Source organism: Callithrix jacchus, chromosome 1, assembly GCF_049354715.1.
Source record: "Callithrix jacchus isolate 240 chromosome 1, calJac240_pri, whole genome shotgun sequence".
Taxonomy (NCBI): Eukaryota; Metazoa; Chordata; class Mammalia; order Primates; family Cebidae; genus Callithrix; species Callithrix jacchus.
The window spans coordinates 160,818,582-161,083,452 of NC_133502.1; the positions used below are offsets into that span (position 1 = coordinate 160,818,582).

The window sequence follows — 264,871 nt, forward strand, 5'->3', positions numbered from 1 at the left end:
GTAATCCCAGCTACTCAGGAGGCTGAGGTAGGAGAATTGCTTGATCTCTGGAAGTGGAGGCTGCAGTGAGCCATGATCCCGCCATTGCACTCCAGCTTGGGCAAAGAGTGAAGCTCCATCTACAAAAAATTAAAAACAAAATACAAAAAGCAAGTTCTAAGCTTGTAAAATTGGTTGTACATTAGTTTAGGTGAGATTGTTAAGTGATGAGAGAATAATAATTTGTAAAATAGGGAAAGTAGATAATTTTTTATTATAAAAATAGCCTCTACTTGTTTTCTTACAACTTTTTGTAAGTTTAAAATTGTAATTCTCTAATTAATATATTCATAAATGTGACTTGTAAATGTTGATATTTTATTTGTTTTTTCTGCATTTTGTAGAAATAGTGTTTTCTAGCATCTATGTCTCTATAAAATAAAAGGGTGAAATCAGGATTAGTTGAGAGTGGAAATTAACAAAATGATGTTGATAAAGATTATCTATTTGTGGTCTACCAGGGCATAAAAATCTCAAAAAACATAATCCGTAGAAAATCTGTATGTGCCTGAATGTTAGAGAATATTGCTTGTGTTAAAATCATTTTTGTTAAAAACTCTGCCTTTCATGCATTTGGGAGAGAGAAAGTCAGAGGACAGAGCCCTCCACTGATTCTTATCAGGACAGCTGAAATACAGATAATATATTTCTATTTTTTCTCAAATTCTATATTGGACACAGTCACTCTGTTTCTAATCTATATGTTACAGTGATGCACAGAGACACGAACATAAAATAAACTGCAAGCTTTAAAAAAAAAAGAAATTGCAGAAAGATTTAAAGAGCCAGAAAGCATATTTAAAGATAATAACTGAAACTCGCCCAAACTGGGGATACCAACAAGCAGTATAAGAAGTACAGAGTTTTCCAATCAAAGAGGAGTACAGCCCAAAGAGGAGTACGTCAAGACACATAATAATCAAACTAGAAAAATCAAAGACAGAAAATTTTGAGAGCAGCAAGAGATAAGAAACATCATATACAAAGGGGTGCCAATACAACTATCAGCAAAGTTTTCAGAAATTTTCAGAAATCCTGCAAGCCAGGAGATAATGGGATGACATATTCAAAGTGCTGAAGGAAAAAAATTGCCAAAAAATAATACTTTACCCAGCAAAGCTGTCTTTCAGAAATGGGGGAGAAATAAAAAACTTTCCCAGAAAAACGAAAGTTAAGAGAGTTTATCACTGTTCAGCCTGCGTTGCAGGAATTGCTTAAGGGAATTCTTTAAATTGAAACCAAATAGCTGTATCTAGTCAACACAATGGTATATAACTAGTAGGGTGCTATGGTCTGAATGTTTGTGTGCCCCTAAAATTTATATGTTGAAATCCTAATCCCAAGGTGATGGTATTAGAAGGTGCAACCTCTAGGAGATGATTAAGTCATGAGGGTATGAATAGGAAATATGACCTCATGAATGAAATGGTGCCCTTATAAAAGAGGCCCAAGAAAGCTCCCTTGCTCCCTCTGCCACTAGAGATTACAGTGAGAAGACAGATATCTATGAAGAAGTGGGCCAATGGACCTCCACCAGACACCAAATCTGCCTGTACACTGATCTTGGACTCCCAGCTCCCAGAACTGTGGAAATCAATTTCTCTTGTTCATAACCCACTCAATTTATTGTATTTTGGGACAGTAGCCTGAGTATGGTTTGGCATGGGATCAGATTTTAAACTTTACAGCACATAAATCTCTTATTTTAGACTTTTTATCTTGCTTATGATATTCTTTTCCAGGCAATTCTGTTTCTAAATTCTGACACATTTATTTTGAGTCATTATAAAGATGGTAAAGATTCTTGACCAATTATATACTATAAATAATATTTTACATAAGAAACATAAATAAATAAATAAAAAGGCTGGTCCGAAGGTAGTGAGTTATCTCAGTTGATTGTTCACAGTCAGTTACAGATTTAACTCCTTGTTCTACTCTTTCCCCCTTTCTCACTACTGCACTTGACTAGTCTTTAAAAAAAAAAAAAGAAAAAATAATGTAATGATTGATTTTTGAGTGAAAAGCCAATTTTATATTTCTAGGAAAAATACCATTTTGTCATATTGTATTACTTATATATTACAATTTGTATTTGTGTTCATTTGCCGTATGGACTGTACTTTTCTTGACATGTCTTTGTTTTTTGCTCAGAGTAATGTCAGGCTGATAAAATGAGTTAGGAAGTATTCCTTTATCTTTGGAAAAAGTTTCTGAAAGATTGGCATTATTTTTTCTTAAACAGTTGATAGAAGTTATCAGATTTATTAGTGAATTTATCTGGTCCAAATTTTCCTTAAGGGAAAATTTTAAACTGCAAATTGGAAATGGAATTCTTTTTTTCTTTTTTAGAAACAGGGTCTTGCTCTGTTACCCAGTCTGCAGTGGAGTGGAGCAATCACAGTTCACTGTATCCTTGAACCCTGGGCTCAAGCAATCATCCTACCTCAGCTTCCTGAGTAGCTAGAACTACAGGAGCATGTGACTATACCAGCTAATTAAAAAAAATTTTTTTTTGTGGGTCTTATTATGTTGCCTAGGCTTTAATATCTTAATAGAAAGAAAACTATTCAAATTTATATTTTTTTCTAGAGCCTATTTTGTCATTTTTGTCTTTTAAAGAATTTAAGTTGTTCAGTTTAGCAGCATAAAGTTGACCTCAGTATTCTATATTGTCATTTTAATGTCCATTAAGTCCTTTCGTTTTTGAAATCAGTAATGTCCGTCTTCTTTTCTTGATTAATGTAGATGGAGCTTTAGTACAGATTCTCACTCTGTCACCCAGGCTGGAGTAGAGTGGCATGATCACAGCTCACTGCAATCTCAAACTCCTGGGCTTGAGTGATCCTCCCACCTCAGCCTCCTAAGGACCTAGGACCACAAGCACACACCACCATGCTTGGCTAATATTTTTCTTTTGTGGAGATGAGGTCTCACTATGTTGTCCAGGATAGTCTCAAACTCCTGGGCTCAAGCGATTCACTCACCTTGGCCTGGGATTACAGGTATAAACCATCATGCCTGGCAATGATTTTTTAAAAAAATACTTGATGTTTTTATTTATTTTCTTTCTTTCTTTTTTGGGGGGTGGGGTCCGTTTTCTGTTTTAGTTGATTTCTACTGTCTTCATTATTTGTTTTCTTATACTTTGTGTTTAATGTATCCTTTCTTTTAGCTTCTGAAGATTAAAACTTAGTTCATTCTCTTGGGCCTTCTTTTTTGTCTTGCTCTGCTGCTAGGCTGGAGTGCAATGGTGCAATCTCAGCTCACGGTAACCTCCACCTCCCAGGTTCAAGCGATTCTCCTGCCTCAGCCTCCCAAGTAGCTGGGACTACAGGTGCGCACCACCACACCCAGCTAATTTTTGTATTTTTAGTAGAAACAGAGTTTCACCATGTTGACAAAGATGGTCCTGATCTTTTGACCTCGTGATCTGCCTAATTCAGCTTCCCAAAGTGCTGGGATTACAGGCATGAACCACCATGCCTGGCCATGATATAAGCTTTTAAACCATAAATTTCACATTTAGAACTGCCTTAGCATTTTCCCATAAACATTTGATGTAGTATGTAATTTTTTTTTTCACTTCAAGAGATTTTCCTACTTCTGAGTTCTTCTTTAACCAACAAGGAATATAGAAACATGTTTAATTTTCAAATATTTATAGGGTTTCCAGATATTTATCTATAATTGATTTCAAATTTTGTTTTATAGTGGCTAGAAAAATACACTTTGTGTGACTTCAATCATTTTAAATTTTTTGAGACTTGTTTTATAGCTCATTATATGGTCTTTTCTTTTTTGGTGAACATTAAGTATGCACTTGAAAGGAACACCTAGGCTGGGCATGGTGGCTCACACCTGTAATCCCAACACTTTGGGAGGCCAAAGTGAGATGATCACTTGAGCCCAGGAGTTCAAGACCAGCCTGGGTAATATAGCAAGACCACATCTCTACAAAAACATAAATAAATAAAAATTAGCTGGTTATGACAGCACCCACCTGTAGTCCCAGCTATTCAGGAGGCTGGTAAGGGAGGATTGCTTGAACATGGAGGTCAAGGATGCAATGTGCTATAATCCACTTTATCCTGGGTGACGGAATGAGACTGTCTCAAAATAAATAAAAATAATGAAAGAAAGGAATCTGTATTCTGCAACTGTTGGGAGGAATGTTCTAACATATCATTATGTTTTAGTGCCTCTTTTTGCTTCTGTTTGAAAGTCTTATCTTCCTCATTCTTCTCCTTGGCTTGCATCTTGGGCTGTTTTGGGGGCTTCTTCTTGCTGGATATGGCACCTTTATGCCATGGCACCTTCACAGCTTTCACAGCTGGGAATGGTACCTGTGCCTCTTCCCCAGACTCTGTCCTCTACTGGACTCCTTTTTCCTTTTTTTTTTTTTTTTTTTTTTTTGAGACAGAGTCTTGCTCTGTCATCCAGGCTGGAGTGCAGTGGCACAAACACAGCTTACTGGGGCCTTGACCCTCTTGGGATCAACCTATTATCCCACATCATCCTTTCAAGTAGTTGGGATTACGGATATGTGCCACCATGCCTGGCTAATTTTTTTATTTGTTTTTTTTAGTGACAGGGTCTCACTTTGTTGCCCAGGCTGGTCTCAAACTTCTGGGCTCAAGCAATCTTCCCGCCTTGGTCTCCCAAAGTGCTGAGGTGACAGGCGTGAGCCACCATACCTGGCCTAGGATTTGTATTTGATGCTTTCTTTCTGAAACAGTTTTATGAGAAATAACTTACATAACATACAATTCACCCATTAAAATATACGATTCAGTAATTGTTGGTATAATCAGAGTTTCATAACATCATCACAATCAATTTTAGAATATTTTCATCACCCCAAAAAGAAAGTTTACTCTTTAGCAGTTAACCTCACATTTCTACTGAAACCTCTCAGCCCTAGCGATGTATTAGTCTACTTTCTCTCCCTATTGATTTGTATATTCTGGACACTTCAAAGAAGTGGAATCATATAACAAATGACCCTTTGTGACTGGCTCTTTTCCCACAGCTTTATACACTTTTCCAAGTTTATCCATACTGAAGCATGTACCAGTGTCATAAATTTGTTTAACATCATTGCTGCTTTGGCATTCATTTTTAGGCCTGGCCTAAGTCTTTTGAAACCCAGTTTTGCCCCTCATCACCTTTGGCCTTGTTAAAACTTACCCTCCTGGCTGGGCGCAGTGGCTCACACCTGTAATCCCACACTTTGGGTGGATCACATGAGGTCAGGAGTTCAAGACCAGCCTGGCCAATATGGTGAAACCTTGCCTCTACTGAAAATACAAAAATTAGCTGGGTAGGATGATGAGGACCTGTAATCCCAGCTACTTGGGAGGCTGAGGCATGAGAATCGCTTGAATCTGGGAGGCAGAGGAGGCTGCAGTGACTGAAATCACACCACTGCACTCCAGCCTAGGCAACACAGCAAGACTCTATCTCAAAAAAACAAAACAAAGTTCCCCTTCCGGTGTGGTTGAGATATAGCCCACCTGTTCGTCTTACAGACCCCCAAACTCAACACATCCCTCAGCTGCAGATCATGAGAAAACCTAATGGTTGGCTGAGGGCTGTAATCCTGGCCCTTTGTGAAGATGTGGCACGAGGATTGCTTGAGTCCAGGAGTTTGAGACCACCCTGGGTAATACAATGAAGCCCCCATCTCCACAAAAGGAAAAAATAATTAGCTGGGTGTGGTGGCCCACATCTGTAGTCCCAGCTACTCAGGAGGCTGAGGCAGGAAGATCGACTGAGACCGGGAGGTAGAGGATGCAGTGAACTGGGATCACACCACTGCACTCCAGCTTGGGCGACAGAGAAAAAGACCTTGTCTTCATATACAACACAAAAACCTAATGGTCAACACCAGAGTCTTGGAAATAAGTTCCCCTCCTTTGCCCGTTTGTGTGTGTGTGTGTGTGTTTTAAGGGCATAATGCCTATAGATCTAATAAAAGCAGAATCCCACAGGTGTCCTTTCTGTCTCTCTTTCTCTCTGTTCTCCTCTACCCCTTGTCTCCCTGCTCCCTCCCCACCTGCCTGTTGGTCCTCTTGAGGCCTCCAGACTTCCCATTATCCTACCACTGGCATCACTATGCTTCTTGGGATCTGAAAGTACAGTCATGCATCACTTAAGAGAAATATATTCTGGGAAATACATCATTAGGCAATTTTGTCATTATACGGACATCATAGAGTGTGCTTACACAAACTTAGATGGTATAGCCTATTACCACATCTAGACTAAACCTAGCAGGTTATTGTGCTGAATACTGGTAGGCAGTTATAATACAATGGTTAGTATTTATGTATCTAAACATAGTAAAAGTACAGTAAAAATATGGCATTATAATCTTATGTTACCACCCTGGTATATGCAGTTTTTTATTGACTAATATTACGCAGCACATAAACTGTATAAATCTCTTCTGTTTTATGGATTTCATTTCACCTCCTCCTTGTGTCTTACAGACCTAAACCTAATTTTTTCCGTGTCAGGGATCTCCTAGACAGTGGCTATCTTGGCTTATGACATCTCTCATAGAGAGATGTCAAGATCAAATTAGAAAGCGACCGTAACAGGCCGGGCGCGGTGGCTCACGCCTGTAATCCCAGCACTTTGGGAGGCCAAGGCGGGTGGATCAGGAGGTCAAGAGATTGAGACCATCCTGGCCAACATGGTCAACCCCCGTCTCTACTAAAAATACATAAATTTATGGGGCTGAGGCAGGAGAATTGCCTGAACCCGGGAGGCAGAAGTTACAGTGAGCCGAGATCACACCACTGCACTCCACACTGGGGAGACAGAGCAAGAGTCTGTCTCAAAAAAAAAAAAAGGCTGGGTGCGGTGGCTCATGCCTATAATCCCAGCACTTTGGGAGGCCAAGGCGGATGGATCACGAGGTCAAGAGATCGAGACCATCCTGATCAACAAGGTGAAACCCCGTCTCTACTAAAAATACAAAAATTAGGTGGGCATGGTGGCGCGTGCCTATAGTCCCAGCTACTCCGGAGGCTGAGGCAGGAGAATTGCTTGAACCCAAAAGGCAGAGGTTGCGGTGAGCCGAGATCGCCCCATTGCACTCCAGCCTGGTACCAAGAGTGAAACTCCGTCTCAAAAAAAAAAAAAAGAAACCACAATAATAAAAATTACAACAATCAATACATCATTCCTTTTTATTGCTGACTAATATCCCATTATGTGGATATACTGAATTTTATTTATCCATTCATCAGTTGATGGACATTTTGGTTGTTTTCACTTTTTGTCTGTTACGATCAATCCTGGCATGAACATATACGTGCGAATTTTCTGCTGACACTGTTATACCTGAGCTAGTTAAGGAATGCGCCACACTCTGAGATTAAATTATGAGTCCTTTATTATGCCAGTGACCGAGGTAGCTAACCCTCAAAATTCTCTTGGCCTGAAGAAAGGGTTAAGAGGTTTCTTATACCCTAGTTTGAAAAGGGAGGAGGGAACCTAGCTGAAGCAATTTTCACAGAAGCAGAGTAAGCAAAAAGTTAAAAAGATAAACTAACACATGAGAAATGAGGCAGTACCAGGCTAGTGCTGTTATAAAGATATCTAACTTACAGATATACTTAAAAAGATATAGTTAAAAAGATAAACTTAATACATGAGAAATGAAACAGGTGCAAGGGCTAGAGCTGTTATAAAGATATACAACTTATAGATATGGGGGCTCTGGGTACTCGACAGCACCTGCATTCCTAGGCTCTGCTGGAACTGCTTAACTCAGCCTCTTATCAGCAAATGTGCTCCTGGATGTGCCCGGTTTTATCCTGCCCCAGCTACATACTACAGTTACGTACTTAATGAGGGGAATAACTAAAATGAAGAAGCTAAGATGGAGTCTGTCTGGCTTAAGAAGCTAACATGAGGCCTGAACAGCTCTTAGCTAAGGAGAGAGTTAGTTTAAGCTAACAAAAATCAGGTTATCACAACATATGCTTTCCTTTCTTAGTTAGGTATATACTTAGGAGAAGAATTGCTGGATCATAGAATCTTATGAGATTTAATCTTATGAGAAACTGCCAGTCTGTTTTCCAAAGCGTCTGCACCCTTTTACAACCCTACTAGCTGTGAAGAATCAAGTTCTGATTCTTTGCATCCTCATTAATACTTTTTTTCTATTATAAGCATCTTAGTGGATGTGTAGCGGTATCATATTGTGGTTCTGATTTGCATTTCCTTGTTCAATTTTTTTTAAAAATTCTAGTTCTAGGGAGATTACCCATTCTGTTATTTATGTTCTTGGACGTATTTATAATAGCGATTCAAAAGGGTTGTATCTAGTCACTACAATATCTGGATCATGTGTGCATCTGTTTCTATTGCCTTTTTTTCTTCTTGGCTTTTGTTCAGTCTTCTTGTTGGCATATATGTTAATTATTGGTGAATTGCTGGGTGTCACATATAAAAAATTATAAGGTTTTTCCACCAAATATTTTTTTCCTGGCAGACAGAACATAGGAAGATGATTCAGTCAGAAACTGAGATAGTTCAAGGCTGTGTTTTAGGCATTATTGGGGCTAATTTTGCTTTTCTTTAACTCCCAGGCCAAAGTTGTTAAATAGAAAGTCTGAGATGTTTACCAATAACCGTCCTTCCTATTTAATTATTTCCAGCACCATGAGGCAACCAAAGATTCCGGCTTTTTTTTTTTTTTCTTATCAGATGTGTTCTTGGCTTCTTGTTCCTTGCTTGCACAGGTTCAGAAGCAGCAAATGCTCTGAGGGGAAATGGCATGTACAGTGTTTGACTGTTTTTACTGTGATTGCTTTCTCTCAGATATTGGTTTCTCACGTCCTAGCTGCCTTAATAGACTTGACTCCAAATTTTGTATCTCCAGATCAATAAGACTGTCAATAAGCTCTAGGGTGCTTCTTTCTGACTTCTGTACTCCTAGACACAAATCAACAATGCCCTGAGAAGTAAAGCCAAGGATGCAGGACTCACTTCAATTTATTTCCCCTCTTCCTGGGCTCTTGGACTGTCAAGCCTTGAATGACAAGCTTGCTCTCCAACAGTTTTAAACAGATTTATTTATTTATTTAAACACCTTTTATAGTTCTCAGTGGCAGGGTTAGTTTGTTCAACAAGGTACCTCATGATAGCTAGATGTCTGCGTCATTTAAAAAATTCATTATGAAAAATCCTTTAAACAAATAAGATTTGTTTTTAAAAAGTCAATTGTGGCAAAAATAATTTAAAATCTACCTTTGTAACTACTTTTAAGTGTACAGTTCAGTGGTGTTATATTCATTGTGAAACATTTCTAGAACTTTTTCATCTTGCAAAACTGAAACTCTATACCCAGTGAACATTATATCACCATTCCCCCGTCCCTTTGCCCTCTAGCAACCACTATTCTACTTTCTGTTTCTACCAGTGTGACTATGCTATATACCTCATATAGGTCAAATCATAACAGTATTTGTCCTTTTGTGACTGGTTTAGTGCACTTGGCACAACATCCTCAAGGTACATCTATGTTGTAGCCTGTGATAGGATTTCCTTCCTTTTTAAGGCTGAATAATATTCCATTGTATGTATATATCACATTTTCATTTATATATTCATCTGCTGATGAACATTTCGGCTGCTTCATATTGGATATTGTCAATAGTGCTGCAGTGAACATTAGTGTGCAAATATTTTTTCGATATCTTGCTTTCAATTCTTTTGGACATTTACCCAGAAGTAGAATTGTTGGATCATACGGTACATCTAGTTTTAGTTTTTTGAGGAACTTCTATGCTGTTTTGCATAGTAGTGGTACCATCTTACATTCCTATCAGCATTGCATGAAAATTCCAATTTCTCCACAAGATCCCATCTTCAGAATATGCAGCAGTTAACTAGGGAGTTTTGATTTTTGGTCTTTTTTGTTTGTACAAACATTATTGTGTCCAAAACATTTACACAGATTTTAAATTTCAGCCTAGACCTGGAAGAATGTTGATAGAGGAAGGTGTTAAGAACATCGTGAATCAGCTCTGGAGATGGAGAGGGGTTGGCAGAAGCTACCTTAGAGGAGAAAACATGCTGATGTGGCAATGAAGTTACCTGCCTGGATTCTGGATGATCCTGGATACTTTCTCCTTTGCTAAGAAGTTAGCCTCTTTCTCTTCCTCAAAAATATTCTTCTCGCCCCTTACCTACTCCAAGGGTACAAGTGACTGGGGTATGCCTGTTATATAGGTGGGGAGAGGCCAAGATGTAGGCACTCCATAAGGCCAATCAGATATGCTATAAATGTTATTACCATGATTACTGCTTTGGAGATGGTCAGTGCTGTAAATAGAAAGGGAGTTAAGAGGAGACTCTGAAGCCAGACTGTTTGGAATCAATCTGGGCTCCTCCAGCTACTATCCATGTGATGTTGAACAAATTTCTTAATTTCTCTGTGCCTCAATTTCCTTATCCATAAAATGGCAACGTTAATAGCACTCACGGTGTAGAGGTCTTAGGATTAAATGAATCAACATTCACTAAGCACTTAGTGCAAACCGTGGGCAAAGAGCAAGTACTATGAAAGTGTTAGGTAAAATAAAGGTGGACCAAGCCTGGTTGCACCTAGCAAGTCCAGCCTCACCTTTGCTGTGCTGAGTCGCGTAGGTAGTGTTCTTGTGTCTCTGGTGTACTGGAGGATCTAGTTTTAGCGTACTATAGGTGTCATTAAGCATCCCCGCTCCCTCGATAGGATGGGGTGTGTGTGTTACAGGTGGATGTTGGGCACCTTCACGGGGCAGCGGTGATAGGGGGCTGTGTGTAGTATGTCGCTGGAAGGTGTATAATGCACATCCCTGGGCAGAGAGATGACTCGACTCAGTACATTATAAGGGGCATCACACACCTCACGGATGGTGTAGGTTTTGTCTGCTCCTAGCGTTTCGGCGGAGATGCTCCGAAGGGCATTGGGGAACGTGGGCCCCGAACGTGTAGTAGGAGGCAGTGCTGCACACCTCCTCCAGCCATAGCGGGGACAGCGGGTTCCACACCTGCAGGGGCAGCTCTCTGAGCTCGTGCATGCGGAAGGCGGGTTTGCTCCAAACCTTCCGGGCCAGCGCGCCGGCCACCGCGTGCGCGCGTGTGTGCAGCTGGAGGCTCGATCCACACCTCCTCCGGGCAGCAACGATTGCGAGCTCGGTGCGTGCCGTACAAGGTGTCGTTACACACTTCCTGTGGATCTCGCCGACAACGGCGCGTTTCCGGTGCCGGCTGGAGCCCGGGGTCCGAGCCCCCGCCCCGCTCGCCAGCCCCGCCCCGGCCCGCCCGCGCCCCGCCCCCTGCCCGCCCGCCGCGCTCCGAGGCGGGCGCGCGGAGCTCGGGGCGCACGGAGCGGCGCGCGCCGGTCGGCCGAGCCAGGCTGGCGCCCCCGCCCCGCGCCCCGCGCCTTGGTCCGCCGCCCGCCGGGCGCCTTCCCCACGCCACTTGCCTTCGGTGCCCGGCCCTCCGGCCGCTCTCCTCCCGCCCTTGCGCCCCTCGGCCCGCCCCGTCCAGCCCGGGCTGCCCGGTCCCCGCAGGCCCCCCCGCCGCCCGCGTTCCTATGGACAGACGCACAGACGCACAGACACCTGCAGGTGGGTGAGAGCCCGCGCGCGGGGCGGGGACGAGCGCGCCGACGCCGCGACCCAGGCGGGGAGCCCCTTTGTGTGGGGGGCGGCCGCGCTGGGGTTGGCTCTGCTTCCCCGTCAGCGGCCGCGCGGTGACCCGGCTGAACCTTCCTTTTGTCTCCTCTCGGGGGAGCGAGGCCGGAGCGAGGGCAGAGACCCGGGCGGCCGCTCGTTGGCGGCGCCGGGCTTGGGGGTGCGAGGCGCGGAGACCCCGGCGGCGGCTCCGGTCCGCCTGCCCTGGGCCGCCCCGCCGCCCGGCAGCGCGGGTCTCAGCGGCGGCTGCGGGCGCTGTGCGTGGAGCTGGCGCCCCTGCTCCTGCTCTTGGGTCTGTTGGAGGTGGGAAGGAGGGCGGGAAGGAGGAAGAAAAGGTCTGCCCTGTTAGTTTCCAAGTCTTGAGATGCTTGTGGAGGAAGAGCTCTGCACCACTAGTTTCCCTCCTCGGGAGGCTCGCGGGGGTGCGTTTGGGGCGTGTGTGAGGGAACGTGTATGGCTTCACTCCCTTATTTATTGTTTCTAACGGAGGAGGGCTTTCTCCAAAAGGCTCTTCCGCCCCCTCCACCCCCATCTGAGGCTGCGCACAGTGGTTTGTGTTTGCTATCAAATATATCGAAAACTGTATTCCCCTGGGTAGGAGGAGGTTGGACTGACCAATGTCAAACCAAAATCAAAGAATGTTTTTGGTTCCCTCGTGTCTTTTTTTTTCTTCACTGTTTTAGATGGGGACTTAAAAAAAAAATGAACATGGCTGTGATTTTTACAATTATGTATGTTTATTTTGTGTGTGTGGGGGTGTGTGTGTTTAAGTTTTGGAGTAAAGTTTTGTTTTTTCCCGGACTCGTTAGGATTCGCAAGACGGAATCCTCTCCCGGTGAAATAAACAGTTAACAAGCCAGTCAGGTAGTGACAGCTTCCATGGTGGAGGTTAAATTGGAATGCAGTAAACAATGATCTAGCTTTCCGTTCAGTCTGAAGCCTTTATTTCTGCTGGTTTAAGATACGAGATCTTTCACAACTCATGAGGACATGAACGTCAGAATAGAGTTTTCCCCCTGTGATTGTGCTTTTCTTGTTTTATTCTATATAACCCAATGATTGGGTTGTACATGGACATGGATACAGTGTTTTGAAAAATACTGTAGGGTGATGAGGTTTCTTATTCGTCTTATTTGATTAGCCAGCTAAGTTTCTTCATGAACTGTTGCTGTGTTTTTGTAGATATTCAAACAATAAACGAGGTTGAATAAGCACCCAGAAAATTAATTTTACAGATTCAGGTTTTTAAAATGCAGGTATGGATTTATAACTGTATTAATCTCAATCTGCTGCTCAGTTCTGGAAACTCTTTTTTGCCCACCGTATGAGAATTTATATTGACAAACTTAAGTCTGACAGGTTACCCGGGAGATTGAAAAAAAAACGAAGAAGCGGTTTTGGGGGACATGCATACAATTATATGGATAGCCATGTGTAGGAAAAAAAAGACTTTCTTAAAAAAAAAAGCTAAACTTGAAGGAAGAAGGTGGAAAATTATGTATTATTTAAATTTTCATTAAGATTTAAAAATTAGAAAACAGTATACAATTTAATGCACTTTTTAAAAAAACTGATGTTTGTCATTATAAAAATACCGTTTAGTATGCTTTAAATAGTGCTTCTTTCTAGGAGAAAAAGCTATCCTAGATTCTTGCCCCAGTTACTTTAACAGATTAATGTTATTGCATGCCTGATTTTATAAATGCCTAGTGTGTGCATTTATACACACGTTACTTAAACCCTAGCAATAATCAAGCCAACCCCTTTTAGTTGATAAAATTTTACTAGTTTCTGCTTTAACTTACAGTCTGCATTAGGTAAATTAATGTAAATTCTGCACAGAGGCACAGAGCTCAGTATGTGGCTCTGGTAGGCCCTTGACCAGTGCTCCTTTTCCCTCTCCATTCATAATAATAGCCCAAAGAGGAGAGCCATTAAAATTTGGTATTTGGTATTTGGCTTTATCGTGAATCCAGGAATGGAGTTCTAGCCCACTCTCAAATTTCAGCTCTTAGATATATATACTCTTCCTTAGCTCCTAAAAGTATTAAAAAAAAGATGAGCTAACAATTGAATTGCTTGTTTATGTATTTACAGGGCTGTCAGTGATAGTGAAAAGATTGAACAAAGAGTCACTGTTTAAACTAAGCATTAACAGAGTGGCTTGTATTGAGAATTGTTTTGGCAAAGCTGTAGTTGTGCCTAAGTTTTCTGAGATCATCAGTGTAGTCTTTATGTGGGCTGGCTAAAAGATAACACCTGTTTTTTTTTTTTGGAGGGGGGGTTGGACTGATATGTAGATATTAATTTTTTGTTTTTTGTATACTTAGCAATAATAGTGTAATCAGAAGCATTCTAGAGAACCTTACACATTTTTAACTGATGTCCTTTCTGGTAAGTTGCTGTTCAGGAAGGCATATAAATTATTTTTCATTTTTCATGTTTGAAATTTTTTTCATTTATTTTGACAAATAAGTGCTACTTCCAGAAAATTTGTATTTGTATAAAACTTGATTTTTAAATATAGCTGACATTTACCAACTTCTCTTTTTAAAACAACATTAAGCCATCCACAGTTAAAACTGATAGGCTTTAAAATCCATGGACTTTTCTAGCGTTTTCCTGTTTATTGGTTATCAATGTGGTATCATTACAGGAAGCTTAAAATGGCCACTTTGTTAACCTGAATGATCAAATGACTAGTGTTATCATTAGTAATAAATGGAAAGCCAGAAAGTAACAATTTTGTTCTTTGTAATAGATTTGTGACTTTCAAATCTTTCTTTTTCACATTTTTTTTGTAGCCTGGTGAGGAAGCAGGTCTGACTGTGAGAGGTGTGGACAGTGACCTCTCATTCCAGCCTTTATCCATCATCATCCTGTATTGTTTAAGAACAGCACAAACCCCATGTTGCTTGCTGAAAATGCAGATTTCATTCTTGGATTAATATTCTGGTACCAGATGTATGAGGCTGGCTCTGAAGAAGCTTTTTCTCTTAAGTACTGTCAAAAATAGAGAAGCTGAAGATTGGAGAGAAGCCATTTATTTTGAACAGTTTATTTTCTGACAGTTTGTGTTTGTAAAGAAACCTGCTCATAATATTTACTTAAGAGATCTACATAGTTGTCTGAGGAAGCCCCACAGGTTTCTTTTAAAAAGTTTCCATTGAGCTTAACTCTTATGTGATACTTCTTGACTTTGCTTCTGATTAGTTGATTTATGCACTTTATTTACTAGCATGATTGGAGAATTCTTCTGCTAGACTGAAATTGCACTCTGCCTGTGCTCTGGTCTGTTTCCTAGGTAACAAATGCACTGCATAGATTCCATAATGAGGACTGTGGTTGGCTAGTTACTGTGTAAATTCTGTTGTTTGGTAAAGCTTAGTCTCAAATTCAAATAAAGGTCAAGAAACCAAAAGTACTAAAAATGCAAATTTTTGAATTTTATTTTGTATCCAATGCCAACAAAGTTTAATAGGCTTTTCTGGAGAAAGGCAAATTATGCAGCCGTATTCAGGTTTATTTTGCAAAGTCTTACACTTAAACAGTTGGAGAGCTTTTTCACCGCTAGTGTTCATACTGCTAATGCTAATGGCTCTAGTGGCAAAGAAGATGTATTTCAGAAATATTTTATCACACTTGAAAATAATACAGGAAGCAAAGAATTGTGGTCTAGGACAACAGTGATATACTGAAAGGAAATAACATTATGTCTCAAAAGAAAAATTATACAACTTTGATGTGAGATATAATTGTGTTTTTTAGAGACGAGGTTGCATTCTGTCACCCATGCTGGAATAGTGCAATCATAGCTTACTGCCTCTTTGAACTCCTGGGCTCAAGGGATCCCACCTCAGCCTCCCAAGTAGCTGGGACTACAGGCACACACCATCACACTCAACTAATTTTTCTTATTTTTTGTAGAGATGGGGTCTTGCTATTTTGCTCAGGCTGGTCTTGAGCTGCTGGTCTCAAATGTTCCTCCTGTTTGGGCCTCCCAAAGTGCTGGGAGTATAGGTGTGAACTACCACATCCAGCCATAACTTCAAAACTTAAGAAGACATTAAAACGTTGAAGCAATGTTTAAAAACATTAAAAATCTTACCATAAAATTTTGGTATGAATTACCAGAAATTCATAAAATGATGAATTTCTACTCTAGTTTTTCTCCTTCTCTGCGTGAACTTTGGCCAACCTAGCACCAGGGAGCAGGTTCCCCCTTGGCCACTGCAAGTTAGAGAATAGCTTTCCCTTCCACCTTACTCTCTTCTGGAAATCTATGGCCTTTTTTTTTTTTAAGCTCTGGACACAGGACGAAAAGTATTGTGTATGAAATGGCTAGTAATTATTAGCTGGTACCCCCTACCCCCCCGCCTTAGGAAGCCTGCAAAACACCAAAATGCCATTAAAAGCCGCTGGAGATATCTTTTCACTTGATGCCTGAAAATGTTTTTTGTTTTTCAGTCATCAAGGGTTTCATTAGCTGAACATTCAAATAAAATACACACAACTGTTTTTAATTCTAAATAATTATATGAAGTTGCTTCTGTTGCTTTCCCTTGCTTTGCTGGATTGTTTTTAGATAATTCATTTACTCTTTGGTTAACTTTCATTTCAGGCAGAGGATACATCTTGGTTGGCTTCTCTTTTTATTCTTGGTTTTCTTCAAAACTGATACTACGTTAACCTTTTCTGTCCTTTTCTAATTGAAAATATTGTATCCCTTCATTTTTTCTTATATTTTCCCCTGTAAATACTTATTATTATTTAAAAATATTTTCCTTGTGTGATTTAAGGCATAATCACCATATATCAAAAGCTCTACCCTTTTTTCTGTTATAGGACTTCTTATTTCTGGGACAGCATTGACAGCGTGTGAATTCTTGACTAGCTAGGACTACTTCCTCCTCTTAGTTTGTATTAATTTGTTAGGGCTACCGTAGAAAGAATTACAGGCTGGTTGGCTTAAACAACAAAGATTTATTTCTGGCAATTCTGGAGGCTAGAAGTGTAAGATCAAAGTGTTGGCAGGGTTGGGTTCTTCTAAGGCCCCTCTCTTGGTCAATGGGTGGCTGTCTTCCTTAGGTGGCCTCAGATGATCTTCCTTCTGTGTATGTGTGTGTCCTAATTTCCTCTTCTTTTAAGAACACCAGTTGTATTGGATTAGGGCCCACCAATGTGACTTCATTTTACCTTAATTACCTCTATTAAAGGCCTTACCTGTACTGTAAGTCACATTTTGAGGTACCAGGGTTTAGGACGTGACCAGATGAATTTGAGAGGAACATAGTTCAGCCTGTAACACAGTCTGCCCCTCTACCTACTGCCTTTCATTCGTATATATCTGCATACATACATGCCTGACTCCACATGTGGGATTTTATAGTGGTTTCATCTTTTATGTCTTTTTTACTCTGTTGGCAGTTTGTCATTTGATTTCCAGGTCCAAATACACAGCAATAGAATCGACTCTATGTGTAGTCATAAAAATAAAGTAGATAAAGGCTTTTTGTTTTTCACTCTTTGTATTCACTGTTTTTCAAATGCTTTATTTTGAATGATGTTAAAGTATAAAAATCTTTTTTTTGAGACAGGATCTTCTCGCTCTGTTGCCCAGGATGGAGTGCAGTAACGTGATCACAGCTCTCTGTAGCCTGGACATCCTGGGCTCAAGCAGTCCTCTTACCTCAGCCTTCTGAGTAGCTGGGATCACAGGTGCACACCAGCATGCCAGCTAACTTTTTAATTTTTTTGTAGAGATGAGGCCTGTGTTGCCCAGATTGGTCTTAAACTCCTGTTCTCATGATATTCTCCTGTCTGGGCCTCCCAAAGTGCTGGGATTACAGGCCTTTGCCACTGTGCCTGGCCAAAATTCTTAATAGTTATTTTGGAATACTAGAGAATATTATTGTGGCCAAACAGTGCTAAGCTGGAGGACATGTTTCTTTTGGTGCTTTTTATTCCAGCTATTGGTCTTGCTGCTCTCATGGTAAGTTACACACTATTTGGTCTTCTCACGCATGTCTGATGTTTCTTGAATCTAACATCTAGTCAGGGCTTTTCTCCTGAAATCCACATCTTTTTGTCCTACTATGACTAGATATATTCACTTAATTTTCTACAAGCATTTCGCATTCAACATGCCCCAGACTTATTTTTGTCCTCTTCAAATCTGTGTGTTTTCTTTTTTCCCTAGCTCAGTAAATTGGTACCACCTTCCATCCATTTTCCCAGTCCAGAAATTTAGGAGTTATCTCTGATTTCTTCTTTATTCTTAGTTCTATTTTCTATACATAATCCCCTGGGTCAGTCAATTCGTGCACCCCAAGATTTCTCAATTCTGTTTGTCCCACGTGAATCATATGCTACTCTGTTTGCATTAGTCTTAGTTTTAGTTAAATATATTCAGTGAGCAACAGAAGTCCTTATGGTAAGTCTTCTGTAATCATTTAGTATGAAGTTGATTGAATTTTCTCTCTTTTTTTTTGAGACACAGTCTTGTGCTGTCACCCATGTTGGAATGTAGTAGCATGATCTCGGCTCACTGCAGCCTCTGCCTCCCAGGTTCAAGTGATCCTTCTGCCTCAGCCTCCTGAGTACCTGGGATTACAGGTGCCCGCCACCACACCTGACTGATTTTTGTAGAGGCAGGGTTTCATCATGTTGACCAGGCTGGTCTCAAACTTCTGACCTTGTGATCCGCCCACCTCGGCCTCCCAAAGTGCTGGGATTACAGGCATGAGCCACTGTGCGTGGCTATTGAATTCTTATAAGTGGCTTTTGTTAAATGTATCCCTTGCCTTTCATATTTAACACTGTTTATCTGTGGCTTTTATACTTCAAGGTCAGTTTGACTGAATAAAAATACTTAATACTTGACTCACTTTTTTTTCCCTCAAGTATCTTTAAAAATGTTACTCTCTTGGAGGAGTTGGCAAACTTTTTCTGTAAAAGACCAAATAATAATTATCTTAGGTTTTCTGGGTCATAGGTTTCCCTCACAATTACTTAACTGTGCCATTGCATTGCAAAAGCAGCTGTAGATAGTGTGAAAATGAACTAGCGTGACTGTTCCAATATAACTTAATTTACAGAACCAGGCAGTGGGCTGGATTTGGTCCATGGGCCTTAGTTTGCCGAGTCTCACTCTGTTCTGATAAAATGTGTCATTGTTAAACTCTAATACCAATATGATTTTCTTTCTTTATTTGTTTGCCTAGATACCCAAAGACTTTTTCTTCATATTTAAAGCTAATACTTTTACTAGAATCTGTTGACTATTCCTTGTTAATTCTCCCAGACACACAGTGTGTTTTTTATTATATTGGCCCAAATGTTGTTTCATATTTTCATCAATTATAGTTTTTTACTATTGTGTTGCATTGTTTTCATTTTCTATCTTTGGGGCCTCCTATTATGTGTATGTTGGATCTTCTTGTATCTATACCTTTCTTTTAAACAAAAAGAATATTCTTTTTGTTTGTTTGTTTTGCTTTTATAGTTTTTCTATTTTCTATTTCTATATGCTTTAGTCTCTTCAATGTATTTTCCATGGTATCTATCTCTGTTTTTTTTTTTTTTGAGATGGAGTTTCGCTCTTGTTACCCATGCTGGAGTGCAATGGCGCGATCTCGGCTCACCGCAACCTCTGCCTCCTGGGTTCAGGCAATTCTCCTGCCTCAGCCTCCTGAGTAGCTGGGACTGTAGGCACGCGCCACTGTGCCCAGCTAATTTTTTGTGTTTTTAGTAGAGATGGGGTTTCACCATGTTGACCAGGATGGTCTCAATCTCTTGACCTCGTGATCCACCTGCCTCGGCCTCCCAAAGTGCTGGGATTACAGGCATGAGCCACCACGCTCAGCCTTTTTTTTTTTTTTTTGAGATGGTCTCACTGTCACCCATGCTGACGTGCAGTGGCACAATCATGGTTTACTTCAGTGTCAACTTCTCTGAGCTCAGGTGACCCTCCCAGTATAGCCCTGAGTAGCTGGGACTACAGATGTGCATCACCATGCCCTACTAATTTTTGTATTTTTTGTAGAGACAGGGTTTCACAGTGTCGCCCAGGCTGGTCTCAAATTCATGGGCTCAAATGATCCATCTGCCTCAGCCTCCCAAAGTGCTGGGATTACAGGCATGAGCCACTGCACCTGGCAGAATCCGTCTATCAAGTTTAGTGTTCTTTCTTGTTTTCACTTCCTGTCTGAGTTTTTTCTTTTCTGTTCTATTATGAACTTTGTCATTTCTTATTGTATATCCTCTTATCTGGCCAGATTCATTTCTTAGTTTTTCAATTTCTGATGTATGCTGTTCTTATTAGAACATTTTTAGATGTTTTTTTTCATTTTTTCTCTTTGAGTCAGGGCCTTGCTTTGTCATCCATGGCTCAAGGGATTTACCCACCTCAGCTTCCCAAGTAGCTAGGACTACAGATGTTTGCCACTACTGCCAGCTGATTTTTTTTTTTTTTTTTGGTGAAGATAGGTTTCACTATGTTGCTCAGGCTGGTTTTGAACTCCTGGGCTCAAGTTATCTTCCTGCCTTGGTCTCCCAAAGTGCTGAGATTACAGGCATGAGGCACTGTGCTGGCTATTTTCTTAATTTCTCTTAATTCATTTTGAAATATGTTACAATTCTCATCTTTTTTCTTGCTGTACTTTTAAATTTAATTGTTCTCTCGGTCATGTTTAAATTAGATGGACTTACTATTACTTTTGGACAAGTTTCTATGATGGAGGTAGAAATTGGCAAAGATAGTTTTCCTGGTTTTATGGTTTGAAGATTTTCTCCTTTGCTGCTTATCTGAAGTATTTTAAAAATATGGCCACTCAATTAAAATAAAAATTAGGTACCATTGTACACTCACTATTATGGCTAAATGAGAACGATGGAAAATATCAAGTATGAGGATGTGGAGTAGCTGGAATCCTCCTGCACTGCTCTGTGAAGTGTAAATTGGAATGGAAACGTAAAGTGGTACAGCAGTTTGGAAAGCTGTGTAACTATATCTACTAAAGCTGAACATATGCTGCAAATCCTGTGACTCAGTAGTCTAAGATACATATGCACCCAAATGACTGGAATGCTCATAGCACGTTTGTCATTGCTCCAAACTGAAACCTGTCCCGATAGCTATCAGTCATTGTTGTTCCCATCCACAGTGAGTCTGACTTTGGCTGTGTAACTTGCTCTGGCCAGTTGGACATTAGCAAGCATTATGCAACAGAAGCTTGACAAGTGTTTACATACTCAGGGGAATAATGCCCTGAGACCACATCATAAGGACATACTGGAGTAGGAGAGGTTACATGGAAGACAATCATGGTGCCCAGCTAATGACCGTAGTAGTACTTACTGACAGACTCGTGAGTGAAGCCATCTTTGACCTTATAGTTTGGCTGACCTTCCAGCTAAAAGGAGCCACATGAACAAGTCCAAGTAAAGCCAGAGGAGAAACTGCCTAGAAAACACATAGAATTGTGAGAAATAAGAAATTGTTGTTTTAAGCCATTAAATTTTCAGGTGATTTGTTATACAGCAATATTAAACTGACTCAGCTTGAATAAATACATCACAGTATATTTACACAATGGAATACTGTAGAGCGATGAGAATAATAAACAGTCTACAGCTGCATGCAGTAGTATGTATGAACCTCACAGACATATGTTGAGCTAAAGAAGCCAGACAGAGCAGAGTTTATACTATATGCCTTCATATATAGAATGTCCTCAAACAAGCAGAATCATTTTGTTCTGTTAAGAAGCCAGAATAGAGACTGCTCTTGGGGGAGTGTTGACTAGAACAGAGAAAGTAGAGGCTGCTGGAAAGGTTCTGTTTCTTGAACTGGGTGCTGGTTACATAAATGGGTTCTGTTTGTGAAATTGTGATATCAGCAAGTTCACTTATTGCCGCCTTTTTCTGGGTATATACTTCAACATAAAGGAAAAATGTGACTTCTTGATGTGGCCTCCTCTGTGGTATTCTGAGATTAACCTCCTTTGGGTATCTCTTTCCTTTATTCCCCCTCATGCTTCTTTGTTTGATTTGGATTCTAGTCCACGGTGTTCTTCCTGAAGTCTCTTAAGTCGTTATGGTTTTGCATTCTCCCCCAGAAACTTCACTAGTTGTTCTTAGATACAATTTCACTTAAAAGGGGTCTTCCCTTTTTGATGGTAAGTTTTTCTTTCCTAGCTTTTAGAATCACTAGAACTCTCTTTTTCCTCCCTTCATCTACCTAGTTCCTTATTCTCTATAGATTCTATTTTTGTGGGTGTTTTAGCCCTGCATACTTACCTGGTGTCCATGGAGCTATCCTATCACCTGATATTGTTGAACAAATGTCTCTTGCTCTTGTCCACCTATTTTGTTATCCTCCCATCTGTGGGTGTTTTTATTTTCTCCGTGGAGATAATTGTAGATTCATTTGCAGTTGTAAGATAAAATACAGAGAGGTTCTTTGCATACTTTGCTCAGTTTCCCCCAGTGGTAACATTTTACAAAATTATATTTGTAATATTACAACCAGGGTATTGACGGTTTATAGGCTGAGTGGTATCTCTGCAAATTCATATGTTGAAGCCCCAACCCTCCAGTACCTAATGTAACTGTATTTGGAAGCTAGGGCATTTTAAAAGATGGTTAAGTTAGGATAAGGTTGCTGGAGTGAGCCCTACTGTACTCCAGTCTGGTGGTGTCTTATAAGAGGAAATTTGTACATAAAAAGAGACATTAGGGACATGCACATAGGGGAAAAACTCTGTGAAGGAAACAGCAAGGAGGGGGCCATCTGCAAGCCAAGGAGGGAGGCTTCAAAAGAAACCAAGCCTGCCAACACTTTGATCTTAGAATTCTAGCCTCCAGAATTGTCAGAAAATAAACTTCTGTTGTTTCTAGTACCCAGTCTGTAGTATTTTGTTATGGCAGCCCTAGCAAACGAATACACTGATGTTGGTAAAATCCACCACTCATTCAGACTTCCAGTTTCAGTGGTACTCACTATGTGCTAGATTCAATACAGTTCTATCACCTTTTTAGGTTTCTGTTTCTACTAGCCTCTCCATTGCCCCCCAGCATTTCTAACATATTTGTATGGTTAGATTTGAGGAGAGTCCAAAACTCAGTATCTGTTGTCTTGCTTGCTTAGAAGTCCTTGATTTATTTTTAAGTAGTTTTTTTTGTTGTTGTTGTTATGTTGGAAGACTTATTTTCCTATTAATCCAAGGGAACAAATACCTGATTAGGCAAGAAAGGGTAAGCTGTGCAATAATCTGATTAGTAATAACTTTTCTACTGTATCTGATTTATAGTGATAAGCCAATATATATTTGTTGCAGAGAGTTTCTTTTCTAAATGACTAAGGTTGTTAACATTTTCATGACAGTTCTGGTTCAGTTATTGACTTTGTTTATCTGACATCTTCAGAAAACAAGGAGTTCTTCGTTAGTGAATTTACCATATACCCAAGGTTTATTTCCCGGAGAAAAGTGAAGATTAAAATCATTTTTAGTGAAGATGTTCTTTAAACATAGTTTAAGTAAAGGTGGCAGTTCAGTTGTTTTTACAAATCTGCCTAAGGAATCCTCTGGCATCTGGATGAACCCAAGCAGATAACGGAGAAATTTTCAAGATTTTTTTTTCTCTCCCTGGAAAATTCACTTAAGTTTTTCAGCTCTGAAGTTTTGCAATAAATTTAGACCAGTTTTCTATAGCCAATTCAAGGAAGGATCAATCAACCCAACTTAGAAATCCATAAAATTCATGGATTTACCAAAATCTTGTTTAAACAGCCTTTGAAGATTCGTTTAAAGTTTCTTTTATGTTGATATAACTTACGTAAAATGCATAAATCTTAGGTGTAGAGTGGAGTGATAGTCCCTTTTATTTTTAGTTGAGACATAATGATTCTACATGTTTTTGGAATACAGAGTAATATTTCAATATTTGTATACAATGTATAATGATCAAATCAGGGTAATTAGCACATCTGTCATCTCAAACATTTTATCATTTCTTTGTGCTGGGAACATTCAAAATCCTCTTTTCTGGCCTTTTGAAAATATACAGTTAGATAATGGTTAACCGTATTCTTCCTACAGTGCTGTGGAACACCAGAGCTTATTCCTCTCTAGCTGTAATTTTGTATCTGTTAAACTAACCCCTATCCACATCTTTCCCCTACTCTTCTCAGCCTCTAATACACGAGGTTCTACTCTCTACTTCCATGAGCTCAAAATTTTTTTTTTATCTCCCAGGAGTGAGAACATGTGGCATTTATCTTTCTGTGCCTGACTTTGTTTAACATGTTGTCCTCCAGGCTTATCCATGTTGCAGCAAATGGTGGGATTTCTTTCCTTTTTATGGTTGAATAGTATTCGATTGTGTATATATACCACATTTTCTTTATCCATGCATTGGTTGATGGACATTTGGTTTGATTCCATGTCTTAGCTATTGTGAAAGTGCCACAATAAACATGGTGGTACAGATAATCTCCTACACTGATTTATTTGATACACTGGTTTTCTTTTCTTGGGATAAATACACAGTAGGGGGATTGCTGGGTTAGGATGGTAGTTCTGTTTTTAGTTTTTTGAGAAACTTCCATGCTGTTTTCCATGATAAATAACCTTTGGAGATTTCTGTGAAATTTTAGCTGAAGGTATTCCTATTCTACCTCACAGCAACATTTTAAGGAATGTTCTGCTTTAAAAGTTGTGGGTCATATCATAGTGTAGTCTTAGAATTATTTTCTTTTGAATATTATTAATGAATATGAATATATAAATTGAAAAGTATATATTAATCTGCCTATGATATATTTTGATTATGAGTATATTTGGAATATGAATATCTTCTTGATATGTATATAGTCTTACATTGTTTTTTGGCCAACTGGCTGGCTACTTTCTGGTAGATAAAAGTTTTAACCCAAACTATATTCCTTATATACATTTTTCTGATGATATGTTTATACACTGCGATAAGGTATAAAATCTGTACTTTCCATTAATGAAGTGATTGCCTCAGAAGCTTAGGGGTTTTCCTATTAAAGTTTCTAGTATTTGTTATTATTTTTGAGACAGTCTCTCATTCTGTTTCCTAGCCTGGAGTGCAGTGGTACGATCTCAGCTCACTGCAGCCTCCACCTCCTGGTTCAAGCGATTCTTGTGCCTCAGCCTCCTGAGTAGCTGGGATTACAGGTGTGCGCCACCATGCCCAGCTAATTTTTGAATTTTTAGTAGAGATGGGATTTTGCCATGTTGTCCAGGCTTGTCTCAAACTCCTGACCTCAAGTGATCTGCCTGCCTTGGCCTCCCAAAATGCTGGGATTATGGGCATGAGGTACCATGGTCAGTCTAGTATCATTTTTATTTGATGCTTTCCTATTAATCATCAAATAGATATTTAATGATTATTTAGTCGTCTAAGAACATATTGGCCTCAGAAATAAGCATGTCCTTGCACATTACATGATAAACAAAATTCCTGTTGAATGTAAAATAATGTAGTTCTATATAATATTTTTGAGAAAAACGGTACATAGATAGAAAGGTCAGTTGGTTTGGCCATGTGAAAGTTTAAACTTGTCTGGGTTCGGTGACTCCCTGTAATCCCAGTATTTTGGAAGGACGAGGCTAGAGGATTGCTTGATCCCAGAAGTTCAAGACCAGCCGGGGCCACAAAGGGAGACCCCATCTCTTAAAAAAAAAAAATTAGCCTGGCATGGTTGCATGCACCTGTGATCCCAGCTACTCAGTAGGCTGAGGTGGGAGGATGAAGTGGGAGGATCTCTTCAGCCTGGTTGGTTGAGGCTGCAGTGAACTATGATTGTGCCACTGTACTCCAGTCTGGGTGACAGTGCAAGGCCTTGTCTTCAAAATAAAAAAAACTCAAAAAACTTTATTTTTTAAACAAAATAATGAAATTGAAAAGGAAAGAGCATACTTCGGGAGGCTGGGGTGAGAGGATTATTTGAGGTGAGAAGTTTGAGACCAGCCTGGGCAACAAAGCAAGACCTTTGTCTTTACAAAAAAAAAAAAAAATTTAGGCCTGATGGGTCATGCCTGTATTCCTAGCTACTTGGGAGGCTGAAGTGGAAAGATCACTTGAGTCCAGGAGTTAAAGGCTGTAATGGTGTCACTGCACTCCAGACTGGGCAACAACGAGATCCTGTCTGTTGAAAAAAACATAATGAATCCAAGTTGAGAAATGAGAACACTGCCAAGAAGGCAGCCAACCAGGACTGCAATGGAGAATAACGAGGGAGAACTCTTTCAATCAAGTCTCCATTGGTTTCAAAAGAAAATATTCCATTTCAGATTTAAAAAATAGAGGAACCAACACCTTGCAGAGCTGGTAATATGATCAAGAGTTTATGTCTTTATGAAATTGTATTGTTTTGTTTTCACAATTTACAAAAAAAACCCTAATGAATAATAGATAAAATGAAGAGCAATTTATAGAAGAGAAATGTTCAGCCTCCTTGGTAATCTCACACAAATACTATGGCAATTCAGAAGTTTTTTTTAAACACTATCAAATTAGCAAAAATATAAAGTGAAATAATACCCATTTCTGGTGAGTAGAAAGGAAGAGGGGAGGAAGTTATTCTCATATGTATTGCTGATGGGAATATGGTATCCTTGTTTTCTTACAAAACTTTGAAGTACAGTAGACTTACAAAACATGAACATATCAATGTGTGTAGTTGATTAACTATTACAAATTGAGTACATGTGACTAGTACTCAGATAATAAACAAGACATTATTTACTCCTTGTGTTTCTCCCAATATCTAACACAATGTTTCTGAAACAAAATATCCTGACAGATTGCTGAGTCATAGGGTATATATGCTGAGCTTTAATGTGTTTTCCAAAGTAACTGTATCAGTTTATACTCATAGGAGCCATGTGTAAATGTTCCAGTTGCCTCACTTTCCATGATTATCATTTGAAAAACAATTTGTCAATATATTAAGAGCCATAAATATATTCATAACCAGTTTATCTAGTAATTCTACTAATTGAAAAGATAGAGGTACATGCACAAAAACATTCAGTGAAGCAGTCTAAATTTGGTCTGTTGCAACCCCACACCATTTGTTGTTGTCTGTGGCTGCTTTTGTGCTTCAGCGGCAGAATCGAGTAGTTAGTGAAAGAGAGCCTGCAAAGCAGAAAATATTTACTATCTGACTCACTCCAGAAAAAACCTTGGTGATTCCTGCATTAGAACATTATTCTGAATAGTAAAAGATTCACAATAACCGATATGTCCATCAAGAGGGGAATTATTGGCAAATCCTCGATAAAACTGGATCTAGTTATTTACAATGATGATTATAGAGACCTTCTAACCAACAAATGTTTTTTTGCTTTTTTTTTTTAGACGGAGTTTCGTTCGTTACCCAGGCTGGAGTGCAATGGCGCGATCTCGGCTCACTGCAACCTCCGCCTCCTGGGTTCAGGCAATTCTCCTGCCTCAGCCTCCTGAGTAGCTGGGATTACAGGCATGCGCCACCATGCCCAGCTAATTTTTTGTATTTTTAGTAGAGACAGGGTTTCACCATGTTGACCAGGATGGTCTCGATCTGTTGACCTCGTGATCCACCCGCCTCGGCCTCCCAAAGTACTGGGATTACAGGCGTGAGCCACAACAAATGTTTAATAGGCATTTACCATGTGTTAGGAACTTTTCTAGATGCTAGGAAATCAGTAAAAACGAAATACTTGCCCTTACAGAGTTTAAATTTTTAATAGGGGAATTTGAGAAGAAACAAAATAAGTAAAATAACATATAAGGGATAAGTGCTTAGAAGGAAGGAAAAAAGCAGGGAAGGGGGATATGAAATATTTAAGCGCAAGGTCTTGACATTTTAGATTAGGATTGCCAAGGAATATCTCTCAGAGAAAATGACTTTTGAGTAAGGACTTCAAATAAGCAAGAGGGATTGCCATGCAGGTATCTGGAGGAAGAGCACTTGAGGCAAAGGGAATGGCAAGTACAAAGGGTCAGTTGCAAATGTGCCTTGATATGTTCTATGAACAAGAATTTCAAGGGCTGGCTGGTCACAGTAGCTTACTCTTTTGATCCCAGCACTTTGAAAGGCTGAGGCGGGAGGATCACTTAAACCCAGGAGTTTGAGACCAGTTGGGAAACAAGACCCCTTCTCTACAAAAAAATTTAAAAGATTAGCCAAGTGTGGTAGTGCATACTTATAGCCCCAGCTACTAGGGAGGCTGAGGCTGCAGTGAGCTCTGTTCATACCACTGTACTTCAGCCTGGGCAAAAGAGTGAGACCCTGTCTCAAAAAAAAAAAAAGGCAAGGACTGCACTACAGCGAAGGAGGGGAGAGCTGCAAGGGAAGAGAGTTGCAAGAGTTTGGACAGGTAATTGGTGGTGGTAGTGGGTAGGGCAGACCATTTGCCACAAAGGGTAGAACTCTGTGGCAAAATGAAAAATCCCTATTAAAAATTGTTCAAGTAGGAAAAAAGGAATGATTTTTCTCCCTTCCATTTTCCCTCCCTCCCTGATCATGACTATCATGCAAAGCTACACATCAGGAAAAGATTGGAAGAAAATACTCTAAAATGCTAACAGTATTAATGTGCTGGGGTTATAAATTATATTTACATATTTGCCATACTTTCTATAATTTGGCTATATTTTATAATAAAAAGCATAATTAACAATTGGAAGTATTTTGCATATTTTTGTCTTTGAATACCTTTAGATTTACCCCAAGTTTATTGTACTTTACATCTTCCCCCAAGTTGATTGTAACCTGACCTTATTGATGGTGGGTAGCAGTGTCTTAAATCATCTGAGGAGTTGTTGGTTTTTAAATTATGTGTTAATCTTTCAGTGTTTGAATCAGACAGAACTGTAGAGATTATCTTTTTTCTTTTTCTTTTTTTTGAGACCGAGTCTCACGCCATCACCCAGGCTAAAGTGCAGTGGCATGATCAGGTCCCAGCTCAAGCAATTCTCTTACCTCAGCCTCCTGAGTAGCTCGGATTACAGGCATGCACCACCATGCTCAGCTAATTTTTGTGTTTTTAGTAGAGACAGGGTTTCACCATGTTGGCCAGGCTGGTCTTGAACTCCTAACCTTGTGATTCATACCCACCTTGGCCTTCCAAAGTGCTGGGATTACAGATGTGAGCCACTGCACCTGACCTCCACATTTTCTTTATGCAGTCTATCATTGATGGGCATTTGGGTTGGTTCCAAGTCTTTGCTATTGTGAACAGTGCCACAATAAAGATACGTGTGCATGTGTCTTTATAATAGAATGATTTTTACTCCTTTGGGTATATACCCAGTAATGGGATTGCTGGATCAAATGGTATCTCTAGTTCTAGATCCTTGAGGAATCACTACACTGTCATCCACAATACTTGAACTAGTTTACCCTCCTACCAACAGTGTAAAAGCGTTTCTGTTTCTCCATGTCCTCTCCAGCATCTGTTGTGTCCTGACTTTTTTTAGTGATCACCATTCTAACTGGTGTGAGATGGTATCTCATTGTGGTTTTGATTTGAAATCTTTTATATATATATATATATATGTATGTATGTATACATACATATATATATGTATACATACATATATGTATACAAACAAAAATATATATATCTACATATATATGTATACATATATATGTAGATATATATATTTTTGTTTGTACAAATTTATGAGGTACATGCGAAATTTTGTTACATATGTATATGGTGTAGTGATCAAGTCAGGGTATTTAGCATGACTATCATTGGAATAAGACATTTTTGTTGAAGATAGTCACCCTACTCTGCCATCTAACATTGCATTTATTCCATCTATCTTACTCTGTGTTTGTACCCTTTAACCCATTTCTTTTTGACCTCCCCTTGATCCCCTCACCTCATCTTTCCCTATCTGTTATCTGTCTTTCCATTTCCACCTCCATGTGGTCAAATTTTTTAGCTTTTCCGTGTGAGACTATGCGATACTTTTTTTGTGTGTGCCTGGCTTATTTTACTTAAGTTAATGACTAACAGTTTCATCCACGTTGCTGAAAATGACATGATTTTATCTGTCCAATGAGTTGTTTAGGCTAGCACCCTGGTTAAGACCAGAATTTGGACTCAGGCTGCCTGGTTTTGAATCCTGTTTCTGGCCCTTTTAAGTACATAACGTCTCAATGCTTTAGTTTCCACATTTATAAAATGAGTATAATACTAACTATATAGCTCATGGGGTTGTTGTGAGGATTAGATGAATTCATGTGGGTAGAGTGCAGGCACATAGGTTATATTATTACCGATGCTTAAATATATAAAAGAGAGTGTATTTGAACACTAGGTAGCAGAGAAAGTTGAGCCTAACAAATCCTTGAACTGTATGATGTAAAGTCTATATATGTCTCTATTTTGACCTTGCAGGTAATGTAGCAATTTATTAAGAACATTTTGAGGTTTTGGGAAACTCCACAGGAAGTGGAAATGGTCTCTCCCTGGCCGGCTTGCGCGCCGGATTACATCACCCGCCTTGCACTGGGGAGGGGTATGATGGCTGCCCTCAGTATTGCCTGCACAAATATCTACCAGGTCTGCAATTAATATAGTTCCCGCAACTTTGCACCATGTTTTCCCATAAGCCTACCGACAGGCACTATGCAGATTCAAGCAGAGAGAAGTCCAAGCAGTGAGGCCGCTGTTGCACTGGCCACCCTGAGCCCCTCGTCGGCCTTCCCGCCTCGGCTTCCTGGCCCCACACTAGGACCCCTGCAGCCGATCAGGTGGCAGCCAGGGCAATTTCCTTCCTGTTTTGGCAAGATGGCGGGAGGAGAAGCTGGAGTGACTTTGGGACAGCCGCAACTTACCACCTTGGTTGTTAGCAAGTTGACGCCACTTTCTTTTTTTTTTTTGAGACGGAGTTTCGCTCTTTTTACCCAGGCTGGAGTGCAATGGCGCGATCTCGGCTTACTGCAACCTCCGCCTTCCTGGGTTCAGGCAATTCTCCTGCCTCAGCCTCCCGAGCAGCTGGGATTACAGGCACGCGCCACCATGCCCAGCTAATTTTTTTTGTATTTTTAGTAGAGACGGGGTTTCACCATGTTGACCAGGATGGTCCCAATCTCTTGACCTCGTGATCCACCCGCCTCGGCCTCCCAAAGTGCTGGGATTACAGGCGTGAGCCACCGTGCCCGGCCGACGCCACTTTCACACGAAGTTATCAGCAGACAAGCCACGTACAATTGGTCATGTAGCTTATGGGAAATCCACAGTTGTCAAAGCTATTTCTGGAGTTCACACGGTCAGATTCAAAAATGAACTAGAAAGAAATATTACAATCAAGCTTGGATATGCCAGTGCTAAGATTTATAAACTTGATGACCCAAGTTGCCCTCGGCCAGTATGTTGTAGATCTTGAGGGAGCAGTACACCTGATGAGTTTCCTACAGATATTCCAGGGACCAAAGGGAACTTCAAATTAGTCAGACATGTTTCCTTTGTTGACTGTCCTGGCCATGATATTTTGATGGCTACTATGCTGAATGGTGCAGCAGGGATGGATGCAGCTCTTCTGTTGATAGTTGGTAATGAATCTTGCCCTCAGCCTCAGACATCTGAACACCTAGCTGCTATAGAAATCATGAAACTGAAGCATATTTTGATTCTACAAAATAGAATTGATTTGGTAAAAGAAACGCCAAAGAACAATACGAGCAGATCCCTGCTTTTGTCCAAGGTACAGTAGCAGAGGGAGCTCCCATTATTCCAATTTCGGCTCAGCTGAAATACAATATTGAAGTTGTTTGTGAGAACATAATAAAGAAAATTCCAGTACCCCCAAGAGACTTTACTTCAGAGCCCCGCGTTATTGTTATTAGGTCAACAAATTTGTTACCGATGTTGATGTCAACAAACCTGGCTGTGAAGTTGATGACCTTCAGGGGGGTGTAGCTGGTGGTAGTATCCTAAAAGGAGTATTAAAGGTGGGCCGGGAGATAGAAGTAAGACCTGGTACTGTTTCCAAGGATAGTTAAGGAAAACTCATGTGTAAACCAATCTTTTCCAAAATTGTATCCCTTTTTGTGGAGCATAATGATCTGCAATATGCTGCTCCAGGCGATCTTATTGGAGTTGGAACAAAAATTGACCCCACTTTGTGCTGGGCTGACAGAATGGAGGGGCAGGTACTTGGTGCAGTTGGAGCCTTACCTGAGATATTCACAGAATTGGAAATTTCCTATTTCCTATTTCCTGCTTAGACGGCTTCTAGGTGTAAGCACTGAAAGAGACAAGAAAGCAGCAAAGGCTCAAAAGCTGTCTAAGAATGAAGTATTCATGGTGAACATAGGGTCCCTGTCAACAGGAGGGAGAGTTAGTGCTGTCAAGGCCGATTTGGGTAAAATTGTTTTGACCAAGCCAGTGTGCACAGAGGTAGGAGAAAAAATTGCCCTTAGCCGAAGAGTTGAAAAACACTGGCATTTAATTGGTTGGGGTCAGATAAGAGGAGGAGTGACAATCAAGCCAACAGTAGATGATGACTGATGAACACCAGTTAAATAATACATTTGGATGGAGTTGGAAGTTGGAATTTCCCTTAACAACCAAGGAGTTTATTTTCAAAGCAATATTGGGGAATTTATTTACAGTTTGTTACCTTAGTAGATAGTTGTAAGATTATTCTCATGTTTTTGGTTATGAAAACTTAGGGACTGAAATTAATATAAAAGTTGGCATAATGTTGGATTGAATCTATATTTTGAGAGAAGCATTCCCATATAATGTCACAATTATATATCATGCAGTTTTGTTCTGTATGTCTTGTTTTGTTTTGTTTTTGAGTCTGGCTTTGTCACCCAGGGTGGAGGGCAGTGGCCTGATCTGCAACCTCTGCCTTCCGGGTTCAAGCAGCCTTTGAAGTAGCTGAGATTACAGGTGTGTGCCACCACACTTGGCTAATTCTTGTATTTTTAGGAGAGACAGGGTTTTGACATGTTGGCCAGGCTGGTCTCTCCTGACCTCAGAATGATCACCCCACCTTGGCCTCCCAAAGTGCTGGGATTACAGGCGTAAGCCACCTTGCCCTACCCATATCATACAGTTTGAAATGAATTTTTGCTACAACCAGCCTTTGCTTTAGCGCGCACGCACGCGCACACACACACACCACTGAACCTATCTGAAATAAAGTTTTATTTTCGTGATTCCTCTTTGAATAGCTCCAGCCGATGGGACTGTTGTACCAGTGAAAACTTAAAGAGACAGATTCTCCTTGAAGAACTTCTCCCTTTTCTTTGGCTCCATATTTTTTATTGCTTTATCTTTGAAATTTTGCATGAAAAGGATATTAATGGGTTCAAATCAAATTGTTCTTTAGAGATTTTAGAAATTGTTCCTATGGACAAATCTTTTATTTCTCTTGCTCTTCCTGGCCTGAAACACAGGAAACCAGAGTCAGAAGTTATCTTTCTTTCCTTGTGATGGCTTGACATTTTTTCTGCATTGTTTTATGCCTGAAATCCATCTTCCTCCATTGGAAAATACTGTTATACCAAATAATTCTAGATGAGTAACAAAGATCTTTCTAGCCCTTCATTTTATGTGTGTTTTTTTTTAACTGTTACATTATGATCATAACACACGTTGTAATATTACTAATTTTTGGACATTCCAAAAAGCCAGGAAGTAAAAGGTGTTAGAAAGCAATAACTGAGTCAAGATGCCCCACAGAGATTCTAGTTTAATTGTTGTGATTTAATTGGCTTGGAGTAGAATTCAGGCATTGGTATCTTTAACAACTCTCCTCAGTGTTGAGAAATTTAGAGAGTTGAGAAGTAGGTATATTAAATTACGGAATCTCACTGAGTTTTGAAAGTCTGATAATACAGTTTGCTTTGCTTTTCTTAAATTTGCATTGAGATGGGATTTGAAGCATATTGTGCTCTTTTGAATGTTGAAGTTGCATTGTAGAAGTTGAGAACCTCTGGCTATGGGTTATCTAAGTTGATGTTTTGAGGACACATTAATGTTACATACTTGGCTGACTTTGAAGGTTGTGTTGTGGCATGAGGAACACAAATAAAACAATTCTACATCAAACATTAAAAAAAGAAAGAAAAAGAACATTTAAAAACTAATACTTTTAATTAGCATAGTGTTTTCAAATTGTATGTTGTTGTAGCACTTCACAGATGGTTATCAACTTTTGTTGAAAAGGATGTTTACTTTTATTTCATTCAGAGAAAGACTGTGATTTAGTAAACAGTGTGAGTGGTTAGGTGATGAAAGGCGAGACAGGATGCATGATGAAAGGCAAAGCATGGGATCCAGGCAGCTGTAGGAAAGATTGCTTGTTTACTGGAGCAGGCAAGAACTTTGCTTTATGAGTATATAGGTCAGGGCAATAAAAAATTCAATTTAAACTGACAAACAGCAGTGAAGGGGATCAGATAGAATGATGAGTGAGTATGTACCCCTTTGCTTTGAAATGTGTCACCAAATTCTAGCATTTGAGTGTCCCTTAATATCAAAGAGGTAGAAGACCGATGAACTCATATAATGAATATAATTAAGAATGAACAAATTTTTGTGTTTCTCTAAAGTAATTTTTGCACTATAGGGCAAAGCTTTTGGTAAAATCTGAAGTATGGAGAAAAATGAAGTTTAACCTATAGAGTACTGTGACAACTTGTGAAAACAAATGTTAGATTGTTTTTCTTCATGGTAATTAAGGATAATTTTAAATGTGTAGTGTGTTTCTGATGTGTTACGTGTTTATACATGTTTGTGACTATTTGGGTATTTGCTTTTTTTTTTTTTTTTTGGTGAACACAGCCAGATAAATGCAGATAGAGTCTGCAGTGTTTCTGCCACACTAGCTTTATTAGGAACTTTCTGCCTTTTTTTGCAGGATCGTGGGTTGTAATTTTGGGTTTCTGTGGGCACATTAATTCTGAATGGGACCTAAGATTGTGCTTAACTAGAAGTGTGGTGGTTTTGGTCGTGAGTTCATAACAGGACTCAGGTGCTTACATACCCAGTGGACATTGCTATTGTAGCAATTGTGGTATATAATTGAACTTGAAGGTCACTTGGAATATTCCTAGCCATTACATTAGACCTCTGAGAAAAATTTTTTAAGTGCAATTCAATATTTATGATTTAGTTTATAGTTAATCTAAGGCCTTTTAGAAGTATTTGTGGGTAGAAGAAAGGAGGCTATACATTTACAGAGACCCTGATGAAGCATGAAATTGTGACACTGAATTTTTTTTTCTTTCCCAGCTCTCTGCTGATGCGCTAGGCTCTGGTCCAAGGAGTGGCATATGACTCTCAAATAGTCCCTGTATCCTTTGGCAATCACTCTTTTCAGGGAGGTTGATATATCATATGTACATAACAATGTTTAGAGAAGAGGCCGAGCACCATGGCTCACACCTATAATCCCAGCACTTTGGGAGGCCAAGGCGGGTGGATCATGAGGTCAAGAGATCTAGACCATCCGGGACAACATGGTGAAACCCCGTCTCTACTCAAAATGCAAAAATTAGTTGGGCATAGTGGTGGGTGTCTGTAGTTCCAGCTACTCAGGAGGCTGAGGCAGGAGAATTGCTCGAACCTGGGAGGCAGAGGTTGCAGTGAGCCGAGATTGCACCACTGCTCTCCAGCCTGGTGACAGAGTGAAACTCCATCTTCAAAAAAAAGAATATTTAGAAAAGATGTGTGGAATTGATGGAATATTTTAGATTTTTCTTTCTTTTTTTCCAAGAGACAAGGTCTCACTCTCTTTCTGGGGTGGATTGCAGTGGTGTGGTCACTGCTTACCGTAACCTTGAACTCCTGTGCTCAAGTTATTCTTTTGCCCTAGTCTCCTGAGTAACTAGCATTATAGGTATGTGCCACTATGCCTGGTTAACTTTTTAATTTTTTTGGTAGAGATCGGGTCTCACAGTGTTCCCAGGCTGGTTTTAAATTCCTGGCCTCAAGTGATCCTTCTGACTTGGACTCCCAAAGTGCTGGGAACTACAGGCATGAGCCATTGTGCTTGGCCAGTTTGGTTCTTTTGAATGGAAATTTTTGTTTTGTGTGATATCAATCAAACATCTGTACCTTTAAGATGAAAGTATAACCCTAAGATGCTGTATCCAATTTTTTTGTTTGTTTGTTTTTAAGAGATTAGGTCTCACTATATTCCCTAGGTTGGTCTTGACCTCCTGGGCTCAAGCAGTCCTTCTGCCTCAGCCTGTTGAAGTGCTGTGATTATAAGCAAGATTCAGTATCTTTTAGCTTTACTTGGTAATTCTAAATATTTCTGTGGGTTTTTGACTTCTTTGAGAATTGGATAAAATCTTTGAACTCCTTTCTTTCAAAAGATATATCTATACATGTGACATATAATTTTATATACATTTTAGGAAATATGTGGACTCTCTTGATACATTATGCAAACAATCTCTATTTTGTGTATTAACATTTTAGCATATGACTTTCTTTTAAGAATACAAACCTTAAAGGCTTGAGAAGGATTAGGAAAGTGAGCTTCTGATCTTCCAGAGAAAATTTACTTTTTTGAGGAAAGAGAGATTAACATGCCATTTTTCCATCAGAAATTGATTTAACTTGCTTTTTCAGATAAATATACTACTAGTATGCATCTAGTTAAATTATTCTTCTGCACTGTAGGTTATGAAAAAATAGTGTCTTACTGGTGTATTCACAAAGGCAGTCTAGCAAGGAAAAATTAAAAAGCTCAAATTCTCATTCTCATTTCTAAGGGAATAGAGAGGGAGAATTCATTATGTCAAGCATTACAAATAAGCATGTATTAAAGCAGCTACATATGATGATGGCACATTGTTGGAACACCCTAAGAAAGATAATTTGCATGGAAGATGATTATTCAATAGGGCTTTAATTTACAAGAAACATTCCACCATTTAATTGAGCCCTTTTACACATACTGCTTCGCTTCAGTAGATTACATTTGCTCCCTGCATATGTACAATGCTAGAAGGGTGGTTAAAATCAGATTCAGCCTAGCTGGAAGGTGAAACAACAGCTGAAAGTCATGTTGTAAAAATATACATTATTAAATATCTGAGGATTATTTTTGAAATCAGTTTTCTGTTGCCTGGTTTATACCATAAAGCTGATTGTCTAATTTTTTTTCTAATAAGATTTTTATAAGATTATTTAGCCCTGCCGGCCACTAGTTAAACTATATGGTTCAATTTAAAATTTTTTTTCACTTTTATAGGCCATTCACCTATATAATAGTTTTGCAAAATGAGCAAACATAACCTGCATTTATAGTCATTTCAGAAAGAAAATTAGTTGATAAAGAAGATACAGAATAAACATTTCAACAAATAGCTGACTTGTGATTAAAATGCCTCCAAAGATAACATATGGTAAAAAAATTTTTTTAAAGAGCAGTGTAGATACATTTAATGTTTTTTCTGTCAGTGTTAGCAGAACAGTGTATGGAGAAAGCTTATCACAGAGAGGTTCTATCCTTGGGACATTTAAAATAAGCATCGTTTTAAGAAGCCAATAGCCAGGCCCATTCTTTTTTCTTTTTTTTTTCTTTTCTTTTTTTTTTTTTTGAGGCAGAGTCTTGCGCTATCGCCCAGGCTGGAGCACAGTGGCGTGAACTCGGCTCACTGCAACCTCCACCTCCCAGGTTCAAGCAGTTCTCCAGCCTCAGCCTCCTGAGTAGCTGGGATTACAGGCACATGTCACCACACCCAACTGATTTTTGTATTTTTAGTAGAGGTGGGGTTTCACCATGTTGGCCAGGCTGGTCTTGACCTCCTGACCTCAGGTGATCAGTTCTCCTCAGCCTCTTGCCAGGCCCATTCTTAATGGGAAAACACTGAATGTGTCCAAATGAGGCAACACTGAATGCAGGTTAAGTCAGGAGCAAGATGAGGGTGTTATCACCATTGTTTGGGAGGTGCAAGTCTATATATAGTAAGTAAGGTAAGGCAAAAAGGAATTACAGATGTTGAAAAGGAAGCCATACCTTTATCGCCATTTCCAGGAATAGTGATACCGTAAAGGAAAAGAACATTCCTGAGAATAAGGTGAAAGTTTGAAGTGGAGGAAAGAGAGGTTGAAACATTTTCTGTTTAGTACCCCCTTGTTTTTGGTGAATGAAGGCTTTTTGCTGAAAGTAGAGGAGATGAGGGTGAAATTGGGCAACTAAGAAGAATGGGAAGAAAAGATACGGAGAAGCTGCTGTGATGAAAAGTTATGTGGAATAGCTCCAAGAGCTCAACAGAGGGTGAATTAACATGAAGACACTGGGGAGTCAGTCAACAGAGGTGGTTTCTGTGAGTCAGGGTGGCATCTGGATTCTCTGAGCATAAGCGGTTCATTACCTATGTAGGCAGCTTAATAATCACCTGAGTGCTTAAGGAAGTGGTTCAGCCCCTTCCACACAGAGTTGCTTCTAAGATCTTTTGACTGCACAAGACCCGGGAGTTAGAGACCTTGTAAAATCAGTTATAAGTAAGGTAAAGAGAAAGGAAGGATGAGACTTGGGGAGGAGAAACTGGTGTGGTATATTCACAGTGGGCAGAACTGTCAGTGGGATGTCTCTGATTGTGTACAAAAAGGCCTAGATGGTAATTCCCACCTCATAGGGTTGTTGTGAAGATTTACTGAATCAGATGTCACTGTGAGCATGAACTGTTTTCCCACTGCGCCCTGCATATAGTAAACTCTCAGTAGATACCTACTTTAAATGGGAAAGCAAAAATCTCTGTGAGCCCAGTTCTTCCAGATATTTAGGCAGTCTTGTTTCCCACGCATCCTTTCAATCTTCAGCATGTTTAAAATTTCTCTTTACACTGATCCTGGTGTTTGTGCTTTCAGATTTGCCTTTATATCTTAAGAAATCTCTGCTTGAGCCTGCCACTCTTTGTCCCTGTTTCTCTCTTTTCTTTCACAGGTTTCTCAAATAAATGGTTACATATACTGTCTCTTCTCTTATTGTGAAATTGGTTTAATTTCAGAGAATTTGGCTGCTCATATTTCTCTTCTACTCAAATTCTCCATGTAGCTAAACATAGATAATGGACAAATAAACAACAAAGTAAACTGTCAGGTGTTAATAAATGCCATGGAGAAAAGTAATTCAGTGTAGGTGGCCTAGGGAGTGCCAGGCATGTAGAGGGGAGGTTTGCCAGTTTTTGTGCAGTAGTCTCAGATGGTCTTTCTAATAAGGAGACAATTACACAGATCTAAAGGTTGGGAAGGAGCAAATCGTGCAACTATCTGGGGAGAAGAGCATTCCAGGCAGCCAGGAAATCCCTGAAGTGGGGACTATGTTGTTGCATTTGCAAAAAAGCAAGGAAGATTTTACAGATAGAACAGAGTGATCAAGCAGAGGGTGGTGTCAAGAGAGGTAGGCAGGTAGATGTGGCATTGAAAGCATGTGGAAATTATCTGCTGCTTGCTTCTGTTTTCTCAGTGAGAGGAAGGATGAGGCAAATGGAATTGGAGATTTGAAGAGATGTTCAGTTAGGAAAGTGGGAGAGTAAATACAGATTAGAGCAAAGTGTGATCCTTCGACCAGTAGCACCAATATCATCTGAGAATGTGTTAGAAATGCACATTCTTGGGATCCTTCCCAGGTATATACTGAATCAGAAACTCTGGGGGTGAGGGAAGACAATCTGTATTTTAACAAGTTATTCTGTTGTACAGAAAAGTTTGAGAATCACTGGATTAGGGAGACAAGTATAATGCACTAAGAATTCATTTGAGCTTAGTGGTCTAAATTTGATGTGAAAGCAGTCAGTAGATTGTGTTGAAGTAAAAAAGGTTGAGATAATTGGATGTGCACAAAGGGTTATTTTAAATGTTACACCATAAAATCTAAGCTACATAAAGAAGCCAGGACAGGGCATCAAAATTTGTGGGAATATAGCTAAAGTAGTACTTTGGGGAAAATTTATAGCAAATAAACTCAACATCTTCAGGTTTTGTCTTATGAAATTAGAATGCTAAAAAAACAGCAAGTGACACCAAAAAAAGTAGAAGAAATATCAGACTATAAATCAGTGAAATAGAGTAGGAAATAAATAAAACCAAAAGCTGGTTCTTTGAGAAGCTTAATTAAAAATTAAAAAAATAGAAGTTTATAGCCATACCGATCAGAAAATTAGGAGGAGATATACAGATTACCAATATTAGGAATGAGAGTTAATACCAACATGAATTTACAGATATTAAAAGGCTAGTAAGAGACTATTATGGTCAACCTTATGCCAGTAAATTTGACAACTTATGTAAAATGGATAAATTCAATGAACAGTGCAAACCACCAGATCTCACTCAAGAAGAAATAGAAACCTGAGTAGTCCTGTATCTATTATAGAAATTGAATTTGTAGTTGAAAACCTTCCCACCTGGGAAACTGCAGACACAGATGGCTTCACTAGGGAATTCTACGAGACATTTAAGGAAGAGATGATATTAATGATATTCAAACTTCTAGGAAATTGAAGAGGAGAGAATACTTTCCTTTTGATTATATAGTATAGACACCATAACCAGGCAAGGATATTATGAGTAGAAGTATAGACCAATATTTTTAATGAACATAGCTGTAAAAATACCTGACAAAATTTTAACAAATAAAATTCAGCAATTCATAAGAAGGAAAACATATCATGACCAAGTAGGTTTATGGAATGCAAGCTTGATTTAACATTCAAAACCGAGAAAAACAATTTATTAATAGGCTAAGAAAGAAAACCATATGATTGTTTGATTGCTGTAGTTGTAAAAAAATAATTTAACAAAATCAAATGTCTATTCTTGATTTAAAAAAAAAACCTCTTAGCAAACAGTGGAATAAAAGAGATCTTTTCAACCTGATAAAGGCATGTATGAAAAACCTACAGCTAAACTTCATATTTAATAATTAAGGACTGAATGCTTTTCCCTAAGATCAAGAACATACAGCTTTGTGCTGGAGTTTCTAGACAGTGAAATAAAGGAAGACAAAGGAAAAAAATTCAGGTTAGAAAGGAAGAAGTACAACTGTCTGTATTCACTGACAGCGTGATTTTCTGTGTAGAATATCCTGTGGAATCTACAGAAGAAATACCAGAAATTCTAGAACTAATTAATCAATTTGGGAAGGTTTTAGGATGAAATTCAATACATAAAAGTTAATTGTTCTAGCACTTTGGGAGCCAGGCACGAGAATCACTTGAGTCGGGGAGTTTGAGACATTCCTGGGCAACATAGTGAGACCTCATCTTTTTTAAAAAAAAAAAGTCAATTGTATTTCTGTATATTAGCAACAAGCAATTGAACACTGACATCTAAAAATACCATTTGTACTAGCATCAAAAACATTAAGTATTTAGAGATCAAGTTAGTAAAATTCATTTAAGATGTATACACTAAAAACTGTAAAACATTGCTGATATAAATTTAAAATGCTAAAATAAGTCAAGCGATATACTGTTTTTATGGTTCAGAAGATGCAATATTATTAAGACTGACTGTTTTCTTCAACTTGATCTGTAGTTTCAATGCAATCTCAGTTAATATTCCAGCAATGTTTTTAGTAGAAATTGGCAAATGGATTTTCAAAAGTTCTTACAGAAATGCTAAAGTCTTAGAGCAAAATACATTTAAAAGAGAATTAAATTTTAGGACTTACTTTTCCTGGCTTCATGACTTATTATAAAGTCACAGTAATCAAGAGAGTGTGTTACTGATGTAAGAATTGTTAAAGAAAAAACCTTAGACAAATTAAATTTAAAAGAATTTAATTGATTGAAGAATTATTTACGAATTGAGCAGACCCTCTGAACCAAAACAGATTCAGAGTCTCCACTGCAGCCATGTGGTGGAAGATTTATGGTCAAAAAAAGGAGAACGATTTACAGAAAACAGAAATGTGAGGCACAGAAACAGACACTTGGTTATAGATCCATGTTTGCCTTATTTGAACATAGTTTGAAAAGTTGGCTGCTTTTAATTGGCTGAAACTCAGTGATTGGAACAAGAGTGGGTTATAGTCTGTTTACACATCCAGTTAGGTTAGAGTTCACTATGTAGGAAGAAACCTTTTTTTGAGATGGAGTTTCGCTCTTATTACCCAGACTGGAGTGCAATGGCACGATCTCGGCTCACCGCAACCTCCGCCTTCTGGGTTCAAGCAATTCTCCTGCCTCAGCCTCCTGAGTAGCTGGGACTACAGGCGCGTACCACCATGCCCAGCTAATTTTTGTATTTTTAGTAGAGACGGGGTTTCTTCACCTTGTTGACCAGGATGGTCTTGATCTCTTGACCTCATGATCCACCCGCCTCGGCCTCCCAAGTGCTGGGATTATAGGCGTGAGCCACCGCGCCTGGCCAGGAAGAAACCTTTAGACTGAACTCCAAATGTGGAAGGAGGCAGCTTTAGGCTAAACTTAATTTAACAGAATAAATAGAACAAGAGAACATCATAGAGAGTCCAGAAATAGGCTCACAGACAAATGTGGTTACTTGATATTTGACAAACGTGAAAGGTAATTCAATGGGAAAAGGATAATCTTTTCAACAAATGGTGCTTGAAGAATTGTATATCCTGATGCAAAAAGTGAACTTCATTTTATTTTTGAAAAAATTTTTCACCAGTAAACCTTTTGCTCTTCTAAAAAGTGAACTTATATATACCATGCACCATATATAAAAGTTAAAATGGATTATAGGATTAATATAAAACCTAATATTGTAAAATTTCTAGAATGAAACATTGGTGAAAAGCTTTGTGACCTTGGATTATGCAACGATTTCTTAGAGACCGACACCAGCAAAATTTCATAACAGTAAAATTAGATAAATTGGATTTCAGAAAATCTAAGAATTTCTGCTCTTTGGAAGACACTATTAAAATAAATACAAATACAAACCATTGGGAGAAAATATTTTGCAAATTATACAACAAAAGATTTGTATCTAGACTTCATACAGAACTCTTAAAAGTCTAAACTAAAAACATGATGAACTCAAAGATGGGCAAAAGATTTGAACAGATCCAAGAAGATATACAGATGCACATAAGATATTCGATGTCACTGAAATGCAAATCAAACCAGGGTGAATTGCGTATCTATTAGAAAGGCTAGAATTAAAAAGTCTGACCTGGTGTTGGCTAGGATATTAAGTAACTGCAATTCTTATATACTGCTGGTGGAAACTGCAAAATGGTACAGCTACTTTGGCATACAGTTTTCACCTTGTCAAAAAGTTAAAAACATGCACTTCCTACCTGACCCTGTTTGGCCAGTAGAAAGGAAAACAGCTGGGAGTGGTGCCACATGCATGCTGTTCCAGCCACTTTGGAGGCTGAGCCAGGAGGATCACTTGAGCCTAGGAATCTGCAGCTGCAGTGAGAGAGACCTTGACTCTTAAAAAAATGAAAAGATTTGTAGGACTAAGTTGGAGGCTAATTAAAAAAAGAAAAAGGGAAACGTGTATGTATGAAGACTTACATGTGCATGAATGTATATGTACAGTCTTATTTGTAAAGCTGGAAACAATCCAAATATCTATTAGCAAGTAAATGCATAAAATAATTTTGGCATATACATACAAGGGCATATTTCTTAGCAATAAAAAGAATGAACTATTGATACACCCAACAATATAGACTAATCTCAAAATACTTACATTGGATGAAAGCAGCCAGGTCAAAAAGCAGATACCATATGATTCTATTTATTTAAAATTCTAGAAAATGCAAACTAATTTGTAGAGATGGAAAACCGATGAGTGTTTGCTTTGGGAGTCGGTGTGAGATGGGGAGGGGGTGGAGGGGAGGAATTAGAGGTTCTGAAGGAGTGATATGATATTTCGGAGTGATATGTATGTTTTTTCTAATCATGGTGATGGTTTTATGGCTATTTATTACATGTCAAAACTTATCAAATTGTACATTTAAAATATGTGCAATCCATTATATTTCAATTATATTCCAACCAAGGCATTTTAAAAAAAAGTAAAATAGGAAAGAGCAGTATGACAAAAGGTAGCCAAGTGTAATAGACAAATATGCTTTGGACATATAACACTTCACTAAGCAGATGATGGTAGAAACTAAACATTTGGGGCTCTAAAAAAAAAACATTATTGACTGGCATTTGGAACCAACTTCATTCTTTGCTATTTTTAGTTCATTTTTTTAAGAGACAGGGTCTCAACTATGTTGCTCAGGCTGGAGTACAGTGGCACAGTCATAGCTCATTGTAGCGTCAAACTCCTGGGCTCAAGCAGTTTTCTTGCCTCAGCCTCCTAAGTAGCTGGAACTACAGGCATGCACCACCATGCCTGGCTAATTTTTTTATTTTTATTTTTTAAGAGACAAGGTCTCACTGTGTTACCCAGGTTGGTCTTGAACTCCTGAGCTCAAACAGTTCTCCCACCCTTGGCCTCCCAAAGTGTTAGGATTACAGACATGAGCCACCATGCCCAAACTAGCTCATGATTTCTCTGTGGATTGCTCTATGAAACATGTTATTTACTAATGTGTGCTATTATCATATTTATATGAGCTTGAAGACAAATAGGATGTGTCTTTATGATGTATGAACTTATGCTCATAGCTTCCCAAACTGTTTTCAGGATCCTATTGGAAGTTTTATGATTTAGTTTTTGCGTGATGGTTATCACCAGGACATCACATACACCAGTATTTAAATATAATTTTACAGTAGCAAAAGCTTCGTCGAAGACATAGATGACTTTTAGGCTTTTAGGAATTCGTTGTTTTGAATTATCCTTGTGTCTCTTCTGAATATTAATTGATGTAGGTTTGCCTTCCTTAGTGCTTGATATGTAGGTGTTCAGTGATTACTGAATTAATAATCATAGTGTAAGAGAGGCAAAATAGGCATGCTAATTAGGAAAACAAATTCCAAATCCTTCAGTTCTTGGGCATTTCCAGCAGATACATATGATTGCGGCAAATCATAACAGTGAGAAATGCTGAAGTACCTTTTTGAGTTCAAAGACATTTTTGTACCAACCTGTTTCTGACAAACAGCAACTATATGGTATTAACTGGACCCCAGTAGATTATGTTCATGTAATTGTTATATTATTATAGCATTTAATTAGTATTTCAATAAGTGCTGATATAAATGCATCACCTTGTCTCTTGTTCCTAATTATACAATATTATATAATTGGGACTGGTATAATAGAAAAAAGGGAGTTCAGTCCCCTTGGTGATATGTCATCTTAATTAAGATCAAGGAGTTCTTAACTTTTGTGTGTATGGGAAAATGGCAAAGTGAAAGCAGTTTCTTTGTCACTTTATACTGGACTTGATTGATTAAATTGGTTTAGTAAGGAGATGGCAAATTAATTTGCTTTTACATTTACAAAACACTTAAGATGAAAAATAGAAAAGATAGAGGTAGATAAACATGCAATGTACATATTACCACTAATGAAATCTAATTCAGTATTTAGCACTGGCTTTGAGTAGAAGTACTACCTTCAATTGTAGATAAGATAATGAATGTGGTATAGTCTCAAATAACTAGAGGCTGAATGAAATTGATATATTGCATTAGTTTTGCATTATTTATTGTGTCTGATAAAGCAACAGCATATGCTTGATGCTTTTACCATCATCTACATGATACTCTATACTTTTCCAAGTGAGTGGCTATATTGGTCCTAGGTTAACTTTTACAGTAAGAGCTGTGGTATTCTGTATAAATTAATATCTCCAAACTTAAACTGTAGATAGGAGAATGGCAGAAGCAGCAGAAGCACTGATTGAAAAGAAAATGAAGCAACAGAGAAATGAACAGGGTGTTGAAACTGAGAAATAAATGGATTTTTCACAGTAATTATGCACTGTAAGTGATTCTAAAATAGGAAATCCAGACCATCAAGAAAATACTGAATAGAAATAAATGTTAATTTTTAGTTCCCAATAAGAACAAAGTCAAAATATAAAGAATAAAAATGGAAGCTAGAAATACTGATGTCCTGAGTTTTCCTTCTAGGAATCCTTTTTAGACCATCTGTGGTTTGGATCAAGACAGCATATGTTGGTCCTTTTCAACATATGAAACATATCCCTAGCACCTGGCATACAGTACTTGAAAGTTAGGAGGTGCTAAATAAATGATTTTTTAAAATCTTTTTTTCTTTCATGATGTAATCTATGCCATCTCCTTCTTTGTTTTGTTTTCTATTTCCTTAATTTCTCCTTTACCTTATAAGCCCTTTCTTCTTGTTTCTTTTATAATGTTTTAAACTAGTTGGGTTTAATATTTAAACAGTTTAGTTTTCAATTAAAAAAAATTTCTAATAAAGACATGTAAAATGATCAATCTTCCTGGGTTCCTTGCTGCCTGTTTTCCTTAGGTTTTAATGTCTCGGTTTCTTGTATTTCTAAATAGCCTATACTTTTTTTTTTTAAGGTACAGGTCTTGCTCTGTTGCCCAGGCTGGGATGCAGTGGTGTGATCATAGCTCACTGTAACTGCCAACTCTTTGGACTTAAGTGATCCTCCCACTTCAGCCTCTTAAGGAGTAGTTGGGACCACAAGTGTGTGCCAACATGCCCAGCTAATTTTTTAAATTTTCTGTAGAGACAGGTTCTTACTGTGTTGCCCAGGTTGGTCTGAAACTCCTGGATTCAAGTGATCCTTCCATGTTGTCCTCCCAAAGAGCTAGAATTACAGGCGTAAGCTACCATGCCAGGCCTTCTAAATAGTTTATTGTATTTAGAAGAATATTTTAAAAAGATTTTCTCTTAGATTATCATGATATTTTTTACTTTTATTGCATTTCAGTCATAAATATGGCCTATATGATTTTTGCATTTTGGAATTTTGAGATATTATCTGTGGTATATTGAATGATAACTTTTGAGAAATGTTCTGTATGACCGGGTGTGGTGGCTCACTCCTGTAATCCCAGCACTTTAGGAGGCCAAGGTGGGTGGATCACTTGAGGTCAGGCGTTTGAGACCAGCCTGGCCCCACCTTTTTTTTTTGAGACGGAGTTTCGCTCTTGTACCCAGGCTGGAGTGCAATAGCGCGATCTCAGCTCACTGCAACCTCCGCCTCCTGGGTTCAGGCAATTCTCCTGCCTCAGCCTCCTGAGTAGCTGGGATTTCAGGCACGCGCCACCCTGCCCAGCTAATTTTTTGTATTTTTATTAGAGACGGGGTTTCACCATGTTGACCAGGATGGTCTTGATCTCTTGACCTTGTGATCCACCCACCTCGGCCTCCCAAAGTGCTGGGATTACAGGTGTCAGCCACCGTGCCCGGCCCTACCCCATCTTAAAAAAAAAAAGAAATGTTCTGCAGGCACTGGAAAATAATATATATTCTGTATTTGAAATAATTACGTACTCCAGTTTAATTGTTATTCTGATTTTTATATCTATCTTGAATTTTTCTTCTAATTTAGTTTTTTAAAAACTCAATAGGATACATTCTCTGCTATCCTCATTGTTAAAGTGCATTAGACTGATTACTGTATGCCTTTATATGTCCTTAAATAACTGTTTTTCTCCACACATTTGAATGATTACTGCTGGGCATACAATTCCAGTTTTAAAGAACTTTTTCCTAAGAAACTGTAGACCACCTTTGCTGTCCTCTAGTTTTTCATGTTTCAAGATAAGGGATCTTATTCTTTTAGTGCTTTATCACTAATACTTCATCAGTAGTCACCCAAGTCTCACCTTGTCCTGTTTAATGTCTCTCCCACCTCTCAGTAGCTCTGGGACTACTTTCCTTTCACTTGACTCACATTTTATATCTGTCCAGTCACTGTGCTATATAGATCTATCTGGCGTATACACTTAGCCTGGGCATTTGTTGGGGCCATGATTCCCTCCTCCTTGGTTACATTCCAAGGATATGCTTGGCTTGATATAGTCAATCATTGTCATTGCTTGCTTTGACCTTGAGTCCTGACCCTCATTGACCCAGTTGAGACCAATTACCTCATTTCGACTTACCATATTTACTTATTTATGGCTCCATTCTTGGTTATAGTCATAAAGCTCAGCCGCTTTGCCCAGCCCGGAGACTAAAGCTGGGCAAGATAAATGTTCTAAAGCTCTTAACTGAGAAGGTCTCGCTTGGCTCAGTCTCTAGTGGGTCCTTGAAACAGCCCAGGATATCAGAGCAGGTGGTGTTCATTCTCATTGTGTGGACCTTAACATCCAGCATCTGCCTCTTGGTTACAGTAGGTGAAGTAGAAATTTGAATCCACATGGCCCAGATTGGTTTTAGAATGGATGGTGGGAGTACTCTCAAGTTAACAGGTGTGGGTGGCTTGAATTAGCAAAATACAGGGCTATGCGATGACAACTGGGCAATGTCATTTCTACCCACAGCACAGCTAGGTGTCATCATAGCATTCATCCTCACAGCCACCCCTCAGAAATAGATTTCTTTTTTGCACTTATGATTCTTTATTTGAGAAATAGCATTACATTCAAATGCTAGGGGTTGTTAGGATGCTGAGATTTTTCAATTACCTGGAAATTGGTTGTGTTCCTTTTAAAGTACCAACCAGCCACCCTAGGCAACATGGTGAAACCCTGTCTACAAAAAAAATTAAAAACTTCGCCAGGTGAAGTGATAAGCACCTGTAGTCCCAGCTACTTGGAGGGCTGAGGTGGGAAGATTGCTTGAACCTGGGAGGTTGAGGCTGCAGTGAGCAGAGATCATGCCATTGCACTCCAGCCTGAGTGATGAAGTGTCTAAAAAAATAATAAATAAAAAAAGGAAGCACCAACCAGTAGATATGTGGTTTTAGATTTGCCCTAGATTAAATGCAATTTAAACCATTTATCAGATCTGGTCTCTGGCCTAGAATTTCCTCACCTTGTTTTATGCTTTTGAAAGTCCTGGGGAAGATTGTCCTGAATTGGATTCAGATTGCTTGCTTTTTACTCTTTGACCTCATAGGTGAATAGACACTGTTTAGATGGGGAGTTATGTTACCTTAAGTTACCACATGTATCAAATACGCCCCAAATAAAGAGTATACATAACATGCAACCCCCGGAAATGGTTTAAGACAAGACTCAAGATTTTACAACTGAGGGAACACTGAGGTTTGTAGGTGATGAAGCACAGTCGCAGATTGCATTGCAGAGATTCTGAGTTATTACTTTGGGGCCATTGTTCTCAGTTCCCCCTACTCCCCTGCTACTTACTTTATCCACCTCCACACATACACAAGGCTTTAGTGGCTCTTCTAGCCAACTGATACACCCCTTCTACTCGAACTTCTAAGGAATGGTGTGTGTGTGTGTGCGCGTGCGCTCGTGCACGTGCATGCATGTGCCCCTCATCTCATCTCCTGTTGATTTCAACTATTTTTGAAAATGTTAATCCAACATTTCCCATCCATATTTCTACATACCCAAAAGCTAACAAAATGCCACTTGTGGTACAGACATTAGGAGTTCTGAGGGATTAATACAGTTCTGAAGGAGAGAATTGTGTTGTGTGTGAGATTTGAGAGAGGTTCTAGTTATGGTGCTCTTGAAATAAAATATGGATGGATCCAAGGCCCAGCCAAGGACATGTGAAACCTGAGAAAACCAAAGCATGGGCTGTAGAACTGGATTATAGGAATTGACTCTCTTTTGCATGCTGAACAGCCATTTACAAATTCATGGCTTTGTCATGCTCCACGCTTGAACGGGGTCTAGTTTAGTGACCCGGTTCAGTTGATTGTATACCTCAGAAAATATGGATCGACTGAAACTAAGAGAGCTGCCTTAAAAAAAATTGTAGTAAAATACATATAACATAAATTTTACTACCCTAACCATTTTAAAGTATACAGTTCAGTGGCATTAAGTTCATTCACATTGTCGTGCTATCTTCACCATCAGCCATCCCAAAATGCTGCTTTCTTTATGATGCTCTAGAAAGGTGAGAAGTCTTCTTTCCTAACTAGTGTAGTGTTATCCAGAGGTCTTTCTGCAATGATGTTCTCCTTCTGCACTATTCAGTTAATAGCCACTAGTCATTTGGCTCTTAAGCAGTTGGAATGTGGTTTAGTAAGGAAGTGAACTTCTAATTGTTTAATTATTTTAAATTTAAATAGCCACTGTAGAAGAGGATTAGCAACCTTTAATGACCCTAGTACAGCCCTGGAATACTAGAGTTGCTCTAATTAGCAGTGCTCTAATGCTTCCAGAGGAGTCAAGGCTCATCACTATGGTAAACTAGGTTTGCATTTTCTCATAGAAATGATAATACAGTTCTGGTTGACTTTGTTATCTGGGGATATTCTATACTTCTATTCAGCAGAATAGGCTCAGTGAGATTTTTTTTGAATGGCCTAAATAGAACATTGTCTTTATGATAAGATTTTCATTTCTATCTAAACCAGTTGATTTACCATCTTTGGACTTCTGTCTCCTTGAATAGACTTGCCATGTGTTTCATTTCCCCAGAATTTCCTCCACAGGAGATTGCAACACATTGTATTTAAGGCTTAGTACATGTTGACTCTTTAATTGTGTCAGAGATGGTTGCATCAATGAAAGTTTAGGTAGGTGTTCTCTGTAGGGATTAATGAGAGAATGTTTTTACTCTGCTGGCTATCAGTTGACATTTAAAACACTTCATCTTCTCCTTTGCTGTGATTGCTCAGTAGTCACCCTTACCCACCCTCTCAGGACCATAAACACCAGAAACATTCTCTCCTGGAATCTATAGCACTTGACCTGCCTATAAGCATACAAATCTTGGGAAAATAAGCATATCCTGCAGTTTTCATTTATTCATAATCGTATCTTCCCAGTAATGGGAAAGTAGACTGATTCTGGGACCACCGGTGGTCTGTTCATTGCCTGAATAATTTTGCTATTCCTAATGATGCCATTACTCCTGCTTTATCGGTGTTTATTGCTGCAATTATTCATATATAAAAGTAATTTTGTCTAGTACATGAAGGGAAATTTATTTCATATTTCTTTTTTATGTAATTTTCTAGTCCTCATAGAATTTCATAATTTTACTTTCTCTCAATGAGAAAAGCCACATTGTGTCCTTGATTATTGTTACTGTTTTGCATACTTATTACATTGCATAACCAAAATATGAACAGATCCTCAATTTACTGAATCTGGGTGAGCATAGAGTGAAGGAATAGGACAAAGGGGGCTATTAGGATTTTTGGAAGTAAAAGAAGTTGAAAAGCTCCATTTATCTTCTTTCTTCTTTTTTTTTTTTAAGAAATGGGGTCTCACTTTTTTGACCAGGCTGGTCTCGAAATCCTGGCCTCAAGTGATCCTCCCATCTCAGCCTCACAAAGTGTTGGGATTACAGGCATGAACCACCACACGTGGCCTTTATATTTTTTATTCTGGTATATCTTTATTGATGACTTCTTCCATTCCAAACATTGACTGTCAGTGGTCTTAGTGTATGTCTTAGTCTGTTTTTACTGCTGTAACAGAATACCTTCAGATGGTAATGTTTTTTTTTTCTTGAGACATAGTCTTGCTCTGTTGCCCAGACTGGAATGCAGTGGTGCGATCTTGGCTCACTGCAGTCTCCACCTCTTGGGTTCAAGCGATTCTCATGCCTCAGCCTCTCAAGTAGCTGGGATTACAGGCGTGTACCACTATGCCCAGCTAATTTTTGTAAATTTTTAGTAGAGATGGGGTTTTGCCATGTTGGCCAGGCTGGTCTCTAATTCCTGGTTTCAAGTGATCCACCCACCTCAGCCTCCCACAATGCTGGGATTACAGGTGTAAACCACCTTGCCCACCTGAGACTGGGTAATTTATAATGAACAGAAATTTATTGGCTCACAGTTCTGAAGGCTAGGAAGTCAATATCGAGACGGTAGCATCTGGCAAGGACCTTCTTAGTATGTTATCACATGGCAGAAGATAAGAGAGAGCAAGATAGGGATAAAGGTGATTTTTAAATACCAGCACCAATCCCACCCATGAAAGTGGAACCCACATGGCCTAATCAGCTCTTAAAGGTCCCAGCTGTTAATACTGTTACAATAGCAATTAAATTTCATCAAGAGCTTTGGAGGGAACAGGCATTCAAACCATAGCAGTATCTCTATTTGTTTAAGTTTTATTGGGTTTTAAGAAAGAAGTCCTCTTTGGATAGCTCTGGGGAGGTACTGAATAAGTTGAAGTTACTGCTTCTACAGCCTGGGAGGTGTTTATGATGAATGAACCTATTCGGCACTAACGATTATTATACCAACTTAACTTTTGAGTAGATGATATTGTTTGGGCATTAAGGCACATTTGTACTTTTACACTGACTATTCTCTTTGCCTGGAATTTTCTTTTTCTTCAGAGATAGAGTGACTCTGTCACACAATTATTCAGTGTTTACAGTGACTTTATAAAACATAGTTAGCACAAATAACAAGAATCGACTGTGCGTGCAAACTTAGTACAAAGAAAGAAATATACAGGATGCTGTGGTGAAGAGTAATTGGTAGTGGTAGGAGAGAGACCTTTTCTTTAGGCTGATCCTTTTGAAAGGATTTTAGTTGATATCCGTAGAACAAATAGGAGAAAGAGCATTTTTGTAGGCAAAAGGAATGGCTCTAAAACAGGAAGGAGCTTCACATTTTTAAGAAATTGAAAGAAAAGCAATGTGGCTGGAGGAGAGTAACACAGGATGAAGTTGAAGAAGAAAGCAGGAATGTGATTATATTGTCTTTTGGAGACCACACTAAGGAGTGTAGCTTTGGAATATGTAATGGAAGCCATTGGAAGGTTTTAAGCTGAGAGTGAGATGATTGTTTTGTTTTCAAAACCATAATTATCTCTGTTCTAGGGGGAATTGTTTGAACAGGGCAAGCAGTAAAATGGAAAAATGAATTAAGAGGCTGGGCATGATGGCTCATGCCTATAATCCCAGCACTCTGAGGGTGAGGTGGGTGGATCGCTTGAGCCCAGGAGTTTGAGACCAGCCTGGACAACGTGGTGAAACCCCATCTTTACAAAAAATACAGAAATTAGCCAGGCATGTTGTCATGTGCCTGTGGAGTCCCAGTTAATGGGGAGGCTGAGGTAGAAGGATCACTTGAACCTGGGAGGTGGAGGTTTCAGTGAGTGGGGATTGTGCCACTTGTACTCCAGCCTGGGTGACAGCATAAGACTGTCTCAAAAAAAAAAAGAGTTAAGAGACTTGGCCATTCAATACTTAGTAGTTGCCAAATCTGCTGATATTACCTTCCAAATAGTTGTTAGCTCTATCTCCTCCTTACTGTTGTGTTAATAATTCACCATCTTCGCCTGATTTGTTTTCACAACCTCGTAGTTGATCATTCTGCCTAATCCCTGCCCCCATGTCTCCAGAGAGATGTGATCAATCAAAGTCACCCATCTTATCTTATCCACCTCATTGCCTCTCTAAAAAGCCTCCATCCAGTAACTCCCCAAAGGAGTCTGGTGCCTCCTTGCCTTCTAAGCACCAGCTGTCACTATGCTTTGCCCTTAGTGCCCCACATGACAGAATGTTTCCGCCTCCCTCTCCACATCAGTCGTTTGGGGCTTCCTTGCCTTCCTTTGCTTAGGAATCCTTTGCCACCTACCATCCCATGCAGGTTTAGGTGTTCCTGATATGTTCTTATGATACCCAAAGCCGGTACCTCATACTTAACCATTTTGTATCATTGTCATCTATGTGTCAGCCAGGCTCTCACCTTCCTTCCTCACAATTAGAGTGTTTATTTCATATGCGTGCATTTATTTATTTAGAGGCAGAGTCTTGCTCTGTTGTCCAGGCTGGAGTGCAGTGGCATGATCTTGGCTCACTGCAACCTCTGCCTCCTGGGTTCAAGCAATTCTCTTCCCTCGGCCTCCAGAGTAGCTGGGATTACAGGTGCCTGCCACCACGCCTGGCTAATTTTTGTATTTTTTGTAAAGATGAGGTTTCACTGTGTTGGCCAGGTTGGTCTCGAAGTCCTGACCTCTGGTAATCTGCCCCCCTCAGCCTCCTAAGGTGCTGGGATTAGAGGTGTGAGCCACCACACCCAGCCAGTTTTTATTTATTTTTGAGTACCCAGCATTTCACATAGTTTCTTGATGATGGTAAAGATATAATAACCGTCTTGATGAATGGGTTTCTTCGTAAATGTTTGCTAATTTCTTGACCAGTATTAGGTGAGACTTTTCCCTTTTTTTTTGTAGATGGAATTATACAAATAAAGGAATAATGTGGAACTATAGAAATAAAACCAGTTTTACAAAACATGTATGCACATTTATTTATTCCAAAAATATTTATTGAATTTCCAGGAGATGGTCTAACAATGGAGTGTGTAGGGTATTGAACAAAACCAATCCCTGCCTTCTTATAATTTAGATGGGTCTATGTTTGTACTATCTACCTATATGTATAGGCCCATTTTAATCTAGTACATACATAATACATATTATATTTAGGCTTTAATTTCTAGAATAGTTTTAGAGTTACAGAAAAGTTGCAGAAATATTTCAGAGAGTTCCCATATGGCCCTCACTGAGTTTCCCCTATTATTAACATCTTACATTTGTGTGGTACATCTGTTATAATTAATGAACCGATATTGACACATTATTATTAACTGAAGTCCATATTTTATTTGGACTTCCTTAGTTTTTACCTAGGGTCCTTTTTCTGTCCATCCGTAATACCACGTTACATGTAGTCATCATGCCCCCCTTAGGATCCTCTGAGCTGTGGCAGATTTTCAGATTTAACGTTGTTTTTGATGACCTGGATAATTTTAAGGCATATTGGTGAGGTATTCTAGAGAATGTAAGACATCCCTCAGTTTGGGTTTGTGTATTTTTCTCATGGGTTAACTGGGGATTTGGTGTTCTTAGGATTAAGGCCGCAGAGATAAAATACCATTCTTCATATCAATGGTACATGGTAGCAACACGAATTATCACTGTTGATGCCTTGATCACTTGGCTGAGATAGTGTTCGTCAGGCTTAAAAGTACTCTTCCCTACCTAATTTACTTTTTGGGAGAAAGTCACTGTGTCCAGCCCACACTGAAGGGACCAGAAGTTAGGCTCCATTTTCTTGAGGAGGCGGTATTGACGTAAATTATTTAGCATTATTCTGTAGAGTTGTCTGTTCTCTATTTATTTTCTATATCAATATGAATTCTACTTTGGATTAGAATCCATACTACTTTATTTTGTTGCTCAAATTGCTCTAGCTTTAACTGTTGGGAGCTCTTTGAACTGACTCCTGTGTCCCTTTGGTGTACTCCCATCAGTTCATTTTCTGAACATTTTCTTATTTTCTGGTATTATTAGGTACTCAAGTATCTGTGTTTGAAAATATAAATAATTTTGCCTCTGATTTTATGTAGAATTTGAAAATACTTTGATACGCTTATATGAATTTGGACTGTTGAACAGATTACATTTTTTCAATATTGGATTGGTTTTATTTTTTGTGGTGATTTATATAGCTACTTCTCATAGGGGAAAATATATATGGTTATGGATTTTCTCTGAATGAATATTATATTTATGACCACTGTTTTATACGTTCAGTTTTTTAGAATATAACTTTCGCTTTGCAAACCATGTTAGAGAATTTTTACATTTCTCTGGCTTTCAGAGACGTTTATGGTTGCCAGTAGCTGAACAGATATCATTATGCTGGAAGTGTTTCAGTGATTATATATGCTGAGTGGTAAGATTGCTTAGTCTAAAAAAAGGACTCCACAATATTTGGCTTTTGGTTGTAATTACCAGTCATGCTTGCCAGAAATTAAGTTTAGCTTTTAGAAGCCTAGAATTCTTAATATGTTTGTCTCTAACTAAATATTTCAGAGACTGTTATGAAACTGTCAGTAATTCCATTATATATTTTATGTTCAGCTTATTCTGAGTTACAGTTGATGGAATGTCATATAGCATGTGATTGTGCAACAACAGAAAATGCTTAAGATAGCAAGATGAAAATAGTAATATTTAGTCAAATTACAATTTTGTTTAAAAGGAAACTAACTGTGATCCTAAGTACAAATAAAAGAGGAGAGGGAAAAATACCACAATGTTAACAGAGAATATCTATTAGGTCACATGATACTGCTTTTCTGTTATTTTCCAATTAGAAATAAATTGGCTTGTGTTACTTTTTTAATGAGGAAAATTGAGACTTTTTTTTTTAATTTAGAAATAGGAGCTAAATTATTTATTCTATTCTAGATGCTGAAGGATAAAAGGTCTTTTGAAGAAATAGTTGGTAATTCAGGTTGTTTTTCTCCACTGGAGAATTAGTGAACTGGCTCCTCTTTTGATAATTACAACCCTTTAAAGTTTACAAAATTGTTCATATGTCTTATTTTGTATTTAAAAAAAAAAACTGTATATGATGGATTTTCGCTTTATCCACACGAATGGGCCAAAGTCCAAAGGTTAACAGGTTGATATATTGAAAATACATCATTCATTCATCAGGTTGATGTATTGAAACCACGACTTCATTAATGTCTGATCAACTAGACAGAGTTGGAGACAGAGGACCCTAAAGTTCTTGGAGCAAAGCGTGTGCACTGGAACTGCTGCTGCCATGGCTGGGGTTGCTGTCAGACCTCATTTTGAGGGACAGCTTCACATTCCTCTCATAGAAGACTGATGACCTCAATAGATACCTTGGGGAGCCTGTTTGAATTAAAAATACCTAACACTGTCTATCTGCTTCTAATTTTTTTTAGCTTCTGGTGGTGACAGGGAGGTGAATTGAGTTCATGACTCAGGCTTAGAAGTTGCAGAGTAGCTTTTGTATGCTGTTGTCTGTGGGTGTCCTCTGGATGGGTCATATGTGGAAGATTATAGTTTACAAAAGATATATTCCAGTCTTCAAATAATTTGCAAGAGTAGCACAATTAAAGGGAGAAATCTTTTAAATCTTTTAGTAAATCTTTTATTTTTTAAGTAAAATAAACGACACTTTTCAGTTTAACATTTAGAGATACATTCAAAGGGACTTCTTTTTGTCCTTAAACCAGAGGAAAACTTTTTTATTCTAATATGGCCCTTATCCCTAGGGTAGTGGCCAGTGCCCTACCACCTCTTTCCTTTCTATCACTAGGAAATATTGCATGCAAGAGAATAGGGACTGGAGTGATCCTTTCCCTGTTTCCTGGAGGGAGTCTGTTTTAATAGAAGGTTCTGATGTGTATGTAACACAGTAGTGGGATTATCACAGCATTGGTAGTCCAGCTCTGGAGTTAGGAGTACAACATCAAAAACTGGGCCAGCATTCAAGTTGTCTCATTTCATGGTCTTAGTGGGATTAGCTCTTCCAGTCTCCTAGTGTACTGCCGTGTGTGGTATAAGCTATTGTACCTTTCAGCAGACTGCCCATGAATTCTTCACAATGGGATTTAGCAGTAGACTAAGATGATCATCCAACACTGTACACAACTGTAATGCTTCTTTTCTTAATAATGGCCCTGAAATAGCCCTTGAAAATCAGTGCAACAAAACTTGGCCATCTGTTCACACACCTTTCAAAATTGAGAAATAATAATCTACCATTATAATAAAATGTTTTGATAGGAATTTTAAATGTATATTTTGTGTTTTTTTTCAGATACCTGATTATTATAAAGTATTCAGGTAGTACAGCAAAAATGAAAGCCCTTCAATAATTTTGCCTTCCTCCCCCCAAAGTTAGGTGTTCCCTTTCAATTTATAAAATATGTATGTATCTATGTACAACCTGCGTTTCCACTCAATAGTATGTCATGCTATAGTTTCCACTTTCCACCATTTTAAGCAATGTGCCAATGAGTATTCTTACATATATAAAGATATAAAGTTCCTAATTTTTTAAGGGATGTATTAATCTGTTCTCATGCTGCTGTGAAGGAATACCTGGAACTGAGTAATTTATAAAGAAAAGAGGTTTAATTGACTCACAGTTTCCCATTGCTGGGGAGACCTCAGGAAACTTAGAATCATGTAGAAGGTACCTTTTCACAGGGTAGGAGGAGATAGAATGAGTGCAGATAGGAAATACCAGACACACATAAAACCAGCGAATCTCGTGAGACTCATTCATTATCATGAGAACAGTGTGGGGGAAACAGCCCCCATGATCCAATTACCTCTTCCTGGTTCTGTCCTTGACATGGGGGGATTGTGGGGATTATGGGGATTACCATTCAAGCTGAGATTTTGGGTGGAGACATAGCCAAACCCTATCAAGGGATGACTTCCTAAAAGAATTGCTGGATCAATGAGTTTACATACTGAAAAATATGTGCAGGAGAGACAGCAGAACATAGCTGTTAAGTACAGAGCCTTGGAGCCATTGGCTTGGATTTGAAGCCTGGCTTTGCCATTTCCTAGCTCTGTAACCTTAGGCAAGTTACTTAAACTCTTTATGCCTTATTTCCTCATCTGTAAAGTGGGGATAGCAGCAGTACCTGTGTAATGACATAGACCTTGGACTTGTGCCTAGCTCATATTAAGAGACTATTATACATGTCTCCAGATTACTGTAAAAAAGCTGCATATCCGGCCGGGCGCGGTGGCTCAAGCCTGTAATCCCAGCACTTTGGGAGGCCGAGGCGGGTGGATCACGAGGTCAACAGATCGAGACCATCCTGGTCAACATGGTGAAACCCCGTCTCTACTAAAAATTACAAAAAATTAGCTGGGCACGGTGGTGCGTGCCTATAATCCCAGCTACTCAGGAGGCTGAGGCAGGAGAATTGCCTGAACCCAGGGGGCGGAGGTTGCGGTGAGCCGAGATTGCGCCATTGCACTCCAGCCTGGGTAACAAGAGCGAAACTCCGTCTCAAAAAAAAAAAAAAAAAAAAAAGCTGCATATCCATGGGTATCTTTTGTCACCAAAGGGGCCCAGTGTCTAGCAGAGGCATGTTAGAATTAAAGGACCAACAGTGGATGAGATGGCTTTCCACTCCTCACTTTTGCCCTCAGCTCTGATTATTATTCCACTTTTTAGTATCGTTCTAGTCAGGCAAAAAATTATGTCAGGATGTGTTAATTTGCATTTTAATGAGTAAGATTGTGTATTTTAAAATACATTTTGTGAGCATTTGTTGACTTTTTTTCCTACTGTGAAATACTTGTTTGTATCTTTTGCCATTATTTATATTGGGATATTCATCTTTTTCTTTTTCTTTCTTTTTTTTTTTTTTTTTTGAGACAGAGTTCTGCTCTTGTTGCCTAGGTTGGAGTGCAGTGGCATGATCTCAGCTCACTGCAACCTCCCCCTTCTGGGTTCAAGGAATTCTTCTACCTCAGCCTCCTGCATAGCTGGGTTAACAGATGTCCACCATCATGCCTGGCTAATTTTTTGTATTTTAGTAGAGATGGGGTTTCACCATGTTGGCCAGGCTGGTCTCAAATTCCTGACCTTAGGTGATTTGCCCACCTTGGCTTCCCAAAGTGTTGGGATTACAGGTGTGAGCCTCTGTGCCCGGCCAATATATTTCTTACTGATTTATATTTTATATTTTAAGGAGACAACCTCTGGAAAGACTAAAATATTTTCCCAGGGTTGTTTTGTTTTGTTTATTTCTTTTGACTTTATTGTGTGTTAATTTTTTTATTGACAAATAAAAATTGTATGTATTTATGGTGTACAACATGATGTTTTGATACATGTATTCGTTTTAGAAAGGATAAATTAGGTAACGTTTGTATTACACTTATTTTTTGTGGCTGGAACACTTAAAATCTCTCAGCAGTTTTCAAGTATGCAATATGTTAACTATAGTTACCATACTGTATAATAGATCTCTTGAACTTGTTCCTCCTGTCTAACTGAAATTTTATGTCCTTTGACCAACATCTCCCCAGTCATCCCACCACACAGCCTCTGGTAACCACTATTCTACTTTCTGCTTCTATGAATTCAACTCTTTTAGATTCCACATATAAGTGAGATCATGCGGTATTTGTCTTTTTGTGCCTGTCTTAAACTAGCATAATGGTTACAAGATTCATTCATGTTGTCACAAAGGATAGAATTTCCTTCTTTTTTTTTAAGGCTTAATAGTAGTCCACTGTATAAATATACTGTTTTCTTTATTCATTCATCTGTTGATGGACACTTAGTCTGCTTCCATATCTTGGCTGTTGTGGATAATGCTGCAGTGAACATGGGGGTGCAGTATCCTGATATACTGATTACATTTCCTTTGGATATATGCCCAGAAGTAGAATTGCTGGATCATATGGTAGTTCTATTTTTAATATTTTTTATACTCTTTTCCATAATGGCTATGCCAGTTTATATTTTCACCAACAGTGTACAAGGGTTCTTTTTTTCCCCCCACAACCTAAACAACACTTGCTGTCTCTCCTTTTTGATGTAGCCTTTTTAATAGGCATGAGGTGATATCTCATCGTGGTTTTAATTTGCACTTTCCTGATGATTAGTGATGTTGAATACTTTTTTTCATCTACCTGTTGGCTATTTGTGACTTGGTTGTGATTTTTACTATTGAGAAATTGTCAACATTTTTTAGTCAGTTCTGACTTTTCCTTTTTTTTTTTGAGTTGGACTGCTCTGTCCAGGCTGGAGTACAGTGGTTCGATCTCGGTCTCTGCAACCTACACCTCCCTGGTTCAAGCAATTCTCCTGCCTCAGCCTCCCGAGTAGCTGGGACTATAGGCGCATGCCGCTATGGCCGGCTAATTTTTTTATTTTTGGTATTTTTAATAGAGACAGGGTTTCACCATGTTAGCCAGGATGGTCTCGATTTCTGACCTCGTGATCTGCCCTCGGTCTCTCAAAGTGCTGGGATTACAGGTGTGAGCCACCACACCTGGACAGTTCTGACTTTTTCTTTATGGCTTTGGTGGATTGTGTCATATTGTCATACATAAGGAGAGAGGAATTTGTGAACCTGATGAATATAATGGAATGTGATGAATATAATGGAATGTGGCTCCCTTCCATTCTCATCTTCACTCTGTTGATTGACTGCTGGTTTCAATGAGTGGCTAATGTAACGGAAGCCCCTAGCTATCTTATTGTAAGTAAATAAAAAAGAAACTGACACTGGACTTTCTTTCCCATGAACATTTTGGAGACCACGCCACAAAGCGAAAACCAGGAAATTGTGGATCTTGGGATAAGCTCAGTCTCAGTATTTTATTTATTTTTAGAAACAGTGCAAGACCCTTTCTCAAATAAATAAATAAAACTTATATGGGTAAACAAAGGGCCAAGAACAGTGCAGGCAATCTTGAAGAACAACAGAGTTAGAGGAGATAGGATTTAGTCTATAGCAGGCTCACAGACTTTTTCAGTAAAAGACTGCTGAGCCTGCTATGGCAGGTATTTGGTATCTGCTCACCAGATACCAGATATTTTAGACTTTGCAGGCTACATGGCTTGCAGGCTATAATTTGCTGACCCCTGCTCTGTGGGGTGTCCAAATTTCTTGTTAAGTTGCTTAATTAAAAAGGGATGTGCAGGCTGGGTGTGGTAGCCCATACCTGTAATCTCAGCACTTTGGGAGGGCCAAGGTGGGCGGATCACCTGAGGTTGGGAGTTTGAGACCAGGTTGACCAACATGGAGAAACCTTGTCTTTACTAAAAATACAAAAATTAGCTGGGTGTGGTGGCACATGCCTGTAATCCCAGCTATTCAGGAGGCTGAGGCAGCAGAATCGCTTGAACCCAGGAGGCAGAGGTTGTAGTGGGCCAAGACAGCACCATTGCACTCCAGCCTGGGCAGCAAGAACGAAACTCTGTCTCAAAAACAATAAAGAAAAAAAAGGGATGTGCAAGGATGGGTAAGTAGACCAGTACAATAGAGAGTCCAGAAACAGACCCACACATCTATGGTCTTGTTAATAAATGGTGCAAGTCAATTGGATATTGATATAGGGAAAAAAAAAATAAATGGATCTACCTGGGCATGGTGGTGCATGTCTGTTGTCCCAGCTACTTGGGAGGATTGCTTGAGCCCAAAAGTTTGAGGCTGTAGTGAGCTATGATTGAACCACTGCATTCTAGCCTGGGTAACAGAGTGAGACCCTTTCTCCTGAAACAAAACAGAACAAAAAAACCAATTTGTATCATACACTAAAATAATTCCAAGTCGAATTTTAGATCCAAATGTTGAAGATAAAAAATAATAATAATAAAGATTTAAGAAGTTAAGATGCCTACCTTGGGAGTAGGAACAAATATCTCAGGAACAAGAAACAGTCATCATCAAGGAAAAATTTATAAATTGGACTGCTTTAATATTAGAGACTATTAAAAGTTATCAGAAAGAGTGAAAAGCCAGAAGACACAGAATGGCGCAAGAGTTTATTTTTATTTATTTATTTTTGAGACAGAATCTCCCTTTGTCACTCAGGCTGGAGTGTAGTGGTGCAGTCTTGGGTCACTGGAACTTCTGCCTTCAAGGTTCAAGTGATTCTCCTGCTTCAGCCTCCCGAGTAGCTGGGACTACAGGCAAGAGCCACCACACCCGACTGATTTTTCTATGTTTAGTAGAAACGGTTGGCCATGTCTGGCCATGTTGGCCAGCTGGTCTTGAACTCCTGAGCTCAGATGATCTGCCCACTTCGACCTCCCAAAATGCTGGGGTTACAGGCATGAGCCACTGCACTGGGTCAAGACAAGATATTTCAACACATATAACTAATTAAGGGTTCATACCCAGAGTCTTTAAGGAGCTTCTATAAATCAGTAAGGCTGAGATAGACAACCAAATAGAAAATATGCTCTCAAAAGATACCTACTTCACCAATATGATGCTTAACATTGTTAGTCATTCGGAAAATGAAAATTAAAACCTCAGTAGGATATTATTACTGTACAACTGCCAAATGGCTAAAATTCAAAAGACTGATGATATACAGGGTTGACAAGGATATGAAGCAACAGGAGTGCTCTTACCTGCTGGAGGAAGTAGGAATTGGTGTAACCACTTGGGAAAATTCTTGGGCAGTATTTCAGTTATCTGTCACTGTACCCAGGCCACTCTCAAAGTTGGAGAAATAATTGGCATCCTGTTTTCAGATAATATTTAGAGCAGGGAAAATGAAAGTATTATTTGAATGGAGAAATTTAGGAAAATTTTCATATTAACAAAAGAAAAAAGTTGGAAAGTGGCAGTTTGACTAGCTCAGCACAAATACAGGGAAGTAAGAAGAGGAAATATACAATAATAAAAGTAAGGTGAAGGAATAAGATCATTGTATCAATTATTAGATTGTGAGTAGACTGAATTTTCCCATTAAAAGGGTATGTCAGGTTGCACTGGTGGCTCACACACCTGCAATCCCAGCTCTGTGGGAGGCCAAGGCAGGAGGGTATCTTGAGCCCAGGAGTTCGAGACTAGCCTGGGCAACATGGGAAAACCCTATCTCTACAAAAAAAAATTAGCCACGAGTGTCTGTGGTTCCAGCTACTCTGAAGGCTGAGGTGGGAGGATTGCTTGAACCCAGGATGTCGAGGCTACAGTGAGCCGTGGTTGTGCCACTGTACTCTAGCTTGGGCGACAAAGCAAGACCCTGTCTCAAAAAAAAAAAAAAAAGTGTGTCAGACTGAACTAGAGAATAATGTTTACTAGCAATTCTCTCAAAACAAAATGAGTAGGTGAAAATAAAGCAGAAATGAAAGAGCAAGAAAATATCAAAAAAACAAAAACAAATTTCCTTAAAGCAGAACAGTGTTAGACAAAGTGGACTTCAGATTAGAAGCACTAAATGAGATAAAGACAGACATTATGTACTGATAAAGGGCACAATTTATGATCACGTATGAACCAAATAGCATCAAGTATCATATCAGGCAAAAAAAAAAAAAGACAAAAATTGTTGGTAATATAAGGAAAACTCAGTAAAAGTTCAACTATTGTGAGGTATTTCAGTGTATCCTTACAGTATTGAGTCTAGAAGAACTGAATAATCAATAATGATAATGGTAATATATTAATATACTATCTGAGATTTATTAGGTGCTTACTGTGTGCCAGGCACTCTTCTAGGGGTTTTATAGTATGAAATCATAGATCCTTATAAGAAAGCTATGAGACTCAACAAAAAGACATTTTTCCAGTGAAGATATATAGAGGATCAATAAGCAGCTAAAAAGATGTTCAACAGCATCAGTCATTAGGGAAATGCAAATCAAAACCACAATGAAGTACCACTTTACACCCACCGGGATGGCTGTAATAAAAGAGATGGACAATAACAAGTGTTGATGAGGATATAGAAGAATTGGAACCCTCATACATTGCTAGTATAAGTTTAAAATAATGCAACTGCTTTGGAAAACAGTTTGGCATTTCCTGAGAAGGTTAAACCTACAGTTACTGTATGCCACAGCAGTTCAACTCCTAGGTTTATACCTAAGAGTGTTGGAAATATTTGTTCACATAAAAACTTGTATGTGAATTCTCATAGTAGCATTACTGATAACAGACAAAAGTTAGGAACAACCCAGATATCCATCAGCTGATGAATGGATTGATGAAATGTGGTTTCTCCACACAATGGAATATTATTTGGACATAAAAGGGATATGCTACCATATGGGTTAACCTTGAAAACATTATGCTAAATGAAAGAATCTAGTCATAAAGGATTCCATATTTCATTTTCATGAAATGAGTACCATAGACCAATCTATAGAGAATCAATATAGATGAGTGATTGTTAGGATTTAGAGTGGGGTTGGAAGGGGGTAATTAGATATAAATGCTAATGGGGAGGAGGGTTTTTTTTAGGTTTATGAAAATGTTCTGAAATTGATTGTAATTCTGAAGTCAGATTTGCACAGCCTGTCAATTTATTTAAAACTGTTGAATTGGACTTAAAACTATTTATTTTGGGGGTGGGGGTGGATGGAGTCTCGTTCTGTCCCCCAGGCTTGAGTGCAGTGGCACGAACTCAGCTCACTATAACCTCCGCCTCCAGGATTCAAGTGATTCTCCTACCTCAGCCTCCTGAGTAGCTGGGATTACAGGCATGCACCACCACACCCGGCTAATTTTTGTATTTTTAATAGAGATGGGGTTTCACCATGTTGGCCAGGCTAATCCTGAACTCCTGATCTCAAGTGATCCACCCACCTCGGTCTCCCAAAGTGCTAGGATTGCAGGCCTGAACCACCATGCTGGGCAATAAATAGATATATTTATGATATATGAAATATGTTTTAATGAAGTTGTTGCTGAAAACAAGTTACAATTATGTTAGTTGACTTTAAAGGGGTTCTCCAAGGTACATTTGAATAAGGACAGCAAGATGTAAATAGTGACATTATATGAGCATAGAATAAATATGGAAGGATATATAATAGATTGCCAATTTAGGTTACCCAGTTAGGAGGGTGCTGATATGGGGAAAGAGGAATTCGAGGGGAAGGAAGTAGCAGTGGAATTTAGGGAAAAAAAACAACCTATGTTTAAATAGAAACCCACGATGCGTCATATCTGTAATTTACTTTCATATGGTTCGGCAAGACAGCATGTATGCATACATAATTACATATATACACATATGTATACATACATATAGATGGATAAAGCAGACATAGCCAAATGCTAACAATTATTGTGGGGGTTATATGGACAGTTATTTTAGCAGTCTGTAAACTTTTATCTGTGTTTGATAGTAATGAAAAATTGGTGGGGGGAGGCTCCATCAGAATGTTTTCTGTGATCACATTTTTGTAATATTTTAAGATATTTACATATTAAAAATTTTTAGTCACAAAATGCCTTAAGCATTTCAAAATTATGAAATTATTTTTCTAGTCCGTTTGGTTTTTAAGTTAAATTCTAAGCTGTTTGGAATTTCTTTTCTTTTTTTTTTCTGAGACACAGTGCCATTCTGTCACCCAGGCTGGAAGTGCAATGGCATGATCATGGCTCACTACAGCCTTGAATTCCCAGGCTTAGGTGAGTCTCCCATCTCAGCCTCCCAAGTAGCTGGGGCTATAGGCCACCACCACACCTGGATAACTTTTTTTTTTGTATTTTTTGTAGAGACATAGTTAATTGTGTTGCCCGGGCTGGTCTGGAACTCCTGGGCTCAAGCAAGTGACCTATTCCCACCTCCGTAAGTACTGGGATTACAGGTGTGAGCCAGTAAGCCTGGCCTGGAGTTTTATAATCTATGTTTATTAATTTTGATGTGGTTTCATTTTGAGCCATCACTTTTTTTCTAGGTAAACAGTGGTATCAGTTAGAGATAGTGCTGGTTTTATGATTCCTTTCCAATATTTTTGCCTTATTGCATAGGCTGGCACATCTGGAACAATTTTGGATGATGATGAGAGTAAGCATCCTTATTTAAAATTTTTTTTTTTCTTTTTTTTTTTTAATTTTTTATTGGATTATAGGTTTTGGGGTACATGAGCAGAGCATGCAAGACAGTTGCGTAGGTACACACATGGCAGTGTGCTTTGCTTTTCTTCTCCCCTTCACCCACATTTGGCATTTCTCCCCAGGCTATCCCTCCCCACCTCCCCCTCCCACTGGCCCTCCCCTTTTCCCCCCAATAGACCCCAGTGTTTAGTACTCCCCTTTCTGTGTCCATGTGTTCTCATTTTTCATCACCCACCTATGAGTGAGAATATGCGGTGTTTCATTTTCTGTTCTTGTGTCAGTTTGCTGAGGATGATGTTCTCCAGATTCATCCATGTCCCTACAAACGACACAAACTCATCATTTCTGATTGCTGCATAATATTCCATGGTGTATATGTGCCACATTTTTCCAATCCAGTCTATTATCAATGGGCATTTGGGTTGATTCCAGGTCTTTGCTATTGTAAACAGAGCTGCAATGAACATTCGTGTACATGTGTCCTTATAGTAGAACGATTTATAGTCTTTTGGATATATACCCAGTAATGGGATTGCTGGGTCAAATGGAATTTCTATTTCTAAGGCCTTGAGGAATCGCCACACTGTCTTCCACAATGGTTGAACTAATTTACACTCCCACCAACAGTGTAAAAGTGTTCCTTTTTCTCCACATCCTCTCCAGCATCTGTTGTCTCCAGATTTTTTAATGATCGCCATTCTAACTGGCGTGAGATGGTATCTCAATGTGGTTTTGATTTGCATCTCTCTGATGACCAGTGACGATGAGCATTTTTTCATATGATTGTTGGCCTCATATATGTCTTCTTTCGTAAAGTATCTGTTCATATCCTTTGCCCACTTTTGAATGGGCTTGTTTGTTTTTTTCCTGTAAATCTGCTTGAGCTCTTTGTAAGTTCTGGATATCAGTCCTTTGTCAGATGGGTAGACTGCGAAAATTTTTTCCCATTCTGTTGGTTGCCGATCCACTCTAGTGACTGTTTCTTTTGCCGTGCAGAAGCTGTGGAGTTTCATTAGGTCCCATTTGTCTATTTTGGCTTTTGTTGCCAATGCTCTTGGTGTTTTGTTCATGAAGTCCTTGCCTACTCCTATGTCCTGGATAGTTTTGCCTAGATTTCCTTCTAGGGTTTTTATGGTGCCAGGTCTTATGTTTAAGTCTTTAATCCATCTGGAGTTAATTTTAGTGTAAGGTGTCAGGAAGGGGTCCAGTTTCTGCTTTCTGCACATGGCTAGCCAGTTTTCCCAACACCATTTGTTAAACATGGAATCCTTGCCCCATTGCTTGTTTTTGTCAGGTTTATCGAAGATTGTATAGTTGTATGTATGTTGTGTTGCCTCCGGTGCCTCTGTTTTGTTCCATTGGTCTATATCTCTGTTTTGGTACCAGTACCATGCTGTTTTGATTACTGTAGCCTTGCAGTATAGTTTGAAATCCGGTAGTGTGATGCCCCCTGCTGTGTTCTTTTTGCTTAGAATTGACTTGGCTATGCGGGCTCTCTTTTGGTTCCATATGAAGTTCATGGTGGTTTTTTCCAGTTCTGTGAAGAAAGTCAATGGTAGCTTGATGGGGATAGCGTTGATTCTGTAAATTACTTTGGGCAGTATAGCCATTTTCACGATATTAATTCTTCCTAACCATGAACATGGAATGTTTCTCCATCTGTTTGTGTCCTCTCTGATTTCGTTGAGCAGTGGTTTGTAGTTCTCCTTGAAGAGGTCCCTTTCGTTCCTTGTGAGTTGTATTCCAAGGTATTTTATTCTTTTTGTAGCAATTGCGAATGGCAGTTCGCTCTTGATTTGGCTTTCTTTAAGTCTGTTATTGGTGTAGACGAATGCTTGTGATTTTTGCACATTGATTTTATATCCTGAGACTTTGCTGAAGTTGTTTATCAGTTTCAGGAGTTTTTGGGCTGAGGCAATGGGGTCTTCTAGGTATACTATCATGTCGTCTGCAAATAGAGACAATTTGGCTTCCACCTTTCCTATTTGAATACCCTTTATTTCTTTTTCTTGCCTGATTGCTCTGGCTAGAACTTCCAGTACTATATTGAATAGGAGTGGTGAGAGAGGGCATCCTTGTCTAGTACCAGATTTCAAAGGGAATGCTTCCAGTTTTTGCCCATTCAGTATGATATTGGCTGTTGGTTTGTCATAAATAGCATTTATTACTTTGAGATACGTTCCATCGATACCGAGTTTATTGAGGGTTTTTAGCATAAAGGGCTGTTGAATTTTGTCAAATGCCTTCTCTGCGTCAGTTGAGATAATCATGTGGTTTTTGTTTTTGGTTCTGTTTAAGTGGTGAATTACGTTGATAGACTTGCGTATGTTGAACCAGCCTTGCATCCCTGGGATGAATCCTACTTGATCATGATGAATAAGTTTTTTGATTTGCTGTTGCAATCGGCTTGCCAATATTTTATTGAAGATTTTTGCATCTATGTTCATCATGGATATTGGCCTGAAGTTTTCTTTTCTCGTTGGGTCTCTGCCGGGTTTCGGTATCAGGATGATGTTGGTCTCATAAAATGATTTGGGAAGGATTCCCTCTTTTTGGATTGTTTGAAATAGTTTTAGAAGGAATGGTACCAGCTCCTCCTTGTGTGTCTGGTAGAATTCGGCTGTGAACCCATCTGGACCTGGGCTTTTTTTGTGAGGTAGGCTCTTAATTGCTGCCTCCACTTCAGACCTTGTTATTGGTCTATTCATAGTTTCAGCTTCCTCCTGGTTTAGGCTTGGGAGGACACAGGAGTCCAGGAATTTATCCATTTCTTCCAGGTTTACTAGTTTATGTGCATAGAGTTGTTTGTAATATTCTCTGATGATGGTTTGAATTTCTGTGGAATCTGTGGTGATTTCCCCTTTATCATTTTTTATTGTATCTATTTGGTTGTTCTCTCTTTTATTTTTAATCAATCTGGCTAGTGGTCTGTCTATTTTGTTGATCTTTTCAAAAAACCAGCTCTTGGATTTATTGATTTTTTGAAGGGTTTTTCGTGTCTCAATCTCCTTCAGCTCAGCTCTGATCTTAGTAATTTCTTGTCTTCTGCTGGGTTTTGAGTTTTTTTGATCTTGCTCCTCTAGCTCTTTCAATTTTGACGATAGGGTGTCAATTTTGGATCTCTCCATTCTCCTCATATGGGCACTTATTGCTATATACTTTCCTCTAGAGACTGCTTTAAATGTGTCCCAGAGGTTCTGGCACGTTGTGTCTTCATTCTCATTGGTTTCGAAGAACTTCTTTATTTCTGCCTTCATTTCGTTGTTTACCCAGTCAACATTCAAGAGCCAGTTGTTCAGTTTCCATGAAGCTGTGCGGTTCTGGGTCGGTTTCTGAATTCTGAGTTCTAACATGATTGCACTATGGTCTGAGAGGCTGTTTGTTATGATTTCAGTTGTTTTGCATTTGTTGAGCAGTGCTTTACTTCCAATTATGTGGTCAATTTTAGAGTAGGTGTGATGTGGTGCTGAGAAGAATGTGTATTCTGTGGATTTGGGGTGGAGAGTTCTGTAAATGTCCACCAGGTTTGCTTGCTCCAGGTCTGAGTTCAAGCCCTGGGTATCCTTGTTGATTTTCTGTCTGGTTGATCTGTCTAGTATTGACAGTGGAGTGTTAAAGTCTCCCACTATTATTGTGTGGGAGTCTAAGTCCTTCTGTAAGTCATTAAGAACTTGCCTTATGTATCTGGGTGCTCCTGTGTTGGGTCCATATATGTTTAGGATCGTTAGCTCTTCTTGTTGTATCGATCCTTTTACCATTATGTAATGGCCTTCTTTGTCTCTTTTGATTTTTGTTGCTTTAAAGTCTATTTTATCAGAGATGAGAATTGCAACTCCTGCTTTTTTTTGCTTTCCATTAGCTTGGTAAATCTTCCTCCATCCCTTTATTTTGAGCCTTTGTGTATCCTTGCATGTGAGATGGGTTTCCTGGATACAGCACACTGATGGGTTTTGGATTTTTATCCAATTTGCCAGTCTGTGTCTTTTGATTGGTGCATTTAGTCCATTTATATTTAGGGTTAATATTGTTATGTGTGAATTTGATACTGCCAATTTGATTCTAAGTGGCTGTTTTGCCTGTTAGTTGTTGTAGATTCTTCATTATGTTGAAGCTCTTTAGCATTCAGTGTGATTTTGGAATGGCTGGTACTGATTGATCCTTTCTATGTGTAGTGCCTCTTTTAGGAGCTCTTGTAAAGCAGGCCTGGTGGTGACAAAATCTCTGAGTACTTGCTTGTTCGCAAAGGATTTTATTCTTCCTTCACTTCTGAAGCTCAGTTTGGCTGGATATGAAATTCTGGGTTGAAAGTTCTTTTCTTTAAGAATGTTGAATATTGGCCCCCACTCTCTTCTGGCTTGTAGTGTTTCTGCCGAGAGATCTGCTGTGAGTCTGATGGGCTTCCCTTTGTGGGTGACCCGACCTTTCTCTCTGGCTGCCCTTAGTATTCTCTCCTTTATTTCAACCCTGTTGAATCTGACGATTATGTGCCTTGGGGTTGCTCTTCTTGCGGAATATCTTTGTGGTGTTCTCTGTATTTCCTGCAATTGAGTGTTGGCTTGTCTTGCTAGGTGGGGGAAATTTTCCTGGATGATGTCCTGAAGAGTATTTTCCAGCTGGGATTCGTTCTCTTCGTCCCCTTCTGGTACACCTATCAAACGTAGGTTAGGTCTTTTCACATAGTCCCACATTTCTTGGAGACTTTGTTCATTCCTTTTTGCGCTTTTTTCTCTGATCTTGGTTTCTCATTTTATTTCATTGAGTTGGTCTTCGACTTCAGATATTCTTTCTTCTGCTTGGTCAATTCGGCTATTGAAACTTGCGTTTGCTTCGCAAAGTTCTCGTATTGTGTTTTTCAGCTCCTTTAATTCATTCATATTCCTCTCTAAGGTATCCATTCTTGTTATCATTTCCTCGAATCTTTTTTCAAATCTTTTTTCAAGGTTCTTAGTTTCTTTGCATTGATTTAATACATGATCTTTTAGCTCACAAAAGTTTCTCATTATCCATCTTCTGAAGTCTAATTCCGTCATTTCGTCACAGTCGTTCTCCGTCCAGCTTTGTTCCCTTGCTGGTGAGGAGTCTTGGTCCTTTCTAGGAGGCGATGTGTTCTGGTTTCGGGTGTTTTCCTCCTTTTTGCGCTGTTTTCTTCCCATCTTTGTGGATTTGTCCGCTGGTCGTCTGCGTAGTTGCTGACTTTTCGTTTGGGTCTCTGAGTGGACACCCAGAATGTTGATGATGAAGTATTTCTGTTGCTTGGTTTTCCTTCTACCAGTCTAGCCCCTTCGCTGTACGACTGTTGAGGTCCGCTCCAGACCCTGCTTGTCTGGGGTGCACCTCTAGTAGCCGTGGCACAGCGAGGGATGCTACCAGTTTCTTTTTCTGCTCTCTTTGTCCCAGGATGATGCCTGCCTAATGACAGTCTTTTGGATATAGAGGGGTCAGGGAGCTGCTTGAGGAGACAGTTTGTACTTTATAGGGGTTTAATTGCTGAGCTGTGCACTCTGTTGTTCATTCAGGGCTGTTAGGCTGCTATGTTTGATTCTGCTGCAACACAGCTCATTTAACAACCCTTTTTTTTTTTTCTCAAATGCTCTGTGTTGAGGGGTTTGGGCTTTATTTTTGGATGTCCGATCAGGTGTCCTGCCCAGCTCAAAGGCAGACTAGCCACTGTTTGGCTGCCGAGGCTCCGCCCTGCTGTTGTGTGATTCGCACTGTTCCTGCCGGCTCTGCTGTGGTCTCCGCCACGCCCTCCGGCGGAGTCTCTTCGTTGTAGCGTGTTGCCTCAGCAACGGCAGGCTGCGTCAGCAGTGGGCGTGTATCTCAGTAGGGACGGGTTGCCTCAGCAACGGCTGGCTGCGTCAGCAGTGGGCGTGTATCTCAGTTGGGGCGGGTTGCCTCGGCAACGGCTGGCTGCCTCAGCAGTGGGCGTATATATCAGTTGGGGCAGGTTGCCTCTGTAGTGGTGGACGCCCCTCCCCCACAGAGCGTCTCGGACCGTCTGCCCGGGATAGTTTGAAATCGCGGTTTTGTTCGTCCCACTGGGTATCCCAAACGATCTGTCCCTGCAATCCCCTGGGCTGGGCTACTGTGCACGTCTCGTTCAGTCTCAAGTCCAGCCCTCTCAAGTCTCAGGTTGCCGGTTCAACAAGGCACCCGGACAAGCGCGCCCTGTGGGGATTGCTGGGTAGGGCCGGCCGCCGCCGCCCCGGCTGCCGGCTTCGCCAGGCAGACCTACTGCCTGGCGTCCCGTGTCTTTTTATACTTGGGAGTTTCCCCGTTCTGTGGGCAACAAAGATCAGTCTGGAAATGCAGCACTGACTCACCGTTTGCGAATTCAACGCGGGCTCCAATCCTGGGTTGTTCTCACAGCGCCATCTTGAGTCCCCTCTCTATTTAAAATTTTTAATGGCAGTCTCTTGTTTCAGTTTCAGAGTTTTTTGTTTTCAATAAATATTTATTGGGTTAAGGACATTTTCATCTAACATTGAAATAGTTGAATGAAACAGAGTACTCAAATCAGAGAATTAAATGAAAAAAAAAAAGTGATGAAAAGCAATCCTAAAAAGTGGAGCAAAAATAATTCCCAAAGGTAGAGGGTAATCAGCTCACCAGACTGGTAGAAATTCTTACATTCAGGCAAAAACCCCATTAGTCCTAGATGTATACCAAATCAATATGTTAGAATAAAACACAGTGGCTCACACCTGTGATACCAGCACTTTAGGAGGTCAAGGTGGGCAGATCACCAGAGGTCAGGAGTTTGAGACCAGCCTGGCCAACATAATCAAACCCCGTCTCTACTGAAAATACAAGAAAAAATAGCTGGGTGTGGGGATAGACACCTGTAATTCCAGGTACTCAGGAGGCTGAGGCACAAGAATGGCTTGAACCCAGGAAGTAGAGGTTGTAGTGAGCCGAGATTGTGCCAATGCACTCTATCCTTGGCAATGGAGTGAGCCTCCATCTCAAAATCAATCAATCAATCAATCAATCAATCAAACAAAAACAGAAATTACAGAGCCTGTGAGATCTGAGAAACACTGGGACATCACTGGCACATGCCCAAAAGAGTTTCACTGGGTAAATCTTGGGACTGATGTGTGTTAGAGGTAAAATCTTTTCTACGAGAAAGTATGTCTATTTACCAAGATAAGCAAATACATTTTCCTTAGCACTGCTTTAAGGAATGTTCATTTTGTTAAAGCTTGAAATTACTAGATGGGTTAGTTGCCTTGCAAGTATACTTTAGTAAAATGAATGTGGGTGTACTCTTAATGAATCTATTGATATTCATTATATTTTAAACTGAGTTCAGTATTTCCCAATATGGTCAGGAGTACAGGCTATGAATATGAACATATGCTGATGAAAATATGAATATGTTCTTAATGAATATATTGATCTTTATTAAATTTTAAACCAGGTTCAAAAATGTCCCAATATGGTCAAGAACATAGCTCATGAATAAGAATATAAACTTATGAAAATTTTCATGAATATATTCATGTTTATTAATTTTAAACTGTATTAAAAAGTTTTCCCAATAGGGTAAAGCAGAATATATTCATGAATATATTCATAAAGAGGATATATCCATGAATATAATCATTATTAAAAATATATTCACATTTACTGAATATATTCACGAAGAATATATTCATATGATGACTAAACTACTCTACGACTCTTTGCATTTTACAAATTAAATAGTTCTTAAAATCCTGCTATGAAGCAGAGTATAATCATTCTACTAAAATTTCACTGAATTCTTCAAAAAGTGAAAAAGTTTAAATTTGGTATCTTCAGTGAATTGATCTGTTTATGAATTGGCTCCTAGTGAATAGTTCTTGGCAAATTAGTTTAGAGCCCTCTCTTTCTGCATGAGATGAACCATTATTTATTACAGCATCTGCCCTGGGAAAACCAAGACAATAAGAGAGGATATTGGAAAACAGCTAGGCTATCTGAGTGTTTAGAAAAGACTGATTAATAACACTAAAAAAATAAAGGTTCTTATTAGAAGGAAGGCCTGCAAGCCACTGCATGAGATTTAAGGAGTATAGTGCTCAGGCTGGTGAGGTTGGTATGCCAGGCAGTATTTTGGGGCTGAAGAGCTGAGTGTAGTTACCATCTGCAAAATGGTACGAGTTTAAGTTTACTCATAATAGAGGGAAACTGAAAAATAACATGGCTTGCTTTGGGAGTTTCTCACTCCATTTTGTTTTGGTATTTCAGAAAGGAAATTCTGAGGCTTTAGACAGTTTGCTACCCACAGATCTCATAAATCAAGCATTCTTCATGACCTGGAGCTATCTTAAGCAGATCGAAGCTCTGGGCAGCTTGAATAGTGCTCACACAGAGACTTCCTGCCAGTAACAACCCACATCTCTTAGCCTATTTTTTTTGTTTGTTTTTCAAAAAAAGCAGCAGCAAAATACATTGTAGGTGCACATTTTTTGGAAAAAACAAAAGTTCAAATATTATTAAAATATTTGGACTTAACATTTTATGGCTACTCAGAAGTAACCATCAACTTCACATGTATCTCCAAGCAAAAAATTAACCATTAAGTGTAAATGGATGCTGAGTGGGCCAGATCTTTCGAACACCTTGGTTATATGGTGTTTTGTGTGGGATACTAATTTTCTGAGATTTGTACGAAGGATTTTGTAAAATGCTTAAACTTATCATTAACTTTACCCTTGAGCTTCTGAGCTTCTTAAAGTCAATACCCATGTCTAATTTATATTTGCTGTGCTATTACATCTAGCACAAAATTTATTGTACATAGAAGATGCCTAAAGTTTATTTTTAATGAATACATACATGAAATGTCTGTCATGGAACTATCTGTTTTCCTTGTATTTGTACTGCTATTTTGCCCATTAACTAAAGGATATGGATGGTAAGCCTTGTCTATGTCTCTGTTGTTCTAATGAAGATGCCCTTTTTCCTTTATATCCAACCTTTGTGCACTAAAATCCTCTTTCCCCACAGTTTCACAGAATACTAGATTCATTTTTTAGCCCTTTTCTTATCTGTAACCTTCTTTGCTATAAAGTGGAGGGAAAATGTTTAATGATTTTAAAAGTTTAAACGTTTTTCTTTGCTATTAGACTTGAAGTGAATGTCAGAGCTGAGAGGGCCCTGCAAGACTACTCTTCAGCCCTTTTGTTTTACTCATGAAAAACTCAGAATTCTAATTACTTTCTCACTGTAACTCATACCATGCTATTTTGTAATTGCTTGTTTAATTGTAGGCATTTCTAGCTACACTTTAAACTCAGTGGGTATAGGGACCACATCTATCTTACTTAATGCTATGTTTCTGACACAGCACAGTGCTTAGAAGAGAATGGGCGTTCAGTTAATGGTTCAGTTATGAATAAATAAATAAATGAATCAAGACTGGTGAAGGGAGTTGCTCAAAGTCATGTGACCGTGTAGTGGGCAGCCCATAGCTGCTGAATCCCAGTTAAGCTCATTAGAAGTCAGAGCTTTGTAATCTACTCCACCATCCTGGAAAGAGTAAAGGTCAGGGGAAATGGCTAATTTTCTTAAGTGTTTGTTAAACTGTGCAACTTATACATTTCCACATGTTGGCTTTCAGTATACAGGAGACTGCTGTATAGGAAAGCAGCTGAACAAGGAAATGCAGAGGATATGCTACTCTTATTTTTGCCTGGAAACCTTTTCAAAAGAAACAGTTTTACTTTTAAAAGCAGCGAAACTTCATCTTAGGAAAAGAAATTTTCCCCAATTGCAATAGAATTTTTAATCCTTTTTTAAAATTTTAACTTTCCACAGTATACCAGCATATTATTCTTATTTTTAAATTTAATGTTTCTGAAGTCCTGAGTGCCCCAGCTATCAAAAACTCCGCTTAGGATTCAGTTCATTAATGTGAGGGCTCAGACTCTTGAGGTACTTAGAAACAAGGACTGTTGATACTGGACATTTGCTAATTCAGAGTCTTCCAGAATCATTATGACCTTTTCAGCTTCATCCTTAGTTTTTCTGGTCTACTGTTGACCTCCATTAATGGTCCCAAATCTGCCTGTTTTGCAGAAAATAAGAAGTGTGCATGCTCACAGAAACGGTTGTTACCTGATGATCTTGGAGTTTAACAGTGTGGGTCATTGGTGTCTTTTAGGTTCCCCAGCAGTACCTATGTTAACCTTTTGACTGCATGGTAAATTGCTTTGCTTATGTATGAACTTAGGTTATTTGTAGTGAAGTCAGAATTTAAACCATATTGAGAGAGAATGGGAAATGACTGGAAAGGAAGAGCTGTCAAATCAGCGTGTGGCTGTTCTTGTTCTATGCCATTCTATTAAAATATTTTTATACTTTTTTGGAACATATGAAATGATATGTTTATGTCTTGCTTGACATTTACCAAAAATACATGTAAATGGAAATGCTCTCATTCATTTGAAACATGTCATTTTAACACTTAGGATTCGTGCTACCTGCCAGAAAGGTGTTTTGCTACTTAGGTAGCATCAGGTAGATGAATTGGAAATGTAGACTTCCATCTGGTTAGCACTTTTGTTATTGTTTTGTGTTTGTTTTGTTTTAGGTCCCATATCATGAAATATTAGTCTTAGCATTCACCAGTTTTAGGTAAGTATTTCATTAGTGACACACGTTTTTTTTAAGTGAATTGCAGAGAATAATGGCTGCCATTCTTGGATGTTGGCCTTTATTGATTTGGATATTACTGATGTATGAAATACATAAACTTGTCAGGTGCTTTGTGAGTCTCTCTGGTCTTATATAAAGGCATTTTAGAGCACCTAGCAGTAGAGTGTCCTTGAGTTAGCCAAATGTATACTATGTTGAGCCTGGCAAATTTGTGTAATATTGATGACCTAGAAATGAGGTAGGAGTTCTGCAGCACTGGTTTCACATGATACAGGTCAGAAAGACCCCACCAATAGAAAGGATAGGTAAAGAAGCTGGCCAAAACCCACCAAAACCAAGTTGACAATGAAAGTGACCTCTGGTTGTCTTCATTGTTCATTATATGCTAATTGTAATACATTAGCATACTAGAGAAACTCCCACCAGCACTCTTGACAGTTTACAGTTGCCATGGTAATGTAGGGTAGCTACCATATGTGGTCTGAATCGGGGAGGAAACCTTAGTTTCTAGAATTCCCGGCTTCTTTTCTAGAAAACTTATGAATAATCCACCCCTTGTTTAGCATGTGATTAAGAAAAATCAAAAATTGCCAATGAGCAGCCATCAAGACTGCTCTTTCTATGCAGTTGCCACTCTTTTATTCCTTTGCCCTTTTTTTTTTGAGACAGTCTGGAGTTCAGTGCTTTCTTAATAAACTTGCTTTCACTTTACTCTGTCTGCTGGCTCTTGAATTCCTGCATGAAGCCATGAGCCCATGTGGCCTCCCAAACTGAACCCCAGTTTTGAGGTTTGCCCTGTGACGGAAAGGAATATAGTTTGAATTGACCAAGCATTATGATGGTTGTCTGTTATATGCTTCTGCTATACTGAATTTTATGTTTCTCAGAGTTTCACGCCCTCTCTTACCTGGAATACTCTCATTCTCTCTGCCTTGTATAATTTAATCATGGTTATCCTTCAGGTGTGAACTTGTCTTTTCTCTAGGAAGCACTCTCTGACTCATTGGGAACTACTTAGCTACTGGCTCTGTGTGCTCCTTGATACCCTTAGCTTTGCCATCAGAGTTGCAAACTAGAAATACTTTCTTTTTTTTTTTTTCTTGAGACAAAGTTTTGCTCTGTTGCCCAAGCTGGGATGCAGTGATGGAATCTTCAACCTCTGCTTCCTGGGTTTAAGCAATTCTCCTGCCTCAGCCTCTGGAGTAGCTGGGACCACAGGTACCATGCCACTACTCCCTCGCCTGGAGCGGTGGCTCACTCCTTTAATCCCAACATTTTGAGAGGCCAAGTTGGGTAGATCACCTGAGGTCAGGAGTTGGTGACCAGCCTGGCCAACATGGTGAAACCCTGTCTCTACTAAAAATACCAAAAATATTAGCTGGGAGTGGGTTGTGCACCTGTGGTCCCAGCTGCTTGGGAGGCTGAGATCCTAGGAAGCTTGGACCCAGAAGTTGGAGGTTGCAATGAGCCGCAATCATGCCACCCTAGCCTGGGTGACAGAGCAAGACTTTACCTCAAAAAAAAAAAAAAAAAAATTCTAAGTCTCCCCAACCAACTGAACAAACCCCTGTTCTCGGACAAGGGCATTCCAAAGTTAACCTGAAAAACTAGTTCAGGCCGCGATGGGGAGTGGGGGAGTCAGCTTCATTATACCCTTGTCCCTGTGGAATTCAGACACAACTGGCCAACATTAACATTAAAATAGAGACCTTAAGACTGACCAGACAGACTCTTTGTAGCAATAAAATACCAACATGACAGCAGGTCCTGAAAGAAATTGATATATTTTACCCCAAAACATATTTCTTTGACATATTTTGAAATGACCCTATAAAACTGTCTCTTATGGGGAAGATCTACATTCTGTAGAAAATGCCTTTTCTTTCCAGGTCTTTCCCTGGTCCAGGAGAGAATTAACTAAGAGTCTCTGGCACCTTTTTAAGTTTGAGTAAGACGTGTTTTCTCTGAAGCCTGCTACGTGGAGGATTCATCTGCAGTATAAAAACCTTGAGCTTCAGGATCTCTTATCTTAACCCAGATACTTATTTCTGTTGATTCCAGGTCTGTAGATAATAACTTAACTCTTTCAACCAACTGCCAGTCAGCTAGTCAGAAAAATCCTTTTTTTTTTTTTAAGAGACAAAGTCTTGCTCTGTCACCCAGGCTGGAGTGGCACCATCTTGGCTCACTGCGTCCTCAACTTCCTGGGCTCAAACAATCCTCCCACCTCAACCCCCTAAGTAGGTGGGGCTACAGGCAAGTGCCACCACGCAGCTAATTTTTTTGTAGAGATGAGGTTTCACTATGTTGCCCAGGCTGGTCTTGAACTCCTGAACTCAGGCAGACTGCCCAAGTTGGCCTCCCAAAGTGTTGGGATTACAAGCATTAGCCACTAAACCTGACCAATCAGAAAATCTTTGAATTCACCTATGACCTGGAAGCCCCCTCTTTAAGGTGTCCTGCTTTTCTGAACCAAATCAGTATACATATTATATGGATTGGTTGGTGTCTTATGCCTCCCTAAAATGTGTGAAACCAAGCTGTAGCCTGACTGCCTTGGGCAAATTCTTAGGATCTCTTGGGGCTGTGTCATGGGACATCATCACTCATATTTGGCTCAGAATAAATCTGTCCAAATATTATACATAGTTTGCCTCTTTTTGTCAACATAGTTCAAATCAGGCTGTATTGTTCTTACTTGTTTTGTTTAGATTTTTGAGCTACTAGGTTATAAGCTCTCTGAGGACAAGGAATGTATCTTTAGGGTAACATTGACTCTGGTGCCTTGGCATAGTATTTGCTACGTAGTAGTTTTAATAATGTTTTTGGAATAAATGAATGGCTTCAGCATCTTGTTTTTCCAAATATTTCCCAGCATTGCTAAGGGTTGTGTCCCTCCGCCCTCAAATTCACATACTAAAGTCCTCACCCCCAGTACCCTAGAATGTAACTCTATTTAGAGATAAGGTCTTTAAAAAGGTAATTAAGTTAAAATGAGGTCTTTAGGCTGGGCCCTAATCAATATCACTGGTGTCCTTATAAGATGTGGAAATTTGGATAGAGTTTTGTACAGGCACAGAGGGAAGACCATGTGAAGACACCAGAAGAAGACAGCCATCTAGGAACTAAGGAGAGAAGCCTTCGGATCACCCAGTCCTGCTGACATCTTGGTATCTGTCCTTTAGCATTCAGAACTGTGAAAAGATAAATTCTTGTTACTTAAGGAATCCTGTCTGTGGTAGTTTGTTATGGCAGCTCTAGAAAGCTAATATAAACATAATAGCAAATATCTGGATGGCCAGATTATATAATGTTTAGTTTTCTGACATATTAAGAAAAAGATTTCATTCAAGATGGTAACTACATATACACCTTTATATTGCCTGCCACATATATAAACTCAGTAATGGCGTTGTGGAAAGGACTATAACAAACATCTGCTTCCATATCCTCATTTCTCTTTCTCAATAAAGTTCAGATTATTTAGCTTTGGCTTTATAACTCTCCATGCTGTTCTACAGCTATTTTTCATAACTTGTTTCTCGCTACTTAGCCTATTCTAATCTCAAGAAAATGAAAGTGTTCACTGTTCTCTGTGTATCCTTAACTTCCCACTTTCTTGCCTTCATTCATTGTTTTCTTCATAGAGTTTCAACACCGATTTGTTCTATTCATTCAGTCAGTCCACAGGTATTTATTGAGGCCTCAGTATGTGCTGAAAACTGGGCTAGGAGCTGAAAGTGTAATGATTAATAAAACCATCAGCCTTCTGCTGAAGGAGTTAATACTCTGGTACAGGTAGACATTTAAGTAGGGTAACATAGGGTTCCAGGAAAGCAATGAACCAAGCCTTGGGTGGGGTGAGGGGAGGAGCTTCAGATCTGAGTCTAAGTCAGTGGTTCCCAAATGGGAATGAAAAGGGAGGAGGCATTTGACAATGTCTGGAGACATTTTTGGTTGTCACAACTTGGAGGTGGGTGTGTGTTACTGGCATCTAGTGGGTAGGGATGCTACAAAACATATTACAGTGCACAAGGCAGTCTTCCACAACAAAGAATTATCTAGCTCACCAATCTGATAGTGCTGAGGGTGAGAAGTCCTGCTGTAAATCAAGTTGTAAAGATTGAGTAGGAAGGTGTTTAGCCAGCCAAAGAATGGCAGCATTTGCAAAGGTCTACTAGAGTTGAGATACCATGATTTGACTAACCCGACTGAGTTTAATGTGGCTGGAGCTCAATGTTTGAATGGGAAGGAATTAGGCTTGAGAAGTAAGCCTGGCAATGTTCAGATTTAGAGGCCTCAGAGCCATGTTGATAATTTGGAATGTCTTCTCTTTGGCTGTTTGGAGCCTTTGATGGAGAGTGTGAGGTACATCTGTTGACAAGTAAACTGGTCATACACGGATGCATTGTAACTAGTAGCCATTCTGAGTGTATCTGCAGACACCGATGGTAAAGCACCGCGGCTGAGAACGACTATTCTAGCAAGTCTGAACTCGGTTTCCCATCTAGTGAGGATCACTGATGAGTCTTTGTCAGGGAGGGTAACTGGTACGCTTTGAATGTGTCCCTTACACAATTCTGTTACTGAAGGGGCATTTAAAGTGAACCCACTTAAAGTAGGGATACAAATTTTATCGTAGAGAATGAGGGAACTTGATTGGGGCTTTGTGTTGAGGTCCTTAAGACCACGCCCAGGCTCAGTGATTCATTAAAAGGACTCGCAGAACTATGAAAGCAGTTATGCTCACAGTTACTGTTATTACAGCGAAAGAAGACACATTAAAATCATCACAGGGAAAAGGAAGATGGATAAAGTCCTGGAGGAACCAGGCATCAGATTCCATGTAGGCTCTCCCCCAGTTGAGTCCCATGAGGAATAATTCTCCCAACGACAGTGTGTGACAAAACGTGAAGTATTACCAACCAGGGAAGCTCACCCGACCCTGGTGTCCAGGGTTTTTATTTGTCAGTCCTGTAAACTTGTATCACCTGTGTGAGCCTGTGTGACTGACATTAGCTACTCAGTCTCCAGCTCCTCAGAGGTTAGACAGATACAGTGTGGCTTAAGGCTACTGGCAAAATACTCTTAAAAGGAAGATAATTCCTCAGACTTAAGTTTCTCTCTCTCAGAAGCCTGTCATGGGCCAGTCCTCCTTTCCTTGAATGAATGGAGTTTGAGCAATGCTGGAGTGCTGAATTAACACTTTACTGCATCGCCTTTTTTTTTTTTTTAAAGTTTGGGAGGTTACAGTTTTTTTTCCCTGCTTTACTCTTGAGTTTTTAGAAATTGTGTAAAATGTATATAATATAAAAGTTAGATGTTAGGGTTTTAACTGTGAAGTTCAGTAGCATTAAATTCATTCACATTGTTATGTAACTATCACTAACATCCATCTCCAGAACTTTGTCATTATTCCCAAACTGAAAATTTGATGTGTTATTAAAAAATAGCTCCCTGATCCACCAGCTCCAGGTAACCACTGTTCTACTTCCTGTCTCCTTGAATTAGGCTGTCCCAGGTACCTCATATGTATGTAAGTGGAATCATTCGAGGTTTGTCTTTTTAACTAGCTTCTTGCACTTATGTCTTTTAAGTTTCATCCATGTTGTTAGCCTGTATCAGAATTTTATTTCTATTTAATGTTGATATAGCATAAGTTTTAATTTGAAAAAATAAACTGAAGATGGTAAAAGTGTTTTTTAAAAAAGTCTTTTATTCAACAAAATGTACATAATTGAAATTGTGCTAATCCTTAAAATGAAAAAGAAGTGACTTGAGTACTCATTTTGGGGACATAGTTTTTCTGCAAAAAACTATGTAAGAATATAATACAGTATCCTTTACCAGGTCAAGAACAGAGGGATTTTTTTTTTTCCTTGACTTCTTTAGTTTTCCCAGGGGCCTCACTTAGTTTTTAGAGAGTTAATTCATTCTCTTTTGAAGTACCTATTGTATCATGCTTGAGAATTCTCCACAGTTGCTCTCTGGTCTAATTGTATCTGGTCTAACTCTGCCAGACATTCCTTTGTTGAAATGGCTTTGCTTGTGATTAAAGCTGCTCTCTAGTATTGTTAAGTGCCTTGTTCAAATCCTACATGTTTGGTAGTTTGTAGTTTCAGTTTCTGTTCATCCTACTTGTATAGTTTCATGTTTGCAGCATCTAAAAATCAGAGTGACATAAACAGGTTCCCAGAAGTAGATACTAGGTGAGTAGTTTGAGTGGGGACTGGTCAGCTCATTGGTGAATATTTTTGTGTGTGACAGCTTTTGTCTCATGATTATGGGGTCATGATTAGTGTGGATCTGGACCACGAAGGATCCCTGTACTTCTATTGAGTCTTTCCTTAACAATCTGTTAGAGAATTTAGTTTACTTGCTTGTCCAGGGCCCAAAGTAATTAAATGTTCCTCACAGAAATCTCTGGAACATGCTTCTTTCAGTTGTTATACTTTAAACTCTCAAAAAGTTTGGTAGACTGACAGAGGATTAAGGATCTTTGGTTTTAAACCTTTAGAGTTCTCATTTCTAATGCCCAGTCAGCTTACACCGTGTTCATAATAATCCACTCTCAGTGTTCACAGGCCTAATGTGTTAACTATAAATAGAAAAATAGACTGGCCAGCCTGTGGGAACCAGGCCTGTGCCAGGGAGCTTCACTTGAGAGTTTTAAAAACTGAAATTGGTGGATATTTTTTCTTCACGTCTTCATGAAACAGTGATGCTTAATGTTCGAATATGTTATAACACAGAGATCATTAGCAAGAAATCATCAATATAGGTGAATTTGGGATTACTAACTGAAAAACAAGGAAAACCCTCCCTCCTCCTTCCCTCTCTGGCACCTTTGTTGGATACTCTGAGGCTGCATGTGTAGGGTGGAACATTGACTACACCTCAGGAGGCAAAAGAGAGGAGATATTCTTTCATGATCATCTTCAACAACCTTAACTCCAAGTTGGCATGGAGCTGTGTGCCATTTCTTTGGAGCGGTGCAGCACATCATCCCTTTCTAATGGGGAAAAGCGGAGAGCACTGAGCCTGGTGTGAGTACAAGGTTCAGGAACATCACTTGAGAGGTGGCAATGGTTAGTAGTACTGACTCCGGGTTAGATCACTTTGGTTTGAATCTTGATTCCTTACCCCACCCCCTGCCATTCCTTCTGCACCCACTTTCCTTTCCTTTCTTTTAGACAGGATCTCACTCTGTCACCCAGGCTGGAGTGCAGTGATGTCATCATGGCTCACTGTGGCCTTGACCCCTGGGCTCAAGCGATCCTCCTGCCTTCAGCCTCTTAAGTAGCTGGAACTACAGGTGCATGCCACCCCACTCAGCTAATTTTTACATTTTTTTTGTAGAGATGGGGTTTTGCTGTGTTGCCTAGGCCGATCTTGATCAAACTCCTGCCTCAGTGTGCTGAGATTGCAGGTGTGAGCCACTGCACCTGACCCTGATTCCTTTATTTGCTAGCTTTGTGACATTGGACACGTTTGTTAAACTTTCCAACTCAGTTTTCTTATGGAGATAATAATAGTACCACCTTATAAATCCAATATGTTAATATTTCTGATGTGCTTAGAATAGAGCTTGGAACAACACAGTAAGTGCTACATTATATGACTGTGTACTGTTATCTTTATTGTTAACTTAATTTCTCAGGGGAGCCTTTGCAGACATTTCTAAATAGGTCAGATCTCTGCTTTATAAGATCTAATGACACCACTTACCACAGTGTTGATAATAAGTACCATTAACTAGGTTTATTTGTTTGATTATTGGATTAATCAGATATTATCTATATAAGTGAGAGTAAGAACTATGTTAATTTTTTGCTCACATTATTCACAAGGCCTGATAAATGTTCAAGAAATATTTAATGAATAAATAGGTTTACAGTTATGAAGTTGTTTAGCAATAAGATATAATGTCACCTCTAAAACTAGCAAAGATTAAAAAATATGTGATCAAACGTAGGCAGAGAGGTAGGAAATAGATGGTATCATGTACTGCAGGTGGGATCAGTTTGCAGAATATCCTAGCTTGAAGGCAATTTGACCAAGAGAACTATAGAGATTTCTTCTTTTGATTCAATGTCTGGGCATTTATCAAAATGACATAGAAGTATGTAAAAGAGGTGAATATAAAAAGATATTCATTAAAGCACTTACATTAGTTAATAATTATAATAGAGCTCAACAGAATGTCCAAAAGTAAAGGCTTGGTTAATTATAATATATTCATCATTATAAACTATGTAGAACCATGGTTTTCAAATGCACATTCTTATATTGGCTGCAAACACTAGAAAAAACACAGATTCCCAAACCCAGCCTCTTGGTCAGTGAATCAGAATCTTGTTTAGCTAAGAAATGGGGCCTGTGTTGCCTGATTTGGAGCCACTACTGCAGTGTATACTTTGGCTCTTAGTCAACTGAACCCAGCGGTCTTAAAACCCAAACCATGCAGTATTTTAAACTTCACTTGGTGCTATGGTTTGAGTATATCCCTTCCAAAAATCATGTCGAAACTGATCCACATTGTGGTTTTAAGAAGCGAAGGCTTTTTAAAAAAGTGAAACCAAAACTAAGAAAAAAAGAATTAAAATCTGTGAGAACTCTGGAAAACAAGAAAGGAGGACTTCAAAAAAACTGAAAACAAAAACACTGTAAGAAGGGAAAAAGATTGAATCAGATTCTGATGACACAGAAAGCTAATTAGTGCTGAGCACCTAACACAAGCTGAAGACAAGTCTTTTCCCCTAACTTCATCCCTCCCAGAAAAGTTAGTGGGTGAGTTCTTCCAAAAGGAACATAGACCATCCCCAAAACTGGAGCAGTAAGGCCTGGTTTGGAGATGGTAGGTGTGGTTGCTTGTTCCATCTCCTGGCACAGAGCATCTGTCTTAGAGCTTCCCTCCAGGCAGCATTTTGAAGGAGCATCTCATTAAGAGAGAGTGAACTCATTTAGTTTTAGTTGCCGTAGACATTTCCTGAGATCCCATGAGCAGAGGCCAGGCAAGTGGGAGAGTTGAGGAACAAGTCAGACTGAGGCATTGCACCACACAGAGTGGGTGATCATGGTGTTCGCCCTCCGGCCTTGACAAATGCCTCCTGGAAACCAGGTGTCTCAGCTCCTTTGTCCTGCTATAACAAAATATCTGAGACTGCGTAATTTATGAAGAACCAAAATATAGTTCTCACATCTCTGGAGGCTGGGAAGTCCAAGATCAGGGTTCCAGCAGGTTCAGTGCCTGCTCCATGGATGGCATCTTCTTGTCTTCTCACAGTGGTATGCTTGCATGGCAGAAGGAGGAGGAGTAGAAGGGGCAGAGAGGGGACCAATAGCAGAAGGACCTAAGCTAGTTTCCTCAGGCTCTTTTATAAGGCACTAATCTATTCATAAGAGGGAACCCTCATGAACTTAATTGCTTTCCAAAAGCCTTCACTTCTTGGCCGAGCATGGTGGTTCACGCCTGTAATCCTAGCACTTCGGGAGGCCAAGGTGGATGGATCACTTGAGGTCAGAAGTTCAAGACCAGCCTGGCCAGCATGGTGAAACCCTATCTCAACTAAAAATACAAATATTAACTGGGCATGTTGGCACATGCCTGTAATCCCAGCTACTCTGAAGGCTGAGGCAAGAGAATCACTTGAACCCAGGAAGCAGAGGTTGCAGTGAGCCAAGATTGTACCATTGCACACTCCAGCCTGGGGGACAAGCGTGAAACTACGTCTCAAAAAAAAAAAAGCCTTTACTTCTTAAAACCGCAATGGGGATTAGTTTCTATATGAATTTTGAAGGGGATACATTCAAACCATAGCACCAAATGAAGTTTAAAATACTGCATGGCATCTTGCATCTCCCTTAAGTAGACCTCAGCTGCCTATCGATTTCTGTCCCTGTTACCTACAAGGTTGACCCAGCTGTTGGTTTCTCTGTAGCACTCCTCCATACCCAGGGCAAAGTCTGCTGCCTGCACACAGGTAGCTACTGTTGAGTAGCTTTGAAGGGGACTGTGGTTAGATTTTGAAAATTTTGCTACCAAAAACACATGCTTTCTTCTATTCACATAACTCCTAGTTAAGTCACAGGCTCTGCTTTCCAATTTTGTTGTAAATTGTATATAGTACAGCCCTTTCTTCACTCAGGCTTCTTTTTAAAAATTATTTATATTTTCTTTAGAGATAGGGTCTTACTGTATTGCCCAGGCTGTTCTTCAACTCTTGTCCTCAAGCAGTGCCTCAGCCCCCCAAAATGCTGGGAATACAGGTGTGAGCCACTGAGTCCAGCCCATATAGGCTTCTTTAGTGAACAAGGCAAAAGATTGTAGCAGGTTTTCTGAGTCAGTTTTCAGTAATGATGTGTACTTATTGAAAGATTTGAATCTAGTGAATGTTGCAGTTGGATTGTTGATGCCCTTCCCTCTCTGAATCATTGCTGTGCTTCATGTAATCCTGAAAGGGCAGGAGTGCCCTCTATTCTTGTCAGATTAGGCAGGGGATAGTGGGGCCGGGAGACACAGTGCTAAAGAGAAGATTGAGCTGACAGGTGGACAAAACAGGTGGGTAGGCATATTTCAAGTCAAAGTTCATGAGAACTCAATTGAATTTGTTCCTTCAGTATTCATTCAGTGTTTCTGGTTTTTGTTTTTTTGAGAGAGTGATGCAATCATGGCTCATTGCAGCCCCGACCTCCAGGGCTCAAGTGATCCTCCCACCTCACCCTCTCAAGTAGCTGGGACTAATGGCATGTACCACCGCACAACAAGGCTAATTTTTTCCATCTTTTGTAGACAGGGAGGGTCTACAAAACCTAAGGCTGATCTTAAACACTCAGGCTCAAGCAATTCTTCCTCCTCGGCCTGTCAGAGTGTTGGAATTACAGGAATCACCACACCCAGTCCTGTTCAGTGTTTCTTGAATGCCTTCTCTGTGTGAGGTTTTGTTAGAGGTGCTTAAGACACAGTACTGAAGACACAGTGCTGGGCAAAATATCCACTCTCCTATAGTCTGCATTCAGGGCTTAGAAAAGGATCACAGAGCAGAAAGATGCCTGGCGCTGGCACACATCTGTCCAGCCCCTAAGCAGTGTGTTTGCATAATGATCCCTCAAATCCTAAAAATATTTAGAAATCTAATTCTGGGATTCAGGCCTCAGCAGTCAGGAAGATGTCTCTGCCAACTACTGAGATATTAATTAGGGAAACATTAGGGCATATATCTCAGCTTACCAGATTCACAGAGGTGGATGAAAGCATCATCTGTGAGTCAGTACCATGAGAAATGGAGTGCCACGACCACTGATGAACTTAGTTTTAAAGATCAAAGTGAGAGTGATGAGCTATTGACAGAAATTGAGAAGTAGCCATAGGACTACGAGGTAGATCAACACTGAGGAATCTGTAAATGTAACTTATGACATGAAAAACAAAAATACCATATTTATAGTTGACTGAGTACTTGATAAAATTCAACAGCTTTTCCAGCTAAGAAACACAGAAAAACACTTTTAACATAGTATAAGAAATTTTTTTAGGAATAAATACCTAATACCATACTTAATATGATATGGCATACTGGATGCTTTGCATAAAAGTTGGGAATTAGAAAACAGTTTTGAAAAATAAGAATAATGAGAAGGGATTTGCCTTCTTGAATATAAAAACATATTCAGCTACAGTAATTTTAAGTGGTGTATTAATTGTAAAATAGACAAGTAGATTGAGTCAGAATAAACATTCTAGAAATATGTGGGAAGAGGTAAGGACATTTTTGTGCTTTTGCAGAGGGACCATAACACCCAGCCAAAACCATGTCAGTTTGTTAATTCATTTCGCATTTCTCAGGAAAATGATTTCTCTCCTTCTTTGAATATTTTCTAGAATGAGTGCTGTGGCCCCAAATTGGGAGGCTTAGTCCTATTACCAGTGACCTGAAATTCAGGTCATCTTGATGTCTGTTAAGCTTATTTCAGAGTTTCTAAAATATTTCATTTAATGAGTAAAAATAGGTTACTCACATTCCCAACATTGTCACTGACTCACCATCTCATCTGGAACAATTATACCACTTTCAGCACTCACTATCCACATACCTAAAAATAAGAGTCAGAATGGAGGGGCTATTAAAATGATGTACACCGTAGCTTCAGATCTCATTCCCATGAGCAGATAATTCACAGTAATAAGGAAGACCTGTCCTCCCTTCCTGAGAGCTAGTGAAGATATAAGAATTAATTTATGTATTATATAAAACTTGGGTACAACACTTTGGGTACAAAGTGTTATATTAACTTATTACCGCATTTAAAATGCTAATTTGAGGTTCATCCACTCTGCATAAAGTACATGTCTGAATGTTTCTTTTTTTTTCCTGCACCCTTCAGAAGTGTAGCAGCAATGCAAACCAGAAGCTTTGTAAAACATAGTCGTTTTGAAAACCAGTGGCCAGGGGTGAGTTCTTGGAACTGACCAGCGCTTCAGGTTCTTCTTTGTAGACATGTGAAGGATGTGTTGGAGTCAAGGGTGATTTGCAGGATTTGGGCTTCAGCACCTGAAGGGATGGTAATGCCATTTACTGAGATATTAATTTGTATATTATTTGATAACCAGATCCACAGGGGTGGAGGAGAGCATCATCTAGTGAGAATATGAAAAGAAAACACATGAAATAAACTCTAGTTTTACAGGTCAAAATAGAGTGATGTGCTCTAGCAAAGGAAACTAAGAATAGCAGAATAGGGAAAGGCAGTATTATAGAAGTTAAGGAAAGAGGGTTTCAGGTGGGGCAGAGAACAGCTTTGATTGCTGCTGAGGAGCCCAGAGAAGGGGACTGAGGAGTGGCAGTGGAATATCTTAATAGGGAAGTTATTGATGACCTTGGCCAGGGCATTTCCAGTGGATCCTGGGGAGGCACATGTATTTCACTTTGTTCTCTGAAATCTGAGATCAGCCTGCCTATAGTTTCTTTACCAAGGTGAGGCTGTATTTTCAAGCATCGGGGACAGATCCTTTGTTATGAGACACTGTTACTCTTAAGCCTTGGAAAATTCCATCGGGAGAATGAGGCTATGTTAAAGGCAATTAAAAATGTTAAACATCACTCACTCTGAGACAGAATATTTAGGTTTTCTATTTACTATACTTCTTTGAGTGGACTATAAAGTATGAATCAGCATGTCAAATCACGCCCATTGATGGGAAAACCACTTTAAAAAGTGATCGAATAACATTGCTAGTCATCACATGTTGAACAGTTTTAGTGAGTGGAATGCCATTGCAATTCATTTTAATCCTTTTCTGATAGTGTGTAATAACTCACTTATTCTAAATTGTAGAAATTTAAAAACATGAATAATTGTGGGAAGTTCTTAGGAATTTTGAGGTATTTATGAGTAAGTATTTTAGATATCTGCACTGATTTTTTTTTGTTTTTAAAGACAGAGTCTTACTGTGTTGCCTAGGCTGGTCTTGAATTCTAGGCCTCAGATGATCCTTCTGCCTTGGCCTGTCCTGCACTGATATTTTTGAAGCTGGTTTTTTTTTTTTTTTTTTTTTTCCTTTTGTAAAGAGAGAGGGTCTTGCTCTGTCACCCAGGGTGTAGTGCAATGGTATGATCATAGTGCACTGTAACTTCAAACTCCTAGGCTTAAGCAATCATCCTGCCTCGGCCTCTCAAGTAGCTAGGACTACAGGTTCGTGCCACTGCCTCTGGTTAATTTTTAAAATGTTTTATAGAGAAAGGGTCTCACTATGTTACTCAGGCTGATCTCAAACTCCTGGCCTCAAGTGATTCTCCTGCCTTGGCCTCCCAAAGTGCTGAGATTACATGCATGAGCCACCACATTGGGCCTCGCATTTTTGATACAGTATCAGCATCAAATTATTGACTAAGATCAAGGTTTGTTTTCAATGACAGTAGAAATTAAAAATTATTTTAAAAATTAATTTTCGCTTTCTGGTGGTGACGACCCACCCACGAGAACATGCTTCTTGCAAAGGATCTTCTTCATCCCTCTCCAAAAGAGGAGAAGCGGAAACGCAAGAAGAAATGCCTGGTACAGAGCCTCAATTCCTACTTCATGGATGTGAAATGCCCAGGATGCTATAAAATCACCACGGTCTTTAGCCATGCACAAATGGTAGTTTTGTGTGTTGGCTGCTCCACTGTCCTCTGCCAGCCTGCAGGAGGAAAAGCAAGGCTTATAGTAGGATGTTCTTTCAGGAGTAAGCAGCACTGAAAGCACTCTGAATCAAATGAGTGGGAAACCATCTCAATAAACACAATTTGGATTAAAAAAATTAATTTTCTTGACAAAGTTATAACTAGTTTGCATCACATAACTATATTTCAAGTTAGGACTTAAACTGGATCAATTTGTCAAAGAGCTGGTGAGCAGCATTTGTTAGGAGGTGGATAGGTGAAGTATGGTAGAAATGGTCAGGCTAAGAATTACTTTAGATCATGGCATCTATTATCCTGAGTCTATGTGGGATGCTAGAATGTTGCAAGGTAGTTGCTAAAGATGGATAACATTTGATAGGTATCATGAAAGTCTTCCAGAATCTTTCTTAGGATTGTTAGTTGTGCTTTTCCTTCTGACTGGAAAAACCTTTTCTCTCTGTCTCTCCCCTCCCTTCTTCATCTGAATTCTTGCTAATTCTTCAGCTCTTTGCTTAAATACCACTTTCTCAGAGCTTACTCTGTGAATAGAACAGGTTTTTTATGGTTTTATGCTCTCTTAGCACTCGGTATATTGTCTTTGCAAAATTATTAATAGAACGGCAGCAAAATTATTTCTTGTATCATTAGTTCTTTGCTTCCTCCTGCCTTGCTACTATGAGCTCCATAATGGGCACAGTTCATGACTGTCTTGTTAACAGCAGTATTCCCAGTGCCTAGTGGCCCACTGTCATACAATACTTATTGAATAGAAATGCTACTGAAAAGCCCATATGATTTCTCTTAAACTCAGGCTGGGCTTGGTGGCTCACGCCTGTAATTCCAGCACTTTGGGAGGCCAAGGCGGGCAGATCACCTGAGATCAGGAGTTTGAGATCAGCCTGGCCAACATGGTGAAACCCCATCTCAACTAAAAATACAAAAATTTAGCCAGGCATGGTGGTGGGCACCTGTAATCCCAGTTACTCAGGAGTCTGAGGCAGGAGAATTGCTTGAACCCAAGAGGCGGAGGTTGCATTGAGTCAAGATTGTGTCATTACACTCCAGCCTGAGTGACAGAGTGAGACTCTGTCTCAAAAATAAATAAACTCTGGGATTGATGGTTTAAAGAGCTGCAGAAAAGATCATATAGCTGGTCTAAGGGCCTATTTGCATGGCTCTCAGAGATGGAGATGTCTGGGTAAATGAGCCTTGTTTTATAATGCTGCTTTAAATTTAGGAGTGACTTTAGTCTAAGGAGTCAGAATGTTAAATGAAAACCTTGTTTGTGCCTGAGTACACCGTGCTGTATTGTATATGTTCTCTGTCTAGGCCTCATTCTTTTATGAGTGTGTTGTGCTGTATTGTGTATTATCCTCTGTAGTTACATGGTAGACCACCAAAATGGGGGGAAAGCCCCTAATTTGAGGTGAATAATTACCAAGTGATTTTTTTTCCACATTTTATAGATATAAGTTCATTTAATGCTCATAACAACACTGTGAGGTCAGTATTATTGTCATTTTACAGATAAGGAAACTAAGTGACAGGTGAAATAACTTGCCCAAGGTCACGTAGCTAACAAGTGGCCAGAGCTAGGATTTAAACCCAGGCCATCTGGCAGTGGAGTTCAGGCTCTTCACCCCTGCACTGTGCCAGCTCACATGAGGGGGTAGCTCACATACACCCAGTATAGTCCGTGCATAGAATTTCTTAAGTTTTGTGCATATCAGTTTGAGTTTAGGGGAAGGCGGTTGAGATTCTAGAAAGCCTAGTGTGATCCTCACCTATTCAGAATGTTTGCAGCTTCTTCCAGTGAGGCCCTTTGAAGAGACCCAGAAGCTTTTATCTACATAGGTCAGTGGAGAACGTTGCTGATTCTCCGCTTTGTACTCGAATGGTCTGACTTCCTTCTGTATTCATTTTTCTATAAACAAGGTTTATAGGTAATCTGAAACATACTGTTCACATATGTCAAAATTGATTGACTGTTTTGTTTTAGGGGAGGTAGAAGTTACATTCAGGACTTTTTTTTTTTTTTCAATTTTTTATTGGATTATAGGTTTTGGGGTACATGAGCAGAGCATGCAAGACAGTTGCGTAGGTACACACATGGCAGTGTGCTTTGCTTTTCTTCTCCCCTTCACCCACATTTGGCATTTCTCCCCAGGCTATCCCTCCCCACCACCCCCTCCCACTGGCCCTCCCCTTTTCCCCCCAATAGACCCCAGTGTTTAGTACTCCCCTTTCTGTGTCCATGTGTTCTCATTTTTCATCACCCACCTATGAGTGAGAATATGCGGTGTTTCATTTTCTGTTCTTGTGTCAGTTTGCTGAGGATGATGTTCTCCAGATTCATCCATGTCCCTACAAATGACACAAACTCATCATTTCTGATTGCTGCATAATATTCCATGGTGTATATGTGCCACATTTTTCCAATCCAGTCTATTATCAATGGGCATTTGGGTTGATTCCAGGTCTTTGCTATTGTAAACAGTGCTGCAATGAACATTCGTGTACATGTGTCCTTATAGTAGAACGATTTATAGTCTTTTGGATATATACCCAGTAATGGGATTGCTGGGTCAAATGGAATTTCTATTTCTAAGGCCTTGAGGAATCGCCACACTGTCTTCCACAATGGTTGAACTAATTTACACTCCCACCAACAGTGTAAAAGTGTTCCTTTTTCTCCACATCCTCTCCAGCATCTGTTGTCTCCAGATTTTTTAATGATCGCCATTCTAACTGGCGTGAGATGGTATCTCAATGTGGTTTTGATTTGCATCTCTCTGATGACCAGTGACGATGAGCATTTTTTCATATGACTGTTGGCCTCATATATGTCTTCTTTCGTAAAGTATCTGTTCATATCCTTTGCCCACTTTTGAATGGGCTTGTTTGTTTTTTTCCTGTAAATCTGTTTGAGTTCTTTGTAAATTCTGGATATCAGTCCTTTGTCAGATGGGTAGACTGCGAAAATTTTTTCCCATTCTGTTGGTTGCCGATCCACTCTAGTGACTGTTTCTTTTGCCGTGCAGAAGCTGTGGAGTTTCATTAGGTCCCATTTGTCTATTTTGGCTTTTGTTGCCAATGCTTTTGGTGTTTTGTTCATGAAGTCCTTGCCTACTCCTATGTCCTGGATAGTTTTGCCTAGATTTCCTTCTAGGGTTTTTATGGTGCCAGGTCTTATGTTTAAGTCTTTAATCCATCTAGAGTTAATTTTAGTGTAAGGTGTCAGGAAGGGGTCCAGTTTCTGCTTTCTGCACATGGCTAGCCAGTTTTCCCAACACCATTTGTTAAACATGGAATCCTTGCCCCATTGCTTGTTTTTGTCAGGTTTATCGAAGATTGTATAGTTGTATGTATGTTGTGTTGCCTCCGGTGCCTCTGTTTTGTTCCATTGGTCTATATCTCTGTTTTGGTACCAGTACCATGCTGTTTTGATTACTGTAGCCTTGTAGTATAGTTTGAAATCCGGTAGTGTGATGCCCCCCGCTGTGTTCTTTTTGCTTAGAATTGACTTGGCTATGCGGGCTCTCTTTTGGTTCCATATGAAGTTCATGGTGGTTTTTTCCAGTTCTGTGAAGAAAGTCAATGGTAGCTTGATGGGGATAGCGTTGATTCTGTAAATTACTTTGGGCAGTATAGCCATTTTCACGATATTAATTCTTCCTAACCATGAACATGGAATGTTTCTCCATCTGTTTGTGTCCTCTCTGATTTCGTTGAGTAGTGGTTTGTAGTTCTCCTTGAAGAGGTCCCTTACGTTCCTTGTGAGCTGTATTCCAAGGTATTTTATTCTTTTTGTAGCAATTGCGAATGGCAGTTCGCTCTTGATTTGGCTTTCTTTAAGTCTGTTATTGGTGTAGACGAATGCTTGTGATTTTTGCACATTGATTTTATATCCTGAGACTTTGCTGAAGTTGTTTATCAGTTTCAGGAGTTGTTTTTTTTTTTTATAAAGACAGAGTCTTTTGTCATCCAAGCTGTTCTCAAACTCCTGGGCTCAAGCAGTCCTCCCACCTTGGTCTTTCAAAGTGCTAAGATTATAGGCATGAGCCACCTATCCTTTATGAAGGTGTTTTAAGTCACAATTTAAGCTCAAACATTTACTTCCCTTTCATCTTAACTATATCTATCTATCTATCTATATATATATATGTTATACACACACATATATTGTCAGATATGTGTGTGTGTAGATATATATATGTGTGTGTTTGTGTGTGTATAAGATAAGAGGAGAGGGCATTAAATAGTTGTGTGTGTGTGTGTGTGGTTTTTTTTTTTGAGACAAAGTTTCACTGTGTTGCCGAGGTTGCTCTTGAACTCCTGGGCTCAAGTGATCCTCTCACCTTAGCCTCCCAAAGTATTGGGATTACAGGTGTGAGCCACAGCACCCAGCCTCATCTCAACTTTCTTTATAAATGATGAAAGACATATTAAACATAGGACAAAATAATAACGTATGAAACACAGGAAAGTTAGCCATCAGTTGGCCCAGTAGCACATCTCTCAACCTCTGATTTGACTGAAGGATCAAACATCCTATGATTAAGTGCCCATCAGGATAAGCTTACTGAGAAAGCAAGAAGTATAATCCCTACATGAACTTAAACTTGAACCGAGAGCTCACAGAGCCTTTTGTCAGTGCGTTTTTGTGTATCAAATTTTTATTATCCATAAGATGGTGCAAAAATGCTCATAGATGTTTAGTATTTATAGCATAATTTCTTTTACATATATGTATATATTTTTAGTTTTTAGGTTTTTTTTAGAGATAGGGTCTCACTTTGTTTCCCAGGCTGGAGTGCAGTTGTACGATCATAGCTCACTGTAACCTTGAACTACTAGGCTCAAGTGATCCTTGTCCTTCAGCCTCCCAAGAGCTAGGACTACAGGCATGCATGCATCATCATGCCTGGCTAATTTTTTAAATTTTTAACATCTTCTAGAGATGAGGGTCTCACCATGTGGCCCAGGCTGGTCTCCAACTCTTGGCTGCAAGCTATCTTCCTGCCTCTACCTCCCAAAGTTCTAGGATTGCAGGTACAGGTGTGAGCCACCTTGCCTGGCAATATCTTTACACTGACTTGTAAATCCGTGGTCTGTTTGATCCCTCCTTTTGGTGTGTTAAAGACCCCTCAGAGTAACATGGCATAAGTTAAACCTTTACTCAGAAGTCGGAATCCATAACTTCTTTCTTTCCACTTACCATATTCAATCTTTCATCTTCTACTTCTTACTTGGTTTTCAGATCTATTCTATTCATCTGTCCACGACTGTCCAAGCCAGATTATTATTATATTTTACTTGAATTATTGCATCAAACCTCTTAACTAGATTCTTGCCTCACTCTAGACCTCTTCAAACTATAATCAGAATAATGATTCTAAAGTTACTTTTTCGCTTATAACCATATAATACTTTATCTCTTTAATAAAGACTAAAGTATTTAACATGACTTGCAAGACCTTCATGATTGGAACTGCATCAAACCTATAGATAAATTTGGGAATAACTGCAAACCTAATGATGTTGAATCTTCCAGTCCACTAATAGGGTATATCTTTCTGTTTACTTAGGTCGTGTTTAATTTCTCTCAGCCTTGTTTTGTTGTTTTTAGTGTAGAAGTCTAGGGCATCTTTTGTAAGAATTATTACTTGACATATATTTGGGACTACTATAAGTAGAATTTATTTAAATATAATCTTTATATATTTTACTTCTAGTATGTAGGAAATGATTGCGCTTTTAGTACTAATCTTCTATCCTGTTACTTTGCTAAATTCAGTTATGAGTTCTAGCAGTTGCTTTGTGAATTCTCGGTGATTTCTGCATAAACAGCCATGTTATTTACATATATTATAGGATCAGATTTAATTCTTTTGTTTGAATTTTTTTTTTGCCTTTTCTCCTCCCCTCACCCCCAACTATATTATTTTAGTGCTAGGATCTCTAGTACAATGTTGAATGAGAGTGATACAAGTGGGCATTCTTGCCTCATTCCTATTATCAAAAGGAAACAGTTGTCTTTTACATTAAATATGATATTAGCTGTAGATTATTCACAGATGCTCTTTATTGGTTTGAGGAAATTCCCTACCATTATTAGTTTGCTAAGAGTTTTTATTATAAATGGATACTTAATTTTGTCAAATGCTTTTTCCTGCATCTATTAAAATGATTGTGTGGGTTTTTTCCCTGTAGATTGTTACTGTGTTGAATTACATTTGCTCACATTTTGTAAAGGATTTTTACATTAGTGCTGATGAAGAATATTGATCTGTAATTGTCTTATTGTATTGGCTTTGTCAGGTTTTGGTATTAATGTTATGCTGGCATCCTCAAACAAGTTGAAGGAAGTGCTTTCTCTTTCCCCCATAATTTTGAAAATATTTGCATAATTTTATGTTATTTCTTCCTTGAATGTTTGGTAGAATTGACCAGTGAAACCACCTCAGCTTTCTTTTTGGAGAAGGTTTTTTAAGTCAATTTCTTTTGTAGGTACGTAGTTACTTAGGTTTTCTGTTTCTTATGTCAATTTTGTCATGCATCAGCAGTTGAGATCTAGTGGTATTAAAGCACAGCAACAACAAATTCTGAAAGGTTCAGAACCTTGTAAAGAGAGAGTCTACAAGGATTGCTGGGTAGATTGTCATAACTGAAGTCAGGTGGAAGCTAACTAGGCATTCACTGTTACTTTGCTACTAATTAGTTCTGTCATCTTTTGGAAAAGTGATGTAATCCTTTCATACTTTTTTTTCCTGTAAAGAAATTTTTCTGAAACTTTTGAAAGAAAATGTATTTTCATGGGCTTTCTTTTATGCCTAATGGCTTAAATAATTTTTAGCATAATGTTACTTAAATATATGTAAAAATAAAGTTCATAGTTCTGACATAGCTATAAATACAAAGTGTACTTACAAATTCAGCTTGAATCTGTTAAACCAGATAAGTTAAAATTAACAGCATAAATTTATAGGGAAGTAGACTTGAGACAGTATCTTTCTACTATTATAATACCAGTGGTTGTGTAGTGTAAATAAAAGAGCATGGGCTCTAGAATAAGACTTACGTTCAAATATTGGCTCTGCCATTTACTTTGTGCAAGTGACTTATTTATTTATAAAATGTGGATAATAATGTAACTGGTCAAACTAGAATTTAACTTAGTCAAACTAGAATTATTGATAATAATTAGAATTCTTGGTGTGACAAGTCCTAGAACAGTGCTTGGCAAATAAGAATTGTCTAATAAATATTAGCTTTATTTGTAATTATTGTTGTATTATTGTTCTGCTGACACCTAATGATTAATTTTGGGTTTATTGGTAGAAAGTCTGATTTGATATTTAATGTCCTTCTGATTTTGGCTTTCATAATATAAATGCTAATACACAGAATGTCTGCTTGCTTAAGTTAACTTCATAGCTTTGCTAACGTAGTGTATTATACTTAACCTAAACTCCACCAGCTAGAACTCCTTGAGTTTCAGGGTTTTTTTGTTTTTTGTTTTTGTAGAAACGGGGTCTCACAGGCTGGTCTCAAACCCCTGGGCTCAAACGATCCTCCTGCCTTGGCCTCCCAAAGTGCTGGAATTACAGGCATGAGCCACTGCACCTGGCCTGAATTTCAGTTTTTAATCAAGTGTCACTTGATAACTCTGAAAGTATCTAATCCAGTCATTGCCCATGTCAGATATGGGGAAATGCTATTTTTTAATTCTTGAAAATGTAGAAGCATCATTTTTCAGCATAGAGGTATCATTAGACTGCTGATGGAAATCTGTAGATTTTAAAAACTTTATTCTCAGAATTTTGAAAATACCTTGATTGTCTTACTGTTGATTTCAATTTGTAGGAAACTTAGAATGTATTGAAGTATAGTGGTAACTATTCTTTTGACTCAGCATGTTTAATTGCCTTAATATATCAGCTAATTATGCTCTCAAAACTACTAGTTAACATAGTTGCCAGGTTGAAATATATTTTTTTCTTTCTTTCTTTTTTTTTTTTTTTTTTTTGCTGTAGCATCTTTAGAATATCTTACCTTCTTTATTTTTTTATTACGTTTTAGGTTTTGGGGTACGTGTGAAGAACATGCAAGATTGTTGCATAGGTACACACGTGGCAGTGTGATTTGCTGCCTTCCTCCCCTTCAGCTATATCTGGCATTTCTCCCCATGATATCTCTCCCCAACTCCCAATCCCCCGCTGTCCCTCCCCTATTTCCCCCCAACAGACCCCAATGTGTGTTGTTCTCCTCCCTGTGTCCATGTGTTCTCATTGTTCAACACCCACCTATGAGTGAGAACATGCGGTGTTTGATTTTCTGTTCTTATGTTGGTTTGCTGAGAATGATGGTATCCAGGTTCATCCATGTCCCTGCAAAGGACACGAACTCATTGTTTTTGATGGCTGCATAATATTCCATGGTGTATATGTGCCACATTTTCCCTGTCCAGTCTACCATCGATGGGCATTTGGGTTGGTTCCAGGTCTTTGCTATTGTAAACAGTGCTGCCATGAACATTTGTGTGCATGTGTCCTTATAGTAGAACGATTTATAATCCTTTGGATATATACCCAGTAATGGGATTGCTGGGTCAAATGGAATTTCTATTTCTAGGTCCTTGAGGAATCACTACATTGTCTTCCACAATGGTTGAACTAATTTACACTCCCACCAACAGTGTAAAAGTGTTCCTATTTCTCCACATCCTCTCCAGCATCTGTTGTCTCCAGATTTTTTGATGATCGCCATTCTAACTGGCGTGAGATGGTATCTCAATGTGGTTTTGATTTGCATTTCTCTAATGACCAGTGATGATGAGCATTTTTTCTTTTTTTTTGAGACGGAGTTTTGCTCTTGTTACCCAGGCTGGAGCGCAATGGTGTGATCTTGGCTCACTGCAACCCCCGCCTCCTGGGTTCAGGCAATTCTCCTGCCTCAGCCTCCTGAGTAGCTGGGATTACAGGCACGCGCCACCATGCCCAGCTAACTTTTTGTATTTTTAGTAGAGACGGGGTTTCACCATGTTGACCAGGATGGTCTCGATCTCTTGACCTCGTGTTCCACCCACCTCGGCATTTTTTCATATGTTCGTTGGCCTCATGTATGTCTTCTTTTGTAAAGTGCCTGTTCATAACCTTCGCCCACTTTTGAATGCTTGTTTGTTTTGTTCTTGTAAATCTGTTTTAGTTCTTTGTAAATTCTGGATATCAGCCCTTTGTCAGATGAGAAAACTGCAAAAATTTTTTCCCATTCTGTTGGTTGCCGATTCACTCTAATGACTGTTTCTTTTGCTGTGCAGAAGCTGTGGAGTTTGATTAGGTTCTGTTTATCTATTTTGGCTTTTGTTGCCAATGCTTTTGGTGTTCTGGTCATGAAGTTCTTGCCTATGCCTATGTCCTGACTGGTTTTGCCTAGAAATTCTTCTAGGGTTTTTATGGTGTTAGGTCTTATGTTTAAGTCTTTAATCCATCTGAAGTTAATTTCAAATTTTAGTGTAAGGTGTCAGGAAGGGTTCCAATTTCTGCTTTCTGGACCTGGCTAGCCAGTTTTCCCAACACCATTTATTAAACAGGGAATCCTTTCCCCATTGCTTGCTTTTGTCAGGTTTGTCAAAGATTGGATGGTTGTAGATATGTTGTGTTGCCTCTGAGGCCTCTGTTCTGTTCTATTGGTCTATATCTCTATTTTGGTACCAGTACCATGCTGTTTTGATTACTGTAGCTTTGTAGTATAATTTGAAGTCAGGTAGTGTGATGCCTCCCACTTTGTTCTTTCTGCTTTTGGTTCCATATGAAGTTTAATGTGTCTTTTTCCAGTTCTGTGAAGAAGGTCATTGGTAGCTTGATGGGGATAGCATTGAATCTGTAAATTACTTTGGGCAGTGTGGCCTGTTTCATGATATTGATTCTTCCTAACCATGAACATGGAATGTTTCTCCATCTGTTTGTGTCCTCTCTTATTTCATTGTAGTGGTTTGTAGTTCTCCTTGAAGAGGTCCTTACTTTCCTTGTTAGTTGTATTCCTAGGTATTTTATTCTCTTTGTAGCAACTGTGAATGGCAGTTCATTCTTGATTTGGCTCTCTTTCATTCTGTTATTGGTGTATAGGAATGCTTGTGATTTTTGCACATTGATTTTGTGTCCTGAGACTTTGCTGAAGTTGCTTATCAGTTCAGGAGATTTTGGGCTGAGATGATGGGGTCTTCTAGATATACAATCATGTCGTCTGCAAATAGAGACAATTTGACTTCCTCTTTATTTCTTTTTGACTTCCCCTTTATTTCTTTTTCTGGCCTGATTGCTCTGGCTAGAACTTCCAGTACTATATTGAATAGGAGTGGTGAGAGAGGGGATCCTTGTCTAGTGCCAGATTTCAAAGGGAATGCTTCCAGTTTTTGCCCATTCAGTATGATATTCGCTGTTGGTTTGTCATAAATAGCTTTTATTATTTTGAGATACGTTCTTTCAATACCTAGTTTATTGAGGGTTTTTAGCATAAAGGGCTGTTGAATTTTGTCAAAGGCCTTCTCTGCATCAATTGAGATAATCATGTGATTTTTATCTTTGGTTCTGTTTATGTGGTGAATTACGTTTATAGACTTGCGTATGTTGAACCAGCCTTGCGTCCCCGGGATGAATCCTACTTGATCATGGTGGATAAGCTTTTTGATGTGCTGCTGCAAGTGGCTTGCCGGTATTTTATTGAAGATTTTTGCATCTCTGTTCATCATGGATATTGGCCTGAAGTTTTCTTTTCTTGTTGAGTCTCTGCCGGGTTTTGGTATCAGGATGATGTTGGTTTCATAAAATGATGTGGGAAGGATTCCCTCTTTTTGGATTATTTGGAATAGTTTCAGAAGGAATGGTACCAGCTCCTCGTTGTATGTCTGGTAGAATTCAGCTGTGAACCCATCTGGACCCGGGCTTTTTTTGGGTGGTAGGCTCTTAATTGCTGCCTCAACTTCAGACCTTGTTATTGATCTCTTTAGGGTTTCAACTTCTTCCTGGTTTAGGCTTGGGAGGATGCAAGTGTCCAGGAATTTAACCATTTCTTCCAGGTTTACTAGTTTATGTGCATAGAGTTGTTTGTAATAATCTCTGATGATAGTTTGAATTTCTGTGGAATCTGTGGTGATTTCCCCTTTATCATTTTTTATTGCATCTATTTGGTTATTCTCTCTTTTCTTTTTTATTAATCTGGCTAGTGGTCTATTTTGTTGATCTTTTCAAAAAACAAAGGGTTTTTTTGAAGGGTTTTTTTGTGTCTCTGTCTCCTTCAGTTCTGCTCTGATCTTAGTTATTTCTTGTCTTCTGCTAGGTTTTGAGTTTTTTTTTATCTTGCTCCTCTAGCTCTTTCAATTTTGACGATAGGGTGTCAATTTTAGATTTCTCCTTGCTTCTCATGTGGGCATTTATTACTATATATTTTTCTCTAGAGACTGCTTTAAATGTGTCCCAGAGATTCTGGTATGTTGTGTCTTCGTTCTCGTTTTCGAACAATATCTTTATTTCTACCTTCATTTCATTGTTTATCCAGTCAACATTCAGGAGCCAGTTGTTCAGTTTCTGTGAAGCTGTGCGGTTCTGAGTTAGTTTCTGAATTCTGAGTTCTAACTTCATTGCACTGTGGTCTGAGAGACTGTTATGATTTCTGTTCTTTTGCATTTGCTGAGGAGTGATTTACTTCCAATTATGTGGTCAATTTTAGACTAGGTGTGATATGGTGGTGAGAAGAATGTATATTCTGTGGATTTGGGGTGGGGAGTTCTGTAAATGTCTATTAGGTTTGCTTGTTCCAGGTCTGATATCCTTGTTAATTTTCTGTCTCGTTTATCTGTCTAATATTGACAACGGGATGTTAAAGTCTCCCACTGTTATTGTGTAGGAGTCTAAGTCTCTTTGTAAGTCATTAAAAACTTGCCTTATGTATCTGGGTGCCCCTGCATTGAGTGTGTATATGTTTAGGATTGTTAGCTCTTCTTGTTGCATTGATCCCTTTACCATTATGTAATGTTCTTCTTTGTCTCTTTTGATCATTGTTTGCTTTAAAGTCTATTTTATCAGAGACGAGAATTGCCACAATCCTGCTTTTTTTTGCTCTCCATTTGCTTGGTAAATCTTCCTCCATCCCTTTATTTTGAGCCTTTGTGTATCCTTGCATGTGACATGGGTTTCCTGGATACAGCACACCGATGGGTTTTGGCTTTTTATCCAATTTGCCAGTCTGTGTCTTTTGATTGGTGCATTTAGACCATTTACATTTAGGGTTAATATTGTTATATGTGAATTTGATACTGCCATTTTGATGCTAGCTGGCTGTTTGCCTGTTAGTTGATGCAGATTCTTCATTGTGTTGATGCTCTTTACCATTTGGTATGTTTTTGGAATGGCTGGTACTGGTTGTTCCTTTCTATGTGTAGTGCCTCTTTGAGGAGCTCTTGTAAAGCTGGCCTAGTGGTGATGAAATCTCTGAGTACTTGCTTGTTCGCAAGGGATTTTATTTTTCCTTCACTTATGAAGCTCAGTTTGGCTGGATATGAAATTCTGGGTTGAAAGTTCTTTTCTTTAAGGATGTTGAATATTGGCCCCCATTCTCTTCTGGCTTGCAGAGTTTCTGCGGAGAGATCTGCTGTGAGTCTGACAGGCTTTTCTTTGTGGGTAACCTGACCTTTCTCTCTGGCTGCCCTTAGCATTTTCTCCTTCATTTCAACCCTAGTGAATCTGACAATTATGTGCGTTGAGGTTGCTCTTCTTGAGGAATATCTTTGTGGTGTTCTCTGTATTTCCTGGACTTGAATATTGTCCTGCCTTGCTAGGTTGGGGAAGTTTTCCTCGATAATATCCTGAAGAGTATTTTTCAGCTTGGAATCATTCTCTTTGTCACATTCAGGTACACCTATCAAACGTAGATTAGGTCTTTTCACATAATCCCATATTTCTTGGAGACTTTGTTCATTCCCTTTTAGCCTTTTTTCTTTAATCTTGCCTCCTTGTTTTATTTCATTGAGTTATCTTTGACCTCTGATATCCTTTCTTCTGCTTGGTCAATTCGGCTGTTGAAACTTGTGCATGCTTTGCAAAGGTTGAAATATATTAATAGTAATTTTGGAAAAATATTTTCATTTTATGGTACTCAAAGTTTAAGAACCTCTTCATGAGATTGGCAATGAATTTAAGAATGTAATAAAAGCAACTTAATGTTTACCACCTTTTGATTCATAAAGCTCAGTGAATATTAATAAAATGTGTAGCCTTTAATAAAATTTATAATTTTATCCACTTTGTCTTTTCATTTTAGCATTTTATCATTATATTTATGGGGGCCTTCAGGAAAGGTACTGTCTTACTCTTGTATAGTAGCTTCTACCTGGTTAAAAGGTTCTTTAGAGTTCTATATGTCTTTATAATCTGTGCCTTAATTCTGCCATGTTTTTAGATATTTAAATTGTTTTAACATCTTCATTCAAATATTGTGCCATAAATTGCATGCCTGTAGTCCCACCTATGCAGGAGGCTAAGGCAGGATAATTGCTTAAGCTGGGGAGTTCAAGAACACTGTGAACTGCATTTCAACCTGGGCAGCAAAGCAAGACTCTGCCTCAAAAAAAATATTGTGCCATGATGTATATGATTTTCTATGAACATGTAGTATTTATTTCAATTCCATTTCTTTTCTCATTGCCCTACGACACTTAAAAGTAATATATTACTCCACCATCACATTATGTTGTTTTCATGATGTTAAATTAGGATGCCTTTTGTTTTAAAATTATTAGTGCAAAAGAGAAGTGTTTCATTTATATGTGCTGAGATGAATACAGTGTGAACAGGTTTCCTAACAAATTGGAAGCCGAGTGATGTCACTCAAGGTGATTATGGGCCCTAATGTGAGGCACAGGGTTTTGAAATTACATGGCATTATGTGGGTATATGATTATTTAGATGATTAATAATGTGTTCCTATTAACTACTTTTTATTATCAAAATGAAAAATGGTAAAGACATTGTGAAATAGAATTACAGACCTTCTAAGAATTTATTTGTGGAGTCTAGTCTGAGTAACAATCGTCCTGGAGTATGGTGCAGAGGAAATGAAGGATTATACTCTAAGGTGTCAGAAACCAGGGAAGAATGTATTAGTTTGTGTGTGTTAATTAGTAACTGACTTCAGCTGTATGTAGCAAACAGCTCCCCAGCACCATAAGACAGTGAAACAAAACAAAACAAGCAAAAATAAGAGAAAACACCAACAACAGTGGCTTGAACAAGATCAGGAGTGTGTCTTCCTGAAGCAGGGAATTCAGAGCTGATGTCGTGGCTCAGTGGTGTCATCAGGGACCCACGCTCTTTCTTGTTCTCTGGCATTCTTAAGTTCTTCTTTATGCTCCTAGGAGGCCTCTGTAGCTCCAGCCATCCTATCTTTTTCCCGTTGGAAAGAAAAGGGAAGAACTAAAGGGAAAAGGCAAAAACCAGACAAATCTGTTTCAAGGGCTTTCTCAGAACCCCACTCAGTGACTTCCATTTGGGAGCTGATCATAATCCAGAAAGAAACAACCACGAGCACCATAATCCCGGATAAAAATCCCTAAAGTCTAAAATCCTGAAAATCAATCCTGAAAGATCAAAATCCCAAAAATATAATTCTGGAAAAAATTTAAAAGATATTTATTTTACATTTTTAAAAAAGGGGGACTTATTTGAGAAACAAAGGCAGAACACTTCATAGGTCACTTTATAAAATAAAATAGGCAATATTAATATACAGATTTTTGCAAACAGAAACACTCAGGTATATTAATGACAGTTGCATGGGTATAACAGTTATGAGCAGATGAACCATAGCCATGAAGAAATAGCTTATAACTGAGGTCATCTGATATACTGTGACAGACAAACTAGGTCTTTTGATGACATTCATCAAAACGGTAATGGGTCACCACTGCATATGCAGATGCCCAAAGAGCTAAGATCTTGAGAAAGTTTATTTTTCACAAATGTGGATGTACAAAAAGGACATCTCTTCATTTATTAAGAAAGTTTCGGCCAGGCGCGGTGGCTCACGCCTATAATTCCAGCACTTTGTGAGGCCGAGGCAGGTGGATCACGAGGTCAAGAGATCGAGACCATCCTGGTCAACAAGGTGAAACCCCGTCTCTTCTAAAAATACAGAAATTAGCTGGGCATGCTGGCGTGTGCCTGTAGTCCCAGCTGCTTGGGAGGCTGAGGCAAGAGAATTGCTTGAACCCAGGAGGCGGAGGTTGCGGTGAACCGAGATCATGCCATTGCACTCCAGCCTGGGTAACAAGAGTGAAACTCCATCTCAAAAAAAAAAAAAAAGAAAGTTTCAATGCTTTTATATACACACACAGTGCTTACACACAAAGTCGACATTGTGGTAATATACCTTTTTGGAGTCAAATTTCCAAAAATGACATAAAGTAAATTAGAACTGTGTAAGTCTTCATAATGTTGATACCTCCAGTTTTGGAAATTATAAGATGAAATACATAGCATAGCACATCGTATTGTTGTGGCTCAAGCCTGAAATCCCAGCACTTTAGGAGGCTCAAATAGATCACTTAAGCTCAGGAGTTCAAGACCAGCCTGGGCAACATGGCAAAACCCCATCTCTAAAAAAAAAAAAAAAAATTTTAATACAAAAAGTAGCCAGGCGTGGTACATATCTGTGGTCCCAGCTACTTGGGAGGCTGAGGTAGGAGGGTTACCAAAACCCCGGGGGGGCAGAGGTTGCAGTGAGCTGTGATCTCACCACTGTACTCCAGTCTGGGCAACAGAGCAAGACCCTGTCTCCAGAAAAAAAAAAGGAAAAAAAAAATAGGGCTGCCAATTTAAGAGTAGGAAAACTTAAAAAAAAAAGTGTGTTACAAGGCTATATTATGGCAGTTGCGTGGAGGTAGTCTGTAAGAGCTGGCTGATTTTCATGATCATTAAACTATATTTTGAAGTCTTGTATGTTGATGAATAGCTTCTTTTTTTCTTTTAGGACATGGCTCTCCATAGAGAATGTGTTCATGTTCCTTCTATAGGTGATACTGTTCTTTTTTGAATTCTTCTGTGATTCGGTATACCACATGAGCATTGCCTATTAAATTTCCCCACACTTCTGAGTTGTGGGTAGATGGAAATCCATTCTGCATGTACTCATACACAGACCACAAATCTGGCAGAAGCAGTTCTAGTGATGGAACAGCAACACCATTACATATTAAATGTCTTCTTATCCTACTGTGCACATAATTATTTTTGAACTAGTCATTACTTTTCTGGCTTCTTCAGGCAATGTGGCTTTAATTCATTAAAAGTTTCTGGAATGTCATCTGCTGAAAAGAAGGCCAGTGTAGGCAAATGACCCCTTCAACTGAAGTTTGTATCATTGTAGCCTGTCCACTCATCTGAATTTCGTGCCAAATGCATTAAGCTGAATAGGAAATACAAACTTTATTGGTAACACTTTGAAATTCACTTTTTAAAAAAATGTGTTTTTTTCTGAGATGAGTTTCGCTCTTGTTGTCCAGGCTGGAGTGCAATAGCATGATCTGGCTCGTTGAAACCTCCACCCGAGTTCAAAGGATTTTCCTGCCTCAGCCTCCCAAGGAGCTGGGATCACAGGCAGGTGCCTCTGTGCCTGCCTAATTTTTTTGCGTTTTTAGTAGAGATGGAGTTTCACCATGTTGGCCTGGCTGCTCTTGAATTCCTGACCTCAAGTGATCTGCCCACCTCAGCCTCCCAAAGTTTGGGATTACAGGCGTGAGCCACTGCACCCGGCCCAAATAAAGGTTTATTAAATGCTTTACTTTTTCTATTCATTAATACATAATTGAGTGGATAAGTTCTAGAATTTTCACATCTAACAGGGACATGAATTATATGTAGTTGATAAACAGTGGGAACGATTTTGAAATTCATTAGCTAAAGTGAAGCATGTGGTAGTTCTTCCATGTTAGATTTAGTGGTAAATATAAGAAATCTGCCTTCTTTGACAGTCAAATCACTAATCATGAATAGTTCACCATTTAATTTTTTTTAAACACTGACGAAACCTCAGTATCAACATGTGTATTTGGTTCAGAAGGTCACTGAGCTTATTGAATTCTTTTTATTGTCTGCTGAAGGGTGTTTTTTGAATGGAAGCATGGTGCTATATGTGAAGGGGCAGAAGTCGTACACAATTGAATAATTTGGCAGGGGAGATTTCTTGTACTTTTTGCCTGTGTTTTCACTTCTGTGATCTTTGAAACACTTGCTGCACTTGTATTTGGAAAGTGGCTGTGGTCTACAAATTTTGTAAGTGTATGCTGTCCATGTGAAAGTCCGCCTGTTGCTTAGCTGCTGCAATTAAGCGATTTTCTGCTTTGGCAGCACCAATAATAATTAGCTTTTAAAGTTTTATATTTCACCATTTAGTAACCTTATATAGTTAACTTATCACAGCTCTTTTGCAAGAGAACATTTCGGTCTCTTCTATTGTGTGGTAAGGAATACAGTAAGAAGGAGTGACACTTGGCTTTGTCTGTACCAAATCTGTATTAGTCAAGATTCTCCAGAGAGACAGAACTAATAGGATATGCATATAAACATGAGAGGGGATTTATTAGGGGAATTGGCTCATGTGATTATGGGGCTGAGAAGTCCTACAACAGGCTGTCTGCTAGCTAGAGACCCTGGGATGCCGGTGTAGTCGTTCAATCCAAATCCAAAGGCCTCAGAACCAGGGAAGCCAATGATGTGACTCTCCGTCTGAGGCTGAAAGGCCAGGACCTTGGAACTGCTGGCCTAAGTCCCAGAGTCCAAAGGCTGGAGGCCTCCAGTTCTGATGTCCAAGGCAGCAAAAGAGAAGTCTGTGCTAGCTCTCAGAGAGAACAATTCACCTTCTGTATTTATTCTCTCTGGGGCCCCAGCTGATTGGATGGTGCCGCCAACATTCAGGCAAGATCTTCATGTAATCCACTGAGACTCACACACTAATCTCTCCTGGAAACACCCTTACAGACATTCCCCCAAAAGGTGCTTTACTAGGTTTCTAAATCTTAATCCAGTCAAACTGACACCTGAATTTAAATCCACCCCATGTCAGTCTATCACTCATATGCATCTCCTTAAACCATATTTAATTTCCGAATAAAGACAATAACAAGGTAATAGTTCCACCTAACATGACGTAGCTATTCTATGATTGTGATTTTTGGGATTTTAGACTTTAGGGATTTTGATCTTTTGTGATTTCAACATTTGGGACTATGGCATTCGGGATTTTGTCTTTCAGGATTATGATCCAAACCCCTTCCATTTATATGTCCTTGGCCATGCCTGTGTCATAGGGCCACCCTTGCTCCAGGGGAAGCTGGGAAAATATATTCATGAGCACATTGCTGCCTCAACAAATTGGGACTCTCTGTGAGGACTACGGGAATGAACACTGGGTAGGCAAAATAGCAGTCTCTGCCACACCAATTAAATGTTACTAGTGATGTTAAGTTTAAAACAGGCTGGGGTGCAGTAGCTCATGCCTGTAAACCCTGAGCTTTGGGCGGCTGAGACAGGAAGGAGAATTACTTGAGCCCAGTTTAAGAACAGCTTGAGCAACATAGGGAGACTCCTGTCTCTATAAATAAATAAATAAATAAAAGTTCAGAACAAATAGACACATAAACCAGTCTTTGTCATTTTTTTTTAATATCTACTTTAACCAAACTTATATGAAAGGAATATAAATGAAATAAGTCTAAATTTCTAGAGTACAAAGGAAATATAAGATGATGTAGTCCCGGCATTTTAGGCTTAGAGATAATCAGTGCCTTGTTTGAGACCACAGGCAGTGTTTCCAGGCTTGGGAATTGGCGTTGCTGACTCCCACACAAGTCACTGCTCTTTCTGTTCACTTTGCTGCTTCATGAACTCTGGTTGCTTGTCTGTTACTCTTCTGCATATATACAAGGCGGCTGGGTTTTGGTTACACTAGGGGAGAAAACCCTCTAATCCCTTGAATGGTTGCAATAAAAGAGATCCAAGGAAATTTTCTGTTTCCTACTTAGGAGTCTTATACATTCACGTTGTAAGTATTGATGGTGCTGGCAGTTTAAAAACATTCATTCATTCTTCATTCAATTATTCAGCAATGACTGCATACTAGACAATAGGTTATAATGTCTCAAGAACAGGAGCATGCCTTATGAATTTCCATATCCCCAAGTAGGTCCTCACTGATGAGTGAATAATTAAGTCATAGTTTTTGCCTTCAGGAAATCCTTAGTCAACTCCGAGAGACAGACAAGCAAGTCAATGATAATAGTACAGCAAAGGCATATCTCTTCAGAGGATACAGGCATGGGTGAAAGGAAGCTAAATAAATCTCTTAGGCAGAAAGAGGGTCCGGAAAGATGCCAGTAGGAGGTGGCCTCAGGTTCAGTTTTGAAGGGGCTGGCCAGGTGAGAAAAGAGAACCGCAGCATATCAAGTGAAAGAATGAGTCTCTCACCAGCAGGGAGCTTAGAGAAGAGGGGACCACAAGAAGTATGGGAAGAGGCCATGGTCGTAGGAAATGAGGCTTGAGAGGTGGCTGTGGCCACATCAACAGAGATCTTAATAGTATGTTAAAGGATTTGAACTTACCTAACTTCCCTGACCGGGAGCCATGGAGTCAGGCCAGGGAATGGAGGCTCAGGTGTCATTGTGGTTAGACTGTGGTGCCTGAGTGCAGAGCACCAGCGAGGCATGTCTTGTCACCCACAGCTGCAGATAGCCAGGGCCGACTAAGTCACACATAAAGATTCCTGTGCCTCCCTGCCCAGTGGTCCCAGGAGCCCCCTCTTGGCAGAGCCTTACTAACCTTTCCAGCCCCTTGCAGACTCCACCTGTCCCCTTTCACTTTCTTACCCATCATGTTGTCCTCCCTCTTCAGTGACTAATAAAGGCTTCTTTTTGTCTCCTGCCTAATAAGTAATGATTTGCTTTTATTTGATAGTTGGTTATCCTTGGCTTTATGAGACCCTCAGATGGTAGAAAACACCAGACCTATTTTGTAACCTCTGATGGTAAATGAAAGGCAATATTTCAGGAATTGTAGATAGCCCGGAGACAGGAAGCCTGCTCCTGAGAGTGGTTAGAGCAGGGCCTTCCGCTTCCCTGTAGTGGCTGCTTTGGTCTACAGACTGTCCCATCCAGCAGCTCTCCTCCCAGTCTACTCTCCCTTCTCTGCTCAAGACTTCCCCACTTTTCAAATCGAGTCCCTCATTCCCTCCTTGGACTTCCAGTTGCATTGTCTTCTGGTGCCCAGCCAGGACTGGCTTCCTTTCTCTGATACCCATCCCAGGATGGATCTAAACCTCCTTTGTTGGCTCTGCTTCTAGTAATGAAGTTTCTGATGACAAAGGGTGACATTGGAGCTGCATGCTCTTGGTTAATACAAGTAATAGACACAATGTTATTATTGAGGGGCTGTCTGAACCTCTCTTGTCAGTGACTTTGGACATAAAATGTGCCATGGAAAAGCTCTTTTTATTGCTTGTTTCTCTTTTTCTTTCTCTCTCTTTTTTTCCTTAGGCAGGAATTATTATAACAATAAAGGAAACTCACAAAATTTTTCTCCAAATCCCACAACCATAAGTCATCAGCTGCTTTTACTTTTCCTGGTATTCTCTTCCAGTCCCTGCTCATCTACAGTGACATTGACTAGATTCAGTTTTGAGGTGCATTTCTTTTTTATGCCAAATGATCATATTTGGGACAGACTAAAGTAATTGAGCCATAGAAATATCTCAGGTAATAATGGCTTCTTCTTTTGATTATTTCCCTTTAGGAGAGACACTGCTGATCCTGTAACATGGAGGATTGTCTTCATACCTCATCTGAGAATCTGTCCAAATTGGTCAGCTGGGCCCACAGCCATGGGACTATTTGCAGCCTCATTCCAAACCTGAAACACTTGCTTTCTGAAGGTTCCCATGGGAACCTGACAGCAATGTGGGGCTGTAGTGCTGGCCATGCCTACCACTGGCCACTAACGGCTACTTGCAGAGCTGGGTCCCAAGAGCGGGTCTGTTTCCAGGATAACAGAAGTTTTAACTCTGATAGTCCCAGCATAATTGGGGTGCCCTCTGAGACACAGACTAGCCCTGTTGAAAGGTACCCTGGGCGACCAGTGAAAGCAAAGCTAGACTGTAACCGGACCAGAGACTCTTGTGACTTCTCCTATTGTAGTGAGCCCTCTGAACTGGATGAAGCTGTTGAAGAATATGAAGATGAAAACACCCTGTTTGACATGGTTTGTGAGTCTTCTGTTACAGATGAGGATAGTGACTTTGAACCCCAGACCCAAAGGCCTCAAAGCATTGCTCGCAAAAGACCTGGGATAGTCCCATCTTCCCTCCATTCAAGCTCCCAGGCGCAGATGGTTGACGAATGCAGCAATGATGTCATCATTAAGAAAATCAAACAAGAGATCCCCGAAGATTATTACATTGTGGCAAATGCAGAACTGACGGGAGGGGTAGACGGACCAGCCCTGTCCTTGACACAGATGGCAAAACCCAAGCCTCAGACTCATGCCGGTCCCTCCTGTGTAGGGTCTGCTAAACTGATTCCCCACGTAACATCTGCCATCAGCACAGAGCTAGACCCACACGGTATGTCTGCATCCCCCTCTGTGATCTCCAGACCAGTTGTCCAGAAGACTGCTAGGGTATCTCTGGCTTCGCCAAACAGAGGACCCCCTGGTAGCCATGGTGCCAACCAACAGGTGGCTATGCAAATGCCTGTGAGCACATCCCATCCTAACAAACAGATCAGTATCCCCTTGTCTGCCCTGCAGCTGCCTGGACAGGATGAGCAAGTTGCTTCTGAAGAGTTCCTGTCCCATCTGCCCAGCCAGGTCTCCTCCTGTGAGGTAGCCCTTTCTCCCTCAGTTAACACAGAGCCAGAAGTGAGCTCCAGTCAGCAGCAGCCCCCAGTCGCTCCGGCCATAACCACTGAGGCCACAGCACAGTGCATACCAGGTATGGCATGTGAGGCGACATCAAGTCCCTCATCTACACACACACCAGAATTCTGCGCCGTCAGCACTTCTAAAACCATTGGCTCAGTTTGCTAAAATTCAGTCCTTTGTTAGTTATAGAAAGATAGAAATAACGACTGTGTTATATCCAGGTGATACTACAAAGGAAATTCACAAGAATTAAGGCCCTATCCAGTTGATGTACCTTAGGGCTGAGAGGACAGCTGTAAGATTGTTCTGTTGATATTGTAGCACTAGATTTAAGTTTGATACCTATCAGCTGAATTCGTATATAGTAAAGTTATTTTTGAAAGTTTTAAAAATATGCTTTTTTTTATCAGTAGCAGTGTGTTTAGTTGTTGTTTGAAGCTAAGGTGATGTTGGGTAAGGCATATAATGACAATAGACCTGATGCTTTTCCCTTATTATTTATTTGACTGAGCCAGCTTGACATTGCTATTCATTTTAGTTGGTGTGGTAGTTTAAAATAAGTTTTTTTATAAAAAAACAATAGACATTTCTAAAAGAAGTATTTTATCTTTTCCCTTAAAATTTAAAAGAATAGGAAAACTTGCATTTCTGCAATTTGTGAACCTAACTGGAATGGATTGAGAGGGGAGTGAAATAATTGTTTGAGGCCCCTGCACCTGTAATTGTAACATTCTAATGTTTTTTAATTCTGACATTTAGTATTTATTTAATCTGGGCCATTAGTATATAAAGGGGGCTTGGGTCTCATGCTTCTGACTTCATGATTCAAATCTAGCAGGCTAGAACAGAAACATGGACAAGGATGAAGAAACGTGCAGAAATCTGTGGCATGTTTAGTTTATTTCAGTCCTTCTCAAAAACATGTTGTATTTTGGAAAAAGCTTCCTAGAAGCCTGAGTCACCTATGCCTTTATCCTGAAACTTCCTTGGATTAAGCTGTTTAACAAACCTTTTTCCCCATTTTAGTATCAACTTTGAGATTCTCAAAGAAGACCTTCCATTTATGATTTTTTTGAAGACATATTCATGGTATTATTAAGAAGATATTCACTGAAAATATTTACATCCTTATTGAAAATTATGCTTTTCAGTTTATTCATTTTTCTCTTTCTTCAAAATAATAGTTTCATTGAGATACTGTTCACATATCATAAAATTCACTCTTTTAAAGTGTACAATTCAGTGGGTTTTGGTGTATTCACAGAGTTGTACAACTGTCACCATTACCTAATTTCAGAATATTTTCATCATCACAGAAAGAAACCCCATACCCATTAACAGTCACTTTTTCCCTCCCCTTAGTTCCTGGCAACCACTGATCTACTTTCTGTCTATAGATTTTCCTATTCTATATGTTTCATATAAGTGGAATCACATATTATGTGGCCTTTCGTGACCACCCTTTACACTTAACGTGAAGTTTTCAAGGTTAATCCATGTTGTAGCATTTCTTTCGATATTGTATGACTATGCCATATTTTATTTTTTCTTTCATCAGTTAATGGACATTTGGGTTGCGTTCATATTTTGGCTATTATGAATAATGCTGTGAACATTTGTGAACAGGTTTTTGTGTGGATGTGTGTATTTATTTAGCTTGGGTAACTACCTAGGAGTAGAATTGCTGGGTCCTGTGGTAACTTTATATTTAACTTTTTGAGGAGCTGCCAAACTGTTTGCCCAAGCAGCTCCATCATTGGACAGCCTCACTAGTAATCTATAAAGGTTCTTATTGCTCCACACTGTCACCAACTCTTGTTATTTTTCATGTTTTAAAAAATAAATATCCTATTGGGTGTGTGAAGTAGTATCTTATTGGGGTTTTGATACGTGTTACCCTAATGACTAATGGTACTGAGCTTTCTTTCATGTGCTTGTTGGCCAGTTGTATATTTTCTTTTGAGAAACATCAACTCAGATCTTTTGCCCATTTTAAAGTTAGGTTGATGTCTCATTGGTGAGTTGTTGGAGTTCTTTATGTATTCTGAATATGAGATCCTTATCGGGTATATAATTTGCAAATATTTTCTCCCATCCCATGGGTTATCTTTTTCTTTCTTTCTTTTAAAAAAATATTTTAATGAATTATACTTTGATCATTGCATAACAACATGGTCCTTGGCTAATCTCATCAGGAGACAAAATGTCATCTTTATTAGGCTGGTGAAAGTCTTTGTTCTAGGAAATCTGACTCTTAGTATATGTAGGATGTAAGTAGTACCTTTTCACTTAAATTGTTGTGAATCTGATTCTACTTTATTTATTTGTTTGACCTCTGCTGCCTTTTTTTTTCTTAAGTAGGGTAGAATTCAGAATGTATTTTGCTAAGTGGTCCAGTGTACCCAGTTTGGTGAAGAGTATTAGTTGTGTTGCACACCTTTACACTAACTTAACCCTGCAAAGCAAGATGCAAGATGCTTCTGTATCTGCCTCGTGGATAGTAAATGAGGCACCGAGGCTCTTTACTAAACCTTATATGAGTATATTAGTGTTTCATTATTTTGGGAAATAAATTCAGCCTGTTTGAAAAAAATAATTTTAATCCATTTATTACTGCATATATTACATTCTCTTAGGTTTTTTTTCTTCCCTCATGGAAACTGCACTTCTTACAATAGCTATAGAAAGCAGGCATGGCCAAGGAGAGTACTGAATATATACAGTCATACATTGGGATTTGGCTTTACTCTCAGAGGAGTATTAGTTTGGGTGGGAGGTGAACCTTTAAGAAAAACAGTATGAAGACTGGTCATGACAATTTTCTCAGGATAGTCCTCATGTTTTGATCCATTGTTCTAAGATGTCTTTAGCTTAAGAGAAATACTATTTGGACTGGAAACAACAGTGGGACAAATAAAAGTCAGACTCACGTTTTTCTTTTGAGTGATGCATATAAAGTTAACATAAAATTTACCTTTTACTCTAGTACCTAATTTGGTTACATGTTCTAAAGTTTTATTTGTTTGTGTTTGCATGTTTGTTTATAGTAGATAATCTTTCTAAATGTACATTTTAAAAAATTTAGAATCCAGCACATCTAAATGTATGTGAATTATTTTGTTACAGGTGGACCTTACATAGTTAATATGTAAAGTATACTTGGTACTAAGCAAAGAAGAAAGGTTCTGAAAGACCTAGCTGAAAGCTAAGTCAGGCTCTTTTAAAATAGTTGTTCTGTGCTGAGTATCAGATCACTGCAGATATATTGTATATCTTTAGATAATATTTTTAAAATAAATAATTAGACACATGACTTGAGTTAGCCAGAAACAAAGAGAAATTGTTCCATTTTGTTTTGTTTTACTATTGCCATTTAAATTTGATTTCCCTAGCAGAAAATCATCCTTCTGTTCAGAACTGAACTCATAAAATTATAAAATATTAATCAAGATATAGATAAAATCATTAATTTTCATGTCACTCCTGCCATACTGTTCAATCCAAATCTTAGTAAACAATGAGTAAAGAGGCGTCTATTATTAGAAGAATTATTGACTACCTACTAGTAGCTTGGATTTCCATTAATTTTTGAGGTTTTATGTAAATTTGGGGCATTTGTCATAATGACATTTAAATCTCTATTGTATCATGAGTTAGGGTTTTATGTGTATATTATATTTCTTCAGTATACTCACACATAGCATCTTTTATGATTTTGTGCAAGTATCCATTTTATTAATCAGCTCTTTTCCCAAAAGTTCTATGGTAACAAGCAATCAATTTTTGCTTATCAGATTTGTATGTATATATATTTTTCTTTTGAAAAAAAATATATTTTTCTTTTTTTAATAGATTCATGTGTTCTGTATATATTAGAAATAGTAACTCATAATCTATCATGTATATTGGAAATACATTTCCCACTTTACCATTAGCTTTTAATTTTGTTGCTGACATTTTTTGAGGTATGAATTTTCTTAATTTTTATGAAGGCAATTCTTTCAACATCTGTCAATCAGTCTTTTCCTGTTCTGTCTTTGGTATTTTGATTAGGAAGTCCTTTCCTTACTTATTTCTCTGTATTTCTGTCTTGCTCTGTTTTTTTTTTTTTTTAAATGGAATCTTGCTCTGTACCTCAGGCTGGATGGAGTGCAATGGTGCGATCTTCTTGGCTCACTGCAGCCTCTGCCTCCTGGGTTCAAGTAATTTTTCTGCCTCAGCCCCCTAGTAGCTGGGACTGCAGGCATGTGCTACCATGCCTGGCTAATTTTTTGTTGTTGTTGTTTTATATTTTTAGTAGAGATGGGGTTTTACCATATTGGTCAGGTTGGCCACAAACTCCTGACCTTGTGATCTGCCCGCCTCGGCCTCCTAAAGTGCTGGGATTAGAGGCGTGAGCCACCGTGCCCAGCCCCCTCTTGTTCTTTTATGGTTTTCTTTCTCTCTTCTTCTTCTTCTCTTCCTTTCTTTTTTTAACATTTTACTTTACAGTTAGAATATATTTTGGGGTATAACCTCATGCTACTATTTTTGCAGTTAGTCAAATGTCTCAGCATCATTTGTTGAATAATTCCCATTCTCCACTGAATTGATTCATATACCACATTTTTGTTTATTATTGGGTCTCGTATTTGTTTCTGTTTTCATTGATCTCTATTTTTTTTTTCTCATTTTTACTGTTTGAGTATTTATTTGTATAAATTTAGGGTGATTATATTTTATACAAAAAATGTATTCAGAAATGAAGAGAAATGGAGTCTAAATCATTTAATATGCTTTTTGAAAAATTACTCATGTAATATTGAGTTCAGTGAGCTTTTAAAAATTGATTAAGGTATATATTACTGCCAGTTATCTGGTCTCTGTTGACAAAATAGGTAATGGTTTCTCTTGTCAGAAGCAAATAATCTGAGTTAAAATAAGTTAAAGGAAAGAATTAACTGCCTGATAGTCCAAAGACACATTTTCAAACCAGCTTTCACCCAGGCTTCAGACAGCATCAGCTTTCCCTCTTGCCATTTGCCACCTTGGCTTTCCTCCCTATTAGATTCCACTATTATACTTGATCCCTGCATAGACCCAAGATGGTTGTGCTGCCAGTTTCTTATCTAGCAGTAGACAGAACCTGTGTTGCAGCATTCCCGGTCTCCCCTAAGCCGGTCTCCCCTAAGCCAGTCTCTAGGGCATCAGGCCCTGGAAATGGTATTGAGACCAGGCCTACACAAACTGCATAGCTGAGTGTGGGCATGAGATGGAAGTATTCTTCCAAGAAAACTCTAGGTACTATTCTTGAGAGGGGCAGTAAACCAGAGATTTCTACTACTGTTTATGGGAGGTTTGTTTTCTTTTGAGCATTTAGTTTTTTAATGTGGTCAGATAGGAAGAGTTGTTATGTATTTTATTTAAAGACAGACTACATTGGAAAAGTGTTCTAATATAAGTATGGAAATATGTATAAATATGTATGTATGTGTATATATACACATACATGCATATACATACATAGACACATGATTATTTTATGTATTTATTTATTCCGTGAAAAATATATGCCTCTTGTTACAAGAAGAAACAAGACTAGCTGGACACAGTGGCTCACACCTGTAATCCCAATGCTTTGGGAGGCCAAGGTGGGCCGATCACCTGAGGTCAGAAGTTCGAGACCAGCCTGGCCAACATGGTGAAACTCCATCTCTACTAAAAATACAAAACTTAGCCAGGTATGGTGGTGGGTGCCTGTAGTCCCAGCTACTCGGGAGGCTGAGGCAGGAGAATTGCCTGAACCCGGAGGCAGAGGTTGCCATGAGCCAGGACCCTTACTCTGCCTCTTGCTGGCCTTGTGACCTTAGCTAAGTCATTTTACTTCTCTGAAACTCAGTTCTCTCATTTGTAAAGTAATGATAATGTCTGCCTGTCAGGGTTGTTGTGAGGACCAAATGCAAAAATTTGGTAAAGCACTAAAGAGAGTACCTTAGAGAGTAACTGACATATGATAAACATTCAATAAATGGATAATAGCCACCTTTATCAGTATTTTTATTTTCATCATTATCATCATCATCGTTAGATTGTGCTCGTATTCTTTGAGAAGTGAAGTAGATTTTGATTTCATGTAGTTACACCCATTTGTCTACTAAAGTATGGTCTGTGGACCAGTATTAATGCCAGCATTACCTGGGAGCACATTAGAAATGCAGAGTCTCAGGAGGCCACCAGGAAAGACCAAAACACTGTGGCTGCCCAGCCTCCCCTAAGCTCTTGGTGTGCAGGGCCAGTTCTGGGTGCAGGAGTGGGGATTCATATGAAAAGTCTAGAGCCTTATTTCTCTCTCATCCAGGAAGCAAACCTTGGAACTGATCTTTGGGGGGAATCTTTTCCAGGTGCAGGAAATCATACACTAAAGGGGAAGGGAAGGAACATTGAATCCTGCTCACAGGCCTGATACCTTTAAATAGTAGTTATCCCATTTAACCTCTGCAACAATCCTGTTAGGAACTGGAGGGCTGAGATCTCAGAGAATGTGCAGCAACCCAAGAATACCACCAAGGTGAGGTGAAGGGACTTGCTGGAAGCCTTGGCTTCCTTGGTCATGTCTGAAATCAGACCAGACTCAACCCTCTCTGACATGCTAGTCCTGGGAGATGCATCCATCCCACCTCTAATTGCCACCTTTCCCCAGTGTCAGTGCCACATACCTGTGAGTGCAAACTCACTGCAGTTGAGCAGCCCTATTATCTCATTAGGGAAGATTCACCGCTCTAGCCCTGGGAAGGCATAGGCACTGGCTTCAAGTCTACAGACAGTATCAGGCTTAGGAAAGGAAGGGCATGGCATTCACACTCTTTATTACTCAAGTAATGAGCAAAAAATGTGACAGTGTGACTGCCATGCCCTTGCTCATTACTTGAGTAGTAAAGAGTTGGGATAGCACAACAGGTGACTGTAGTCAATTGTAACTTAATTGTACATTTTTAAATGACGAGTATAATTGGATTGTAACAAAGAATAAATGATTGAGGGGCTGGATACCCCATTCTCTGTGATGTGCTTATTACACATTGCATGCCTGCATCAAAACATCTCAATGTATCCCACAAATATATATACTTATTATGTACTCACAAAAATGAAAAATTAAAAAAATATATATTTTTTAAAGTTGTTAGGCCAAGGTACCAAGAGAAAGCAGAGAGAATAGAATATGAATGGCAGTAAGAGTGACTTATTCTCACCTGCTCAATGATTCAGTAGCTCAAGGGAATATAGGCATCTCTGAAGACCTAAGCCATGTCTCAGGGCATTTTCAGATCTTTTTGGCTATCCACACATGGGATCTAGAGGACAAAGGGAGTATAATAGTCAGGTGACTCCTTTAGAGGGTCAGATAGAGTGGCATATCCAAAGAACAACTCTTATTTCAACTAAAGGGAGAAATAGCAATAGCCCTGAAAAAACAAAAAAGAAATCCATAACCAAAGATGACAGCTTCTGTGGAATGAGTTCCCATGCTTCCTGTGAAGGGTGGAGGGAAGGATTCAGTGACATGGGGCAAGGCTGTCACTGAAGCGGCACATATAGTATTCTCTGGCATTGGCAGGTGCTTTATTCCATGTTTATTGAATAGCCAAGATGGTGCCATTGCACTCCAGCCTGGGCAACAGAGCGAGACTCCATCTCAAAAAAAAAGAAAAAAGAAAATCAGTATCTCAGGCTCCATCCCAGACCCACAAAATCAGAATCTGCATTTAAAAAGATCTCCAGGTGACTTTGTATGTGCATTAGAGCTTGAGAAGCAGTGATCTAGGAAATTCAGGATTACCAGCCACATTGTCATTTCATCTGGCCATCCAGTAACATTGAGCACTCTTCCCATCGAGGTGAGGGAATTCCCTCCTTTGTGTATCTGTACTTCCCCATAAGAGAAGCCAAAACTTGCTTTCCAAGTTTATATTTCAGCAAGGGCAGTCCTGTGACCTTAGGCTTTGCCAGTAAAATGCATCCACACCAGAATTGGGGAGTGGCGGGGGGATTCAAATTAAAACAACAAGATACCATCTTACTCCCATCAGAAAGGCAAAAAGCATTAATTTTAACTATACCAAGTGTTATTGAAGGTATGAGAAAATGGGGACATGCTGGTGGAAATATAAATTGGTACAACTACTTTGGAGAGCAACTTATAATATCTGATATAGTTTTAAGTGTATGTATCATACAACCTTGGAATTCAATTTTTAAATGCCTGTCTTAAAGAGACTTCCTCATAATATATAAAAGGAAATATGTTCAGTAGTCTACAGTGCAACTTCTTGATAACAGGAGAAAAATATCAGTTAACAACCTTAGTGTCTATCAGTAGAGAAGTAGAGGCCACGCATGGTGGCTCACACCTGTAATCCCAGCACTTTGGGAGGCTGAGGTGGGTGGATCACGAGGTCAAAAGATTGAGATCATCCTGGCCAACATGGTGAAACCCCGTCTCTACTAAAAATACAAAAATTAGCTGGGCATGGTGGCGTGTGCCTGTAATCCCAGCTACTTGGAAGGCTGAGGCAAGAAAATTGCTTGAACCTGGGAGGCGGAGGTTGTGGTGAGCCGAGATGTAATAAAGAGAAGTAGATAAACACATTGTGATACAGTTTTCAGTGGAATAGATGAATCGGTCAGATGCACATTTATTAATGTGAATAAATCTTAGAAGACAAAGTTGCAGAATATAATTGTATATTAGAATACCATACCTTTTTAAAGCACATGAACATTACTATGTAGTGTGTGTTACAGACAGACACACACACACACTTAAACATAGACTGGAAAGATACACTCCAGATACAAGATTGTAGATTTCTTTGAGGAGGTGGTGATGGAAACAGGTACATGGGAAACCTGAACTATATCTGTAATTTTAAAAAATGTGTATGGAACATATATAACAAAATGTGAACATTTATTAAATCTGAGTGGTGGGCACTCAGCACTCTGGGAGATTGAGGTGGGAGTATCACTTGAGCTCAGGAGTTCAAGGCTGCAGTGAGCTGTGATTATACCAATGCACACCAAGACCCAGCTTCTCAAAAAAAAAATCTGGTGGGAACATGAGTTTATGTTAACAGGAGGCAACTTTAGCACAGCGCTTCAGGGTGGAACTTGACACACAACAGCCTTGGTTCATATCCCAGCTCTGCCTCCTTCTTTTCTGGATGACTTTGGCAAGTTACTTAACCTTTCTGTAGCTTAGTTTTCTCATCTGTAAGATAAAGATGATAATATATCAATCCAATTCTATAGAATTGATATATAGATTAAATTGATCTATATGAAGCCCTCTGGTTCATGGTAAACATACTCTAGCTGGTGTTATTCTGTATACTTTTCTGAATGTTTAAAAATGTGATTACTTTTAAAATACAGATCATGAAGCATAAATAAAATTGCAGAATGTTTACAAAGGCATTGTAACATTATTGCTATTACTGAATATGGAGTATTTTTGTTAGAAAGCAAATGTTTCTACCACTGTTTTCTAGTATTTGTTTATGGACAAGGAATTTGAGAATTATCCTCACAAATTTTAACACTGTGGGTTTTCTCCTTATGATTGTGATGGATGCTATCATGGGAAAGTCTTTTTTAAAGCTCTTTTGTTGGAATAAATGAAAAACACAAAAATAAAATGTCTGTTATCTATGCAGTACTTTTATTCTAGGATCAAATTCCCTGAGTTCCACAAAGTGAGGGTTCGTTTCCTTTATTTTACTGATGGAAATGATGCACAAAGAAAGTAGATGACTTGGTTGAAGTTATGTTGGGTGGGAGGGATCCTGGCCGCCTACTTGTGAACTGAGAGGGAAGGGTTCATTCTCCGGACTGTGCTCCCTACCCCTGCCTTTGCCTGCGTTCGTGCAGGAGTAGTCTACACTGCCAGCTGCTTCCCCTTCCTCTCCTTTTATGTCACATCATGCCAATCACTTATCCAAAGTTGAGACTGCTAGATTATATCCTGAAGAAGCCATTTATTTTAAAAATGAGAATCATTTTTAAAGAACCTATATTTTAACAGAAGGATTGACTGTATCAGGAGCAGAGAGACACATCTCTTATTAGTCTTTTTTCTATTGAGTATCAGCACAAGTCATTTGCCCTTCAGTTTATCAAACCTGTTTTCAGGATCAATGGTGTGACAAGCACTGTGCTAGGCTGATGAAGATAAAAAGAAGACTATCAAATTTCCTGCCTCCAGGATATCATTGTTTATGAAGGATGCAGACAAACCAACAACTTCAAGTGTGTAAAAAGGAGGTGTGTAAAATATAGCTGAGGATATATGAAGAGTGGCTGACTCAGCCTCAGGGAACACATGGAAAGGTATTTCAGGTAGACGGAATAACATGAGCAAAGATGTTAGAGAAGCAAGGAGTTGACTGTGGCTTGGGAATATATCTCAATAGAGCCGAGAGAGTTGCTGCAGGAAAGATGGGCTGGAAAGACACCTGTGAAAGGCTGTGTATATGATATCACAGTCTGCGTGGGGCTCAGAGGGACACAGTTCATTATTTTACAAGGTCACGCTAATAGTATTGGGGAAGTAGAGGCTGGAACAGGAGGGCTGTTTCGTAGGGTGACAGTAATCCAGTTGGGAGATGGCTGTAAGTGCTCACATGAGACAACAGTGAAGGCATTGGAGAGGAGGAGACAAAATTGGGTGTTTTAGGAGTTAAAATACAGAACGTGGTGACCTGTGAGTGTTTGGCCTCTTAGAGTCTCTGTTGTCACCCACATATTCCCTCTCCAAACACAACAATGTTTTAAGTAACACCAAAAGGCTTTTAGGGCACAGAGATCTGCAGTGAAGTCATAATGTTAAGTCCGTTATATGTAGGATAAAGCAATTTGAAGAGTTGTGAAGCATGTGATGATCATCCATTCATCCAACAAATAGCCTACCAAGTGCCCAATTCAGGTTAGGTATTTTTGATCCAGCAACAAACAGGGCAAAAAAGTGGTTCCTGTTCTCATGCTGTCTACATTCTAGTAAGAAAAGGACATCTCAGACACTTCCAGTTTAAAAACAAAACTGTTTAAAATACTTCTTGAACCGAGATGCTGTTAATCCAATTGTGAATGACTTTGTAAGACTAAATTGGTTGCCTTTAGATAACATATTTATCAAGACTGTTTCTAGGATGATGTATGAATAACAGTGGTTAAATGAACAGTTAAGCCACTATGATAAATGAGAGGCAAGTCTTTCTTAGGTGGAAATTAAAAGTGCAGAGGCTAACCCATTCTGTGTCATAATTTATTCAAAATACTTTCTACTCAGCTGAAAATAATAAGCCTAGCTGTATTAAAATTGTAATATTGCTTATTTTTGTGGACTAGTGACCTTTTTTAAGAACTAGACATATAATTGTTTACTAGTATCTGAAAGGCAAAAGTTGAAAATAAAGCTAATTGCTCTGTGTTGTACAAATGCACAGTTTTCTGAGAAATTACGTTTCAACGGCTTTTTAGAATGCTTGCAAATACTTTTTTAGTATCATTTGTATTAGTATTTCACACAAAAAAATCTTCTCAGTTGGCTTTTTATTTCTTCAAGGACATTTTTCATATTATAGTTTTTAAACTACGTTATTTAGACGTATTTAAAGTTTACTGTGTATGATTGAGACTTCCAAGTGTGCAAAATGTACCCAAATGCAGCAAATAAGCTATACACCTCAGAATATAGTTTCCTTTCAACAAATTGGATTTGACTTAAGACTGCGAGGAAGCCAGGAACCACTTCAGAACTGAAGAGGTGTTGACCTTTCTAGCTTGGTATCTATTCCTTGAGGTCTGAAAAGATGAAATAATGTACAACTTCAGGGCAGACAAGTCAGTGTCAGGGCACTGAGGCCTTAGCTCCAGCATCCCATTAATTGAAATGTATTCCTGTGTCTGTTTTCATTAGCGAAGCAGCAGCTTCCTTCTCCCCACAGGTAGAGCTACCTGACCATCTTGGGTCTCAGCAGGAGAGGGCAGAATGCAGGTGATCCACTTCATTTTAAGTCCAGGAATAGCTTCTCTTTCAATATAGATCTTATTTATTTAACTAATGACTTGTGTTCCCAAAGGAATGTATTGGAACCAGTAGTATTTTTATTTTATTATTATATTTTTTTGAGATGGAGTCTCTTTCTGTCACCCAGGCTGGAGTGCAGTGACACCATCTTGACTCACTGCAACCTCTGCCTCCCAGGTTCAAGCGATTCTCATACCTCAGCCTCCTAAGTAGCTGGGATTGCAGCCTGCACCACAATGCTGGGCTAATTTTTGTATTTTTAGTAGAGACAGGGTTTCACTTTCTTGGCCAGGCTGGTCTCGAACTCCTGACCTCAAGTGATTCCACCCACTTCAGCCTCCCAAAATGCTGGGATTATAGGCATGAGCAAGTGCACCTGGCCTAGAAGTATTTTTAGAGCATGGCAGAAATGAAAAAATATGGTTTATGACTGACCTCAAGGCAATTTTAAGCTTTAGGTGAGAACAGTGATCAGATTTATAATCAGGTAAATCTGATGTAGTGATATACTTTAGTTGGCTTATTGACTGTTATAATACACATATCAGTCTGCTTTTTTAGTACTGCCTTAAAATCTATAGGATTCCTTTCTTAGACCCAAAGAAAGCATTTTTATTGCCTTTTTCAGTTTTATTTATTTTTGTCATGGTAAACCTATATGTGGCAATCAATAAAATAATATTCCTGAATAGTAACAATATCTCACCTTAGTTTTCACCCCCAGTGCCAGCTCTTTAAAGGAAACTTTTTGTTTTCAGTTCTTAAAAATCTGAACAAATGCATATACCTCTGTTTCTTGATTTAATCAACTTGGTAAAATACCCATAGCCTCTTTGTTATGAAACATGAGTATTTAACTCATTTTCATTAACTTTCCAATTTGATTGTTTGGTTATTAAAATATACAAGTAAGCAATAGAAGAAGTTAAAATAATGAAAGAGGAAATAAATATGTTTTCTCCACCTAAGAATGAGGATATTAGGGTTATTAGTGTCCCTATTATTTCCACTGTTTACTCCTCGCTACTTCTCACAATCTTCTTGTCGTCACAAGTTTGTCAGTATTTTTACTTTCTTTTGTTTCCATTACTAAGTTTTTTCTGCTTTATCCATAGGTTGATTCTAAATATTCCAAACCAGTAGCAAACCTTTTATGTTATTTTGACAATGTAAATATTGTTCATAGCTATTCATATTCTAAGATTGCATTTCTTTCCATCCCAGTGAATTTCACAAGCTCTGGTGCACTCAGAAAAGAATGTTTCTAAAGGTTGTTGGGTAGATAAATGACTTAATTCATGTAAAGGGCTTAGAACAATTTCTGGTACAGAGAATAAGTCTTCAATAAGCTTGTCCCGGCATTATTATTAGTACTGTATTTCATTGCATCTGAAATGTCACTGAAAGTAAGCATTATTATTATTTTATGTTCCACAAGAAAGAAAAGCATGCTACCAATTAATTAAACTATATTCCCCAGGAATTGTGAGACAAATTTCAGAGTTATTAAGATTTGCAGAAGTGTATCTTAGAATCAGTGAAATCTATTCTTGTTTTGTTATTTTGTGTGTGTGTATGTTCTCCTAAAGCTTTTGGTAGCCTTTCTTGACAAAAGAGCAATGTGCCTTCACCATATCTGTTTGGTGCCCCTGAGATTTCCATGCTAGTTTCCTGCTACAGTTTAGACTGGTTGATTTACCTTAAACCTAAGTTAATCCCGCCACCCTGAGGTTTCCCCTGGGTTGATCCATGTTCTCTGGATTTCATGTTAACTCCTTTTTTCCCCACCCATGTTGGTGGAATCCATCAAATAATTTCCCAAGAAGGGGTTGATAGGAAGTAAATTTTGGAGTCCTTAAATTGCTGAAAATTTCTTTCCTCTAATATGACTTAAAAAAAAATACAGATGAGGTCTCAGTCTTACTATGTTGCTTAGGCTGGTTTTAAACTCTTAGACAAGCAGTTCTCCCACCTCCATCTCCCAGAGTGCTAGGATTACAGGCATGAACCACCATGCCCAGCTCTCTGATATGATTGAAAGAGAGCCTCAATACTTATTCCTTTTACAAGGGTTATAGCTACAAAAACTCTCAAATCTCTTTGATAATTATAATTTTTAAAAAAGTGATTATCTGTTCTTGTGTGATCTTTTCCTTCAGTTTTCCTTTTCTTTTTCCCTCATTTTTCTCTGATTCTGCCAGTTTTCTTCTGATGCCTTGTATACTTCTTTGTTCATATTTAAGAATGCAGGACAGAAATCTGGTGTGGTTTTCTGCTGCAGTTGTGTAAATAGGTTTATGTCCCACTAGGCCTGAAAGTAGAATGGGGATATGTTGTGAAAAGTAGGCTGGGACATGTTGATTGGCAGGGCTCCCTTTCTAGAGCAGGTAGAGAGAGCTGGCACTTGGCCAGCAGGCCTCCAATGACAGGGTTCAGATACCAGTACCCAAGTTAGAGGTCTTCGCTCTCCCATGTGATGGGTACCATTTCCGTAGTAAAGTTCTTTCTGATTTTTTTCTGGAAAGGTGCTGCGGTAGGATTGTGGGGAGTAGGATGTACTGGCTGGTGCAGCCATTATAAATTTTTTATTAGTCTCCTGGTTTCAGATCCACTTGTTACTGCCACCCTCTCTTACTGGTTGTCCCTAAGCCTGGAGCCTTTCCAAGGTTCCAACAGATGATTGGCTTCCACCTTAGATGCAGCCCCACATGGTGTGATCTAGTCCCTCATACTGTCATGTGCAGTCCCCTGACCATTGGCATCACCTGGGGGCTTGCTTAAAATGCAGAATTTCAGGCCCCAGGAGACCTGCTGAATCAAAATCTGCATTTTAATAAGATCCTGAATGATTTTATTCACTTTAAGATTTGAGAAAGTTCAATACTACAGTTTCATTGCTATATCTTAATTTTTAACTCATATCAATTCTCTCTTCTCCAAAGCTTTGTTAGAATCCTCCTTAGGTGACAACTCCTGACCCATCAAGCTCCAGACACCCTTCTTTTTTTATGAGATGGAGTGTCACTCTTGTTGCCCAGTCCAGAATGCAATGGCACAATCTCGGCTCACTGCAACCTCTGCCTGCTAGGTTCAAGTGATTCTCCTGCCTCAGCCTGCTGAGCAGCTGGGATTACAAGTGCCTGCCACCACACTCAGCTAATTTTTGTATTTTTAGTAGAGACAGGGTTTTACCATGTTGGCCAGGCTGGTCTCAAACTCCTGACCTTAGGTGATCCACCCACCTCGGCCTCCCAAAGTGCTAGGATTATAGGCCTGAGCTATCACACCTGCCCTGGACACCATTACCTTTTGCTAATCAGATCTCAGAACATTTCTGGGCAGTAGTTACTGAAGTTGGAGGTGGGGGGGCAACATAATGATGAAACATTTAATTCCGAAACATGTAGTTGATCCCAATGAATAAAGTTCAGGCATTTTCTCTTACAGCAAAATTTCATAATTAAATTGTGTATAATGTGATTGATTGATTAAGGAAGTTGATATGTCTAATGCAGACTACCATTAATTATAATTCACCCTACTGTCACCCTGAGACCCAGCTTCTCTGGGAGCCTTTGGGCTTTGTGTATTATAATTTTGAAGGTGACAGGAATATGTAAGAACTCTGTTCTGTTACTGATGGTGGTGATAAGGAAAAGAAGGGCTGTAACTTATGAGCAAACTCTAACTGCATTGAAATGCTGGATTTACGTGGTGATGGTTTAGGTTTTATGGCTATATACTTAAAGCAATAAAAACAACTTTTAGTATTGGAATTCATATAGGAAAAAATCATTTTGTTATATATTTAAAACTAACTTTAATTCCTCTTATTTTTTATAGAAATATTCTTTTTAATTCAATATTTGATAAGTTTTTTTTTCTTTAAGGAATGTAACTGTCATATTAGACTACATATTGCTCTTAAAAAGTAGTATGAGGACAGGTGTGGTGGCTCCTGCCTGTAATCCCAACACTTTGGGATTCTGAGACTGGACGATCACTTGAGCCCAGGAGTTTGAGACCAGCCCCAGCAACATAGAGACACCTTGTCTTCATCTCAAAACAGAAAAGAAAACAAAATTTGCAGTGTGTGGTAGTGCGTACCTGTGATCCCAGCTACTTTGGAGGCTGAGGTGGGAAGATTTCCTGAACTCAGGAGGTTGAAGCTGCGGTGAGCTGGGATCACACCACCGCACTCCAGCCTGGGCAACAGAGGGAGACCCTGTCTAAAAAAAAGCAGCAGTATATTAAGCATAGAATTTAGGTCAAGACTGCTTGACTTTAACACTTCTACCCATGTACTTTGGGCAAATTACTTAAGCTTTCTGGTCCTCAGTTTCATCATCTATAAAATAAGGAAAGTCATAGTATATCTTAATAGGGTCATTGTAAGGAACAAGTTAATAAAAGTAAAGCACTTAGAGAGAAATACCTGATACATAGTCAGTGATCAGTAACTATTAGCTGCTGATACCATAAGTTGGAAGTGCGTTGGTAGCAAAGCAGGGTGGAAATTGTAGTTTTAAGACAGTAAGATAACTCTGAAATGGGGCAGGTGGTTTTCAGGTAATGGGACAATGGAATGCCATGTGGTAGAAAGGGTGAGGTATGTCTATATGTACTGAATGGATTTGTGTCCATTTTGCCAATATTGTGCAAAACCTGTCAGAACTATGTATATAATAACCTATTTTTGTAAGAGAAAAAAACTTACTGAGATATAATCCATACCATAAAATACATCCTTTAAAGTGTACAATAAAAAAAATAAAGTGTACAATTTAGTACACATAGAAAAAGGTTGGCAAGGATAACCCTAAATGGTTTATGGTAGTTGCTCCTCAAGATAGGAATTGAGAGAGTTTTGAGGTGGGATATTTTTTATGCTATATACTTTTTTTGTTTTAATTTTTATAATGATGTGTATTGCCTTTTAAAATTAAATTTAAACTAAAAATATTTTTACATGACAGCAAGAAAGCATGACAGAAGGTAAAAGTATTAATATTTATAGATCACTGCTAACTTGAGTGAAAATATATGGATATCCCTATGTTTTAAAACTCTTATATTAAATATGGCAGAAATACATAAAAAGATGCTCAAGATTGTTAGAGAAATGCAAATTAAAACCATATTGAGGTAGCACTTCACACCACTAGGATGCCTATAATCAGAAGTCACACTGCAACACATGTTGGCAAGGATGTAGAGAAACTGGACCTCCATACATTGCTGGTGGAGTTGTAAAATGTCACAGCTACTTAGGAAAACAATTTGATTGGCAGTTCATCAAAAAGTTAAAATGGTTAGCATATGACTTATAAAGTTCACTCCTAGGTATATGCCCAGGAGAACTGGGCACGCATCCCTTATTTGCACGAGTCGCTGTTATTGTCAGGGTTCCAGCTCTGCCAGGTGGTAGAACTAAACTGCAGATAGAATGGACATCAATAACTGCCTTGAATGTGAAATTCATACAACTTGGCCCATAACCAGTTCCCAGCCACAAAGTAAAAAGGCCGTGGAGTGGGTCAATGAAAGCTGAAAATTATCTTATACGAGGTGATGACAGATTTAACAGCCGCTGGACCACATGCCCACGTTTTTGGGGGGCTTAGATTATTGGTCTAAAAACTAATGAAATTTTTGGATGTCCTGGTCCATTAGAAAAAAAAATAATGAAATTTGAAGGAAATGTTCTATAATTTAGGTGGATAAAGAGTTTATGTCTAACCAGGGATGGACGAGTAGAGTGGGACTATATTTGTTTTTTTGTTTTGTTTTGTTTTTTGCACAGGATCTTCCTCTGTCACCCAGGCTAGTCTTGAACTCCTGACTTCAAGCAGTCCTCCCACCTTTCCCTCCCAAAGTACTGGTACAGGTGTGAGCCACCGAGCCTAGCCTATATTTGTAGAGTTAGTAAGTAAAACAAATTGTCAAGGTCCAGAGATGGGCAGAAATTAAGGGCTTTAGGTAATTCTTGTGGCAGAATACCTTCCTCAAGCACCAACTGCAAGGGAGACTCGTCTGTTTTGGTTTTTAGAGACAGCAGGGTCTTGCTCTGTCACTCAGGCTGGAGTCCAGTGGCACGATCATAGTTCACTGCAGCCTCGAGCTCCTGGATTCAGGCAATCATCCCACCTCAGCCTCCTGAACAACCAGGACTACAGGCATGCACTACCACATCTGGATACTTTTATTGTTTTCTGTAGAGACAGGGTCTCATTACGTTGCCCTAGCTGGTCTCAAATTGCTGTCCTCCAACAATCCTCCCGCCTCAGCTTCCCAACATGCTGGGATTACAGATGTGAACCAGTGAGCCCAGCCAAGGGAAACTTTTAAATGTAGTATAGCTGGAAAGTTCTAGAAGTGGGAAAACAGATTTTGTTGGACAGCAGCAATTTCTGCCAATTTTTTCCAATTTCCTGAGGTATAATCCATACCATAAAATACATTCTTTAACGTGTATAATTAAAAAAAATAAAGTGTGCAATTCAGTGGTTTCAAGTATATTGTTGTACTGCCATCACCACTGTGTAATTCCCAAACATTTCCTTACCCCATTTCCTCTCTTACTTCCTCCTCAGCCCCTCGGAGCCACTAGTCTATGCATTTGTCTATTCTAGACATTTTATGTTAGAGGAATTGCACAATAGGTGACCTTTTATATGTGGTTTCTTAGCATAATGTTTCAAGATGTATCTGTGTTATAGTATCTATCAGTACTTCATTTCTTCTTACAGCTGAATAACATTCCTCATATATAGACATATCACACTTGGTTTATCCATTACGAAGTCATGGGCATTTGGGTTGTTTCTACTTTTTGGCTATTATGAATAATGCTTTGCTATGAATAGTCATATACAGGTTTTTGGGTGGATATGTTTTCAGTTCTCTTGGGCATATACCTCAGAGTGAACTTGATAGGTCGTATACTAACCATTTTAACTTTTTGATGAACTGTCAATCAAATTGTTTTCCTGAGTCTGACATTTTACATTCCCACCAGCAATGTATGGGGGTCCAGTTTCTCCACATCCTTGCTAACATTTGTTGCAGTCTGACTTTTGATTATAGCCATCCTAGTGGTGTTAAGTGGTACCTCATTGTGGTTTTAACTTGCATTTCTCTAACAGTCTTGCATCTTTTTATGTTTCTGCCATATTTAATATAAGAGAGTTTTAAAACATAGGGGCATCATATATTTTCACTCGAGTTAACAGTGATTACTAAATATTAATACTTTCACTTTACCTGTCATACATAAATAAACCTGTTACTGACCTCCTTTCTTCATTTCTCAAAGTGACTGATAGAAACAGAATTTTATTAATTTCCTTATAAAAGGGCACATAACTATGAAAATAATGGACAATTAGATACAAGATAATACATAATGAAGTGATGAAACTATAGCACTGAGTGATAAGGCTCAGTGCTCTCCAAGATAGTCACACAGTGATCCATTTTGGTGCCAGCAGAAATGGATTTCCTGATTTTTATTTAAGAAAGAAATTAAGCTGGCCAAGTGTGGTGACTCACGCCTGTAATCCCAGAACTTTGGGAGGCCAGGGTGGGTGGATCACCTGAGGTCAGGAGTTTGAGACCAGCCTGGCCAACATGGTGAAACGCCATCTCTACCAAAAACACAAAAATTAGCCAGGTGTGGTGGCGCACACCTGTAATCCTAGCTACTGGGGGGAAATGGAGGGTTTGGTGGGGCTGAGACAGGAGAATCACTTGAAGCCGGGAGGTGGGGGTTGCAGTGAGCTGGCATCATGCCACTGGCACGCCAACCTAGGCGACAGAGTGAGATTCCATGTAAAAAAAAAAAAAAAAAAAGAAATTAAGTTTTACTAACCTTTAATACATTGATTGGCAGTAGCACTTATACATAGTGTAAATAAATATACATATTCTGGGGCTGTTATTTAAAAGCATTTTTATATATGGGGTATACAATCAAAAAAGCTGGGACCTCTAGGACAATAAATGAAATGACTGATTATAGTTGAGAATTTTTTTTAAATAACTCAGTTATTATTTAATTTTCCACCTTTCATTTAGCAGGGAAAATAATACTTACCATTCTAGTGTGTACTGTTTCTGTGAATCTGACTTTAGCGTTTGATTCAAAGAATATAAATGTATCTTCTTTAAAAATAGTGCCTGAAATTAAATTTTACAGGATATTTTTAGTCTCTAAGGTATATTAAGATTTATGTTACAAAGTTTTTTTTTTAACACTTTGTATACTGTTAGAATTAATTCTATTAAATTATTCTGTGTTATGGAAGGCAGTCATCTCATAATTTTTCCTGTTTTGCCTATACTTAAAAATGGGTATAGAATGCTAATCCATATAGGAAAATACCTAATTTTTTTTCTTTATAGTGACATGAAACAACACAATTTTTATCTTATAATGAACTTCTCAAAAATATGTTTTGCTACTGTCCACTGACCCACTTAGAAATCAGCATCCTCCTGTCCGTTAGGCTATTACTTCTTGGGTGGAATGTAATGAATATTAATAGCCTAACTCAGAAGAGAAGGAGGTAATTTATTATAGTTCTGTGCATTTCCATTTTTATGTGTTATCTGTTTTCCTTTGGCTTTATGTGCCACACATCTTTTGTTTTACATTAATAATGCCTTTTTAAAATTTTTACTATGCATTTTTAGTAAAAGATGCCTTCATATTTTGATCCCTACTGATAAGATATGCAGTCATGTAAATTGAGTGTAAATTTAAAGGAAGGAACGGTTTCTAATCAAATGTTTGTAATAACCATTTCTGTTGTGGTACGGTAATCGTATTTCATCTCTTAAATTCATCAGATGTGACCTCGAATGTTTTTTAAGAGTTTGTTCTTAGTCATCACAGCCATAACATTTCAGTAAGCTTGTGAAAAGCACTCTCAGATACTCAGTTCTGACTGTCATATTGATGAACTGTTAACTGTTAACAAAGGTGATCTTATTTAACTTCCCAGACTCCTCTGCAGTCTGCAGTCACATGCTGTTGGCTCTTTTTTATTACTACCCGCAAAATAGCAATAATAATAGCTAACACTTCCAGTGTGCTTATTATCTCACTAATTACTTATGTTAACTCAGTTCTCAGAACTCTCTGAAGATAGGACTATAATTAACTCCACTTTACAGATGAAGAAACTAAGTCACAGAAAGATTGGAGTTATTGGAGGTCACATAGTAAGAAGATAGGAAAGCTGGGATCTTGACCCAGGTGGTTTGATTCTCAAATTTATACTCTTAACCACTACGCTCCCTTGTCATGGTGAGGCTTCTCTTACATGTCTCAGCACCCTCCCTCTTGGCTGTTCTAGGACGTGGGCCAACTTTCTCTCAGTTTACTTTATTCCTCCAAGCCCTTCATTGCCAAAACTTCTCCTGCTCTTCTTTTTCTTGTTCCAATCTCTAAGGGCTTTGTTGTCTCCACAAGGATAGATGAAAATAAAGTGTTTAACAGCTGAGGAAGACATGTACAGGTGTGCTTAAAAGAACCTACGATGTTAAGATGCTGAATATGTTTTTGTTCAATGTTAAACCAAACATGTAAATAGTAAAGTTTCTAGAAATGAGAAAGGAAATCACTTTCATTTTCTCTGTTTTCTTTTGGCTTTGTATTTTTCTTATATAGTTTTAGTGTTTCTTTTTTGATAGTCAAGTTAATTCCCTTATTTAGCACAAATTAATGAGTGCCTGCCATATGTTTCTTGAACCATGGATGAAACAGTGGGGGAAGAAAGGTTCCTTGCATTCTAGTCTGAGCTCCTCATAGCGCTTACTTACATTATAGACATTAATCAACTAGTCACACAAATAGATAATTATAAATTGTTACACACGCTGTGATAGGAAAAAGCAGAGAATCGGTTGGTATAAGAATAGGATAATGGGAGATTTTTTTTAAGGAAGTGACATTTGACTTGAGAATAAAGGATGAGAAGTTTGGAAATGGATGCCAGGAGTGTATTCCTGAGAGAGAGGCCAGCTCGTGCAAATGCTTTGAGAGAGAAGATGCCTTAAGATACTGAAAGGAAACCATATTTGAAAACTTGGATTGAGGTCACTGTCATTGGCATGGAGGAAGCCATGTGAACTTGGTTTCAGATGGGACTGGTGAGGTGACCAGAGCCTTGTGGGAGATACTGAAGATTGAACTTTCACTTAAGGGCAATAGGAATTCAGGGAAGGAGTTTAAGCAGGGAAGTGACATAGACAAACTGGGAATCCAGAAAGCTCACACACTCAGGCTGCTGTATGGAAAATACAGCATCAAGAGTGAGCATAGGGAATTCTCAGTAGCTAAATAAGGAATTTCTATGTCACTCATAGACAGTAAATCCAATGCCAAACCCTTATTCAAGTCTTAAAATCTATAATTTTATATGATCAAAAGGAATACATCAGAAATATCCAGGCATTAATGTGTTAATAATAGTTTTTCTCTTGAACATGTCACAAAGCAGTATATCCTGAGAAAAAAACAAGACACAAGAGAAAACTGAAGTGTATAATTAAGTCAGAATGGTCTAGACTCTTGGTAATTAAAGAGTACTATTTTTAGGCCAAGCATGGTGGCTCACGCCTGTAATCCTAACACTTTGATTTTAGGAGACCTGGGTGGGAGGATCACTTGAGGCCAGGAGTTTGAGACCAGTCCAGCCTGGATAACATAATGATACCCCATATCTGCCAAAAAATTTTAAAATTCACTGAGTGTAGTAGCGTGTGCTGTAGTTCCAGCTGTTGGGAAAGCTGAGACGCGAGGATTGCTTGAGCCCAGAAATTTGACATTACAGTGATTGAGCCACTGCAGTCTACCCTGAGTGACGGAGCAAGAATAGTGCAAAAAAAAAAAACAACTAATAAATAAAAATTTCAAATTGGAAAGCTGTGCATCAAAGTACATCCAATGGCTATCTTTGGATGATAGATTTATGAACAGGTTTTACTTTCCTCATACTTTTTGTATTTTGTGAGGAAAAATTTTATATTAATCATAAATTGTGTTTATGATAAAATGAAGTTATTTTTATTAGGGGAAAATACATCATATAACCTTTTTCTTATGTGTATAGTGACCTTTTAAACTTATGTGTTTTTTAAACTTTAGATATTCCTAAATTAGAAGATAACATATGCACAGCAGATTTAACGGTTTGTAAACTCACTGAAGTGAAATGCAGTCATGGTTGAAATGCTTCTGAACTGTGAAAAGATTCATTTTTAGCTTTGAAAATGATTTAATGTTCAATAAAAACTTTTTTCTGAAGAGTTGGATGTTGAAAACAATGAAAGAATGTGTGTAGGTTGTTGAAATAATGCCTGTTTAGAATATTCTGTGCCATCTACTAATGGAGTCATTAAAGAATGAACTGAAAAGGAGTCCAGAGCTGTGGCTTCGTGTACAAAGCTGTGGCTTCATGGCTGAAACTGAGGAAAATGTAAATGTCACATCTATAATGAATCCATGTATCTTCTACAAGTGCCTTAAGTCAAGGAAAGTGAGAGTTAAAAAACAGGGTTCTTTTTGGAAATCGTATATGATGTCTTGTATATCAAAGTCTGATGGCAGCAGCTCACTATATATTTTATGTATTATACCAGCAGCAGATATTGCAGACACATCAGAAGAAGATACTCTTGATTCAGTGTCTCTGGCATATAATAAAAAAGTGGGGGAGAAATTTCTGCAGTCTCTAATAAGCAGTATATCAATGAGTACTGTCAGATTCTGTAGAAAAGTCCACAACATGATTTATTACATTAATTACAGTCATACGGGTTTCATGCTGCTAAGCCTGCAAATGCAGCTACATTCTAAAGTTGATTTAAGAATATATTTTGGCTGAGACGAAAGTGCTTCTTATTGTGATTAATATAGTACGCTATTTATTCTCTTGTTCTACTCTTCTTTCATCTTGGCTCTAGTACAGAATGCTTAATTTTTTTTTTCTGTGACTTGGAACTGGAATTCACTTTTAGTTTTGAGGCGCTTCACCCAGTTTTTATCCACACTTGTCCTCTGGTCTCCTTTTTGCCTTTTTGTGTCTTCGTAGGTTCATCTAATGTTGTGTCTCCTCCATGTGTGAAGCCTGTTTGAATTCACCCCCTTCTAGCATAGGAGGGCTGTCCTCAGGGTTGTTAGGTCATACCTGGAACACTGTCTCTTTTTGAAGGAAAGGAACCATTGAGGAAGAATTTCATTTTTTTTTTATCATTTTCTTAATTTAATTAAAAAAAGCAGCATTTTTATTTTTATTTTTTTAATTTATTTATTGCATTTTAGGTTTTGGGGTACATGTGAAGAACATGCAGGATTGTTGCATAGGTACACATGCCGCAGTGTGATTTGCTGCCTTCCTCCCCACCACCTATATTTGGCATTTCTCCCCATATTATCTCACCCCAACTCCCCACCCCCCGCTGTCCCTCCTCTATTTCCCCTCGACAGACCCCAGTGTGTGATGCTCCCCTCCCTGTGTCCATGTGTTCTCATTGTTCAGTACCCACCTATGAGTGAGAACATGCAGTGTCTGATTTTCTGTTCTTGTGTTAAGCGGCAATTTTAAAGGATTCTCTGATTCTATCCTTGTTTAGAACTATACTGAACTCATACAGTCACATAGTGTTTCTTCTTATGGTGACACAATTAGCTTATAAAATCACAGAATTTTCAGTTTTATGGGATAGAAGGTCTCCTAAAAGCTATTTAGATATAGATATTACTCTGATTGTTTAGAATATCCTGTCCATGGCAGAATACTCTTTTATATTAAATACATGAATGCCTGACTTCAGTAGCCTTTGTAGAATCTAGCTTGGAATAATTAGCAAATATGTGCCACAAATTAAAGTAGCAATAGAGGAGGAGCCCGGGCTAGGTAGGAAGACTTTGATTTCATGGGTTGGAACACATTTTTGAAGCAGCAATATGTTTAAAGGGTTGAACTAGATGACTTATATGTCCAACACTGAGCTAAGTGGTTTACTTTTCTATTGTATTTGATCTTCATACAACTCTTAAGACATAGGTACAGTTTATACCCATTTTACAGTGGAAGAAACCACGGCTAAGATTACACAACTTTCACAGATACACATAGCTCGTTAAGTGGCAGAGCTGGGAGTTGAACACAGGAATTCTTATTGGCCGAACTGGAGCCTTTAACCATTGGCTATGCTACCTTTGTCAGTTACTCTGAAAGGGGTCAGATAAACATTGGAAAATGGTCTTTGGCCATTAGGTAGACAGCTTTCAACTTAAGGATAACTTTAGAGAAGTGAAGAAAGAAAATTTCTGAATCTAGTGGGTTTCAAAAAGAAATAATTTTTTAAGTCATTTTTTTTGTCTAATAATAGGACTAGTGAGACCAGCATGATTTTTGTAGTATTTTTCACTGAACAAAAATCACTTAAATAAACATTATTTAGCAACTGTTCTGCCTGGGAAATAAAAACTTTCAGGCCAGAAAATCTGCTATTCCAGAAGTGTGGCTAAAGCTTATTTGAAAGGAGGAGTCATTTTCTAGATATTCTGGGGGACTGTGTCTCAAAGGGTGTCTTAGTAGACCACGCTGATACTAGAACCATCTGGAGACTTGGTAAAAATGCAGACTCCTGCATCCTTTGGCCATAAACTGATTCCCTATTCTGAGGATGTGCAAGGTCAGTGGCTGGTCTTCTGTACACATGTGATGTCTCGCCGCTACCTTCCAACACACACAGCGCCTGATTTAATGAATATATGAAGACCACAGTTGATACAGATGAGAAAGCGGAGGAAGCTTTAGGACCCAGTGTTGGTTTAATAAGTACTGGTAAATTCTGTGTTCTATTTCTATTTTCTAAATTTTTGTTAAGGAGAAAATTCCTCAGAGGCTATAGAGTCACATAGCATACATCCAAGAGAAATGAGCAGATGACTCATGTTTGTTTAAGTGATTCTGCTTCAGTAAAAAATACCATCAAAAACCATACTGGACTAAATACTATCGTTCAAAATTTTAAAGCTCCTGAATGTGTATGTAAGAAATATGTTTTACTTCTACTATTGGAAAAGCTTAACCAAGCATAAAAATAATTTGTTGGTCAGATAGCTATACTAGCATATAAATCAGGCTTCAGTTAGTGATGTTAACTATCCTAGAAAACAGCGTTTGTTTTAAAGTTCTAGGAGAAAGCATAATGTACAAGGAGTTGGGTGTTTAAAAAAGAAAGAAGGTACCAACTTTTTAATACATTTTATGGTAGTTACAAGGTTTTTACAATTTTTCACTTCTAAAGTAAATATAGCTCACTGTTTTTTTTCCCAATAAATTGCAGGTATTAGGAGCTATTGGTAAAATGTTTTCAAACATGAAACATGAATGTTGACAAATGTGATTTTTGTAAGCACTAACAAATAAAATTGAGGTTGGCTTATTTCCTACAGTCACCAACCAGGGATCATATTTTTTTAAATACCAAGATCGTTTCCCTGAACATGGAAGGAGTCATAAGAAAATTTGATTTCTTTCAGTTGAATGCATCTATGGAAGAGGCTAATATAGTACCTAACACACAATACTGTAATATCAGTATAATCTCTCTTTAAAGGGCGGTTGGAGGGAGAGTGGGGGAGCTATCCATTGGTTTTACGGGTACCTTCATTCTTGTATGGACTTTTGTTGAAGTATTATTTGTTTTCTTATCTTGTTAGTAAGATAAAGATACTGTCTTGTAATAATTTGTGTGATGGTTGACAGTCCTTACTTCCTAAGGATCTATCCCTGGGAAAAGTTCCAATAGCCTCATAAGTCATTTAAATACCATTAGTATAGATGTCCAAACCACCTTCCCTGACTCTCTGGAGGGACCTAACAAAGTATAAGGTGATTATGGAATTCTGATTGTGAGTCCCAACATTTGATTTTATGCCACTCCGTTTTGTTTTTAATGCTTTCTAAATATAATCGGTATGGTTGGTTTGAAGTGGGTAAGTGAAGTGAAGCTGTAAATACACGGAGTTATCTCGGTCACCTCCCTTTCTGCTTTGGCGTTAATTCATTCAGTAAACTCTTGCTGAATGCTACTACTTTTTTCAAGTGCTTTCCTAGACCCTGGGAATAAAGCAGTGAAACCTCAGCTCTTTTGGAGCTCATGGTCCGTTGGGGAGAGACAGACACAAAACAAATAAACAAATAGATGTATGGAAGAACATAACAGCAAAGGAGGAATAAGGGATGTTAGAGGTAGAGAAATGGGTGATTTATTTTTTAAAAAAGCACCTTATTCAAGTGTTTGGTATTTGAAAGTTATTTGTGTTTAAAATATTCAGGCTCTTTTCCTTGCATATGTATTGATATTACTATAAAAACATTCCACATGGCTATCCCATTGGTTTAGCTTTATTCCCCAACCCCAGAATCAGAATTGGTGTCTTACAGTCTATGAGCACAAGCCAGACTCATTCCCATCTCTTTCCTTTGCTTGTGCAGCTTTTTCCTAAGATGCCCTAACCTATAAAGGATGAGTATCATTTGTCCTTTCTAAACAAATGATACTCATCCTTTAAAACCAACCCAAGTCCCACCCAGTTCCACCACAGATAAGAGCTCCTACACAGCTCAAGCTCTATTTGACTTTTCTCTCTTTCCTCTCCTCTTTCTGAATAGGGCCTAGAGCCCACACCATAAACTCAGTGCCTAATTACACAGTACCATCTATGGTCTTTTTAATTCGTTTTTTGTGTATTAGTCATCAACCTGTATGTAATCTTTAACCATCAGGGACTTGCCTTTGACTACATCCTACAGGTCTTCTTAAAATGCCAGGGGGCACAGTGGGTACTCACAAATGTGGATTAAATATTAATCTCAACTGAAGCTTCATAAATATAAATCTGCTCACCAGATTTCTTTATACTTTTCAAATTTAAAATACATTCTTATTTAATAAGCTCATGGACTTATCATTCACTGTTATATAAAGAGAATTCAGATATCATATCTTCTCTATCAAGTGAAAAATGAGACAAAGGAGTCTTCTCTTAAATGAAAATAATAAAGGAGAAGTTTAAACATCAGGAAATGTTTCTTATTGCTTCAGATGTATTGCTTTAATAAAATCAAAAAAGAATGTGATAGCCAAGTTTGTTTTTATTTTAAATTGGGTACTGTAGCAATAGAAGCAAATGAAATCTGAATTTAAATCTAACATAAATCTCCCCAAATTAAATGAGAACATAAGATACTGCAGTAATTACGTGTTTTTCCGTGCCATCTTCTAACAAGAGAGGAAATAATTAGATTAATGGGGCGTGGAGACCATGTAAATAAGTACAGAAAAGCTGTCTGCATAAATACTTAACTCAGGCTATCAGGAAGCATTCCTGAGCCAGTACTGAGGCTCTTCCTGAGACCCCTCTCCAGGTTGCAAATCTCTTGGAAGTTATTCACCTAAAACTTTTCAATCTGTTGGCTACATTTACTGAAGGCTCATTTCACTGTGCTGGATTTTATGGGATGGCTTCTCCTTTATAGAGGCTTCGAATAAGTTTAAGTGGTTTATGAATGGTACAGGCAAGAAATACAACCTTTCATTCAAAGAACTAAGGTCACCCATACCTTCTTGAAAGAGAATTTATATACCCTTCCTATTTATAAGCAAAAGCAAACTATTGATGCAGTGACAGCAAGGACTGCTAAAATAGTGGCCAAGCAAGCTATAACAGATAGGTAGAAGGGAGCTAATATAAATGCAAGTTTTGGAGGAAAGACATTTTTAAAATGTATTTTTGAAAACCATGCATGTCCAGAAGTTCTCCCCTTCCTATCATACTCAAGTGAAAGCTTGGGCTGTTCATCCATTGAAATATATGTGGTGGATTTGTGCATTTTAAGTTCAGAACATATGCTGAGTGTTCTGGATTCACAGATGACAAAGACCTGAAAAATAATTGACTTAACAGGGCACAGACACTATATAAATATATAGAAAATGAGAGAGAGAAAAGCTGTCTGCTTTAAAAACTTTGCTGAAGCTGTTTCTAAGCATTCCTTTCTCCTGGATGAGGTAACAACCTGACAAGAGAGGTGTGAGATGGAATGAAATAACTATGTAGGACAGTGTGAATTTAATCAGCTGCTGTCTCCTGGTTCTTTAAGAATTTAGATAAGATTAGTTCAAATCTCTCTTCTATAGTTTTTACCAACTATGATTTTTTGCGGGGACTAAGGATGGGTCGGGGAAAAGTGAAGTGGTGGTTGACTTGGATGTTCTCTTGTTCCCTCTGTGTCTGACCTCCTGCTTCCACTGAAGTAATTGAGGTTATGGATCATTTCTTTTTCTGAGAATATTTCATACCAGGTCATCCAGACATCAGCTCAGCCCTTGCCCTTCCTACTTACACAAGGCTGAGTTTATTGAAGATTTTCTTAATATGGGAGGAAATGAGTAGGTTTATATCATAACAGAGCAGTGAAAATCTGACCATGTGCTTTTCTGACCCACTAGTTTTCTTAGGATAAAACACAAGGCCCTAAGGCCTAGAAGGCCCTGCATGATCTGGCCCTGGTGGGCTTTCAAAACCTCTCCTCACACCCTTCTTGCTCTTAGTCACTTCACTCTAGTCGTAGAGATACTCTTTCAGTTTCTCAAATTTTGTTTCCATTGCAGGAACTTCTCATATGCTGTTCCCTCTACTGTTTTTCCTTCTGCTCTTTGTGTGACTGGCTTCTCATTTTTAGGTCTTAACTAAAAAGTATTTTTAGAGCGTACTTCCTAGAATATCCATCCTTAAGTGGGTCATTTATCCTCTCTAATAACACCCATTATTTTTCTTCATAGCACTTGTGCCAGTTTGTCCAACGTTTATTTTTTTCTTGTCTGTTTTCTGCCACTAGATGGTAAATTCCACAAAAGCGAGGACTGTTCCCCTTATATGCATCCCTGTAGTCCCAGCCTACTTAATTCCTGACATGTATCAGTTAGTGTGCTTGAATGAATTAATGAGGTAGCTCAGCAGGACCTGGTTGATTAGGTGTAAAAGAAAGGGAGAGCAGGTATCAAGGATGGTGCACAGGTTTCAGGCTTTTGCACCTGGGTAGGTGGATGGGCAGGTCTGTGGGGACAGATCCTAAGTTACATCTTAAATCTGGATACAGATGTTGATTAGGCTGTTGAGTGCATAGTTTCATGGGAGCCATAAGAAACATTATTCTGCTGCCTGCTCATTGAAATTTCATTTCTAATTGTTAAATAAATACCTGATCTGCTTAGAAAAAAAATAATTTGTACTTGCATATTTTTAGTTGCCATTCAGTTTTCTAGGCCTTTGGGATTTTATCCATATGCAGTTTTTACAATTTGTTATTAATCACAACCCATTGCATATATTTTTGCCCATCTCATTGCATATATTTTTCATTAGTAGCAGTGACTCATTCAGTTTACCTGCTAAATCACATACATACTTCAGATAATTAAGTCATTTTTACAGTATATCTTTTGTGTTGTGAAAATTTTTTATCATCATTGAGCAACAGTTATTTAGAGCCCAAGTTATATTCCTTACCATGTACATTCAAATAAAATTCAGAGAGAAAATGAGAAAATACAGATATCTAATATGTACTTGAAAAAGTGTTAAATCTTATAAAAGAAATGCAAAATAAATAAAAGCATAATATAATTACAGTTATATAAGCAAAGATGAAGAAGTTTGATAATATACCTGGTAAAGTGTGATTGAAGCAGCACTCATATCATGAGAGTATAAATTAGTTCAACATATGTGCAGGGCAGTAGCAATATAGCAGTTCCACTTTTGGAAATTTATTCTATAGATGTACTTGCCCATGCACGGAAAGCATTCTTTCTATAAGGATACCCATTGCAGCATTGTTTGTAATAGGAACAGGATGCAAATAATGCAAATGTCTATCCCTAGGGAGTTAGAAAACAGGAAAAATAGGGCTGGGCGCGATGGCTCAAGCCTGTAATCCCAGCACTTTGGGAGGCCGAGGCGGGTGGATCACGAGGTCAACAGATCAAGACCATCCTGGTCAACATGGTGAAACCCCGTCTCTACTAAAAATTACAAAAAATTAGCTGGGCACGGTGGTGCGTGCCTGTAATCCCAGCTACTCAGGAGGCTGAGGCAGGAGAATCGCCTGAACCCAGGGGGCGGAGGTTGCGGTGAGCCGAGATCGCGCCATTGCACTCCAGGCTGGGGAACAAGAGCGAAACTCCGTCTCAAAAAAAACGAAAACAGGAAAAATATATCCTGGTATATCCATATATAATAGAGTGCAGCTATTAGAAAGATTAAGGCAAATGTATACATAATAATATGGTGCTATTTCTAATATGTAATGGTAAGACGCAGAGTCTAGAATAGGATGTATGTTTCCCCCCCGTTTTGAAAGGAAAAGAATAAGAAATACAAAATATTGAAAATTATATACAATCCATTGGTAACATTGGTTGTTGTGAAGAGGGAAACTTGGTAACAAAGGATTGAGATCAGCAGGTAACCTACTTTCACTCTATACCCATTTGTAGCTTTTAGAAACTGTCCTATATGCTTGTATTGCCTGTTCAAATTTTATCAATTAAAATCAAGTGGATCATGATCCATATTGAAAAAAAAATCTTAATTTCTACCTCAGAACATATAGGTGGATGCTTTGGTAAATGGCAGATAAAAGTGTACAAGTGAGTTCTAGGTGGATGGCAGATCAAAATTTGAAAAGTGAAACAATAAAGCTTTTGGAAGAAACGTAAAATCTTTCATAACCTTGGAGAGTAAGCAAAATGTCTTCAACAGGAGGCAAAAAGCATGAATCATAAAGGAAAGAAATTGATAAATTGGACTATATTAAGATTAGGAACTCTTATTTATTAGAAGACACCATTAAAAAAAATGAAAAGACAAGCCATATATTGGAGAAGATATTTTCAATAAATATAACAAATATTCATATCTAGAATATGTTAAAAACTTCCTACAAACAGTAAGAAAAAAGCAGACAATCCAATAGATAAATGGGCAAAACATTTGAATGGGCACTTTACAAAAGAGGATATCCAAATGAAAATTAAAACCACAGTGGAGTACCACTACATGCCCACCAGAATGGTTAAAATAAGAAAGGTTAACTGTATTCAGTGTTGCTGAAGATAATGGAGCATCTTTTCCTCATGGCAGGGAAAGTAAATTAATATGACCACTTTGGCAAATTGTCATTCGTATCATGGCTGAACACTTGATTTTTCTATGACCCAGGAATTCCACTCCTACATATATACCCAAAAGAGTTTCATGCACATGATCACCAAATAATGGAAATAGCCAAAAACTGAAAACTAATAGAATGTAATGTCCAATAGAATAGAAAAATAAATAATAATATATTCACACAATGAAATGTTATGCAGCAATGAGGATAAATTATCTATAAATACACAACAACATGGATGAAATTTACAAACTATAATGTTGAGCAAAAGAAGCCAGACACGAAAGAGTGTACCTTTTAAGAGTCCATTCATATGTGTTACAAAAATAGGCCAAACAAAACTATGATGTTTCAAGTCAGGATAGCAGGTTTTCTTGGTGAGAGTGAGTGAGTGGAAGAAGAAAACATGAGGAAGGCTTCTGGGGTACTGGTGATGTTCTTTTTCTCGACCTGGACACTGAATTCACAGGTGTATTCAATGTGTGAAAATTAATCACATGCACTTAATGACTATTCTATTTCATTGTGTGTATTAGACTTATTAAAAAGTTTTTAAAAGTAATGGGTCAGAAAAATTTCTAAAACTAGAGGTAAATGCAAGACAGTTGTAATAGTTTTATATTTTACTGTCAGTCTTCTCTGGTCTTACTTGATTTTGTTATTAACTAAAAAACATATTCCTGTTACTTGACTTTAAAACTATTTCCTTCCCTGTTATTCATGTAAAATCAACGATAGTGTCTTTACCCTTTTAACCTCCTCTTGTGGCTCATTCCAGGCTATTAGGAGAGGATATGACAGTGTGACATTTGTCTTTAGTTTTATTATCCTGCAGATGGAATGGCTGTTTCTCAACTAAGATTGAGGCCCAGTAGAAAGAAGGGAAAGTCTTGCAAAGAAGGGCTTGACTGAGGATGAGTTGAAAAGGTGTGAATGTGTCAGTCATTGTGTGTTAGCATGGTGCTGAAATGCGGAGGAGATACAGAGGTAGGAGGGCTCCACCCAGGGGACTATGGCAGGTGACAACATCCACGCGAACATTCTGGACCATCCCATGGTTGTCTTCGCCAGTCCCGCTAATAGCAGACTGGCTAAAATTAAAGCTGCTGAATTAAATCCAACAGACTTGAACTTTTTTGCTCACATATCCCTTAAAAGAACTTGAAAACTCTTGACCACTAACTTACTTTTAAATTGACACCCAAAGGTTTTTCAACATGTTTCAATCAATTTATTTTTGTAAAAAAAAAAAAAGAGGTAGGAAATAGTGAATATTTTATAAAGAGGAGGAGTCTGGGCATTATGGCTCATGCCTGTATCCTAACACTTTGGGAGGCCAAGGCAGGCGGATCGCCTGAGGTCAGTTAAAGACCAGCCTGGCAAACATGTAGAGATGGTGAAACGCCATCTCTACAAAAATAACGAAATATAGCTGGGCATGATGGCGGGTGCCTGTAATCCCGGCTACTTGAGAGGCTGAAGTAAGAGAATCGCTTGAATCCGGGAGGCAGAGGTTGCAGTGAGCCAAGATCGTGCCATTGCACTCCATCCTGGGTGATAGAGTGAGACCTCCATCTCGGGGGGGGAAAAAAAAAAAAAGAAGAGCAACCTTAACTAGAATGAATATTTCATGATATGATTTCATAATATTAAATACCTTGTGAATAAAAAGTACACTAAATCATCTGAAAGAAATTAGTAAAATTTTAAGCTGCTACTTTATCTTGAGCTTTTTCAAGTTGAGCTTTTTCAATATTCTTCTGGTTAGAAGAATATTCTAGTTCTGGTTAGAAGAATCAGCCTCATTAACATGTAGCCCCTTCATATGTCCTAAATTCAGAACATCCCAATTCAGGCCTCAAACCATGTTTCTAATGGTAGATTTCACCTTTGTCAAAATATGCATAAGACAGAGAATGCTATGGGTTTAATTATTTAAAGGCAGGAAATCCTAATTGGTAAAAGTCGAAGTCTTTGACTTTGAGGAGCCAAACAAAATTTATAAAGCAATACACCCCAGAGTATGTACCATACTAGGTTTGGGATGGCAGGATGTACAAACTCAGTCTACATCTCAGACAAGTATTTAAAAGATCCCATGTGAAAGTTGAGAACCTGGAAATTCTTCTCCTAAAGTTGTCTGTGACTGTTTATTACTTAGAAAGTTTTTGTTTGAAGTTAGAAGACGCTTGTGATAGATATTTGAACAAGTAGCCAAGAAAAACAGATGTGCTGGCCCTTTCGGCTTTCCATGTAAACAGTCAAGGAAGCCAGCATGGCAAATAATTACATTCAACCTGTGGCTTTCATGTTTTTGATGGAAATATAAACATCTTTATTGTTAATAAATAAACAATTTCAACTGGAAGAAAACAGCATGACTGAAAGTTAAGTCTATTAAAGCATAAAACTTTTGTATATTTGAGATTTGGAAATGTGATCCCTCAAAAATGTGCCTGTAGAAATAGCTAACTAGTTTAGTGAATTTTAGTTTATATCATTTTATAAAGTTATGTGGATTTTTGACAATTATGATTGTCATTTTAAAATAACATAGCTATTCATATATGTATATAGTAGTACAAAAAGTAGTGTGTAGATAAAACTCAGTTTATTAGAAATTTTATTTTTATCATTGGATGTGGTAATTCAAAGACTTCCACCAAGCAACCTTTCAAGTTAATAAAAAAAATTTTCTAGATAACATAATTAAGATAAACAAAATGCTTCTACCTTATACTTTAGAAATCAGAAATTACATATTTTATGTTGTTTGAAATTGACCTCTGTGTTTGCCTCTCAACAATAAATAGGATAGCCTGTTTTTGTTTTTTATTGTTGTTGTTTTTATTGTATGCTTTCTTTAGGATTTCTCTTTTGGGTTTCACCCGGACCGTGTCTAACATAATAATGGTGATTTTTGACAAAATATTTTATCATTAATGTTAAGATCCTAAATTTAAAATACATTTTACTGAAATGAAACCATTTAAATGATATAATTGAACTTAACTATTATTTAAAAATTGGTGAAAATAGAATAGGATTTCCTGCCTAGGACACAGGCATTGGATCTTTGTTTCTCGAAGTGTATTCTCTCAAACCTCATCATGAACATCAAACTGCTGGTTAGATACAGATTCCTACACCTGCTGTGTGGGAATTTGCATTTTGATCAAGCATCCTAGGTGATTCTGAAGCACAGGACTCTGTGAGGACACCTATTCTAGGGCAGCATTACTTAATCATGGATGATCCCTAACAGAAAGAGGCACCTCACGTCCTTGGTAGCAGAGTACAAATAATAAAGTAATAAAAAGAAATGATGGATCCTGGAGACATACCCCCTTCTTTACATCTTGACTATAAATTCAAATGTAACTGTCCTGTCTTTATAGCTATGATGTTGTATCCTCATTACCCTCCAAAATACCAAATATTTTCATTCATCACTTACTACAGATGCCTTGCAGTTACATGCAGAATGCTCTTAAACTTTGTTTACCTGAGTTGCTGTAGAACAAGTATTTAACTGCCATAAAAGATGTGCTTTGTCATTGTTAAATACAGTCTTTTTAGTGATGTGTTAAAATAGCAAATATAGAAATTTTAGTTTAATTCAATAAAATGGAACCAGTACAACCTCTTTTTTCACAAATGTAGTGATTCGGAATGAGTCTGTCAGCGCTAATGGGGCCCTTGCATGCTGCGGTAGGATAAATAGCACATTTCTGTTTCACATTTTTCCTAAAACGAAGGCCGTCTCGAATCTCTCTCTTTCCACAAACCTTCATGCACTAAACTATGTGCCAGTGACACAGGAAACTCCTTTCACTTATAATGGGCCATATGCTTGTCTAGTAGATCATTTGTGAAACTGAAGTTGGCTATTATAATGTGACAGGTATGTAAATAACATTTATCAGTGATCTCTGTAGAATTGATTCTTCCTTTCCCTTGTCATTATAAAAGGAAACTTTATTTCAGAGTAGAAAGTGCATTGTCTGAACTCATCAACACCCTCTCTATCCCTCCCCCCCCAATTTGTTGCAGACCAGGATGAAAGAGCAGCTGAGCTCAGCAGGGAGCAGAACGAGAAAACCATCCGGAGCACGCAGACCGCGCTCCGCAATTTCCGTGAGTTCCTCATCTCCAAGTATCCTTCTGAAACAAGAGAGATTTATGTCATCCCTTGCAAGGAATTGGATGCCTACCTTGCCTCTTTCTTTGTTGACGCCAGGCAGAAGGATGGGTCCGAATACGAACCCAACAGCTTGGCCAATTATCAGTGTGGGCTCGAAAGGTACCTAAAAGAACACAGGTATGGCTACAGTATCACCAGAGATAAGGAATTCAAGCGTTCCCAAGAGGCCCTGAAGCAGAAGCAAATTGAACTCCGCTGCAAAGGAAAAGGAAATAAGCCACACAAGTCCATGAAGCTCACCTTTGCTGACGAGCTCATCCTGCGGAAAAGGGGATTGCTAAGCCGATATAATCCTGAGGGTTTACTCAACCTAGTCTGGCTCAACAACACAAAAGCTTTTGGGCATTGCACAGGCTTCCATGGATCTACCTTAAAATGGGGTGATATCCGGCTCCGGGTAACAGAGACGGGTCTGGAGTACTTGGAGTGGATGGGTCAGGACACTGGGGACCTGAATGCCAAAACCAAGAGAGGGGGGACAGACTCCCGTGTGTATGCTACCCAGCATGCCCCGCAGACCTGCCCCGTCCAGGACTATAAGGAGTATGCCCAGCGGCGGCCTCCTGCCATGCGCTATGAGGATGCCCCTTTCTACTTATCCATCAAGCCAGTCGTGAACTTGGCGGCTCTGCATTGGTACAACTGCCAGGCCCTTGGCAAGAACAAGCTGGCCAAGATGGTGAAGACCATGTGTGAGAAGGGCAACATCCCTGGCAGGAAAACCAACTTCAGTGTGTATCAGAGCTGCAGCACGTTGTCTGAGGCCCAGAGCAATCAGCTGGTGCTGATCTGTAACAATCTGAGCCAGCAGGCTGCCCAGTCAGTGGCTGGGCACTCCAACAATGGCAATTTCATCGTCTCCGCCTCCTATGACTCTTCCTCAGACACCGCTTGACCAGGTGGCTTGAGCAAGACTCCTGTTTGGTTACCGCATCCAGAGAAACTGTGATTATACAGTGCTTCTCGTTCCCCTTCCTCTGCCCTCAGTGTTAATTAACTTTATAAAAATATAAATATATAATATATTTTTCTTTTTACAAATAAACCAATGGAGATAATTTAGTATTACTAACATAGTATTTATAGGCTTAAGGCAGATGTACTTGTGGGTGATCAAATGTAGTTACTGTTACAGACTTTACAAAACCATACATGGTTCTCAGGCAACATAAAGTAGAGACTTCTGTTTTTTAGAAACTGTCGAAAAGGAAATTGAAAGTCATCCTAGACTTAGATGCTTGTGTCCTCAATTCCTGCTTTTCCTTCCCACCCCAACTCCCATTTGTTGTCTCCTTAATAAATGGCTTTATTTTTTTAATTTTTAAAATTATATATTAATCAAGAGGAGACATTAACTTCACTGCTTACACAAAACTGTATTCAGCTAGATCCAGAATTATAAAAGTGTTGTATAAACTCAACATTAAATTATTTACATGTTCTCTTTTTTAACTTGATTAGAGTTTTAGCTCCTGTGCCTCATTTTTTTACAATGTACGAAAATCTAGATGTTTAGCTAACATCTTTTTTTGGCGGGGGAAGGGTAGAAGGAGGGAATGAAGGTGCCATTCTTTTAGGGAGGTACGTAATTTTAAAATAATATGCAAAGTCTAATATTGTGGCTAAAAGGACTGTTACATAGCTCATTTTAACTACTGTGCTTGAACCTGGATAGAATTTTTTTTTTGTCCCTAAGAAATGGATATAAATGAAGTTTGACAAGAAATTTAAACCTACCAAGGCTTTGAAAATGTTGCCAAGCATTAGATTGCATATAAAGAGAAGGTAAAGGGTGGAAAGTCTTACTAAAAATCTAGAAGCAGTAGTCAAGACAACAAAAAAACTCTTCGTCTTCAAAGTTCATATTCCCCAAATTATTTATATAGAATCATTAAACAGTCTCTTTTCTCCTGGGGCAAGGAGAGGTATTTGACTCTGTAGTTGAAATCAAAGGAATATTGACACTCTTGAAAATGTGCAAGATTCTTCTGTAGTAAATATAAATGCATTTATCTATGATATCCTGCAATTATTATAATAATTTTGGTTAAACATTTGTGGCAGTTTTTCCAAACTCTTTGTTTTCAAGTCTTGAAGCCCGTGGTGAATTATTAGTTAAGATACTTCAAAAATAAAATTAATTTAGACATTAGAACCACAAGAAAGCTGAGCTAGGTTCCTATCCTGTGTAACCAGCAACACACATCAATTCCAAATCTTGGTTGTTTCACTGGACCTGAGAATTCTATTGGGAGATATTTATTCTTCAAGGCAACCTCATAATTCACATTAGCTAGAAAGGTAGGTGGTATTTTGTACACTAATTTGGTATATAAGCAGAACGACTTCCATTCTGAATTGCTTTGCTAAATCATCACAGAGCTAAGCTCTCCCATGGTCAGGGAACTCCTTCCAACACCAAGTCATAACCATGTAAAGACCTATTCCTCTAAGCTGTGACCTTTCATTTGGCTCAGGAGTGGGAAGTCGGCCGTGGACTTTGTGTGGTGCAATTAACCTCATTCTCATGGCTTTTCCTCCATAGAAAAGCATTTATTTATACATCCAAAAACAAGAAGAAAGGGCAGAGAATGTCTTGCTTTATGTTTTTGTATTGATGATGATGAGAGCTGCCATTTTTGAGCTAGCATGCATGCCAGCACTGTGCCGAGTCACTTACATGCATCACATATGTAAGTCATAGTTACTAATCGTAAAAATATATATAGGAAAATACAGATAAGGATAAAGAAAACAAAATACATACTCATAAATCTTCTAGCCAAAGATAACTACTGTTAACATTTGGCAAATATTTCTTCAGATATATTTCAGTACTTACATATTTATTTCTATATACATTGTCTTAATCTTGCAACTTTGAAGAGGTGAGTTATCTTCATTTTATGGTCAGGTCAAAATAAGTCAATTAGATCATAGCTAAAGAAATGGTACTATGTCATTTTACTCCAGAGTTTTTTCCTATTTACCTTTCTCAGGACCAGCTCATAAATTAATTTTCAGTGGTTTGAGCCAGAGCTGGGGACACAGTATCTTAAAATCTCTGAAGGAAGGCTGATGAAAAGGAATCCTGAGTGATCTTTCATGGTGGCACCATGTCCTTTAGTCCTCTCCCACGCCCATACATTTGGAACCACAGAGCCTCTTTCTCCCACTTCTCTACAAAACCTTCCTTCTCTCCTTACTCTGTAGCTAGTCCTTACTGCATCAGACAGCCTACTTAGGGAACTCTTTAAAAAAATAGTTATTTTTATGTGGTTACCGCTCATGTTTGAAAAAAGATCTCTGTGAAACACTTAAAATGTTATGGTGCATTTAATTTTTAATTGACATAGTTTCTAAATTTTTGATATGTTTCTGACAGCACGGGAAGTTTGTCTTAAGGAAGAAAAGTAGTCAGTATGCACTGAGAAAGCAGAACTAGAAAATGTCAGTTCCCTATCTTTGTTTATTGAAATACTAAAATTAAAATCTTTGTCCTGCTTAATCACTTTGCATTTTCAGGTAGAATAACACAAATTGAGAATGTGAATTATTTTTATTTATTTATATTTTTCTGTGATAACTCAAACCAAAATAGGAACATCGTGACTTTCAGTTTCAGAAAACTGTTTTCTGAATAATGGCTTGGTAGAAGCATAGCCAAATTACAGTATCTGTCTTTGTTTGTTTGTTTGACTAGAGACAGGGTGGGGGTCTTGCTCTGTCACCCAGGCTGTAGTGCAGAGGTACAGTCATAGCTCACTGTAGCCTCAAACTCCTGGGCTCAAGAAATCCTCCAGCCTTGGCCTCCCAAGTAGCTGGAACTACAGGCGCATGCCATCATGCTCAGCTAATTTTTTGTAGAGATGAGGTCTCACTGTGTTGTCTAGGCTGGCCTCGAACTCCTAGCTTCAAGAGATCCTCCTGCCTTGGCCTCCCAAAGTGCTGGTGTTATCTCTTGGAGTTAATTATATTATGAAAAATCACAACTACCTCTAAATTTTGTGTTTTTATCTAAATGATACTGCCAGATGCCATTTTTATCATTTGGAATATTAACTTAAGAAAAAAATCATGTTCGTGCTGTGGCAGAGGCAAATGTCAAAATTGCACATATACTTTAGCAAAAAATCAACAGTCCAGCAGGTATTCACTACAACTGAATGTGCTGCTGTTTCAGGCAATCCTGTGGCTCAGATAAAGTCATTATTTGCAGTGCTTATACTTTAAGATCAATGCAATGTCATGTAAGAAACTCTCCAGTGTTCCTCACGTGACTGAAAGTTTTGCACTGTCTACAGCAAAAGCACTGAACCAGTCTGTCAACATTTGGATGACATAGCTGCATAATCTTTCTACCATATTCATGTGAGTGACTATTGAAAACCATAGATGCTAGCAATTAAAAAAAAAACTATAATGTTTGAAAAAGTTAGACATAGTCAGGATATTTATCCAAGACAGCTTATTCTAAGATTCCATTTGATATCATGGTTATTTAGGGTGTGTCTGAATATAACTTATAAATATTTATCAACAACTTTGGTTTTTCAATTAGATTATTGTTAGCTGAAACTTTCATAGCATTTACTTGTCTAAGTCATAAGGCTTAGCTTCCAGATGCCATGAAATCAATGACTATTGAGATGAAAATTTGTAGTCACATCAACAAATATTTATTGAACAGCTAGGGTCCAAACTGGGAGGGGTATAAAGATACATGAAATAGTTCCTGCTCTCAAAGAATTTATAAAAGACATTGTAATAAAAGTTACTCCATTTTTGAGAGCCCAGCAAAAGATTCTATGCTAACACTATTTTGCATAGTTTTCCAAACTTTGTACTCATGCAATTTATGCATTATTTTTTCATTGAATATGTTGGTTTGCTGCAGAATCCATACATAATGCCTCTTTGAGTAGTTTGTGGAGAATCTTCTTTAGAGCCTCTTTTAAAATCAATAAAGTGAAGTCATTTCTGTACTATCCATTGGGTTCACGTAGGTGCACACATGCATGTGTCTATCATCTCTTAAGCACTGACAATGTGCTATTATTGTATTGAGTATAAGTTGTTTCACTTAATTCTCACAATAGTCCTATTAGGTAAGTATTATTATTTCTCTTTTATAATTGAGGAAATCAGAGAAGTCAAATGTTTTGCCCATGTCACAGTTAATATATAAGAGCATCCGTATCTGAAATTAGATCTAGATCCCATTAAGCACTCTCTTTTTCTGCTATAGCTGCTTGTTCAAGAAGTATTGCTGTGCTTCTGTAGACCCTTTGAAGTTATAAATTATAAATGAAATCCCAGGTGTAATAAAGTCATCAATATTAATTCAGCTCTACCTTGATTGAAATCAGAGCCATCACCAGCACTTTTGTTAGTACAACATTATTTAGGCCCCATTACTATAGTTATTTTGAGATGAGCTATTAAGCAGTTTGTTTACCCCTGGTTACCAGCAGAGAGCAGAAGTTTTTGTCACTCTTTAAAAAACACCTAACTTTTTCATGGAGGCAAGTGTGTATATGCATAAGGAAGTATATATTTAAGTGATTGTCACTTATTTTTACCCCAGTTAAAGCCAAAACCCCAATTTCAAGAGAGTCCTTTATAATTCAGACGGAAATGGGAGCGTCTAGGCAGAGAGAATGCCTATAAGCCAATATTGATTGCCGTTGACCAGATACTAAATATGAATTAGAGGTAGACTGTGAACCTATTCAGATTTTTTCTGGTTTGACTATCTGCTTAATGTGAGACAGACACTTCTCATCTAAATCGGCCCTCTTCTGACTGATTATCTATAGGAAAAGTATATTTTGATCCTTATTTCTCTAGCCAAAATAAAGCTGTAAAACTAAGCATCTGTAAATAAAAATTCTCTCCCATATGATAGAAGAAATAAATGTCTAAGCCTAGGGAGGAAAGTCAAGGGGAACATATAATTTCTTGCAGCAAGATATCTTTTAAAGGGTTCATTCATTAAAAAATAGTTATAAGTATTGAAGAATTAGCAAGTTCTCTACCAGTTTAATAAATGTTTCCTAAACACAATTGTATTATGCAAGCTATGTCTCTGTACATCTACCATATGATATGATACAGATAGACAGTGATCAGTTAAGAAATGCACTTTGGTAAGGGCATCCTCAATTGTTTTTTGTTTAATGCATGGTATTCAGACATTGCTTTCCCTTCCCACTTGAATCTGGCTGAGATGATATTGAGTGCATAGTCTTTCGTAAAGCAAAGTGATGAAGCTAGGATAATTTTAGAGCTCCTTGCCATCAAATAGAACTGGAATAAAGAAATACATTGCAAATATCCTGTTGGGAGTTGGTATATTTCTAGTACAGCCACAGGATTATGGCTTTATCTGAGCCACAATCTGATATAACAACAGAAAAGAAGGGATGATGTTGACAGAGTACCAAGAACTCTAACTTTACTTTTCTAAACAGAAGGGGGAGACATTTAACATTTCTCATGGTGCAACCTGTTTATAAATTGACCACTGGGCCTGCCAAAACTGAGCAAAAGCTTGATAATTATGTTTTTTTTTAAAGATGGCATTTTAATACACTTAAATTGAGTTCTTAAGTAAACAATGACCTTTGTGAATTAGAACCAGAGTATTAATTAGGTCAGAGTCCCAGTTTGATTAGAATATTAATTAGGTCTGAGTATTAATGTAAACCATTGTCTTTGTTGAATTATTTGTCATAGAGGCAGGATCTGGAACAGACCCAAGAGCTCATCTAGCCCAGTGATTTTTAGTGCTGTGAAGAGTAGGGGTCACCATGTCCTCATGGAGGTGGGGAGGGCAAGGAGATAGAAATAGCCAAGAGAACACAACCTCAAACAAATTCCCCAGAAGTCTCATGTTTCTTACCCCCTACTCTCCTTCTTTGAGACTCACTAGGCGGACTGAGCTACTGTTACCTCTAGAATGCATCCTTTAGGTGTGCTAGCTGGAAAATAAAATTGGAAACATCTAATCCACCTTTTCATTTATTTATTTTTTTTATGTGAGACGGTCTCGCTTATTGCCCAGGCTGGAGTACAGTATCATAATCACAACTCACTGCAGCCTTGAACTCCTGGGCTCAGGCAATCCTCCCAACTCTCCAGTAGCTGGGACTGCAGGTTCATACCACCATGCCTGACTAATTTTAAAAATTTTTCATAGACATGGGATCTCACTGTACTGCCCAGGCTGGTCTCAAACTCCTGGACTCAAGTAATTCCCCTACCTCCACCTCCCAAAGTGCTAGGATTACAGGCACGAACCACTGCTCTGGCCTAATCCATCCTTCTTTTGCAGAAGAGGAAATAGCCTCAGAGAAAGGAGGTGAATGCCCAGGTGCTCACACCTTGTTAGGGTGTGAGATTTCCCTTGTGAGGGTTAAAGCCAGGACTAGAACCAGGCACTGACTTCCTGTCCATAGGTAGAGTTTAGAGAAGAAAAACAACCCTGTATTTCTACTTCTTGTTTTCCAAAGTTTAATTGTTTTTAAAACCCACAAATTTATCTTAGGAGTAGATTCAAGCTGCCAATTTCCAATAGGCTGTTTCTGAATGTGACATTTCACTTTTCATTGTGTTATGTTACATCTTAGTTTTAGCAACTTTTCTTTTTGGAGTTTAATAGGAAAATCTGTAAATGTAATTGTTCCTTGATTCTAACGAACATCTCTCAGCCTGCCCCATTTATATTTAGTTTTCAATTATAGAGGAGAAACAAACTACAGTCATCAAGAATGTGAATTCTAGTTATAGATTATGAACAAGACAGTATATTTTTGTTTAACTTGATAATTCACTTGGATATCCACCTACATAGCGTCTATACTGCTGGTTCTAAATTCATCCCACAATATCTTTTAGCCTATGGCAAGTTTTAAAAACCATATTTAAAGTTTTGGGACATATTCTCAATCAGAGGATCAGTTTTCTATCAACATAATTAGGATGCTTCTGAAGTAAATTTATTTAGATATAGTAAAAGGGGAAAATGGTAACTAAGGAATGAGGAGGCCTACAGTAAGTAGATGTAGAAACATAGACTTACTTAAATGCAAATTATTTGTATTTCTCATCTTGCTTACTCTTCTGAAAAGGAACTCAAGCATAAATATTGAAACATTTCACAAATTTTTATTTTAAAAATCATATTTACCAGATCATAGTTGAAAAAAGTTCAAATGTTAGGTGTTTTTTAAAAAGGTACAGTATGATTTGTCTTTTTATGGAATGTTGAATTATGTTCGACTTCTAATGTTTGTCTTGGTATTACACTGGAATTAGCATTTTTACCATTATACATTCATTTCAATAAGAGCTTTGAAAATTCTTTGGCATTATTTATTTGTTTGTGATAAGTAGAATTAGGAAGATATCAGCACTATAGATTCCTAACAGTAATTGTGTGTATTGTATTTTAGTGATTTTTATGTCCATTTATTTTCTGTAATTCTTTTATAAATCAAATACCTTAGTATACTTCCACTAGAAATTAATTTATAATTGATTATTTATATTGGATGAAGTAGGAGGTCCATATTTAGTATTTACCCACTCAGATTAACTTTATCTAACTGAACTTTTATATCTATAATCCATTAGATTGTTACAGCTTTTTAAATAGCATTTATAACAAAATAACTTGTTTTATAAAGCATTTGTTACAAAAAAAAAAACTTGCCAAAAATTATTACCATTTCTATGCATTGTGTAATATTCAGTGATGTTGAGATTTTGCATGTTGTAATAGGTGCTCTTTCATTTGTGTGTTTGTGGTGTTGATGTGGAATTGTTAACCATTGCTGCTACCACTTACTGTAGTTAAACTGAAAAACTGTGTTAAAAGGCTGTGCCAGTCAACATTTGTATGTGTGACTTAAGTAACTATGTACTTCATTGTTTAATATTTTGAGCCAGCACTTAGTGGCCTCTACAGAAAGAAATAATGTAGTTGTCAAAGTGGTGCCAAACTTGAAAATTTTGTGTCATATTTATAATTCCAGGCTAGGTCAGCTTCTCTTCGACACTTTCCCAGCTCTTTGAGAGCAAAAAAATTTGCAAAAAGAGAAAGCAAGAATTCTGAATTTTTCTAGTACTCGCCCCTCTAGAATTTTAAATATTTTTTTCTTCTGATATTTGAGTATCTTGCAGAAAAATCCAATCGAATGACAATAGAGCAGTAGACTTTTCCTTGATCTGGATATTTTTAGGCTGAACAATGTAATAGCAGAAGATTATGAGGTGCATACATTATTTTTGTTGGTGATCATGGCTTATTGTTTGAATTTCATTTAATAAGCACACTCAGGCCAGACATGGTAGCTCACACCTGTAATCCCAGCACTTTGGGAGGCTGAGGCGGGTGGACCACCTGCGATCAGGAGTCCAAGATCAGCCTGGCCAACATGACGAAACCCAGTCTCTACTAAAAACACAAAAATTAGTTGGGTGTGGTGGCTCACGCCCATAATCCCAGCCACTTAGGAAGCTGAGGCAGGAGAATCGCTTGAGCCTGGCAGGTGGATGTAGTGAGCTGAGACTGCACCACAGCACTCCAGCCTGGGTGAGGAAGCGAGGCTCCATCTCAAAAAAAAAAAAAAAAAAGAATATTCAGTAATTTTATTTTCTTTATAAAGAACCATTGAAACCTCACAGTTCCCACGTGTTAACTTTTACACACAGCATTTACATAGACTTACTTAACATACTTCGTTGCCTTATGGCCATCAGGATTTTGTCATGCCCACCTGTCTAGTTTGGTACCTGATGTTTCCATCTTGCCTCAGCAATTTCAAACAAACTGAAAGTAAAGAGAAAATTGTTTCAACAGATTACTACATGTTGTTAAGATGTAAAATGGGAGAAATGCCACTATACTTTTATTTATACTCTTAAAATGAGTAGGGGGAACTGTCATAAAGCATTAGGAAGGCTGCCTCCTGAAGAGCCTTTTTACACCAACTTACCAGAACTCCTCACTTGGTGTAGGGTTTCCTTCTGTCAGTTCAATGGGCTTATAATTACAAGATTCCTTTAATAAAGGGGTAATCTCCTGAATTATATGGAAACTTTTTGTGTGACTGTCAGATATGTAGCAACAGCCAATGCTGTATTTGGACACACTGCTGCTGAAATTGCTGATTTAATTCCAAGACTACTGAAACTAATTCATCAAGGCCCCCACCACCTCTGCTTAAAGGAAAACAAAGGCAGATTTTAACTGTGAGCCTTTTCTCTAGAATATGCTTTAGACATTTGCCCCTCTATGAGGTAATAAAGCAATAAAAATAAATTTAATTATGTATGGTCTAAAGAAGTTCTGCCTTTGTCCAGTGGCCTCCAGAGTCACACAAAAGTATTCCTTGATTCCTACATCAGAGGTTTTCAGGCAGAGCCTTTATACCAAGAATTCCTTTTATATTTTGGACACCAAAGATTATGGCATGATATATCCTGATGATTAACAATTTAGCAGTGGGCACATTTATTTGAATCCTGCTCTTGGATTTATTTCCCACCTTTGGGTCTTATGTACATTTTGTACTTCTGTCCTGAGGCCTTTTTGCCTAGGGCAGTTTTTAAATCAAATACATATATATTTAGTAGTTTCTAATTTATAGCGTTTCCAATTTCTCCCACAATTTTAAATGTTTTCACTGCCAGAGTTAGATGTAGATTTGCTAGATTAGCCCCATGGTCAGTAATAGTTTTACCTTTTATGCTGTAGTCCGCAAATGTAACTCCAAATCCATAGGCCTGAAATCTGGTGGGAAAATGATTGGAAGTGTTTTTGATTCAACAGACTTACTATGTATGAAAATGAAGAATTCATGGCTTAGAACGAATGCTGTATTCAATAAGGCCTTCCATCCTTCTTATAAATCTTAAGAATGTGTTTAAGGTTTCTTTTACTCTATCCTTTCGAAGTTAACTGGGAATAAGAAGCTTTATCAATTTAGTCACTATAATTTAAGACCAGACATCTGTGTAGAAATACAATAACCACAAGTAATACTTAGAGAAAACTGTTTCAACAGATTAACTCTACTATATGAAAAAAATACAGTACTGTTCTTTGAGGATGCATTTACTTTTCCCCAAATTTTATAGATTGTTATTTTTATATACATTTTCTGGCCACTTGGCTTTTAACTGATTTACGTGAAAAAAGCACGCATGCCTGTTTTACTCAAATCATATTTAAAAACTTTTTAAAAGCTGCTACAATTATAATTTGTGAGAGAAAGAGGAGAAAGGTGAATTGAAAAAGAGGGAAATTCCTGATACTGTATCAAATATGTGACTGATGTTTTTGGTCAAATTATCTGTTGCCCGTCAATATTTGTAATAATAACTTTTTTGTTTAGAGTAGTACTCTCTCGGTTTCATCTTTATTTTGCTGCTCACTGATTTTTACACTAAGATGTTCTCATTTTTGTCAGTTCACTGTTTTCGCTTCATATTTGTCTGCGTACTTGTGCTCTAAATAAAAATCTAGTTTTATGTCTAGTTTATTCCATTGCGTGTATAATGTTTGCCTCTAATGTAGTGTAATTTTCTATTGTTTTTTATATTTGTTGGTACAGCCTAAAACGTATGGAAATAAGAAAAGCAATCCAATAAAGTCAGCTAATAAGTGTCAACAGTGTCTCTATAATGAGAGCATGCTTGAGTCACAGTGTTTTGTCTGTATTTAGCGATGATGACCAGTCTTCATTCATTTAATAAATTGTTTTCTGCAAAGCTGGCTGATTTTTGTAGCTACAGCAAACCAAGTTAAACCACATTTTGAAAAACATTTAGTTGACCTGGACACTGTGCGCTGGCCTCAGGATATACAATCAATGCAGATTGAGCCAGGCAGCCGAGCAGTGTTTCTAACCACTGAGGAGAGGGAAGCCCTGGAAGGGGAAGCATTGTGCATGTGACTGTGCCAACACAGACCATAGGGCAGCAACAATCCTTTAGTAAAGGATGTGCAGTTGAATTGATCATAGGCTTCTTGGAGCCCCAAGCCTGAAAATCCTGTTAATGGAAAAGAAAGCCCCACTGCAAACAATGAACTCACTTGTCTGTGTTTGTGGAGCTCTCTTGTCCACTTTTCTTTACTTCCAGTAATCCCCTTGTCAGACACTTCTTAAATAGGTGCAAAATTATACTAAGCTGAGGCCAGGCACAGTGGCTTATGCCTGTAATTCCAGCACTTTCGGAGGCCAAGGTAGGAGGATTGCTTGAAGCTGGGAGTTTGAGGCCAGCCTGGGCAACAAAACAAGACTGTTTCTATTTTTTTTAAAAAGTGGCCGCGCACAGTGGCTCACACCTGTAATCCCAGCACTCTGGGAGGCCAAGGCAGGAGGATCACTTGAAGCCAGGAGTTTGAGACCAGCCTGGGCAACAAAGCAAGACTCTTGTTTCTGTTTTTAAAAATAAGTGTCCAGGTGCAGTGACTCACACCTATAATCCCAGCACTTTGGGAGGCCGAGGCAGATGGATCACGAGGTCAGGAAACCAGCCTGACCAACATGGTGAAACCCATCTCCGTTAAAAATAACAAAAATTTGCCAAGCATAGTGGCGTGCGCCTGTAATCCCAGCTACTCAGGAGGCCAAGGCTGGAGAATCGCTTGAGCCCAGGAGGTGGAGGTTGCAGTGAGCTGAGATTACACCGTTGCACTCCAGCCCGGGAGACAAAGCAAGACTCCTTCTCAAAAAATAAAAATAAAATATATTAAAAAATTTTTTTTGATTATACCAAGCTAAGGAGATGTCATGTTGTAAACGTCCTTATTTTTAGGAGAATCATTTTAGTCAGATATAATTCTCCATATACCATTTTACCTTTAGCACATATGACAGTGTTCTTTGAGCTGAATAGGAATGGCTGTTCAAAATTAAGTGGGTTAATTTCACACATCTTTTTTGTGTTACTAAAATCATTTAATAATAAAAAAATGTTAAAACATCTGCAAATACATCTCTCATACAAAATTACTTTACAGAAATGCAAATGTTTTTCTTTCATGGCTGAATATTCTACCAGTCTTTACTCACAGTTGAATATTCCAGATAGAAACAGTGACTGTATTTTTGTATGATAGATCATATAAAATACAGGTGGTTACACCTTTATATTTTCATAGTACTTAAGGAACTTATCATTAATTGTGCTTGCAAGTTTTACAGTTAAAATATGACAAATTTTATTTTCTTGCTAGAAAAAGAATATTAGAATTCAAGTTGAGTAATAACTATAAATAAAATAATGTTTTTTCCTTTTTAAAAGTCTTATTTATTTTCAGTTTATTAATACTTATCTTTTTGAAGAGGATTCCATGTGATTAAATTGCTAATATATATAAAGTGCTTAATGTTGGTGATACATCATCTCAAAAGATAATTTTAAAAGCAAACACTGAATTTGATGGCAAACATTTTTAGACTGAACCATCATATACAAAAATGGAAAGCCAGGTGTGGTGTCTCATGCCTGCAGTCCCAGCACTTTGGGAGGCCAACGCAGTAGGATTGCTTGAGCCTAGCAGTTGGAAACCAGCTTAGGCAATATGGTGAGACCCCATCTCTACAAAAAGTTTTAAAATTAGTCTAGTGTGGTGGCATGTACTTGTGGGCCCAGCTGCTAAGAGAGGCTGAGGGAAGAGGATCATTTGAGCCCAGGAGATAGGGGATGCAGCAAGCCATGGTCATGCCACTGTACTCCAACCTGGGAAACAGAGCGAAAGCCTGTCTCAAAGAAATACAAATAAAAAATAGAAGTGAAACCACCATTTGCTTTGTTAAGACTTATAATGCTTTAAAAATGCTAAGGCAGTTTTTATTAATAATTAAATAATTAAGGCAGTAGACATTTATTAATAATTGGTAAATAATAATAACTATCAAATAGGAAATAAAAATCACAGGTCTCAAATTACCTATAGATAGGAATGTTTAGCATTTTGATGTTTAATTTTGGACTTTTTCCTTATAAAAATATACTTCAAAAACTGTAATCTAATTGTATTTACCATTTTGTACATTTGTAAAAGATCTTTAGCCTTTGAAAGTAGATTGTTATGTAGCTTCATATTTTTCCATTGCACAGATGTGCCGAAACCTATTTTATAATGCTGTTGGATTTATTTCTAGTTTTTTTTCTTTTATAAATTTTCCTTAACATCCTTGAGTATACATTTTTATATACTTCTCTGATTAAATACTTAGGATACATTTCTAAAAGAGGAATTCCTGTGCTAAACAAAAAACATTTTATTTATTTTTTCTATATTTACATTTTTAAAGTCCTATTAATTTTATAGCTTGCAAATATAGTATATTCATACTGCAAAACTTAAAGTCCTATGGGGCTAATCACTAACCAATGTGATGTGTCTCCTTCCAATTTTTTTTTACATAATTATAAACAGATCATTTAAATTTTATTTTTCTTATAAAAAACAGAATATTGCTATGGATATTGTTCATAGATTGAATTTTTTTAAGTAAGTATATTGCAGAACAGTTTTCATGTTAGCATGTAGAAGGGTAACACAATTTTTAATGATTGCATGTAACAAAAATATATATATATATGCACCCAATTATTTAATTACTCATCTGCTAATGGGTTTTGGTGAACATCATCATACATTTATCTTTGCATACTTGTATATTTCTGCCTTTAGCCAAAATTGCCCACCAAAAAGTTGTACTGATGTAGACGTCATCTCATGTTGGCTGAGAGTGTGAGCTCCCAGCAACCTGGGAGATATGGACCTTTTTTGTATTTTTGCTAATTGGCAAATGAAATATATCTCATTTTAATTATAATGCTTATTATTATTGCTTTTTGTTATTTGTATTTGTTCTGTGAATAATTGCCTGTCATATCCCAAGCCCTTTTTCTAGCAAGTTTTTTTTCCTGTTGGTTTGTAGAAGCTTTTCATATGCCCTTGGTTTATGTTTTATAAGTGTTTTCTCCAGTTATGTTTCTTGTCTTTTAAAATTAGTTCAGTGCAGGATTTTCAAAATTTTTTGACATCTGATCATCTATATTTGATACCTTGTGGGTTGTGTTGTGCTGAGAAAGGCTGAGAAAAATCTGTCTTCTTTAAGGAAATAGCTTTTTTTTCCTTAAAAATAAAAAAAAAGAGCCATTTAGATATGTGGATTTTGTGTGTGGCATGAAACAGGTGTCTAAATCTGCTTTTGTTTTGCTTTTCCAACTCAGCCAATTATACCATTTATTGAAGAGTCCATCTTTCCCCAACAATTTGAATTAGAGTATTTATTATACCCTCATTTTACATCTTTGCAGACGTTTTCTGGATTCTCTTCTGTGGCAACTATTTGTCTGTTTCTTACAAATACTAACTTATAAATAGAAATTTACAATTTAAATTATAGTGATGTTATGGTACATTTTTTTTTTCAGGGCAAGTCCTCCTAATTATTTTCGAAATTGCCTTCCTTTTCTTACACATTTACTTTCTTAAACTTTAGAAACACCCTAACAAGTAACAAGAAAAAGGGGGGGGGTTAATTAGAATTACATTTAATTGAAGATTCATTGGAGAAATTAAATAATTTATAATATTGAGTCTTTCCATCTAGGTTCATGGTATAACTCTTCATTTATTAAGTTTGCGTATCCACTTTTAAAGGATTTTAAACGATTTTTGAATGTTTTTTGATTGAATTATACAGGTAGAAAAGTGCACAAATCATTAGTGTATAGCTTGATTAATTTTTATGAAGCTAATGTATTGCTGTAACCACCATCTGGAGGGAGACACAGAACATTAACTGAACCCCAGAAGCTTCCCTCGTGTGTCCTCCCTTACCTCCCTAAGGTAACCTCTGACTTCACCATAGAGTTATTTCATCTGTTTTTTAATTACATAAATGGACCCTTTCAATATACTCTTCCGTGTCTGGCTTCTTTTGGATAATATTATGATTGTGAGATTCTTCCATGTTATTGCATACAGTTCACTCCAGTACTCCACTCCTTGTCACTATTGTATAATAATCTATTTTATAATTTTATATGCATACTGTTGTAGGGGTCATAGGGTTATTTCCAGTTTGGGGCCATTTATTATTTGTTGTACTATTACACTTTTATGAACAGTCATACATTCATGCCTTTGGTACACATGTGTGCATGTTTCTGTTGGGTATATAGATATAGGATTACTCAGTCAACTTCAGTAGATACTGTCTATTAGTATCCAAAGTGGTTACACAAATCGACACCTGTACCAACTTAGTAAGAGTGTTCCTGTTGCTCCGTATCTTCAGTATGACTTGATATTTCTAGATTTTGTTTTTCATTTTAGACATTTTAGTGAGTATATTTTAATTTATGTTTCCTAGAATATTAGTATTTCTATTCAGGGCCCATTCAGGTTTTGTCCATTTTTAATTGGACTATCTCCCTTCTAAATGATTTTTTTCCTTTTTAAAAAACTTTTAAGTTTGGGAGTACATGGGCAGGTTTGTTACATAGGTAAACGTGTCATGGAGGTTTGTCCTTCTAAATGATTTTTCAGATAAATGTACTGCAACATCTTTCTCTGTGTGGCTTGCCTTTTCATCTCTTAATGCTGCATTTTGATAAAAGTCTGTTTTTCATTTTAGTGGAAATCAATTTATAAACCTTTTACTTTTGGAATAGTGATTTTGATCAATCTTTTACTTTAGGGGTAGTGATTTTGATGTCCTATTTAAAAATGTGTCATTACCCCATGGTCATAAAGCTGATCTCTTGTTTCCGTCATTCCTTTATTGTTTTACCATTCATATTTAAGTCATGATCCATTTGGAATTTTTTTTTGTTTATGATTTGAGGTAGGGATTCTGTATTCTCATGGTGTGTTGAAGATGTTTGTGTTTGTGTTTATGAACTCAGTTGACATATAGTTTTCTTTTATTGTATTGTTCTTGCCTTGTTTTTATAGAAAAGTTATGCTGCCTTATGAAAGAATTGAGTGTTCCCTCTCTTTTTCTTTTTTTTTCTGTGTGTGTACACATTTAGTTTTATTGTAACAAAGCAACTTGTACACTTTTAACGTTTTATAACTGAGCATCATCTTTCCTTTCCAGTGAAACAAAAAGAAAATTTAAAAATAAACAGGAACAAAATTGTAATAGAGAATGTCAATTCCAAATAAGATCCGGCAGGTTCTGCTGATTCTCCCATTGAGTGGCAGGGCTCAAGTCATCATGAGGAGATAATTTATTTTAAGTGTCATCTTAAACTGCAAGGACGTCTGTCAAATGTCACAAACGTGCCAAAGGAGAAGCCATGTTGTCAAAACGCCCACTTAAACCACCCAAACATCTCAAACCCACCCTTTGCTGACCTTCTATAACCCCATTTTTTTTTAAAGTTTTTTTCTCTTTTTTTATACAAGGGAAAGTAGACAGATACATGTTGGTAAATGCTAACTGTCCATATTCACATAGAGATACAGTGTACTCTCTGAACCCAATATACAGAGAAAGGAGGAAAAAAGCTAGAATTCTATGCACTACTACACAGGGGCCTACCACCCTCCAGCTTCCAGCAGAGCAAAGGGAGCAGGATTTTCTTTTTTCCCCACAGAGCTCAGTGGTGGTGATTCCATACAGTTTTTGTTCAGACAGGAAGGGATAAAAATGAATTTCAAACAGAAAGGGGCGGAGACTCTTTTCCCATTGTATTCTGCTGAAGTATTTCCCCCAAAATAAGTTGAGAACCATGGTGTAGAGAAAAGAGACTTCAAAAACAGGGTGACTGAGCAAAAGAAGGAAAAAAAAAAAAAGACTGTAACATGCTCCCAGGGACTGGAGAAAATTTAAAAAAAGGAAGGTTGGAATCCATTAGTGTTCTATTAGTCATCTTCTCCTTCATCCTCTTTTCCTTCCTGCCCTTCATCATCATCTTCATCTTCTTCATTCTCATACTCCTCTTCATCATTATCTTCTAATCCTTCCCCCTCTTCATCATCATCATCATCATTTTCCTCTCCTCCTTCTTCTTCATCAGCAATATCAGGAACCAAGTAGTATCGTAATGGGTTTGGCCAAATATCATCTTTGATGACCTCTCCTCACTCATCAGCACCTGCATCAGAATGGTCAGTAAACCAGGTAAAGAAGCTGTCTGGTTCCTTATGCTGCCTATTCCTGCTGGCTTTATTCTGCGTTTGACTTGAACGTTTCATCAAATCCTTTCCAGATTTCCATTTGATTTCGGTGGACTTTGAAGGTGGATCACCACTCTCATTCAGATGAAATTCTTTGGAGAGAACTTTAGTTTCAAAGTAAGGATCTTCATCAAAATAAAATTATTCTGTAACCTGATTTAATATCTTCACATTTTGTCACTTCAACTCTGGTCAAATAATGCATTACCTCTTAGTCGTCCTCTCTAAGCAGTGCAGACACTTGTGGATGGTTAACAAATGTTACCCAAAAATTTGGGATTTTGGTGATCAATTCTGACCTCTTCTGAAAAAATGGTTGGTGGAGTTTGTTATATTTCTGTTCGACTTTCAAAATCTCCTCACTGGCTTGTTCATTGAAGTCTGTCTGTTTCATTTTGTACTTCATCAATGTGTTCAATTGCTTCTTGCTGTGCTTTTTCTCCCTTCTTCAGCAGGCCTGCAGAGGCCAATGTCTCTTCCAGTCCCAGAGCAGGAGGTGGTCTTGGTTTCTTCTTTTGAGGTGGGAGTGGAGACTGGTATTTGGGGGCCATGCTGCTGGGGAAGTCCGAGAACCAGTGTATAAGTCTTCTCGCTCATCCGGAAGCAGACAGAACACACTGTTCCCTGTTCTATTCACTAGCAGAGTTTGGCAGTTGGAAGAATTTACTGGTGAAATCCATCTGAACCTGAAGTTTTACTTTGTTATTCTTTATTGTGCTTTTTTTTTTTTTTTTTTTTTTTTGAAACAGGGTCTGACTTTGTCACTGAGGTTGGAGTACAGTGGTGCAATCTTGGTTCACTACAACCTCCGCCTTCCAGGCTCAAGCCATCCTCCCACCTCAGCCTTCTGAGTAGCTGAGACCAGAGGCACACGCCACCACACTTGGCTAATTTTTTTGTGTTTTTTATAGAGATGGAGTTTCGCCATGTCCTCCACACTGGTTTCAAACTCCTGAGCTCAAGTGATCGGTGATCTACCCACCTTGGCCTCTCAAACTGTCAGGATTTCAGGCGTGAGCCACTGCACCTGGTCTCCATTTCTTTAATGGATATAAGACTATTCAAACTTTATGTTTCTTATTTAGTTTTGGTGAGTTGTGGCTTTTCTAGGTATTTGTCCATTTTATCTAAATTTTCAAATTGATTGACATCAAGTTGTTCATAGCATCTTTTTACTATTTGTAGGATCTATAGTGATAACATGCTTTTTATTCTGTTATAATAATTGGTGCCTTCTTTCTTTTTCTTGCTAGTTATTAGTCTTTTCAAATCCATCTCTTATATTACTTTTTATTATAAATTTATTTCCCATTTTATTGATTTATGTTCTTAATTGTAGTGTTTTCTTCCTTCTACTTTTTTTGGGTAGATTTATTGTTCCTATAAATTTCTTGGCACAGTCGATACTCAATTTTTCTTCTTTTGTAGTCTGCACTAAATGCTATTATTTTCTCTTTAAGCAAGTAACTTCATCCCACAACTTGGATTTCTATTGTCATTATCATCCAGTTGGAAATATTTTCTAATTCTCACTTTTTTTTCTTTCACCAGAAAGATTTATTTTATACACACACACACACACACACACACAATACATACATATTAAATTTAAAAATATATTTATTACCTAGAAGTATATAATTGCTTAATTGTCAAATTACCTTCTTGTAATTGATTTCCATTTTATTCTACTGATATTAGGGACTATATTCTGAATTATTTAATTCTTTGAAATGTTGAGACTTGCTTTTTGTCCCAGCATTTCTGTTTTGGTAAAGGTGACATATATGCTTGAAGAATGTATATTCTGCAGTTGTGTGTGTTGTTCTCTGTGTATCAATTTAGTCTACTTTGATATTTGCATTGTTAAAATCTCTTAGTCATAGACTTGACTATTTCTCTTTTTAATTCTTTGAATATTTGCTTTCTATATTTTGAGGCCTCTTTATCAGAACCATACTAATATTGAGGATTGTTATACATACCTTCCTGTTGAGTTTTAAAACCTCTCTCTTAATTTCTAGTAATACCTCTTGCCTTAGTCTGTTTTGTCTGTTAGTATATAGGTATACCAGCTTTCATTTGCTTATTGTTCCCATGGTATAACTTTTTTCATCCTTTTATTTTGAATCTTTATGTTCTATTTGTTCTTAAATGTAAGGTATATTTTTCTGCCAGGAGAATATAGCTGAGTATTATTGTTCATTTACCCAGCCTGGCAACATTTATCTTTTAATTGGAATATCTATAATAATGGATACATTTATGTTGAGCTCTATCATCTTACATTTTTTTGGTCCCATCTATTCTTTATGGCTTGTTTTTGATTAAGCAAGTTGTTTTTTTTTTTTTTATCTCATTTTCCTCCTCTGTCAATGTATAAGTTATACTTTTTTTTTTTTTTTTTTTTTTGAGACAAAGTCTCGCTCTGTCACCCAGGCTGGAGTGCAGTGGTGACATCTTGGCTCACTGCAACCTCCCTCCCAAGTAGCTGGGATTACAGGTGTGTGCCACCATGCCCAGCTAATTTTTGTATTTTTAGTAGAGATGGGGTTTCACTGTATTGGTCAGGCTGGTCTTGATCTCTTGACTTGGTGATCCGCCCACCTCAGCCTCCCAAAGTGCTGGGATTACAGGCATGATACATTCTTTTATTATTCTTGTAGTATTACCATACAGATGTAAACATGTATTTTTGCACTATTAAAGTCCAATTTTGTATTTTCATCATTTTTGGACAATGCAAGAACTTTTCAAAGCTAGGTTCAGATACCCTCATTTGTGTTATTATAATATTAATTCTACATATATTTTAAACTCCATAAGATGTCACTAGTATTGCTTTAAACAGCTATATTCATTGAAAGTCACCTACATATTCATACTTTCCAGTATCCTGCATTCTTTTCTCTATTAACTTGCTGTCATCTTGTATCATTTCCTTTTGCCTGAACATCTGCCTTTATTTTTTTTAGCACTTGACTGCTAACAACGAATTTGCTCATTATTTTGTGTGACTGCAGCTGCATTTTACCTTTATTTTTGAAGGATGCTTTGCTTAGTATAAATTTTAGACTTGTAGTAATTGTATTTTAGCATACTAAAGATATCATCTGTTTTCTGGCTTCCATTGTTTCAGTTGAAAAATCAGTCAGTCTGATGCTGTGCTATATAAGGTAATTTGTCCTTTCTTTCCATTTTCTTTTTAAAATTTCTCTTATGTTGGGCCAAGCGCAGTGGCTCACACCTGTAATCCCAGCACTTTGGGGGGCTAAGGCAGGTGGATCACCTGAGGTCAGGATTTTCAGACCAGCCTGGCCAACATGGAGAAATCCCATCTCTAATAAAAATACAAAAATTAGCCAGGCATGGTAGTGTGTGCCTGTAATCCCAGCAACTCGAGAGGCTGAGGCAGGAGAATCACTTAAACCCAGGAGGTGGAGGTTGCAGTGAGCAGAGATCATGCCACTGCACTCTAGCCTGGGCAACAAAGAGGGACTCCATCTCAAAAAATAAATAAAAATAATAATAAAATTTCTTCTTATGTTGGTATTATGTGGGGAATTGAAAAAAAAAAAAAAAGGCTGGGCATAGTGGATCACACCTATAATATCAGCATTTTGGGAGGCTGAGGCAGGCAGATTGCTTGAAGCCAGAATTCGTGACTAGCCTGGGCAACATAGTGAGACCCCTGTCACTACAAAAAAAATTAAAAATTAGCCAGGCATTGTGGTGCATGCTGGTAGTCCTAGCTACTCAGGAAGGTGAGGCAGAAAGATCTCTTGAACTCAGGAGCATAACGCTGTAATGAGTTGCGATAGCACCACTGCACTCCAGCCGGGGTGACAGAGTGAGACCCTGTCTCAAAAAAAAAAAAAAAAAAACGAGAGAGAAAGAAAAGAAAAATTTCTCTTTGGCTTAGGTTGTCGGCATTGTTATTCTATGTGCCTACATTTAGTTTTCCTTGTGTTTCTTTGCTTGGTTAGAAAAGCTTCTGGAATCTCTAGACTGAGGTATTTTATTTTGGAAAATTCTCCACCCAACATTTTAAAAATATTGCTTCTTCCCCATTCTCTCTTCTCTTTCTGGGACTCTTAATTACAAATATATTAGACATTGCACTATGTCCCGTATGTCTATTTTGCTATTTTCTCTATTTTCTACATTCTTTTCTCTCTCTGCTTCAATTTGATTATTTTCTATTGACCTTTCAGTTCACTAATCTATTATGTTACATATGTTACACCTGCTTGTTACCCCATCTATTCAAGGATGTCCAAGGCCATCTATTGAATTCTCAATTCATTATTGTCTTTTTAATAGTTTTTAAAGTTTGAAACAATCTTAAACTCCAAAAAGTTGGAAGTGTATTACAGAGAACATTTTTTTCTCAACCAATTTTGAAATTAAGTTGCCAACCTGATGCAGCATCCCTGCAAGTGATTTCCTGTGATTTTTCTACAAGTAAGAACATTTTCCTGCATAATCATAATATAATCATCAAAATTAGGAAATTAACATTGATGCATTCTTTCCCTCTAAACGTCTATTCCTATGGAAGTTTTGCCAGTTGCCCCAACAGTGTCTTTTATTGGAAAGGGATCTAATTCAGAATCATGTATTGCATTTAGTTAACTCCTGTTCCTCAGTCTTTCTTTGACTTTCCTTGCCTACTTAGACTCCAACACCCAACTGTGCTCTGCCTCCCACATACACACAAATGCCATCCTTATTTGCTCAACCTCTAATGCCCTGCACTGGTCTGTCCTCCCAACCAGAGACACCTTCCTCACTCCATTCAAACTTTGATATTTCATTTTAGGGCACCCTCCTACATGAAAGTCTTCTTCATGCTGCTTAGGCTATGACACCTCATGCCAGGTCACCCCCATGCCTGGAAGGCCTACTCACCCCAGTCAGGCCCTTTTCATACAAGGCCTCTCCACATGCCTCCCCCTGGTGCATGCATGCCCTTCTTAACCTGTTCAGATTATGGCACCACATACCAGGCTGCTCCTCCATGGAATACTTCTCTCTTTTGACTCAAAACCTATAACTGCTTGCCAGATTTCTCCCATACTGACAGATATCTCTCACTATAGTGAAGTTCCAGCACACCTCACTGGACAATTCTGCTATGCAGATGCTCTCCATACCCTTACTTGAGGTCATCGTGTCTCCTTCAATACACACATACTGTGGTATTGTGTATTGCCTGCCCTACCAACAACTTTAAAAGTGCATAGTTGAGGCAGAAAAAGGAAGAAGAAGAGAAAAAGGAGAGAATTCTAGAATTTCTATTTTGTTAATACATTCCAGTGCTCTAGTAAAATTCTCTATCTTTTCATTGTTTTCTTTAACATATTTAAATTATTTTGAAGTTTGTGTCTGAGAACTTGAATAATCCATGTTATCTGTAGGCCTATTTGTATTGCCTAATCTTTCTCTTCATTTTCATTCATTTGGTCTTGTTTTATGATGTGCCTGTTAACTTGTTATTGAATACTTTTGAAAATGTTATCTTCCTCAAGAAAAGATCTAAATTTCTGCTAGCCAGCATGTAAGGTGGACAGATAACTTTAATGCAGTCAAGACTAATCTATTTCTAGTTTCTGTAACTCTTACCGTCAAGCCCTTCCTGGATTTCAAATGAAAGCTAGATTGTCCAAGTCCTCTCTCCTCTTTGGAAGGCCCCACCTGAATTACTATTTTTTTTCTTTAATTTGCTTCACTTTTTTTTTTTTTAATTGCATTTTAGGTTTTGGGGTACATGTGCAGAACATGCAAGACAGTTGCATAGGTACACACATGGCAGTGCGTTGTGCTACCTTCCTCCCCTTCACCCACATTTGGCTTTTCTCCCCAGACTATCCCTCCCCAGCCCCTCCCCCGCTGCCCCTCCCCATTCCCCCCAATAGACCCCAGTGTTTAGTACTCCCTTCTCTGTGTCCATGTGTTCTCATTTTTCATCACCCGCCTATGAGTGAGAATATGTGGTATTTCATTTTCTGTTCTTGTGTCAGTTTGCTGAGAATGATGTTCTCCAGATTCATCCATGTCCCTACAAATGACAAGAACTCATCATTTTTGATTGCTGCATAATATTCCGTGGTGTATATGTGCCACATTTTCCCAATCCAGTCTATCATCGATGGGCATTTGGGTTGGTTCCAGGTCTTTGCTATTGTAAACAGTGCTGCAGTGAACATTCGTGTGCATGTGTCCTTATGGTAGACCAATTTATAGTCCTTTGGATATGTACCCAGTAATGGGATTGCTGGGTCAAATGGAATTTCTATTTCTAAGGCCTTGAGGAATCACCAGACTGTCTTCCACAATGGTTGAACTAATTTACACTCCCACCAACAGTGTAAAAGTGTTCCTATTTCTCCACATCCTCTCCAGCATCTGTTGTCTCCAGATTTTTTAATGATCGCCATTTTAACTGGCATGAGATGGTATCTCAATGTGGTTTTGATTTGCAACTCTCTAATGACCAGTGATGATGAGTGTTTTTTCATATGTTTGTTTGCCTCATGTATGTCTTCTTTTGTAAAGTGTCTGTTCACATCCTTTGCCCACTTTTGAATGGGCTTGTTTTTTTCCTGTAAATCTGTTTGAATTCTTTGTAAATTCTGGATATCAGCCCTTTGTCAGATGGGTAAACTGCAAAAATTTTTCCCCATTCTGTTGGTTGCCGATTCACTCTAATGACTGTTTGTTTTGCCGTGCAGAAGCTGTGGAGTTTCATTAGGTCCCATTTGTCTATTTTGGCTTTTGTTGCCAATGCTTTTGGTGTTTTGGTCATGAAGTCCTTGCCTACTCCTATGTCCTGAATGGTTTTGCCTAGATTTTCTTCTAGGGTTTTTATGGTGCCAGGTCTTATGTTTAAGTCTTTAATCCATCTAGAGTTAATTTTAGTGTAAGGTGTCAGGAAGGGGTCCAGTTTCTGCTTTCTGCACATGGCTAGCCAGTTTTCCCAACACCATTTATTAAACAGGGAATCCTTTCCCCATTGCTTGTTTTTGTCACGTTTATCAAAGATTGTATGGTTGTAGATATGTTGTGTTGCCTCCGATGCCTCTTTGTTCCATTAGTCTATGTCTCTGTTTTGGTACCAGTACCATGCTGTTTTGATTACTGTAGCCTGTAGTATAGTTTGAAATCTGGTAGTGTCATGCCCCCCACTGTGTTCTTTTGGCTTAGAATTGACTTGGCTATGCGGGCTCTCTTTTGGTTCCATATGAAGTTCATGGTGGTTTTTTCCAGTTCTGTGAAGAAAGTCAATGGTAGCTTGATGGGGATAGCGTTGATTCTGTAAATTACTTTGGGCAGTATAGCCATTTTCACGATATTAATTCTTCCTAACCATGAACATGGAATGTTTCTCCATCTGTTTGTGTCCTCTCTTATTTTGTTGAGCAGTGGTTTGTAGTTTTCCTTGAAGAGGTCCCTTACGTTCCTTATGAGTTGTATTCCTAGGTATTTTATTCTTTTTGTAGCAATTGTGAATGGCAGTTCGTTCTTGATTTGGCTCTCTTTAAGTCTGTTATTGGTGTATAGGAATGCTTGTGATTTTTGCACATTGGTTTTATATCCTCAGACTTTGCTGAAGTTGCTTATCAGTTTCAGGAGTTTTGGGGCTGAGGCGATGGGGTCGTCTATGTATACTATCATGTCGTCTGCAAATAGAGACAATTTGGCTTCCACCTTTCATATTTGAATACCCTTTATTTCTTTTTCTTGCCTGATTGCTCTGGCTAGAACTTCCAGTACTATATTGAATAGGAGTGGTGAAAGAGGGCCTCCTTGTCTAGTGCCAGATTTCAAAGGGAATGCTTCCAGTTTTTGCCCATTCAGTATGATATTGGCTGTTGGTTTGTCATAAATAGCTTTTATTACTTTGAGATACATTCCATCGATACTGAGTTTATTGAGGGTTTTTAGCATAAAGGGCTGTTGAATTTTGTCGAATGCCTTCTCTGCGTCAATTGAGATAATCATGTGGTTTTTGTTTTTGGTTCTGTTTATGTGGTGAATTACGTTTATAGACTTGCGAATGTTGAACCAGCCTTGCATCCCCAGGATGAATCCTACTTGATCATGATGGATAAGTTTTTTGATGTGCTGTTACAGTCGGCTTGCCAGTATTTTATTAAAGATTTTTGCATCTATGTTCATCATGGATATTGGCCTGAAGTTTTCTTTTCTTGTTGAGTCTCTGCCGGGTTTTGGTAACAGGATGATGTTGGTCTCATAAAATGATTTGGGAAGGATTCCCTCTTTTTGGATTATTTCAAACAGTTTCAGAAAGAATGCTACCAGCTCCTCCTTGTGTGTCTGGTAGAATTTGGCTGTGAACCCATCTGGACCTGGGCTTTTTTTGTGTGGTAGGCTCTTAATTGCTGCCTCGACTTCAGACCTTGTTATTGGTCTATTCATAGTTCCAGCTTCCTCCTGATTTAGGCTTGGGAGAACACAGGTGTCCAGGAATTTATCCATTTCTTCCAGGTTTATTAGTTTATGTGCATAGAGTTGTTTGTAATATTCTCTGGTGATGGTTTGAATTTCTGTGGATTCTGTGGTGATTTCCCCTTTATCGTTTTTTATTGCATCTATTTGGTTGTTCTCTCTTTTCTTTTTTATCAGTCTGGCTAGTGGTCTCTCTATTTTGTTGATCTTTAAAAAAAACAGCTCTTGGATTTATTGATTTTTTTGAAGGGTTTTTCGTGTCTCTATCTCCTTCAGTTCTGCTCTGATCTTAGTTATTTCTTGTCTTCTGCTAGGTTTTGAGTTTTTTTGATCTTGCTCCTTTAGCTCTTTCAATTTTGATGATAGGGTGTCAATTTTGGATCTCTCCACTCTTCTCATGTGGGCACTTATTGCTATATATTTTCTTCTAGAGACTGCTTTAAATGTGTCCCAGAGATTCTGGTATGTTATGTCTTCGTTCTCATTGGTTTTGAAGAACTTCTTTATTTCTGCCTTCATTTCATTGTTTATCCAGTCAACATTCAAGAGCCAGTTGTTCAGTTTCCATGAAGCTGTGCGGTTCTGGGTCGGTTTCTGAATTCTGAGTTCTAACTTGATTGCACTATGGTCTGAGAGACTGTTTGTTATTATTTCAGTTGTTTTTCATTTGCTGAGGAGTGCTTTACTTCCAATTATGTGGTCAATTTAGAGTAGGTGTGACGTGGTGCTGAGAAGAATGTATATTCTGTGGATTTGGGGTGGAGAGTTCTGTAAATGTCTATCAGGTTTGCTTGTTCCAGGTCTGAGTTCAAGTCCTGGATATCCTTGTTAATTTTCTGTCTTGTTGATCTGTCTAATATTGACAATGCAGTGTTAAAGTCTCCCACTATTATTGTGTGGGAGTATAAGTCTCCTTGTAAGTCATTAAGAACTTGCCTTATATATCTGGATGCTCCTGTATTGGGTCCATATATATTTAGGATCATTAGCTCTTCTTGTTGTATCGATCCTTTTACCATTATGTAATGACCTTCTTTGTCTCTTTTGATCTTTGTTGCTTTAAAGTCTATTTTATCAGAGATGAGAATTGCAACTCCTGCTTTTTTTTTTGCTCTCCATTTGCTTGGTAAATCTTCCTCCATCCCTTTATTTTGAGCCTTTGTGTATCCTTGCATGTGAGATGGGTTTCCTGGATACAGCACACTGATGGGTTTTGGTTTTTTATCCAATTTGCCAGTCTGTGTCTTTTGATTGGTGCATTTAGCCCATTTACATTTAGGGTTAATATTGTTATGTGTGAATTTGATACTGCCATTTTGATGCTAGCTGGCTGTTTTGCCCGTTAGTTGATGTAGATTCTTCATTTTGTTGATGCTCTTTAGCATTTAGTGTGTTTTTGGAATGGCTGGTACTGGTTGTTCCTTTCTATGTGTAGTGCCTATTTGAGGAGCTCTTGTAAAGCAGGCCTGGTGGTGACAAAATCTCTGAGTACTTGCTTGTTCGCAAGGATTTTATTTTTTCTTCATTTATGAAGCTCAGATTGGCTGGATATGAAATTCTGGGTTGAAAGTTCTTTTCTTTAAGGATGTTGAATATTGGCCCCCATTCTCTTCTGGCTTGTAGAGTTTCTGCCGAGAGATCTGCTGTGAGTCTGATGGGCTTCCCTTTTTGGGTGACCCGACCTTTCTCTCTGGCTGCCCTTAGTATTTTCTCCTTCATTTCTACCCTGGTGAATCCGACGATTATGTGCCTTGGGGGTTGCTCTTCTTGCGGAGTATCTTTGTGGTGTTCTCTGTATTTCCTGGATTTGAGTATTGGCCTGCCTTGCTAGGTTGGAGAAATTTTCCTGGATAATATCCTGAAGAGTATTTTCCAGCTTGAATTCGTTCTCTTCATCACCTTCTGGTACACCTATCAAACGTAGGTTAAGTCTCTTCACATAGTCCCACATTTCTTGGAGATTTTGTTCATTCCTTTTTTCATTTTTTTCTCTAATCTTGGTTTCTCATTTTATTTCATTGAGTTGATCTTCAACTTCTGATATTCTTTCTTCTGCTTGGTCAATTCGGCTATTGAAACTTGTGCATGCTTTGTGAAGTTCTCGTGTTGTGTTTTTCAGCTCCTTCAATTCATTCATATTCCTCTCTAAGTTATCCATTCTTGTTATCATTTCCTCGAATCTTTTTTCAAATCTTTTTCAATCTTCTTAGTTTCTTTGCATTGATTTAGAACATGTTCTTTTAGCTCACAGAAGTTTCTCATTACCCACCTTCTGAAGTCTAATTCTGTCATTTCATCACAGTCATTCTCCGTCCAGCTTTGTTCCCTTGCTGGTGAGGAGTTTTGGTCCTTTGTAGGAGGCGAGGTGTTCTGGTTTCGGGTGTTTTCCTCCTTTTTGCGCTGGTTTCTTCCCATCTTTTTGGATTTATCCACCTGTCATCTGAGTAGTTGCTGACTTTTCGATTGGGTGTCTGAGTGGATGCCCAGATTGTTGATGATGAGGTATTTCTGTTACTTGCTTTTCCTTCTACCAGTCTAGCCCCTCCGCTGTACGACTGCTGAGGTCCACTCCAGGCCCTGCTTGTCTGGGGTACACCTGTAGCAGCTGCAGAACAGTGATGGATGCTACCAGTTTCTTCTTCTGCTATCTTTGTCCCAGAATGATGCCCGCCAAATGTCAGTCTGATCAGTCCTTTTTGAGGTGACTCTTTGGATATACAAGGGTCAGGGAGCTGCTTGAGGAGATGGTCTGTACTTTATAGGAGCTCAAGTGCCGAGCTGTGAGCTTCGTTGTTCATTCAGGGCTGTTAGGCTGCTGCATTTAAGTCTGCTGCAGCAGAACTCATAAAACCCCTTTTTTTCCTCAGATGCTCTGTCTCAGGGAGTTGGAGCTTTCTTTATGAGTGTCCGTTGCACTATGCTGCCCAGCTAGGAGGCAGTCTAGTCACTATTTGCCTGCCGAGGCTCCGCCCTGCTGGCGTGGGGTCTGCCCTGTTGCTGCGGGCTCTGCCCTGTTGCTTTGGGTTCTGCCCTGCAGCTGCTGTCTCCGCCCTGCTGCCACGGGCTCCGCCCTGCAGCGGAGTCTCTCTGTTGTGGCGGGTTGCCTCGGCAACGGCAGGCTGCGTCAGCAATGGGAGTGTACATCAGTAAGGGCGGATTGCCTCAGTAATGGCAGACGCCCCTCCCCCACTGAGCTGCACCGTCCTGGGTTCAGCTGTGCCCGCAGTGAAACTCTCCACCCAGAGCGTTTCGAATCGCAGTTTTGTTTGTTCCTCTGGGGGTGAAACCCACCGAGCCTGCTCACCTGGCTCCCTGCCTCAGAGTGCCTTTTTTTCTTTTTTAAGTTGAATGGTTGGCTCTCTCCCAGGTATTTCAGTCATCTACTGTTAGGGCACCGGGATCTGTGTGATTTCCCGTGCAGTGACCCTCTCCGCTGGCTCAAATGCCACTTTTTAGGAATCTCCTGGTCTGGCTCACTGTCCAGGTCCCGTTTAATCAGATGGATATGCTAATCTGCCCTCCCAAATCTCAGATTGCTGGTTTAACAGGGCACCGGGACCAGTGTGTTTTGTGCGGAGTGTTGCGGAGTGCCGCTGCACTGTGGCGCCGGCCGAAGTGGCCGCACCAGCCAAAACAGCTGGGCTGACGTCCCATGTCTCTCCTATACCTGGGAATTTCCCCGTTCTGTGGGCAACAAAGATCCGTCTGGAAATGTGGCTTTGACTCACCCTCTGCGCGTTCACTGAGAGCTGCAATCCTGAGTAGTTCTTACCGTGCCATCTTAAATCCTCCAGACCCTTTTTAAAAGATGTTCTCAACTGCTAACCACATGATTTTTAGTCTAATTTTTTATTTCCTGGGGAAGACAGTTCATGAACTGCTTTTAAAACTTCTTCATCTAAGAAAGATTAAGTGTGTCTTCTGTCCCACACTAGGTCGGGGTGGTTCTGTTCTTCCTGCTTCTTTCCTCACTTGAGGCCATCATCCCCTGTTTCATGATGCCTGGTTAACATGGAGATCCTGAATTACTATTTTTGACTCCTCAGTGCCATACAGTTGCCTCTTGGTAATTTTTTTTCTGCTTGGTTTCTCTATATCAGTCCTTCTTATGTGGCTTAGGATCAGTAATTTCTGAAAGGAAAATTATATGCAGAGTGTTTACTCCTTTTTCTGTTGTGTCCTTCCTCCAGGATCTCAGTCCCTCAAGTGCTGGCTGATGGGTAGCCCTGTGCTTGCGTATTCCTGTATCTATTCCACTGAGATGCTGTAGACTTCAGGCCCCTGCTTTCTATTTGGGTTTTATGTCCTGCACTGCAACTCAGCAAATGCCCTAAGAGACAAAAACGTGGTGACTAGAGCAGTAATCCCCTCTATGCATTTCCCTTCCTTCTGGGATTTTTATTTCTTCAGTTCTGGTTCCTATGGTTGTATTCCAGTGAATTTTATCAAGGTTGATTCTCAGCAGGGAAGAGCATAATACCAGCAACTTCATCCTAGTCCTTAGTGGAACTCCTCCCACATTATTTTAAGTTTTCTGTACATCATGCTTTCTTTCTTGGTTCTTATTTCTTTTGTTAACCTGTTGAACCTGTTGTAACTTTTGCTAGATAGATTGCAGGTGTTAGATTTTTGGTTCAAGATTTTATTCCATTATGCTTCATCTATTTCACAATTCTTTTTTTAATTCATCTATTTCACAATTCTTTTTTTAATCTTCAATGAGATATATTTTACATACAATATACAGCTCTTTCTTAACAATTATATTCAGCTTTATTGCCACATTACTGAATGTTAAAAATAAATTTTTGCTTCTCACTATGTCTTATACCCTCTATCTTCCCCTTTGTTCAATCCATTTTTCATTTTGCTGGCAAATATCTGTAACTAATTTTTTTAAAGATAGGGTGGGTAGTTGGATGCTACTTCTTTCATGATTGAAAATATCTTTATCTTGCCCTAGCATTCAAGTGCTCTTTTAGGTAGGTAATAAATTTCTTCATTTACAGTCTTTTTCCCTCTCAACTCTGAGGACACTAAGCTCTTTTATTTTTTTAAACCATTTGGTGTTACAGATGAGAAATCTGATTCTTCTCACTTTATTGACAGCTCCAGTGCCTGTTGGTGGCTTTTTTTTTTCTGCCCACCAGAAAAGATTGTTGAATGTTTTCTTTGTTCTTAGAACTGGAAATTTCACAAAGATATGTTTACATGTACGTCTTCTTTCAGTATTTCTATTTGGCAGTTCATAAACCTTACTATCCTAAAGTTTCAAATCTATCTTTAATTAATGGAACTTTTCTTATATTAGTTCTTTCATCATTATACTTTTTTCCTTTGAATTCTTAAGGTAGGTATACAGTCTCCTAGATCTATCTTTCATATCTCTTAACTTCATGCTTATAATTTTTTGTCTGCCTGCCCTGTAGGGAAGAGTCCTTCTAGATCACTAATTTGCCTTTTAGCCATGTTTGTTCTAATACTTAGCTCTTCTTTTGTTTTTAAAATATATTTCTTCAATCATCTTAAATTTCTAGGATCTTTCTTGTTTTCCTGTTTTTCCTTTTTCAGTAAAGACTGTTATTATTTTAAGGACGTGTTATCCTCTCAAATCTCTAATGATATATTTGTAATGTTCTAATTTTTTATCTTTGGTTTTCTGGATTAACTCTCCTTTCTTTCAGAAGGAGGAGTAGGGAATGTGGAATTAGCTTCTCTGCTTGTGTAGCTTGGTGACTGTCATGCTACTGGTTTTTCCCATTGCCAAGTGATGCTTATGTACTCACATTTTAAAATTCAGGTCTAGATTGATCACTACTGGTAATTGCTAGGGATTTCCTTAGCTATTGCTAAAGGCTCCTGTCAGGTAACACCTGGATAGAGTTCATTTCTGCAGGCAGCGGTTGAGCATAGGGTTCTGCAAGTGGACTTCAAGCAGCTGTGATGAGTGGCTGAAGAAGTGTCCATGAATAGGCTTCCCTTCAGGGTGCCTGAGCTGGCACCAAGCTGGGAAGCTGGAACTGTCCCAGTGGTAGATAGTGGGAAGGTGTTGTTTGAGAGATGGTGGCATTCAGGGATTTCTTTGCTTGTCTTAGCTGCTTTTCTTTTTCTCTGTCCATGTCCAATGGGACTGCCCAGAGTTACCTGAGGTAGTAACTCTCTCTGGCCCTCAGGGTGGCCCTCCACAGCAAATTTCCCTCATTTCATGCAGCCATACTTGCCAAGACCTGTGCTGGTGGTAGATGAAGTAAGGGCAGCCTCAGCCTGTACTACCACAACCTCACAGTCCCTTCCTGCTCTCGCCCCAGCTCCTCCTCACCTTGAGCTCAGGGTTTGTCCTGTCTTCTGGCAGAAAAAAAAATCATTCACGTCTTCCTTTAGTAGTTCCCTCCTTTTCCTGTATTCAGTTACAAATTCTGACCTTTGTTTGTTTCTTCATCAGTATAGACTGTGAAGAATATCCTCAGCACCATAACGTAACTCCTGCCTCCAAAATTTTGAAAGCAGTTTATTAAGTAAATGTAATTTAATTGACAAATATAATCATGAAGGAACCATATATGTCATTTAATCATTTTCACATAATTTCTGTCCCATTACATAGGCAGACAAGTATTCTTTACCTGTTTCACTGTGTACTAGGATTTAGGTTTCCATTTTCAATGTACAGCCTCTGTCCTGTGATTTTAAGAAAATTTAAAAAAGAAATTATTTAAGGTCATTAGCTGTTTAATGTAATAATTAAATTTAATCATGTCTGAAACTATAGTGGTCATCTAAACAAAGCAGTCTTAGTTACTCTTATTGAAGGTTCATCTGAATAAATGTGGGGGGCCAGGGTATTTTTCACAAGCACAAGCTAATATCTAAATTGCATTCTTTACTGAGAGTTTTATCCTTATAGTACCTGATTCCTTCACTGTAATGACTCAAACATGGAGTCAGAGACCCAGGTTCAAATCCTGGCTCTTCTACTTACTAACTCCATGGCTTAAACAGTCCAGTGCCTGGCATAGGGAGGGTACCTCAGTAAATACTGGATGAGTGAATGTATGAAGTTACTTAAATGTATGAGGCTGATTTCCTTACCTCTAAAATAGGAATAACAAAGCGCTTGCTTATGGATTATAGATAGTTTATGTAAAACCTCTTGGCATGTTGTAGGCATTCAATTAGTGCTAGGTATAATAATAATAAATTTTATACAAGATTCCTTTTATTAGTATCAAGCAAGTCCCACAAGTAATAGGAGTTATCCAGGTTTATGGGCGTGGTGAGAGAAATATACCTACATGACACAGTTGCTTCAGATAGTTTCCAGCATTTTTTCTTCCTTTGCAGCTGTATACATTTATTAAAGCTGAGTGTGTTCAACAGTTCTGGGCAGGATCAAGACTGAAAGAGCAAAGACATAGTCTTAATGCAAACCAATTGAGGAGACCTTCTGGACACAATGAGAACACACTCCTAAAAAGTAGTAAGGCAAATGTGAGACACAGACTAAAGGAGAGAATAAGAGAGTTGGGTGAGTGTAAGGAAAGGTTATGTAGAAGTGGATTTGGAATTAAAAAAAAAAAAAACAGTATTTTGATTGGTACAAAGACCATGTGAAGGCTAGGCACTTTGGCTTACGCCTTTAATCCTAGCACTTCAGGAGGCTGAGGTGGACAGATCACCTTAAGTCAGGAGTTCAAGACCAGCCTGGCCAACATGGCGAAACCCAATCTCTACTAGAAATACAAAAATTAGCCAGGTGTGGTGGTGGATGCCTGTAATGTCAGCTATGTGGGAGGCTGAGGCAGGAGAATCACTTGAACCTGGGAGGTGGAGGTTGCAGTGAGCCAAGATCATGCCACTGCACTCCAGTCTGGGTGGCAGAGCGAGACACTGTCTAAAAAAAAAAAAATGACTATATGAAGATTGCTCAGGCAGTGCATGGTTAAGGTGTAATGTGGGTGTCCTGGTGCTGACAGATCCTGGGTGCAGCAGGAGACTGGTAGTTTGGTATAAAGGAGATGCTCAGAGGGAACAGTGAAAGGTGAGTTGAGGGAGGTAAAGTGAACCCAGTTTGCAGTCCACCTGGGTCATTGCACTAACTTTTCATTTTGCTGTTTCCCACAGTCCTAGCCAGTTAGCGCCTTATTTGAATGCATGCATCAATAGTCCAGAGAGTGAGAATTATTAGATGAAGTGTTTTTACCTTGAGATGCTTTACCTTGACTTGCAATTTGAACAGATTAAGCCTGGTTTTAGCAGATCACAGGGTCTTACAAAAATCCAGCTAAGGGTTGTGGACTAGTTATCCCTTTGTAGACAACCAACACTTAGAGTGGATATGTTGAGGAATACCTGTCTTGATCTGAAGTAATTATGGCAACTTCAGCCATGTTTCCTCTCCTCTGAGGAGATGTGAGCCCCTCTGAAATATTCCTCCCTCTTTCCTCTAATTTTTCTCTCACTTGACCTTCCCTTCTAATTCAAAGCTAGTTGACTGGTTGTGGGATCAGGATTTAAACCCCTCTCTCTATCAATTTTGTGGACAAAACTTAAAAAAAAAAATGCTAAGACAGGGCCAGGTGCAGTCGTTCATGCCTGTAATCCTAGCACTTTGGGAGGCCAAGGTGGGTGAATCACCTGAGGTTAGGAGTTTGAGACCAGCCTGGCCAACATGGTAAAACCCCATCTCTACTAAAAATACAGAAAATTAGCTGGATGGGTGCCTATAATCCCAGCTACGTGGGAGACTGAGGCAGGAGAATCGCTTGAACCCAGGAGGCGGACGTTGCAGTGAGCCGAGATCACGCCATTGCACTCTAGCCTAGGCAGTAAGAGGGAAACTCGTCTCAAAAAAAAAAAGAAAAGAAAAACTCCTAACATCATTTCATTTAAGGATTCTCATGATGGCACACAAGACATTTGACAATGTAAATTACAAATAAATGCTAGGTCTTCATGTGCTAAGAATGTGTTATTTATTTGCTTTATCTTTCTTCCTTTCCTTTTAATTGTTAATGTTAATAGAAATGCTATTTTTTTTTTCAGTGAAAATGTTAGAGCATTCTTTGATTTTCAGCATTTATTTTTATATTTCTATTGGAATGCCTGCATTAGTACATAAGCTAGTATATATGGAAAAATAGTAGGGATTAAATGCTAGCTACTGCATTGATTCCATGTTATAAGTATTTGTTCCCTACTTATTCATACACACACACACACACACACACACACACACACACATATACACATATACTTTAATAGACATTTCATGTTTTAAAGTGTTGTCTTTTAGAGTTTTCTGTTTTTTAACATCCCAAGATGTAATTCTCTAAAGAAGGGAATGGCAAATTATTTTAATGCTTTTATTGTTTTTGTTTCTAGCTTATTCCACTAAGCTCAACAAATTTCCTGTATTTAATATTAATGATGACTTGAATGATCTGTGTACCAGTGCAGTAAGCCCAAATACTACCAAAGCCACGCGGTACGCCTTGAATGTGTGGCGATATTGGTGCATGACCAACGGGCTCAAAGACCACACAGACATCACCAAGGTAAGGGATTCTTGAGTTTACTTCTTTCACCCAACTTCACTGAGCTTCCATATGCCAGACACTGTGCTAAGCGTTGTAGGGAACGCAGAGTGGTGGCTTTCTGCCTGGGGAAACTTTGAAATAACATAAAATAGAAAAAATCTACACACAAAGCAGAATTTAACAAGCGTGTTATGAATTCATAGATGGGAAATGCCTGAAAAGTTCAGATGGGTAAATTAATTTCGGTTTGGTAAAACTGGAGAGATAATTGATATTTAAGATTTATTTTTGAGTAAAGGTAGGATTTCAGTAGAATTAGATGAGGACAGGAGTCTCCTAGGCTGAGTGCTGTGAGGAGGAATAAATTTGGGGAGATAGACTCATTTGCCTACAGCAGAGGCCTCATATCTTGGTACCATGGACAATGAAACCAGATTCTGATAACCTTTAAGTGCCAAGCTAAAATCTTGTGAACACTGGAAAATCACTGAAATACCTTGTTTTGTTTTTGCTAAGGAGAGACTTTATTTGAAAGGATTATTGCAGGGACAGAGAAAGGGACTATTGTAGGGAAAACACTGGCCATAAAATCTGTGAGCATCTTAAGGGTTAGACAAAGGGAAACCATTCAAGTTGTTTGAGAGAGAAGAAACATAACAAAAGTGGTATTTTAGGGGAATAATTGGAAGTAATGAGCAAAAAGTTAATTAATGTCCTTGGTCCTCAGTTTCCCCAACGAGCTCTTAAATCTCTTCCAACCTGAAAGCCAGGGCTACTGGCACATACCTGTAACCGTCCCACTTACGAGGCTAAGGCAGGAGGATTGCATGAGCCCAAGCGTTCAGGGATATAGTATGCTGTGATGATGACTGTGAATAGCTACTGTACTCCAGCCTGGACATCATAGCCAGAACCTGCCTCTAAAAAAACCCCAAAATACTGAAAAACTTACCTAACTTGAAATGCTTGAGGTTTGTAAGTAGAAGGGAAAATGTCTTGGACATGTGGAGATAGAATAAAAAGGTACTGTATTTTGATTTGACTGCACTGAGTCTAACTTAGATGTGCAGATAGACATGGCTGATAATGAGTTAGGAATGTGGGACTTAAAATGTTGGAACTGTTAAAGCTGGAACCATACATTGAAACGTCTTGCAAATAGAGGTCATAGGTGAAGTCCAAGGGCAAGTGAGATATCCAGGTTTGAATCATGTGCTTAGGGAATCAACAAGAGATGAAATAGGACAGGAAACCCAGGTTTCTACTTCTGACACCATGGTACACTACATAGTGTGAGGGGCCTTTCTGCTATACTTGCAGACAGGGAAACATCCATGGGGCCAAAAAAAACTAAAGTAGTGACCAGTAAGCACATATGAAAGGGCATATGCTGATAACATTATTAAAAAAGGGAAGATGAACTGATTAATTCTTGATTAAGGAGAGGACCTGAAAGGGTTCTAAAGAGGTACTAGGTAGGTAGCATACCCAGCTCCTGGCAGATAATACTCTTTTAAGGGGAACATCCAAAATGCTCAGGTTTTTTGCAGAGAAAGAGTAACTAAATTTGAGCTCATTAAATTAAAGAAAAGCAGCTGCTTAAGGAAATAAACCACAGTGCGTGAGGATGAATAAAAACAACAAACAACAGATTTAGACAAAAGGCCTATAGATAGCAGATTATAGACTATATATGAAATTATTATAAAAATAAAAACATACAGAGATAAGCAACAATATACTAATCAAAATAATTAGCAGATTTAAAAACAAATTGAAATTTCCATTTCTGGCCAGAATTACCCTCCTGGAAAACTGTACATAATATATGAAACAACTGTTTTTAGACAGAACAGGGTGCACAGAATGTGATCCCTAAGACACAGGACACAAATGAGAGGAGTCCTGCCATCTCTCAGGATTTCTGCCTGGAGGCAGTTTCTGAACTGCAATGAAGTGAGGGGAATCTGTACAGAGCTTGGCAATCTCACTGATTTGTGATTACTGAGCTCACAGTTTGGAGAGGCTGAGGATACAAATTCCCTAGAAAGAAATTTCAGTGCTCATTGAGAAAAAAATGATAAAATCCAGAATTCAGCATTGTAAATTTCATAATTTCTAGCATCCAATCAACTATTACTAGACATAGGAGCTAGACTCATACATGGGAGAAAAATCAGTGAAATCTTTCACTTCAGCCAGTTTGAGAGCCAGATTTACCCTCATTCCTGAACAACCATAAAACAGATGGAAGATACAAAACAGTGTTTTTCAAGGCACTGTATAATAGGCTAAGGACAGTGACCTCTGAGAGATAGGAAGCAAACAAGGTAATACTTATGGCTCCTCTAGCTTGCCACCTTGAAATAATTAAAAATAGGTTGGTGGTGCAGGGAGGGAGAATCCAGTCAGATCCCAGCAGACTTGCTGAGTTGAGGAAAGAGATCTGAAGATAATCTCCCTCAAATACTCAGCTGAATACTGATTAACATATGTGTGTGAGGAAGCTATCTGAGGCTGACAAAGAACTGTCTGAAGGGATTAGAGGGAACAGCACTTGGCATTCACACAGAGTTGGAAACAGTACTTGTATCTACCAGCCAAATTAGAAAAACCTCAGGATTCATGGGGTAGAGTACTCAGAAAGGTCTTGCATCAGGTGTGGGGAATAATTAGCCCTAGACAGAGCACTGCTCCAATTCCACCCAGGAAATCTTCAAAATCCTTTGATCCAAAATGAGGATCTCACAGAGATCCAAAAGGATCAAAGCATTTTCAAGTAACTTAATCATGTCCCAGAACAAAGCTTAAGAATATGTATAATAATATAAAAAAAATTTAGAACACAAGAAATAAAATTCACAATGTCTAGCACCTAAACAAAAATTATCAGACATGCCATGCAGCAAGAAAATACATCCCTTAAAGATGAATTAAAAAAATACATTCATCTTAAAGGATGAATCCATCAAAATCAGGCCAGAACTAACTAGATTATATAACTAGAAGACAAGGACATTAAAATAGTTATTGTAGCTATATTTGATAAGTTCACAAATTTAAACAGAGACATGGAAAATATAAAAAAGACCCAAAATGAACCTCTAGATATAAAACTACAATGTGTGATGAAAGACAAACTGCTTAGGCATGTTTTACTTAGAGAAGAAAATATATGAACTTGAATATATAACAATAGTAACTATGTAAAATGAAACACAGAAAGAAAAGAGAATTTTTAAAATTTTGAGACAGAGCCTTGCTCTGTCACCCAGGCTGAAATGCAGTGGTCCAGTCATAGCTCACTGCAGCCTCAACCTCCTGGACTCAAGTGGTCCTTCCACCTCAGCCTCCTGAGTAGCTAGGACCACAGGCATGAGCCACCACACCTGGCTAATTTATTTTTTGTACAGATTATGTATCTCTCTGTTGCCGAGACTGATCTCAAACTCCTGGGCTCAAGCTATTCTCCTGCCTTGGCCTCCCAAAGTGCTGGGATTACAGACATGAGCCACCATACCCAGCCTGAGAATTTTAAAAAATAATCAGAGCATTACTGACATGTGGGACAATTTCAGGCAGCCTAATGTACATGTAATTGGAATCCCTGAACAAAAGGAGAAAAGGGGGAGGAGGAAGTAATCAAATTGCTTAAAACCAATGATAAAGAGAAAAAAGCAGCCAGATAAACAAGACATATTATATACAAAGGAACAAAGATAAGGTCAACAACAGGTTTCTCCTGAGAAACAATGAAAATGAAAAGACAATGGGGCAATTTCTTTAAAGAAAAATACTTTCACTATCCTCAGCCAAAACAGCTTTAAAAAATTAAGATCAAATAAAGACTTTCTGGGCAAGAATGAAGGAATTTTTCATCAGCAGATTTACACTGAGAAAAATGTTAAAAGAAGTCCCTTCAGCCAGAAGGAAAATGATACTATGTGGAAATACAGAACTAAACAAAGGGATGAAATTACTAGAAATGATAGCTACATGGGTAAATATGTAAGTTTTTAAAATTTTAAAATTTTTTTTCAAAGATCACTGACTTTTTAAATGAAAACTATAACAAGATAAAATGGAATAATAAAAATATTAAATTGATGCAGAGAAAAGGAAAAAAAAACTCATTAGAAACTGCACAAACCAGAAGACAGTAGAATAATATCTTTTTTTTTTTTTTTTTTTTTTTCCTTTTTTTGGAGACGGGGTCTCTCTGTCACCCAGGCTGGAGTGCAGTGGTTTGATCATGGCTCACTGCAACCCCTGCCTCCTAGGTTCAAGTGATCCTCCCACCTCAGCCTCCTGAGTAGCTGGGACCACAGGTGTACACCAGCATGCCTAGCTAATTTTTGTATTTTTTGTAGGGATGGGGTTTCGCCATGTTGCCCACACTGGTCTTGAACTCCTGGGCTCAAATAATCCACCTGCCATGGCCTCCCAAAGTGCTGGGATTACAGGCATGAGCCACCACACCCAGCCTACTGTAATTTCTTTTTTTTTTTTTTTAATTTTTTATTGGATTATAGGTTTTGGGGTACATGAGCAGAGCATGCAAGACAGTTGCGTAGGTACACACATGGCAGTGTGCTTTGCTTTTCTTCTCCCCTTCACCCACATTTGGCATTTCTCCCCAGGCTATCCCTCCCCACCTCCCCCTCCCACTGGCCCTCCCCTTTCCCCCCCAATAGACCCCAGTGTTTAGTACTCCCCTCCCTGTGTCCATGTGTTCTCATTTTTCATCACCCACCTATGAGTGAGAATATGCGGTGTTTCATTTTCTGTTCTTGTGTCAGTTTGCTGAGGATGATGTTTTCCAGATTCATCCATGTCCCTACAAACGACACGAACTCATCGTTTCTGATTGCTGCATAATATTCCATGGTGTATATGTGCCACATTTTATCTTTAAAGAGCTAAAGGAAAAACTGTCAACATAGAGTTTTATATTTAGAGAAAATAAAAATAAAGGCGAAATAAAAACCTTTAATATGCACCAAAGCTGAGATAATTCATCACCAAAAGACCTACACAACAATATACATTAAAAGAAGCTCTTCAGACAGAAACAAAATTATACCATATAGAAACAAGGATCTTATAAAGGAATAAAAAGTACTTGATTGGCATATAAAATTTATTTTTCTCATAACAATGTATCGCGAGGTTTATATGTTATATATGGAGGGAAAAAATGCATTGTATCGACAGCAAAAAGGATACGTGGAAGAATGAAAGTGTACTGTTGTAAAGTTCCAGCAATATATGCAGAGTGGTATAGTATTTGAAGGTAGACTGATACATGTATAATGCAAATCTTAGAACAAGACTAAAAATATAAAGCAAAGAGATGCAGTGAATAATCCTAATGTGGAAATACAAGTGGAATTCTAAAACCAAAAAAAAACTTCAATCAGAAATAAGAGGCAAAAAGGAATAAAGAACCAATGGAAGAAATAAAAAACAAATGGCAAGATATGGTAGATGTAAACCCAGCTGTCTTGATAATTATGTCTACCAATGAAAAGAGAGATATTGTCAGACTGGATTTTTTTTTAAAAGCTGGGACTAACTATGTGCTATTCACATCTGAATTTAAATATAAAGACTCACAAAGGTTAAAAGTAAAGTGATGGGAGAAATATATACTATACAAGCATTAATCATAAGAAACCTGAAGTAGCTATTAATATCAAACAAAGTAGAATTCCACAGAAGGAATTTTAACAGGAAGAAAGAAATTTTGTAATGATAAAAACAATTCATCAAGAAGACATGAAGATCATGTGTGTACACTTAGAGCATAAATGCACATGAAGCAAAAGATGATAAAACTTAAACGAAAAATTGCAAATCCACAGTTGGAGAGTTTAGTACTTCTCCCTTGGTAATTTATAGAACAAGCAGACTGAAAATCAGTAGGGCTAAGGACTTAACACTATCAAACTGACTTAACCTAATTGACCTGTGTGTAGCACTCCAACCAAGTGCAGAATACAAATTCTTTCCAAATGCCATGGAATAGTCACCAAACTAGACCAATATGGTGGGTCATAAAACAAGTCTCAATTAATTTCCTTAAGAGGGTTGAAGTCATATAGAGTATGTTCTCTGTCCACAATAAAATTAAATTATAATTTTTGTTTGTTTGTTTTTGGAGACAGAGTCTTGCTCTGTTCCCCAGGCTGGCACAATCTTGGTTCACTGCAACCTCTGCCTCCCAGATTCAAGCAATTCTCATGCCTTAGCCTTCCGAGTAGCTGGGATTACAGACACCTGCCACCATGCCCAGCTAATGTTTTGTATTTTTAGTAGAGACTGGGTTTCGCCACGTTGGCCAGGCTGGTCTCGGTCTCCTAACCTCAGGTGATCCTTCCACCTCAGACTGCCAGGGTGCTGGGATTACAGGTGTGAGCTACCGTGCCTGACCTAATTAAATTATAAATTAATTACATATAGCTAACTAGAATGTTCCCAGTACTTGGAAGTTAGCTATAGATTACTAATAACCAAAGGACCAAGAAGAAATCACAAAGGAAGTTATAAAATGTCTTGAATTGAATGAAAATTAAATCACCGTTTATCAGAATTTGTAAGTCATAGCTAAACTAATGTCTAGAGAAAAAAATTGGCTTTAAATGCTTATCAAAGAAGGTCTAAAATCAATAAATGTGAAACAAAAAGAACTTGAAGAAATAAAAAATATCTTCAAGTAATTCTCCCACCTCAGCCTCCTGAGTAGCTGGGACTGCAGATGTGCACCACCATGCCTGACTAATTTTTAAATCTTTTTCTAGAGGCAGGGTCTCACTATGTTGCCCAGACTGGTTTCAAACTCCTGGGCTCAAGCGATCTGCCTGTCTTGGCCTCCCAAAGTTCTGGGATTACAGGCATGAGCCACCACACCCAGCCAAGTTTTTAAATTTTATTCTTTCCCACTTGGTATCATCAGCCCCATGACCAGTCTCTGACTTCTCTTTGGTCATTTTTACATCAAGGAAGCCAATTTTATCATCCATAGTAAATCTTGACATGGTGAATCAATTCAGAGTGGTTACTAAAGGAAAATGGTTTCTTGCAATGTCTTCATAATCACTTGAAGGCCTTAGTAACCTGGGGGAGTAATCACCAACCAAAACTGAGTCAGAGAAAACTAAGGAGGCAAATAATATGGGCCAGAATGAACAGTTTCTTGTGTGCAAACAGTCTAAGTGTTGTGACTTGATATTTCTCTAGGAATTGCTTTTGCTGTGATTTTACTTTGAAACTTGTGGTGTTCTGTGGAAATTAAGAATGTTCTGTATCCTAGGTCAGCTTGGTTCTCCTGACACTAGGTTAATGCATTGGTTTAACTCATTGGTTTTTTTGTTTTTGTTTTTTGAGACAGGGTCTCACTCTGTCACCGAGGCAGGAGTACAGTGATGTGATCTTGCTCACTGCAACCTCTACTTCCAGGGTTCAAGTGATTCACCTTTCTCAGCCTTCTGAGTAGCTGGGACTATAGGCCTGCACCACCATGCCTGGCTAATTTTTACATTTTTTTGTAGAGACAAGGTTTCACCATGTTGCCCAGGCTGGTCTGAAAAACAGCTCAAGCAATCTGCCCACTTTAGTCTCCCAAAGTGCTAGGATTACAGGCATGAGCCACCGTGCCTAGCCTAACCCATGGTTACATAGTACCAATCATATATTTTGGGACTTCTGGTATGTGTTAAAGATCCAGTAACAAATGAAATATAGTTCTTGCCTTCAGGGAACTTTCAGTTCAAGAGATAGACATAAACTAGATAAGAGAATGAACCACATGGAAAGGCCATAATAAAAATTTAAATTAAGTGCCATGGGATCCCATATGAGAGAGTAACTTTGCTTAGGTTATATAGAAAGTAGAATTTGACCTAATTTTGGAAGAATGAATAGAGATTTTCCAAATAGAGAAGGTTAGTAGAAAAAAGCATTCTCAGCAGAGGAAGGGGCGTGAAAAGGCGTTATGGTTTTTAGTTATGGCAAAAAGTTCAATGAAGCTGGAAAATAGAGTACAAAGAAAAGGCGTTATGGTTTTTAGTTATGGCAAAAAGTTCAATGAAGCTGGAAAATAGAGTACAAAGAGAACAGAAGATGAGGTTACAAAAATAGAGTGTGTACCAGTTACCTACTGCTCTAACAAAACCACGCAAAAATATAGGGATCTAAAGCAACAACCATTTTATTTGTTCATGATTTGATGAGTAAGCATTTTGGACTGAGCTCAGCCTAGTACCTCCCCTGCTGGTCTCACATGGGTGCAGTCACTTGCATGTTAGCTGGAACTCATATGGGTGCAGTCACTTGCATGTTAGCTGGAACTCATATGGGTGCAGTCACTTGCATGTTAGCTGGAAAACAGCTTGTACCCATATCCCCACAGTCTAACTGGGCCTCCTGACACGGCAACACCATGCACTAAGCTGGTAAGAACCTGTAAGACAGAAGCAGGTGGGGCACAGTCACACCCGTAATCCCAGCACTTTGGGAGACAGAGGCAGGCAGATCATTTGAGGTCAGGAGTTGAAGACCAGCCTGACCAACTTGGTGAAACCCCCATCCTTACTAAAAATACAAAAATTAGCTGGACGTGGTGGTATGTGCCTGTAGTCCCAGCTACTCAGGAAGGTGAGGCAGGAGAATCCCTTGAACCCAGGAGGTGGATGCTACAGCGGGCTGTGATCATGCCACTGCCCTCCAGTCAGGGTGACAGAGTGAGACTGTCTTGAAAAAAAAAAAAAGACAGGCCGGGCATGGTGGCTCATGCCTATAATCCCAGCACTTTGGGAGGCCGAGGAGGGTGGATCACGAGGTCAAGAAATCGAGACCATCCTGGTCAACATGGTGAAACCCCATCTCTACTAAAAATACAAAAATTAGCTGGGCATGGTAGTGCGTGCCTGTAGTCCCAGCTACTCAGGAGGCTGAGGCAGGAGAATTGCTTGAACCCAGGAGGCGGAGGTTGCGGTGAGCCGAGATTGCGCCATTGCACCCCAGTCTGAGTAACAACAGCGAAACTCCGTCTCAAAAAAAAAAAAAAAAAGACAAAACCAGCAAACGCAGAACCCCTTCAAGCCTGGGAATTCACACATTCCTTGAAGGCTTGGAATTCACACATTGTCACTTCAGCCGTATTCTTCTGGTTAAAATAAGTCACATGGCTAGCCCAGATTCAAGGGGTGGAAAAATGGATTTTACTTGATAGGAGAAGCAGCAATGTCATGTTGCCAAAGGGCGTGTACAGGGAGGGGAATTGTAACTGTCTTCTCGTACTGTGGGAGCAGATTGTGAAGACTTGAATACAAAGTAAACAGTTTGGAATTTATCCCAAGGGTGCAGGAAACTATCAAAGATTTGTTTTTTGGTTTTTGTTTAAAGCACTAACATAAAAAATAAGATTTTCTACTCAGCACCCCTTCTTCAGGAACCCTTCCCCTTTCTTCTATAATGCGTCCTCTTCTGTAATTCTCCGTGGTTATTGCAGAAGCCATCACATTAGGAGAATTGATAGAGTGGACTACCTTTTGGCAAGTTGTTTGGGTTAGGGCCAATCAGAATTCTTCTTTGGGGTGTTTTTCTCCTGAAAATGAGAGTTGGTCTCTTGCTAAACCTGAAGCTTTAAGATGTAAATTTTGGGGAGTGGTAGATGGCTGTGCTTGCAGCTATATGAAAAAAAAAGCGGCTGCACAAAGAAGCAGAGATGAGAGATAATGAGAGTCCTGATGGCCTTAGAGTCCACTCCTGATAGCCCTCCCTGCCTCAGCTTCAAGTTTGGTCTGTCTCTTGCAACCAAAGGAGTCTCAACTACTATACAGGGAGGGAGCTTACCACCTGCAAGTAAGGAGTTGCAAGTGACAACAGAAAAATCCAAAGTCAGCTGAGTTTTAGTGCAATGGTTATTGGGAAGTTATTTTAATCGCTGGTATCTAAGAAAGCTGTTGTTTTGTTTTGTTTTGTTGAGATGGAATTTCACTCTTGTTGCTCAGGCTGGAGTGCAATGGTGCAATCTCGGCTCACTGCAACCTCCACCTCCTGGGTTCAAGCGATTCTCCTGCCTCAGCCTCCTGAGTAGCTGGGATTACAGGCATGCACCACCACGCCCGGCTAAGTTTTTATTTTTTAGTATAGACTAAAAAATATTTTTTAGTGTTTTCTCCACATTGGTCAGGCTGGTCTCCAACTCCCTACCTCAGGTGATCCACCTGCCTTGGCCTCCCGAGGTGCTGGGATTACTTTCTAAGCCACTGCGCCCAGGTCAGAAAGCTGTTTTTCTTATAGTTTGCATACAACTAACCTACTCTGATAACTTTTGAGCTGAATCTCTTGGAGTTTCCTGGACCAACAACCAGATTATCAGAAAGCAATTATACTTTGTCTTTTTCCTTTCCCAAATACATACATACATATATATGTGTATATATGACTTCTTTTTCTTGTCTTACCTGGTTTGTTAGAACCTCCAGAACACTATTATACAATAACAGTGTTCTTCAGTAAGCTCTTCCTGTTCCTGACTTTTAAGAAAGATTTGAATGTTTTCATTGTGGGTATAGTTTTTCTAGTTCTTACCTGTAAATTACTCTTCTTCATAGTCAGAGGATCTTTTTGTTCCTATCTAAATTTGAATTCGAATTTTTATTTGTAATGGATATCACATTTTTTTCAAATATTTTTTAAGTATTTGTAAGTTCATATTACTTTTTGCCTTAATGTGTTTAATGTCAATTCTATTAAAATATTCATTAAGATGGAATCATTTTGTGTTCACTTCAGGAGTCAGACACTTCCCATGATGCTCACAGAATAGGTCTGATGCCTTTCTCTTGTCTTCCCATAATGCCTTGAATGTATTATCATTAATCCATTCGTCCAACGAAAACTCATGACACTCTCTATTAAACAAAAAGAGAGTGAATCATTTTTACATTCTACAATAATCCCCCCTTGTTTTGATGCAGTATTGGTGTCCTGCAGTCCTAAATTTAACTTGATAACACAGGTGTAACCAAACCCAGTTGCAGCTGCTCACCACTTGCAAAGCCAGTAACAAAAATGAGATGCAGTTAAAGGAAAGTGACTTTATTCCAGCACTAGCAGTGGGGAAATGACAGTGCCGTGTAGAAACCATTTTAAACTTTGGCTGGAGAGAGAGGCTTTAAAAGGGAACTTGGAATGCAAGGCATGCGGAGTGCTGCTGGGCACAAGGTCTCTGTGTCTTGTTCCAGTGGGTATCTTAAGTTGTAGTCCACCTGGAGCACGGTGGCCTCATCTCAACAGTAGCTGGGTTGTTGGCCTTGAGGTAATCTCTGGAATTTTGCAACTGGGTCTCCAGGCCTGGTTTGTCTCCAGATTAGCCCTGGAACTTCTAAGTAAGTGCATAGATAAGTGTGCCTGGTATAAGTTGAATAAGTACACAGTTAGATAAATGTGCATGCTGTAAGGGAGTGTCTGGTGGGAGAGGAGGGAAACAAAGGATCTTGTGGTACCTTTCAAGGGTACATTCTGAGGCTCAGAAGGAAAGGAAAAAAAAACTTTACAATGCATTTTAGCTAGGCTCGGTGGCTCATGCTTATAATCCCAGCACTTTGGGAGGCCAAGGTGGGTGAATCACTTGAGGTCAGGAGTTTGAGACCAGCCTGGCCAACATGGTGAAACCCTGTCTCTACTAAAAAATCTAAAAATTAGCTGGGCACGGTGGCACACACCTATAGTCCCAGCTACTGAGAAGTCTGAGGCAGGAGAATCACTTGAACCCAGGAAGTGAAGCTGCAGTGAACTGAGGTCTTGCCACTGCACTCCAGCCTAGGCCACCGAATGAGACTCTGTCTCAAAAAAAAAAAAAAAAAAAATGCATTTCAAGGCTGGGATACCTGGTTACACAGGCAGTCTTTGTTTTGAGAGGTACCATATGAACTGGAACCTGTGCATATCAGAGCCATGCCCTTGCTTTGCGTGGTACTGATGTGCATACATTCTATTTAACCCAATAACATGAAAAATGAAAATTGCTTGTATTTTACTTGGGGAAGTTATACTTTGGGTTTTAATGTAATATTGGTCAGATTTGGGTTAGAAAAAAATGAAGAGCCTTTCTGTCTTTTTCCTATGCTCTGGAAACTGTTTAAATGAAAAGAAAAGCTGAACTGATTCCATAAAGCCATCATTTTAGTAACGATATACATGTTTGACTATCATTTCACACTCTATGGGGCTATTCAGATCTTTTATCTTTTATTGGGCCCAGTAATTATATTTTGCTAGACAATTGTTCAGGCTATCTTAAGTTTTCAGATTAATATGTGTAAGTATGTGATGTCCTTTCATATTCTTTACTCTCTTCATTTTCTGTAGTTTTAGTCTTTCTTACTCCTAATATGGTTTAGGTGTAAATATTTCCTTTCCTCCTTTCTCACTCTCTTTATAAAGCCAGACCTGCTAGAAGTCTGTTGGCTTTGTAGGTCTTTTCAAAGATTACATTTTTATCTATCCCAATTTATTTGTTTTCTAGTCCATTAATTAATTTATTTTTATTGATTCACTCTACTTTTTTTTTTTTTTTTTTGAGATGGAATCTTGCTCTGTTACTCAGGCTGGAGTGCAGTGGCATGATCTCAGCTTACTCCAACCTCTGCCTTGCGGGTTCAAGCAGTTCTTCTGCCTCAGCCTCCCGAGTAGCTGGGACTGGACTAGAGGTGTGCACCACCATGCCTGGCTAATTTTTCTATTTTTTTGTAGAAATGGGGTTTTGCCATGTTGACTAGGCTGCTCTTGAACTCCTGACCTCAAGTGATCCACCCACGTTGACCTCCCAAAGTGCTGGGATTACAGACATGAGTCACCGTGCCCAACCCCATTCTACAATTTTTGAGTTTAGTTTACGTTTTTTAACTTTTTGAGTTGAATAATCAGTTTGCTTATTTTGCTTATTCCCAATAAAGTTTTCTAACAGTGTCATTCAAGACTATAATGTATATTTATTATGTATATTTAGCAACATCTCATACATTTTGATGTATAATGTTTTCAGTTTAGTTAATTTTTAATCTATAATTCAGCTTTTATTTCCTCCTTAATTAAGGGCTATTAGAAGAATGAATGTTACCCGTCCAGTTTCTACTCAATAAAAAAATTTTATTGGCACTTTCTAATTGTCCTAGAATATGTATTCAGCCCGAATAGACCATGAACAAGGTCTGGCTTGCCTTTGTAGTTTCATCTTGAAAATAAAGCTTCCTTAGTAGCCAAGCTTCCTTACCGTCTCTAAATAAGGAGCTCGTTCTGTCAGGATAGGCATTAACTTTTTCATATCGTTTTTTCTGAGATGGAGTTTTGGTCTTGTCGCCCAGGCTGTAGTGCAATGGTGCAATCTCGGCTCACTGTGACCTCCGCCTCCCCGACTTAAGCAATTCTCCTGCCTCAGCCTCCCAAGTACCTGGGACTACAGGCACGCACAACCACGCCCAGCTAATTCTGTATTTTTAGTAGAGACAGGGTTTCACCATGTTGGCCAGGCTGGTCTTGAACACCTGACCTCAGGTGATTCACCCACCTTGACCTCTCTAAGTGTTCAGATTACAGGCATGAGCCACCATGCCCAGCTTTTTCATATCTTTTAAACAAACAATGATATTGAAAACCTATGGTTCATTAAGCCAGATATTTCAGGACCTATTCAGATAAATTCAAGTGAAAAATCAAGGAGCATTAACTTGCCGCGCAAAATGGATATATCAGACGTCTTTCCCTACAGCACTATGTCTAGTAACCAAATGGAGTCTGTGCAGATATCAAGGAAATTAACGATGAAGTTATTCAGAGTTTGTTTAATTCAGGAATCCTTCAGAGAGTTTGGTTGAATTTTATTAAAGGAAAGGGAAGCAACTGATTTGCAAACAGAAAACCAAGGGCTTTCCAAGAGGAATAGTCAAAGTTACAAACAGCGAATAATAATAAGTGTACACACACACACACACACACGTATGTATTTGGAGACACATGTATATATGTGTATTGGGTTGGGTGTTCATTAGTATTTACAGACCCTTTCATGGTCCTCTGCTTTAAGCATTACAACCTTGGAAAAGGTATTGATTATGATGTTCTAGTTTGCAGATTGGAATACTGAGGTTTAAAAAGATTAGGTGGAGCCAAGTATGGAACCTAGATCTTCCAGGTTGAAATTCACTGTTCTTTCTACTATGTCGTGCTAAGGGGTCACAAAACGTGTTGTCCACAACACAGCCCCTGGTGAGGATTAGAAGGAAGGAGGGGTCTGGCTCTGTGAGTGTCAAGTGTGTAACCTCCGTGTTTGTCTCATTTGAGATCCCTGCAGTGAAGTTGAACGAACTGCTCGAGAACTTTTATGTCACCGTTAAGAAGAGTGACGGCTCAGACTTCCTGGCCACCTCGCTCCATGCCATTCGCCGAGGCCTGGACCGCATCCTGAAGAATGCAGGTGTGGGCTTTTCCATCACCAGCAGCACTTTCAGCTCCTCCACCAAGAAACTCAAGGAGAAGCTGTGGGTGCTGAGTAAGGCAGGCATGTCGGGCGCCCGTTCTCGCAACATCGTCTACTTCTCACTTTCTGATGAGGAGGAGATGTGGCAGGCAGGGTGTCTGGGGGATGACAACCCTATTACTCTCCTATCCACAGTGGTCAAGTACAACAGCCAGTACCTGAACATGCGGACCCTGCAGGAGCATGCGGATCTGATGTACGGTGACATCGAGCTACTCAAAGACCCCCAAAACCAGCCCTACTTTGCCCGGACCGACAGCGTCAAGCGGGAGAGCCGGAGTGGCTCCACCAGAGTGTGTCATGGGAAAATCTACCATGAGCATTCCCGAGGACACAAACAGTGCCCTTACTGCCTTCTCTACAAGTACATGTACATCCACCGGCCACCCACCCAAATGGAGGCCAAGTCCCCCTTCTACCTGACTGCCAGGAAGGAGGCCACAGACATGGGCAGTGTGTGGTATGAGGAGCAGAGGATGGGGCTGCGCTCTCTTCGGGGAATTGTCCCAAACTTAGCCAAGAAGGTCAAGCTGGAAAACTGCGAGAACTTCACCTTTGTCTCATTCACTCAGGTCTCCCGGAGGCTTGGCTCCCACAGCTGCTGCCAGTGAGCACTCCCTGGGGCCCGGCCACTGCCCTATCACCTGCTCAGTGGGCGCTCCCTCACGTGACCGGGTGTGGAGCAGCCGGAACTCCACAGAGGCAGAGGCTGACCAGGTGTGACTCCCGGTCTGGCGCTCTCCCTTGGGTGTGGCCTGCTCTCCCTTTGACTTGGGGTTTGCTTTTTAAAATGAAAGTAGATGAGTCTAAATCATGCAGATGTTTTATCCAAATGTGTATCAACTTTGTTAGCTTTTAGAATCTAACACAGTGTATAACTGCTACATACAAGAGTGAGGAAATTCATTTTCTCTAGTGCCTTTCTAGCACAGGTTTTCTCAAAAAAAAAAAAAAAAAAAAAGGAACAAAAAAGGAAACTGTTAAGTAGTTATTAAAAAAAAAAAAAAAAAATCCCAGTAGCCCAGTAGCTTTAGAATGTTAGGAAGACTGTACACTTTGTTGAATTACACTCACAGTTAGGAAACAGAGAGGCAGACACGTTCCCTAGTTCCAGAAGACAGATTGCGCTTGACGCTGCTTTGTTTTTGTTGGTGGATAACGTGGTTCTGGAGGGCAGGCAGCCTCATGTCGGGGAAGATCCTCAAGCGACAGTTGGTCATCTGACTGGGACGCAGGGGCCAATCCACAGCTCCCAGCAGTGGGAGGAACCCCATCTTGGCTGTCAATGGAGAGAATTTTATGATAAAAGCTTCACACTCCGAAGGGGTGTCTGTGAGAACAAGGCTTCTAGTGAACTAGACAGTTTGTTCTAGTGAGGGAATTTCTAGTAGTGAAAGAAAAGGGCTTGGAAAAGCCAGTCTGTGATCAAAATGTGAGAACCTCCTGAAGCAGAAGTGCCTATGTTTGATTTCTCAGCACCATGTGAGAGCTCATTTGATTTGAACATTTTTTGAGGTTTCTGTCTGTTCTTCATGTCATCCCTTTATTCTGTCAGCATATAGCAGTGGGTCTATAAAACAACTAAAGGTAATTTTTAGTCTTAGCCAAGGAAATCTAACCAAGCAAGCTGCAAAAAACACAGATCCCTCAAATTTCTTAGGCTTTGGAATATTTTCGTCAGTGTATGACTTTTCAGCCACAATAGATGTCATCATTTTAGGTTGGCACCAATGCTTGGGACACGATGATGTAGGCATGCCACCAGGTAAGCAAACTCGGCATTAATGATGTAGCTACAAAATTAGCGCATCATGGTAGGTAATGCAGTTTGAAACCATTTCACTCAGGTAAAATGCAACCTGACCACATTCTTTAAAAATCAGCAGAATTTTCTAGTAACTACCCCTGAGTGCAACAAGTGGAAAAGGAGCTCAAATAGTGCTAATTAATAATAACAATAATTTCTAGGGACCCTGACTTTGTGTTTGAGAAAAATCTCCTGTAACTTTATTCCATTATGCTCCTATATATGCTTTCTAATCCCAAATTAAAATTCCAATACAAATTCATTTTGTAGAATTCTTCAAATCAGTCCCCTTTCTTTTAAAAAAAGATGATTTTAGTATTTATTTTAATTAATTGGTTTCTTAAAATATCATATACTCGTCATTGAAATAGGTAATACTTCCTTTACCAGAGAAGACGTAACCAATGATGCCTTAAGATTTAATGTTATTCCCTTTTTAGTCACTGTGCATTTATAAGTTTGTTTACTAGTTGACCTTTCCTGAATAGAGATTAATTTTGGCATTTCTCCGTCTGTATGTAACTAACAGGTCATATTTAAGCATCAGGGTATGACTTGATATCATATAACGTTCTGATATGGCTTCCTGTAGTAATCTTAGGGTTTTGATTTAAAAGAAATAAACAAAACATTAGGCACAATTTCCTTTAGTTTGCTAAACACCCAAAGGATATTTTGTTTTGTCAGTTCTGCACTTAAACTGAAATACAACGTATGTGAACTAAAGCCTGCAGCCTGATTAAATAAAACCTCCATTTTTATTTGATTAGATTCAAGAAGAACTTGCCATTAGGAATCACTGGGATCTTTTCAGAAGTAGCAATAACTACCCCAGAGGTTGTAATCTTTCTGTTGGTAGTGGCTTTTCATCAGCTAAATAATCATCTCTGCCTCAGATTTGTTGCCTATCACCTAGTCGATGTACCATAAAATCCCTGGGTTCTGAAGTGAATTATTATGATAAAAATCAGGAGGGCGGATCTTCATTGGCATCTGATGGAATGAAAGAACTGTGTCTGAGCAGCCTAAAAGCTATTTATGACATGCCACCTTGGTGAACAAGAGTGAGGAAGAAAACACAGTCATCAAATGCTAGTATGTGCCACCCATTGTACTAGGTACTTTCTCTGTTATGCACTTATGTATGTGTGTGTATGTCTGTGTATACAAATATATAGATAAGTATACACACACACACACACACACACACACACACACAATATGTGGTTAAGTCTGGTAAGCCTGCTAAAATGGCAAAGCAGCTGGGCATGGTGGCTCACACCTGTAATCTTAGCACTTTGGGAGGCTGAGGTGGGTGATCACTTGAGGTCAGGAGTCGAGACCAGCCTGACCAACATGGGGAAACCCCGTCTCTACTAAAACTACAAAAATTAGCCAGGCATGGTGGCAGGCACCTGTAATCCTAGCTACTTGGAAGGCTGAGGCAGGAGAATTGCTTGAACCTGGGAGGTAGAGGTTGCAGTCAGCCAAGATCACACCACTATACTCCAGCCTGGGCAACAAAGCTGGACTCCGTCTCAAAAAAATAAAAATAAATAAAATGGCAAAGCCCCTGTCCATGTGTTTGGCCATAGCCGTCCTCCAAGGTCTCAAGGGGGCCAGAGTAGCAGTCCTCGTTGGTATTCTAAGGTAGTTGTTCTGGCTTCCAGTCAGCTCTAAACCTTACCTTCTGGGGACTCCATGATTTTCTGCTCTTGTCCTAATGCAATAGAAAGGAGAATTCCCTAAAGAAAGAAGTGGGGAGTTAAAGAGCATTTTCTCCACTTTAGGTTTTTTTGTGCTCCCAAGTAGAAAGAAATATCAAGAATTCACAAATTTATTTAAGCACAAGTTGCCCCTCGGCTCTGTGTCAAGGCAGGTGGTACTGTAGGTGTTATGAGAGGACCCATGGAGTGTCCTTCAGGTGAGCTGTTGTCCACAGCACCTTTCACATCTGCTGTAAAGTGAGCCCTGCTTTCTGGCTATCGCTACCCCAGAATCTAGGCAGACTTCCCATTGTAAGCCTACTCTGGCACAGAAGCTAGGATGTCACCTTAAAGGGTATGATTCAATTGAATATAAAGAGTTTAATGCAGTACCAGGCACATCATAAGCACGCAATAAATATTAGCTAGCTTCGTTACAACTTTTGGTAATAATTAATATTGTTTAACTAATTTGCATTATACCACTTACTTCTTCCATTATGGAGATTCTGTCTCCCTTAAACTGTTAAACTTGAAGAAGAAGCCAAACCTGATGATCTGGTCAAGTTAACACATTTTCACCCATGAATTCTACCTCCAACACAACCAAGCTCTGATACCTCAGATATAAGCAAAAACAAGTGAAGGAAGAACAGAAAAGCCTTATGGGGCTTTATGAGAAGGTTTTTCCATTGTTTAAAACATGCATTTGCAAAAAGGAATTTTATGGACGTATCTAACCAAAGCTGTGAAAGAAGGGTCTCCTTGGTCATGTGGCATTTTCCAGCTTTCCTTGGACTTTATGCTGCATTAGTTTGCCCTGGCTGATAAATGGTGTTTGAAGAAATGTAAAATTGGGTTACTTTGATTTTTATTTTAATTCGACCTTGTTAAAAGCATCAAGCACTATATGCCACACTCAGCGTTTTCATAGACATAGTCATTAGGAGAATCTGGACAAAGTAATACTCTGGTAGAAATGGAAGTGTCTTGCTGTACTCAAAAGATAACGACTCCGAGCTACTTCACCCCCTCTTGGGCAAGTGCCAGTATCACTTTCCTTAGCTATAAAGTGGCATCCGTGGGATAGATCTTCTCCACGGTGAACCATGTTACACTTCCGCAATTCCTCAAGGTCATATAGTTAGGAAGTGGCAGAGCTAGGATGCAAAATTCCTAATTCCTGAAGGAATTCCTAATTCCCGAAGAGAGTTAATCTCCTAATTTCGTGCTTCTCACTATACTGGGATCCCTTCTTTAGGAATAAGACTTTTCTTTAATTTTCAAATTCTACAACTTCTAAAATTATTTCACTATCTCAAAGCAGCAGAATATTGATCATTTTTCTCAGTTTAGGCTAACACAGTCCACACCATTACCACTTAAATAAACAGAATGCTTAAATGTTATCCTTATCAAACATCCATCTCTTTGTTGCTTTTATGAGATGTGGATTGCTGAAAGCTTTTGAGCTAGTAACCAGTTACCTTGAGGCATCAGTGAATGCAAACAGTGAAGACCTCAAAAAAGAGTTACCTCATTTTCTCTCCATGTTCTCCAATGTAGTCTAAGATAAGGCCCATACATAGGTAAAAGCTGTTAACAGCTCTGAACAGAAATATGTATTAAAAGTTTCAAACTTGTATATATTTTTGAATGCTTTTGTTTTTGGAATTTTTAATACTCTGTGTGAAAAGAAAAACATTCCATCATGTAGGCAGTGTTCATAAGTAAAAATCTTTGTTGCATTTTCCTATATAAATGAATCACCCTTATTAAAACAGTAGAAGGGAGAGATTAGTAGTGACTGACTACTGCACTCCCTTTCTGAGAGAAGAGACCATGGGGTATGATAACTAAATGAACATCTCTGGAAATTCTTCCATCTGACATATGTATTCTGACATCACAGGATTTCCCAAGACTTATTGGAAGAAGGCTGCTCATGCTTCAGGCAAAGTTTACCCATTATTAATATGATTTTGAATATTTCTAGTTCATTACAGTCCAAAAAATCTACAGAATTTTCCCATGTTTAGTGGTTGACCAGAATCCGATTGTTGTGCTCAGTTAAAGCACTTTATTATTTAGGTAATACAGCTCATATGGAAGTTAATTATTTCAGGAAATACATAATAAGACCCAAAAAAATCACTGGATAATATATAGATATATTTTAGTTCCATTATTATTAATAGCAATTAAATAACTCTCCCCGCATTGAGGTGAGAATAGGCTCCTAGATACTTGATGGGTAGTATAACCAATTTAATTTGCATTTAACTCTGGTTGTTACATCTACTGATTTGTTCAAATAAAAATTTCTAGAAGGCTCAGATTTGACTAACACTGTGTTAAGTGCTTTCTCGCGGCCACCATATATTCTCATGTAATTTTTACAATAGCTCTGCAAGGCATGTCTAATTATTTCCATTTTACGTATTGAGAATCTAGGCTCAGAAAAGTTAAACTTCCCAAAATCTCCCCGATAAGTTGGAGATGTTAAGTTTGTAAGTTGGAGAATGCAGGTTTTCTAACTCCAAATCTAGTGCTCAGTGCGTGAGACAAAACTGCCTCCTGAAGGCCACGGAAGTCCTTTAACTTTAAAAAAAATTAAACACAGTTTCTGTTTGTTTCATTTCTCAATCTGTACTGTGTCACACCCTCTATGTACTCTCTTACTAAATGGTTGATCACTTGGGAATTTAATCGTTTCTGGAAAGCCTGGCGGTTCCCCAGCATTTTCTGCCTACTGAGAACCTTCCATCTTTATCCAATTTATATTACCTGTCATCTACCTTAAAGGGCAGATGGTCATGTGAATTTATTCTAATAAAAGCCAGTTCATTTACAAAGCTGTACCTGTTTTGACATTGGACTCACTACTTAAAAAGTAAAAGAGTTCCTAACTTATGCCACAATTACATGCTCAGGTTTTTTACTTTTGGCTATTTAATTTTGGTCAGAGGATTTTTATAATCTGTAGGCTACAGTGCTGTCATAGAAAAATAGACTTTTTAAATTTTTGAGATGGAGTCTCACTCTGTTGCCCAGGCTGGAGTACAGTGGTGCAATGTCTGCTTACTGCAATCTCTGCCTCCAGGGTTCAAGCAATCCTCCCACCTCAGCCTCTCAAATAGCTGAGATTACAAGCATGTACCACCACATCTGGCTAATTTTTGTATGTTTAGTGGAGACAGGGTTTTGCCATGTTGGCCAGGCTGTTCTCGAACTCCTGACCTCAGTGATCCACTTGCCTCAGCCTCTCAAAGTGGAAAAACATACTTATCTACTCATTTGTTTTCTGTTCTCTCTTTTTTTAATCAGGGCATATTTATGTATTTTCTCGTTTGAGACTTAGAAACCAATAGGTTATCGGAAACTCAGATCATCTAGTCAAATTCTTCCAGTTTATCAATAAAGAAATTGAAGGCCAGAGATATTAAAGGGCCCATCCAAGGTCAGCCAACAACGAATAACAGATTCAGGACTAGATAATTGGTCCAGAACTCTCTCCTCCATATCATAGCTGGAAGATTTAGATTTTTAAAAATTAATAGAACTGCATCTGGCAAAATGACATTCGCCTCACAGAAGACCCTAGTGAACTTCTTGTACCTTCCCAGAAAAACCCAGAAGGCCAAATCTCAATTCTAGAATTTAGAAGGAATTAACGTAATTTAGGAGGCATGTGGAGGTAGCTTGGGGCAAAAGTTTCCAAGTTGTAGGTCAGTCCTTGGCTTATTTCATGCAAGAGAGACCCTGTAAAATTCAAAACGTGAAAGCTGTTTAGTACTCCTCCCCAATCCCGTCTGTCACCTTACTCAGAGTCAGAGCTCCTAACCCAAGAAATAGTAGCTAATGCTCTTAAACCCCTACTACACCGGGAAGAGAAAAAGTTCTATACCCATCCTCTCTTCTTCCTCCCCACCTCACTTCCTCTTCATTCAGTCCCAGATAAGTCTTAGAGCTAAAACATGAGTAGAAAGCAGAGAAGGACTATTAGACCTATGGTGCATCCCGAGAATAAAGCCCTTTAGATGAAGGTAGAAACAAATACCTGAGTAGCGGAACATGCAATTACTATGAATTTTTTTATGTATGATGGTGGTTCAGAGATCCAGAAAACCAGGCAATAGGAAGGAAAGGGATGCTGCTGCAATAGAAAAGTGGTGAACTAGAAATTGGACTTGGAAATATGTTCATCAGCTTACCATTGACCTGGGATTTAACTGAAAAAGGGATTCAACAAACATTCATGTGAACAGGGTCTGGGAAGAAAGGACTACATTTGAAGGATGAGTATAGAGAAAAAAGTAAAATGAGGCATATAAAAAAGTGGACAGGCCGGGAGTGGTGTTTCATGCCTGTAATCCAAGCACTTTGGGAGGCCGAAGCAGACAGATCCTGAGGTTAGGAGTTCGAGACCAGCCTGGTCAACATGGTGAAACCCTGTCTGTACTAAATATACAAATATTAGCCAGGTGTTTTGTCACATGCCTCTAATTCCAGCTACTTGGGAGGCTGAGGCAAGAGAATTGCTTGAACCTGCGAGGCAGAGGTTGCAGTGAGCCAAGATCGTACCACTGTACTCCCAACATGGGCAACAGAGTGAGATTCTGTCTCAGAAAAAAAAAGTGAACAGCTTCCAGACAACTCTTGAAAATAAAAGTGATCTGCAGAAAAAATTTTAGGATTCTCTTTGCCATAATTGAAAAAAACGGAATAATTGCTTCTATGCAGCAATATTAAGCTATTTAAGATGGGAATGGGTTAAGAGAAAAAGGCAATACAATGAAAATGAAGATTGAAGGATTTCAAGGAAGCTAAAAACACATTAGCAGATTAAAATCCACATTGAAAGCAACAAAAAACAATACTACAGGCGGTGGCTCACCCCTGTAATCCCAGCACTTTTGGAGGCTGAGGCGGGTGGATCATGAGGTCAGGAGATCAAGACCATCCTAGCCAATGTGGTGAAACCCCGTCTCTACTCAAAATACAAAAATTAGCTGGGTGTGGTGGCACGTAATCCCAGCTACTTGGGAGGCTGAGGTGGGAGAATTGCTTGAATCGGAGTCGGAGGTTGCGGTGAGCCAAGATCTTGCCATTGCACTCCAGCCGGTGACAGAGTGAGACTCCATCTTAAAAAAAAAAAAAAAAAAATGTGAAAGACTTGAGATTTTCCTTCTGTTTTATCAAAAGAAACAAATGAAAATAGGCAAAGAAGGGATTTGGAAGACAGGACAGTAGCTGACAATACTAGAATGTGCTTTTCTGGTAGAAAGACTACATTGAGAAAAATATTATCAGAATATAAAAATGAAATGTTTCCTGAACACAAAATAAAAATTTGTGTATACAGATTTTTATTCCAGGCCAAAAAAAAAAAAAAGCAAAGGAGACCAGCACTTTAGTACCTCTTGGCAAAAATGTTAAATTACCGTGGATAGAGAATGAAAAATCCTGCAAGCATCCAGTCAAAAAGTTAAAAAAGTAACAAATTGGCCAGGCATGGTGGCTCATGCTTGTAATCCCAGCAGTTCGGGAGGCCAGATCACCTGAGGTCAGGAGTTTGAGACCAGTCTGCCCAACATGGTGAAACCCTGTCTCTACTAAAATTGCAAAAATTAGCCAGTGTGGGGGCAGGAGCCTGTAATACCAGCTAGTCAAGAAGTTGAGGCAGGAGAATCGCTTGGACCCAGAAGTCTGAGGTGCAGTGAGCCGAGATCGCGCCACTATACTCCAGCCTGGGCCACAGAGTGAGACTCCGTCTCAAAAAAAAAAAAAAAGTAACAAATTGCCTGTAAGAAAACCAAAGAGCATCTGGCTTCAGACTTCTGCTCTATAGCACCAAATGCCAGGAAACAATAGGGAATTGTGAGGGGGAAAAGTTATGACTTTAGAATTTTATAGATATTTCATATGTTAAGATATAGAATTTTTAGTTATGCTAACCATCCAGGAAATATATCAGCTATGTAATTACAAAGATAATAAGTTGTACAGCAGCCTACAAAGTTTGATTTAAATAAAACAATGTTTGCTTAGTATCATAATTATTTCATTGGACTATTAAATACTGGGACATTATCCACTAGAGGAAGGGTATGTATGCTTTTAAATAGTTAATATGGCTAGAAGCTACATATCTAAAAGCACCCAAAGTTCTCATATGAATGGGCTAAATTAATACAAGAAGGTGTAATCATTGCCATACCACAGCGTCATGCGTCTTCATTTTTATTACTGAAATGATGCATGATCATTGTGATATAAATAGAAAATTCAGGTCTTTTACAAATAAAATATAAATTGCTCTCGATTTCCCCCCCACCATTTAAAACACTCTATCCTGAAAGAGTCCCTTGCTTCCAAGTGAGAAAAGCCAAGGCAGTCCCCACCACTTGGGGTCTGATAGCGCAGACTAGAGCTTGTTGATTGAAGCCTATGTGCTTCTCCATGCTCCTCAAATGCAGAACTAAACACAGGTGCAAAATCAGAAACTCGCAGAATATACTGTGTGTTTCCAAAAGCAATCAGGAAAACAACAAAACTTGTTTTAGAATACAAATGCAAGGAAAGTTCAATTTCAACAGCAGAAAGATGGCCTGGGGCAGTGAGGTGCTTTCCTTAACTGTACTTGAAGTTTTATGGAACACCGTTTAAATTCAGATATTAAGGGAATGACGCAGTTTTAAAAATCCGAATTATTTCTGGAGTCTACAGTGTCAGTGTTAGAACTAAAGCTGAGTTGTTTTGTTTTGTTTTTTGCATTTCCTTGCAATGGAAGGCCTTGAAAACACACAGGAGTGCAGAGTGTCGTCAGCTCTGATGCTCAGTTCCTTCCTGGCAATAACAGAGCGGTTTTATCTGTGCCCCAAGTTGTTTTGCCAATTTAAACTCTAAATTTTCAACAACACCAGCACGTAAGCTTTAAATTTAGCTGTAGAATAGGCAATGGATTGCTTTACGTTTTCTTGGGTTTTTCATTCTGAAACAGAGCAAAACCTCTTCCCAAAGAGATGGAGAGAATTTCTTCTGGGTAGATTCCAAGTGTAGCCTGTCCCAGGGTCCTCTTGCTTAGCTGTAACTGACAAAAGTCTGTTCAATTTAACTATTTAGATAAGAAGCGCCATGCTTTAATTTAAAATTTCAATATTTTCTATGCGGCTGTATTTTCCAAATAATAGCAACAAAACTGTCCTAATGTTTTCGCTGCTCTGTAATTTTGTTTTAACATACAGGAGGATACCCATGATTGCTTAACACTGGAAACATCATTGTGAACGATGTAGGAATGGTCAGTAACGTGAATGATGTTATTGTACCGTCTCCAACTTTTTCTTTCTTCCCCCAGATGGCCGCACCTATGCATACATCCCTGTGGATGTGGGGGCACATGAGTGGGAAAGCGGGTGTCACTCCTATTTTCTGTCCTAGAGTGTCAGCACTGGAAGGGATTTTCTTGTTCATCCAGTCCAGCCCTCTAGTTGATAGTCCAGTAGTCTGTTAACAATTTGTAAGGGTCTGGGTTATTTTTTAAAAGTTGTTATCGTCGTCGTTGTTTGGGTTCACTTATGTATATGCAGCTTGATTGTTCAACCCAGATTTTTGAACAATAAAAAAATGTAATGTATACTTTGCCCATTTTCTTAACTTAGTTATTTTAACTTAATCAGCAGCGTGTCTGGTGTCTGAAGAGTTTTTTTAGTGTCGCGTCCCTGGATGTAATGTTTGTCTTTGTAGTTTGCGATGTTAGGACGTTAGGAGAATTCCACCACCATGTTCTGTGCCTCTGAGCCAGTCCTCTGGGTGGAGTAGTTGTTCCAGCGGAGTTCCCTCTTGTTTTCTGACTTAGATTTGCCTCACTGGAGAGGCTTGAGGTCTCATTCGGTATGATATCCCGGTGACTGAATATTGACCATGTGTACATGCTAATTAACGTTTTTCTGCTCTTTAAATGATTATGTTTGGCTTTTGGAGACTACATTTAATTCTCAAACTTTTAACGTGGAAATTTGCTGTTCTGTATATAGAGCAGTTAAAAGTAATTTCTAAGAAACAAGTTTCTGAAAAATACATTTTTTTTTTTAGATGCAGTTTCGCTCTTGTTGTCCAGGCTGGATAGAGTGCAGTGGCGCAATCTCAGCTCACTGCAACCTCCGCCTCCAGGGTTCAAGCGATTCTCCTGCCTTAGCTCCCAAGTAGCTGGGACTACAGGTACCTGCCACCATGTCCAGCTAATTTTTGTATTTTTAGTAGAGACGAGGTTTCACCATGTTGGCCAGGCTGGTCTTGAACTCTTGACCTCAAGTGATCTGCCCACCTCGGCCTCCTAAAGTAAAATATCCACTTTTTAAAACTCTTGTACTCAATGTATTTAAAGAGAGTTTATTTTTTTGAGGTATAGTCTAAATTACTTAAGCATTTCCTTCCAAATAATCCCGAGGGGCAGAGTGCAAGGAGGCATAGATGGAGTACAAATTGGCCTTAAGCAGATAGTTGTTAAGTTGCCCGTGATGAGTATGTGAGGGCTCATTACCCTCTTCCCTGTTCTTTCCTATATGGTTAAAATTTTCCATTAAGGAAAATGTAAAAAAAACCAAAAAACAAAAAGCTCCTGCACTAGAGATTCCACAAGCCTCCTCCTCGGTCTCGCAGAATCACAGAATCTTCTAGCCGAAAGGAGAGACCTGAGAAGATAATGCTGACAAGAGCAGATCGCAGGTAGATTTTCCAGGTGAGCGCACCGCGTGGTGGCAGTGATGATAAGAGCCAGTGAAGTTGAAGCCGTTGCTTCGAACTTGGCCTTGTTTGTACCTACCATACGACGGAGCCTGGGAACACATTTTGTTCTCTCCCTTTAATGCAGACTGTAAGTGGAAGTATTGGGGTTGATCCCAGCAGCCCTAAGAGAACTGTAGTTATGATGTCTAGACCGAGATGGGATCCAGTCACACTGTGAAGATGGCAAACTGAGCCAGGAGGTCCAAGGGCCTGGAATGCCACATGGCCTTCTCCTCCGCCTCGGGGACAAACACTCCTGGGGAGCACTAGTGGGGCATGGGGTTAGATACCTCAGGGACCCTGGGTCCTCACTGTCATTCATATGTCACAACATTGCCTCCCTGGACCTGAAGGGGTCTCATGCCAGTACATCCTGGCTTATTTTAGAAGGTATGTGTCCCCATGTCCCCATCTTCCCATCCTTCCCCAGTATGTTTCCTTTTCCTTCTCTTCCTTTCGGTTTCTCTGTTTTATTCCTTCCTCTGCCTAGGAGAGTTTCCATCACCATCTTTTCTGGTTAGACACCAGGGACAAACATGAAAGACATGTATTTCAGCAATAAACAACATTCTTGTATTTCTCAGGGGATCCCAAAGAAATAAGGATGAGAAATAAAAATTCCTGCTGGGGTATTTGCAGTGTACTCAGCTGCTGAAATGTTCAAAATGCAATCAAGGAAGTAATTTAGCACGTTTCTAATATACTTAACTGTGGCAATCATGTTGAACAGTTTGGCCAGATTCAAAGAACACAGTGAATCTTTTAGGACATTACTAAGGAATCTAAAGCCCAGCGATAACAAATACATTTTTGTTACTAGTTAATAAGTATTTGCAATTTGTTATTGTATGTCCTTGAATAATGGCCCAGAATTGAAAGGATGTGATTTGACCTCCCCTCTAGGCAGGGAAAACTATGCTTCAGATGTTTCCTTTTGTTCTGTATTCTCAGTACAAGTGTAGACCACTAGGTATAGATCAGTACTATGGATTCCTTTTTTGTTTTTTCAAAGATAGAGTTTCATTCTTGTTGCCCAGGCTGGAGTGCAATGGCACCATCTCAGGTCACTGCAGCTTCTGCCTCCTGGGTTCAAGTCATTCTTCTGCCTCAGCCTCCCCAATAGCTGCGATTACAGGCACCACCACCATGCCCAGCTAATTTTTTGTATTTTTAGTAGACACAGTGTTGTGCCACATGGGCCAGGCTGGTCTCCAACTCCTGACCTCAGGTGATCTGCCTGCCTCGGCTTCCCAAAGTGCTGGGATTACAGGCTTGAGCCACTGCACCCAGCCGGATTCCTCTTGCTTTCTCACTACTTCTCAGTCTATACTATCCAGCCAGGGCACAGTCACCCAAGTGTCAGTCATTTATGTAGTACCTTCACAATGTTTGCGATAACTGAGTCCACTTGTCCTATTATTTTTTGGTATTTTCTTTAAGTTGACTCATTTTTACTTGAATTTATATTAAAGCAAAGAATAAGAATATTAATACATACAAAGCACTTAAAACAATGCCTGGTACAGAGTAACTGTCTGGAAAAAAAGAGTAACTAGACTGGGTGCAGTGATTCATGCCTGCAATCCCAACACTGGGAGGTTGAGGTAGGAGGATCACTTGAGGGCAGGAATTTGAGACCAGCCGCAGCTGGTCATTGTGAGATCCTATCTCCACAGAAGATTAAAAATGAGCCAGGTCTGATGGCATGCATGTGTAGTCCCAGCTACTCAGGAGGCTGAGGTGGGAGGATCACTTGAGCTGGGGAGGTTGAGGTTGCAGTGAACTGAGATCGTACCAGTTCACTCCAGCCTGGCTGACAGAGTGAGAACTTGCCTCAAAAAAAAAGAAAAGAAAGAAAGAAAAAATAGTAACTATTAGCTATGGTTATTATTTCTATTACTATATAAATGCTATATTGCTTGCAATAAATATAAATACAAAACTATTCAAAGTGTTTGCCCATACGTACCCCAAGAGTGACTTCTTAGCATCACCAGTGGCATAATAACCACATTTTGGGAAATAGCTCCCCTGCCTTTGCAATGATCTTCCTGGTTTCCATGTGACCTACTTTGTCTCCAGGTTTTTCTGCAGCGTCTCTGGATACTCTCTGGCTCCTCATCCTTTGACACTTTCATTTATATGGATTCAATTTTATATACTGTCCCAGGACAGTTTCATACACTTCCATGGCCTTAGCATAAGTAGACCTAGATTTCTTTTTTTTTTTTTCCTTCAACTTTTAAGTTCAGGGGTACAGGTGCAAGATGTGCAGGTTTGTTGCATAGGTAGATGTGTGCCATGGTGGTTTGCTGCACAGATCACCCCATCACCTGGATAGTAAGCCCAGCATCCATTAGCTGTTCTTCCTGATGCTCTCTCTCCCTCCGCCCCACTGCTGACAGGCCCCAGAATGTGTTGCTCTCCACCGTGTGTCCATGTGTTGTCATCATTCAGCTCCCACTTATAAGTGAGAACATGCCATGTTTGGTTTTCTGTTCCTGTGTCAGTTTGCTGAGGATAATGGCTTCCAACTCCATCCACGTCCCTGCAAAAGACATGATCTTGTTCTTTTTATGGCTACATAGTATTCCATGGTGTATAGGTACCACATTTTCTTTATCCAGTCTATCATTGATGGGCCTTTAGGATTATTCCATGTCTTGGCTATTGTGAATAGTGCTGAAGTGGACATACGAGTGCATGTATCTTTATAACAGAATGATTTATATTCCTTTGGGTATATAACCAGTAATGAGATTGCTGGGCCAAATGGTATTTCTGCCTCAAGGTCTTTGAGGAATCACCACACTGGCTTCCACAATGGCTGGACTAATTTACACTCCCACCAACAGTGTAAACGTGTTCCTTTTTCTTCACAACCTCGCCAGCCTCTGTTGTTTGATTTTTTACTAATAGCCATCCTGACTGGCTGAGATGGCGTCTCATTGCGGTTTTAATTTGCATTTCTCTAATGATCAGTGATGTTGAGCTTTTTTTCATATGTTTATTGGCCGCATATATGTCTTCTTTTAAGAAGTGTCTGTTCATGTCCTTTGCCCACTTTTTAATGGGGTTGATTTTTTTCTTGTAAACTTGTTTAAGTTCCTTGTAGACTGTGGATATTAGACTTTTGTCAGATGGATAGATTGCAAAAAATTTTCTCCCATTCTGTAGGTTGTTCATTCCGATGATACTTTATTTTGCTGTACAGAATCTCTTTAGTTTAATCAGATCGCATTTGCCAATTTTTGCTTTTGTTGCAGTTGTTTTTGACATTTTTGTCATGAAATCTTTGCCCGTGCCTATGTCTCGAATGATATTGTCTGGATTTTCTTCTAGGGTTTTTATAGTTTTGGGTTTTACATTTAAGTCTTTAATCCATCTTGAGTTAATTTTTGTCTGTGGTGTAAGGAAGGGGTCCAGTTTCAATGTTTTGCATATGGCGAGCCAGCACTCCCATCACCATTTATTAAATAGAGTCCTTTCCCCTTGGCTTGTTTTTGTCAAGTTTGTCAAAGATCAGATGGTTGTAGGTGTGTAGTCTTATTTCTGAGTTCTCTATTCTGTTTCATTATAGACCTAGATTTTCTAAACCTTTCTCAACTGGGCTGAAACACAGAATGCAGAAAAAGACTCAAGGCCTAGATTCTCAGTTCTTCAAGGAGAACTGAGGTACATAACTAGTACCATTTCAGATGCAGGGGAGAGACATTCATTCCAGACTGTGAAGCCTTGGGGCTTTTGGGCTTACTTCTCCAGTGGAACCGCAGTTGAAATAGGCTCCTCAACTCCAGGTCCCACCCTGTCTTTCCTTCCTAAGGAAATGGCACCTGTACCCACCTTGTTGCCCAAACCAGAAACCTGACAGTTCATTCTAGCACCTCCCTCTTTCCTCTCCTCCTTCCTCCATAATCAATTTCCATTATCTAATCATTCTACCTGCCCTTGAATCTTCTTCCTTCTCATTCTCCTCACTGTCACCAACTTGGTCAGCCCACACCATTTTGTCCAGTGATTATTCAGAAGCCACCTGAGTGGCCTTCTTGCCTCTTGCCTCTACCGGTCCCTCCCCAACTGCTTCCTAGAAAAGCCTCACTACACACAAGTCTTATTCTATCATTTCCCCCTTCCTGGCTCACCAAAGCCTTTCTGCTAAAGCTCCACACTGGCCACGTGGACTGCTGGATCTTGCATTTACACCATGCCCTTCCTCTCTCCCGCCCTTCCCTCCCACCTGCTCCTCTCCTGACACACCCTGTAAAACACACCTCGTAAAACTCATGCTTCTTCTTCAGTTCTCATCTGGCACACGATCTATGAGAGCTCCTCCTGAGAGGCAGACTAGGCTCTTGGATTCTGCTGCCTCAGAGGAGGACAGCAATGTTGAACAAACCTACAAACCAACCAGGGTTATCACCTGTAAAGCATCTGCCATTCTCAAGGAGCCACATGTATTCAGATAGAGTAGCTTTACATCTGTGAGAACTGACTCATGGAGTGGTTAAATTAGGAAAAGAACTCATTTTTCTAGTAAATGTCAGGACCTCCCAGCATAGAGGTCTGTGTTTCAGCCAATGGCTGCCCAGAGCCTGTGTTTTCAATGGTCAATGTTTCCCTCAGAGAACTTGAATTAATAGGCTCAGCAATGAAGACCAAGGGGCTGGCACAACCCATGTTTTCTTAACAGAACTATGCTGCCAGCCTCACTGTATTTGCTACAGTATTGCAAGCTTCCAAATCCTCCAAGAGACTCAGTAAAGTCTGTGGCATTGAGATTTCCAAAACACTGCATTGGAGAAGTATCTACCAAGGTAGCCGCTAACCTCCTTTTGATCAAAAGATTTTAATCCCAGACCCACGGCTGGCTTCAAGGAGTCCAAAGACCCCTACAATTACAGGCATAGTTTTTGTCTATGTGCATGCGGGGAGAGGGTCTACTCTCCGACAGTGGACCAGGATGCCAGTTTTCCCTTTGGACACCTGACTGATTTCATTTATTCATTAAAATATTTGAACACCAGGCTGGGCAAAGTGGCTCATGCCTCTAATCTCAGCACTTTGGGAGGCCAAGGTAGGCAGATCACCTGAGGTTAAGAGTTCTAGACCAGCCTGACCAACATGGAGAAACCCCGTCTACTAAAAATACCAAAAAAATTAGCCGGGCATGGTGGCACATGCCTGTAATCCCAGGTACTTGGGAGGCTGAGGCAGGAGAATCGCTTGAACGTAGGAGGCGGAGGTTGCAGTCAGCCGAGATTACACCATTGCACTCCAGCCTGGGCAACAAAAGCAAAACTCTGTCTCAAAGAAAAAAAAAATTTTGAACACTTGCTATGATGTGCCAGGCACTGTTCTAAGCAATAGAGAAATGTATCAGAAAACACAAAAATGTCAGCATGCATGGCACTTTTATTCTAGATGGAGAAGGAGGATAAAATAAATTACATTATATTTTAAAGGGTCTAAGTGCCACAGAGAAAAATTAAGCAAGAGCGTACTGGGAAAAGGAGATGAAATTTTAACTAGGGTGGTCAAAGAAGGCATCATTGAAAATATACATTTTCTTTTTTTGAGACTGAGTCTTGCTCTGTCGCCTAGGCTGGAGTGCAATGGCACCATCTCAGCTCACTGCAATCTCTGCCTCCTGGGTTCAAGCAATTCTCCTGCCTCAGCCTCCCGAGTAGCTGGGATTACAGGCACATGCCACCAAGCTCAGCTAACTTTTTGTATTTTTAGTAGAGACGAGGTTTCACTGTGTTAACTAGGATGGTCTTGATTTCCTGATCTCGTTATCTGCCCACTTTGGCCTCCCAAAGTGCTGGGATTATAGGCATAAGCCACGACACCCAGCCGCTTTTTCCTTCTTAAAAGGCTTTTGGAAGTAGAAATATAGAAGAAAACTGGAGGAAAAAAAGGTAGATAGGGGAGGGAGGTGGGCAGAGAGAAATATGGGGAAGGACCCAACAACTAAATGCAAGAGATAGCAAAGACAGATGGGGCTGGAGTTGAAAGGCAGATGTAAGCAGAACACACCTGTCTCTGAATTTGCAGACATGAAGAGTAATATTCTTTTAGTACCTCACACATTCCCCTTTCCCAAGAGCTGATGAGGGCCGGATGGGTTCATCTCTGTACCTGCCTATGCCCAAAAATGTTCAATATCTCCCAGCTGTGTACCGAGCTAAAGAGATCTGGCGCACCCTGGGATTCCAGATGCTCTGGAATGAATCTAGCCTCTGGTTAGCCTTGTTTCCACTTATCTGCCTATACAAGTCTCTCTGTGCTCCAGCCAAATCGGGCTTTTGGTAAAATTGCCCCAAACCTGCTTTCCTCCTGCCTCTGTGCAGGTGTTTCCTTTGCTTTGAATGTTGCTCAATCTCTCCTGACTGAAACCTTCTCATCTTGAAAGCCAAGTTGCAATGCTTGCTCTGATGTAGCTTTTATTGGTCCTTTAGGGCTCCCGTCCGCATTTTCTCCTCTCCAGGTTGCTCCCAGGATTAGTTTTTAGTGTGCTTGTCTCATCTACTCTAGATTGTCAGACTCTTAAGGACAGTGACTGTTCTTCTTCTCTTCCTCATCATCCATGTTCATTATTTGCACATTTTAAAAAGCCTGTGACCAGCCAGGTGTGGTGGTTCACACCTGTAATCCCAGCACTTTGGGAGGCTGAGGCAGGTGGATCTCCTAAGGCCAGGAGTTCGAGACCAGCCTGGCCAACATGACAAAACTCAGTCTCTACTAAAAATACAAAAATATACTGGGTGTGGTGGCATATGCCTGTAGTCCCAGCTACTCAGGAGGCTGAGGCAGGAGAATTGCTTGAACCCAGGAGGCGGAGGTTGCGGTGAGCCGAGATCGTGCCATTGCACTCCACTCTGGGTAACAAGAGTGAAACTCTGTCTCAAAAACAAAAAGAAAGAAAGAAAAACAAAAGCACTTAGCAAATACTTGTTGCATTTAATGCAGCTGAAATGGGACTTGTGCTCGCTGATGGGATTCCAGTAGGGGCTTCAACTGCACTAATGAATTGATTCTCTGTTATCTTCTGTTCTCTATGTAACCACATTTGCCGAATCCCTTGCCTCAAGAGGTTTTACACACATATAAAGGCTGAGCTTCTATTGCCGAAGTGAAGCGAATAACTGAGACAACTTAATGAAACAGCTTATAGATTGTGCAGTAAAAAAAATATGCCTTTGAAATTACTGAGTCATTTCAGTTTTTATTCCAGGGTCATACAAAGCACTGACATCTGCATTATTTAGAAGTGCTTTCAAAGGTTTTTTTTTTTTTTTCAGTCATAACTCACAGTAAAAAAAAATATACATTTTATATTGCAACTCAAGTCATATAAATTCTTTCATTCCTTCCTTTAACATATTGAGCACCTACTATATGCCAAATATATTTTATGTGGAATACAGTAGTGAACAAAGTAAAAGAGGAAGAAAGGAAAGGAAGAGAAGGAAATAAACAAAAATTCTTGCCAAGACTTTACATTCTAATGGAACAGACAATAGACAAAGTAAGTAAGCCAGGTGCAGTGGCTCACACCTGTCATCTCAGCACTTTAGGAGGCCGAGGTGGAAGCATCCAGAGGACTGCTTGAGGCCAAGAGTTCAAGGCCAGCCTGGGTAACATAGCAAGATGCTGTCTCTACAAAAATAAAAAAATTTGTTGGGCATGGTGGCATGTGCCTGTAGTCCCAGCTACTTGGGAGTCTAAGGGTAGAGGATTGCTTGAGCCCAGGGATTGGAGGAGTCTGACAGTGAGCTATGACTCTGCCATTACACTCCAGCCTGGATGACAGAGCAAGACTCTGTACCTTAAAAAACCAACAATACAAAGTAAAATATACACATACATGAACACACAGAAACAGAAGATTCAAGAGGCAAAACCACCTATTTCTACATGCAGTAAACTAAAGATGTTTTTTATTTTTATTTTTTTAAATGCTGGTCACAGCCTGGTCAACCATTAAGTTGGCTTCTCAACTCAGTAATGGGTTGAGGCTTCACTTTGAAAAATACTAGACAATTTCTGACATAGCCAGAGTATGTGCTGTTCTCATCTTACAGAGGGAGGGACATGCACTGAGTTCATGAAACTCATCCCCACTGAGGGAAGAAATGCTGAACTCTACCTGAGGGCTTCCCAGTCCACTGCTGCCCTTTCCCCCGCCCTCTGCAGTGCCTGCACTTCTCATTCTGAAACCTTGCTCTGCACGTGGAGCAGCTCTTCCTTCCCTTGCCAAGTAAAATCACATGAACACATCTAAGCCTAGCCAGACCCCACCAGGTTCCAGGATGCCTCTCAGGCCACTACTGCATTCTGGCTTGCCTGATTGATTTAGAGACAGGGTCTCACTCTGTTGCTGAGGCTGGAGTGCAGTTGTGCAATCATGGCTCACTGCAGCTTCGACCTCCCAGGCTCAAGCAATCCTCCCACCTCAGCCTCCGAAGTGGCTGGGGCTATACACATGCACCAGCACATTTAGCAAATCTTTATTTTTTTTTTAATTTTTAGTAGAGACAGGGGTCTTGCTATGTTGCCTAGGCTGTGGTTTGGACACACTACTGGTATGCCAGAATAGGATCCTCTGCACTGTGACCTCCTAAAAGAGCAGGTGCCAGTCACCTTTGTGTCCCCCAAAGCACAGTGCTTTATCTGTAGGTATTAATAAATACATAGGAAATTGAATTTGTGACTCAAAGCAGAGGGGTGGAGAAGTGCTTCCTAGCCAGGATTTAGACCACATCTATTTAAAAGGCTAACAAACTAGAAAGGATACCACTGGTAAAAAGGTCTCTTTACCTGAGCTACAAAAGTCATACATTAGGTAGAGGCTTCAATAGTGTAGAAAATATACTAATTTGTTATTTCCCTAGAGACAGATTTAGAACCATGTCAGTTATGTTGTAGATCACAGAGAGCAGAAGCCTAGTGAAATTACCTCAAGACTGTGAGGGCTACCATAAGGAGGCCCAAGGAGTAGCTGGATGGACCTGAGGAAGGACAGGAGCCAGAGGCCCCCTGAGGAGCTCTGCAGCTGCAAAAGTAAGGCTGTCCTCGCTGTAATGGTGACCATTACAATGGGGACAGTTGCCACCTCATCAAAATGAAGGAAATCAGTTCAAATTCTCAAAAAAACCTACATGGCACAGCCAATTCTAGAATTGTCCACCCTTGCTTCCCTTGGTTTGAGTAGGATGGGGCTGTGTTTGGTGAAAATATCTAAGGAAGAAGGGGGAGAAGAAACTCTCTGAAAAGAAAGTAGAACTTTCACTAAATATTGACCCAAACTGGAATTTTCAGTTTTTACCCTACCACCAGAGAGGATGGGACTTGAGGCTAAGATGAAGTCAGTTACAAAAAGTTATATAAAATAGTCTATCTATGATACAGTGTAAAATATCATTTCAATCCTATTAAAAGTTAAAAAGAAATGTAGATTTTAGCTAAATGACCTCTAAGTTTCAGGGTTCTACAAACCCATGCCTATATAAATACATCATGAAAATTTGTACAAGATGTTTCATAAAATTCTCTATTTCATGGTTTTCAGACTTTATTTTGAATCAGATTCTAATTCTGTAGGACTAGGGTAGGGCAATGGGACTGCATATTTAAATAAGCACCCCAGATACTGCTAAATATGGGTCATTTTGAGAGACTTTCTTAACCTAAACTCCTTCCTACTTAAAGTAATTAAAAAAGGAGCTCAACTTGCATGATAAGTTTTTTTCTTTTCTTTTTTCTTTTTTTTTTGAGATGAAGTCTCACTGTCACCCAGGCTGGAGTGCAGTGACTCCATCTTGACTCACTGCAATCCCTGCCTCCTGGGTTCAAGTGATTCTCCTGCCTCAGCCTCCCAAGTAGCTGGGATTACAGGCGAGCACTACCACACCTGGCTAATTTTTGTATTTTTAGTAGAGACAGGGTTTCACCATGTTGGCCAGCCTGGTCTCAAATTCCTGACCTCCAGTGATCTGCCTGCCTCGGCCTCCCAAAGTGCTGGGATTACAGGCATGAGCCACCACACCCAGCCATTACGTTTTCAGTTAGAACAAAAATGGACACTAGGACCACGCAAACTCACCATTTATGTGGTGACACTAAGTTAAAAGGATGTACAAAAACCACTACATTTCCTATTAGTTTTAACTGCATTTAGTCACATCATTTATAAGGGCGTATGTTTATAAAAGATGGTTAAGACTGGTTAGTAACTGATTCTTGGGGTTTGCTTTAAAGTGAGAGAGAGGATGTAGTTATGATTCAGAAAGAATATTTCAGGATGATACATGTTGACTATAAACTCGAAAGGTGCACTGACACCAATCCTATAAAGAGCAAATATGGATGTAACTGATTTAAGCCTATTGGTTCATTTTTTAAAAGCACCTTGTTTCTTTAAAGTTAAGTACTATAAATGATTCTTGAAAATCTACTGTGGACATGATATATTCAGTCAAACTTGGTAGGGGTTGGGGACTGATTTTGTGACCATCCAATTCAGAATCCGATTGAGAGTTAAACAGCATCACAAAAAGAGTTACAGTCACGGTACACAATCGATTCCTTGTGTCCACAGCTTCCACAGCTCTCATCATCTGGTTATCCTTTCTCTGCTTTCACTTCCACATTCCTTTCTTTTAGACAAACAAAAAATATCAGAGTTCACCAAAATTCTGAAAGTCACAGTTCATCTAGCACTGAATGATAGTAGCTTTGGCATTTGCTATTACAAAGTCATTTTTCCATCACAAATATTTTCTTCATTCTGGGTCAAGGCGAGGTAAAACAGGAAGAATAAGGTTCCCAAATGCAGAGTCTTGAGTTATGAAGTATCCAGAAGAATGTGCATGAGCGTGCTGAAAAGATTTTTTAAAAAAAGGCAATTAATCTATTAAATAGAGTCACAATTTTTCACCAAGGCATTAAAATTACTTATTCTTTCTGAATGCTTGAGACCAAATTTATTTGTTTATTCATTTATTTTTAATTGTTATAGGTGAGATGGAATTTATTTAAAATCAGTTCTTATGCTGCTGGTTGTGTTTAAATATACAAGAAATGGACAGTCATACAGAATCTGGACTAACAAATTACACCAGGTGCTCAATTATCATCCTCTCTATCTACCTTGTGACCCTCCTCAGTCTATAAATGAGTCAGACATGAATTGTTTTGTTCCTTCAAGTGAGGAAAACAAGTATCAGAGATCCCAAAATACTCTGATCTTGGTCAACAAATCAGGAACTTGAGAAAGAAGGTTAGTAGTTAGAAGGAGAGGGGGGGAAGAGGCAGTGAGATTACTAGTGATTAAAATACCAACATTTTGTAGAGAATGTTGTAATGTAAATAACAGAAAACCACCAGTAACTTCTGTCATTAAAAAAAAAAAAAGACTGTTTTTAGGTCATCTAAAGTGAATGGAGGGCTGGGCAATGGTGGCTCATACCTGTAATCCCAACACTTTGGGTGACTGAGGTGGGAGGATCACTTGAGGCCAGGATTTGAGAGCAGCCTGGGCAACACAGTGAGACCCCAACTCTAAAGAATTAAAAATTAGCTAGGCACAGTGGCACGTGCCTGTAGTCTCAGCTCTTTGGGAGGCTGAGCCAAGAAGATCACTTGAACCCAGGAGTTCGAGGTTATAGTAAGCTATGATGGCACCACTGCACTCCAGCCTGGGTGACAGAGTATGAGACCCTGTCTCTAAAAAATAGATAAATAAAATAAAATAAAGTCAAATGGCCTTCATAATGTTCCTTCCAATTCTGGGATTCTAAGTTTTAAAAATATAAGTGATTAAATTATACTGATGGAAAAAAAAAAAAGTCTTGTCCAAAGTCTCTGGAAATCTTAAATATTCAAGATGAGACTGTAACACTAAGACTACTTATAACTCTTTCTGATGAAGCATCACACTCCTAGTCCTATAGTAAGAGTGAGCTTTTAAACATTTCCTACACAACCGTTTAGGATTGTGTAGGAAATGTTTAAACATTTTTTTTTTATGCTCAGTAGGAAACCGTTTTTTTTTAATGCATTTTTTTTAATGCTCAGTAGGAAACCGTTTAAACATTTCCTACTGAGCATTAAAAAAAAATTCCAAGCAACAACAATAAACCAATACAACTATCAAAGGATGTAATGACATGATAGATTTGAAAAAAAATGCATATACTATTAAACTAGCCAGTTCCACTTTTAAGATCATTCCTGTCCATCCAAATATCCTAAACTCTTTTGTGCACAAGCAATCCCTTGGCATGTACTGCACAGAATCAATCATGACCAAGTCAGCCCCATAAAAGATACTTTCATTACTGCTGCACTGGTCCTTCAAGTCCTCTGGGCATGACTGAACATCAGCAAACCATTGCAATTATGGGTGGAACATTTTTATTGATATTGCTCCACTGAAATAGACAATAACTATGTGCTGGCTTCTAAGAACCAGGAAATCTCCACTGAGGCAAGAATGTCAGTATACTTTGCTCACCTGCAAAGCTGCTTTCTGTTGCGCTGCAATATGCTGTTGCTCAGCGTGATCCCGGAAGTCCTTATTAAGGGATGGTCTCGAGAGTGCAATGCTAAAATGGGAATCTTGGTTACTTGGCTGCTTAAGGCAGAAACATCCTTACTTTTTTTTTGATAGTAGTAAATTATCTTCTTTCTTTAAATTGAGGTATCCTTGGCAAAAACTGCATCTATTTCCAGTGTACAATGTGATGTTTTAATATTTGTATATGCTGTGAAATGGTTAAATCAAGCTAATTAACATATCCATCACCCCACATACTTTGGTTGTGGAACATTTAAGATCTATTTTCTTAGCAATTTTCAAGTATGTATCATCAATTATAGTCACTTGCTATACAACAAATCTCTTAAAGAGATGTCCTTATTTCTGAATCACAATTTTTCATTATATATTCTTTATAGGGGAAAAAAAGACTTCCCAGAATAAATCTTTTTTCCTTTTCTCTCACTATCTACATTAATTTATACAAAGAAAGTCTATATTATTTATTGAGATTTTAAATGATCTTTTTAAAAAAATTTATCTTTCTTTTTTTGGAGACAGAGTCTCACTCTGTCACCCAGGCTGGAGTGCAGTGGTGTGATCTCAGCTCACTGCAACCTTTGCCTCTGAGTTTAAGTGGTTCTCATGCCTCAGCCTCCTGAGCAGCTGGGATTATGGGTGTGCACAACCACACCCAGCTGTATTTGATTTTTGTATTTTTAGTAGAGATGGGGTTTCACCATGTTGGCCAGGCTGGTCTCGAACTCCTGACCTCAAGTGATCCGCCCACCTAGGCCTCCCAAAGTGCTGGGATTACAGGCATGAGCCATCATGCCCAGCCTAAAATGTATAATTTATGGTTTCCTACATTCAAACAGATTTGAGATACCATGATCTATCATGATCTCTATTAACATTATTTTAAAAAACAGTTAAATCACATGATATTCATCAACGATAAAACCATACTTTTTTGTTTGTATAATAATTAAACTTGTTTGTGACCAGCCAACATGGTGAAATCCTGTCTCTACTAAAAATACAAAAATTAGCCAGGCATGGTGGTGCACGCCTGTAGTCCCAACTTCTTGGGAGGCTGAGGCAGAATTGCTTGAACCCAGGAGATGGAGGTTGCAGTGAGCCAAGATCATGCCACTGCACTCCAGACTAGTGACAGAGCAAGACTCTGTCTCAAAAATAATAACAATAATAATAACACTTAAATTATCATAACCACGTTCCACATAGGTAGAACTATTATGGATAAATAATCAAACTTAGAGACACTTGAACCAGATTCTAAAGCAGCTACTAGATGCATAGCTCTGTACTAAACACTAGGGGTATATATAAGACAAGGCTCACAGATAACAGCAATCCTGATGAGGTGTGATGTATGTTAGTAACAGGAGAATTAATAAGGACACTTAATATATATTATCTGGAAGGATGGTGGTCTGAAAAATGTTATAAAATGTAGACCTTATCCTAATAGTAATAGGAGACCTCCAGTGTTAAGTGGTAGGGGAGTGACATGATCAGAAGTATCACCCTTTTGGCCAGGTGTGGTGGCTCATGCCTGCCTGTAATCCCAGCATTTTGGGAGTCCAAGGCAGGAGGATCATTTGAGCCCAGGGGTTCAAGATCAGCCTGGGCAATATAATGACACCCCGTCTCTAAAAAATAAAATTAACCAGGTGTGGCGGCATGTGCCTGCGATTCCAGCCACTCGGGAGGCTGAGATGGGAGGATTGCTTAAGCCCAGAAGGTCAGGAGATTGTGCCACTGTACAAGCCTGAGTGACAGAGTAAGACCCTGTCTCAAAAAAAAGAACTATCACCCTGGAGCTCAGAAAGACCACTACTGTGGCAGACAGTGTTGGTCACCTCCTCAACAACTGTTTATCTCCTTTCTTCCTTGAAGATAATTGGTTCAATTATCAGTGGTCACGTGCTTCAGGGCAGGCCAGGCTCATGCCCCAGGTGATAGACCTCGATTGGTATAAGACAGTGTCATTCCCCTAGCTGATTTCTGGTTGAGGGAAGAGAAAGGTACATAATCTGGGCAACCAGACTTGATGGGTGTCTACAGAAAGGCTTCTGAGAGTGTCTTCCTCACTCTTACAAATGGGACATATCACAGGAACTTTTCAGGCTTTTGCCTCTACAGGTGGCTCAGTGCCGGGTGATGCCTAAGCCACTGCAGTCATATTCTGACCTGAGGGAGCCACTGACCCATGGGGTAAGACAGAAAAGAAAGACGAATGAAGCTGTATCTCTAATGATATTGTGGCCACTGAATTAAGCCACTCTGGAACTACCTTATCTTCACACTCCTGGTTAACAGACACCCTAATGTTTACGCCAATTTCATTACATTTCTGTTACTTCCCGATTAAAGCTTCCTAAATGACACAACTGATGAATGTATTCAAGAAGCATAAGACCACAGGAAATTTGAAGCAGTTATAATAATTGAGGCAAGAAATGAGAGTGGCCAGAAATCAGGACAGCATCAGTAGCAATGAAGAAAATGGACAGATACGAGACACTATTCAAAGTATAAACACAAGAGAATGAATGATAAATGCTTGCAGATCAAAATGAAAGGGAATGGTAAACAATTGAAGCTCACATTTCTGACTTGTAACTACTACACTGTAGCCTGAACCATTTACTAAGACAGGATACACAAGAATATTCAGTAGTTGTTGGAGAGTGGGAAGGGAGAATGAGTTTAGTTTGGGACATACTACATTTAAAATATCCGTGGACATCAAAGTAGAGATGTCCAGGAGGCAGAGGTGGTGCTTAGAAGAAAGGACAGACTAGAGCTGCAAATGCGGAAGGGATTAGCACATAAATAACTGCTCATGGGAAAAGATGCAACTGCCCAGTAAAGGAGGCAGACTGGGAAGCCTGTCTGGAATAGAATCCAAAGGGCTGTCAGCATTCAAGGGACAAATGGAGAAATGTCTGCAAAAGAAATCAAGGTAGTCTCCTCCTATTGTTTTTTATTTTCTTAGAGTGAGCAAATGGAAACCAAGGACTGAGAGTACTTTAAGAAGGAGAGAGTATTCAGTGGTGTCAAAAAATGCTAAGATGTCTGATAAGAAAGAGACTCTGGTCTGCTAGATTTAGCCCAGGAAAGTTACAAGTGACCTAGGCAATAACATTTCCTTTGATGGAGGGCCTGGAAGCCAGACTGCAGTGGGTTGAGGCATGAATAAGTGACAAAGTAAAGATGAGCATAGGCAGTTGCTTTAAGAGAAAAACAACAGGGTGGGAGCTGAATGAGATAATGGATCTTTTTTTTTTTGAGACAGGTCTTACTCTATCATCCAGGTTGGAGTGCAGTGATACAATCACAGCTCACTGCAGCCCCAAACTCCTGGGCTCAGGTGATCCTCCACAGGCATGCACCACCATGCCTAGCTAATTTTTTGTATGTTTTGTAGAGATGGGTCTTGCAACATTGCCCAGACTGCTCTCGAACTCCTGGGCTCAAGTGATCCCCCACCTTGGCCTCCCAAAGTGCTAGGATTACAGGCATGAGCCACTGTGCCCAGAGATAATGGTCTGAGGGAAGTTACTAAATATGGCAGAGACTGAATACCTATAATAAAGATCATCAAGCCACCTAAATTTTATCCACTTTGCAGAATGATTAAAAAGTGGGCCACTAGCAGCAATCGCAGTAATAAAAAAAGCATACAAAACTCTTAAAAAAAAAAAAAGACTATAAGGGCTAGGTGCCGTGGCTAAACATAATCCCAGCAGTTTGGGAGGCTGAGGCAGGAGGATCACTTGAGGCCAGGAGTTTGAGACCAGCCTGGGCAATACAAGATCTCACTTATCTCTACTAAAAAACAAAAAACATTAGCCAGGTGTGGTGGGGTGTGCTTGTAGTGTGAGATATTCAGGAGGGATCACCTGAGCCCAGGAGACTGAGGCTGTTAGTGAGCTATGATTGTGCCACTGCACTCCATAGGTGTGCAGGTGTCAGAGTGACACCCCGCCACAAAAAAAGTCTGAAGGCTATGAAGGCTATAGGGAAATTAAATATTCTAGTTAGAATGTTTACAATTTAATCAGCTAAATAGTTTAATTGTTAAAAGTCTGACTAGGAAACAAAGGGAACCAGAATATGTCACCTAAAATATACTTCTTTGATATAAAAATTATTTTTGAGCTGAAAGCAGTTAAGCAGCAGCTCAGTTAATAGGGTTGCTAAGAAATAAAAATAAAAAACAGCAGCAAACTGAAGAAAAGGTCTCTCTCCCCTCCCCACTTTCTGCCTGAAGACAGGATATAGCTTCTCCTGTACTGGAGACAGCTCTAGACACTTAGCCTAGGGACAGCAGCAGAGGACTCTGCCAACAAGCCTTACTTTTCTCCATATATTTACCTTCTCAGTTTCCCACCCCGGAAGCCTAAAATCCCTTTCGTTTGTGCCACATTTCTCTACGAATTTATTATATTCTTTGTTGAAGATGCTATATAAGCAGAGTTCTAAGCCACAATTTGAGTTACTTTTCATTAAGGTTTCTCCCTTGTGATGTGTGCTGCATGCATTCATAAATTTGTTTTTCTCTTGTTAATCTATCTTTTGGTACAGAGGTGCCTCCCAATGAGAACTAAGTTGTGCACAGGTAAAGTTCAGTCTCCCCTATAGAAATAAAACACAATGTAGAGATTACAATGTTAAAGGAAAAAATCATTGTCAGCCATTGAGTTATTTGGTCCAAGAAATTTTTATATAACTAAATCTAAAAACCATAGTATAGGCCAGGCGTGGTAGCTCACACCTCTAATCCCAGCACTTTGGTAGGCTAAGGTGGGTGGATCACGAGGTCAGGAGTTTGAGACCAGCCTGGCCAATATGGTAAAACCCCGTCTCTACAAAAAATACAAAAATTAGCCAGGTGTGGTGTGGTGGTGTGTACCTCTAGTTACAGCTACTTGGGAGGCTGAGGCAGAAGAATCACTTGAACCCAGGGGGCAGAGGTTGAGGTTGCAGTGAGCTGAGCTCACGCCACTGCATTCCAGCCTGGAGACAGAGCGAGACTCTATCTCAAAAAAACAAAAAACAAAAAACCACATAATAGTGTTAATACCTAGCTCCAGGATGATTTGTTGAAGACTGGTTCTGCATAAGTAGTTTTCTTTTCTCTTTGTCCAGTTCTGCCAAGATTGCAACTCTATTTTTGTTTTGAAAACCTAAAAAAAAAAAAAAAAAAAGAGGGGTAGAGGAGAAAGGGGAGAGAGAAAGAGAGTAATAAGAAACACTTTAGACCTCTTTTTGTAAACTGAAGCCATCTAGAACCCAGAAAGCAAAATTCCTATTCTCTAACATGATAATGAATTCACCAGTAAGTACTTTCCCTAAATGGTTACTTCTTCCTTCCTGCCAACTTCCCAGCAACTTATAACAGCATAATTCACGAATACTCAAGCAGAGTATCATGTCATATTATATTATGTTTAAAGTGTAACTGAGGACTTTTAAGACTTGGTTCTAAAGAATTCTAATCACCACGGTATAAGTTACAGCATTTGCTTTTTAACAAAATCTTTGAGGCCCCAAATGCTGCAGAGGCCTGTGCAGTCTCTATCCTGCACAGTCAGTCTTTGAGAGGGCAGACTTTCTTAGTCATTAGTTTGAGGCCTCTTTGTGAATGCCTTTTCATGGAGGGAAAAGCATTAAACATACTCAGATCAAAATACTTCTTTTCCTCAACTGCTTCCCTTCAGATATGATGGACAATTTTTCAAGGAACATAGTCAAAGAATTTCAACTGACCAGAAAGCAATTCTGAGAAAGAAATGAAGCATAACTGACAGGATACAAAGAGATATGGCTTTTATCAAATAATACTGGGCTGGATTTTGAGCTTCAAACTTACATAAGATCTAAAGTAGAGGTTGCAAAGTTATGGCACAGGAGTAACACCTAGCTATGTTTTAAAAATCAGAACTAAATACTAATATGTAAACATTGAGAAGCTGTACACTACTTTCTCAGATTTCCAGCTTCTCTTGAAATACATCTCAAGATCTGGTAACAAGCAATCTATATGCCCCCGTGGCAACAATTCACCAGAACTAAGAAATAGTTGTCCCCTTTAGCTGGGCACTTTCCAGCTCATTATACTCCTTATTAGCGTTGTTTACATTATCTGTAAGCATGTGAGTTTCTCATCCCTAATTTAGAAAAAAAAACAAAAAGATTAAAGGACTGGAATACAGAACTACAGAAAAAAAAAAAAGATAAGGACAATTATGTTTCAGAAGACTGAAATCATTAGGCCAGAAGAATGAATACGGGAGGAAAGCACATTTTTCAAGCAGAACAGACCTAGGCACTCCTACAGATATCCACATGAGGGATTCTAAGAATTTTAAACTGATTACAAAGAGGAAGAATTATGTGGTAGGATGCAAACTTCTTCCTCTCCTTGGGAGAGGAACAGAGACTGGCTAGGGATGGTGTAGGCTGTATAAGGGGTATTCATACTGAGATTTGCAGTGTTTTCAGCTAAATCTGTTCTTAAATCAGGCATTAGCATACTGTCTGTGGCCAGGATTCTGGGCAAAATATATCTCTGGCACATTCATTTCTATCATCTCCCATTTTCCCCTCTGCCCACTCATGCTATATCATCAAATTCTAGTTATAGCAGACTCCCTCCATTTGGATAAGGTAATTTACTTAAAAAAAAAAAAAAAAGGACATGCCAGAATGTATTAAGAGACAGGGTCTTGCTCTGTAGCCCAGCTAGAGTGCAGTGGTGTGATCATATCTCACTGCGGTCTCAAACTCCTGGACTCAAGTGATCCTCCTGCCCCAGTCTCCCAAGTTGCTAAGACTACAGGTGTGAGTCAATGAGCCCTACTAGTTTTTGTAATTTTTGTAGAGATAGGATTTCACCATATTGCCCAGGCCAGTCTTGAACTCCTAAGCTCAAGCAATCCTCCCATCTCACAAAGTGCTAGGACTGCAGGTACGTGCAGCTGAGTTCAGCCCAGTTTGGTCTTTCTGAAGAGAGTCCTAGAATGCCATGGCATATAGTTCATCTGTTCTCACCTTAACTCCATTCACCTTTTCCTGCCTAATTTCTTAGTTAGAGCTTAATCTTCCAGTGGAAGAAGCTCTGTGGGGCTTTTCCATGCTGCACATACTTCCTGCTCCACCCACACTTACAGAGGCACGTCTCAGGAGAAGTCTTCTACTCAAGGAAAGATTTAATACAGCTTTGAGAGACACAGGAAGAATCAAACTGTGATTAGAAAAAGCAAACTATTCTCTACTCTCATTCAACACAAAACTTCTGACACCAAGCAACTCTTCAGTGGACACCAGCTGAGTGTTCTATAATTCAATTCTGACACCATCTACCTGGAGATAGTGTCAAGTCCCACAAGCTGAGGGCTCAGTTCTACATGACTGCTCGCCACTTCAGATGCCAATGGCAAGTATGCAGTAGGCTGTCACCTATGCCTCTGACTGGCTGGCTATAAATTGGAGGCCCCCCTGACCCACACCTTGGATTTCACTAATTTGCTAGAGTGGCTTACAGAACTCAGGGAAATACTTTACTTACATTCACTAGTTTATTAATAAAGGATATTACAAAGGTTAGAGATGAATCGCCAGATAAAGAGATGCATAGGGCCAGGCATGTGGGAAGGAGCACAGAGCTTCAGTACTCTCTCCAGCACACCACCTTTCAAGCACCTTCACGTATTCAGCTTTCCAGAACCTTGTCCTTCTGGGTTTTAGGGAGGCTTCATTACACAGGCATGATTGATTAAATCATCAGCCATTTGTGATCAGCTCAACCTCAGCCCCTCTCCTTTCCCTAGAGGTCAGGAGGTGGGACTAAAAGCTGTTATTGTTGTTAATCTCTTACTGCATCTAATTTATAAATTAAACTTTATCATAGATATGTATGAATAGGAAAAATACATAGTATATAAAGAATTCAGTACCATCTGTGATTTCAGGCATCTACTGGGGTTTCTGGAACATATTCCCCTGGGTAAGGGGTGATTACTGTACGGACGTTTGTCACATAATATTAAACAAGTAGAATGGGGTGGCAACTCTAAAAACTGTATCCATGAGAAATTTAAATTAAATGTACCTTTCCACTTGATATCAATTACTTGGTCACCTATGTGAACTGTTTGGGTATTCTAATTACTTTAAACCAGAAGTTCCTACAATTTCTTAGTTGGCAGTGCTAATATACCTTAGTGTCTCAGCCCTTTTTATATGACACCCCCAGCCCAACAAATATATAACCATTCTGTTTAGAAAGTATTTACTAGGACCGGCCAGGCGCGGTGGCTCAAGCCTGTAATCCCAGCACTTTGGGAGGCCGAGGCGGGTGGATCACAAGGTCAAGAGATCGAGACCATCCTGGTCAACATGGTGAAACCCCGTCTCTACTAAAAATACAGAAATTAGCTGGGCATGGTGGCGTGCGCCTGTAGTCCCAGCTACTCGGGAGGCTGAGGCAGGAGAATTGCTTGAACCCAGGAGGCGGAGGTTGCGGTGAGCCGGGATCGTGCCATTGCACTCCAGTCTGGGTAACAAGGGCGAAACTCCGTCTCAAAAAAAAAAAACAAACAAAAAAAAAACAGAAAGTATTTACTAGGACCAAACAACCTAGTAATTACGTCCAAACATCTTTAGTTGTTTTAAAAAATAATACATATAATGTAAAATAAAAAAATATTTAATTTCATTTTTAAATAACCACAGTTAATTACTTACTAATGGATATGTGCCTGGGCATTGTATCACTTCAAACCTTGGAATCAGTTCAGATACCTCCGATCTTTATTCCCTGTTCCAACCTGATTTTCACACACTACTTGCTGGTTATCAAAGCCATTGCTAAAAAGCTAACTTCACAAAGATATGATGTCATTGAAAGGAATGGAGTGCACTGTTGAAACTGTAAACTGTCTCAAACTCCTTCATGTGGTGTCCAGCTAATATAGGCAGTATTGTGTTTGCTTTGGAAACAGTTTTCCATAAGGCCTCTGGGATTTCTTCATGGGGTCCTAGGACGCCATGGTGTATAGTTCACAAACCACAACTTTAGATCTTTTCTTCAACCACTACCAAAGCAACTGAATGACAATTTCTCTCCCATTTTATCAGGGCAATCTCCAAAAGAGACTTACAGGTTACGTACTATATAATATAACAAATTATATAATAAAGTATCTTCCAACTAGTAAAAAACCTCATTATAGATGCAGAGACCTCTCTCTAATAACAATGACCCTTATAAACCATAAGTCTCAACTCATGTTTATATAATAAAAGACATTTTATAAACAAAACTACTATAAGAGATTTTTATGTATTAAGTTAAAACTGTCTATATTTGATGATTTTCTACCTGCAAAAACAATTTTATATGATTCATCAACTTTTTTAAAAATTACATACTTGTATGTCTTGATTGGCTTGGTCAAGAAGAAAGAGCCTCACTTTAAAAAATTTCATGCATGTTTGACAATCAGAGCATAGGTAGGTATAGTAACCTCCCTGTTACCGCGGATATCAAAGGTGAAAATCTGTAACTAGAGGCTCTAAACTAACATTACTATAGTTCCTGGCCAGGAGTGGGGAGCTATGCAGAGAGCTATCTTTTACACCACTGCATTCCAACCTGGGTGAAAGAGAGAGACCCTTCTCAAAAAGAAAAAAGAAAACACATACCTATAAAATTTCCTTTGACTGTTAGTCAACTATATATTAATCTAGTTACAAAAGCAGCCCACTGGCCGGCCACAGTGGCTCAAGCCTGTAATCCTACTTTGGGAGGCCAGGACAGTCAGACTGCCTGGGCTCAGAAGTTCAAGACAAGCCTGGACAACATGATGAAACCCCATCTCTACTAAAATACAAAAAATCAGCTGAGTGTGATGGTGGGCGCCTGTAATCCCAGCTACTCAGGAGGCTTAGGCACAAGAATTGCTTGAACTGGGAGGTGGAGGTTGCAGTGAGCTGAGAAAGTGCCACTGCACTCCAGCCTAGACAACAAAGCAAAACTCTGTCTCAATAAATAAATAAATAAATAAAAATAAAAGCAGCCACTAAGGAGAGTTATGTTGTTCTCATATATTGCTCTATTTACTACTTCATAGTGAACCTGTCATCCAAATAAGCAAACAAATCATGCCGTTACAGTGAATCAAATGGAAAGGTGTAAAATACAGGTATTATTGATTTTATACAACAGACGTTTCCCTAAAAGTTATATAATGCAAATCAAGGTAAGATAATTATGGAAAGACTTGTTTAAGTATACTGCAATATGTCATTTAGAGGAATCCAAAAGTGAGTTCTTTGTAAAGTGAAGAATGTTTTCCAAGGGAAATTGGTACTGTCTCATTTGTATGTACCAATTGTACATGCTTATGTCCAACTCTAGGACAAGACTTGTTTTTTCTCAGCAGAGGCTACTGCATTCTTAGAAGATAATTATGTGGTTCCATCTGTTTAGCTGTTTAGAGATACTATAAATATAAAATAGGGCCAAGTAGCTCACAAATATGGTGGCTCACATTTATAATCCTAGAGCTTTGGGAAACTGAGGCTGGAGGATCACCTGAGGCCAGGAGTTCAAGATCAGCCTGAGCAACACAGCGAGACCTTGTCCAAAAAAATTTTTTTTTAATTTAACAGGGCATGATAGTGTGTACCTATAGTCCCAGCTACTTGGGAGGCTGAGGCAGGAGGATTGCTTGAACCTAGGAGTTCAAGGCTGCAGTTAGCCATGACTGGACTGTGCCACTGCACTACAGCCTGGGCAACAGAGTGAAACTGTCTCAAAAAAGATATACACACACATACATACAGACACACACACACACACACACACAATTCTCGAAAAGCAAATTTTAAAACTGATAATGTCTAAATTTTGTCATGAGCAAAATAAACTGCCACACAGGAAAACCCTGATCTGTTATACAGCAATATCAATTTCCCTCAAGATTAATTTGTTCACACGAAAATATTTTGGAGTTGGGAGGCTGAGATTAGGAGTTTGTAAATAGCCTGACCAACATAGTGACACCCTGTATCTACTAAAAATACAAAAAAATTAGCTGGGAATGGTGGCAAGTGCCTGTAATTCCAGCTACTCAGGAGGCTGAGGCAGGAGAATCACTTGAACCTGGAAGGCGGAGTTTTCAGTGAGCCAAGATGGCGCCATTGCACTCCAGCCTGGGCAGAAAGAGTGAAACTCATCTCAAAAAAAAAAAAGAAATTTCGGGGGTCAGTGTCAGTAATTATACATACATAAAAATTATATGAAGTACAGCCAACAATGAAAAAGCAATAAAAAGCCTATATAAAGATAATCTGATTGATAATGCTCATATCAATAGGAGCACAACTGAGTTTTTCAATGCCCTTCAACATATATAAACATATAAATTATTTTTTAAAGTCTGCAGTCTGATTAGTAACATTGAAAATTACAATCTCAGAAAAATGTTTTTGTTTTCAAAGCACATAAGAGTGAGAGCGGCATGGGAAAGGGACAATAAGTTGTACAAAAAGCTCATGTTCCAGATAATGTGAGAATTTTAAAAACACTTTAAAACTTATACTATGAATCTGAAAAATAATTTTTAGAAGTACTAAAAAAGTATTTATCCATTTAGTTGGTTTTAGAGAAAGGGTCTTGCTCCATCACCCAGGCTGGAGTGCAGTGGCACCACCATAGCTCACTGCAGCCTTGAACTCCTGGGCTCAAGCAATCCTCCCACTTCAGCCTCCCAAGTGGCTAGGAGTATAGGAGAATGCCACTGCACCCAGCTAATTTCTTTGTTTTTTGTTTGATTATTTGTTTGTTTTTGTAAAGACAGGGTCTCACTATGTTAGCCAGGCTAGTCTCGAACTCCTAGCCTCAAGGATCTGCCCAGGCCTCCCAAAGTGCTGGGATTACAGGCATGAGCCACTGTCCCAGGATGAAAAATTTATACATGTTAAGAGCATGATGTAAATATAATTTGCAAATGATTTTCAAATATAACACCATGCTGACAGGATAGCTGAATTCAACATTGTTTGTATTATTTTTTTAGTGGAAAAAAATGAATTCAATAAAAATACTGTGAGATATCAGAAGAATATGCAATTGCTCTGGTTTTGTTTAACATTTCTGAACTAGGTTGAGCTTTAAATGAATTTCATTCTACCCCCTCCTCCTCTCATTTTACTTGGCAAAGTTCTTGCCAAGTAGTCAAAAGAGGTGAGAGGAAGCATTCCTGGCAGAGGGATCTTCATACAGAAAGACATATGCAATATAATAGTGTTCATGGTCAATGCAACCATATAATAAAGAAAAATGATAAGATAGAAAAAGATTAAGTAATGTTAAATTGGACTGCCATTACTAACATATGCCCTAAAAGAAACATGTTCTCCTGCTCTGTCTCTACAACGGCCAGCAAAAATGCCTCCCTCCTTATCTGCAACTCCATTGGAACAGATGTTGGTCTCTAATACTATTCTCCATTAAGAAGGAACCAGAGGCCAGGCATGGTGGCTTACACCTGTAATCCCAGCACTTTGGGAGACCAGAGTCTGAGGATCCTTTGAGGCTAGGATTTTGAGACCAGCCTGGGCAACACAATGAGACCCTGTGTATTTAAAAACAAAACAAAACAATAACAACAAAAACCAAAAAACAAAAAGAGAGTTTTAGGGAGAGTACTAGTTCCATGTCTTACTGCAACAAAAAAATATCAAAATGGGATTGGGCTATCTTGTCAGAAAGCAAAAAGACTTTAAAATTTTTATTTATCCATTTATTTTTTGTTTTTAGCGACGAGGTTTTGCTCTGTCACTCAGAGCTGGAGTGCAGTGGTGGGATTATGGCTCATTGCAGCCTCAAACTCCTGGCCTCAACCCATCTTCCCACCTCAGCCTCCCAACTAGTTAGGACTACCTGTATATAACACTACTCATGCTCCTAACTAAATTTTTGTTGTTGTTGTTGAGACAAGGTCTATGTTGTCCAGACTGATACTGAACTCCTGGTCTCAAACAATCCTTCCACCTCAGCCTCCCAAATGCTGGGATTATAGGCATGAGCCACTGTGCCCAGCCAAGGATAATTTTTTTAAAAAGGTCCAAAGTTAAGTGCTAAAAGGACAAAGAAGCCAGTTTGAGGTTAGCCAGGCTGTCACATTTGAACATTAAAAAGAGAATAATAATTACAGTTAAATGGAATAAATTAAGTCTGTGATAAGCCATGAATTCATAATGAGATGCAAAAGGGAATGCTAACACACATAAAGAGATAGTTATAAAGAAGCGTGGAAATAATAGGGTATCTAAGGTCTTATGATATTAATAACTAGGTTGGTGTTAACACTTAGGTGCTTTGTTTCTACTGTTAAGTATATGTCTATTTATGAAATATAGCTGTGTACTTTTTTGTTTCAATACAAGGAGGGTGGGATAGATAAAAGGAATTGTGTGTGACTAAGCCAAACAGTTCCAAAAAAAGCAGGTCATGCACCAACAACAAGAAATTCAGATCCGCACAGGCCCTAACACACACAGCTGTTTAAAGGAGATGCAGTGGCTGATGAGTGCCTATGGTCACACACAATGACCCAGTAGACATTATGAGTTCTAAAAGGGTGAATTAGTCAAATACCCTAGAGAGCTCACAGTACAGACCTGATCCCTGATCGCTCAGGAGAGGAGACATCAATAATTCCTGGCACTACTGCTACCAGAAAAGGGCAAGTTATAGTGACAACAGAACACTGAGCTATGAAACACTGATCACACACACAAAAAATAAAGAATATTTCAATTCATAGAATAACTCCAAGCTGCAAGAAACTAACAGTCTATGAGAAAGGCATGAACTTAAAAATTCTCCTGAGCAGGTAATGTTCAATTATAGAAGGGAACTGATGCACACCCATACAACTTTAGGTTGCCCATCAACATGGCCTTTGGGTAAGCTTAAGACATAACCAAACCTTGGTTTTAATTAAGAATCAAATCCATCAACAACTCTGAACTCTCAATCTGAAATTTTGCTTTGTTTTGGTAGCAGTAAGATTACTGTAACCTAGGAAGGTATAGAAAAATTACTATAATTCTGGAAAAGTATAGAAAGAGAAATCTGGAAGGAAACTCTAGGGAAATATAAAAATACAAGTATATCAGCCGAGTGCACTGGTTCACACCTGTAATCTCAGCACTCTGAGAGGCCAAGGCAGGAGGTTCACTTGAGCCCAGGAATTGAAGACCAGCCTGGGAAACATAGTGAGACCTTGTTTCTACTAAAAATAAGAAAAATTAGCTGGGTGTGGTGGTGCACACTTGTGGTCCTAGCTACTCAGGAGGCTTAGGCAGGAGGATGGCTTGAAACTTGGAGGTCAAAGCTGCAGTGAGCCATAATTGTGCCACTGCATTCCACCCTGGCCACCCTGGGCAACAGAGTGAGACCCTGTCTCAAAAAAAAAAGTATAGAATGAATAAACCAACAGGTTAATATTTTAAAATACATTTAAGTAAATTTTTGACCACTATATAAAGTGAAGTTTAACAGACACTATAATTAATTATAATTGTAACATCATTTAACTAAATAAGTTTATAAACAATGTCTAAATGTTTTTCAAAAAATTGTTTTTTGAGATAAGTTCTCGCTCTTTTGCCCAGGCTGGAATGCAAGTGGCGTGATCAAGGCTCACTATAGCCTTGACCTCCCTAGCTCAAGGCATCCTCCTGCCTCAGCCTCCCAATTAGGTGGAACCACAGGGATGTGCCACCACACCTGAATGGTGTCCCCCTATGTTACCCATGCTGGTCTCAAACTCCTAGGCTCAAGTGATTCTCCCACCTCGGTCTCCCAAAGTGCTGGGATTACATGCATGAGCCACCACACCCAGCCTAAATGTTGAAAATTTTTTATTTTAGAACTTTCATATGTTAGATAAGGAGGTTTATTAAACCAAGTATTAAATTATGAGGAGTGACAAGTATTTTTCTCCATGCCCCAAATCTCAGACATTAAAGAATGAAGTTGGATGGAATGCTTGGGGATTGGCAAATAAATACAAGTGACTCTAGTAGAAATTATGTGTGGAAAATGCACTGAAAAGAAGCGGCTGCGAAGGTTAAGAAGGAGCCAGATATTTAGGGACTATAGATTTTTAGTTTCATCAAATAGGCAATGGGGAGCTACTGAGAATGTTTAGAAAGGGACAAGGCACAGATCAATCTTGGCATGGTTTCGAACACCCTCTGGTGGTAACAGAGAATAGATTACAGGGTAGAAGAGACCTGCCGCAAGGAAACGTTAATCCAGGATTTGAGACAGGCAGTGAGATCAGAAACGTTAATCCAGGATTGGAGACAGGCAGTGAGATCAATGTCACTGATCATCAGAGAAATGCAAATCAAAACTACAGTGAAATATCATCTCACCCCAGTTAAAATGGCTTTTATCCAAATGTCAGACAGTAACAAACACTGGCAAGGATGTGCAGAAAAGGGAACCCTTGTACACTGTTAGTGGGAATGTAAATGAGTACAACCACTATGGAGAACAGTTTGGAGATTCCTCAAAAAACTAAAAATAGAGCTCACTAAAGCCGCAAATTCCTAGGCTCAAGAGATCCTCCTGCCTCAGCTTCCAAAGTAGCTAAGACTATAGGTGGGCACCACAACACCTGGCTAATATTTTTTCAGTTTTTTGTAGAGACAGGGCCTAGGTTGACCAGGCTCATCTTAAACACTTGGCCTCAAGCAATCCTCCTGCCTCAGACTCCCAAAGTAGTGAGATCAAAGGCATAAACTACCACACCCAGCCCATAATTTTCTTTGGTAAGATTCTCTTAATTTCAGGGTTCAAATAAACTTACTCTAACTAGGACATCAACATATAACTTTTAACAATGTTATATGCACTACATGAGGGTTTTTTTTTTAACCTACATAGTCTCCTGATATAATTTATGTATCTCTTTTCAGTCTCAGAAGTACAAAGATGTTTAATATATTATCTCATGCACGGCAAGAACTATTACTCTAATTTTTAAAAATAGTACCAAGACAGGATACTTGCTGTGTTGCCCAGGCTGGTCTTGATGGCCTCAAGTGATCCTTCCACTTCAGCTTCCCAAAGTACCAGGATTACAGGTGTGAACCACCAAACCTAGCTGAAACCATTTCTTTATTTTTCTTTAACCAAGCCATGTTTCTAAAAAATTGGCTGAAATTATTTAATATCCCTTTATAGCTAACATTAAAAAAAAAAATCTGTTTCAAACTTCTTTTTTTAAAGAGACAGGGTCCTGCTCTGCTGCGTGGTTTTTGTTTTAAAAAAACATTTCTAGTTTTGGAACTATAACACTGTCTCCATTCACAATCACAGATGTTCTCATTTTCTCATTCATAGAAACATTTTGACTCCCACACATATCTTCCCCCCCAACACACACACTTGTCACTAAAAACATTCTCAAGTAACTAGCATTACATCAGATTGCATTTAAAATCTAAGAGCTGATACTCACTTTCCTTTAACAGCTCTATCACACTTAATGACTGAAATTCTTATTGTAAAAAAAAAACCTAAAGCTAAAAGTGAAAATTATTTTGATTATACAGCTATGGACAATTACTACACTTTCATAACAATAATTTTTAAAAGATACTTTAAAATATTACTTGAATCCTGTTGAGTAGTCATCCTAACAAGCTACATACTCTTTACAACTCTATAGAACATTAAAGTATTGTACTTGAGACACCTATTTTTAGGATTAGGGGAATGTGACTGTGGCACTAGCAGTTTATCATGTTTTCAGTTATTTATTGATTCAACAAGTATTTATTGCACATTCATCACATACAGGCACAAAGTTAGGCTGTAAGGATGCAATAATAAGCCGAAACTTGACATGATTCTAGCTCTCATGGTTTTCAAACTGTCCAGTGAAAATAGAGATCAATCAAATAATCACATGAATGAATGTGTCATTAAAATCTAACATTAGTCTGAAATAAGGAAACCATTCAATGAGCATTTATAACAATCATTATTGTAGGAATGAGTGCTAAATAAACTGGACCTAGAGTGAAGGTGAGGGGAGCAGTGTCAGAGAAGGCTTTCAAAGGAAGTAATGCTTGAACTGAAATTGAAGGCATAAAAGTAGGGGTGAGGAACAAAATAACCTCTCCCCCTTTAAAAAGATCACTCTAACTGCAATACTGAGAATACACAAGAGAAAATAGGAAATTATCTTAGTAGAAAGAGCTAGAGATAAAATTATTAGTGGATGGAAACAGAGAGATACACAGATCCAATAGCTATTTAGGAAGTTAAATCAAGAGGAGAGTGATGGATTGAATATGAAGGAATGAGGAAGAAGGTGTCATGGATAGTTCCTAGATTTTTTTGGTTCTTACAGTTAGATATGTATTGGTTTTCTAGGTTTTTTAAAAAATTACCCAAATTTGTGGCTTAAAACAACACAAATATATTGTCTTACGGATCTGTAGGTCAGAGGTCTCACTGGGCTAAAATCAAGGTGTTGGCAGGACTTTATTGATTGGTTGACTGATTGAGACAAGGTCTTACTCTGTTGTCCAGGCTAGAGTGCAGTGGTATGATCAGGGCTCACTCACAGCAGCCTCAACCTCCCAGGCTCAAGCGATCCTCCCAACTCAGCCTCCCGAGTAGCTGAGACTACAGGTGTGTGCCACCATGTCCAGCTAATTTTTTTATTACTTTTTTTTTTAGACCAAGTCTTGCTCTGTCACCAGGCTGGAGTGCAGTGGTGCCATCTACAACTTCTGCCCCCCTGGGGTTCAAGCAATTCCCCTGCCTCAGCATCCTGAGTAGCTGGGACTACAGGTGCATACCACTACACCCAACTAATTTCATATTTTTAGTAGAAACAGGGTTTAACTATGTTAGCCAGGATGGTCTCAATCTCTTGACCTCATGATCCGCCTGTCTCAGCCTCCCAAAGTTCTGAGATTACAGGCACCAGTCACTGCACCTGGCCTTATTAATTTTTTTTTTTTTAAAGAGACAGGGTCTCACCATATTGCCCAGGCTGGTCTCAAACTCCTGGACTCAAGCAATTCTCCCACCTTGGCTTTTTCCCAAAGTGTTGGGATTACAGGTGTGAGCCACTACACCCTGCCTTTGCTGCATTTCTTTCTGCAGACTCTAGGAAAGAATCCATTTTCTTGCTCTGTCCTAAATCTAGTTAATGACAAATGTCTCCTATATCTTGCAAGATTAAGAAATTAATCATGGCCGGGCGCGGTGGCTCACACCTGTAATCCCAGCACTTTGGGAGGCAGAGGCGGGCGGATCACAAGGTCAAGAGATCAAGACCATCTGGTGGTGAAACCCCGTCTCTACTAAAAATACAAAAAATAACCAGGCATGGTGGCATGTGCCTGTGGTCCCAGCTACTCGGGAAGCTGAGGTGGAAGAATTGCTTGAATCCAGGAGGCGGAGGTTGCAGTGAGCCGAGATTGCACCACTGCACTCCAGCTTGGCGATAGAGCAAGACTCCGTCTCAAAAAAAAAAAAAAAATTAATCATTAGCAACCTTTCAGAGTTTACCAAAAGTATGTAACAAAGAAAAGGAATTGAGCCATAATGTCTGCTCAGGCGATCTCTCTGTGTTCATGTTCTCTTTCACCCAAACCCAAAAACTCACTCCTCTTAAACTACTGCCACTTTTCCTGTACATTGAGGTTTCTGAGACAATGATGTATCTTCTGCTTGAATCAACCTTTCTTCCCCACTCATTTTTCTTTTTTTCCTGACATGTAGACTCACAGGCCCTTTTCATTTAAAGGATTTTCTGCTTAATAATCAATGGAGAAGATTAGATTAATCCCAATAAAGATTAAGAAGCCGTCTTTTGCCCTTTGTCTCAGCTCCCAATGGTTTCCTATCAGATGCTATCATCAGTATGCTGTAATTCCCCCCACTGAAGGGCAGTATGGGAAAACAGAATGAACAAAGAACTTGGACATGGAATCAACTTGGGTTCTCATCTCAGCACTACTACTTACTATTGAATATTGGGAAAATTACCTCACCATGCCTCAGAACCAATGGGGATACCAGTAGCAGCTTTGAAGGGTGGTTACAGGAAATACAGAAAAATAAGTAAAAACGTAGAACATTGCCTGCCACATGGTAGTTGTTTAATAAATACAAGCTATTATTCTTATTATTATCTAGCATTCTCTTTCTCCCTAGTCATTAGGTTAACATCACTAGACTCCTGGCATCCCACATTTGACAATTCTCTGTCAGTGAATAGTTTTTCATTAGATAGGCCACAACTAGTTAGCATGAAGCTTTCTAATTACATTCACATTTCAGGCCAGTTGGAGTCCCCGTGGGGATCCCATAAAAATCTCAGGTTGCTTTACATGATATTCTTCCCAGTTACAATTTCAATCTGCAGCCTACAGATCAAGCCTAGCATCAGAAATCTAATTTATTCCCTTTGCTATAGCAAAAAGAAATGTAGCCTTTAGAAACCTACTCCAAATTGTGTCTTTGCCTCTGTGCTCTCATCTTTAAAAAGGTACAAATACAAGAATTTTCAGATGCTTTTTATGCATCACTGGAACAAACTCTTAATTGAGAGGGAGCATACTTTAGTATAAACCTGAAGGAAAAACTTACTTTCCTTCTGAACCATACATGGTTTAAGTGAAGACTTGTATTGGGTCTGAGGTCAAACAAGACACCTCCCAGGAGCCTTGACATTCTGTTCCTATGCAGCATGCTGAAATCGCTGCTGAGAGCACCTGGACTGGCCCCAAATCAACAGTTCCTACTACCAGATCTGCAGATCTTATGGTTACTACTATAAGCGTTTTCAGATATCTATAAAATTGAAAAAAATTAAACAAAAGAATTCATGTTCCTTACTCTGTATTTCACCAGGTCTCTCTGAAATAAGACTGAGCCAATCCAATGCCAATAGATGAACATAGGACCTTGACATTTCCCAGTAAAGAAAGATTCTGTGCTGCTTTTGGTACCTTGTCCTACACCAGACATAATAGATTAAAAATCTATTTATTTATGTTAATAAATTATAACAGATGAAGATTTTTTTTTCATACAGAGTCTCACTCTATAGCCCAGGCTGGAGTGCAGTGGCGCGATCTCTGCTCACTGCAACCTCTGCCTCCCAGGTCCTGGTTCAAGCAACTCTCCTGCCTCAGCCTCCCAAGTAGCTGGAAATACAGGCACGTGCCACCATGCCCAGCTAATTTTTATATTTTTAGTAGAGATGAGGTTTCACCACGTTGGCCTGGCTGGGTCTTGAACTCCTGACCTTGTGGTACACCCACCTCGGCCTCCTAAATGCTGGGATTACAGGCATGAGCCACTGTGCCTGGCAGTTTTTTTTAAATTCATGGTTCTTTTAGTTATCATTTTAAGATAATTAAGGCCCTTGGCATTAATCTCCATATTAAGCAATTCTTATACACATGAATAGTACAAAAATGATTAAATACAGAAAGTAAAATACAGCCAGGCATGGTGGCTTACACTTGTAATTCCAATGCTTTGGGAAGCCAAGGTGGGAGAACTGCCTGAGGACAGGAGTTCAAGTCCAGCCCGGGCAATAAAGCGAGACCCTGTTTCTTTTTTGTTTGTTTGTTCCTTTTTTTCTTTTTAATTACAATAGAAGTTGAAGCAAGACCCTATTTCTACAGGAAAAAAGAAAAAATTAGCCAGGCATGGTAGCATGAGTCTATTCTTAGCTACTTGGGATGCTGAGCTCAGGAGTTGGAGGCTACAGGGAGCTACAATACCACTGTACTCCAGCATGGGCAGCAGAGCAAGACCCTGTCTCTTCAAAAAAACAGAAACAAAAACACAATTAAATTAAAAACAGAAAGAGAGAAATACAATAGATCTGAATAAAAAAGAATTTAAAAATTTCACTGGCGTCTGGGAGTCTCTAGAACATGACGTGGACTCCCTCTGCTGGTTTCTAGTAGCAGCAGTTCCAGACACCAACAAAATCCCTGACAAAAGAGCAACAGAAGCCAAAGGGCTAATCTCCATTCATTTCTATTCAGATTAGGGGATGTTTCATAGTGGATCTGACTATGGGTCAATCAAAGGCAATACTAAAAATGATTGTGTTTTTACTACAACTACAAAAAAAAAAAAAAGAGTAACCAGCATATTGTAAGTCTTAATTATTTGCGCTAATAGTTGGATAATTTAAAATTTATTTCCATGTGGAGTGCACTGTGGGGTTTTTAGCAGCATATTATCTTTCCAAAATAGACTTCTCTTAGTTTTCATTTTTGCTCAAATTAAGTTATTTTTAATATGGGCCCTTATAATTTATTTGGCCTTACTGGCCCTTATCCAATCTGAAAAACAGAGAAAAAAAGTATTGTGGAAAAATAAGCAAAGCCTTGGAGTATTTGAATAATGGATGAAAACATCCCAAATTTAGTGAAAAAGAAAGAGGTCAACAGCCACAGGGAATGTTGACCTATGATTAGTCCACAGAGCGCACATTATCACACGTGGCTATTTGAGAGAAGAAGAGAATGGTATTAACTGGTTACAGCTGGTAAAACTGTTACCACAACTTGCTTTTTACAGTACTATAATTCTACAAAACTCATGTAACCTTTAGTTTGTCCTAAATGTAACTAATAAACTAAAGCAGAATCAGCAAGCTTTCAACTTCCAGTACTGGCATGGTAGTCTGGTTGGTCTAATCCTGCCACAAATATAATAATAAAATATTAAAAATTCACTATTTAAAGGCACTGGAGTCTGACCGAAATCAGGCAGAAACTGCAACTGGTGAGATTTGGGAACGTGTGGCCTTTTGCCTGAAGCATTCCCCAATCCACTAACAGCTTGGTTGGTGTCACCTTACTAGCTTGAGGTTTCAGAGGACAACTCAAGTTTAGGGATGACAGAGTAGCCAAAAAATCAGGAGCAAGGCTCGAGGGAAAGGCAGAAGGAATATAGCTCAATTCATGCATATAAAATCCACACAAAGTTTTCTCTCACTGCTGAACTACACATACACAGAGGAGATCCCAGGCAGTCCATCAATAGAGCAAGCAGGTGGAAGCTGAAAAACACTGCAGGATTTCAGCTGCTGCCCAACACAAGAGAGATAAGAGTGTGGAGTCCAGTGTGAGTTGAGCCAAGCTGTCTGCTAGAACAAAAATCACATTTCAGAAGAATATAACAGAATCCAGAGTTTCCACAATGTCCAGTACCCAATAACAAATCACGACTTATAGGAAGAAAAAGGAAAACATGACACATATGCACCAAAATGCTGTCAACTCCAAGATGACCCCAATGATATAATTAGCAGTCAAGAATCTAAAATCAGCCATTATAAATATGTTCAAGGACTTAAGGGAAGAAAGACACCTAATAAATAAAAGGGGTGTTTTAGCTAAGAAATATGAATGATGGGGAAAAAAATGGAAATTCTACAGCTAAAAAGTAAATTGAAACAAAATGTTCACTGGATTGAATTAATAGCAGATTGAAGATGGCAGAACAGTTATTCAAGTTAGAGCATTAGAAATTATCCAATCTGAAAAACAGAGAAAAAAGTATTGTGGAAAAATAAGCAAAGCCTTGGAGTATTTGAATAACGGATGAAAACATCCCAAATTTAGTGAAAGACATCAACCTATAGATCCAAAAAGCTCAACAAACCCCAAACAAGAAAAACTACCTCTAGGCATACCATAGTCAGACCACTGGCATACAAAGAGAAAATCTTAAAAGTAGCCAGAGAAAAATAATACATTATATATAGGATTAAAAAAAAAAACACCATTAAGAAAACGAAAAGGCAAGTGAGACTGGGAGGAAATATTTACAAAACATATCCAACAAAGGACTTGTATCCAGACTGAAAAGTGAAAACGAAACAACTTGCTAATCAAAAGAAACAACCCGATTTAAAAAAAAAAATGAGTAAAAGATTTGAACAAACACTTCATAAATTAAGATTTACATTGGCCAATAAGTACAAAGAAAGGGCTCAGCATTTGTCATCAAGGAAATGCATTTTAATACTACAATGAGATGTCACTTCATACATTCTAGAATGGCTAAATTAAAGACTGACAACAGTAAATGTGAACCAACCAGATGTTCACATATAGCTGGAGAGAATAAAACAGTACAACCAGAGCTCACTTTGGCAGCACATATACTAAAATAACAAAATGGCACAACTGGCCCAGCATAGTGGCTCATGCTTGTAATCCCAACATTTTGGGAGGCCGAGGTGGGAGGAATGCTTGAGGCCAGGAGTTCAAGACCAGCACAAACAACAAAGCAAGACCCTCTCTCTACAAAAAAAAAAAAAAAAAAAATAGCCAGGCATGGTGATACATGTGTGCAGTCCCAGGACTTTGAAAGGTAGAGGCAGGAGGATTGCTTGAGCCCAGGCGTTTGAGGCTGCAGGGAGCTATCATCCACCTCAGAGCTCCAGCCTGGGCAACAGAACAAGACCCTGTCTCTTTAAAAAAAGTATCTGCGCCCAGGTGCAGTGGCTCACACCTGTAACCTCAGCACTTTGGGAGGCCAAGGTAGGCAAATCATGGATCACCTGAGGTCAGGAGTTCAAGACCAGCCTGGCTAACATGGTGAAACCCCGTTTCTACTAAAAATGCAAAAAATTAGCTAGGGGTGGTGGCACACACCTGTAATCCCAGCTACTCGGGAGGCTGAGGCAAGAGAATCACTTGAACCCAGGAGATGGAGGTTGCAGTGAGCCGAGACCATGCCATTGCACTCCAGCGTGGGCAATGAGGGCAAAACTCTCCAAAAAAAAAAAAGTACCTCAAAAAAGACTTATAGTCATACAGTGGAATACTACTACTACTGCACAATAAAAAGGAATGAACTATTGATCCATGTACAATATGGATGAATCTCAGACAATATGGTGAATGAAAGAAGCTAGACTGGCCAGGCGTGGTGGCTCACACCTGTAATCCCAGCACTTTGGGAGGCTGAGACAGGAGGATCACCTGAGGTTGGGAGTTTGAAACCAGCCTGACCAACATGGAGAAACTCCATCTCTACTAAAAATACAAAATTAGCCAGGCAGGGTGGCACATGCCTGCAATCCCAGCTACTCGGGAGGCTGAGGCAGGAGAATAGCTTGAACCTGGGAGGCAGAAGTTGCAGTGAGCCAAGATCGTGCCATTGTACTCCAGCCTGGGCAACAAGAGCGAAACTCCATCTCAAAAAAAAAAAAAAAAAAAGAAAGAAAGAAGCTGGACCAAATGAATATACACTTTAAGAGTCCATATGTTTAAGATTAAAAAAAAATTTTTTTTAATGAGTAATTAAAAATATGAAGATAGGTCAAACATACATAGAGTCAAACAGAACTTCAGACTTGATACAGAATGGCAATAGAGGCTTGCTTCAAGTAGTTAAGCAGGAAACTACTGGCCAAGTGTGATTCAATACTTTATAGAGAGTAATTTTTACTTTTATAAACATTTTAAAAATGAAAACTCCTTAAGAGTAGGAAATGTGTCTAACTTGATTTGTTTTGGAGATATCTTAACACAGGTGAAATGTGTACAATAGTTTTTACAGCAATGAAGATAAAGGCATGGATAATGCATGATGACAATAAAACTTCTTTAAAAATGGTTCTGATTTCAAGTAAAAGAACAAGAGAATATAGATGTCAGAAGAGGCCATAAGGTGAATAATGTGAACACAATTTCAACATAAATAATCTTAACAGAGATTAAAATAAAGGATATTGTATATCTGATCCAATGTCAGACCTACCATCATATGTTGCTTAACAACAGGGATACATTCTGATAAATTCATTGTTAGGTGATTTTGTGTTGTGCAAACATCAGAGTATACTTACACAAACCCAGGTGGTTTAGCCTACTGCACACCTAGGCTGTACAGTACAGTCTATTGTTCCAAGGCTACACACGTGTACAGCATGTTATTGTACTGAATAGTGTAGGCAACTATAATACAATGCTAAATATTTGTGTACCTAAACATCAAAAAGGTACAGTAAAATATGGTTAAAATATGCATAATTAACTATTCCTCTACCCCCTCCTTTCACATGTAAAATGCAGATTCAGGCAGGGCATGGTGGCTCACGCCTTTATTCCCAGCACTTTGGGAGGCCGAGACAGGCAGATCACCTGAGGTCAGGAGTTCGAGATCAGCCTGACCAACATGGAGAAACCCCATCTTTACTAAAAATACATAATTAGCTGGGTGTGGTGGTACATGCCTGTAATCCCAGCTACTTGGGAGGCTGAGGCAGGAGAATCGCTTGAACCCGGGATGCAGAGGTTGCAGTGAGCTGAGATCACGCCATTGCACTCCAGCCTGGGCAACAAGAGCGAAAACTCCGTTAAAAAAAAAAAAAAATATATATATATATATATATATGTGCGTGCGTGTGTATATGTGTGTGTGTGTGTATGGTTTAGGGAACACGTATTCTATTTTATAAAATGAAGTGTTACCTGATTCTAGAATCACAAAGCCAATTGGGATGTTCAGTTTACACACATACAGTTTAAAAGCAAAGGTATACCTGTATAGGGCATTTACCATGCATGAAACTTTCAGGACTTAAGTCCCTCTGGGTGAGTCAGTGAATGAGTGGGGAGTGAATGTGAAAATCTAGGACATTACCGTACAGTACTGTATACTTATAAACACTTTACACTTAGGCTCCACTAAATTTATTAAATTTTTCTTTCTTCAATAATACATTAACCTTAGCTTACTGTAACTTTATTTGATAAACTTTTACATTTTAACTTTTTTACTTTTGTAATAATACTTAGCTTAAAACACAAAACACTGTACAGCTGTAAAAAAGTATTTTCTTGGTTGGGTGGGTGGATCACGCCTGTAATCCTAGCACTTTGGGTGGCCAAGGCGGGGCAATTGCCTGAGCTCAGAAGTTCAAGGCCAGCTTGGGCAACACAGTGAAACCCAGTCTCTACTAAAATACAAAAGAAATTAGCCGGGTGTGGCGCATGCACCTGTGGTCCCAGCTACTCTGGAGGCTGAGGCAGGAGAATTGCTTGAACCCAGGAGGCAGAGGTTGCAATGAGCCAAGATCGCACCATTGCACTCTAGCCTAGAAAACAGAGTGAGAATCTGTCTCTACAAAAAAAAAAAAAAAAAAGTATTTTCTTTATAGCCTTATTTTATATGTTTTTTTTTTTTCTTAAAATTTTTTGAGGGTCAGGATTATCAAGATGTCACTAGGTGATCAAAATTTTTCAGCTCCATTATAATCTTATGGGACCACCATCCTATAAGCAGTCTGTCATTGATGTAAACATTATTCAGCACGTAAGTGTATTTCAAATTTAGAGTTTTACTTTGCTATTCTTTTTTTTTTCTGAGATGGAGTCTCACTCGGTTGCCCAGGCTGGAACGCAGTGGTGCAATCTCACCTCACTGCAACCTCCGCCTCCTGGGTTCAAGAAATTCTCCTGCCTTAGCCTCCCTAGTAGTCTGGGATTACAGGCACCCATGACCATGCCCAGCTAATTTTTATATTTTACTAGAAACAGGGTTTCACCATGTTGGTCAGGCTGGTCTCAAACTTCTGATCACAAGCAATCCACCCGCCTCAGCCTCCCAAAGTACTGAGAACACAGGTGTGAGCCACTGCTCCCCTGCTATTCATTTTTTAAATTCTGGCTACAGTAACTACCCTATGCTAAATTTTATCTTATTCAAATACATTTACTATGGGGTGGGGTGGGGCCGGGGGATGTTCCTAGTAATGAAAGAAATTCCCACTTATTACCTTGTCCTGAAGAGTTTGCTGCCATTTTCCTATTTTGTTTCAATTATGTCCAGTGGCAGTTGGTCAGCACTTCACAATCATCTGTAAAATATGTGTACACACATATACAATGTACCATATTTTAATCACAGACTAAAAGGAACAGCTAGCCTTGTTACAATGCAATGTTGTAATCTCATCAGAAAGATACATTTGAAATGTACACGGACTGAAATCACAAATTTAAACTCTGCTAGTGCCTCAAGCATTTAATACTGCATTGTTTATTCTTGCAGATGTTCATACCATTTAGCATTACTGTCTTTAATAAACATTATTGGGTTGTATTTACCAAATATATCAACCAATTGATAGAGTCAATACAATCGTGGTGCTAGGAAGAAAAATCATTCATCTATGGGGCCTCTCCATTCGTCTAAAACACATACCCAGCAACTACTGTGTACACTGAAAGCTAAAAAAAGAAAAGGAGTACTGTACCTGCTCTGCACCATACACTGTGTAAGATGCTCGAAATTAGTTCCTTAATTTATTTATCACCATTTTATAGATGAGGAGACCATCCCCAGGGTCTTTGGGTTGCCGGTTTCCAAACTTCGTGCTTTCGTACTAAATCCTGGGGAGATCCAAGATGAGCAAGACCCTCTCCTGCTCTCAAGGAACATAAAACCCGATGGAAAAATAAAGTCTTATTCAACCATCCATACTATTAATAATAATTTTTTAAAAAGCTTAAACAAACGCTCTCTTTAAAAGGTGGGCACAGAGCTGGAGGCAAATGATCGATTCCATTGGGAGCAAAGAGTGATGCCTTAGTCTAGAGAGCCCGGGAAAGACACAAGGGATAGAAAACAGACACCGGTTTTTAATAAATGAATCGTTAGATGTCTCCTACGGCTGAAGCACACAGCGAGCAATGCCGGGTTAGGACGGGAGGACAATAGGGCCATCTTGTGACAGGGCTAGACAGGCGTGCCAGAAAGGTCCCTGCCCGCGGGCGTGCAAGGCCGGCTGAGCCTAGGCTGTGACGAGACGAAGGAAGCAAGTAAGAGCGAGAAATGCTGGGTGGCAAGGTCGGAGGGGAGGCCGCTGCCTGTAGCAACAAAGACAGCGGCGACAGGTCTGCACCGGGGCCACACTTTTCTATTCTCCGGTGCCGCCAGGCTGCCGTACTTACCTGGGACGCTAGGACGCCGGGACCGCCTCGACTTCCAATAGCTGCTCTTAAAGGGGGCGCGACCACTTAGGCAAAAGGAGCTCAACTCGCAGCACTACAACCTTCCCGCCCCCGCTGCGCTTCCGCCTCCTGACTGACGTGCGCCCCAGGGAGCGGAAACCCCGCCTCCCGCCGGGACCCAACGGCCACCGCCCGTCGTGATTCGCATTTTAGCTGCCACCTCAATGTAGACGTCACTTTTTTTTCCCAAAGAATGACAGTCGAAGAGGCTCACGGGAGATGCAACCGGTACTTTTGGGGGCGGGACTAGTGTGGGGCGTGGTCCGGGGCGGGGTAGGGGCGGGGCTTCTAGGCAGGGGCGGGACAGAGAATACCTGGGTCCCTAGCACCAAAGCTGCCTTTTTCTGCGTTGCCACTGCCTGGCCGATTGGCGACGGTGTGAGTCCACCTCGGCCTCGGAGAAGAGAGTCCAGAGGCTAGGGTCGCTCTCGAGGTTTAACAACCATCTCGGATTTCGCATCTGCACACACACACACACACACACACACAGAGGAATATTTTTGTCTACAGTTTACATAATTACACACAATGAAAGCACTGAATATGGAGAATTTTATTACAGTGAAATAATCTATATTGAAGAAGTGGGTGTGTCAGATCACAGAACACCAAGATACTACTAGTGGAATCACCTTCTCCACACCTAATTCTAGCACAATAGGTGTCTACACATTTGCATTAAAGGATAATTTTATATCGACATGTGTTCAAATTGCACTTAATTTAAAAAAATGTTTTTTTTTGTAGAGACAGTGTCTCACTTTGTTACCCAGGCTGGTCTTGAACTCCTGGCCTCAAGGGATCAGCCCACCCCAGCCTCCCAAAGTGCTAAGATTACAGGTATGAGCCACCCTGCCCTGCTTAAAATTTAAGTTTCTTAATCTCTTCCGAAAGATACATTTGAAAAACACACAGATTTAAATCACAAATGTAAGCTCCCCAAGCGCCTCAAGCATTTAATTAAATAGAATGGATAATGAATTTGAACATATGTTTTTAATAATCGATGTTTGCTCAAGAGTAAAATGTTTATGATGCACAATTTTCTTGTGCATGGATCAATGACTGAAATAATCGTTTCAGTACGAAGTATTTACTCAAAACCAAGCATTTATTTACTCTATACCAAGCAGCTATTGAGTGCCTTCTACAATGCGAGGTGCTTCCTGCGCATCAGCTCTGGTTCTGTTGTTCCCTGATTTATATTTGAGACTTGTGTTTCTTGCTCTATGTCAAGTAGCCAGCTGAGATTCAAATTGAAAGTTCTGCCAGATGTTAATGCCAAGTTCTTCAATCTCACACATTGCCTCTGCTCTGGAGGAAGGAATTCCTCTGAGACCAGTTCTTGCTGACTTGACTTTAATCCAGATAGAAAGCCTAACACATTAGCATTTTGATGATAGGCCAAGAGCCCTTTGGACTTTGTGAGTTCTAGTATGACTAAAAAGATGACTGAGCTCTATATGGCTGATAGAACCTTAGAATTTTTTTTGGTTTTGTGGCCTAGCTAGACAATATAGAAACTAGCTAGACAATATAGAAAGTTCCGGTCTAAGTGTCACGTGGATGCTCTGAACAAAGTTTATTTATAAGGGCTGAAAAGAGGGTTTTAATCCTAAGCAACATTTTATAATTTCGTAGCAAATTCAGCCTCTGAGAGTTGAAAGAACATTGTCAGAAGAAAGATAAATTTAACTTGCTGCTGATTCTTTTGCCTTTTACTTGATAGGGCATAACCCTTGAAACCCTTCTGTCATCTCCTAGAGTTTTTGGAACTTCTGCCTCACTGTGTTAGCCTCTAACACGTGGTTAATAGTGGATCAGTTTACTTGAGTGCAAATCCCAGCTTTAACATGTAATGGTGGTGAGCCCTGGTTTCACCTTTTGGCATCTCTGTTCTGTCATCTGTAAAATGAGAAAAAAAAAAGATTGGGTATAGGTAAATCACTTAGACTAGCACCTAGCACATAGTAAATACTCAATAAATGTTGGCAATTAGATTACAAACAATGAACAGTCTTTTTTACTGGGTATCTTCGCAAGTGGTCAGTAGGTCAGCTGAGCCTGGGTGTGGTGGCTCATGCCTGTAATCACAGCAATTGGGGAGGCCAAGGCAGGAGGATAGCGTGAGACCTCATCTCCAGAAAAAAATTAAAAATTAGCCAGGCATGCTGGTGCGTGCCTGTGGTCCCAGCTATTTGGGAGGCTGGGATAGGAGAATTGCTTGAGTCTTGGAGGTCAAGGCTACGGTAAGCTATGATTGTGCCACTGCACTCCAGCCAGGGCTTGCAATCAGAGGGGCAGACTAAAAATTATCAGCAATAGGCCAGGCACAGTGGCTCATGCCTGTAATCCCAGCACTTTGGGAGGCCGAGGTGGGTGGATCATGCGGTCAAGAGATCAAGACCATCATGGTCAACATGGTAAAACCCTGTCTCTACTAAAATACAAAAATTAGCTGGGCGTGGTGGTGGCACGTGCCTGTAGTCCCAGCTACTTGGGAGGCTGAGGCAGGAGAATTGCTTGAACCCAGGAGGCAGAGGTTGCAGTGAACCCAGATCACACCACTGCACTTCAGCCTGGCGCCTGGCCACAGAGCAAGACTCTGTCTCAAAAAAAAAAAAAAAAAAAAAAAATTATTAGCAATGCCTTCAGGGTCATTCTCCCATTGTCTTGTTGAATAGCACCTGGCTCCCTTCTATTCCCACTAATTTTGTTACTAAAGGTAGCCTGGCCACATCCTTGGTTTTCTTCCATATATATATATATATGTAAAAATATATGTATATGTATACATACATATACATATATTTTTTTTTCCAGTGGCGCAATCTTGCCTCACTGCAACCTCCACCTCCCGGATTCAAGCGATTCTCCTGCCTCAGCCTCTCGAGTAGCTGGGGCTACAGGCGCACACCACTATACCTGGCTAATTTTTTGAATTTTAGTAGAGACGGGGTTTCACCATGTTGGCCAGGATGGTCTTGATCTCCTGACCTAGTGATTTGCTAGCCTTGGCCTCCCAAAGTGCTGGGATTACACCATGAGCCACCATCCCTGGCCATATATATATATTTTATTCTTTACTTGGCCAGGCTGAGACTTTTCCCTATCTTTATATTATGCTTCCCTTTTGATTATAAATTTCATTTTTTTTTTTTTTTGAGGCAGAGTTTCGCTCTTGTTATCCAGGCTGGAGTGCAATGGCGCGATCTCGGCTCACCGCAACCTCCGCCTCCTGGGTTCAGGCAATTCTCGTGCCTCAGCCTCCTGAGTAGCTGGGATTACAGGCATGTGCCACCATGCCCAGCTAGTTTTTTGTGTTTTTAGTAGAGACGAGGTTTCACCATGTTGATCAGGATGGTCTCGATCTGTTGACCTCGTGATCCACCCGCCTCGGCCTCCCAAAGTGCTGGGATTACAGGCTTGAGCCACTGCGCCCGGCTATAAATTTCATTTTTAAATCATTTCTCTCTTCTTGCATTTTACTGTAAACAGTTAGGAGAAGCCACACAGCACCCTGACATGAATGTTCTGCAGCATAGAGATTTCTTCTGCCAAATATCATAGTTCATCACTTTTTTTTTTCTGAGACAGTTTCACTCTTGTTGCCCAGGCTGGAATGCAATGGCATGATCTCAGGTCACTGCAACCTCCGCCTCCCAGGTTCCAGTGATTCTCCTGCCTCAGCCTCTCAAGTAACTGAGATTACAGGTGCCCACCACCACACCTGGCTTATTTTTGTATTTTTAGTAGACACAGGGTTTCACCATGTTGGCCAGGCTGGTCTCAAACTCCTGACCTCAGGTGATCCACCCGCGTTGACCTTCCAAAGTACTGGGATTACAGATGTGAGTTACCATGCTCCAGCCTCATCACTCGTGGAAGTTCTGCCTTCCATGAAGTCTTGGGACACAAATATAATTCAGCCAAGTTGTTTGCCATATTATAACAAAGATGACCTTTCCTCCAGTTTCTCATACTTCATTCCTCATTTCCATCTGAGACTTCATCTGAATGGCTTTCACATCTATATATTTACCAACATTCTGTTCACAACAACTTAAATAATCTTTTACAAGATTCAGACTCTCCTACAACTCTCCTTTTCTGAGCCCTCACCAGTCACCCTTAATGCTCTGTTCATAGCAATGCAAGCTTTTTTTTTTAAGTTATTATAGGGACGGGGTTTCACCATGTTGGCCAGGATGATCTCGATCTCCTGACCTCGTGATCTGCCTGCCTCAGCCTCCCAAAGTGCTAGGATTACAGGCGTGAGCCACCTTGCCCAGCCAATACAAGCTTTTTATTCACCATTCACTTCACAACTGTTGAAAGCCACTTCCACGTTTACATGTTTAGGTCTTTGTTATAGCAACACCTCACTCTTCTGGTAACAATTTCTGTCTTAGTCCATTTTGTGCTGCTACAACAGAATATCTGAGACTCACTAATTTTTTTTCTTTTCTTTTCTTTTTTTGGAGACTGTGTCTCGCTCCATTGCCCAGGCCAGAGTGCAGTGACATGATCTTGGCTCACTGCAACCTCTGCCTCCCAGGTTCAACCAATTTTAGTGCTTTACCCTCCTAAGCAGCTGGGACTATGGGCATGTGCCACGACACCCAGCTAATTTTTTGTATTTTTAATAGAGACAGGGTTTTGCCATGTTGGCTAGACTGGTCTCAAATGCCTGACCTCAAGTGATCTGCCTGCCTCAGTCTCCCAAAGTGCTGGGATTACAGGCATGAGCCACCATGCCTGCCCAGGATTGGGTAATTTATTAGGAATAGAAGGTTTTTTTTTCATAGTCTGGAGGCTGGGAAGCTCAAAATCAGGGCACCTGCATCTGGTGTTGAGTGAGGGCCTTCTTGTTGTGGCCTCATGTAGCAGAAGAGCAGAAGAGAGTAAACCCACTCCCACAAACCCTTTATATAGTGACATTAATTTGTTCATGAGGTCAGTGCACCTGTGACCTAAACATCTCCCTTTAGGTCCTATCTCCTAACGCTGTTGTGTTTTTAACATGAATTTTTGAAGGGGACAAAAACATTCAAACTACAGCACACTGTACAACTAATATGCTGATCAGCATTACTGGGCTATCAAAGTTCAAAGTGTTTGCTCTTCTGAAACCATTGCACTGGCATTGTTAACAGTTCCGCAGCAGGGTGCAGTGGCTCATACCTGTAATCCCAGCACTTTGGGAGGCCAAGGTGGGCGGATCACCTGAGGTCAGGAGTTTGAGACCAGCCTGACCAACATAGAGAAACCCTGTTTCTAGTAAAAAATACAAAATCAGCCAGGCGTGGTGGTGGATGCCTGTAATCCCAGCTACTCAGGACGCTGAGACAGGAGAATCGCTTGAACCCAGGAGGCAGAGGTTTTGGTGAGCCGAGATCACTCCATTGCACCCCAGCCTGGGTGCCAAGAGCGAAACTCCATCTCAGAAAAATTTTCACTGACCTTAGCTAATGTTGCCTCTTAGAGGAGCTTAAAATGTCATCTTTTACAGGTATTTTCCCTTTGTTTTATTTTCAAATTTAAAACAATTCTTTAATTTTGTATTGAGAAGCCCCTGAATCAGAATAGGTTCAGAGAGCCCCCACTGCCATTGTTTGAAAGGAAGCTTCCTGCTTAGTATATACCTTCTAATACTTAAATGTGGGACTATAGCTTTGAATTAATAACATGCCTGTCTCTTTTGCTGCCACTTATATGGCTTGTTTTCTAAAACATTTTTAAAAGAAATCATCTTATTTTGAGAAATGTTTTATTTTATTTTTTATTTTTTTGAGATAGGGTCTTGCTCTGTCACCCAGGCTGGAATGCAGTGGTGCAATCTCGGCTCACTGCAGCCTCCACCTTCTGGGTTCAAGTGATTCTTCTGCTTCAGCCTCTTGAGTAGCTGGGATTATAGGCATGCAGCACCACATCTGGCTAATTTTTGTATTTTTAGTAGAGATGGGGTTTCACCATGTTGGCCAGGCTGGTCTTGAACTCTCAACCTAAGGTGATCTGCCCGCCTCAGCCTCCCAAAGTGCTGGGATTACAGATGTGAGCCACAGTGTCCAGCTTTATTTTGAAAAATCTTTTAATAATTGACAACAGAAATGATAATTTTTTATCATCCATTTCTAACAGTTGTCAGTCAACACTATTCCTGTGTCTGGATATAAAGATTATTCACCTTTATAAGATTTCCAAAACAAACTAGATGATATTTCTCAAAATTAAGAATTGTTTGGAATTTAGGTTTACAACTTAAACACAACCAAACCCACAAAACGGATGCATTCTAGCTAATACATTAAATTTAATGTGACAATTAATGTTTTGGCAAATGCAATTGCTATTCACAGTGTAAAGAGGATGTCCTTAGCAAGGACATGCATTCCTTTGGGTTTACTTGCCTATGTCACCAGCTTCCTCTATTCAAAAGATTGTAAACTCTTTATTTATATAGTATAGTATAAAGCCATTTGGCCTTCATTAGGCTCAGTACCCCCGCCACATTTTAGAGTATCCAGTACACACATGCACACACAAAAATTTGTTAAAGGACTGATGAGAACCTCTGTGCTTGGGATCTGGCATTTGACTCTGGCACAGAACAACCTGAAACCTTGAATGTCAGCTTCTGTGACTAACACCATTATACCCTGTGGGAAACACCTCTTGCCCCGTGTTCTTGAAAGAAAAGGCTGCTGGGTTGGACTGCTGTGAAGGTTTACGGGTTATGCCTCAGTTGAGGTCAGAAATGGACAGTGCATTTCAGTGCCAGGAATTGTTGAGCTGCAGAACTTAGGCAAGAGAAAAGGCAAATCAATAACTTCCAAATACCTCCTCTCAGATCAGAGGAATTCAGCAGAATTGTGCGCAACCAAGAATGGTTTCCTTTTAGTGAGTGCCCATTTTCCTGCTTTTCATATTCTCATTTGTGATTCTGTAGCTGGTCAGAATTAGTTCAGTATTCACAACAGTTGTACTGCTGGCTAAAGAATTATTTCTGTAATATTAAACATTCGTATTTGTATATATAGATAGGTTTATAAGTAACATAAGTGAAGCATGATACTGATTCTCTAGTAACAAAGATATTGTATTAAGATAATAAAATTTGCAATAGATGTAATTTATGACAAAACAAAAAATATCATACTGGTCTGTGATGATAATTTATCTTGTGTATTATAGACTGACTGTGTCCCTCTGTTATGGGATCTTTGGGGTGTTGATTTTCTGACCAGAAGCGTCTGTGGTTACAGCACCTTTGCCTGAGTTCTTGTCCTGTGTCCAGGAAGAATGAGGTACACAGACAAGTGAAGGGTGAACAAGACAAAGAAGAGCTTTATTTAGTGTTACAACAGCTCAGAGGAGACCCACAGTGGGCAGCTCCTCTCCGTACACAGGTCATGTGTCCAGTATTCAGTTCTCACTAGAGAGGAGGCGCTGGAGAGGGTGGCTCCTCTCTGCCAGCAGGTTGTCTCTGCAGCTCTCATTGGAGAAGGCAGCTCCTCTCTGCAACTGGTTGTCCATAGTCTCTCTGCCCTCTTCAGTCCTCTGCTGACCTCTGCCCTGCTCTGGCTGAGCTCAGGGCTTTTATAGACCTCAGAGAAGAGGAAGTGCATGCTGATTGGTCCACAGGTAGCCATGGGCACCTAGAAGAGGCACCATGAGTCTCCACTCTGGTTGGCGGGACAGGCAGCTTGGCCTGAAGGTGGGGCCTTACCAAGGACCCACCCGCTTCCACCCAGGCCTCTGCCCCCCACTGCTATTCAAGGCCAAACCTATTCCAAGATCAGAGCTGGCTCCAGGAGAGGAGAGAAGCCAGGCAGGGGGAACAAACATCCCTGAGCCAGCAGGGATTGAAGCGGGGGGTGCTCAAGGGAACGGGGAATGGGGGCCCTTCTGAAGCCCCAAGGATGCAGGCTACAGAGATGCCCAACTCCTGTGCCTGGGAGGGGAGCCACAGCTGCACCCAGGGAGCTCCCGCCCAGCCAACTTGGAATGGTTGGGGTTCCTGCTTGTCCTCAGCTTCTGCCTGCTCTAAGCGGGAGGCCCAGGTCTGCATCCACGGGCCAAGTGGTTGCAGTTGCACCCAGGAGAGCAGACTGCAACCTCCAGGTTGCTGCTCCCAGCCCCTTCTAAGAGCACAGGGAGGTTCGGACTTACAGCTGCAGTTTGGGCAGCTGTAGTCCCACCCAGGAGGGTGGGGCTCCCACCAGCTCCATAGAATATGCAGCCCCAGTTGCGCCTCCCTGCTGCGGTCAGAGTGGGGCAGCAGCCACTGCCATCACCTCCGAAGATCATATATGGAAGTCCTAATCTCCAGTGTGGCTGGATTTGGAGACGGAGGTCTCCAAGGAAATAATTAAAGTTAAATGAGGTCATAAGGGTGGGGTCCTGATTTGATAGGATTAGTGGCCTCATAAGAAGAGACACCAGAGAGCTTGCTGGCTCTCTCTCCCAGAACACAGTCAAGAGGTCACATGAGCACATAGCTGGATGATGGTTATCTGTCAGCCAAGAGAACAGGCCTCAGAATGAAATCTGCCTTGCTCGTCCCTTGATCTTTGACTTCCCGGTCTCCAGAACTATAAGAAAAAATGTCTGTTGTTTAAATCACCAAGGCTGTGGTCTTTTGTTCTGGCAGCCTGAGCAGACCAAGGCAGTGTTTTAATACAGTGTGTAAAATTTGTGATTCACTTCTGAATCTAAATATTGCTTTAAGAATTTCATTAGCAGCTACACTTATAGGTTTAAAACTTTGGGAGGCCAAGGCGGGAGGATCACTTGAGCCCAGGAGTTTGAGACCAGCCTGGGCAACATGGCAAAACCCCATCTCTACCAAATTATACAAAAAATTAGCCTGGTGTGGGGGCATGTGCCTGTGGTCTCAGCTACTTAGGAGGCTGAGGTGGGAGGATCACCTGAGCCTACGAGGTGGAGGTTGCAGTGAGCTGAGATCGCACCACTGCACTCCAGCCTGGGTGACAGAGCTAGACTCTGTCTCAAAAAAAAAAAAAAAAAAAAAAAGGAGGCTGTGTGTGGTGGCTCGAGCATATAATCCCAGCACTTTGGGAGGCCAAGGTGAGCGGATTATGAGGTCAGGAGTTTGAGACTAGCCTGGTCAACATGGGGAAACCCTGTCCCTACTAAAAATACAAAAACTCGCCAGGCGTGGTGGCAGGTGCCTGTAATCTCAGCTACTCTGGAGGTTGAGGCAGAGGTTGCAGTGAGTCATGATGGTGCCATTGCACTCCAGCCTGGATGAAAGAGAGACTCTGAAGAAAAAAAAAAAAGTATCATGGACATGGGCTTTTATACCATGGGGTACAACAGAGATTTCTCAAAGGCCTTCATATAATTCTATTACTTCAGAAGTGGAGAAAGGTAAGCACAGGGTTGGCTTTACAAAGAATATTGCTAAACCTTGGAAAAAGAGTGAGAGGCACTGTAAATATGTTTAGCGCCAGTGTTTCATATGTTTTAATTTTTAAATTTTTTATTTTAATTTTAAATAACAAAATAAATAAATGCTTAGTGTACTCTGTGAAAGTAAACAACATAAAGTTGTAGAAAGAAAACATTAATCTGGTCTGTCACCTCCTCTAATCTCTGCTCCCTGACCCTCACCAAGTTGAAAACCTTAAGTCTGGGTGCATATTCGTTCATTCTTATAGAAAATCTACAAGGCCCGGTGGCTCATGCCTGTAAACCCAACACTTTGGGAGGCCAAGGAGGGCAGATCATGAGATCAACAGTTTGAGACCAGCCTGACCAATATGATGAAACCCTGTCTCTATTAAAAATACAAAAATTAAACGGGCATGGTGGCGTACGCCTGTAATCCCAGCTACTTGGGAGGCTTAGGCATGAGAATTGCTTGAGGCTGGAAGGAGGATGTGGCAGTGAGTGAGACTGCACCACTGCACTCCAGCCTGGGTGATAAAGCGAGATCCTGTCTCAAAAAAAAAAAAAAAAAGGCAGAAGGCAGAATTCTGATTAACCCATGTGCGGTTGCTGCTGGGTGTATCCTGTTTGCTTAGATGATGCTTTGAAACCTGCCTTAATCACATGACTTTCTCTTTTGAATAAAGAGTTGAAGGCCGCGTGGTGGCTTACGCCTGTAATCCCAGCACTTTGGGAGACTGACGCGGGTGGATCACGAGGTCAAGAGATCGAGACCATCCTGGTCATAATGGTGAAACCCCGTCTCTACTAAAAATACAAAAAATTAGCTGGGCATGGTGGTGCATGCCTGTAATCCCACCTACTCAGGAGGCTGAGGTAGGAGAATTGCCTGAACCCAGGAGGCGGAGGTTGCGGTGAGCTGAGATCACACCATTGCACTCCAGCCTGGGTAACAACAGCGAAACTCCGTCTCAAAAAAAAAAAAAAAAAAAAAGAGTTGAAAATGGGTCCTAACAGCATTTGTCAAAAATGAGCCAAACCCTGCTTAGTGATGTGATTCCAAAGACTAGAGTCTGGAAAGCAGGGAGGGGGAGTAACTTTACAGAAGAGAAACCTGGTAAACACTACCTTGACAAGGCAGTTAAGTTTAATGCCCTCACTGATAAGCCATGTTGACGATATGTGCTCTTGATATGGTGATCTAGTTTGGATGTCTGTCCTCTCCAATCTCATACTGAAATGTGATCCTCAATGTTGAAGGTGGGGCCTACTGTTTGGGTCATGGGCGTGGATCCCTCATGAATGGTTTGGTGCTTCCTCATGGTAATAAGTGAGTTCTCACTCTGTTAGTTCATGGGAGAGCTTGCTGTTTTTAAGACAGGGTCTCACTCTGTCACCCAGGCTGGAATGCAGTGGCACGATCTCAGCTCCCCGCAACCTCCACCTCCTGGGTTCAATGATTCTCATGCCTCAGTCTCCTGAGTAGCTGGGATTACAGGCATGCACCACCATGCCCAACTAATTTTTGTATTTTTAGTAGAGACAGGGTTTCACCATGTTGGCCAGTTTGGTCTTGAACTCCTGGCCTCAGGTGATCCACCCACCTTGGCCTCCCAAAGTGTTGGGAATAACAGGTGTGAGCCAAAACACCTGGCAAGAGAGCTGGTTGTTTAAGTGAACCTGGGACCTCCTCCTCTCTCTTGCTCCCTCTGTTGCCGTGTGATACGCTGGCTTCTTCTTTGTCTTCTCTCATAAGCTTCCTGAGCCTCACCAGAAGCTGATGCCGGCACTATGCTTCTTGTAAAGCTTGCAAATCATGAGCCAAATAAGCCTCTTTTCTTTATAAATTATCCAGTCTCAGGTATTCCTTTATAGCAATGCAACACAGATTAACACATATGATGTTATTAGAATGGCACTTTACTGGCCAGGTGCGGTGGCTTATGCCTGGAATCCCAGCACTTTGGGAGGCCGAGGCGGATAGATCACCTGAGGTCAGGAGTTTGAGACCAGCCTGGCCAACATAGTGAAACCCTGTCTCTACTAAAAATACAAAAAATTAGCTGGGCATGGTGGTGCACACCTATAATCCCAGCTACTCCAGAGGCTGAGGCAGGAGAATTGCTTGAACCTGGGAGGCGGAGGTTGCAGTGAGCTGAGCTTGAGCCATTGATTGCACTCCAGCCTGGGCAATAGGAGCAAAACTCCATCTCAAGGGAAAAAAAAAAATGGCACCTTACCTCAGCGGTCTTCCTCTCAAAAACCCTCAAACTCCACTTTAGCCACGAGGACAACATCAGAC

At 39.3% G+C, this 264,871-nt stretch overlaps 2 protein-coding genes and 2 pseudogenes across 10 annotated transcripts; 2 read left to right on the forward strand and 2 right to left on the reverse strand.

The window, feature by feature from the left end:
* Positions 1-11,375: 11,375 nt before the first annotated feature.
* KIAA1958 (KIAA1958 ortholog) lies at positions 11,376-201,181 on the forward strand. Of its 5 annotated transcripts, none has more exons than XM_035254793.3 (5): positions 11,376-11,672; positions 111,733-112,927; positions 185,466-185,638; positions 199,970-200,102; positions 200,301-201,170. In XM_035254793.3, exons 2-5 carry the CDS (start codon positions 111,757-111,759, stop codon positions 200,774-200,776), a joined length of 1,953 nt encoding a protein of 650 aa, XP_035110684.1. In that variant the 5' UTR covers positions 11,376-11,672; positions 111,733-111,756; the 3' UTR covers positions 200,777-201,170. The 5 variants fall into 5 exon arrangements, with proteins under 5 accessions (XP_035110684.1, XP_035110678.1, XP_035110692.1 ...); XM_035254801.3 differs by adding an exon at positions 149,239-149,322 and having other exon boundaries at positions 11,399-11,672; positions 199,970-201,176; XM_035254787.3 differs by having other exon boundaries at positions 199,970-201,181.
* Positions 30,264-32,403, forward strand: LOC100393274 (eukaryotic translation initiation factor 2 subunit 3, X-linked-like; annotated as a pseudogene).
* LOC100388621 (protein SET-like) lies at positions 167,170-168,273 on the reverse strand (annotated as a pseudogene).
* An 18,492-nt stretch (positions 201,182-219,673) lies between the features above and the next one.
* On the reverse strand, positions 219,674-253,226 carry INIP (INTS3 and NABP interacting protein). Of its 5 annotated transcripts, none has more exons than XM_054259003.2 (6): positions 253,096-253,226; positions 251,919-251,999; positions 250,374-250,471; positions 230,126-230,228; positions 224,986-225,076; positions 219,674-223,348 (listed from the first exon to the last, which is right to left on the reverse strand). In XM_054259003.2, exons 4-6 carry the CDS (start codon positions 230,161-230,163, stop codon positions 223,253-223,255), a joined length of 225 nt encoding a protein of 74 aa, XP_054114978.1. In that variant the 5' UTR covers positions 230,164-230,228; positions 250,374-250,471; positions 251,919-251,999; positions 253,096-253,226; the 3' UTR covers positions 219,674-223,252. The 5 variants fall into 5 exon arrangements, with proteins under 5 accessions (XP_054114978.1, XP_017831075.1, XP_017831070.1 ...); XM_017975586.4 differs by lacking the exon at positions 250,374-250,471 and adding an exon at positions 252,399-252,534; XM_017975581.4 differs by lacking the exon at positions 250,374-250,471 and adding an exon at positions 252,399-252,566.
* Positions 253,227-264,871: the final 11,645 nt, after the last annotated feature.

What these genes read in the sequence shown, in the direction of transcription:
- KIAA1958 (XM_035254801.3), top strand. Translation starts at nt 111,757, where the DNA reads ATGGAGGATTGTCTTCATACCTCATCTGAGAATCTGTCCAAATTGGTC. An exon ending in GACCGCGCTCCGCAATTTCC is followed by an intron (nt 149,323 to 185,465) that starts GTGAGTTCCTCA and finishes TTTTGTTTCTAG; the next exon opens with CTTATTCCACTAAGCTCAAC. An exon ending in ACCACACAGACATCACCAAG is followed by an intron (nt 185,639 to 199,969) that starts GTAAGGGATTCT and finishes GTCTCATTTGAG; the next exon opens with ATCCCTGCAGTGAAGTTGAA.
- INIP (XM_002743206.6), bottom strand. Translation starts at nt 251,943, where the DNA reads ATGGCAGCAAACTCTTCAGGACAAG. An exon ending in AGCAAACTCTTCAGGACAAG is followed by an intron (nt 230,229 to 251,918) that starts GTAATAAGTGGG and finishes TTTTTTTTTTAG; the next exon opens with GTTTTCAAAACAAAAATAGA. An exon ending in ACAAATCATCCTGGAGCTAG is followed by an intron (nt 225,077 to 230,125) that starts GTATTAACACTA and finishes TTCCCATTTTAG; the next exon opens with CATTGCACTCTCGAGACCAT.